The following is a 280,878-nucleotide window of genomic DNA, read 5'->3' as shown; positions in this document are numbered from 1 at the left end:
AAGAAAACAGTTGTGTCATCCTATTTCTCTCTCTACTTCACATTCACACACACACACACTCACAAACACACACACTCACACACAAACAAGCCTAAAATGCTGTTTCATCCACACACCTCCTGTAAAATGCACCTTAAATTCAGGAGTTAGACACTTGAGTCATTTATGTAACATCAGAGGAAGGAGCATAAGCAACATTCAGGGCCTTTTGTCTGCTCAGGATCAAATTCAGATGTTTAATCCCTAAAAGGTACTAATTTCATGCACATTTCACCTTGACGTCCATTTGGAAGCCCTTCAAAGGGTTTTAAGAAATTTGTATCCAAGTGTTAATCAAGCCAAAGTATCATATCTTAGTTTCTTATTAAGTTTCTCTTGAGTTATTTTGTCTTATAAACAGACTGAAAAACAGATGAAGGGAAGCAAATTAGGATATTTTGTATCTGTATGTACAAATCATAGAAATCAGCTTCTGAACCGCACAGATAGATGACAGAGGTTTTATCGGCATGATCCAAGCAAGATTAAAGTTCTTATTACTTCCAGTCTTGTTCTCTGACTTGATTCTGACTGTGGATGATCTTATCTCCGGAAGGTAAAACAGTGTTCAGTCTTTTCCTGAAACGGCATGCAACATTTTATTTTGAGGGCAAACACTTGACACAGAGTGGAGTCTATCTCTTAAAACCTGGTGTAATCACATGAACATGTAGCTGGTGGTAATTTCTCCAGCTAATTAAATTACCTGAAGTGGTTATTCCCTGAAGGCAGGCGGAGGTGGAGTTTGGAGAAGGAGTCTGGAAACCTTCAGTCTTTTCCGGGTGTGCTCTACTGTCTGCAAGCTAATGTATTTTACTGACAATGAATTGTTAACATTTCACAGACAAGGTACTTATAGATTTCACAGATGTACAACTGGCACCCTTTTCACCTTGCTGGCTTTCTCTTTATCACTTTCTCTATGGACACACATGCGGAAATTCTGCTGGAAAAAGCTGGTTGGTGATCAGCCAGTAATAATGTGTAGGCAGTAAAGCACCAGCGAACCTGCCTGTGAAGGGTTGTGTGGTAACTCACTTAACTTTGTAGAACCTTATCATCACTTTCTTCAGAAGAGGAAAATCATTGCATCATCTGCACCATCTCTTCCTGCTGTTATTCATTTACAGCTGAATTATCACCAAACTCTCCACACACACACACACACACACACACACACACACACACACACACACTAAGTCCCTTGAACAGATTCCACACTGAAACAAAACTTGATTGATATGCCGCTATCAATCTGAGTCACATACCAGTATTGGCCTGTGACACTGCTGGCATTCGTGTACAAAGAGAAATTAATAAAAAAACAGCTGCATCAGTACCATTAGCGTGCACCTCTTTCTGGGCTATATATCTAAGTACAATCTAATACCACTCATGTTTTAAAAAGACATGTGTGGTCTGCACCACAGAGAAAGGACAAAGGGTCTGGTTGGAAAGGCCTCTTACTTCAGAGCACATGTTCACTCCCCTGCTCTGGAAAACAAATAGGAATTAAATTAAAAAGAAATGTCTTTCTTAGTGAAGCAGCTTTTGGCTTTCATGCTTCAAAGATGTTGGAACAGCCTGCCCAAGGAGACATCTTTAAACATAAACTCAAAACTTACCTTTTTAGCTTGTTTTTTGTTTAAAAAGTGACATTTTGGGAAATACTCTTATTTGCTTTGTTGCAGAGAGTCAGATGAGAAGATCAATACCACTCATGTGTCTGTTTGGTAAATATGAAGCCAGCAGCTCGTTAGCTTAGTTTAGTAGCTTAGCTTAGCATAAAGACTGGAAACGAGGAAACAGCTAGTTTGGCTTTGTCCAAAGGTAACAAAATCCACCTACCAGCACCTCTAAAGCTCACTAATTAATACGTTACATCTTGTTTGTTTAATGTGTACAAAAAACTGAGTCTAAAAACAACACGTTTTGGACAGAGCCAGGCTAGATGTCTCCCCCCATCTTCCAGTCTTTATGCTAAGCTAAGCTAACCGTCTGCTAATAACTTCATATTTACCGAACAGATGTGAGAGTGGTATCGATCTTCTCATCTAACCATCAGCAGAAGGTGAATACACGTATTTCCCACAATGTCAAACTATTCCTTTAAAACTAACCTTTTGCTTAGAAAGTTTTATGCCGTAGCAGAAGTAGTACTGAGACTCTTATCTTAAGTAAAAGTACCAATACGACAATGTAAAAATACTCAAGCAAGAGTCATGCATTCAAAATTATACTTAAAAGTACAGCAGTATTATGAGCCAAATGTACTTAAAGTATCAAAAATAACCCCTTTCACAGTAATAGTATATTATATTATTGGATTATTACTATTGATGCATTAACATAAAAGCAGTATTTGAATGTTGTTTTTTACTGACAATGCAATGCGTCAGTACCTTTATCTGCAAAGTAACTAGTCAAATGTATTGGAGTAAAAAGTAAAAGTACTTAAGTACAGTAGCCTATTTGAGAAAATGTAACTTTCTCAAATTACTTTCCACCACTGGTTTTATGGATATTGTTTTTTATTTTTTTTTTAACTTTTATGGATCAGTGTTTTTATTTTTTTAATTTCACTTTTATCATCTACTGCCTTATTTGTCATGTTAGTTTGATTGACTGACTGATAATACTTTCTGCAGACAAACAAGTGCTGTGAAGTGCATACCAGTGATGAGGAGGTGCTGACCACAGAAAAGCAGCTGCACACTCGTAACAACGAAAAAATAAACTCCTGTAATGCCAGAATAAGAGCCAACATTTCATCAGAGCCCTCATAAGTCTACTATATTTGAAATATTATATCTATAATGAATATAAGGAAACTCACAATTTCAGTTCATTCACAAAACATCCTGACCTTGTTTTTAAGAACACATAATGGTTACTGATGCATTTTATCAGCTCCTATAAAACATTATACATCCATAATGAATCACAATCATCTCATGAATGTTTAGGACTTGTTGTCTGACAACCTTCAAAAGTCCCATTACTTTTAATGCTTTTCAAATGCATCACTCGACAGTATGGCATTACCCATAGAGAATAATGCCAAACTTGAAATTTCACACACGTTGTGATTCTTGATGAATCATAGTTTTCTATAAGCACTTGGTTGACTCATACTGAAATACTGCTTATTATAATTTCTTACAACTGTCGAAAAACATCATCAACATGACAAGGTCATTAAACACATTCACGCTTGCACTTCTTGTGATGCAATGTAGAATAGGAAGTTTTATCCACCTGCAAGCATGTTGAGTGAGTAAAAATTGAATAAATGCTTATTTAGGATAGAAAGCTTTCAAATGACAGAAAAAAACTCCCGCAGCAGCTTCTTTGTTCTTGTTTCTCTATGAGTCATAACTTCTCTGATCAATCACTTCTTCTTCTTTGATGCCCCAGTGTGTTTTAACGGTTGAGGAGGCCGGGACGCTGAGTGCTTAATGGTTGTTTAGTTGGTGGAAATTACTCAAGCAGTGATGTGCCAGTCTTGAAGATGATGCATTTGATGTTCAGGTCATGAGCCATTTATGTACTTCAACAGTTGAGGCCACGCTGCTGAGTGCTTAATGGTTATTTAGTTGATGGAAATTACTCAAACACACTCATAAAGAGTGGAGAGGCAAATCTGGTCATTACAGTAAGTAGAGGATGGAGCTGGGAAGGGGGTTTGTGATAAATGCTTTGAAATACGTTTCAGGGAACTCTAGCTCTTTGTTTTCTGAGGCAAAAATCAGAAGAGTAAACGTGGTGTACAGCCAGCTGAATCTGAAGCATTGGTGGCTCGTGTGAGGACGGGAGGATTATCCTCGTTCCAGGGGTGAAAAAGCAAGCTGCTGGCAGAGCATCAAGTGAGAATGTAAGTGAAATGGACAGCAGATGGCTCTGGTTCGTGCGCCGGTTGTTTGGGACGTGCTGAGCATGGCTGGGCCTGTGCACCCCTCCAGACCTGGCACCCTTCCTGGTTTCCCCCACCACAGGACTCTTCAACCAGCAGGCTGTGAATCTGTGCTAATGCAACCTGTACAACTCCCATCAGGGGAGGAGCTGAGTTACTGAAGCCCTTCCAAGGAAACTGTGCCATTTATACCCAAAGAGAATCTTCATTATGCCCAAGATTTTTCTGTGATGATACACAACTAATTAAGGGAGTAACATTTGAATCTTGTGTACTGCTTATCTTGTTTTGACACACAAGCCACAAAGATGTGTTGTTGTTGCAGTACCAAATAGCAATACCTCAGTAACCACTTCCAGTAGTGGCCATGTAAAAAGGTCGATCAGCGGTTGCTTTGCAGGGTTTCGACAACGACTTGGCTGCCAAAAGACTTTTTATTAGACTTACAAAGGCTTTGTTCAACAGCAACAATGAACACATATACATAAATGATAGGCATGGTTCTCAGTAGAAATACTGCAGACCACAGGCAACATGTGAACCTGACAGCAGCCACACAAGATGGAAACTGGCAGCCTTATATATCCTGCCGCTAGCGTTGACCTCAACCCCAAGCTCAGTATAGGGAAGTGTGACTCTAACCATCAAAAACAAATACATAAAAATCTACATTCATTCTTTAAAATGTCAACTACTTTCCTTATCTTAACTTACTTTACACAGCAAGTAGGAAAAAAGTAAATCTGAATTTCACATGAAAGTACACTAAACACCCCTCCACTAATTACTACTTGGTATCTCCTGGAACTTTTAAATTGGTGTTTGGACACCTCTGGACTCATTTAGCCCAAACACCCTGGAGAGGAGACATAACAGCAGAGTTAAGTGATTTGAACAAAGACATCGTCTAAATTACTGCACTAACTAGCAACATTTAAACATTAAGTCATTGAATTCAATCATTTTGGCACAACAATGACAACTTCATTCCATGTTGAAATAACCAAACTAGTCAAACTCAGTGTGTGTTTTCCTTCACAGTGCAGGCCGAAGCTACAATGTCTACAAAACACACCACATCATTAATGCACATAAAAGTTCAATCTCAATTTAAAAAAAAGTCTGTGCCTTTATTTCATGTACCATGTCTATGTGTAGAATAATGTGTGCTACAATGAAGAGGAAGTAATGAAGAGGACCTTCATTACACGGTGTCACCCATTTGTTTTGTAAATCTGTACATCTTAAAGGATCCTCCAGGCCCATTGGCTGCAATGAGAATAAGATTTTTTCTCTTGACTGACCTTTATGCAATTCTCTGCAAAACCCCAGATTGCATTCAATGGCATTTTTTGTTTTGTTTTTCCATCCGACTAAGGTAACTATGGTATGGCTACGTTTATGGAAAGAGTGTGGTCATGAAAAATAAATAATTGGAATGGTATGCTTAGGGTTTGGCAACTAAAACACTTGTTTAAAGTTAGGGAAAGTTTGTGGTTACAGTTAATAAAAAGGCAAACGTAAATTGCAGGTCTGTGATGGGACACAATCTCTGACCTCCTGCATGAAAGTCAGTTGTGCTACACACCATCCACATCCTCACTTTATGCCTTGCAATATAAAGGTCACACTACTTCCTGCATTGGCACTAAACTTTGGCACTGGACGTTAATCTTGAGGTGTGGAATCATAATATATCCCCATACATACACTGTGAGTGATACACACATGCATCTGTCACAGTTAAGCAATTACGCCTCCATGCTTTCTTTTGTTAAATAGAACCTTCATTTTCTGTTTTGATTTGTCTGCTGCAGATGTGTTTGTGACAAAGTTACACACGCTCTACTGTGGAAGATGAAATATTGCTGTTTGGAGATGCCTACTGCAGGAGGTAATAAATGAGTTAAAGATGTTGCTTTCGTTGACAGCAAGCTCTTAATTAAAGCAGTGTGGGATAATAAGAGTTCACCTCCTCTCAAGCATGCACTGCACTAAACTCAGCTGACACAACAGAAAATTCACATGCAACTTTAGACCTGGGGGACAAATTACTCTGGCACCGGCCAGGCAGGGACTGTGCAGGAAGGCGAGCAGCAAATCAATACAGTTTTATAGACCCGAATCATGCCTAAATGTTCCTTCTTAGCTCTGCTACTTTCATTCATCTTTCTGTCTTATGGCTTTTCAGGAGAGGAGAGAAGCGACAATCACATATATTCAGACCGCCGTGATGGAGATGATTATGGTTTCCCTCTCCATTAGTTGATGTGAGGTCTCTGTTGGATCTGGTTTTATAGTTGGTACAAGTCCATTCCATGTTGTTCAATTCAGGTTCAGGTTTCAAATGTAAAAGGTAAAAAGTGCCTGATGCAAAGTTTGTGCAACAGGACTGTGTTTTGGATTCCAGCTAAACAAAACTCATGGCTGCCATCTACGGGCACAACTGATAACTGATAAGAGTTTTGAGCAGCAACACCATTTCCCCTGTATTCTCCATCCTGCCCAAGACATGGTAAATGGACTGCACTTACACAGCACTTTTTCAATCTTAGTAGGAGAAAGAGATTTGCAATTTGGTTCTCATTCTGCCATGAAAGGTGCTAGCCTGGATACAGGGGGCAATTTGGGGCTCAGTATCTTGCTCAAGGACACTTTGACATGTGGACAGGAGGAGTACCACCTTTACCACCTGCAACATTAAAGTGATACTTACACATTAATGGATCAATAATTATAATCCAATTACATGATCTACATTATTGTGAAATTGGTGCATAATGAGTACTTTTACTTTTGGTACTTAAAGTACATTTTGCTGCTAATACTTTTGTACTTCTACTCCAGTAAAAATTTTAATGCAGGACTTTTACTTGGAACAGAGCATTTCTAAACTGCCGTATTGGTACTTTTACTTAAGTAAAAGATCTGAGTACTGTTTCCTCCAGCCACAGCTGCCACATGCATCTACAGTATATTCTGAAGGGCAGTCTCACCTTGACTTTTTACCTCTCTCTAGAGGTTTTATTATTAACCCTAAATCAACCAAGCATGCAATATGTATATTTAAAAGTGCTTGTTTATGATAGGTGAGTTGCAGCCTACTAACCAGTGTGAGCAGTCATGAAACACACACACTCACACACACACACACACACACACACACACACACACAGATCAAGGCCCTCAGAAATCCCTGTGGCGCCTCTTGTGTACGCAATGACCGCTCAACCAGTGCATTCCTGCAGCACACTGTACTGTAGGTCTGTCCATGTTAACACAAGTTTCAACACAATGACAACAGAATGTAAAGGGGCATTCCCACCTTTTTAGCCTCTAACAGGAGCAATCAGATAAATAAAATCAAAAGACACTTCAGTCAGGAGGTGTCTTCAGCGTCCCAGAGTGACCGCTCTCTCTGCCTCTGCCAGTAACACACAGCCTGACCTTCCTTTTACCTACACTGAGTCAGCACTTGCTACTCAATGTTAAGTGATTATGCCGCTGGGTGGGTGTGAGAGGCATTTGTCAAGGATCAGTCCAACATCCTCTTAACCACATTTTAAAAGCCTGGGGCCATAAATCCCAAATATCTGGACTCACTGATCAGAGGCTAATTGATTCCTTTAATGGGAAAAAGTTCATGAGGAGCAATGAGTTTTGCCCAATTGTGGAGCATAAAGTCCCTTTTAATAGTGTATCATTAGATTAATACATGTTTTTCATGCTATAAGTATTTTCTTTTTTTTTTTTTGCAGTTTTGCTGTCAAAACTCAACTTTAAAGTAGATAGGGTAGATCTTCCATCAACACATTCCTTTAATTAAGAAAACGTAGCTGTTTTAAACTCAGTTTTAAGGAAAAAGAAGCTAAGTTAACCATCAAATAGAGTAAAAAAGTAAAAACAAAAATTTTGATGACCAGAAACATTAGATGGATTCACCTTAATTCTGTCTTGAATGGAAGAATAAGACATGTAATATATGTTTTGAAATAAAGTAAGTAAATGTCACTAAAAACAAGTTTTGGTATCCCATCAGAAATAAGTGGGAGTAAGATTACAGCCACTCAAACCTTACATGAAATCATGCTCCTCAGTTAAACACACTATTTGATGTGGTCTAATACATTACACCTTCAGTTTACTTTACAAGACCCTCTGTTCCTGCCTATAATTAGATTTGGTTCATGTCAGGATGAGAGGGTCATGAGCTCTGCATGTGAGTTGCTGAGCTCAACTCAGCAACTCACATGCAGAGTGAATATGTGATACAGAAGGTAAGGTTAATATATGACAGTCGGGTTACAGTGACTCAGGCCGCAGTGAATGAAACAGATCTGCATTAAGGAAACTGAAGTCATCAATAGGTTTCACATTTTCTGTATTGTGTGGCAGCATGGCAGCATTGAATTTTGAGACAGTCTGTCACTGCTGCACAGATTCAAATAGGAATTCAAGTTGAGTTTTATTTTTAGGGATGAAAAGTTATATACATATACAGTTATATATATAAAGTTATATTATACTATTCATGTATAACTTCTTCAAAATGAGGAAAACAATAAGTTCTTTAGCCACGTTAGCGGCATCGCTGTGGGGATTGGTCCACCAGTCTGAAATATCTCAGCAAGCATTGGACGGATGAGCATGAAATTTTATACAGACATTCATGGTCCCCAGATGATGAAGCCTACTGACTTGATGCCCTGACTTTTCCTCTAGCGCCACCATGAGGTTCACATTATGGTTGTGAAATGTCTCAACAACTACTGGATATATTGGTATGAAATTTGGTACAGCTATCCATGGTCCCTTCAGGATGAATTGCAGTAACCTTGGTGATACCTTAGCTTTTAATGTGGCTCCATCACCAGGTCAAAGTTTGAATTTGTCCAGTACTTTGGTTTATGACCAGGTACCTGCAAAACTTCCCATAATCCTCAGCTGCACTTTCTGTTTAATGCTAATTAACAAATGTCAGCATGCTAACATGATAAACTAAAATGGTGAACATGATAAACATCAGCATGCTGGCATTGTCACTGTGAGCATGTTAGCATGCTCATGTTAGCATGTTGCTCATAGTTCCACTGTGCCTTAGTACAACCTCACAGAGCTGCTAGCGTGGATGTAAACTCTTAGTGTTGTTAGTAAATGTTACTTAAACATTAGCAAATAGTGCATTTGTTACACACATTTAGTTCTCTAGTGAGTAGCCTATTGACAGCAGCAGCAGGACAGTGTATGTGGGAATGACTCAAAATAAACTAAAGCGTCCATGTTAATCATATTGAAGGAAGATGTCACCCAGTAGGCCTACAACAGTGTGGCTCACTGATGTGTTTTTAATAGTTTTTGGACAATACTAGGGGTCTATGACACAGAGGAACAAGATATATGGCTTTCACTTTTTATCATAACAATGCATCAAATGACAATGTAAAAGAGGTCACTTGTACTGTAGCAATGAACTTACAGAGTATTATCACCTGAATCTGCAGCTCCCCTCGGCTTTACGTAGTTTTAAAGTGAGTTTCAGCTCATTATTTTGCTGTTCGACTTTACTGCAACTTTACTGTTTTGGCTCACTCTCACCGCTCTCGTAGTGTCGTTTCCAGCAGCAGCAGCAGGCAGCTGTTTTCAGCAAAAAAGCTCTAAAAACCCACTGTACACCACCTGCCCAGGTGGCCAGAAACACTACTCCAAATGAATAATACTGTTGCTCCGTAACTGCTGGATGTGTACATATGCGACTGTTTGCTAACAAGTTCGTCATAAAAATTATGTGTTCACAGCTTGCTTTCGCTGCACCCAAATGGCCAAACAAAATCAGTTATCGTAGGTTTACAAATGGGTATCACAAATTGCACTTATGTATACAGTGGCTGCTCCAAAATGAGGAAAACAAAGTTTTTTTTCCGTCAAAAGCTCACTGAGTGATAAGTGATAATTTGCTCTGACTAGCAATCATTATCCAGTCGGGTCAGTATTCATCTTTACAAAACAGTGTGCAAGACAGTAGAAGACAGTGCAGAAGCCACTTGTTTGTTTTAAAAGCTGACCAAAACCAACTGTGAGATAATGTCTAAACCCAGAGACACACTTTCCTCACACAGCTGCAACTCCTTTGCCAATGTAAACACAGCCTGACCAGACTGCAGTGACCTCTGTCCCTGCTGGTGTCTTGGTGTGGTTGGGATGCACTCCCTCATTATAACACATATGACTCTCTCACACTATATAATTACTGACTCTCTCCTGGCAAATAGCTGTTTAATGACATCTCAAATTTTGGATGAAAAAAGAGAAAAGAGGTCTAAACGTCTATTTTGAGATTTACATTCCACTTAATAATGTTGAGGGGGGTTTGGACATTTTTGTGAGTAAAGTTGGTCTGACTGGAGCCAGACGCAGGGGCCAGACAGTTTTATTGCATTGTGGGATTACTAGCTGGCTGAAATGAAAGTGTATCGTCACGGCTACCAGAACCCTGATCCTCACGGCTGCTGAGGGGCCAATGCATGACCTCTAAAGGTAACACAGCCTGGGGAGATTCTTATACAAGGACAAACAGGTACTTCGGCCAAAATAAAAATGCCCCGTGACATTTGTTCTGATATTACTACAGGAGACACTTGGATATTCAACTAATTAGGAAAGAAAAGATCCCTGACTGTGCAGAGTGATGATGTGAAGTTCAAATCAGGTGAGATTTTGTTTAATTGCAATAAAACCTTTCTCATAAAACAGTTCTAATAATAAATAATAATAACAAATACACAAAATGCCAAAACAAATAGCACAGGAGATTTTAGATTTATTTAACCAGGGCGTCTCTTGAGATAGTTTATCTGTTTTACAAGAGAGACATGGCCAAAATGGCAGGCAGCATGGCGAAGTTAACACACATGTCACACACAAAAAGAAAAAGAGGAGCTGGATTATTTAAAACAGTAACATTACTCATTAAACATTTTTTGAATTTTGTTTAAATGCCTGATATGCAGCAGTGATTGAATTACTTAAGTATAAGGACCACACTGTAAAAATACTCCATTACAACGTCCACGCTGAAAATGGTAATAGCAAAATGTACTTAAAATATCAAAAGTAAAAGCACTCAATGCAGAAAAATGGCCATTCTGAGTGTCTATTCTATATGAAATTATTGGATAATTATTACTGTTGACTGACTGTTGTAGTTGGTGGAGGTGGAGCTAATTTTAATCTGCTTTATATACTATGGGGTAGTTTAAACTAATATGATGGAGCATATTCTATGAACAGATCATACATTTTGTATGTAAAATCTTACTTTGTAAAGTAACTATAGTTGTCAATAAATGTAAAATAAATAAATAAAAAGAGTACAATATTTCTCTCTCAAATGTAGTGGAGTAGAAGTATACAGTAGCATAAAATGGAAAGTACAAGTACCTTTACCAAACATTGATGATATGGAGGCAGAGTTTCCAAATGAAGTTCAATCTATCATTCGTTCTAGATAATCTATCATAGCTATTGGAAACAAAATATATTTAAAAAGAATTTACAGAAGTAGACAAGAATGGCTTCAAAGATGAAATGGTACACATGAATCTTCCTTTGTATTTTTAGTGAGGTCCTTCCAGTTAACACATATAAATTACAGTGAAGAGTTTATTATCTAACATAGAGATGAATGCTGGACAAGATCATGTCTGTGCAGTAGCAGGGTCATAGCCAGGATTAGATATACTGAGGTCATGAGCCCAAGTCCTCCCAACACATACCAGACCCCCCAGATATTTTGAAAAACTCTAAAAAAAAAAAAAGAAAACCTCTAAAAAGAACTCTAAAATGTTTTAATTAGTTTAACTTGTCATATTGTATTTATTCAATTAATTGTTTCATTATATTATCTGTAAATACTTTAGTTACATTTAGACCCAATATGGTCTGCATGTCACAGCCTTTTCCACACTGCTAGGAATACAATGCTGTTGAGGAAATTCTGAATCCTATTTATTTTTTGATTGACCTACAAATAGTCAAAATATTAATTAATAAATACTCTAAAAATACTAGAACTCATTGTGTTATTTATTTATTTTAATTGTAGCATGTAATTACCTCAGTTGCTAAAACCTCCAAATTCCTAGAAAAATACAGAGGACATATTCAGCTCAGTGTCATCAGTGGTCAGTACATACAGGGTGTCATTGTCATCTGAAAGAGATACATTGTTGACTGACCAAGATTTTGTTTTCTTGCTGACAAAAGGAAAGCATTTCTTAGAATGATAATATAAACCTAAATTGGATTTTAGCTTTTGCATGAAGAGACTTTGTCTTATGTTCTTATTCAGTTCCATCAAGTGTTTGATGAGTAATGTTACCTACCTTTTGTATGGGTGTGATTCCTAGAGAAGGTTACAGACCTCAATTTTGAGCAGAAAGTTCATTTTAATTGGAAAAATGATAACTGAATTCTGTCTGAAGTTGGTAATAGTTTGGTTTATGAAGGTGACGACTGTATAGATAAATGTATCATCTGCATAGAAATTAATCTTTGCTGAGTCTGGTACTATTGTAAAACCTTGTGGTACACATTTTGTGATGTTTTTATGACTTTGAATGTAGTTGTCAACATAACACTTTGCATTCTGTCTGAAAGATAATACCAATTTGGATTGCTGACTGTAACTAAATGTGATATTTTCTACCTGTGAAGTGAAGCTGAAGGAGTAAAGGCACATCTGAAGCCTGACATCTCAGTAGGACGTAAAGGTCAAAGGTCAGCATGTATATCCTTATTCTCACTCACACCATCACACCTTCTAACTAATGTAACTGGAGCTTCTCACCGCTTCTGGTCCTTTTCCAAGTAACCGACCCCTGAACAGCAGGCATTAACATGTGATTGGTCAGCGGGGAGTAACCTGGGATCATTACTGCCAATAAATGCGAGTGTGCATGAAGGTTCAATGTGACAGGAGGGGTAAAAGGAAGGAAAAAAGTGTAATGTGTTGGAAATCCATCTCATCCCGACACCGAGTGGAGAACAGAATGAGGCCTTAGCTGCTTTTATCTAACAATTCAAAAATTAAACTTAATCAACCTTTATTTTCCCTCCGGCTGGCAGAGACAGTGGAAATGTTCTGTTTTGTCTTCAGTTTTCAGTCTTCTCTCCTTCCTCTGAAGCCGCGGGGGCAGCAGCCTCCAACTCCTGACCGTCGCAGCATGAGCGCAGCACTGGCCAGTGTTAAATCTCAGTAATTAAGACTTCACGCTGTTCGACTTTAAAGGCTCCTAAATAGGCCTGCCGCAGCCACCCAACCCTCCTTGTTGAAAGTAATTTATTCGATTTGACATGAGCTGTGCTTCACCTCATCCTCGCCTCTCCTGCAACACACGCCTGTGTTGTGGTGGAACAATGGAGTTCCTCTCCTCCTTTTGTCTCTATTTGCTTTTGTCATCCCTGCTTCGATATATGATCGTGGCTGTGTTTAATTAAGTCAGAAGTGCCTCAGTTTTAGACGAGGGCATAGATGATTAGGAAGTCAAGTGGTCAATCAGGAAACTATTGTAAGAAGAGAAAACAAGTCCAGGACAAAGAGAGGGAACAGTTGATAATTACTGTTCTTTTTTCCTTCTGTACTGAGAGAACGATTGTTGTTTTTCAGTCCATTATACACTATTAGTTCAGTTTGATTTGGTTGTGTGATTAATTATAATCAATTAAAAGAGTAATGTCTTCATCCCAAACAACAGATTTATTGAAATATATTGTCAGGTCAACATGTATATATCAAGGCTGTGGGGCCTCAGTGCAAAACTAAGCTGTGGGTCCCTATTGACCCACTGTTTCTCCCACTCTCTGTGCCTTGTGTATGTATCAGTTAGTGATTTGTTTGTGGAAACTTGATAAAACACAAATATATTTAGGAATATGCCTTACAGAGGTCAAAAATGCAACCGCAAGGGGGCACAAGCCAGTGTCTTCTTGTGCCAGTCCCAAGTCTGGATAAATGCAGAGGGTTGTGTCAGGAAGGGCATCCGACGTAAAACACATGCCAAATTAAAAATGCAAATCATGACAATGACTTCCTTACAGAGGTCAAAACACTTGTGGTATTAAGAACAACTTCATTGTGAGACCAATGTGTTTCTGCTTGTGGCCATACTCATTACAAAGAACATTTAAACAAGATGGGTATGGAACAGAAAAATTATAAAAAGTAATATATATATATATATATAATTTCTGTTTACATTGTGGTTTTCATGGTGCAGGAAGTGTTAATAAATAAGAAATTTATCAAATTACCACAAACACCACAAGGTGAACCTGGAGCCTTCGGACCCCTTGAGGGTCTGGGGCCCTGGTGCAGTTGCCACCTGGCTCTTTAATGACAGGTATAGAAAACCATCAAACCCATCCAGGGTGATAAACATCTAAAAACAATTAACAATTCAAGTTGTTTACAATGAAAACTCAATCAGAAGCACATTCATCTTAAAGGAGGGCAAAGACAATAATACATCAAATACACCAAATATATGAAACATATCTCAACTAAATAAAAAATGAAATACAGTTGTAAGCTACATGAAAGGAAACATTAAAATGTTGCATGTGGCAGAAATGTAGATGTAAAAACTACATTCAACAACTTTACCTTTAAATTGCACATCAAGTGGTCTAAACCAAGAATATTCATGATTTAGATTGATTTATGTTGTCTTCTTATTGTTAGCTTTCCATAACATAACATACATTTATTATGTAAGTATATCTTAACAGAGAAATATGATGGATATGTGTGGAGATTTTCGGATTATAAATGCATTCTTACAGTGTTTTTTGTCATGTAAAACATATGCATTTTTCCTTTCATGTAGCGTTCCACGGTAAATGAGAGAGGAAGCACTTTAAAATGTGTTATCTCAGTGGGAAAATGACAAATATCACAACAACAAAATGGAAACAAAATGATAGCATGCTTTAAGAAAAAACATTGACAAAAGATGTAAGAGGAGTCTGTGATTAAAAAGAGAAAAAAAGAAAAGAAATGTGTTCCTAAAAAACCCTAGACACAATGAAAATATCAAAGACAAAGTGGGCTAAAATGACAATATTAATCATGAAATTAACAAGGTTGTACTCATAATGATGTAGGTCTCTATCTGCTTTAGATACGTGAATGCTCTGTCTGCCCCTGCAGTAAATCAGAGCTATAAATCAGATATGGTGTAAGGCCGCGCTGATGTTGTTTTAACAAAAAAACACATGTCCTGACTGTAGGCCTGAGACCTGGTGATACATCATCCAGCCGAACAGCTGAGTGTGACAGGCTCATCTGTCCCAGTCAGGAGAGGTCTCCCTGATAGATAAAGGACTGAAGAAGAAAGGCTGGAAAATAAAGGCAGCAAACACAAATCAGAGCTAAACAGATGTTAAAACATATTAAAACCCAAACTAGCTGACTGATTCATAATAAGCTGAGCTTGTGGGGGCTTGATGTTAGGTGAGGTTTTATGACCACTCATCTGCTCCAAGGGCTTGGAACTAACAACAGCCTCCGGTGGTGGTCTGCTGTGCTGCTGAGCTCTGACGCTGAGGCGGGGAAGCAGTCACATGACGAGCGCCGTCACGTGCATAGATGCGCACAGTTGGTGGTGGAGAGTGAACGGCCGGTCCGGCTGTCAGACTGCATCCACACGACCAGGTCCAACTGTTCACAGGAAGCATGCAGAGGGAGGGCTGGGTGTCTGGTCTGTCAGGGAACAGGGCCTTGTAGTAGTTGCAGACTGACAGACACAGGCAGGTGAAGGAAACAGAGCTTTAACACTAAAAATAACAACAGCGGGAGCAGACAGACAGACAGACGTCCCTGAAAGTGATAGATGGTGAAATTCTTATGTCAATTTGAAGTCTTTTTTTAGCAGCGTGGGCTCTAGAGATTGTTATGTCGGTAGGTCCACCACTTTAGTTCAGACTGAAATATCTCAACAACTATTGGATGGATTGCCATGAAATTCTGTGTAGACATTCATGTTCTCCAGAAGATGAGCCCTACTGACTTTGGTGATCCCCGGACTTGTCCTCTAGTGCCACCAGCAGGTTGATGTGTTTAGTTCAGAGTGAAATATCTGGGCAACTGTGGGATGATGACATTTATGCTTCCCCATTTATGCTTCCCCCCAGGATGTTGGTGGAGCAGGTCTCTGTAAAGTTGTGGGCACAACAGTCTCAGATATCCCGTTCCTTGGCCAGCCTGAGTCCCATTTCGTCCAGACCGGACATTAGCCAGAGGACGACTTAAGTCCAAACTGGGCCAGCTTGGCTCCTATCCCGGCTCTTCGTCTCGTCCCAGGGCAATCACACAACACCCGCCGTGGTGTCTGGTGCAATCTGGCTGGATTGTCTCAAGGTCAGTTGTTCTTTAATCCAAACCCCGGCTTCCTTTTCCGATGACTAGAGGAGTTTGAAGGAGCTAGCCTACAGGCCGCAGCATCATAGTCACCATAGTCAAAATCTCCTGATCCAGGCGATTTGAACAATTTTGGCTTAGCCCTTTAAATCAAATCCACTCAAACATCATTCAATCATGTTTCTGCAATAAAGCTGGAAAAAAACCAAACAATTTAAATAACAACAAAAATGTCAAATTTGAAGGAGCTGCCAGTCGCTGCATTGACATGCGCAGCTGTTGCCATAGCACAACTAATGACGTTCCCATCAGCCTCATCTGAACTTTGTGTTTAGTGCTAATTAGCATATGTTAGCATGCTCACAGGATAAACTAAGATGGTAAACATGGTAAACACCTGCTTAGCATTAGCATGTTAGCATTGTCATGTTAGCATGTTAGCATGGTGACAATGGTAATCAACTCAAACCACCTCTGTGTCTATGTACGGCCTCACAGAGCTGCTAGCATGTCTGCAGACTCTTTGTCTTGTTAACTGCAGAATGTAAACCAGGCACCTCACATATTTTTCTAGCATATAAAAAGTTGCAGGTCCAGTCCAGTCTTAGCTGTATTTAAGTCTGCTCCATTCAATTATGAGTTGTTGTTTCCCTTTATATACCCTACGGACATTTCCCAGGGAACATTGCATTGTTTTGCAGGGATTAAAATTCACTGAAGATTATATCTGCTCCAGCACTGCAGAACAATGCAGGGGATGTGGGGGTCTCCGTGTCACAACCCAGTCAGATGGCTGCCCACCCATTCTGATCAGAGCTTGTGGCATGACATGAGCCCAATTAGAGGCTGGTACATATGAAAAACTCAGAACCTCATATGTAAAACCACGTAACTGTCTGCCCCTTGCAGAACAACATGTGCGTGTTTTTGTCTTTAAATGTGCCTGTTACAGCAGTGGGAAGCAGAGATGGTCAGTCTGCCAAAAGGAGGAATGATCCTATGGATATTTTCTTACCGTCCGCACTACCCAATCTGTATGTTTATACCTTATTTATTAGGCCCCAGAGAAAATCACTCTATCATCCCAGTTTAATTTCATATTGTGCAATAAGAAATGCTGCTCTCAGTACTTTTCTTTAAACTGTCTCTGGAAAACTTTCTGAGTCAGCAGAGAGAAACGCAGGCTCACAGCGCTTCAGAGCAGCAAGCTTTTCCACGGCGGCAGAGCGAGCTGGGAACAGAGCACACAGGATCTGATCTGTGAATGGCCTTCAGAGCAATCTAGAGTAACAATGCGGCTCATCGATGAAAACCTTCATTGTCTTTGCTCTCGGTCTCAGAGGAGTCGCTACACAAAGGGTTTTTTGTCACGGAGCACAACCTCGCGTCTTTGTTGGAAGTACGCATCTATACTGCAAACAAGTCAAAGTTACTGCTTAAAGGTGATATATGTAGGAGGGTTTATACATGTGTCATGATTCAGATAAGAGCAGTTTTGCTCGTGTGAGATTTTTTTATCAGAAAAATTTGGTAATTCTTTGCTTTCTGATGGTAAAAAAAAAATCTAGAGGAATGTTTTTAGAGATCAACAGTGCAGCACAAAGCAAACTGCTTGCATATGACTATCATATTGTTGATATACTGCGTAATTTAAATGTAACGTTTAAATGTGGTCCATTGTAACGAAAGAGTTTCCCCTTGGGGATCAATAAAGTATTTCTGATTCTGATTCTGAAATGCTCCATTGTACATTATAGTGAAAACCTATACTTATGGCCTGTAAATTACAAAAGGCAGAGTGAAACAGTAGCAGTCTGTAAACAGACAGACCAGATGCCACAGGCTTTTTCCAGTCTTATTCTACATGGTTTTACAAACCTTGAAAGAAGAATGGAAGGTCTATTTGTTTTTGCTTGTATCGTTTGGACTGTGTATGTTGTAAGTGAATGACTGTGTTTAAAATGCTCCTTCATTTAATTCTTTACTTGCTCATTTGTTGATGATGATTTGTTTGGAAAAAAATAAATATAGCAAATTAAGTATTGAAAAACAAAGAAAGAGAAACCAAAGTGTGGCCCGAGACTTGCTAAGCTTTATGCCATAATCTAAAAAAACATCTGTTGACAAAACAATCTCAGTGCAAGGTCCTTTTAGTAGATGTCTCGTGGTATAACACAATGTCCCTCAGGAATTAGTGTTAGCCCAGTTGTCATCATGAAACTTTTTTTCTGAGTTTTATTTTTCTTTGGCCACTTGGGGGCAGCAGAAACAAGTTGATATGGTGAACTTGTTAGCAAAACGTTGTCTATTTACACATCCAGCAGATTTGGAGCAACATAATCATTCATTCGAAGTCGTGTTTGTGACCAAATTATGAATGCAAGTCCAATATCCACTCGCCTTTTAGCTTGTTAGCATAATTCTCCACCAAGTCCTGAAGAAATTGTCTGGCTATTTAGCTGCTAAATGCTCCACTATGTTCACCAGCTAGTCGCTAACTGTGTCTGTCTGCTGTTTGGTGCTGAGCAGGTAGTGCACTGTCGGTAAGGTTGCGAACCGCAAAACCAAAACAACGAGCTGAAAGACACTATAAAGGTTTGTAAAGCTGAGAGGAGGCAGCAAGGCAAGACAAGGATAATTCACTGTGTCTCGTCACTATGAGGGACTCCTTTCACATTATATGTAGTCATTTGATCCATTGTTATCATAAAAATATTTATTATAGCAGCTTTAAGTCAAACTCCATCTGCTGGGGAAGATTGTGATCGAAAGCTAAAGAACAGCTACAAAATGGACAACACAATAAACTTTCAATCACAATAAAATAAAACGAAAAATCAACTTCTCACTATTATCTCATATAAAGGGACAACACTGACCGCTTATGACTGACACAGACCAGAGATTGTTATTTTTTTCCCAGTACTCGCTGCCACTATCTCAGCCACAGGTGGCTGCTGCCCTGAAGCCTCACACACTTTACACCGAGAAGAGGGCCAGCGGTCCCGCAGGCCATGTGACAACATTTTTGTTGTAACTGCTCCGCACTCTCCCACCCTCTGCAGCATTTCATTATTTCCAAACCCATGAGCTCAAACAATTTGTCTGTTCAGCTCAGTCAGCTGTGGCCTTTGATGTGAGCTCCCCGGTGCTGTGGCCGTGTTCATTAGCTAACAATCAGTGTTTTTGGAGAGGAGGAGGAGGGTAGGAACACAAAATACAAGCAGCCACCTCTCTTTTCTTCAGTCTGAATTAATAAATCATGAAAGGTAACAAAAGAAAACAATACTACTGACACCCTGGCAGGAAGAAGAAAACAGGCATTTTTACAAGAATAGTTTCTAAAGGTTAAAGTTTGATGTTGAAATCCATTTCGACTTTAACTTCTTTGGGTGGGGTCTGTTAAGAATGTTTCAAGAAAGGACCCGCTGCTGTTTTACGAGGTAACAAAACTAAACACATTTGCTGACGGATTCATTAAGTGTGAAAAAATGCCCCTCACAGCCATCTGCCAAAAACTAAAGAAAGGTAAGAGGAAGGGTAACCCAAGCCCACCAACACAGCATTATTTACCCACACTGCCTGCATAAACATGCAGATGGTAGCAGTGATGGATTAGGCCGGGGTTATCCCAGTCAGGCAACACCATGATAATAGAGTGAGTGCTTTTGGGATGGGTTGACGTGGACGCTGAAGTGATGAAAGTGAAGTCCAAGAAGGGAGATTTCTGTCCAACATGCCACAGAGGATTAGGTATCTGGTTTCTCCTCCTGCTCTTAATCTGGACCAGAGGGGACGATTGTCACTTTGCTAAACAACACAACTGATAGCTTTCATGCCACCTCCAAAGCCAGGTTAACGCTGGGGATTAAACACAGGCACTTAGAGTGGGAGGGCTGGGATTAGGGATGCCATTGTAAATTCCTTTGTAAATGTTTTGAGGGCATAATTTCAGTGTTATAAGTTCACAATTTTTAAAGAGGCACATCTTACTCTCTGAGGACTGATGGGTGACAGGAGGGAGTTGTGGGTGGTCAGCAACCGGCCAGCTGACGCAGGTGTAACAAAAACCCAGCAGCCTCACTCGCTTCACTCTGTGAACCGGTGATGAAGAGGGTGCTGAGTTAGACAGGATGGAGAGTTGTGTGAAATGGGTCAGTTAGTAACTATCACAGGTGTGGACAGTGGAAGAGGCTGAAGGTGACAGAGACTGATGGCCACTGGCCGACTAACAACTGAAACATCGTTACTTTGTATCGGGGAGAAAAAGAACTATCTATCTATCTACCTGGCTTATTTGTAGCTCTGAAAGTTGCCATAAGTCATCTTAAAAACTGATGAATGCTAGACTACTGGTAAAGTTCCTGCAAAGGGCTGCAACTAACTATTATTTTCAGCATCAATCTGTCAGTTTTTTTTATTGATTGATTCATCGTTTAGTCTGTAAATGTCAAATAAATCACAAGTTCATGTTTCCAGGTCACATAGTGACATATTTAGTTTGCTTGTTTTGTCCGTGCAACAACCCAAAACCCCAGGATATTCAAATTACAATGATATAAAACAGCCAAAAGCAGCAAATCCTCATATTTAAGAGGTTGGAACCACCAAATAATTGGCATTTTTTGATAAGACTTTAGCTGGACATCAGCCCATGACATACTGTGTATTTACTCTATATATGAAGGAATAAAAATGTTTTTGATTAATTTGTCCAGTAAGAGATATGTAAGCAAAACACTGTGGTGGAAGACCATATTATATATTAGTTGAAATAAATGCATCAGAGTTCTGAGTGTGTGGCCTCATGGTGAAGACATATTCCTTTGCTACATATCAAACCTCTCTCTCTCCCGTGTTTGTTGTCTGTATTTCAACTGTTGCCATCCAAAAAGGGAAAATACCAAAAAATAATTTAATAAAACTTACAGTAAAACCTACTCATTAGATTTCTTCCAGAGCTTTTATCCACATCTTGTGGCCGTCATCAGCAGAAAGTTGAGTTCATCTCAGGGTCCATTAGTAGCTGTTCTGGAGCTTTCGATTGTATTACCTGATCTTCCTCAGTTTTCATGGAAATTGTTGATGTTCAAATTTTTTTTCTGAGCACTTTAAGGACTTCTCGTCTATGTTGTTGCTTAAAAGTGGCGACTGAAAGTTCATTCTTGACCTTGGAAACAACAGAAGACAAAACACCTCAAAGTCCATTTAGTAACTGTCCTGTGTGATACACTATGAAATTGTAACACCTACAAATCCATGACAACTGGGAAAACTCCATCTGCTGAAAAAGATTGTGGGCTTTTGTATTCTGTCCTCCCCTGTATCTGGTTCGAAAGCTCTAGATAATTACGGGCAATCTAAATACTATATTAACACAGTATTCATCTAAAAAAAGCTGATGCAAGTTAAAGAACTTAATAAAAGGAAAATAAAAAACTATCTGAAAGCACAATCCCAGGACACATTTGAGTGCAATAATGATGGTCTTTTATTGCCAACAAAAGAACAAAATACAGTCTACCACACTTTCATCTCTGATTCTTGTGAGACATCAATCATTCAAAGAACAACATACAAAATAATTGGTCAGAAACTCTCGAGAACAAATATAAAACGCAGTGAAAACAGGATCGCCCTCTATGTTATCATGAGACAAGAGCTCATCGAATGCTCGTAAGATAAACTAATACTCTGTGAAAATTACAGACCTCATACAAAAAATAAGATTTTTTTTCAATAATAATAAAAAAACAGCCAGCATATTTACAGAACAATAATATTTTCTATTAATCTGGCTTGCCTAAATTCCCAGTGAAACTTTACTTATTACAATTTTCTCAGTAACTAACTTGTTACATGTGTCCTTTCAAAGTGTATAAGGCATGACAATCAACCTTTTGTCTATTCTGAAGTTTTGATAACAGCAAATCTTAAATATCAAGATGGAAGACATATTAACAGACCAGTCAGTCCTCCTCTTCAATGATATTAATATTCTTTATATCAATGCTTTCAGTAATTGTCATTTTTCAAAGTTTCTGTGCATCGCTCCGCCCATCTAAGGCACCAAATATTCAGTAGGGGAGAAACCAGAACAAACTGTACATGAACATATAAATCAAGCTGAGAGCTAATCCCACGCTAACCTATTAGCATTATGTACATGTATATAAACATTAGGGATGAGAAATAATGAATGCAGTAGGAAGCGAATAACTTAATTTACATGCAACCAGTTGGTGAGAGACCAAAGCTGAACTTTACAAAAACATTCAGTTTTTCAACAGTCTTTCGAGATAAAGCAGAGACAGAAAAAAAGGTCCTTTTTGGAGCAGAGACGGCAGTTTGCATGGAGCGAATTTACCAAATAAAAAACAAGTTGACAGCTATGAATCAGCCGTATAAATAAATGTGCATGCAGACATGGATGTGCTATATATCACAGAGTTTGAGCGCTTTAATTGCCAAATGTGATGAGAAAAAGAAGAAAAGTTAAATTAAAAAGCTGACGGTTTGAGGAGAGGACTGGTCTTTGACTGTGGGCTGCAGTGTCAGATGTGTGGCGGCTGGGTGCGTGTATGCGACGATGAGAGTGAGATTAAAATAGTTTATTCTCAGACATCTAAACCTTCAACCAAAGCCCTGGCATGGGAAATCGAGGGTGGAAAAGGGAAAGATAAAATGTGCACCCACATTCTATAAAACCCCAATAAGACAGGAGACCTCAAAATATACCCAAGACCCTGTACTGATCCGATTGTAGTACACACATATGGTTCTTTCTTCTAGCAACAAACACCCTGATTGACTAAATGGATCTTTTCCAAAAAGGGTATGTTTTTCTTTTCATGTGAGGCTTTGCAGCAGCCACTTTGATCCATGTATCATTCCTGAGGAAACAACAAAAAAAGAAGTACTAAGTGGAAAAGTGTAAGGTCAAATCGAGCAGTGAGAGATGAGATCACTGATGATGTCAACTCTTTTGTTTCAACTTCATGTCACTGGGTTTGTTGTTTGTAGGAAAAAAAAATGTTATCCCTTGGGGAGCCATTACACAGACAGCTCTAACCTACATGGTTCTTAAACCATTTTTTTCATTTGTGGATTCAATTTCTAGTTTCCATGATCACTGTATATCCTCAGAGGAGCTGCTGAGGAGCCAAACCCCAACATTATAGCCTGTTCTGGGATCAGTAGTGATGTCAGCCGCTCACAATGTTTCCAACTGTGCTGTGAGGTATTCGCACATCATACTTCAAACACATACAAACTAAAGCTGAGGGATTAGTTTAGTAGTGCCCCTCTTTCTGTGCTCTGACCTTTTTTCAACAAGTATTTATATATTTATTTACAATCATGAATCACAACCGTGGAGTGTCGTGCGGGAGCAGTGAAGCTGTTGGTGGTTTATGGAGCAACATGACGTTGTTTACTGACAACTGAAATAACTGAGCTGTGCTTTTTCACTCAAGGAAAGTGACTGGATTAACTTAATTTCATTAATGATAACAGTGTTTGGTTAAAGTTATATTCCTTAAGATTTTCATGAAATCAAACCCCATTTTTGATATTTATGGTCTGCATTTTTTCTGCAATTGCCATTTAATATATTCACTTTCAGTAATTATCTCTCTACTGCCTTCCTAAGCATGAGGGATTCAGAGGAAACAATGCATGCATGCAATTCAGCACAAGTTTATCTTATTGATATCAGGCTCACTGTTTACTGTTTGCATTCTTTTAAACTGTGTCAGAGCTGTATTAACTTACTGCTAATGCAAACTGAACTTTTCCTACTGCCGCTATTTCACATTAAAAGCATTCAACTGGCGAGACACGGGGTGGTTTTTATTGTGAAACACCCACAGGTAAAGTATCTGTCACTCCGGTTAGCGCTGACTGTGATCGTTTTTATCATTTTACATCGAACTTTACCGTGCCCTGCTGTTGTGTGAAAAACTACTCATGCGGTGTGCAGCATGAAATCAGATCATGGTTGCAATTATTGAGTGACTTTTTTATTAAAACAACGTGTATGTTTGGTTGCACTGTAAACAGATGCACCAGGTTGCTCCTCTTGTATTTTTGACAAAGAAGCTGTTCAAGGAGTTTTTGCTGCAGTATTAAACCACACTTGCTCTTACTACGTTAACCACAGGCGTTGCCAAATCAACCAGGACTGAAATCTTAAGGATAACAACTTTAGGAACAGAGATATCTGTAAAAGTTGAACTGAAGCTGGAAGTAAAAGTACTTCCACAGGGAGTAACCTCTTTTACTCTGTTGTCATCTTCATTGTCAGGTGACAGGCTTGCCATTTCATGAATAATTTACAGAAGTTACTCAAAGTCTGCAAAATCCACTGAAGAACTTAAACAGAGGTTTACAAGGAGAAGTGTTTGTAATGTACTAGCATCAGTCAGTTTGCTTTTCCCTCAGTACAATGGCTGTGAAATTCTCCCTTTTTATCACGTGACCGACAAACTTTCCCTTTAACTTGATGATACATTTTGTTTTTGTTTTTTAAAAATCATGCAATATAATTTGCTTTAAATACTGGTTGCAGCCATGATGAACATTTCACCTGTATGAAGACACTGTAAGCAATCAAGAGATAATTTTCAAAATGCCACAGAAGTTGTGAGGTTTTATGGGAGCTGAGTCACGGATATAAATACTTCACTAACAAGGGTCTTGTGGCCTCAACACCTGACCTGTGTTAAAGACAGATGCAAACACAAACAAGCAGAATACAAAACCTCATTCACATCCGTTGAAACTTCACTGTAAGCCAAAGCCTCTTAAGCCTACACAGATAATATCACTGAGGTGTTCCAGCTTATTTGTAGCTCCTTGAAATGCTACAAAAGTGTAATACAATCCACATACATGTCCTTAGGGTTAAGTGGTTACAATCAAGGCAGAGCAGTACTGTTCAAAGAGCTCATTGTGAAACTGAGCTGGGAAATTGTATTCATCCTTTAACTGAAATGACACAACCTTTAATGATATTTATATCTGTCACTTGTTAAATTATTCTCAGACAGTCATTTGTCCGTTTTTTTTTCCTTTGCTCCTTTCCTCAAACATACCACTCCCTGCGTGAGATCACAGATCCGTCCATGTGGGACACATAGTCGCTGTCTGTACCATTGTCATAGCAGTCCTCCGGGAGGTAGGGGGAGCCGTTGTTCACTATGGGGCTGTGCACAGGAGGCCCGCAGGGGTGCATGTTTTGGGTGTTGTAGTGATCTGGGTAGTAGTTTCCCTCCTTGAGACCCCTTTGGGAATCCCCCCTGTCGGCCCAGTCATCCCTATCCTTGCGTTCAGGGGTGTAGTCGGGGTAAATGATGTCTCCACCCAGTTTGGGTTTCAGCTCCTGGCTGCCTTTGCTCGTCTTGTCCCCGTAGACCTCCTGGAGCTCATGCGGCTGCAGCACGTCCAGCTGAGACTCCTTCTGCATGTCGGAGGGTCCCAGGTACTGTTTGGTGTAGTAGTCTCCTCTGAAGGTCCTGCGCTGTCTCATGAAGCAGGCCCCGCCAAGGATCAACAGGAGAATCAGGAATAAAACTCCACCTACAGCCCCGCCAACAATAGTACCCAGGCTGCTGTCAGATAAGGAGGCCAGGGTCGGGGAGGTGAACAGGGCTCTCCGCTGGTCTGCAGCAGTGCCGGTTCCAGAGATGTCAGAGAGGAGGGACGCAGTGGTGCTGGGGGCGGCCGTGGTGGGAGGAGGATCTGCAGAGAGAACATGTGATGAAAAGATTTAAACAAGAGAGGATTGACGGCAGATGGAGTGAGGAGTCTTAAAATTAAAGGGGAGAAAGACCGCACTTTATGTTCCGTAACGACTTGCAAAGCAAGTGTGAATGGTTTTTAGATTAATTTATATCAACACTGTGCAGTGTTGGTGCAGAGACATGCCTCCCCTGAGACCAAAGAATCTGTTGAAAGCTGTGCCGTAGAGCAAAAAGGAGGAAATGAGAGGGGCAGAAAGAGGTTAAGTGCTGAATGTCATTGTGTGTGTGCATGAGAGAAAGACAGAGAGGGATAGGAGGACAGAGGACATGCACTCATGAGCATCTGAGTGAGCGTGATTGGCTCTCCCACCTTTCATTCTAAACCCTGTTGTGAAGTCATGTGAGAAGATGAAATGCTGTGTGATCGATGTGAGGTTCCTGCATCTGATTTTTCCTCCGGTGGCCAGAATTAGCAGCCAGAATCGGGGCTGTGTGGAGCTCAAAGTCAAGATAAGTGTCTCCATTTTGACCTCCAGCCTCTGGGGCTGAGAGCAGCCTGATACCACAAGTCGATCTCTGCACAGGAACATCAAAGGCCTGACTACAAAGCAATATGACTCGCACTAATAGAGGTCTGCATCTCCAGGAGGTTTTTAGGTACTAGTTATCAAAACCGGATTCCCTGTAGAGCTATAATGATTTCCACAATATGTGTAACTGAGTAAGAATCTAATTACCTGCAATTATACACTGTGTGTGAGCCTGAAGGATTAGGGGTAAAGTAAAAGCATGAGAGAGGATAACGGAGACAGATCAAGGTCAGTGCACTGACATACTGGCAATTGTCTCCTTTCGTCAGTCACCATCAATCCCACCCCGTAGCGCAACAGTTTAACCTCACGTCGGTTATGAGCATCTGCAACCATGTAGCTGATCTTCAGAGAGACGAGCAGCCAAAAACCCCAAGGCTACACGGACAACTGGGAATGTGAAACAGCTACACCAAGCAGCCACGGAGGGGGAGGAAATGTAGCTGAGCTCAACCTGGCTATCTCCACAAGGGAGGGGAATGAGAGGCCGCATGGCCAAGTTTTAATATTTGACAAGAGAGAAGATAAGTGCAAGTTCGTCCTGGACAGGATGTCAGCTGTGCTTTCGTTTGGAGCGGGACTCTAAACTAGGCCGGTACACAGATGGAGCCTGACAGCCTGTCTTGGGGCTTCTCCTGCTCTTCCCTCTTGACAGTGAGAAACGAAAAGGATTGTGTGTGTGCGTTAGCGGAGTACGTGTCCAAAAGCAGCAGTTGCTTTGTTTGGAAAAGGATTAAAAGGAGCAGAGGAGAAATGAAAATAAAAAGAGATGCAGAGTTCTCAGGATCCACGCCCTGACTTACAATAAGTAACAAACCATGGACAGACAGAGGAAGCAGACAGGAGTTGTTTAGTATCTTGTGAGTTTTCTGACAAGGATTTATGTCAATGAATCAACGGCATTAAACAAATCCAAATGCAGGGAAACCCCTTTCGATGGTCCAGGGAAGTCCCGTCTCTGGCTGTTAGTTTAAATCTATGAAGTGTTGAATTAAACTAAATAACTGGATCACATTTCATACAGAACAGCTTTAAGAGTACAATATGCTGTTGAATAACATATTTAATGGAGTGCACACACATACTTCTGTGTACTCCAAATCTGTGAACACAATTCATTATGTCCCGCTTTGAAACCTGACCTTAAACAAAACAAAGAAAATGGTTACATGGGTGCATGCTTTGCTGAACCAGCAGGGGTAAACACCCTCTTCCTTATCTGAGAAATCTAATGTTGCCAAAACCACAACAGTGGAAATGTTTGGTAATGATACTCTTTATCTGCACCCCGCGCTCCTCTGTTGCCAGGAATGTGTGAAAGTGGATCTGGGCAGGGACATGTATATGGAGGCTTAGCTCTGCTAGAAGTGTTGAACTGAGGGCCGATCGTACCGAGAGGGTAATCTTACATCAGAAAAGCACGATGAATGTCAAAGGGCACAGATTCTTCTTTTAACCTCAGGTGTTAAAAGGTAATTTATTTAAGTAAGCGTATGGTTAAAAAAACATCCAATAGCACTTTAAGAAACTGAGTGAAAAAGTCCAAACGTACCTTGTACCCAGAGGATTACATCTTGACTGCGGAGACCGATGTCGTTCATCACTTCACAGCGGTATACTCCAGAGTCATTGCGCTCCAACGGGCGAGCGAAAGCAAAGCTATTGTTTGAGATTTCAACACCCTCGGGCATCAATCCATCCAACCTGTGCAAAAATGAAACATTACATAAATCTCACAGTGTACAAAGACTGAAAGTTCACACATTGTTATTACTGTGTGTTTCAGAAACATCATTTTCAAAGTATAATTGAAAAACCTATCCATGACTTGCAATAACGTCACTGTTCTGCTGGTTGTGTTGACTCGTAGGCCTGTTGCAACTATTACATGATCACATGACTGCGATAATTTAAGCTGACTGCACCATCAGTCGAAGGGAAAAGCTTTCTACATGAACACAAGGTTTCAACGTCAGGGCAAAAAAAGAAAGAAAGAAAAAGAAAATAAAGAGCTTGGCTGTCTAGACTTTACTGGTACTGTCAGCTCAAATGAGACCATATTTCTTGTTTTCAAAGCAAGATGATGACAAAGAGCTGCCAATAGGCCAGTGTTGTTCTGATGCATGAACTATTTGGAATCTTATATTTATAGCAGGGAGTCTTCTCGATGGGTGCAGCAGTGCATTCGACAGCTCCAGTGTCCGGGCTCCAAAGTTATGCTAGAGGTAATTTATAGACAGAAGCTTCTTTGCTTCGCTGCTTAATATAAATTTGTTTAAACTCAGTTTAGATCTATGCAACTGGACCACACAACAGCTGATCCATCATGTAGCACTTGCAGTGACATTAGTTACTTAACAAACATGCTCCTTTTTCCTGTTTGTCACTACACTGTTGATCAACAAAACAAACACGCATACAAAAATCACTAATTTAAGCAACATTCATTCAAGTAGTCGTCAAAATTTGTTGCTGCAACCAAGAAAGCACTAAATACCAGTGTTAAATTCAGCCAAGTTTCATTACACAACAGTTAACTGTGTGAGTGAGATTTTACTTACACATGATGACCTATTGACTTGTCCAGGCTCAAAAGAGCAACCAGTGGAGTTTACTCCTGGCTTCCATTATTTACATTTTACAATGGCTTTTTCAATTGCCCAGATCTCTAACTTTCTGAAACCAACAATCCGTCATTCACACCCACTTTACGCCGTGATTGGCCAGCTGTACAGATGTGAGAAAGTAAACAGGGTTTGAACTTCTCTCTCAAGCTCTCTTTTTTCATTCGTGACATAACCATTTCTGTCACTTTTTGCATTTACAAACAAGATCAATACTATGAATGCCTTCAAGGAGAGACTGTCTGAAAATGTACACCGGTATCCCCATATTTAAATGATTATTGCGTCTCACCCCCCTCTGTGACTTTTTGTTCTGCCATCGAGTGTGGCTGTTCGGAACTGCTATAAACACTTTTCCCTTTCGGCATGGTCGGACGACATGTTGTTCTAGCATAACCCGACCCTTAGTGGAACACAATAAGCTATTGTGACCTTGGAAAAAATGTGACCATGTATATTCCCATGTGAAGTTAGGGCTTCTCTCCTTCACTTCAATACAGTGAGGTTTTTTGGAGCTAGCATTAAGCCGCCATTAGAGAAATCTAATGCATTTGTTTCAGCATTCAACCATAGAGGTCGCTTACTCTCACTAGAGCATGAATGTATGCTCTGACATCACTGCAATTCATGGATTAGGATCATAACATTCTTGCTACACCCATCCTCACCGATAGGATGAAAATCTACCAAAATGGTAGTCCAAGGGTTCGAATCTTCTCAAAAATCTGTGAGATTTGATCTGAGAGTTTGTCCATGTTTTTGGGGATACTGACCTGATCCATGTGAAGTGACGGGCAGGTGGGTTGGCTTTGGCATCGCAGGTGAACTTCACTTTCTCTTGACCTACATGCCAATTTTTGCCAATTCCTACTATCGATACCATTGGTGCAACTGTAAAACAAAATAAAACAAAAGGTTATGATGTTAAAAAAAAACAAAAAACTGCAAAAATGTATTTTATTTTATTTCAAAGGGTAAAAGACTAGGACTCAATAATCAGTCACTGTGATCCCAGCAACCTGATGACAAATGAGCTTTTCCAGAAGGAACAAAGCGTGCATTATAAGCACAGTAGCGAGCGATGACAAAAACAAAGGCTGTGCAGGACTGTAGCAGGGTACAGGATCTGCTGGTGAATGAGAGCCAAGAGAACAAACAAATGACCCTGGGCTGGTGGAAAGTTAGAAAATGACAGACTCACTCAGACAGTAGATGTAGTGCAGCTAATAATAAACTCTACAGCCTCACCGTGACAAAGAAAAAAACAGAGGAAGGCAGGAGGATGACTAAATGAAGCCCAGCACATGCCACTGTAATAAAACACAGCAAACACGGACTTAGATATCCAATTTTTCATTTTGATTTCTCTAGAGGACAAGTGAGGAACTCATTACAGCACACAGGAAGATGCCTCGGCTCATCGTGTCCACTGACCCTTTTCACACAGCTCAACGTTGAAATTGTGCTTCTTTTGCACTTAAAATCCCATGCCTCTGCATTTGACATGATTTATTGAGCTAGAAAGCCTCTTTCTTCCTGTATTAACCTTGGTTTTTCTGCGTCTCCATCGGCTGCCCCCAGCAGCCCCCTGCTACTTGTGTTGCTGCTGAGGCCTGATCAATATTTCATAAAATACCTTCATTAGCCTGCACTCACACAGCCCAAACACAGACTAACCCTTAGTATTGCTCGCCAAGGAAGTATGCATCAATGATTATAACATTAAGATGACTCTTAAATGGCTCTTTTATGGGCAAAGAAGGAAAGGGAGTGAGCAGGCTATACATAAATCAGGCTTTCAGCATAGGTTAATTTCGATAAGATATACTGTACTTGTTAGGGCTGCACAATTAGAGCTATAATAATCATTACTTTGCCAGAAATAATGATTATTCAACTTGGTGATTTCAGGAACAAAATTATTTTGCACTGTTTTTTAACAACAGTGGCCATTCAAAATTCAATTAAAACTTTTGATGATAAATAAACTGAATAACCTTACACAATTAATTGAGCAGTGATAGTACTTAACCCAATCCAATCCAAGGTGGCGAGCACCACAATCAGAAGCAATTTGGTGAAGTTGGTGAAAGATGGTGATAGGATGACACTCTGTATTTTTGTTATTGTAGTTTTTAGCAAACATTAGTGAAACATAAGCAAATAGTGCTTTAGTTGGGGACCACGGATTTAGTGCACTAGTGAGCATTTACGGCAGCGGGACAGCGTATGTGGGATCACTCATGTGTTTTTGGGAAATCATTGTGCAAAACACATGCACAACCTTCTTGTCCAGGTTCTGAGTCCAGAAAACTGCAACTGTAATTTCTGCCTTCCAAGGACTTGTGTTCCTTTTAGTATTTCCATTTTATTACATTTGGGAAAATCTGAATTTTTGAACGAAAAATCTTCCTCTGTAATTGACGAACAGCCAATTTGGGCTTGAAATGTTGTACTTTACCTAATGTATTACAGTAGAAATTTTAAAGGGAGGATTAACAGTGTTGCGAGTAAATAAATAAATACTTTTTGGAAAACAATGGAGGTCTATGGCACAGAGCAGCAAACTACATCAGCCTTTGACTACAAAGGCAATACTTATCCTGTTAGATCTACGAAAAGACAGCACAGGTATTAAGGACATAATTATAATTCACTTATAATTCAGCACTTACACTGAACATTTAGTATGAAGGGTATGCGGAACTCTGTTTGTAGGGCCGGGTGGCGCACCACACAGGTGAGCGTCTTCCCCTGGGCGTAGCTCTGTGGTTGCCACATGTAGTGCACATGTGTGGTGCTGGTGCCATTGGGTTCATCCTGACTTTGCTTCTCACTTCGTCCATACAACTCCGTCTCCCAGAAAACCTCAGCAGCAGGACGGCCACGTTCCGCTATGCAGGTGGCCACCAGTGACTCATTCCCACCATCCAACAGAGCTGTGGGGCCGGCGGACACATAGACCTTTGGCTCCACTGTGTAAAAGAGAGCAAAGAGGAGAGACAGTGAAAAGGGGGAGCAGAGGAAATGACAGAATGGAGAAAAGATTACAAAATGAATATTGATCTTTTTGCGTATGTATATGAATAAATAATGCCCATCATATAGTGTACGGACAGAAGAAATTGGCCTTAGTATACTTAACTGCCAGAGAGAGCAGATTGACTTCTTCCATTTCACATATATGCATTAAAAATTGATGAACCATGCTATTCAATCATTTCAGTGGAGATGTAGCTGTCTTTATTGTTGTGTGTGAAACATATGGTGTGTTTGAGGAAGGGCAATCTATTGGTCCTACCGTATGGTTCTAGCAAAGCCAATCACTGCCTGAAGTAGCCTATGCACATGACTTTGGGGAAAACCCTTAATTTGTAATTATTAATTTGTTGCAGAATCAGAGACTACTGACAGTCAACACTGTGGTGTGTTTGTATTTGACTGTGTTGTACTAGAAGATGAGAAGCTAAGTTACTGTACACCTCTCAGCGCTTTAGAGCTGGGGTAATGTTATACCAGCTTCCGGAGAATAACTGGAGATTTAGACGCAACAAGGATTTTCTCAACAGAGAGGCAAAACAGATCCATGCAAGAGGGATGTGACCAGAATAACGCAACCCACTACCTGTTGTGCAACACATTAAAACAGTTTTTTTTGTGCTGCACTTGCCTAAAAAAACATATGGGGCCCTGTTTAATAATCACAACCTGTCAGAAATGACACTTGGGAAATTTCAGCGGGACAAAAGAGGAAAAAGGACAGTCGAAATACAAAAGATAGTCTGCTGAGGGAGTGGAGGACACAATGGAGGGGCAGTGAAGTAAACTGGCTATACAGGTTACACAAGGTGACACTTTCATGTACCATCAGACTGATCAGACACTAGAATTTCCCTCTTATGTTCATTTCTCCTTCTCTGTCTTGCAGTGCACCACCTCCCCCATCTCTGTCCCTCTTAAAACAACAACAGCTGTTCCACTTACTGCAAACAGTTTTAAAGGCGGCACGTGGGGGCACACACCAGCCTACTCCACAAGACAAGGACATCACTTTTAAGACATCTGCCACCCCACTCCTCCCGAGCCGAGCAGGAGGTCCAACAACAAATTCAAATAACTCCTGGCACCCCCTTTTTCCAAAAATAACCTGGCGTCTCCTGCACCCAGCGCAGGGGCGGGGACACCGTTCTCAGTCGTCCACCTCACATTCTTCACTCACTTCTCTGTGCCCCTCCTTACAGGCCTCTGACTATAAACAGTAGCAGCTCTATGTTTGGAGGCGAGCTGGCTGAAGCTTCAGAATAACTAAATCAGAGAGACGTGTTAATTTGGAGTTGCTGTCAGGAAGGGAGGGGAACACTTTGGATGAGTGGAAATGCTTTAGGGGAAAGGGTAACGATTTCCCTTCAGCAAACTGGCTGTATTGGCCCTTTTTCACCCACATACACACTGATCCACATATGCACACCGAACACTGACGTCAGAGTGGGAACCCCTAGAAAGAGGGTATATAACTGAATGTTCACTAGTTATGCATCACATCTCAACATGTATAAGATTTAGGGGTAGATTTATATTGTATATTGTGGCATAGCCTAAAAACATCAGGATATTATTTATAAGCCATATCGCCCAGCCCTAGCTTTAGACAAAGGCTAAATGCTGTCAAGCACCAAAAGCTAGTTTGTGAAGTAAAACAACCATAGTTCATTGTGCAAATGAAGCCACACATGGTAAGCTTGTAAGGCTGGCCTCATTAGCTGATAGTTTACAGAAAAGATATAACATATAGCAACATGCAAGCAAAATATAGCTTTGTGACTCCACAGTAAGTGGGGGAAATCCAGCATTATCTGATTAGACTGAAAGGAGAAATGAAACGTTTTTCACCTTCCCAGAAAAACTATGACACAGATTTTGGCTTCGATGAGGAAGCAACTTTAACCATCTCTCTGATTTTTGGGCTGATTTTTCAATTTTATGACTCAGCAAAATGGAGCTGCATTATTGGCTACATGAATGAACAGACAACTTTAAACAAAAAAGGATGCAGTTCGTTGTTGGAGGATAAAGCTCAAATGTTTGGACCTTACAAAGTTAAAGAATTACCGGCAGCAGTACTGTTATCAATAAAATCTGCCTTGTCAACTTAACGTGTGTGCATGTTTTGTTTTTAAGAAAGTCAATTGCTGTTCATTAAATTTCCCATTCACCTGTCAGCACTTTCAAACAAAGGGTCATTCTAATTCATTCACTTTATGTGTCATATTTTCCTCCTCTGGTTCCTTCCTATTGCTTACTGCTGGCGACTTTTGGCTCACATACTGTAGCTCAGTTCCTGCTGAACTGTTCCTTAAATGTTCGGGCCTTTTCTAGGACAAGTTGCAGACATAAAGATGAAAAGCAAGAAAGCGCTGAGCCAAAACAAATATTGTGTGTTGTCTCATGATACTGATTTTTGTAGCAATAGTGTGATTTAAAAAAATTAAGTCTATGTCCACTGCACCTGTTAATCATTATGATGTGTGCCGTGACTTAGTCTATTATTCATAGGTTTGAGCCTGTTCATTGATTTACTTTAGTTCATTTGAAAGGAATGAAAATGAGTCAAGTGCTCTCGCATAAACCTCTGAAGTATAAACATGAATTAAAACTAGGAACATTGAGTTGAGTAAAAAGTTTAAACTGAAACAAATACAATACACACCATGTAAACCCAGATTGTCCATATAGTGACGTGTGATGCATGATGTAGTTGTTGGGCTACAGCCACCTTGTCCTTTCTCAAAACAGCCTTGTGAATAATGTACAAGTCAACCCAAAACAAGGCATTGGGAAGTTGAATCTACTGACTTCAGGTCTTGTAATTGTGATGTGCTCTCTCTAAGAAAACTATCCCTATGGGATAACCTAATTCCCACATGACATGTATCAAATTGCAGAGAACATCCTCCATAATTACATCTGAATTGTAAAGTAGGCCTAAGCATGTCTTTGTGTATGGGTGTGCATGTATGTGTTTGTGTGAGCCAAAAAAAAAAAAAGCCCACAAACAAAAACATGCCTGAGAAGATGCTCAGAGAGGAGAGCAAGGTGTAGTTGAACTATGTGAGGTCCCAGACACTGTGGCTTTCACAGCAGCACTTAATGTACCACTCATCAGTCATCAGAGTCTCCTTCAGTCTCTGGGGGGAGACAAGAAACTACTGCCTACAATGCAATCTCCTTCTCTCAGCTCTGCCTGAGTGCAATCCAACCACCCATTTAGAGCTTGATACATATGCTGACCACAAAGAAAGTTCAACGTTCATGCTCCTCAGAGAAGGGGTTATGTGTCCATACAGTATGGGATATGTACACTTGAGTATACTGGATGTATCACTTAATTTTTTCACATTCATACAATAAATACATTGATATAGTGGAAGTTAGATGCGGTGTTGTATATTTCTTATTGATTTCTTTGGTATTTATTATACACTGTGGCCATGTTTTTTTGTTGGGGTTTTCAAGGAAACGCAAATAGCCTCAACATACAGATGTTGTATCGGCAACAACAAAAGAAATCAGTAAAAAAAAAAATATTTATGGTGACGCTAAATGAGCAGATACCCAAAAGTACAGTATTACTTATATATTACTTATATGTTTTTTACACTGCAGATTGCCAAGTTTGTCATCTGCTTCTTCAATGTCCGTGAGAGCTTTACAAATGCCAATTACTCAGCCTGAGGTATGATTTCATAATTAGTGACAAAGGTTAAAGAGGGCAGTACTAACAACAATCCTCACTGCCTTGAGGGAAAACTGTAGCTGCACATTGTAGTTTTAGACCAGTGCTACATATGAAACTTTTTCATGCAGCTTGGTTAAATGTTACTGAATGTCATGAGAGGCACTCTGTATGAAACCCTGCAATTAACTTGTTGTTGCATGCAACTAGTTGCATCAAGTTGGGACTGTTTGAACTTTGTTGCACTCTGTTTACATGGTTGCTACATGAGAAGAGAGTTTGCATATTCCAAACAAGTCTTAATATGTGCACTTTGTGCGGAGTATGGAGGACCTTATGGAGACTCAGTGAAATACATTTTAACTTGACATAGCAGTTGTTCACAGGGAATGACACTGGGGTGGGTGATATGAGTGGGACCACACCACAGCAGCTTCTACACAGCAGCAGATTTCTATAGGTACGTTTACATGGCCTCTGTAAAGGTAGAAATTTAAAAAGCTAGGTAGCTTCAGGGGTTAGTTTATTCCTGCAGGGCAAACACTTAGTGGTCACCTAAGCTTTGCGTAATTGTCCTGCTTTGAAAAGTGAGATTTAAGAACAGCATGAGCAAGAAGCACTCAATACAATGAAAAAGGAAGTTAGCTCTACTTTACCTAATACATTAACAAAGGTTGATGCTTGTGTATTGCCCAAAGGAAATGTTGCCACTTTGCAGATGTAAGACCCGATATCTGCAAAGCCAGCGCCTTCAATGGTGATGGTAGCATCTCGTACAGAAGGGGAAACAAACGAGATGCGCTTGGCATACTCTTTCGAGATGGAGGTTCCAAACTCAGGGTGGAACACTGCCAAGGTAATGGTGCCTGAAGGAAGACGACGTTCCCAGGAGCTCTGTGTGAGACTGAGGTTGGACCCCACCTCTATTCTGCAGCCCAGTGTGATGTTCTTCCCCAGTACTGCATTCACTTTCTCAGGAACAACTACCTGGTTACTGCTCACACCTGCTGAGAGAAAAAGAGATGAGATTCAGATAAACAGCAGCAACACATCATTGTTGGAGCTTTAATTAAATTGTAAAAATACATTGCTCATGTGGAGAAAATTTCTGCTTTTCTGGAGTACTGACCACTGTTAACACTGGGAAACAGGACATTATATACCTACATGGCACGGTGCATCTACCTGCACTGAGACACAACTCACCACTCCTCGCATCTGAGATTACATAGAAATTAATGGTTGCAGCTTTTTGCACATGTGGTGTTGCCGCCAGTGTGTTCTGATGTTAATAGTGCACTTTAGATCAATGGAAACCACGATAGGCAAACAAAATTATAGTTTTTCCTTATTGCCACCTCACATTTTAATCCATATATCAAAGCAGCAGTGAGGCTCAGATTAAAATTAAATTCTTGATTAGCTTTCTACAAGCTGCAGTATACTGTCACCTCACTCATCATCAACATTACTAGTCCTCCCATAGTCTCATTAACAGCCATCATTTGTTTCAGCCATGTCTTTCCTGAGGTTCAAAAAAAAAGACCAGACTTCATCTGGGTTACTCTGAGTGCTTTGCTTTGCCTCTTAATAAGCAACACACTTTCACTGCAGAACACTCAGACTGTCCCTCTTGCTAATCATCAGAGCACCTTTTAAGCAGGAGAGAAAAGAAAAAAAAAACTCTGGAAGGAGATACAAAACAAGCAATCTTATGCTTTTGTTCCCTCTTTTTATGAGGCCCTTAATTTGACTTGAAGCCCACCACAGGTTTTTTTGAATGTGCTACTTTAAACTAATGCTAACATCTAAACTTGGTTTTGAACCTTAATGGCCATTTGAGTGCTGTAATTTCTGAAAGCAAGTCAAGACGAGCATGTGACAACACATGCCCGAGTGGCCAAAAAAATAAAATAAAATCACACTAACTTTGAGAAATCAACTCTGAAGAGAATGGGCTCTGGCATTTGTGTTGTGCAAAGCTGTATGAACAGTAACCTACATGTCACAGTTGACAGACATGTTACTGGCTTGTAGTAAAAAACAAACAACCAACTCAGTGGGAATGAATGCAGTATCTTGGAAAACTATCCGGAAATCAATCCAAACTTGCAGTTTATGATTATAGCCCTGAATGAGAAAAAAAATGCATCCTAGGTTCAGTTTTTTTGGGAGCATAATCACTCAGATGAGTCATTGATAGAAACGTGCACATGTAATTCGAAAGTAAATTGTAGATCCACGTTAAGTCAAGTCAATTTTATTTGTATAGGCCATTTCATAAATAGGTAAACTCAATTATTAATTAAACCTTGTGAAAATGTTTGTTTTATAGATAAAATGTATAGTAGATTTCATTCAAAATATTCAAACAGTACGTCTCAAGTTTTCATGACACGGTTGCAGTCAGAGTAAGCTATATTTGGGAGCCATAAATTTCCACTTTGTACGTAGTCTCGGATGTGTATGGAGTAAAGCTTATAAAAGTGGTCCACTGGCTGGTATTTTGAGTCTTTGGCATGAATGTGACTGGTAAGCCACAGCAATGCTATCTTGGTTTGTGAGGAATAAAGCCAAAGGAGGCTGAGGCTCCCCGTGCTCCATTACGTCCCCTGTAATTTTAGTGATTACACACACACACACACACACACACACACACACACACACACACACACACACACAGAGTTTCTCTCTTCCAAAATAAGGAATAGGAGTGTGACCATGTGTGTAAGACTCAGGCATTTTGTTTGAATGGCTGCTGAGTCCTAAATGTATGTTGCATTGTGTTGTAAAGTGTCATGCTGTGCTATAATAGTTGGGCTTTCCTGTTTGTTTGTTTTTCTCTGCTGACCCACATTTTCAAAATATTTTCATTGTGTTTCTTGCCATACTGTTTAAACTAATCTAGCACAGGTCTGCACTGTATTTAGGCTTTTAACCTATTAACCTACAGTATTTAACGCAACCCGCCTTATTTGTCATTCGTTTGGAATTTGGAACACTTTGGATTATTATTCCATTTCTCCTAGATCATTTAGGGATCCATTTACATCTTTTCCCCACCTCTGAATCATGACCTTGTCTAAAAAAAGTGCACACTGCTATAATGTGCTTTGCATTGCGTCCCAGAGTCCTCTGGGTGCACTGATGCAGGGGAGAATCAGGGTCAGAGCCATGTGGGTTTTGCATTCTCCACTCCACGGTCATCTGAGCTGACACTACAGCTGTTTGTTGTCACCTTACTAGTGCAACTCAAGTTGTTTTGGTCGACAAAATTTTACAAAATTATACAGCCATGACAAATGCTTGACAGTGAGATGTTTGCAAATATACAGTATACAGAATGGTACAAGAATATAAATGGCAGGATGATAAAAATTCTCCTGCAGCATTTGTTGTCTGAGTAGTAAACTAACATGCTTGGCATGAGTGACATTGCGTTGAAGCATGCAGACACGTGTCTCAGACCAGGCTTCTCTCTAACGTGCTCTACATACTGCAGCTACCTGACACGACACTCCAACTGCTACTGTATGTAGTTTGTCTATCTCAGTGTGTCAGCTTTCAGGCCTGTCAAAGCATACAAAGAAACTAGACTCCATCCATGCTATGTTCTGTTTGTTTTACAGTAAGCATTTGGGAGTCAGTAGGAAAGGAGGGAGAGAAAGGGGGGAAGTGCTTAAAGAGGACTCCACCCTTACCATTAGGGGAGGAGAGACAGATGGCCTCTGCATGGGATACCTACAGCCAGGAGGAGAGTGGGGAAACTTGGCACTGCTATCTGAGACCATGAAGAATACAGCCAGGGCTCGCAAACTAGAGCACCGCAAAATATTATCTAAAATACTGCAGGCAAATGAAATGTAAGCAGTGCGTTAAACAAAGCTGTCATGCTGTTTCATCAAGGAAATAGGCATACTGCTGCAGAGCTAAGGCACCGCTCAGGACTGTCACTAGTTTCATTACTAGTTATCCATCTTATCCAGTAAACAAATATGGTTGAGAATTTTAATAGGATAAACATGAAAAACTATATTTTGTTGGCCATCTTTATGCTGTGTCACTGTTTTGATACTTTGCAGCCCATTTACTCAACTCAAAGTGCGACAACCTGCAGCAGAGAACAGTTAGAATCCTGGCCTGCAAAACCTGATTTGACCGAAGAGAAATAGGCTACACTTTTGCCCCTCTTGAGAAACCCAAGGAAAGAATGAACTCATGGGAAGGATATGCTTGCCCTTTGAAGAAATGCTTCATATTTGTTTCTTTCCCTCCTGACATCACTAATTGCGACAAGCTGCTCAAAAGACGCAATGGTAAATCAAAACCTTCCTCTTTGCATGGCAACCGGCTCAAACAATCCACGTCGGCCACATGCTAAGCCAAGATCTCCACCTACTCAGACCTGACCCAGCTTCAGCCCTGACCTCCCCAGAGGAGGCCGTCTCATGGCTAGATTTCCTCACAATGAAGCCTGCAGTGCATGTCAGAACTGTGTGAGACAAGAGGGATCCAAGGCCAGAAACATTCATAAGCAGCAACAAAATAGACAATATGTCATGTTCATGTAGACAAACTCCATGCATAGATTATCATGTCAAACAGCACTCATGAGGGACTGATCTGAAGACCTCACAGGAGAAGAATGCAGACATGAGATCTGTGCAGGAGGGAGTGTGGTTTAGGACTAAAGCAAGAGGAAACTCTGAGTGCTCAGTATTCAGAAATGAGTACAGTGGGGCGAGCATGAATAAGGACACAAAGCAAGAAATAGGGCAGTTATTGAGAAGAAGTGCAAGAGACGGACAGAAGAAAAGACTAGAGCAACAGTGTGTTGTGTATGTACACCTTTATTTGGAGGTAAAACTGAAAGTCAATCACCCGTAATGTCAGTAATAATCCCTCATTGCATGGGAAAACTGTGGACATGTACAACTACAGCAAGTACAGTAGGTCACAGTTGAACCTGGAAGTTGGCTTGTAAACTGTGATGTTTACAACGTACAGTTTGGGTTACAATTTCACTGTTCATGTTTGTTTTATCTCCCCTGCACCCCTACTGGAATAATCAGTAGAGAGTCTCCTGTTTATGTAGGCCTACTTATGCCGTTGTTTAGTAAAAGCTTGTAAGTGCACCTTGTTAGATTAATCGATAAAAAAAATATTGCTAGGTGCAGCCCTACTGACTATTCCATCTAATTCTCAAGGTCATATTAAAAAAATGCTCATTAACATGCATTTAAGAACTAGATGCTGCCAACTTCACACAAAACATCATCCAAATATGGATTAATAGTATATGACTATTAGATATAGTCATAAAATATTTATATAAATCAATAATGATTCAATGGGCTAAAGCCCACAACAGCAAGTTACAACAGTACTTGAGATTTTTTCAATAAATCTTCCACTGGAGCCTACATTTTCTGAGTCATCTGTGCCTTTAAACACTGCAAACTCAAAGAAGTCAATAGGCAGTGTGGAGCCATTTGTTTGGTATTGTTACTCTCTAAAGACAAGACCAGGGAAAAAAAAAATCAGACAATGCCTATATGCCTAACACAGGCGCCCAGACCTTTGCTTTATTTTTGTGACGCCTATAACTCTGTCTTAATCAGTTAGAGACAGGATACGGCCAAGTTGTGAATTGCCTGTTTTAAAGCATGTCTTTATCATAAGAAATATTTGTTCAGTGTGAAGAAAACATTAGTCCCTACACCAGCTCTACTCTACCCCCTTCCTTCCTAGCATTGTATCCTGTGAGGGTGTGAGGCTTTTTCAGTGGGCTAATTCATGGTGGAGACAAACATAGGCTGACAGGTCTTTAAAAAAGGGGCAGGCGGGCCTCTTTCACATGTCACTGTCCTCTTCAAAACCTTTCTCTCATTACTCCCCCATACCAATGTGGACTTCTGTGCCCTTCTCATCCAGGTCATATTTGAGTAAAGAGCCATGCTTAAAGAAACACCAATAGTGTTGGCATACAAAGTATCGGGATAGGTTACAACCTCTCATCAGAGTCAACTACAGCTATGCTGTAGAACTTGTGAAGGACAATGTCTGCCACTGTGTACAGAAACACAAACACTCCTACAGCATCCTGCCTTATTGTGTGGGATTTGTTATTGTTTGTTGTGGGAGTTTGAGGTATTTCAGTATGTGCACACAGTGCTATGGACCCAGAGAAGGGCAGCAATGTTATTTTTCCATGCAAATGTATAATTTTGGAACAGAAAAGACAATTGCAAAAGTCACATATGGTCACAGAAGGTAAGGAAAGGCATTTTTCAATCTGCTGTGAGATTAAGTAACTTAATTTTGGAGGTTTCCTTTTTAACGAGAGATGCTACAATGGGAGTCTTTCTCAATTAGAGCTTAAGTATATGACATCCCTGACATGTGGATGCTAATAGAGACTGCACTGCACTCACCATCACTCCACAGCAGTGTTGAAAATTGCACTGGGGTAGAAATGTTTATGTCAGGGTCTGCTAGCTCATCAAGTGTATCCACACTGCTCCTGTCTTTTTTCTCAGAAGTTGACAGCCATGAATGAATGTTTAGACATTTACTATATAAAACAATTAGCCAGACATCACGCAATGACAACTGAAGCGTTCATACTTTCAGAACAAGTGTTGTTTTATGGTTGGCCTAGTATCTGTTTAATTGATTTTAGTAAATTATTCACAGCATCCACTGCAATCTCCCATCAAGCAAAACAAAGACAGCACAGACAGGCTCCCTAGTGGTAATTGGAGGTCTGACCCTCCACATTAGCCTCTGTGATAATAATAGATAACTTGTATGTTGGACTCATATATTCAAAACTGGCATTTGCTCAACTTTGACTCACTGCAGTTGCATCCGTGGGCTCCCATCCCTACTGCAAAGACACTAACAACATGTCCCACAACTGTGCTCCCAAACAGTTGGGTGAAAAACTGAGAAATATAATTTTCTTCATAGAAGTCTCCTTAACAATACTCAAGTGTAAACCCAGCTATGAACCATATAGACATGCATACGGACAGCTTGAACTCGAGACTCATTCAAGAACTTTGCATTGTTTTTAGACACGTTGTTTTCACCACATTTACATGTCACTGTCATTTGAAAAGTTTCTTGATACTTTTTTTTCTCTCCAATTTTCATTCATTAGGACAGAAATAGATCAGGCCCTTGTTGGGTGGTGGTGGTGGTGGGTGGAGCTTTGCAGAGAAGAGAGAATGGGTTCTGTACTAATCACAGACTCCACTGCCCTCGACTGGGTCTAAATAGGCTACTGTACTTTCATTAGGCTGATCTAACATAATGGAAACAGTTTCCCACATGCCACAGAGACCCCAGAGGGAATTAGACTGTTTTTCTTACAAATGATTCCCATGATTGTCCAATTTTAGATTTCTTGTATGATGCCTGTTTCTGCCAACAACCAGCAACAACAAGTAGTTGTTTTTTTTTTCAAGGCATGATGTCAGTGACAGTCGCATGTGGGCTACACACACTGGACTAGCATTATCTGGGAATGTGCAGAGATTTGTAATATGTTTTGGTGCAACAGAGATAGTGGGTGGTGAACAATACATGGCTATTTTTATATATAATTATACATTATCCAGTAAGATGCATGACAGACTAAAAGCAAACAACCTGCAAATTGCTATTTGAATATATTTACAGTGCTTTTTAAGTGCTAGATCTGCCCAGCATGCATCTCATCTTATTTATGTCCTCTAATGGGGCCTGGAAGTTGTATGGGATTATTTGCAATGTTATAATATATAATTTTATCTGGCAATTCATTGAATAGCAACATAGGAAAGAGGGAGCACAGTGAATCATTATTCGTTAGTATTTGTTATTTAATCTATAATTCAAATAACCTAACTCATTTCATATGTTGCTCAAATAGCAAATGTACATTTTGTGCTGTGTGTGTTCAGTAAGCTGTTTTACTTATGAGGGTTTTTCTATTTTTTTATTTTGGTGTCCCAAACTTTGCCATGTCTGGATGATGCAGCTTCCTCAATCAATATAGTCTCTAGAAATGAACAAACAGAATAGAAATACATTGATGGAGGAAGCTGCTTTGTACATTCTTGAATAATCAGCATCACTACACATGTCAGCAATCACCACTTCACAACAGGGGAGGAAGTAAAGCAGTCCAACAAAAATCTGCCTCTGCAAAAGGAAAAATCTGCCTCTGTACTGTGTGTATCCAGTGGTCAATAAAAACAGTTAAGTAGTTTGGTCAGTGTGGCATTTCAACAGCATTATCCTGGTCAGAGGGAGTTCATTTTCCCGGCACACCCACTTTTCCCGGCACATACTCTCACCCTGTTTCTGCAACAGATTAAAGCGGTACTCTTGATTCACACTTACCACCCACTTTGAACAGTGAGAACAAGGAGATGTAGCTGCCTAGGTCACTTGGAAAAACGTGCGATGAAATAAATAAATCAATAAATCACAGCTGACTAAAGCACATCTACTGTAGAGTGACCTCACAAAAAGACACAAATACATGTATTTGACAATATGCCAATGCAAATGCAATATGCCAATGCTTTGTTTATGATTACATTATACTGCCCTACATCCTGTACAACTATGTCTAGACTTCAATCGAAGAGGAATATTGAAAACACCCCTCTTTACAATGTACTACTAACTCCCCACCTACAACTATAAAGTCCATGAAGATTCATTTTGCTAAAAGACTAAAAAAAGTCAGTAAGACAACATCCAAGTGTATTTTTTCTGAGACTCAGGTTACGTGTCTGGTTTGACATAGTGTTCCCATAATATGAAGCTCACTTGGATGTAAAAGGCAAATATTTTGAGAACATAAAGGCAGCAGTACCCCATTTATTGTCAGTCCAACAGCTCTGGGTTGTAAAGTAAGTAAACCTTTAAACTGTGATGCCTCCTCTTTAAACTGCAATCTGTGCAATATCTGATATTCTAACATTGTTTTTAAGCCCTAAATAGAACTGGCCATATGTTTTGTTATGATCCTTTTCCCAATCCAAGTGGAGGCAAAAAATAGCAACCATATTGAACTATCATGTTTGTCAGCAGTGAGCAGTAATTTATGACTCTTTACCTGTGTGACAGAGCAGCTTAGTTATTGAAAAAAAAAGTATATGTTCTACCTTCCTTCATAAATATTAAACTGTAACAAAACCTGCAGTCTATTTGGTCTTATTTGCTTTAATCAAAGAGGTCAGATGTATTTAGCTTTGTTAATTTGAACATGAAGAGAGCATCAGCAACTAAAACAGAAGCATGAAAATCAAGCATAAGTAATGTGGACATGGGGCGGGGGGGTGTAGCAGGGATGGCAGGGAAATACAGAATAATTTGGCTGAATACCAGCAGGGACATAGTTGTGCAAAATCCTATTCAAGCCATTACCGCAACATATCTGCATCAAGGACCAGGGCTGCTCAGCAAGCCAAATCAGGGAGCTGTGAGGTAGGGGACAGCCCTTTCTTTCCCTCAGTTTCAGTGTCTGATGTTATATCACACACAATGAGGGTAGAGGGTGGGTGTTAAAAACTAGACGACTTCATCAAAATTTCTGATAAAATAGTAAAAACTATGGGAAATCCAACGGTGTCGTGTCCGATTAATTTTGTTACAGGGAGCCTGCTTCAAATTATGTGAGTGTTCCCGACAGGTATGTTACAACTGTACCTTTAGTACCACAAGAAACAGCTTTGGGCTGTCACTCATGCACAAGTCCAGTATTGTAAATAATGCATGCAGTTAGGGCTGCAGTGAGTAGTTGATGTAATTGATGACGTCAGCGCTGAAAATGCATCAACATCTATATTTTTAAACAACGCATGGTTTTTCATTGTTTTTCTACACTATCACTGTCATGACGACAGCACGGCCGTGTGGGCGTGTCTATTTGTGCTTTAGAACGTAACCACTGTGAAACAATCAGAAAACAACGTAAGCGTTTTATTTCTCTGATTCACCGGCTTTCTCCTACTGGCGCTCCCTCTCCTTATTCACTCTCTATGTTGCTCTACCACAGCTTTTTCTCTCTCTCTCTCTCTCTCTCTCTCAAACGAAGGAACACAAACTAAAGGACGCTTTGTGGTATCGCTATTTTTCCAGCATAGACTGCAAGCCAGACACAGATGTGAAGCTGGGTACATGAAATAAACCAAGCGAGGACACAACTGGGAGAGTATCATAGTTTGTTCCATGAACTGGGCTGCATTCAGCCCCAACAAAACGTAGCAAAACTAGCCAACTGACCGATCTGATCGCCGGATTGGCCACTGCAGCGTGACATCGGGTTATGTTTCTGTGTGTTGTCTATTCATTAGTAAGGAGAGCTTTTTAATATGTCCTTTTTTGTCCACTTACAAAGCCATAAAGTCGTCTGCCTGCTACCTTAGAAATTCCATTGAATAAGTGTGTGAGAAAATGTTTGTGTTAGAATCTGGGCTTATTTTAAGTTGACTGACAGTGCCTGTGTTTGTTTTTATCATGTTGGAGTTGCCAGTTTAAACCTACAGTTTTGCACTTTAATATGTAAACCTTTGTTTACATTTTGTTTTGTGTTGCATTATACAATGACATACAGTTTGTCAAAATAAAATGAACTCAAAATAAACGGTCAATTTGATTTTTTGGAGGAAAGTTAATCGTTTAGATGAATCGGTAAAATAGTCCATAGATTAATCGATAGAAAAATAGTCATTAGTGGCAGCCCTACATGCAGTGAACATTTCCTGCTCACTTGTGGTTTTGGACCTCTAAATCTGGGATTGTAAGTCCAATACTTTCTTCTTCTTTAGTTGTACGTCAAAGACTATCAATATTTGTTGATAAGATATAACGGACACAGACAGTGAAGACCAGATCAACGTTAACAAAAGCCAGACTTGTGGTTGACTGACTTTGCTGAAATAGTCCAGACATCTTGAGACAAATTTCTGTTTTCAGTCTTAACACATATCACAGGTTTCAATAAACAACACTGTGCAAGGGAGTTCAGAACTAGGATTTAGGTGAGTGTAATACTGAGGGATCCAAGCTGCAGGTGGATCAACAAGATCGTAACAAGATATTGTAGTGGAGAAAACATTGGCGGAAAAACAAGAGATTCCTTCTATTAGCTACAGTAAACTGTATGTCACCATTCCTTGTGTAAAAGCAAATAAGACAACACTACTGATAGCTTATTTGCTACAATCAGCACTTCACAGTATTTGAGTGGGGGTGTTAATTATCTCCCACTTGGGTGGTAGGGGGTGTGTCAGTGCATACAACTGACTGTGTGCTCATCCCAAACATCATAGCCACCTGACAGCTGAATGAGTGAAACAAATAAGAGTGCTGAAAAGCAGCCACACCTGTTTCCCATAACCCCAGCACTCCTCTCCTGGGGGATTCAACTGCTGACTGTGCACATCCCGCATGTAAACCTCTTTAATATGGACTGTGAAGCCACAGTGTACCCGAGTGACCCTAACCTCAGTCACATACTGTGATCTGTTTTTTCAGGGAAAAACCCTGACTCCTGAAAACAGCAGGCAAAAACCGGTTTTAAAAGGTTTCCCTCTGTTCATTCACAGTAGGTAATTAACCATGGAAATATCTGGAAGCCATTTTTACAGCGCAGTTTCCTATGACTCAGTGATTGAAACAGTCAATTCCTGTCTATCCAAGATTTATTCAGTAGACAAGACATACTAGCTAACACACAGTGAAAAATAGCATCCCTAATATTAGCATTTTTAATGTATTTTTTGCATTTTCTCCCTTTTTTCCCCCCAATTTTGAATGGCTAATTACCCATGCACTGTGGTCCTAATGACTGGTAACTCCCCATGCTGGTCTGGCTAGGAAGTAGACACAAAATAATGAATGCCACCAGAAGCACTGTGATTGGCTCATGAAACCAAACAGCTGGGTTAAAGGTTGAGGCTGGTGAAATTCTATATTTGTGCCATTATGATTAAATCTCATCGAAAGACCAAATTCAAGAATGAGTAAGGCCGCCTCTCAATGCTTTCCAACTTCCCGACCCTGTCTGTTCATTCCTACATAAGATGTAAATCTTTAAAAGCTGGGTCATAAATATTAAGTTTCATTAAATTTTTTTTTAAAAAGCTTAGATATTTCCTAAAACAACTGGGTACTGTAGTTTTCAACAAACGTTACTCAAACAGTGTAAACATGCAGTGCATTTGTTGGTGACTATTACCTCACATTTGGTGAGCTAGCTAGTATTTATGGCTCCAGCATTGTGTATGTGGGATTGACCCAAAATAACTTACAGTGGCCACATTCATGGTAATGTAGGTGCATGTCACCCAGTGCAATGGTGTGGCTCACTGATGCGTTTTTAATATTTTTTGAACAGCAATGGAGGAATAAGCCATATCAGGCTTGGCCTACACAGACAATACTTGTTAGCAGAATCAATTAATTGTTGGTTTTGTCTTTTCATGGGATATCATGGGATCCAGCCTTATCCCTCCAGGCATAAGGTTAAACATAGTTATGTACAGTACATGGGTAGAGTAAACTCCTCAACCTGAAAAGAGGGTCAATTATAACTCTTTGTATTGTGAATTTTTAAACCATGTAAGTTTAATATTTGTGAAACTTTCTCAGAGCCTAGAAAATATATTTTTACCTGTATCTGATGTCCTCTCAACGTTAAGTCTATAGGACATGGCAGTGGAAATGAGACACTAATGCACAGTAGGTTGCTCAACAAGGAAGAAAACCAGAAAGAGAGAAGATTTTTTGGTGTATGTGTTGAGTGAGTACCTTTCATTGGATTGAATGGCAATTTGTGCCATCTACAGAGCTCCTATTATAAAGTATAATATACAGTATCTTTAGTTAGGGTAATTCGGGTCAGAACAGGTTAGCAGAAAGCAGTGGGCAGAAAGTAATCAAGTCCAGGGATAAGCTAAAACTGGGGGTTACAGCTCTGAATTTATTGGACCACCAGGGAGCAGCTTGACATACAAAGCCTCTGACAGTCAGTCACATCTGTCGGGGAAGAGGAAGCAAAGGGTGGAGTCAACAGAAGCTGGTGACCACGGCCTGCTCCCTGAACCTCACACACAGCCTCCATGTCCCACAATAAAGCAGCCAACTCATCTGCTGATGGCCTTCCTTCAAAAAGAAAACACTGAATACATTTAATGTGATTAGGAGTTTTCAGTGTGCTGCTTCACAACTCAGAGGATCAGCTATGACCCACAGATGTGCATCCAAATGCTAAAACTTACTTTAAAGCCCTTTCTTGCATATAATATAATTTCTTGCATATAATACAAAATAACCAACGCGGATAATTAACACCAGGCATCTGCGGACATATTTAAATCAGTGGATCACTAGTCTGTCTACTTTACTAACTCATGCTTTAAGTTATCCAATCAACGAAAGATGACTGGAATAATGGCAAAATTATCAAGTGAATCGAGGTAGAAAAGGTTTCAGTCGTAGTCATCTGGACACTGTTTTCAGAATCAAGACGTTTCAGCTCCCATCCGGAAGTCATGATTCTGAAAACAGTGTCCAGATGACTACGACTGAAACCGTTTCTACGATAGACCACTCCTGGACGAATGAGGGACTACACCGTCAAGTGAATCGAGTAAATTTCATTGTGACAGAAGGTTTATTAGCTTGATAAAACATTATAGTTCCCAGAAAAGCATTTAAAAAGAATGTAATGTTCAGACTGACAATGGCATTAAGCTATCCAAAAACTTATCGAAAAACACAAAGGTGCCGAAAGAAATGTCCTGACCTGATCTGCCCTATGGTGACAAAGCTGTAGCTATCTAAATTATATTTTCAATGACAAACCTACTTTCTTGGCTATATCTTGCTGTCAATTAATAACCACTGAAGCACATTAACCTCTATAAAAGGACCAAATCTGCACAGTCTGTGCACTGCTTTTTCAAATCTATTTCTGTTTTGAGTCTGTAATTTAGGTGGCTCCATTACTACATTATTTATTTAGATTATGAATCATGCAGCCCCAAGAGAAGAAACCTCAAAACTACGGTCTTCAATTACAGACCTCGCAGCCTGTAGCCACGCCTTGAATGAATCCCCTCCTCACGACCGTGTCTACACTACAAGGAACTTGAAAATGACACAGTCAAAGAAACTGGCATCAACACTGTTTTTGTCACAAAAACACACTTGTGCTCTGCTAAACACATAACAGTAGGCCTAGGCCACATGGGCTCCAACCATATGTTATTGAGATTCAAAAACCTGCGCGTTTCTCTTCCAAACACAACACTAAAACTGACCTTTCACTGGCTAGTTTGTCCTACAGCTAATTTGGCTGTCAAGGTGACTAGTCAGACTGAACACCTGCATACACATGGCACCAAACAGCACATGTTTGGAGGCTAATCAGCTTAGTTTGCAACAGTGCGTTGTTTATCAGTTCCCTGTGTTGATTTATGAACCAGTGTTTTGTGGGTAGAGACAGAAACAGTATGGTATGAAGAGGACTCTGTAAGAGTATGTGTTGCAAGTGTGTGTGTCTGTGTGTGTAAGCATGACAGAGATGACACTGGTGGCAGCTGTAGAGACACTACATAGAGCTTGACCAATGAATCTGCCAGGCCAAAATATCAGCCCCTATTATCTTATCGCAGCTATATCGGTCTCTGAAAATGTGTCCATAACAAGATATTACAGTACAGAAATGCCAAAGATATGTTTGAGGTAATTTAGAAACAGTGTTTCCATTACATAGTTTGTCCACTAATGAACAATGAGTTTAGTCAGTACATGTCTTGTGTTTATGTAAAAACACGAATATTAGCTGATATATCACTATTGAATATGTTAAACTGTCAAATATCGATATCAGTATCAGCCTCAAAAATCCAGTACTGGTCTGGTCACACTGCGTACTAAAAAGAGCTGCAAAGATTAGTTGATCAAATAGTCAATCAACAGAAAATTAATTGGCAAACATTTTAATAATTAAATAATTGTTTTGAGTTATTTCTTTAGGAAAAAAATGCCCAAAACAAATCTCTGGTTCCTGCTTCTCAAATGTGAATATTTGCTGGTTTCCTTAAACTGAATATCTTTATGTTCTGGACTGTTGGCCGGACAAAACAAGACATCTGAAGATGTCTCCCTGGACTCTGGGAAACTGGGATGGACATTTTCTGATGTTTTATACACCAAGAGATTATTGATTAATTGAGAAAATAATAGGCAGATGAATAAAAGTAATCATTAGCTGCAACCCCATACCAAAGGTAGTGGCCAATGTCAGCTTTAAAAGTAATTTTTGTGACTGTCATACTAAGGAGTGTGTCAGTTATTATAGTTAGCAATGCAGGAAAGGTTTTATGGTCCTGTCTAGAAACTGCTACCATGGCATATCTGTAAAGCTTTAACTTTTATATGAGAAAACAAATGGTGCATTCCTGAGCAGTATTTACTTTAGTATAATCAGTGTTTGTCTCTTCTTTTGTCTTAGCAAGCCTGTCATGTATTGTAATCCCAGCTCAGGACTGGGATACAGCAAAGCTCTTCAGCTGCACAACTCGGGACAGTATAGTGACTGTGAGGGGCTCTGGCTGGCATGCAGCCCAACTGCAGGTCAATACTTTGAGAGACTCTGCGACTGCAGTGCCTCCCTTGAAATATGTCTTAATTTCCCCTGCCACCCCTCACGCCTAAAGCGGAGAAGTGTGCGCTGCCTCTCTTCTCCTGTATCACATAACGTTTATGCCCCATCTGCATCCAACCACTTGGCAAACTTTTCACAAAGGAGCTCGTCTTCGCGCACCATGAGTGACACCCAGAACACTCAATTTCGTTTCTATTTTTGTAAGTTACACCACGAATCACTGCTGCTCCTCAATGAGTTTCTAGCCATCGGAGTGGGTAAAAAACCAGCCGGTATTTCCCCCACACTCCCTGAGTAATGTAAGCTAAGTCATGGTGTGACAAACTGGAAGTAGCGTTAGCTAGAAAATGTGCGCATAATTACCACAGAATCAGTACTGCGCCTAAAGTTATCTCCTGTCCGAGTGGAGTCACTTGGGCTGAAAATCTAATTGAGGTAGCTTGTGTGTAATTAGGAGTTGCTCTATATGGTATGAGTTAAAATAAGATATTGTTAGTAACGTTAACGAAGTTGTCTTCAAATGGGGAAGACAAACGAGGTTCAGCTAACGGTGAACTGACGCCAGCAGCTAACTACTTTCCTACCGACGTAATGTTAGGATAACTGCCCACAAAACAAGAACCGTTAGCTTAAATAAAGCTAGCTTGCTTTGGACGGAATACAGCCCACTTCAACACAACGAGGACTAGCCGGTTTTGTCGTCTTGTATCGGTGACTAACGGTAGAGACTTCGAGCAGCTCCACTGCAACTTCTTTCAGTACCCTCAAAAGTAGCACGGGCAAAATTACAAAGAAACCGTTAACTCACAGGTAAGTCCGTATAAGGTGAGAAGTGATGTTAAAAATCGCAGTCCGTTAGATGGAAAAGTCCCCCTGAGCGGTGATCTTTTCTCCATGATTCCTGTCTGTCTGTGCGCTCTGGCACTCTCGGTTCCGTCCTCCTCGCTCTTCGCTCGTCCCTGCTCTCTCTGGCTGGCTCGCGCTCACTGGGAGCTGCTCTCCATAGCGACCGATCCGCGTGGGCTGTACCACTTCTGCAGGACAACAAACAGAAACACACGTAGCCTACGCACGCACGCACGCACGCACGCACGCACACGATCCCAATCATTTGATTTGATTTGTTCTACTTTAACACTGGACACTTGTGAGATGTAATGAGTAAGACCGTAATATGGTAATAGAATTTGTTGCGGTAACTTGGTGATATTAGTTGGAGTGGTAGCAGTAGTATTTCTGCAAACAGATAGTCTACCTGTAAAAAAGTGCCTTTTCTGTTGGTCAGTGTAAAAGAAAAGCCACATTAAATCCCCTCTGGTTCAATGTTGTAAATGGTAAATACATGTTATAGGTACTGTAACTGGTAGTATATGGTAGTAGCCTGGATCAGGGCTAGTAATAGGCATGTACATAGTAATGTATTAGTAGTCAGTGGTGGAATGTAACTAAGTGCATTTGCTCAACTACTGTATTTAAGTACACATATAAGGTACTTGCACCTTACTTGAATATTTATATTTTATGCTACTTTAATTCAATTCAATTTTATTTATATAGCGCCAATTCATAACAGAAGTGATCTCATTGCACTTGTCCTATAGAGCAGGTCTACTCTACACTTCTACTCCACTACTTTTGTCTGACAGCATTAGTTACTTTTCAGATCAAGATTGTATACGTCAAACATATGACCAGTTTATAAAATATGTATTGTAATAGATGAAACTACCCAACAGTATATGCAGTTGTTAAAATTAGCTTGATAACATTCAGATGCTGCTTAGACAGTAATGAATCAGGAATACAATTCCAATAATAAATATAAAGTAAATGTAACTCTTAATAGAGCCATTTTGCATAATGAGTATTTTTACTTTTGATACTTTAAGTACAAATTGCTGCTAATACTTGTGTATTTTTACTTAAGTAAGATTTTGAATGCAGGACTTTCACTTGTAAAAGAGTATCTTTTCACTGTACTTTTACTTAAGTAAAATATCTCTGTACTTCTTCCACCACTGTTAGTAGTACAGTATTAGTCAGTGGTGGAATTACTCAGATCCTTAACTTAAGTAGAAGTGGCAACACTGCACTGCAAAAATACTCAGTTACAAGTAAAAGTCCTGCATTCAAAATATTACTGAAGTATGTACTTAAGTATGTATTATTAGCAAAATATACTTAAAGTATCAAAAGTAAAAGTAAAAATGATCCCTGTGAGTGTTGTACTATTTCATATTATAGTATTAGAAGTATTAATGATGATGCAATCGTGTAAGTACGTAGCATTTTACTCTATAGCTGGGCGAGGTGAGGCTAATCTTAGCAATTTTACACAGTTGGGAATCTTCAAAAAATCTCCATCATATGTTTTGTATGTAAAATCTTAATCTACAAAGTAACTATTGTTGTTAAATGAATGAAGTAGAGTAAAATGGACAGTACAGTATTTCCCTTTGAATTGTACTGGCTCCTGCACCGTCATTCATGAGACGTCTTAAAAACATTAGAGTGGACTCTTGCTGTTGGCTGGATTACCAGCTGGGAAAAGTGAGCAGCTGTCCTGAGGCCCCAAAACCTCAGGGGGGCCCAAAGGCTCCAGGTTCACCATGTGACAATTAGTTTTAGGTAATTTGATTAAGTGAACATTTGTTTAGTAATACTGTTAGCAACACTAAAGCACACCACACTGCCATGACAAGGACCCTAAGATGACACAGGCTTTGTTACATAATTTCCTCGTAGAGGGGCCCTGAGTTAAAATCTAGTTTTACGGTCTTTGTAATTTCAGTTGCAGTTACATTATGCATATTACTTTAAAAAATGTGCTTAATCAAGTTACCACAAAATAATTACTAATTTCAAACTAATGCTTACAGAAAGTAGGAGAAACAGGGTTGGGAGGGTCAGTAGGGGCCCCCTAGAGTGTTAACCCTGGATAAAACTGAGTATATAAGGGGATAACTGTTTAATATTTACATGGGGATTATATATTATACATGCTCTCTCTTTTCAAGAGAGAGAAAGAGAGACAATTAAATAAAAGTGAAATTTAGTTTGGATCAGTAATCCCCTTGTTTCAAGAGCACACTTGTGAAAACTGGCATTGCATGCACACTAAAGTGCAATGAAACTGTTAATTGTACAAATAACCGTTTGCTTTTTAGGCATGATTATATTCTTCACAGCAGTGATTGAACAGATAAAGGTTCATTGTCTTTCTTAAGGAGACACTGAACCTTTATCTGTTTTTGGCAGGTCCCAAGGGTGTTGTGGAGATCAGTCCTGCGACTGGTTAAACAGTTGTCTATCTAACCACCAGGCCCAGCCTATTTATGGATGGAGGTTTCAAATTGTAAGCTGATATAAATGTTGTTTTTACTTTACACATTTATAAGGGCTCTCGGATTCCAAGGCCACAACTACATTCATTACATGTTCATTCTGTATCCTAAAGGAAATGAAAATATAGAAATATACACATTTTGAGCCTATTAAGACTCACCTTTATTTATCACAGTGTGTTTAGCACAATTATTGTTCTAAGAAATTGAGGGTCAAAGAAAAATAAACAGCCATAAATGTGAAATAACATTTTTGTACCACTAACCAGATCTGATTCTACAGAAATAGTACATCTAAATGTTAAAATGAATAGACAACCAACATGATGATGATAATCAGTGATTGTTGAGGCACATAATTTGTAGCCATTGTGTAACCAATGCCATAAAAGTATTCTGAAACTGTGGGGAAAACGAGGAAGTGAATGTGAAAGTTAATATAAAACCCAGGAGATCAGCTACTGAAGGACGAAGCAGTCACATGCAACTAAAGCACTTCACTGATTTCTGTTTCAGAAAAAGTGTGTTCTCACCAGCTTAAACACAGGCACACTGTGACTACTCTGTTCTAAAACATAGTGGTAATGAAACACTCTTGCATTGTTCTTCTCTTTGAGATAATTACAGTTTTTGCACGTTCAGGAATCCAGCGTTATGTGCAGCACGGAGTTATTATCATGCACTGTAGCTTGAACCGATAAACACGCTCCCTCAGCAGTTTTAAGCGGACATATTTATTCACAGAAGATAAGCAAAAATGCTCAATGTGATTCCCTCATGTTGAACTTCCCATTTCACTCTGCGATGGCGTCTTCATAGCCTGTATTAGTGTCTCCATCAGGGGACGTGAACTCTCCGAGAGCCTCCATATCCTGCAAATTTTAACCCGCTCCCTCTCCCAGCGCTTCAGCCCAGCTTCACTGTGATTAAAGCATGACCCATGATGTGTCACCACACCATACCCCCTGCCTTTATGCCCTCTGGTGCTTTATTTATACCCTCAAAGAGCTATAAATCCCCAGGTGAAAGTGCTGCCCTTTTCACCAATCAATCTCCCCTCCTGGGCCACTCTGCATTGGTACCAGTAAAGTCTCTTCAGTGAGGAGACTCGTGTATTTATGAAATGATAAATCACATCTTATGTTCTTAAACAAATCATGATAATGATATCACCAATTTGGGAGAAATTGTTTCAGTGAGGCTTTTTTTCACACCACTGGCATAACCTTTGCCGCATACATGCTCAAAACCCACTCAGTGGCACTAAATAGTTTATGAGCATTTATGGCCCATGACTTTTGTAATTGTGGTTACATCACTGAGGTTTCATGCTGCTAAAATACTCAAGCGCTATTACATTTTCTTCCAGGCAGGCAAGGCTGCACTGGCACCACCTCCCCTGTGACCAGTGGGTGCACATCCACACAGACTGTCTGGGACATTTGGTTTTACAGTCTGTGAAAACAGCCTTTGTTAAACACAACATTCCTCACTAGTCACATTGGTGAGCCAGTCCTTGCACACCTCAACCCCCCCCCCTCCTCTGTAACCATTCTCATGGTTCCATCCCCTGCCAAGGCTTGACCATCTAGAGCAGGGAGAGGTCACCTCACTGCTGACGCTACACACTTGTGTTTGCAGCTCCACATAGGTCTTCCCCATAATGAGCTCCCTCTGAAATGACCCTCTGCAGTACACACTGACCTTTGGAAGGCATACGTGAAGACAATAAATACAGCGTGCCTATTACAGAGCATGTTGGAAGGATAAGGCTTCTACAATGAGTAGATTTGGTAACAGACTTGCAGGTTAGGTGTATATTTTGAAAGTGTAGTTTAACTTTTCCCAGTATTTAATAGTGTGTGAAGGCATGCACATAAGTGATGACAAAAATGTGTCGTACTGTACTGTATGTGCACACCCTGGTTTAGAAACAAAATGCCACATGCAAATGTAGGTATATTACCAGGCTATGCACTATATTCACATTAAGGGTTCTCTGACAATCTGGGGTTCCCATTAAATAACAACCATAAACACAAAAGAAAATAGTGTAGGTCATATCTATTGTAATAAAAAAAGTAAGTACAATGTGAAATAGTGACTCCAATAAATACATTTCAACTGACTAGAAATGAAATTGAAAACACAGTGCATATGTGTTGGAATGGATTTAGATCGCCATCTGCTGGAATTAAAGCAGAGGTTCACAATTTTTCAAGTCGGTCTTAAACTAATAGTCAGGCATCCATATGAATATTGAGGTTTTGCTTGTTATGATTGTTCCTCCTGTTCAGACTGGCCATTAAGAGATCCCTTCTTACTGTGCGTCCCATGTAAGTGATGGGGGAGAAAATCCACAGTCCTCTATCTGTGTAAAAAAAAAAAATATATATATATCTCAGCTGTTTGATTTAGACAAATCGAGTGACTTTCAAATGAAGGCAGTTATATAGGATAAGTCTTTGGTCCACTCTCAGCAGAATAACTTGGTGGTTTGTTGTCTGACTGAAACTCTAAACCATGTGTTGTTCTGGGACATTGGTCAAAAGTTGCACCCTGTGAATTCCTACATATGTGCAAGACGTCAGTTTGCATTCATCTTATTTACAAGTTTGACCACCTACCCACACTTTTTTTGTGTTCTGTGACAGTGTGGAAAGAGGTGACGCTGTAGATGAAGTGATGACAGGGGGGAGTTGAGAAATGGCCTAAAAGCTCTGCAGGAGAGAGTCAGGACATGGGTAATTTGCAGTGAAGGCAGAGTTGTTGAGTGAAAGAGATACAAATAACAAGTAAAGCAACACTGCCTTAAAAATGTTCTCAGAGGTACATGAGAGGGAATCAGTGGGAAATTAATTCATTTGCAGATTGAAATGTGCGGATGGCATATTCTTACAACAATACTACAGAATAACACATAAAACGTGGCACCACCAGCTGATTGGTTCACAAAGACAGTGTTAGTCAGCCAATTGTGTGGTGTCTCTTGGTTTTACAGTATTTACGAAGTAGCTTCTGGTCACTTTAGCAAACATAATATCTCCCTAGATGACCACAGGGGACATTCTGTTCACATAGTTGGCACAGACACCTCTAACATCCGTTCACACCAACTATAAAGTCAGAACAAATCTGGCAAATGCTGGTTACAAACAACTCTCATCCTTTGGCAACAATATGAAGTGGACACATTGTTTTGCCTCTATTTTCAGCACTGGTTAAATGTTTTTCAGTCATGTGGATCAACGCTGTGTTACAAAAACAAGCCCTTGCAACACAACACTGAATCTAATCCACTAGTCACTTACGTAAACAAAATACATATCTAGAAAACACGAAATGAAATGCTATATTTCATTTTCTGGTGCTATTGCAACAAGTGAAGACCAAAAAATAAACAGTTATGTTTTTATACCGTGTTGTCTTTATTACAATGAATTTTGACAAAATGTAACGCCAAAATCTGATGCTTGTCCAATCACAATACAATAAACGGAGGAGAGAAAACAATATGCTGCAGAAGCAGTTGATAATCATTATTCAAATAAATTGTCTTAAATGACCAAACATTCAAAAGGAGGTGCTGAATTATGGAGACGTTGTCCTCATTTTTTGTGATTCACTTTTTCAGCATTGCAGTTTATGTGCAGATGTAAGCACATAGATTTGAGCACAATCTACAACAAATGAGACGTGAGAAATCACAGAGCCAAACATGTTCAAAAAGAAAGAAGACATAATAGGATGGATAAAAAGTTATTAGTTACTTTAAAAAGCAAATAAACCTTTTTTTAATGCTTTTTTTAACCCTTTTTCTATTTTCTGACACCTCTGGTTATTTGTCTTAGTCTTCTCTTAGATAAGCATCAGGCACCTCTTCCTCATCATTATTATTCTGTAAGGAGGCAGCATATTGTGCCACCCTTTCAACCTCCATTGCTTTAATCTCGGCCAACTTCTTATCTGCATCCACTGACTGTTTCTGTGCCTCCTCCACCTGCGACTGGGCCACCTGAATGTTCATCCTCACTGTGATGGACGCATGTTCAGCTCCTGGACACACACAGATGCAAACACACACTCCGTCAAATTGCTGAAAAATGTTCAAAGGTTTACATAACACCGCCTCAAGTTCAGACATTAGGTGTGGTCATTAAGAAGGCACTCCTGTCCATCATCTCCATTTTGTTTTACACAAAGCCCTACTGAGTGACAGCAAATGATCCATACATTGTCCAAAGTGTAACACTGACAGCTGCTGAATAGGAACAGGCACAGACAACAACATACAAAGCTTTGGGAAGATGATTCACAGCTAAACGCTTTTATTGATCATTCAAGAGAAAACCTGCCTCAACACTTCAACCATGACATCCCAACTATGCAATCACAAAGCCACATAATTACACTCAGACAGTTTCTTTTACACACCTGAGGTGTATGCTGCCTCTGCTGCCCTTTCACACAGCTTGACTGCGTTGACCCAGGTTGACTCAAAACGTTTGCATTCATCTTGTCTGTCACTAACCTGTCAGGACAGAGAGAATTATAAAACCCAAGCCAGACTCAAACAGCTCTACACCTGCTTGTTTTTTTGGGGGTTTGCAAGTCTGCTGTCATATTTATGATGCAGCAATCCATAAACAGAAAAACTGAATGCTCTTCTCAGGCTAGTTTTGAAGAGGACAACATAAACTAACCTCTGCACGCTGGCTTATGATCACCTGCCAGATTGTATTCTCTTCTGCTTGAGTCAGTTTTCCAAGTGATTCCAAATATCGTCTTTGGAGTGCAATTAGTGTGTGCACAGCCTGTTTGCAAACAGAGAGAGGACATACACAGTTTACATTTAAAAATCAATGGCCAACTATGGAGGCAGAGTAGCACAGAGGAGGATTATGGAGCAGTATGGACACTTTTCAAACTATTATAGTTGATAAATTCAGGGAGAAAACTGGTCTGTAGAGGTCTCTAGATTATCCCTACCACTAGCCAGGGCAGTGTTTCTGGAAAGAAATGTATTTTGATGCTTTGAGTACCTCAAATGAAATGCCATTCACCTCTGTTGTATTGAAGTGGCAGCAGACGTCACAGAGATCTTGAACTCAAAATCAAACTGCAACTGTCTGCATGTCTTTCACTAAGGTAAGTGGAAAAAAGGGTATGTTTTTGTGTGCTTTGGCTTAATTGATCTTTAAAGGTTTGTGGCCAAACTTAACAAAATCCACTACAGTTTGTATACAAATCTGAAGACACTGCCATTGGCTTGTCTCTACATCATGCTGCATCTGGCCATTGACAACTCTATACCTTGCACACCCGACCTGCTGTTTTTATCCCAGGCCTATTTCAAGATAGACTGAGGGAAAAAAACAACTGAAGGAGCTCAGTTTTATAATGTTCATATAATGTCAGAAAACAATCCCTGTGCAATAACCCTGTAACACTAAAACCTCCACTGTACCTACAAATTATATATTTTATACAGTTTAACATGTACATATCATTATTGTCAAATAAAAATCTAAGCACGCTGTATATACTGTATATAGACATGTATATACTGTATGTATATGCTGTACATAACCCTTACTTCATGTACAGAAAGTAACCTATTACATTGGTCATTCAATATGTATTCCAGCACTCTTTGCACTCTGCACCCTTGCATTATTGTATTCTTGTTTACAATTTACAGAAACAATTTGACTTGCATGTTATTGTTCATTGTTGCTTTTTATGAAAAACTGAAACTAAATCAGACAATCCTACGATATAGAAAAAATGTTTATGACAAGATCAAAACTTACTTTTGAGTACTCTGTGATGGCATCTATGAGAGCCAAGGTGGTCTGAGAGAGAAAAGTGCTTGAACTGTCTGTTACCAGAGAGGCTGCTCGTCTGATCAGAGAGTCGTGAGAGAGGTTTTCAACCTGCAACAGAGGGGAAATGGAGTAAATAAAAAAAAAAAAACCTCACAAGGTAAGTGTATACTGTAAGTTATTTACTGTAAATGACTGCTGTATTTTTTATGCGTCTATCTCTGGTAGGTGACAGACTCACCTGTTTGAAAGGTATAGCACACAGCCCACCGCCGACGGTTAAAGACGCTACACTTGTGTACAGAATATTTGTCCATTTCCACGGTTTATGGACTGCAGGGTTTCTACTGCTGAGCAGGACGCGAGCAGAACTCCTGAACAAAACAAATTACCTGTTTCACTTTAAAACATATCCCGTTAAATTTAAGTTGTTTACAATTAACGCTAAGTTCTGAAGTATTTTTTAACATTGCTGTCATTTACTATTTTTTACCGAGTCATTTCTGTATGACGCAGTACAAAGAGAGCCGAAAACACGTCAGTGCTAATTTAAGGAAGCGAAACACACAGTAGCGCCGAGGTCGAAAAGTGGCTGATGGTATGCCACTAGTGGTTAAGCGGCATAAGCCGTTTTCTCCCGGCATACCACTCCTGATCCAGCGGCATATGTGTGTATGTGTAATATACACACATTGTCAATAAACGACATTTACGACAGAACGTCTTTTGAATTGGTGTTACAGTGGCCTAACACTTTCAAACGGCACCAGCTGCGGCATACCACTCTAGGGACAGGCCGGCCTGCCGCTGAACCACCAGTGCATACCATCAGCCACTTTTCCATGTAGGCGTCATTCCATAAACAAGTTTAACGTGTGATCCGATAACTTCCGGTTGTTGCTAGAACTGTTATGACGTAAAATATTCTTATTTTCCTACATTAAACGTCGACGGACAAATTTCATTTTAAGAGACCATTAATTTAGTACAACGTGTATAAATTAAATTACAAACTTAACCCGTTTAACGTTCTCTAACTGTAATACACAACCTACCTGAGGAGACTGAGGCAGTTTGTTACCCTCCTCAGCGCGGCCATGTTGGTCCGTCACAATAAAGTGTTCGCCGTCACTGAGCAAAGGTTCCCCTGCTGTGAAGCAGTCACAGACTGAACACTGTTGCCCCCTCGTGGTGAAAACAGCAACATTATCCTGTGCTCAACAATCTTCTTCTCCAGAACAACATGAGAGAGGTCTGGAGCGGCATGAGGAGCATCACTGGCTTCAGACCGACTGGCAGCGGAGGAGTTGAAGGTAGCTTGGACAGGGCCAACGAACTTAATCTGTTCTTTAACAGATTCGACACAACAGCTCCTGCTCATCCCCCCTCTAACTCAGCTGCTGTCGGCCTTCAAGCTCCTCTGAGTCCACTGCTCCCCCCTCCTCCATCTTCCAGGGAGAGTCCTACTCCCCCTTCAACTGGCTCTCAGGCTAACGGCCCTCTTCAGACTGATGACTCCCCCCCTCCCCTGCCTGTAACCTCTGCTGTGTGCCTGACTACTGACCAGGTGAGAGGACAGCTGATGAAACTCCACTCAAACAAGGCTGCAGGACCCAATGGTCAGTTTTTGACTTCTCCAGTGCTTTCAACACCATCTGGCTAGCCTTGCTGGGTGAGAAGCTGGCAGCAATACAGGTGGAAGCCCCCTTCATGTCCTGGATTGTTGACTACCTGACTGGCAGACCACAGTATGTGCGTCTGCAGCACTGTGTGCCGGACAGCATGGTCAGCAACACTGGGGCCCTTCAGGGGACTGTCCTCTCACCCTTCCTCTTCACCATCTACATCACAGACTTCAGCCACCACACAGAGTCCTGTCACCTTCAGAAGTTTTCTGATGACTCTGCTGTGGTGGGATGTATCAGCGGTGGTGATGAGTCTGAGTACAGGGCTGTGGTGGGCAACGTTGTCGCATGGTGTGAGCAGAACCATCTGCAGCTCAATGCGACAAAGTCTAAGGAGTTGGTTGTAGACCTACGAAGGGCCAAGGCACCAGTGACCCCGCTTTCCATCCAGGGGGCAGTGTGGACATTGTAGAGGATTACAAGTACCTGGGAGTACACATGGAAAATAAACTGGACTGGGCTAAGAACACTCAAGCTCTTTACAGGAAGGGCCAGAACCGCCTCTATTTCCTGAGGAGGCATCTGCTGGACAATGCTGAGGATGTTTTATGAGTCTGTGGTGGCCAGTGCTATCCTGTATGCTGTTGCATGCTGGGGCAGCAGGCTGAGGGTAGCGGACGCAAACAGACTCAACAAACTGATCTGTAAGGCCAATGACATTGTGGGGGTGGAGCTGGACTCTCTGGTGGTGTCAGAGAGGCGGATGCTGGCTACATGCCATCTTGGACAGTGTCTCCCACCCACTCCATGACGTGCTGGTCAAACAAAGGAGTACCTTCAGCGGAAGACTCATCCCCCCCAAAAAGCACCACAGAGCGCCATAGGAAGTCATTCCTGCCTGTGGCCATCAAACTCTTTAACTCCTCCCTCTAAGTGTTAGTCTATATGACCCTAAGTCACTAAACTGGACATTGGACCATTAACATCACTGCAATACTTGAAATAATTGTGCAATATATTTTACACTTTTAATTTTATACTTATACCCACTTGGTACTTAATTTATCTGACCTGTATTATAGTGTATTATATTTTTTGCTTAGTACTTCTATTCCTGTGTGCACTGACGTGATAGTGAGCTGCTGTAACAAAAGAGTTTCCCCTCAGGGATCAATAAAGTATTTCTGATTCTGCTTCTTCTTCTGTTGAGTTTTATGGCGGCTGGCATCCATAAATGTGCATTATCGCCAACTGCTGGATTGTAACAGCTTCACAGTGTAAACTATTTACAGTATCTACCCAAAGTGATGAATGACGTAGTCCATTCTATAACCCAGACCCAGTTGTCTGAGTTGGCGCAACTCCTTCCCTCAATGTAACATCTAGATCTTCTCCAGATATGTCCACAACATTCAAGAATCTTCTTGCAGTGTCCAGCACATTATTAATCCTTTCCAACTTTATTTCAGCAGCATAATTTCCCCTGCCCTGGCTGGGCCGCAACCGAACGTCCTGCTGAACTGCAGAAATCCGCTGTTCCTGAGCTGCTGCAGAGTCCTGTTTCTGTGGTAATGCAGCTGTTGCCAGTTTATGAAACTCCTGCTGCCCTGTCGCTGCTCAGATCTCCAGTCGTTAGACCCAAGTCTTGATCTCCAGCCACCAGCCTCTAGAGAGGTTCTGCCTTCGCCAACAGCCTCCTGAAAGGTTCCGCCTTTGTCGCCGGTCTCCTGAGAGCTGACCGGCTCTGCTCTTCTGTCCAGCCCTCGGGCCGTCTGCCTGAGGTTTTCTGCCCCGCACCTGTCCAGCCCTCAGACCGTCCACCTGAGATCTTCCACTTGGCCTTTCTTATTTCAGTCTCTAGCCTTATCACTGAGTCCAAAGCATTCCTTCCTTTCCCAAAACCACTCTGATAACTTGCCAGCATTCCTCTCTTCTCAAGCTTATATGATAACCTTTCTCTTATCATCCTTTCCATTATCTTCCATAGATTTGATGTTAGTGCTATTGGCCTATAACTAGTGGGTTTAGATGGATCCTTGCCAGGTTTTCTAATCAGAATCACTACTGCTTCCTTCCATGCACTCGGTAATCTTCCCTCCTCCCACACTCTGTTATAAAGCCACAGCAACTTTGATAGCACTTCTTTCCCTTAGATGCTTTAGCATAACATAGCATACCTGATTTTCCTCCGGAGAGGTTGGTCTTGATCTATTTATTGCTCTGACCATCTCTGCCATGAAAATGGTTAATGAATTATATCATCTGCTTCTTCCCTCCTGTCTAACACACCTGCTTTCCCAAAGACCCAATTTGAAAGAGTTGAAGTGAGACCAGATTCCCTGGTCTCACTTCAACTCTTTCTCCCACTGAGCAAGAGACTGGGTAGTGATCACATAACCCTTGTTCCTCTACCATCATCCAGACCTACCAAATCCCTGCCATCCATCAAATCCTCAATTACCCTTCCATTTGAGTCCCCCGCATAATATTGTGAGCATTAAAATCTTCACACCATATTACTTTGTCTGTTTTGCCCTTGTAATAATGTTTGTCTGCTCAACACAACAACAACCTTCTTCTTCTTCTTGATGTTTTATGATGGTTGGCAATCAACATTATGGTGCATTACTGCCAACTGGAATGGAGTTTGGATCAGGAATCTAACTATACATTCACTAATTCTAATAAATAAAAGAAAATGAGAGAAAATTAGTCAGTCCCCTTCTCTCAGCATCATATTTTAAATAGTAAACCATAACATGCTCTAAAGTTTCTTCTTGATCACAAAATTCACACCTTCTTGTAATATGTTTTCCCATTTAAAATAAAGTACTGTTCAATCTTGTATGACCAAAACGTAGCCTGGATATTATTGTTTCCTCTCTCTGGGTTCTCCCTGTGCTTCTCAGCTTCTCATCATACTTACTTTTCTTAGAATTTTGTATAACCACCTTCCTATTTTCTCTTCTTCCCACTGATTTTGCCGCCTTTCTTTTAACTCATGCTTAATTGTGGTCTTGATTTTCGTTTTATTAAAGGGTACTGTAATGTCAATGTGATTCGTTTTTGTGGCTTCCTTTTGCACATTTGTCAGCTATTTCATTTCCTTTGATTCCTATATGTGCAGGTATCCATACAAATGTCATATTTAGTCCCATCATTTGAATTCTATATAGTGTTTGATGTATCTCTGTTAAAACATTTGGTCTGCTATGTGAATAGCTGTGCTTCAAGCTAATTAATGACGAGCTGGAATCAGAGCATATTACTGCTCTCAAAGGTCTCACATCTTCAACCTATTGCAATGCTAACAAAATTGCCTGCATCTCTCCAGGATACACCAATACTCATTGTCACGGATACGCCAGGCTCCACCGTCTGCTAATGAAGCACATCTGCTCCCTATCACACTCCTGCTCCCCATCAGCTCCTAATCACAGACAGCATAAAAAGCCCAGCCTGGGACTGAGCTCTGTAGGGTCAATGGGTCATAAAACTGCTGGCTACTAAAACTTTTTAAACTGGCCCTATTAATTGTTTCCCTAATTGGCTGTAATGAATTAAAAACTAAATATTTTACTTTCACATGCTGCATTTTATTCATTTTAGCAATCTTTGGAAACCATAACATTGTCTTTGTGACTGTCCTTGAGTAAAGTGGCTATAAGTCAAAAAGATAATTGATTAATTTGCATTTGTGTTTGTTCTATAGTTCTCTGTTATGGCAACTTTTGTGTCAGGAGCCGTCGACCAGCAAGGTTTGTTTGTTTGATTGCTTCCTTCTTTCTTCCTTTCAACTGTTCTTCTTGAACCCTTGCATGTATACTGTAGTGCCCAGTGTGTAAAAGCTTCTGCGGGTTTCAGAGCTTTTACAAAAAATGTCTAGCTTTGTGTTATGTGTGTGTGTACAGTGACCCCAGCTGGCTGTCTCCAGGATTGTTTCCCCACACAGAAGTACAGTAGTATTTAACCATAAGCTACACTACTGACATGAACCCCTAAAATGGGGTCTGGCAGTTGGAAGGTGTAGGAGGTCTTTAACTGATGCAGTATCTCAGACCTGGTTGTTTGACTTCATGTGGAATACAGTATACTGTTAACAAACTATTCCAACATCAACAGAGTAGTCTTTAAATAATTAATGATGCCATTAACCATCACTTTTACAGTAATTACTTTCACTGGAGCTTTTTTTGTTACACATAGGAATACAGATAACAGGCTAATTATCAACATCAGTACATTGAAGGAAACATCATCTAATGATGAAAAACAAGCCCAGACGTCAGTGCAATATCCCCTCATGACATCTCAAAGTTAACTAGCAGAAGTTGATGACTGTATAGGTCACACAGTGTCAGCAGTTGTGCAGCAAAGTATAAGTCAATGTTATAGAAATAAAATAAAAATACTCAGTTATGCATTTACAATGATTTGTTTTATTTTTCCTGGTGTGTGTGTGTGTGTGAGTAGGTATATGCTCATGCCAGTACACACAGATGAGTATGCAATTGGTCATGCACTACTAATAAAACTGCATTTAAAACAATCTATTCAATTCACTTTATTGTGTGTGTACTCATACATGTATGTGTCTTGTTTAAAAAAAACACACAAAATACACGACACACAAGTACATTAAAACTCTTTAGAGTTGCCTTGCCACATCACATAAGTAGCATGTATGCAGCTTTTGATTGGGTTTAGGGTATTAATGTTATTCTCTACCTTTTCCAAACTTGCCATACATTTGTACGTAAGATTCCTCATCACTGCCTAATAAGTGGGTACATTTAGGCTGCGTTCACATCAACAATTACACTGCGTCCTCATTCATTCAGACAGCGGTGGTCTTGATGCAGAGGGCTCTGGCAAAAAACGCAGGGTCATCCAAAACAAAAGTGACATGACATGACTCAACCTTCATCACAGTGCAGTGCAAAGCCAAAAAGCTCATCAAAATGTATTTTAGCAATGAAATCTATGAAAATAAAGTCTGTTCTAAGTACTTACTTCTTGAAACGTAATACTACTTAGTAGGTATATAAATATATATTTGTATGTGCTGACAACTGCATCATAGTGTGCAAAAAAGTATTTATTGATTGTATAATTAATGACTCTTGGGTTAAAATAAAGAGTCCTTTCTGATTGTTATTAGTCAAAGACATTTTTTACTGTAGGTGTGTTTATGTAATGTTATTTTTTAACATTACATAAACACATTTATAACATTTGAGAATTTGTCATACACACATGCACATTTTAGAATCATAATGCCCTTGGGTACTGAGTCAAACCAAGAAAATCAGTAGCTGAAAACTAATTAAAGAAGCCCAACTACTGACGATCATCAAAAACTTTTTCCAGCATTCAGTGTACCTAATTGAATACAGTATGAGGAGCATTAGTAGTGCGCAGTGATGACGACATTGTGGTGTGAAGCTAAATTTGTTGTTGTTCTCCTTGTGTTCTACTCACGACTATAAAGTTTCTCTCAGAAGGCTGCACAGAGCTCAGCAGAAAACATTTGTCTTTGTAACTGTGAGCCATGAAGCCATATCAATGCTGGGAAGGCTTGGGAAACTGAAGGATCTTATGGACATTTATGTGTGTAAAATACTATAGATGTGTTTAGGTCTGGTCAAAGCAAATTTTAGGTTTCTGAATTATTATAATAACTTTGGAATTATTTTTAATTCCAAAAAAAGAGGGTCGGTTTTGCCCTATACTGGACTGCAGAGCTGGACCTATTTGCCTCGGAGTCTATTGGGAGACTTTCCAGGATCTGGGTCATCCGTCCGAGGCTCCCAACTCCACACCTGTCCAGGCTCCGGGTCGTCTGTCTGAGGTTCCTAGCTCCGCACATGCCCAACCCCCAGCCGTCCGCTTGGATCAACCTGTTCCCCGTGGTGGAGGCCGACCACCACATTGGCGGGGTTTTTTTGGCCCTCGGGAGCTGGCCGTTGGGGGGGGTTACTGTCACAGATACGCCAGGCTCCACTGTCTGCTAATGAAGCACACCTGCTCCCTATCACACTCCTGCTCCCCATCAGCTCCTAATCACAGCCAGCATAAAAAGCCCAGCACTCACCTCAGCCAGTTGTCCGACCTCGTTTGGTACAAGGACTCCCCATGCGACAGTACATATTCCCTACCTCCCTTCTCCAGCAATCTCCTTCTCCAGTGATCTCCACGCCAGCGAGTCTTCCCCATCTCCATACCTGCACCCCTGTCTTCACATACTATAACCTAATAAAGACCCATCTATCTCCACATCGGTGTCTCCTGCCTGTCTGTCCTTAACACTCATCACTGAATTTTAATGTTGAAATCTGGAACTATGAATGAAATACCAATTTTGTTAGCTGTGTTCTTTGAAGCATCTGTATAAATCTGAACATAGCTGCAGTAGTAATTTTTATATAGGCCTTTATTATCTGTGGATATAAAATAAGCTCCTTATCTTTGTTCTTTTTGCCAAGTAATGTGAGATCTACCAAGAAGAACCTGTCCTGTCCTGAGGGTTTTGTAAAGTCCCAGTAATCATTACACAGCATGTGTCGTTGAGTTGTACAGGACATCAAACCTAAGAGAAATGAAACCAAACCTAAGAGAAATGAGGGTAGATTTCAACAACAACAAAAATAAGGAGGTTCAAGAGGTTTGGGTTAATATTGGGAAAGTTTTAGATAAGGGTTAATATTTGACATGGAGTGGTCTACATTTTGGTTTGGTGCGTGTAGTTAGAAGAAATTCCTCACAAGCTTGCATTTTCGCATTTTACATTCCTGGCTTGTAATGATGAAACAGCACTGCAAATATCAGGCCTTTGGATGGCCTTTACAATCCCCCTGTGACCAGAGTGAACAGCCAAGAAAATGTGTAGAATATGAGCACAAAAATCAAACAAGAATAAATGAGTAATTAGAGTGATTTGAAGGGAAATCATTCAGATTGAAAGAGGATGCTAAAATAATGATGGAGGATTCATAGTGACTGCTGATGTGATGGATTGAAGAGGGACGTTATGTCTGGTGCTGGTTGCATCCTAATATTTTTCGCAGTCAAGGTGCAGAAATACAGCACATAAGGAATTGTAGTTAGTTTGAAGTGAAAGGTAAGATGCAACTAAATCATGATTCAAGATTAATTTACCCTCATTAATTATTTGTGATACTTTACACAACTAAATATGGTCTGTCATACCTACTACACCTATGCATTACCATACAACAACAGTACTTCATTTAAAATCTCTGGTTGTACTGCATGAGAAATGTCTAAGAACAAAGTGACATGGCCTTCAATTATTACTACTTCTCTACAGCATCAACAGCTTCATGATTGTACTCCAGAAAACATGCGTCATGTTATGTTTGCACAGAGTTAACAATATTTTTATCAAGAGCTCTGTAGGGTCAATGGGTCATAAAACTGCTGGCTACTAAAACTTTTTAACTGGCCCTATCAATTGTTTCCCTAATTGGCTGTAATGAATTAAAAACTAAATATTTTACTTTCACATGCTGCATTTTATTCATTTAAGCAATGTTTGGAAACCGTAACATTGTCTTTGTGACTGTCCTTGAGTAAAGTGGCTATGAGTCAAAAAGATAATTGATTAATTTGCATTTGTGTTTGTTCTATAGTTCTCTGTTATGGCAACTTTTGTGTCAGGAGCCGTCGACCAGCAAGGTTTGTTTGTTTGATTGCTTCCTTCTTTCTTCCTTTCAACTGTTCTTCTTGAACCCTTGCATGTATACTGTAGTGCCCAGTGTGTAAAAGCTTCTGCGGGTTTCAGAGCTTTTACAAAAAATGTCTAGCTTTGTGTTATGTGTGTGTGTACAGTGACCCCAGCTGGCTGTCTCCAGGATTGTTTCCCCACACAGAAGTACAGTAGTATTTAACCATAAGCTACACTACTGACATGAACCCCTAAAATGGGGTCTGGCAGTTGGAAGGTGTAGGAGGTCTTTAACTGATGCAGTATCTCAGACCTGGTTGTTTGACTTCATGTGGAATACAGTATACTGTTAACAAACTATTCCAACATCAACAGAGTAGTCTTTAAATAATTAATGATGCCATTAACCATCACTTTTACAGTAATTACTTTCACTGGAGCTTTTTTTGTTACACATAGGAATACAGATAACAGGCTAATTATCAACATCAGTACATTGAAGGAAACATCATCTAATGATGAAAAACAAGCCCAGACGTCAGTGCAATATCCCCTCATGACATCTCAAAGTTAACCAGCAGAAGTTGATGACTGTATAGGTCACACAGTGTCAGCAGTTGTGCAGCAAAGTATAAGTCAATGTTATAGAAATAAAATAAAAATATTCAGTTATGCATTTACAATGATTTGTTTTATTTTTCCTCGTGTGTGTGTGTGTGTGTGTGAGTAGGTATATGCTCATGCCAGTACACACAGATGAGTATGCAATTGGTCATGCACTACTAATAAAACTGCATTTAAAACATTCTATTCAATTCACTTTATTGTGTGTTTACTCATACATGTACAGTTGTATGCAAAAGTTTAGGAACCCCTGACAATTTCCATGATTTTCATTTATAAATATTTGGGTGTTTGGATCAGCAATTTCATTTTGATCTATCAAATAACTGAAGGACACAGTAATATTTCAGTAGTGAAATGAGATTTAGTGGATTAACAGAAAATGTGCAATATGCATCAAAACGAAATTAGACAGGTGCATACATTTGGGCACCCCAACAGAAAAATCACATCAATATTTAGTAGAGCCTCCTTTAGCAGAAATAACAGCCTCTAGACGCTTCCTATAGCCTGTAATGAGTGTCTGGATTCTGGATGAATGTATTTTGGACCATTCCTCCTTACAAAACATCTCCAGTTAAGTTAGGTTTGATGGTTGCCGAGCATGGACAGCCCGCTTCAAATCACCCCACAGATGTTCAATGATATTCAGGTCTGGGGACTGGGATGGCCATTCCAGAACATTGTACTTGTTCCTCTGCATAAAGGCCAGAGTAGATTTTGAGCAGTGTTTTGGGTCGTTGTCTTGTTGAAATATCCAGCCCTGGCGTAACTTCAACTTTGTGACTGATTCCTCAACATTATTCTCAAGAATCTGCTGATATTGAGTGGAATCCATGCGACCCTCAACTTTAACCAGATTCCCAGTACCGGCACTGGCCACACAACCCCACAGCATGATGGAACCTCCACCAAATTTTACTGTGGGTAGCAAGTGTTTTTCTTGGAACGTTGTGTTCTTTTGCCGCCATGCATAACGTCCCTTGTTATGACCAAATAACTCAATCTTTGTTTCATCAGTCCACAGCACCTTATTCCAAAATGAAGCTGGCTTGTCCAAATGTGTGTTTGCATACCTCAAGCGACTCCGTTTGTGCCGTGTGTGCAGAAAAGGCTTCTTTCGCATGACTCTACCATACAGGTTCTCCTTGTGCAAAGTGCGCTGAATTGTTGAACGATGCACAGTGACACCATCTGCAGCAAGTTGATGTTGTAGGTCTTTGGAGGTGGTCTGTGGGCTGTTTTTGACCGTTCTCACCATCCTTCGCCTTTGCCTCTCCAATATTTTATGTGGCCTGCCACTTCTGGCCTTAACAAGAACTGTGCCTGTGGTCCTCCATTTCCTCACTATGTTCCTCACAGTGGACACTGACAGCTTATATTTCTGCGATAACTTTTTGTAGCCTCCCCCTAAACCATAATATAGAACAACCTTTTTTTTTCAGGTCATTTGAGAGTTGTTTTGAGGCCCCCATGTTGCCACTCTTCAGAGGAGAGTCAAAGAGAACAACAACTTTCAATTGGCCACATTAAATACCTTTTCTCATGATTGGATGCACCTGTCTATGAAGTTCAAGGCTTAAAGAGCTCACCAAACCAATTGTGTGTTCCAATTAATCAGTGCTAAGTAGTTACAGGTATTCAAATCAACAAAATGACAAGGGTGCCCAAATTTATGCACCTGTCTAATTTCGTTTTGATGCATATTGCACATTTTCTGTTAATCCAATAAATCTCATTTCACTACTGAAATATTACTGTGTCCTTCAGTTATTTGATAGATCAAAATGAAATTGCTGATCCAAACACCCAAATATTTATAAATGAAAATCATGGAAATTGTCAGGGGTTCCTAAACTTTTGCATACAACTGTATGTGTCTTGTTTAAAAACAACAACAACACACAAAATACACGACACACAAGTACATTAAAACTCTTTAGAGTTGCCTTGCCGCAACACATAAGTAGCATGTATGCAGCTTTTGATTGGGTTTAGGGTATTAATGTTATTCTCTACCTTTTCCAAACTTGCCATACATTTTTACGTAAGATTCCTCATCACTGCCTAATAAGTGGGTACATTTAGGCTGCGTTCACATCAACAATTACACTGCGTCCTCATTCATTCAGACAGCGGTGGTCTTGATGCAGAGGACTCTGGCAAAAAAAATGCAGGGTCATCCAAAACAAAAGTGACATGACATGACTCAACCTTCATCACAGTGCAGTGCAAAGCCAAAAAGCTCATCAAAATGTATTTAGTGCTGAGATCTATGAAAGTAAAATCTGTTCTAAGTACTTACTACATAAAACATAATACCACTTATATGAATATATATGTGTGTCCTGACAACTGCATCATAGTGTGCAGAAAAGTAATTATTGATTGTTTATATAATTAATGACTCTTGGGTTCAAATAAAGTGTACTGTTTGATTTTATTAGTCAGATATTTTTTTTACTGTAGGTATGTTTATGTAATGTTGAATATTTGAGAATTTGTCAAACACACATGCACATTTTAGAATCATAATGCCCTTGGGTACTGAGTCAAACCAAGAAAATCAGTAGCTGAAAACTAATTAAAGAAGCCCAACTACTGACGATCATCAAAAACTTTTTCCAGCATTCAGTGTACCTAATTGAATACAGTATGAGGAGCATTAGTAGTGCGCAGTGATGACGACATTGTGGTGTAAAGCTAAATTTGTTGTTGTTCTCCTTGTGTTCTACTCACGACTATAAAGTTTCTCTCAGAAGGCTGCACAGAGCTCAGCAGAAAACATTTGTCTTTGTAACTGTGAGCCATGAAGCCATATCAATGCTGGGAAGGTTTTGGAAGCTGAAGGATCTTATGGACGTTTATGTGTGTAAAATACTATAGATGTGTTTAGGTCTGGTCAAAGCAAATTTTAGGTTTCTGAATTATAATAATATCGTCTTATGGACGTTTACCTGTTTATGTGTGCAAAATACTATAGGTGTGTGTTAGTTCTAGCCAAAGCAAATTCTACCAGTTACAACTGTTACATAGTTTCTGAATTTAACAGAAAATCGCAGCATCTTGCTTTATTAAACTTTTATCTTACTGTAGCAAGTATTCAGATTATTTTGACAAACAGTTTAGATAATGATGCATGATATCTAATTGTGGCACTGCCTAATGTCCTTCTGTATTTGGTCTCAATGTTGAAATATATGGCTGATAATAACTCAATGGTTGGTGGTGAATCTTTAATTCGAAAAATCAATGACCAGGTGATTTTAGTTCAGGTTTTGGTAGCAGTTTTCCTTTGCATCAACTTTTTGCTGATTACAACCTTTTTTATGAAGGATTTCTTCTATACAACCACGCGGTACATCTTCTTTGCAAATACATTACTGTCTGATTGTCTGATTTTAATTGTGACAAATCTCTTGCTTAACCTGAGCTATTTTCGCGTTACCATGCAGATGTGGTTGTGTCTCATTATGTTCACCGTGTCATCTCTGTACAATTTTGTCACACCAGTTACTCTGACTGCAATGACCTTGGAACGCTATGTAGCCATTTGCATGCCCCTGCGCCATGGAGAGCTGTGCTCCACACGCAGCTCTCTGCACTGCATCCTCATTATTCACGGCCTCAGCTCTGTACCCTGCATTGTAGTTCTCTTAGTGTTCTTTGCATCTGTCACCCATAGCTTTTACAAACAATACAGGGTCTGCTCTGTGGAGATGTTCATTTTGCACAGTTGGCAGAGGCATCTTAGATCAGCTATAAGCCAATTCTACTTCTTGATCATGTGTATCATCATTGTATTCTCCTATGTTAAAATAATGAAAGTGGCCAAAGCTGCATCAGGAGAGAATAAAAAGTCAACATGGAAAGGGCTCAGAACAGTAATTCTTCATGCTTTCCAGCTGCTGCTCTGTCTCATCCAGCTGTGGTGCCCATTCATAGAAAATGCTATACTTCAGATTGATTTCATGTTATATGTTAATGTCAGGTACTTTAACTACATAATGTTTAGTCTTGCTCCAAGATGTCTCAGTCCTCTCATTTATGGCCTCAGGGATGAAAAGTTTTTTCTTGCACTAAAAAACTATGCTCTCTGTGGCTTTGTCAAGAACAAATCTTTAGATGTATTTCATTTGACAAATTAAAACTAGGATTCTGCCACAGAAATTGCTGCTTGTTGTATGAATGTACCTTTTTTATTGAAATTCTTTCATTTAATGAACAAGTAATCAGTAAATATGCCCTTAATTCAATTTGTCAGTGTGTGTTCACACAGTACCCATTTCTTGTATGTAAAATTCCTCATCACTGCCTAATAAGTGGCTTTATTTAGGCTGTGTTCACATCAACAATTACACTGCGTCCTCATTCATTCAGACAGCGGTGGTCTTGATGCAGAGGGCTCTGGCCAAAAAACGCAGGGTCATCCAAAACAAAAGTTGAACATGACTCAACCTTCACCACAGTGCAGTGCAAAGCCAAAAAGCTCATCAAAATGTATTTTAGCAATGAAATCTATGAAAATAAAGTCTGTTCTAAGTACTTACTTCTTGAAACGTAATACTACTTAGTAGGTATATAAATATATATTTGTATGTGCTGACAACTGCATTATAGTGTGCAAAAAAGTATTTATTGATTGTACAATTAATGACTCTTGGGTTAAAATAAAGAGTCCTATCTGATTATTAGTCAAAGACATTTTTTACTGTAGGTGTGTTTATGCAATGTTATTTTTTAACATTACATAAACACATTTATAACATTTGAGAATTTGTCATACACACATGCACATTTTAGAATCATAATGGCCTTGGGTACTGAGTCAAACCAAGAAAATCAGTAGCTGAAAACTAATTAAAGAAGCCCAACTACTGACGATCATCAAAAACTTTTTCCAGCATTCAGTGTACCTAATTGAATACAGTATGAGGAGCATTAGTAGTGCGCAGTGATGACGACATTGTGGTGTGAAGCTAAATTTGTTGTTGTTCTCCTTGTGTTCTACTCACGACTATAAAGTTTCTCTCAGAAGGCTGCACAGAGCTCAGCAGAAAACATTTGTCTTTGTAACTGTGAGCCATGAAGCCATATCAATGCTGGGAAGGCTTGGGAAACTGAAGGATCTTATGGACATTTATGTGTGTAAAATACTATAGATGTGTTTAGGTCTGGTCAAAGCAAATTTTAGGTTTCTGAATTATTATAATAACTTTGGAATTATTTTTAATTCCAAAAAAAGAGGGTCGGTTTTGCCCTATATTGGACTGCAGAGCTGGACCTATTTGCCTCCGAGTCTATTGGGACAGGAAGCCCTGGCGCACCCATGGCCAGATCACCTCTTCTATGCCTTCCCACCATTTTCACTGATAGCGGAAATGCTACACAGTTTAGCAAGGCAGCCACAGACTCCTGTTGGTCGCCCCAATCTGGCCAGGGAGGCCCTGGTTCCTGGGGATGCACAGGCTTCCGGACGGAGTTCTATGGTGCCTGCCCAGGAGGCAAGACCTGCTTTCGCAGCTGGGGAGCCATATCTGGCACTTGAGCCCGGAAAGCCTGCAGCTATGGGTATGTCCCCTGAGGGGCCTGACCCACACCTAAGGACGTGCGACCAGGCAGTAATCCAAACCATTATGGACGCAAGAGCACCCTCCACCAGGGCAGCACTGTATGCCAAAAGGTGGAAGATATTTTCGGAGTGGTGGAGAGTTCACAATGATGTACCTGAGTGTTCCCAACAGTGAGCCCAACAGCGAACCCCCTGGCAAGCTGTCAAGGTTCCCTCATGGGACCTGCCCTTGGTGCTGGAAGCCCTTTGCCCCCCCTCAAGCCCCAGCCTCTGGAGCAGTCGGGGCTAGAGTGATTTTCAGCAAAGGTTGCTTTCCTTCTGGCAATGGCATCAGTGAAGCATGTGAGTGAGCTTCACATCTTGTCAGTGAGTGAAGCATGCATGCACTGGAACTCGGATGGCACAGGGGTGGTACTTTGGCCTAATCCATCATTCTTCCCAAAGAGATTGGCTCCAGCTCTAACCCTAGGAAAGGGCATGCCCTGTCCAAACAGAGTCTTTCCAGGTAGATTGTTGAGGTAATTGAGGAGGTATACAGGCCATTCTCTAACTGAGATTTGTGCTGCGGCCACCTGGGCTTTGTACAAACATTCATGGTCCCCAAAGGATACACCACTGAATACTTACAGAAACTGCAAGACAAATCAATAGTTTTTCAACTTTTTTTTACCTGTTATTGTCGTATGTGCTGTGTAGTGGTATGTGGACCCAAAGGCAGATGACCAGAAAGCGTATGAGGTGAAGTAGCCGGATGGCTACCATGTTTATTGGGGGTGATGTGGTTTACAGACAGGTACAGGCAGACCAGTAAGCAGACAGGTAATGAACAGGCAACAGGAAAATGGATTACCGGCTGGCAGTGGTGGAAACAGGGAAGTGAGTCCAATGTGGCTAAACAGTCCAAACCGGGACCAGGCAAAGTACAAAATCCAGAATCCAACCAAGGTCCACAGGAGACAAAGAATCCAAAGCAGAACTCACGTAAGAATGCCGGGGAACTAGGCACAGGAACCAGGTAGAACAAAAAGTGCACCAAACACAAAGGTCAGGAACACTCACAGGACAGGAACAAAACTCAAGGCAGGAATCACACCAGGCAGGAACAACACCATGCGTAACAACAATGATCCAACACTGAACAAAGAGAGATGCGGACTAAATACCCTAGGGTAGGTGAAATAACAAGACACAGGTGCAAACAAGGGCCAAGTGGTAGACCTTGGGCGGATGGCCCAGGGGCTGGACATGTGCGGAGCTGAGGACCTCATGAGGTCTGCGACGAAGATCAAAACCATCTGTAGGCCTGGCGGAATGCCGGTGGCACAGGAGGAAGGTCACAGGAGGCCGGCGGTGAAGACGAAGAGTCACAGGAGGCCAGCGGAAAAGACGGAGAGTCACAGGAGGCCAGCGGAAAAGACGGAGAGTCACAGGAGGCGGCGGCGTAGTTCGGCGGCGGTGAAAGCGAAACCCCTCTGGAGGCCGGCGGCGAAGGCAGGACACGGCAACAGGACAGCAGGACCGGGAGCCGGCGACAGGGCAGCAGGACAGGAAGCCGGCAATGGAGAGACTGGTAATGGAGCTGGCAGAACCCGTGATGTCCGGGCCTGCCACTCCGGCAGAGAAGGAGGGTACTGCTGCAATCCAGCAGAGAATTCCGTGGCATGCTGCGACCCAGCAGACGGTTCTGTGGCGTGCTATGGTCCAACCGGGGCAGGAGGCGACTGCGATCCAGCGGCGACTAGGGATTGGTGCTGCTGCAAGGGAAGGAACACACTACAAAATGAAACAGGAAGTGACAGAACCTTAAACTATGACAAAATCCTACCAATTTTGGTAATCCACTGATTTTTTCCTTTAGCACCATCATGAGGTTGACATTTGTTTTTTGGTGAAATGTTTTGACAACTACTGAATGATATTTGGTACCGATATTCAAGTTTCCTAGGAGATGAATTCTAATAACGTTGGTGATCCTGACTTTTCCTCTAGCACTATAAGGAGGTCAAAGTTTTCACTTCTTCAGTGAAATATATAATATACACAATAAAAAATATCTCAACAACTATTGGATGGATTGCCATGACATCTGGCACAGACCCCAGTCCCTAGAGGGATGAATTGCAAAAACCTTTATCCCCTAACCTTTCATGTAGTGCCATCATTAGGTCAAAGTTTTTGGTTGTCCAATAATTTGGCTTCTGGCTAAATACTAATGATATTCCCATCAGGTTCAGCTGTAGTTTGTGTGTAGTGCTACTTAGCAAATATTAGCATGTTAACATGCTAAACAAAGATGGTAAACATTATACCTGCTAAACATCAACAGGCTAGCATTATAATTGTGAGCATCTTAGCATGCTGATGTGAGCATTTGCTCAAAGCACTGCTGTCCCTAAGTACAAATTCACAGAGCTGCTAGCATGCACTGCAGACTCTCAGTCTTGTTTATAATATGTGCTGTTTTGGTGTTGGTTGCTAAATTTCTATGAAAATGGACATTTAAATACAATTTAATCTTACAGTGTAAATAGCATGTTGATCATAGTTTTGATAACACCACTGAATACTTACAGAAACTGCAAGACAAATCAATAGTTTTTCAACTTTTTTTACCTGTTATTGTCTTATGATGTGTGTAGTGGTGTATGGATCCAAATGCAGATGACCAGGAAGCGTAATGGGGTGAAGTAGCCAGATGGCTACAGTGTTTATTGAGGGTGATGTGGTTGATAGGCAGGTACAGGCAGGTACAAGCAGACTGGTAAGCAGACAGGTAAACAAACAGGCAAAAAGCAGATCGGTTACTGGCTGGCAGTTCAAATAGGCAAGTTACAACATGCTTGATCCAGCCAAGGTCCAAGGGAGACAAATAATCCAAAAAAACAGAACTCACGGTAAAACTGCCGGGGAATTGGGCACTGGAACCAGGTGCAACAAAAAGTTCACCAAACTCGGTGGCTGGACACGTGCGGAGCTGAGGACCTCGGGTGGACGGCCCGGGGGCTGGGCATGTGCGCAACTGAGGACCTCGGGCGGATGGCCTGGGGGCTGGACATGTGTGGAGCAGAGGACCTCGGGCAGCCGCGAAGGCGGGACCCCTCTGGAGGCTAGAGAACCAGATCAGGGCCCGGCAACAGGACAGCAGAACAGGGAGCCGCCGACGGGACAGCAGGACAAGAAGCTGGTGATGGAGAGACTGGTAGAGGAGCTGGCAGAACCAGTGATGTCTGGGAACCCGGAGCCTGCCACTCCAGCAGGGAAGGAGGATACTGCTGCGATCCAGCAGAGAATTCAGTGGCGTGCTGCGACCCAGCAGATGGTTCTGTGGCATGCTGCAGTCCAACAGGGGCAGGAAGCGGCTGCGATCCAGCGGCGACTAGAGATGGTTTCTGCTGCGATCCGACCGAGGCAGCAGGCAGCTGCGATCCAGCAGTGGCAAGGGATTGGTGCTGCGATCCAGCAGTGGCAAGGGATTGGTGCTGCGATCCAGCCAGGAAAGGAGGCGACTGCGATCCAGCGGCGGCAAGGGATTGGTGCTGCTGCGATCCAACCGGGGCAGGAGGCAGCTGCGATCCAGCGGTGGCAAGGGATTGGTGCTGCGATCCAGTGGCGGCAAGGGATTGGTGCTGCGATCCAGCTAGGAAAGGAGGCGACTGCGATCCAGCAGTGGCAAGGGATTGGTGCTGCCGCGATCCAGCAGAGTCCAGGGGGTGATGGCGGCACCCGGGCAGGCGAGCAGCTGGGCAGCGGGGCAGGCGAGCAGCTTGGCAGCGGGGCAGCAGTGCAGGCGAGCAGCTGGGCAGGTGAGCCACTGTGGGAGCCACGCTTCCTCCTGGAGGGTTTCCCAGAAGGTGCCAAGACAGCAACAGCCTGAGGTACCACCTGGTTAGCTGACTGAGATGCTGACTGGAGACCAGCAGGCCGGGGTGCAGGCTAATGACTGGCGGGCCGGGAGTCTGGCTGGTTGCTGGCGGGCTGGGAGTCAAGGTAGGGCTGCAAATCTTGCCTCATGCTGAAGATTACCGCAAGGTTCTCTACCAGAATGGGGAGATAGTATAGTCCTCTCCATTAAGGAGTATACAAAATGCCTGCGTGCCTGCATCCACCAAGCCCTGAATGGAGAGGCTGAAAGTCTCTAGCGTGGAGAGTACTTCCTTTAACTCCCCCATGAGAGAGTCGACTTCTGCAGGGTCCATGATTGGTTGGGTCATTCTGTTGTATGATGTGTGTAGTGGTATATGGACCCAAATGCAGATGATCAGGAAGCGTAATGGGGTGAAGTAGCCGGATGGCTACAGGGTTTATTGAGGGTGATGTGGTTGACAGGCAGGTACAGGCAGACCGGTAAGCAGACAGGTAAACAAACAGGCAAAAGGCAGATTAGTTACCAGCTGGTAGTGGTGGAAGCAGGGAAGTGAGTCCAAAGTGGTAAATCAGTTCAAATAGGGAGCAGGCAAGTTACAACATACAGGATCCAGCCAAGGTCCAAGGGAGACAAATAATCCAAAAAACGGAACTCACAGTAAAACTGCCGGGGAATTGGGCACTGGAACCAGGTGCAACAAAAAGTTCAAACGGCGACACACAAAAAGGTCAGGAACACTCACAAGACAGGAACAAACACTCACAAGACAGGAACATACACTCACAAGACAGGAACATACACTCACAAGACAGGAACATACACTCACAAGACAGGAACATACACTCACAAGACAGGAACATACACTCACAAGACAGGAACATACACTCACAAGACAGGAACATACACTCACAAGACAGGAACAAACACTCACAAGACAGGAACAAACACTCACAAGACAGGAACATACACTCACAAGACAGGAACATACACTCACAAGACAGGAACATACACTCACAAGACAGGAATCACTCAAGGCAGGAATCACTCAAGGCAGGAATCACTCAAGGCAGGAATCACTCAAGGCAGGAACAACACCATGCGTAACAACAATGACCCAACACTGAACAAAGACAGAGACACGGACTAAATACCCTAGGGGAGGTGAAACAATGAGACACAGGTGCAAACAATCAAGGAAGGACCAACAATCAAAACTCGAGAGAAAACAAAGACAGGAAGTAAAAACCACAAGATACACCAGGGAAGGAACACACTACAAAATAAAACAGGAAGTGACAACACCTAAACTACCACAGTTATGTCATCCATCTTCATTCAGAGCAAGAATCAACAGAGGACAGTTTAAATAATGAATGAACCAATTAACCGTCACCTTTAATGAGTTTCACAGGAGTTTATTTGCCATAAGAGAACAGTAATGATTGGCTCATTACCGTTCTGCTTGGAGTCTAAATCCTCATGGAGAAAAACAAACCATGACTGCCACCATCACCATCATATTCCCTAATGATACCTCTGTGTTAGCTGTTGTTAGTAACTGTGTGCACAGACCAGACAATGACAACAATCCAAAATTTGAAACAGAAATAGTCCACTGCAGTTGTACTAAGTTTCATCAAATGTGGTTTCACCAGCTCTTCAGGTGCACTGACTTTTGCTTTCATGTCTGGATAGGTGGTTTAGATAATCAGGCCAAACTGGGAGCTTGTTTACAACCACTTGTGTTTATTGTCCTGTTAAACATTGTTTGAACTCAATTTGTTTCCTGGACGAATGTGAGGACGAATTAAGGAACAATCTACACTATACACTATAAAACGCATATATATCCACATATCTCTCCCAAAATTAAAACAAAACAATATTAATCACAAGTGGCTCATTTAGATTGTCCAACTATTTTCCTCTGCATTACAAGCATGTGTGCATGTATTCCACAGCAAAGTATAAAGAAAGAGTGCTGAAACACAACCAATGCAGCATCAAAACTGTATGAAAAGGAGTGTGCCAAGCACCTCTACAGTAACGCATACAGTAGCTGTAGCCAAATGAAGTAATTTGTGGGCCCAAATGAAGTAATTCAAGGGTAAGAATTAGTAGTTGGCGTGTAAGATTAATTGATTTGAGGATGCAAATACTAGTTTGTGCATAGAAATGTGCATCAAAAATGTGACCACTGATACCTGCTGAGCTCCGAGAGTCATGGTCATAATTACAACAAGACTAAGGGTTGGGTTATTCTAGAAAATAACTAGTTTTCACATCGTGTTGTCCTACCATGTCGGAAGATAAAAGTGTTTATAGATGATCAGAACAGATCAAAAATAGAGAGCCTTAGAGAAAAGTTCAAACCTTGGCTCCTTTCTCACCTGCGCACAGCTGGCCAATCATGAAGTGAAGTGGGTGTGAAATGTTGGTTTTGGAAAAGTACACTTCCGACACAATTGGGAACTGCACTTTGGGACTTCTGTACTAAAATGATCAACGTTTAAGTACACATGTAACATGATGACACTCTTTATATTTACTTTTTTATATAACGTTGAAAGGTGCATACTGGCCTTAAGAGTCTATAGCCATGCTAGCGGTTTTGTGAGGCTGTACTAATTGACATTAGCACTAAACCCAAACTACAGCGGAGGCTGATGGGAATGTAATTTGATTTTTAAGTATTTAGCCATGTACCAAAGTATTGGACACATTGAGATTTTGACATGCTGGAGGCGCTTGATGATAAGTCAGGGGATCACCAAAGTCATTATCATTCATCTTAGGGGGATATGAATGTGTACACCACATTTCATGGCAATCCATCCAAAAGTTGCTGAGACATTTAACTCAAAACCACAAGTCTCAACCTCATGGTGGCGCTAGAGGAAAAGTCAGGGGGTCACAACAGGCATTCTTCTGGGAACCATGAATGTCATGAATAGAGCGACTGACATCCCATCCCTAGAGCCATGACACAAGCATGGCTAAAAATGAGACCCAGGTTGGAAAACAAATTTGGAATTTTCCAAAGATTCCTGCACTTTTTTGTTAACTGCAAACTTTAGATTTGAGACAACTGAGTCACAAACACACCTGTATAAATTATAGACAAATGGTGATTCAAAGCACATACACAAACATTCTTTTTATGCTATTTGTAATAATTTGTCTCATGAAATAATCTAATCTTATAAAATCAAAAAGCCTAATATTTATAATAGTTATATCTACAGGCAAATGTTATGCTTGACAGTATATCATATCATGAAACTTAAAAAAAGTACATCAAATTAACAGTGTTCAAATACATTTTCTCTGGCCATAAAATTATCATGTATTTATCCGTTTTAAACTACAGATGCAAAAGAATATTCCACATAATATATGGTGCTGTCTAATTGTATTTCTGTAGGAAAACTTATTTGGAGGAGCCCGACTACTGAGGTCACTAAAAATCTTTCCAGCACATGATGTGTATAACTATGTTACTACAGCCTTCAGTCTTCAGTTTCAGTTTATTTGCAGTTAAAATACAAGTTGAATCATACAAGACATAATGGAGATATGTGAAATGGGACACCCTGATAAGCTATCTGAAGCTTGAGAATAGGGGCCCAGACACTAAGCAGATAGTAGTTAAAATATATGTTTACTAACACGTTGTCTAGATTTGAAAGACTGCATGTACTCTACAGTAATATTTACAACCTAGAAAACACCTAAGACTAATCAAAGACCCAAGGAAACTAAAAACTAAAAAGAAAAAACAATCTAAACCTAAGCCTTAAAAACTACTAAATTGTCCCAAAACATTTATCAGTCTAAACATTGGTTAAATAGGTAAGAATCAGAAACAAAATCAGCTTTAGATGCCAAGTAGGTTTACACATACAAGGAATTTGCTTTGGTATTTTTGTGCAAAACAATAAACATAGTAGAAATATAAAGAAAGATAAAGCAAGTACTGCAGGTCAAGAATCATAAAAATAAAATATAAAATTGACAATAAGATCTATAATTATATGAAAAAATTTTATAAGGAAATAATAAAGAATATGTACAAAATTACTGTTGTTTAATAGTTTGTGCAGGGATGTGCAATGTGCAAAATATGTACATGGGAATGTGCAAAACACATGTTTACAGTATGAGTTTAATAAGGGGGTACTATAAGGGGGGATTGGGTGCGTATGAGAGTCCTGGGTCTTGTTGATAAGGCCAGCTGCAGACGGAAAGATACAACAAATACAGACATATTGCACATGGAAAGAGTAGAGTAACTAGTTTAGAGGTCCCCAACCATTTAGGGTATTCAAGTTTTAACATATTTTAGTAGTAACTGCTGCCTTAAGGTCTTTTTGAAGACACACAGCCTATGAAGTGTGTTAGCACTGTTAACTGGTGATTACAACATTGTGGTGTCATTTCATTTCATTTGGTGTTCCCCTTGTGTTACAGTTGTCCCTATAAAGTCTTTTTACACAGTCCACTCTCAGAAGGCTACACGGAGCTCAGCAGAAGACATCTCTGGAGCTGTGTGTCACAATGTCAAGTTACTGCAGGGATGGTTTGCTAAACTAAAAGACATTATGTCCTTTGACCTGTTGATGTCTTTCTGTCAGATTTATCATACATATGTGCCATATGCTACTGCTGTCTATTGTTTTTGTTTTGGTCAATGCAAAGTTTACCAGTTGCAGCTGTGAGGTCCTTCATATTGAACTTATTTGAGCTAATCACCACAGAAAAGCAGAATTTAAAACCTTTAAAACAGAGAAAAATATGGCTAACAACAACTCACTGGTTGGTGGTAAATCTTTAATGCAACGCGTTAATTACCAGGTCATTTTAGTTCAGGTTTTTGTAGCACTTTTCCTTTGCATCAACTTTTTGCTAATCACAACCTTTTTTATGAAGGATTTCTTCTATACAGCCATGCGCTACATCTTATTTGCAAATACATTACTGTCTGATTGTCTGATCTTGATCATAACAAATATCTTGCTCATTTTTAGCTATTTTCGTGTGAACATGCAAATGTGGTTGTGTCTCATTCTATACATTTTGTCATTTCTATACACTTTAGTCACACCATTTACTCTGATGGCAATGACACTGGAACGCTATGTAGCCATTTGCATGCCCCTACGCCATGGAGAGCTGTGCTCCACACGCAGCTCTCTGCACTGCATCCTCATTATTCACGGCCTCAGCTCTGTACCCTGCATTATTGTTCTCTCCACCTTCTTTGCATCAGCCTCCCTTAGCTTTTACAAACAATACAGGGTCTGCGCTGTAGAGTTGTTCATCTTTCACAGCTGGCAGAGTCATTTGAAGTCAGCTATAAATCAGTTATATTTCTTGATCATGTTTATTACTATTGTATTCTCCTATGTTAAAATAATGACAGTGGCCAAAGCTGCATCAGGAGAGAATAAAAAGTCAACATGGAAAGGGCTCAGAACAATAATTCTTCATGCTTTCCAGCTGCTGCTCTGTCTCATCCAGCTGTGGTGCCCATTCATAGAAAATGCTGTCCTTCAAATTGATTTCATGTTATACAATAATGTCAGGTACTTTAATTACATTACTTTTTATCTTGCTCCAAGATGTCTGAGTCCTCTCATTTATGGCCTCAGGGATGAAAAGTTTTTTCTTGCACTGAAATACTATGCTCTCTGTGGGTTGTACAGAAAATTTTTTTGACAATTTGACAAATTTGAGCCCTAATCTTGCTACAGACTGTTCAACTATTAACCCCAAGGTCATACTGAATCCATATAATTACAGCTTTTGGGCAAACTGAATGATCCATCATGCAACTTATGTCCTATGAAGGTGCCTTCATCTACATGGTATGGAAACACCCTCTTAAAGTCTTTGTGTACAGCTGTTGATACATTGCTAATCCTTTTTGCTTTTTAATGCCCCTTTATCTTTTTATTTGTTAATCAGAAATTCTAATAGCCTTTTGCCCCTTTTTAAAATTGTAATGTTTGTTATATCTGAATTTACTTGTATGGTTTGCTTGTTGTATATGGTTCAATTAAGTATGATTGTGTTTACAATAAAAGCCCCAGTTGAGACTGGATGCTTTCTTTTTCTTATATTGTTGTATCTGTGTGAGATGACTTCACTGGATTCTTCAAGTCTTTGCTTCCATGTATGCCATGTTGATTATACTTGACTCCTGCAGCATTAAAACTCAGTCTATAATAACATTAATTGTTACTATGTCCTCCATGGACAAAACACCAAGTCTCTTGAAGGCCCCCCACAAACACAATTAAGTGGATCCGGTATCGGCCAGATGTGAATTTATTTTAAAAAATAAAATTAAAGTTTTTTAGCCACTGTCGTTATAAAATTCAGTGAGTCCCCCTTTATTCAGTCACAGCAGACTGCCGACTGAATTTTGAGCACCACAGCAATCCCTTGTGCATATTGCTCAATCTAGATGGCATTCTTACAGCAGTAGCCCCACTGTTTTCTGTTTTTTTCTCTGTTCAGTTGTTGAGCTGAGCTTATGTCACTAGATAAATAGTAAATTATAGCTTCCAGTTCAAGTCATGTGTAGTTATATCCTCGTGTTACTTTATACAAGTGGTCTTCGAGCCACTGCAGGGGGTGTGGATGTTGAGGAGACCTAAAGTTGCATGAATAAGATTCAAAACAAACAAACAAACAAAAGTGCTCTAATGCTACCAAGGCTATTTTGCTAAACTGAATCTTTTGTTCATTTAAATCGGCCGTATTGTTAATGATAAATGATTAAAAATTAAATCCACTTTTGATGTGGTGGGGGGGCATGAACTTTTCTCGGCTACAGAAGGGCGGCGTGACAGAAAAAGTTTGAGAACCACTGCTTTACACATAGAAAAATCGCCATCTTGGACAGTGTCTCCCATCCACTCCATGACGTGCTGGTCAAGCAAAGGAGCACCTTCAGCGGAAGACTCATCCCTCCAAAAAGCACCACAGAGCACCACAGGAAGTCATTCCTGCCTGTGGCCATCAAACTGTTTAACTCCTCCCTCTAAGGGTTAGTCTGTTTGACCCTAGGTCACTAAACTGGACATTGAGCATTACTTCTCCGCCATAATTAATAATAATTGTGTAATATTCTGTGTACTACTCCCGTGCAATATTAGTTTTCCCATGTTAGTTTTCTTATTTATTGTTACTGATACTATATACCTCTATTACTCTCGACAGTACATGCACCTCCGCTTATTGCTATTACTTATTACATATTTAGTTACAGTTACAGAGTCATCAGAAAACTTCTGGAGGTGGCAGGACTCTGTGTGGTAGCTGGTGAAGAGGAAGGGAGAGAGGACAGTCCCCTGAGGGGCCCCAGTGTTGCTGACCATGCTGTCTGACATGCAGTGCTGCAGGCGCATGTGCTGTGGTCTGTCAGTCAGGTAGACCACAGGCCTAGGACACAAGGGGGGTATCCACCTGCATTGCTGCCAGCTTCTCACTCAGCAGGGCTGGCCGGATGGTGTTGAAAGCACCGGAGAAGTCAAAAAACATGATCCTCACCCTGCTTGCCGGCTTGTCCAGGTGGGTGTGGATGCGGTTAAGTAGGAAGATGATGGCGTCCTCAACTCCCAGCCGGGGCTGGTAGGCGAACGGAAGGGGGTCCAGGAGGGGTCCAACCATGGGCCGCAGCTGTTCCAGCACTAGTCTCTCCGGGGTCTTCATTATGTGGGAAGTCAGTCTGTAGTCCTTGGAGCCACTGGGACGCGGCGGTTTCGGCACAGGAACGAGGCAAGATGTCTTCCACAGAACAGGGACCCTTTGAAGACTCAGGCTCAGGTTGAAGACGTGTTGAAGGACTCCACATAGCTGGGGGGCACAGGCTTTTAGTACCCCAGGGCTAACGCCATTGGGGCCTGCAGCCTTGTTTGAGTGGAGTTTCATCAGCTGTCCTCTCACCTGGTCAGCAGTCAGGCACACAGCAGAGGTTACAGGTGGGGGAGGGGGGGAGTCATTAGTGTGAAGAGGGTTGTTAGCCTGATGGGGAGGGGGGAGCAGAGTACTCAGAGGAGCTTGAGGGCTGACAGCAGCCGAGTTAGAGGAGGGATGAGCAGGAGCCGGTGTGTCGAATCTGTTAAAGAACAGATTAAGTTTGTTGGCCCTGTCCAAGCTGCCTTCAACTCCTCTGCTGCCAGTCAGTCTGAAGCCAGTGATGCTCTTCATGCCGCTCCAGACCTCTCTCATGTTGTTCTGCTGGAGTTTCCGCTCCAGCTTCCTCCTGTACTTCTCCTTGGCCTCCCTGATTTTCACCTTCAGGTCGACCTGGATTGCCCTCACCGCCTCCCTATTACCATCAGTAAAGACCCTCCTCTTGGCATTCAGGATGTCTTTGATGTCCTTTGTTACCCACGGTTTGTTATTTGGATAACAATGGACCATCTTAGTTGGGACATTGCAGTCCACACAGAAGTTAATGTAGTCAATAATGCACTCAGTGAGCCCATTAGGTGTGGGTGATTGGTGGCTGGTGAAGCCTGCCGTATCTGTGACAGTACCCCCCCTCCACGGCCAGCTCCCGAGGGCCGAAAAAACCCCCACCGACATGGTGGTTGTCTTCCACCACGGGGAACGGGCTGATGCGGGTGACCGGCCGGAGCCTGGGCATGTGTGGCTGGGAGGCCTCGGATGGACGACCAGGAGCTTGGATCTGTGTGGACTGGGGAGTCTCGGGCTGATGTCATAAAGCCAAACCAGGGTGGAGCTGAGGACCTCCGGCGGACGACCCAGGGACTGGCCTGGTGCAGGGCTGAGGACCCGGGGACTGGCCTGGCGAGGAGCTGGGGACCTCGGGCGGACTACCCGGGGACTGGACAGGCGAGGTGCAGGGGACCCCGGGTGGATGGCCCGGGGGCTTGATAGGGTCAGAGCTGCAATCATGCGTCTTGCAATTAAGTTCAACCCCATCTGGAGGCCTGGAATGCCTGTGGTTCAGGCGGGAGGTCACCGGAGGCCGGCGGCAAAGACGAAGGCTGGGACCCTCTGGAGGTCCCGACCCGGCTGGACAGGGGGCCGGCGATGGGACCTAGCCGGAGAACTACGAAGGCTACCTTGGAACGTTCAGTCGGAAACTGAGGTGAATACAGGTTGGAAATTAGGTAACACTTCACCAAAAATTCCTCGCACTCCCCCGCTGAGCCCGAGAAGGTCCCCAGCTGCGCCATCTCACTAGCCGCCAGAGGTGGTGAAGGATGGGTGAAGAGATACCGCTGGACCAGACTCTGCAGGTCCATCTGTCTATCTCTATCTGACTGTCTGACTAACTGTGTGTCTTTGTCTGCCCCCCCATCTATCCATCACACAGGCTTGCTTGAGGAGGGTGCCACAAGATTTGCTCATGGCCCCTTTCTGCAAATAGTACCCAGCTTAATACTGATGTTAGTTCATGCACAGTATGTATGAGAGTTACTTGTTAGTTTGTTTATTCTTATAACAGATATTCATGGTGTCATTTTTAACTGAAAACGTATCACCTGAATGGATTTTTCAGTGAGTGAGTAGATGTCATTTTAAGAATTTTAACAAGGTAACTGTGGAAAAATTATTACAAATTGCTCAAAGCAAAAGTATTTTTATATATCCTAAAACATGTCTGGAGGGGAACTTCAATGAATAACACATAGACTGTGCACTTGACAATAATTGACACTTGACAGTAATTTTAAAAATGTTTTTCCTGTTCAATAAAATTAATAATTTGTGTTCACTCTACATATCAAAAGCAAATCAGTACAAGAAGAGTTTCAGTGTTATGTTGAACACAAAATACAATTTTGTGTTACATTAAGTAAGTGTATACTAAATTTAACAAATAAACTAATATTGCATTGGTAAAGGGAAGGGTCCTTGTTTTTATTAAATATATGTGGTTTTGTATTACTAATTAAACATTTCCTACTTCTGGCAGGATCAGTCATAGGCAGATATTGGGTTAACTCTGGCAGACCCAGACTTGGACCAGTATAGGCCAGGTCTGCCATTTTTGTTGGGGTGATTGCCGGTTCAGTTTCAGTAGCCGGACCCAGACCAGTGTACTTGGACCGATTCTGGCAAGAGTCTGGCAACCGTACTTGGGCTGGGTTATTTCTTCTTCTTCTTCTTCTTGAACGTCTCCTGGTGGAGGTATTCTGGGTGTGCCCAACTGGGAGGAGAACCTGGGTCAGACCCATGCTGGCATATCCAGTCTGGCCTGAGAATGCCTTGGAATTCTGTGGGAGAATCTGAAGGATATGTCTGGGAAAAGAGGGATGGGAGAAATGGCAAAAATGGATGGATGGACCTCTGCCACATTGTGCCAGTGTAAAAGAAGAGGAAGTGATTGGCCTGAGAGTCCCACAGACCAACATGCCAATCATCAACAAGGAGCTTTGGGCTGTTGGTACGGTCACAGACATTTAAAATTTTGAGTGGCACGTGTTGGGTCCTTGGATAAGATTGTGAAGACCACCGCTAGAATGATGCAGTGGGCCCTAGACTATGACTATTTGTCTGGGACACTAGACATCCACCCAAGGGTGGACTGAAATATCAATAAGATTCTTGCTTCCTGAACCTGAACTTTTTGTACAACACTGTGACAAGTATAGCCCTATGGCATCATACCGTATATGGGGAAACTAGGTTTTTAAACCTAGTGTTATGACCAATGTAGTGTTTTGTATACTTGGCTTCTATTCTTTGTTCAGGAAGCTCCCAATCAACTAAATCGGTGGCACCTGATCAAACTACAAAAGGCCCTTCCTCCACCTCCCACACTCTCTCTCTCTAAGCCAGCAGACTCTTCAGGAGCAGAGTCTCTCCACACCACTTTGTTTAATCTTTGTTTTCTTTTATTTATTATCAAGTTTAGTCCTTAAAACAGATAAAGTAATTATTGTAGGTGATTTTACTACTACTGTGTTTATCTCATTGTTAGATTTGATTGGCTTCTGTCAGAGTGTACATAAATCCACTCTCGACCTTGTTCTGGTATATGGAATTGAAATTGAACATTTAATAGTCTTTCCACAGAATCCTTCATTATCGGATAATTGTTTAATAACTTTTGAACTCCTATTACTGGACCACACGCCATTAGGCAAAAACTCCTACTCTAGTTTTCTATCTGATAGTGCTGTAGTTAAATTTAAGGAAGCGATTCCATCTGCATTTAATTCAATGCTATGTCTCAATATAACAGAGGACTGCTGATTTCAGCCCCTCTACTTTGGGGTATGTTATTTCGAGGGTTATTGAGATTGTAAACTTTTCTTTGCAAAAGAGCTTAGTGAAATGAAGTGAAATCCTTTACATTCATTGTCGTGTTATACTGTGGTTTACAAGTGAGGTGCCACTGCAGTAATGGTGGCTTGTTTACATCCGCCTACAACCTGGATTCAACTACAGAGGCCACTGAGGGAGACTAGCAGAAAGTGGCAATGACGACACTGTAGGGAGCAAAGATTCACCTGCTGTTACTCTGCTTGTATTGTAGTCGCTCCTATAAAGTCTTCATGCACAGCCCTCTCTCAGAATACTGCAGACCTCAACAGACAACATTTGCCTTTGGAAATGTGTGCCACAATGCTATGCTGCTGCAGGGAAGGGTTTGGTCTTTTTGTGATATGATTTTCATTTTCTTTTGACAGACACATTTAATAATCACAGTTTAACATCCAGCAGTACCTCAAAAACTTGCCTAGAAAAGTGATGGCTGATAACAACTCACTGGTTGGTGGTGAGTTCTTGCTGCAGCAGATCAATGGCCGGGTCATTGCTGTGCAGGTCCTGGTGATGATTTTTCTTTGCATCAACATTTTTCTTATCATAACCTTTTTTAAAAAGGAGTGCTTCTACACAACTGCACGCTACATCTTATTTGCTATTACACTACTCTCTGATAGCTTGATATTAATCATGTCTGATGTTCTGCTCATCTTGAGTTATTTTCAGTTTACAATGCAAGTTTGGTTATGTATAATTATCTCTCTTGTAGTATTTCTGTATGCTACAGTCACACCAGTTACTCTGACTGCAATGACCCTGGAGCGCTATGTGGCCATTTGCATGCCCCTGCGCCATGGACAGCTGTGCTCCACAGGCAGCACTATGCATTGCATCCTCATCATACATGGCCTCAGCTCTGTTCCCTGCATTATTGTTCTCTCCACCTTCTTTGCATCAGCCCCTCTTAGCTTGTACAAACAATACAGGGGATGCTCTGTGGAGATGTTTATTTTGTACAGATGGCAGGATCATATTCGGTCAGCTGTATCTCAGTTTTACTTCTTGATTATGTGTATCATCATTGTATTCTCCTATGTTAAAATAATGACAGTGGCCAAAGCTGCATCAGGAGAGAATAAAAAGTCAACATGGAAAGGGCTCAGAACAGTAATTCTTCATGCTTTCCAGCTGCTGCTCTGTCTCATCCAGCTGTGGTGTCCATTCATAGAAACTGCTGTCCTTCAGATTAATTTTATGCTGTTTATTCAAGTAAGGTACTTTAACTACATAATGTTTAGTCTTGCTCCAAGATGTCTGAGTCCTCTCATTTATGGCCTCAGAGATGAAAAGTTTTATCTTGAGCTGAAAAGCTATGTCTTCTTTGGCTTGTATAAAAAAAAAAAATGTTCGAGAAATTAAATCAATTGGCTTTTCAACAGAAGAATTGCACAAAGCATGTAACTTATTTACTAAAATAATTCTATTAAAACTTATAAATTACTGAGCATAGCTCTGGTTTCACTTTCTCAGTAGCTAAGATTTAGACGCATGTTTTAAAAATGTTCTACTTCTAAGTCTGAGACCCCTGAGGCATTTTTACCCAATAACAATTTATAACATGTAGCCTACTGATAATAAATAGTCCTATGCCTCAAATTTGTTACCTATGCCTATACTAAAAGTTTTTTATTGCTTTGTTTGGACCCAGTGTTTATTTGCTTTTCATATCAGTGACAATGACATAAATGTATGTTTAGAGAAATTTATACAGAAAAAAAGCCTCTGCCGACATTCACCCCCTACACTGTTGAAAAGAGCAACAGCAAGTTTAAAATGTTAAATATGCTGCAAATTGATATGGGGTCTTGAGTTTTGGGGCTGCCAAAACCAGAATCTAGGAACTTAGAATGTCACCAGTTCTGGTGCAGGAGGTGGAGCGGTACCAGCTGGATATAGTTGGGCCCACATCTATGCATAGCATCAGCTCTGGAACCAAACTCCTGGAAAAGGGCTGGACTGCCTTCGTTTCTGGAGTTGCCCAGGACAGACACTGTGCAGGTGTGCGGATACTCAAGAGCCCTTGACCGAGGGCTTTACTTCTTAATCATGTTTGTTTCCATCATATTATCCTAATTTAAAATAATGAACCCCTCCGAGGACTGGACGGTGAGAGCAGTTTGGGTGCCCCTATGAGCCTGAGATCTGCGTTGTTGGCTGAGATGAGATTGCCAACAGATTGTTACATACATTTTATGTCTTCTAAACTCTAAATGCTATTATTAAGATATATATATATATATACCCAGTGTTTATTTGCTTTTCATATCAGTGACAATGACATAAATGTATGTTTGGAGAAATTTATACAGAAAAAAAGCCTTCACCGACATTCAGCCCCCCCCATTCTTGCCGCTTTGAAAAACATAAATAAATACATAAAATATTTTCTTGGTTGTAATAAAGTAAAAAAAAAGGACCTTGGTTTTTTATACCAGATTGAGAGCTGAGCTATCATCCAGAAACAAAACTTAGTAGACATGGTATGTGAACCCCAACAATATTTCATACTACACACAGTCCCTTTACGCCAAAAATGCTTAATATCAGAACACTTTAAAACAAGTGTATATACCTGTATGTGGTTGCTGAAAGATATTTCTGAATCATTTTATCTTGTAAAAATTGGTGATTGTAACTCCATTATGTTAAATAATTATTTGGCCATACCCTCTTCTAATCAATAGTCTCTCCATACTAAATATAACTAATAAATCTGTTTTCCATTCATCTATTTAACTTATATACAATACCCATGCAATTTCTGTTGCTTCTTTCTAAACATATAAAATGTAAGGCCAGAGTGACAGTGTGATGACAGTAAAAGTGGGTAATTCCAGGGTATTCTATTATATCTGAAAGGTAATGTATCCAACAGGTTTTCCACTCAAAAATATATTAGGTTTATATCCAATTCATAACATTTCTTAATGTTATACTGGAGTACAATTATGCCAATTCACCTCCTATTTACACCGTTTCTCCACAAACAAGAAACCAATTATATGTCCAAATCAATGTACAGTATATTATCTTGATAAGTTACGCTGTTGTACAGAGCAACAGCAAGTTTAAAAGGTGAAATATGCTGGCAACTGATATGGGGTCTTGAGCAGGAAATGTTGTTATATTTGGAGAATTATATATCAGTTACATATGACAGAGTTGTGTTTGGTGTGTTATAAATCAGTTTTAATCCTTAATGATGTTTGTCACCATCATATTCTCACAAAAATATGAACCCTGCTGAGAATTTCTACCCTATCGTGGTGGCGGGGTTTGAGTGCCACTGTGAACCTAAGATCAGCATTTTGGGGAGGGGGACAGATCATGGTGAGGGGTGAGGGGCCAAACTAAGATCGATACAAGAACCATTATAGAATCAGAATCAGAATCAGAATCAGAAATACTTTATTGATCCCCGAGGGGAAACTCTTTTGTTACAGCTGCTCACTATCACGTCAGTGCACACAGGAATAAAAGTTCTAAGCAAATCAAAATATAATACACTAATAATATAATAATACATTGTAAAATACAAAGTGGATTTACCAGTTGATGTATGTATGGTATAACAATACAATGTAATAATATAAGTAATAGTGCATGTACTGTCAAGTTAAGTGTAGCTTATTAAGATGATTATGAGACGGTGGATATTGCACAGCAGTAATAGAAGTATGAATAAATATCAATAAAAAGGGAATTTTAAACTCAAAAGAGTACATTGCACAGCAGTATTAAACAGAGAATATTGCACAATTATTTCAAGTATTGAAGTGATGTTAATAGTCCAATGTCCAGTTTAATGATTTAGGGTCAAATAGACTGAGACTTAAGGGAGGAGTTAAAGAGTTTGATGGCCACAGGCAGGAATGACTTCCTTTGGCGCTCTGTGGTACTTTTTGGGGGGGATGAGTCTTTCGCTGAAGGTACTCCTTTGTTTGACCAGCACGTCATGGAGTGGATGGGAGACACTGTCCAAGATGGCATGTAGTTTTGCCAGTATCCTCCTCTCTGACACCACCAGAGAGTCCAGCTCCACTCCCCCAAAATATCACTGGCCTTACGGATCAGTTTGTTGAGTCTGTCAGCGTGCGCTACCCTCAGCCTGCTGCCCCAGCATGCAACAGCTTACAGGACAGCACTGGCCACCACAGACTCATAAAGCATCGTCAGCATTGTCCGGCAGATGTTGAAGGACCTCAGCCTCCTCAGGAAATAGAGGCAGCTCTGGCCCTTCCTGAGCTTATGTTTGCGGTGGTATTGAGACTGAGTACAGGGCTGCGGTGGGTAACTTTGTCTCATGGTTTGAGCAGAACCATCTGCAGCTCAATGCGACAAAGTCTAAAGAGCTGGTTGTAGACTTACGAAGGGCCAAGGCACCAGTGACCCCAGTTTCTATCCAGGGGGTCAGTGTGGACATTGTTGAGGACTACAAGTACCTTGGACTACATATGGACAATAAACTGGACTGGGCTAAAAACATAAGCTCAGGAAGGGCCAGAGCCGCCTCTATTTTCTGAGAAGGCTGAGATCCTTCAACATCTGCCGGGCAATGCTGAAGATGTTTTATGAGTCTGTGGTGGCCAGTGCTATCCTGTATGGACTGTACTTGTATAGTCCCTTTCTAGTCTTCCAACCACTCAAAGAGCATCAAAGCTATCGCTGTTGCATGCTGGGGCAGCAGGCTGAGGGTAGTGGACACTAACAGACTCAACAAACTGATCTGTAAGGCCAGTGACATTGTGGGGGTGGAGCTGGACTCTCTGGCGGTGGTGTCAGAGAGGAGGATGCTGGCCGAACTACATGCCATCTTGGACAGTGTCTCCCACCCACTTTATGATGTGCTGGTTAAACAAAGGAGTACCTTCAGTGGAAGACTCACCCCCCCCAAAAAGCACCACAGAGCGCCACAGGAAGTCATTCCTGCCTGAGGCCATCAAACTCTTTAACTCCTCCCTCTAAGTGTTAGTCTATATGACCCTAGGTCATTAAACTGGACATTTATCATTATCATCACTGCAATACTTGACATAATTGTGCAATATTCAATGTTCAATATTCAATATTCTGCTGTGCAATATACTCCGTCTCATTATAATCTTAATAGGCTACACTTAACTTGACTGTTCATGCACTATTACTTACTACTTGTATTATTACACTATCATCAACCAGTAAACCCAATTTGTACTTTACACTTATTATAATTTTATACTTATACCAACTGGGTACTTAATTTATCTAACCTGTACTATAGTGTTTTATATTTTTTGCTTAGTAATTCTATTCCTGCTCACTGATGTGATAGTGAGCTGCTATAACAAAAGAGTTTCCCCTCGGGGATCAATAAAGTATTTCTGATTTTGATTCTGAAACTTTTTTTGACTGGCATTCAATGACTTTTCACCAACTACCAAGACAAATTACTTGACAAAAGAGCTTAAAAAGTAAAATCCTTTACATTTATTGTCGTGTTATACTGTGGTTTACAAGTGAGGTGCCACTGCAGTAATGGTGGCTTGTTTACATCCGCTTGCAACCTGGATTCATCTACAGAGGCCACTGAGGGAGACTAGCAGAAAGTAGCAATGACGACACTGTGGGGAGCAAAGTTTCACCTGCTGTTACTCTGCTTGGATTGTAGTTGCTCCTATAAAGTCTTCATGCACAGCCCTCTCTCACAATACTGCAGACCTCAACAGACAACATTTGCCTTTGGAAATGTGTGCCACAGTGCTATGCTGCTGCAGGGAAGGGTTTGGTCTTTTTGTGATAAGATTTTCATTTTCTTTTGACCGACACATTTAATGACATTTTAACACCTAGCAGTACCTCAAAAACTTGCTTAGAAAAGTAATGGCTGATAACAACTCACTGGTTGGTGGTGAGTTCTTGCTACGGCAGATCAATGACCGGGTCATTGCTGTGCAGGTCCTGGTGATGATTTTTCTTTGCATCAACATTTTTCTTATCATAACCTTTTTTAAAAAGGAGTGCTTCTACACAACTGCACGCTACATCTTATTTGCTATTACACTACTCTCTGATAGCTTGATATTAATCATGTCTGATGTTCTGTTCATCTTGAGTTATTTTCAGTTTACAATGCAAGTTTGGTTATGTATAATTATCTCTGTTGTGGTACTTCTGTATAATACTGTCACACCAGTTACTCTGACTGCAATGACCTTGGAGCGCTACGTGGCCATTTGCATGCCCCTGCACCATGGACAGCTGTGCTCCACACGCAGCACTCTGCAATGCATCCTCATCATTCACGGCCTCAGCTCTGTACCCTGCATTGTTGTTCTCTCCACCTTCTTTGCATCAGCCCCTCTTAGCTTGTACAGCCAATACAGGGGATGCTCTGTGGAGATGTTTATTTTGTACAGGTGGCAGGATCATATTCGGTCAGCTGTTTATCAGTTTTACTTCTTGATTATGTGTATCATCATTGTATTCTCCTATGTTAAAATAATGACAGTGGCAAAATTTGCATCAGGAGAGAATAAAAAGTCAACATGGAAAGGGCTCAGAACAGTAATTCTTCACGCTTTCCAGCTGCTGCTCTGTCTCGCCCGTCTGTGGTGTCCATTCATAGAAACTGCTGTACATCAGATTAATTTAAAATTATTTAATGATGTCAGGTACTTTAACTACATATTGTTTAGCGTTGCTCCAAGATGTCTGAGTCCTCTCATTTATGGCCTGAGGGATGAACATTTTTTTCATGCACTGAAAAACTATGCCTTCTTTGACTTGTATAAAAGAAATATTCGACAAGGTAGATTAATCATTTTCCAATAGAAAAGTTGCACAATGCTTTAATAAAAAAAAAATCTGCTGAGCATGTCTGCAATTCACTTTTACATAAGCATGTTTTAAGAATGTTTTATTTCAAACTAGTTTATTGTTAGAAACATGACTGATTGAATTGCTATTTAAGCAACAATGCAAGCTCAACACTGTTTTTGTGGTCTTGCGTCATTGTTCATTTGGGCTGACTACATTTTTGAGTTTTTTTCTGCCCTTTATGTTAAGTTATATGTAATATTGATTATAGACCGTTTTAGTATTCAAATCTAGCAACAAATATGACATATGTTAAAAGAGGGACTTATTTAACAATAAATAACTCTCATGACTCATATTTGTCATCATTATCTATGCTGTTAATATTAAAGTTTTATTTCACAAACAATGACTCAAATGTATGTTAAGACAAAAAATGTATACAGAGAAAAACCCTTCACCAACATTCATCCACTCACACCACCACACCATCTTACCACTTTGCAAAACATACAGAAAATGTAAACACCCACTACAGTGAATGACATCCGCTGTCAGATTTAAAATGGCCAGCAAATTGAGGGTTTAGGAGATAAAAATGCTGTTATAATTTGAGATTATCGGTCGCACATTCAAATAAATTTTATTTATATAGTGCAAATTCATAACAGAAGTTATCTCATTGAACTTGTCCAATAGAACAGGTCTGGACTGTACTCTTTGCAATATTATTTACAGAGACTCAACAATTGAGCAAGCACTTGCAACAGTGGCAAGGAAAAAATTCCTTTTAAGAGGCAGAAACCTCGAGCACAACCAGACTCAGGGTGGGCAGCCATCTGCTGCTGCCGGTTGGGTTGAAAGAGAAAGAGAGAGAGAGAACCAGATTCAAGGTGGGTCATCACATGGCATAGCACATTGCATAGTCGTGTTCAGGGGTGTAGTGGGGGGAATGGGTCTGACTACCCAGGGCCCCAACGGTTGGAGGGACCTCGAAAAGCCTGGAATGAAAAGTTTGTTTTTTATTTCTGGGGGGTGGGGAATCCAGCCTACTGCTGATGCTGGTCTGGAGCACCTGCTTTGTGAGTCATGTCTTTCCCCAAGAAAGGTTAATCAGGGTACCAACTAATTTCTTTCAAAAGACACGTGAGCACAACTAACACAGTTTAAGAATGTTTTAAGCTAATATCAGCAGTTGTTTGGATTGAAGGCAGTCAGCCAGGAATCTAGCTTGGAGCATATTTGCATCGTATAACATAAATTAATCAGCATCATAGCTACAATGTCATATGACATTATATCTATCAACATTACCTAGCAAAGCTTAACATCATGTAACACATGGCTCTCACGTTCAGAAACAGCCACTTAGAGTGGAGCATCGGCAGATGAGACAGGTACTAGTGGCTACTAAAAGTTATTAGAAGCAATCATTTGACATGAGGTGTCACACACCTCGTGGTAAAGACAGTTCAACTTTGGAGGGATATTTCAGCGCAAGGCAGCAGCAAACCGCAGCAGTGAGGAGTCAGAAACGATAATAAAATTGAACCCTGCTCATAATGTAGCCAAAGAAGAGCTGCCTTTTACTAAATTAAATTATCTGCACCTTTATTCCTGTTTACAATCATTTACAAGCGTTAAGAAATTATTGCAGATATTGGCCTATAATAGCTTGATAGAGTAGAGAATATGTGGTTTAGTAGAGAGCAGCGGTGGAATGTAACTAAGTACATTTACTACTGTACTTTAGAACAGTTTAGAGGTACTTTACTTGAGTATTTCCATGACATTTTCTGCTAATTTAGCAATTGACTGATACTAAACAGTATTGATATTTTTTTAGCTATTTATTTTATTTTATTTATTCTTTATTCAAATGGTCAGCAATTGACTGATACTGAATATACAGTACTGCTGTTTATTTAGCTATTTCTTTTATTTGTATTTATTCTTTATTTCTCAATGTTCATTTCTAGAATTGGTTGACAATGTACATGTTAAATTATTTAACATGTTAAAGAATATTTACCTTAAATATTCTTTAATAAAGTTATTTGTTTAAGAAAGCAGCCTTCTGAGTACCGTTGCTTAGGCATATCAGTGCAAAATCGGTGCACAATCCATATAGAAAAGAAATTCAATATATCGTAAACCATATCAGTAATCGGTGAATGTTTCCCCTCTAAAATCGTTATCGGTCTTGAAAATCCCATACCGGTCAGGCTCTAGAAATGACCAATGTGTATGGGAACTGACAAAAAAGGTAACATTTAAAATGTATTATTGGGTGAACTTTAATTATTTGCTGCTGCACCTAAATGAAAACGTTAGGCACACTAGTGCCACCAATGTAAAAGGTTTGTCTGTAGCTCTGATACTCCAAGCAAACCTCATTTAGCCATAGTAAAAGTATCACACAGTAAATTCAGGCTACAGTATGTTGAGAAAAGAGGTTTGAAATGTGGTAAGATTTCACTTGCACAACTGTGCAGACTTAAGTACATTAGTAACTACCCTAATAACCACTACAGATTCATGTGTACAGTTGTTGGCTCAATTATTTGTAAAAATGTAAAAGATGTGTGAGAGACATGGATCAGGAGAGGAAAGGGGCCCACAGAGACTGCTTATGTACAGAGCCCAGAATTTTGTGCTACTCCCCTGCTGGTGAGTAAAGTTTCATTGAGTGTTTTCTTGGATGTTCAAGTCTTTAAAGTCATCATGAACAGCCATCTCTCAGAAGGCTGCATAGAGCTCAACAGAAGACATTTGTCTTTGAAACAGCAGGCAGGGTTTGGTAAACTGCTGTATTTAAACCAGCATCTTAGCACTTCAGAAAAGCTTGACATCTGACTTGACGTCACTATCATTTTGTACTAAGAATCTAACTTTCTATTGACAGATGCTTTAAAACATGACACTCGATTAGATTTTTGGCAGTACCTCAAAAACTTGTGTGTTTGCTTGGAAAACATATGGCTGATAACAGCTCATTGGTCGCCTTGCGACGACAGATCAATGACCAAGTCATTATTGTGCAGGTCCTGGTGATGATTTTTCTTTGCATCAACTTGTTGCTCATTGTGACCTTTTTCAAAAAGGAGTGCTTCTACACAACTGCACGCTACATCTTATTTGCTGTTACACTACTGTCTGATAGCTTGATATTAGTCATGTCTGATGTTCTGCTCATCTTGAGTTATTTTCAGTTTACAATGCAAGTTTGGTTATGTATAATTATCTCTGTTGTGGTACTTCTGTATACTACAGTCACACCAGTTATTCTGACTGCAATGACCCTGGAGCGCTATGTGGCCATTTGCATGCCCCTGCGCCATGGACAGCTGTGCTCCACACGCAGCACTATGCATTGCATCCTCATCATTCACAGCCTCAGCTCTGTACCTGGCATTGTTGTTCTCTCCACCTTCTTTGCATCAGTATCCCTTAGCTTGTACAAACAATATAGGGTATGTTCAGTGGAGATGTTCCTTGTGCACAGATGGCAGGGTCATATTCGGTCAGCTGTTTATCAGTTTTACTTCTTGATCATGTGTATCATCATTGTATTCTCCTATGTTCAAATAATGAAAGTGGCCAAAGCTGCATCAGGAGAGAATAAAAAGTCAACATGGAAAGGGCTCAGAACAGTAATTCTTCATGCTTTCCAGCTGTTGCTCTGTCTCATCCAGCTGTGGTGTCCATTCATAGAAAATGCTGTACTTCAGACTGATTTCATGTTGTTCGTTCAAGTCAGGTATTTTAACTACATAATGTTTAGTCTTGCTCCAAGATGTCTGAGTCCTCTTATTTATGGCCTCAGAGATGAAAAGTTTTATCTTGAGCTGAAAAGCTATGTCTTCTTTGGCTTGTATAAAAAAAAATATTGTTCGAGAAATTAAATCTATTTGCTTTTCAACAGAAGAATTGCACAAAGCATGTAACTTATTTACAGAATAAATTCTATTAAAACTTATAAATGACTGAGCATAGCTCTGGTTCACTTTCTCAGTAGCTAAGATTTAGATGCATGTTTTAAAAATGTTCTACTTCTAAGTCTGTGACCCCTGTGACATTTTAACCCAATAACAATTTATAACATGTAGCCTACTGATAATAAATAGTCCTATGCCTCATATTTGTTACCTATGCCTATGCTAAAAGTTTTTTATTGCTTTGTTTGGACCCAGTGATTATTTGCTTTTCATATCAGTGACAATGACATAAATGTATGTTTGGAGAAATTTATACAGAAAAAAAGCCTTTGCCGACATTCGTCCATCCACACCCCCCCATCACTCTGGCCGCTTTGAAAAACATAAATAAATACATAAAATATTTTCTTGGTTGTAGTAAAGTAAAAAAAGGACCTTGGTTTGATATATCAGACTTAGAGCTGAGCTATCATCCACCACAAAACTTGGTTGACATGGTATGTGAACCCCAACAATATTTCATACTACATACAGTCCCTTTAAGCCAGAAATGCTTAATATCAGAACACTTTAAAACAAGTGTATATACCTGTATGTGGTAACAGATTTGTGAATACAAAAGGAGCTTACTGAACTTGGAATCCATTTTAACTGACATCATCTCCTAGTTGCTGAAAGATATTTCTGAATCATTTTATCCTGTAAAAATTGGTGATTGTAACTCCCATTATGTTAAAGAATAATTAGGCCATACCCTCTTCCAATCAATAGTCTCTCCATACTAAATAAAACTAATAAATCTGTTTTCCATTCAGCTATTTAACTTATATACAGTACCGACACAATTTCTGTTGCTTCTTTCTAAAAATATAAAATGTAAGGCCAGAGTGACAGTGTGATGACAGTAAAAGTGGGTAATTCCAGGGTATTCTATTATATCTGAAAGGTAATGTATCCAACAGGTTTTCCACTAAAAAAATATGTTAGGTTTATATCCAATTCATAACATTTGTTAATGTTATACTGGAGTACAATTATGCCAATTCACCTCCTATTTACACCGTTTCTCCACAAACAAGAAACCAATTATATGTCCAAATCAATGTACAGTATATTATCTTGATAAGATATGCTGTTGTACAGAGCAACAGCAAGTTTAAAAGGTGAAATATGCTGCAAATTGATATGGGGTCTTGAGTAGGAATTATATATATATAAAGTACTGAAGTGATGTTAATGGTCCAATGTCCAGTTTAATGACTTGGGGGGGATGAGTCTTTCGCTGAAGGTACTTCTTTGTTTGACCAGCACGTCATGGAGTGGGTGGGAGACACTGTCCAAGATGGCATGTAGTTTTGCCAGTATCCTCCTCTCTGACACCACTGACAGAGAGTCCAGCTCCACCCCCACAATGTCACTGGCCTTACGGATCAGTTTGTTGAGTCTGTCAGCGTCCGCTACCCTCAGCCTGCTGCCCCAGCATGCAACAGCTTACAGGACAGCACTGGCCACCACAGACTCATAAAACACCTCAGCATTGTCCGGCAGATGTTGAAGGACCTCAGCCTCCTCGGGAAATAGAGGCAGCTCTGGCCCTTCCTGTAAAGAGCTTGTGTTTTTAGCCCAGTCCAGTTTATTGTCCATATGTAGTCCAAGGTACTTGTAATTCTCAACAATGTCCACACTGACCCCCTGGATAGAAACCAGGGTCACTGGTGCCTTGGCCCTTCGTAGTTCTACAACCAGCTCCTTAGACTTTGTCGCATTGAGTTGCACATGGTTCTGCTCAAACCATGAAACAAAGTTACCCACCGCAGCCCTGTACTCAGTCTCATTACCACCGCTGATACATCCCACCACAGCAGAGTCATCAGAAAATTTCTGAAGGTGGCAGGACTCTGTAGCTACCCTGTGTGGTAGCTGAAGTCTGTGGTGTAGATGGTGAGGAGGAAGGGAGAGAGGACAGTCCCCTGAGGGGCCCCAGTGTTGCTGACCACGCTGTCCGACACAGTGCTGCAGATGCACATGCTGTGGTCTGCCTGTCAGGTAGTCAACAATCCAGGACACAAGGGGTGCATCCACCTCCATCGCTGCCAGCTTCTCACCCAGCAGGACTGGCCGGATGGTGTTGAAAGCACCGGAGAAGTCAAAAAACATGATTCTCACCGTGCTTGCCGGCTTGTCCAGGTGGGTGTGGATGCGGTTCAGCAGGAAGATGATGGTGTCCTCAACTCCCAGCCAGGGCTGGTAGGCGAACGGAAGGGGGTACAGGAGGGGTCTGATCATAGGCCGCAGCTGTTTTAGCACCAGTCTCTCCAGGGTCTTCATTATGTGGATGGTCAGTGCCATCGGTCTTTAGTCCTTGGAGCCACTGGGACGCGGCGTCTTCAGCACAGGAACGAGGCAAGATGTCTTCCACAGAATAGGGACCCTTTGAAGACTCAGGCTCAGGTTGAAGACATGTTGAAGGACTCCACATAGCTGGGGGGCACAGGCTTTTAGCACCTCCGGGCAAACGCCATCGGGGCCTGCAGCCTTGTTTGAGTGGAGTTTCATCAGCTGTCCTCTCACCTGGTCAGTAGTCAGGCACACAAGCTGCCTTCAACTCCTCTGCTGCCAGTCGGTCTGAAGCCAGTGATGCTCTTCATGCCACTCCAGACCTCTCTCATGTTGTTCTGCTGGAATTTCTAGTCCAGCTTCTTCCTGTACTTCTCCTTGGCCTCCCTGATCTTCACCTTCAGGTTAGCCAGCCTCCTCTTGGCATTCAGAATGTCTTTGAAGAAGAAGATGTTCCACACTCCGGAGAAGAAGATTCTTTCGTTTCTGGAGTTGCCCAGGATGACGGACACTGTGCAGGTGTTCTGTTACAGACAGAGTAGGCCGGAGACACCAAGATGGAGTCACAGATGATTTATTGCACAAGATGCATACAAGCAGTGAGTAGAATGGTGGATAATGGTTACTGATACCGTCCTTAGCTTAGCAGGGTTGGAGATCTGAGGCTGAAGACACACACAGTGTCGGGAGCGCAGGAGAAGGGAAAGTACTTCTTTTACAGGATTTAGTCCAAAACGTTTGTAGCACCCATACAACCACTCTGTATGTTACATACGTGAGAATGAGGGTGCTTGGGTTCGTTGTAGTTCAGGTGGATACCACAAAGGTGCACCTAATGAGTTTCTACTCAATTGTAAAACCTTTTGACAGGAATATTTAACAATAATGAGACCCAGAGATGGTTTTTAGTTTAGAAAATAAATGGGTAAAACCCTTGTTTAATGAATCAAAAGGATTTGGCAAATGAAATATAAAACTTCCCCTAAAACACAATATAAAAGTCCCTAATTATGACAAAATGTACAAAAATAAATAACCAAAAGATATCCCAAACAATTAAATAATAATCTTAATCCCTTTAAATCACACGTTTTATACCAAAATAAGGGGTGTAAAAATCTTTTGCAGAATGCACAGATAACTTTACAAAAACGTGTCAAGTGTCCTGTAACAAGTGTTAGCTAATGCAGTGTTGGGCCCAGTCACACATACATGCTCACATGTTCCAGTTTACTCACCACGGTACCGATTGAACGAAGAAAAAAGAGAAAAAACAACGTTGCAGGCCTGTTTTGGTCTCGCAAAACATTGAGTGCGCTGAACTGACACTTACAAAACATTGAGAGCGTCGAAAAGACTGGTCCGGATACGCAGGTGCGGTGCGATGAACCAACAGCTCTGCCTCGTGTGCGCCCGCCGTGGCTAGCTAGCTCGGCTACCTCCGATCGCGGCGTCCGCTCTGTCAGACGGGTCGCTGGCCTCGTTTCTCAGTCACAAACGGTCCCCTTCTCTGAACCTCCCTCTCAGTTTCGTCGACTTTAGTGGCTCTTTTTAGCGTCTTTTCCCTTCTCTCTAAACGTGCGAGCGTCCCGTGCTCCCCACGGGTCCAGCAAGAGAGAGCGAGCCAAAAAAAACGAGCAAGGGAAAAACTGCTTCCAGCACTTTTCATCGTGGTGGCCGTCCTCTTCCACGGGGGGCAGTCTGGTCTGGATGGGTTGTGTGGAAGGAGTCTATTAGCGAGGGGTCTAGGATGTCGTGTCTGGGGACCCATGATCTTTCCTTGGGACCGTACCCCTCCCAGTCGACCAGGTACTCCAGAATGCCACCACGGCGCCGGGAGTCCAAGCTCTCGTTGACCTGGTAGACAGCTCCATCCTCCAGGATCAGTGGCAAGGGGGGCTCTGTAGCAACACCAGGCTCTGTGAAGATAGGAACAGAAGGGTGGTGAGGTTTGAGAAGGGATACGTGAAAGGTAGGATGAATCTTGTATTGTGAGGGCAACTAAAGCTTGTACGTGACCGGATTGATCTGCTCATGGATGGTGAAGGTTCAATGAATCTGGGACTGAGATTTCTGCAGGGCAGGTGCATCCTGATGTCACGGGTGGACAGCCAGACCTTTTGACCGGGTTGATATTCTGGAGCAGTAGACCGTCTTTGGTTGGCTGTCAACCTCCGCCTGAAGAGCGCTCTTTGCAGCTGGTGGTGCGCTGCGTCCCAGACCCTCTCGCTCTCTCGGAACCAGTAGTCGACTGCGGGAACCTCCGAGGGCTCTCCTGACCACGGGAAGAGAGGTGGTTGGTAGCTGAGCACCCACTGCAAGGGAGTGAGTCCAGTGGTAGGTTGGCATAGGGAGTTCTGTGCGTACTCAGCCCAACCCAGGAACTGGCTCCAAGAGTCCTGGTGGCCATGGCAGAAGGTACGTAGGAAGCGCCAGATTTCCTGGATCGTCCTCTCAGTCCGTCCATTGGTTTGAGGGTGGTAACCTGAAGTGAGGCTGACGGTCACACCTAGGAGCGAGAAGAATGCATTCCATATACACGACCACTAGGATACAGGTGTTATTGTTGGAGGGGGGTAAGTTGGTGATGAAGTCAACTCCTAGGTGTGACCAGGGTCTGTTTGGTGTGGGTAGTGGGCATAGTTTGCCTGCTGGAAGATGGCGTGGCCTTTTGGATATGGCACATTCCTGACATCCTTGTACATACATTCTCACATCCCTAGCCATATTGGGCCACCAGAAGAGTTCCCGTAGCAACGAGAGGGTTTCATTGGCCTCTGGGTGACCAGTGACAGGAGATATGTGGGAGGCGTGGATCAGGATGTCGCGTTGGGTTCTAGGGACGTATTGATGGTTCGGTGGGCAGCCCGGCGGAGGGTTGGAAGTTTCTGACCACTGGATGGGGTTTACAAAAAGTCATTGGGGGAGAATGGTTTTGGGTTCTTCTATGGACTCTTTGGGTGAGTCAAGGCATCTGCCTTGATATTTCGGGCACCGGGGCAGTAGGAGATGTGTAAATGAGACCGACTGAAGTGCCCAGTGTGCCTGGCGGGGCTTTAGCCGTTTGGTGTTTTGGAGGTACTCTAGGTTCTTGTGATTAGTGAGTACCGTGAAAGGGTGTTTGGCACCCTCCAACCAATGCTTCCATTCCTCCAGGGTCAGCTTGATGGCAAGCAGTTCGCAGTTGCCGATGTCATAATTCCTCTCCGCCGGGCTGAGTTTCCGGGAGAAGTAAGCACATGGGTGGAGTTTGGCCGGGGTACCCTGTAGTTGAGACAGCACCACTCCTACTCCTGTGGTAGAGGCATCCACCTCTACTGTGAATGGTTGTTCGGGGTCAGGATGGACAAGGAGCAGTGCACTGGTGAAGGCTCTTTTGAGGAGTGTGAAGGCTTCCTTAGCGGTGGGTGGCCAGGACAGAGACTTGGGGTTGTTGTGGAGCAGGTCGGTTAGGGGTTGGACGATGGTACTATAGGCTTGAATGAAGCAACGGTAAAAGTTAGCGAATCCCAGGAATCTCTGTAGTTCCTTGATGGTGGTAGGTATGGGCCAGTTCCGGATGGCGTCAACCTTCCCCTCGTCCATCTGGATGCCACTGCTACTGATGTTACAGTCTAGGAACTGCACTGAGGGCTGATGGAACATGCATTTTTCTGCCTTGAGGAAGAGGTGAAAGTCCCTCAGGTGTTCCAGGACCTCCGCAACGTGCTGGAGATTTTCGGCCAGGCTCCGGGAGTATATCAGGATGTCATTGATGTAGACTATCACGGATCTGTGGAGAAACTCCCGGAGCATGAATGAAGTCCTGGAATACGGAGGGGGCGTTTGCCAGGCCGTACGGCATCCCTAAATATTCGCAATGGCCAGTGGGTGTCACAAAGGCAGTTTTCCACTCGTCCGGTGATGCGGTTGAGTCCTCGGCAATCCACACAAGGCGGCAAGCCAAGGCCTCCTCGATTTACTCCCCCATGGCATTTCTGTTCGGGATTCAGGGATTTCTGTTCTGTTCAGAGAGAGAAAATATTTTCCCATGGAGCACTGGTTCACCCAGTATGATGTCGATGGCACAGTCCCATGGCCGGTGTGGAGGCAACTGGGTGGCTATCTTAGGGCAGAATACATCTCGGTAGGCGGCGCAATAGGTAGGTCCACAGACTGTTTCTCTCGCGGACTCTCGACAGATGTGGTGATGACCGGAAGTTTCTTCAGGCGAGGAGGAGATGGTGAGGGTAAGCGAGGGAAACAGTCCAGGAAACAGGAACGACCCCACTGCAACACCTCACCGGTGGTCCAGGAAATGATGGGGTTGTGTTGTTCGAGCCAGGGGTGCCCTAAGATCACCTCCGCGGTCGAGCCTTCCAGAACCAGCAGATGTTGCTCCTCATGCAGCACTCCAACTCTGATGGTGACAGGGCCAGCAGCCTTTCGGATACGGGCTCGGCTGAGGAGTTTTCTGGTTACTGCATGGATCTGGTAGATGGTGGGCGTGGGTATGGTCTTGAGGTGGAGCTGGCGGCAGAGGGCGCCGGAGATGAAGTTGACGCCTGACCCGGAGTCGATGAGGGCTTGTACTGGGAGGGACAGGTTGGGGGCGATCAAGGTTATTTCTGTCGCTAGCGGTTTCACATTCTTAATGGAAGGTAGGATTGCACTCACCATGGGTCGGAGCGGTCTTACTGGACAGGATGATATACTGTGACCGGCGTTTCCGCAGTACAAGCACAAACCCCGGGTCAGCCGTCTCTGCCACTCAGCTGGATTCTAGCTGCATGGGCTCTTGGTCTGGTTCTGGAGAGCGGTGACTCTCTGACTGGTGGAGGGATGGGATGGACAGTTGCTGGTCCTGGTGTTTGACCAAACACGCCTGCATATGGGTAGCTACTCGGATGGCTAGCTGGATGAACCTCTCGAGGCCAATGGTGTCTTCATATGCGGTGAGTTGCAGTCTTACCCTGGGCTCCAATCCCTGACGACTAGTGGTGATGAGGGATTGTTCGTTCCAGCCGCTAGCAGCGGCGAGGGTCCGAAACTCCAGGGCGTAGTCATTGACGGAGAAGTGACCTTGTTTGAGGTGGTAGAGCCGTTCTGGTCTCCCGAACACCTCCTTTAAATGGGATAGGAAGTTAGTCAGGGATTGGGTCACCGGTCTGTCTTGGGTCCAGACGGATTCGGCCCACTGTAGCGCTCGCCCCTGGATCTGTGAGATAACGAAGGCTACCTTTGAGCGTTCGGTCGGGTACATGGAAGACTGCATCTCCAGGACCAGCGAACACTGCAGAATGAAGCTATTGCAATCCTCCACCGAGCCAGAGTAGAAGACATGTAAGTGAAATTAAATGAGTTTTACAGTGTGATACCTGAGAAACTTCAAATGGCACAGCTGGTGCCAAAATAACCAATTTGGAAATTTCTCTTCTTCACTTTCTTAGCATCAGTCAGGCGGAAATTAAATCTTTAATTTATGCTGTTTTCCATCTTCATTTACTCTTACCCAGTAACATATATACTGATGCTTACACCTCTAGATACATCTCACAAGTGTTACTTTTATAATGATACCAAATTAAGATTAATTATTCAAATCGACCTTACGGTGGCAGAGATATACTCTATTCATTTTGGGTATGTTTTTTTTTTCAAGCAGGGGCCTGAGCCAGAGGCCTAGAGTTTAAAAGTTTAGATTAGATTAGAAAGATTCTAAACAATTTTTTGACTGGCATTCAATGACTTTTCACCAACTAACAAGACAAATTACTTGACAAAAGAGCTTAAAAAGTGAAATCCTTTACATTCATTGTCATGTTATACTGTGGTTTACAAGTGAGGTGCCACTGCAGTAATGGTGGCTTGTTTACAGCCACCTACAACCTGGATTCAACTACAGAGGCCACTGAGGGAGCCTAGCAGAAAGTGGCAATGACGACACTGTGGGGAGCAAAGTTTCACCTGCTGTTACTCTGCTTGGATTGTAGTTGCTCCTATAAAGTCTTCATGCACAGCCCTCTCTCACAATACTGCAGACCTCAACAGACAACATTTACCTTTGGAAATGTGTGCCACAGTGCTATGCCGCTGCAGGGAAGGGTTTCATCTTTTTGTGATAAGATTTTCATTTTCTTTTGACCGACACATCTAAAAATGAAGGTTTAACATCTAGCAGTACCTCAAAGATTTGCTTAGAAAAGTAATGGCTGATAACAACTCACTGGTTGGTGGTGAATTCTTGCTGCAGCAGATCAATGGCCGGGTCATTGCTGTGCAGGTCCTCGTGATGATTTTTCTTTGCATCAACATTTTTGCAAAAAACATTTTTGTTTTTTGCATCAGGAGAGAATAAAAAGTCAACATGGAAAGGGCTCAGAACAGTAATTCTTCACGCTTTCCAGCTGCTGCTCTGTCTCGCCCGTCTGTGGTGTCCATTCATAGAAACTGCTGTACATCAGATTAATTTAAAATTATTTAATGATGTCAGGTACTTTAACTACATATTGTTTAGCGTTGCTCCAAGATGTCTGAGTCCTCTCATTTATGGCCTGAGGGATGAAAATTTTTTTCATGCACTGAAAAGCTATGGCTTCTTTGACTTGTATAAAAGAAATATTCGACAAGGTAGATTAATCATTTTCCAACAGAAAAGTTGCACAATGCATTAATTAAAAAAAATTATTTCAAACTAGTTAATTGTTAGAAGCATGACTGTGATTGAATTGCTATTTAAGCGACAATGCAAGCTCAATACTGTTTTGTATTCTTATATGTAATATTGATTATAGACCGTTTTAGTATTCAAATCTAGCAACAAAAATGACACACTTGTTAAAAGGAGGACTTATTTAACAATAAATAACTCTCATGACTCATATTTGTTATTGTTATCAATGCTGTTAATATTAAAGTTGTACAGTTTTATTTCACAAACAATAACTGAAATGTATGTTAAGACAAAAAATGTATACAGAGAAAAACCCTTCACCAACATTCATCCACTCACACCACCACACCATCTTACCACTTTGCAAAACATACAGAAAATGTAAACACCCACTACAGTCAATGACGCCCGCTATCACATTTAAAATAGCCAGCAAATTGGGGGTTTAGGAGATAAAAATGCTGTTATAATTTAAGATTATCAGTCGCACATTCAATTCATTTTTATTTATATAGCGCCAATTCATAACAGAAGTTATCTCATTGAACTTGTCCTATAGAGCAGGTCTGGATTGTACTCTTTACAATATTATGTACAAGGACGCAACAATAGAGCAAGCACTTGGTGGCAGTGGCAAGGAAAAACTTCCTTTTAAGAGGCAGAAACCTTAAGCAGAATCAGACGTTGGGTGGGCGGCCATCTGCTGGGGAATCCAGCCTATTGCTGATGCTGGTCTGGAGCACCTGCTTTGTGAGTCATGTCTTTCCCCAAGAAAGGTTAATCAGGGTACCAACTAATTTCTTTCAAAAGACACGTGGGCACAACTAACACAGTTTAAGAATGTTTTAAGCTAATATCAGCAGTTGTTTAGATTAAAGGCAATCAGCCAAGAATCTAGCTTGGAGCATATTTGCATCGTATAACATAAATTAATCAGCATCATAGCTACAATGTCATATGACATTATATCTATCAACATTACCTAGCAAAGCTTAACATCATGTAACACATGGCCCTCACGTTCAGAAACAGCCACTTAGAGTGGAGCATCGGCAGATGAGACAGGTACTAGTGGCTGCTAAAAGTTATTAGAAGCAATCATTTGACATGAGGTGTCACACACCTCGTGGTAAAGACAGTTCAACTTTGGAGGGATATTTCAGTGCAAGGCAGCAGCAAACCGCAGCAGTGAGGAGTCAGAAACGATAATAAAATTTAACCCTGCTCATAATGTAGCCAAAGAAGAGCTGCCTTTTACTAAATTAAATTATCTGCACCTTTATTCCTGTTTACAATCAGTTACAAGTGTTAAGAAATTATTGCAGATTTTGGCCTATAATAGCTTGATAGAGTAGAGAATATGTGGTTTAGTAGAGAGCAGCGGTGGAATGTAACTAAGTACATTTATTTCTGTACTTTAGTACAGTTTAGAGGTACTTGAGTATTTCCATGAAAATTTTCTGCTAATTTAGCAATTGACTGATAATAAACAGTACTGATATTTTTTTTAGCTATTTATTTTATTTAATGTATTCTTTATTCAAATGGTCAGCAATTGACTGATTCTGAATATACAGTACTGATGTTTATTTAGCTATTTCTTTTATTTGTATTTATTCTTTATTTCTCAATGTTCATTTCTAGAATTGGTTGACAATGTACATGTTAAATTATTTAACTTGCTTGAGAATGTACCACTCTTGTGTAGAGTTGTCTGATAAGACTCATCTTGTGTGTCCGTAATTTATACTTTAAATCATACTCAAACCTTAAAAGTATGTGATCACAACTACTTTGTTATCTTTGATAGCGGTTCCAGTCGCTATGCTTTTGTTATTCTTTGATAAATTTTTTTATGCTAACTTTTTAAATTAGCTCTCACAATGACCTCACTATTTGCTTTAAACTACTCTTGATAGCTTCTATAATCAGCTGAGTTCTGCTCAGCTGTACTCATGTTACCTCATTTGTTTGTAGATTACCTCGTGTTAGTTTATATGACATGCAACATTTCTCATACCTTAGGCGTGCCTTTGCATCCCATGGCACTCACTCTTACACCGCATCTGCAATACTCATCATACAGGTAGTCTGACCTGCTTTTGTTCACTAGCTCATTTCTGCTCAGTTTCTTTGAACTTTATCAGATATATTGTGATGTCTATATATTTAGTGCAGGATCATATGCTAGCGTTACATTTATTATGCCTGAAGTATCTTGTTCACTTTTAGAATATCAGGCAATTTGGCATTCAATAGAAAGTATGACAGTTATAACTTCATTTGCATTCAGTCTTTCAGCCCGTCTTGTGTCATCTAGATATCTGATAGATTATTTAAGATTTATGATCATCTAACTCAATTTTGTCTTTCAAGATTTCTGACTTCATTTTATATCTTGTATACTAATTTTTAATACTTACATGCATTTTCATTAGTAACAAAAAATTTAAAAGTAGTTAATTAAAAACTCAGATCATTTTATAATTTTAGCATGTATTCAACTGTTTTTGTCTGATCTCAATTTTGATTTAGCAACATGTTCATTCAGAACATTATTTGATACTTGCCATTTTCATTTGTACTACAATTTTTACGTTCATATTTGCCCTTATTTAAAATGGGCAATATTGGATTATAACTTTTATATTCATCTGCACAAATATTATATGTAAAAGAGATATTATTTAACTAAATAACATCTCATGCTTCAAATAATCAAATTGCTATTATAATGCTGATAATTTAAAAACTTACTTTCACAAAACTCAATGTAGTTTAAGAAAAAATTATCAGAGAAACCTACAGCATTCATGTTCAACACACACATGCACATCGCATTAAAATACAGCAAAATGAACGTTAGATTTATTAAATGGTCCAGCAATTGAGGGTTGGATATGCTGTAATGAATTAGGTACATGTCAAAAATTTTATTATATCGTGAAATTCAACTAATACATTGAAGTTTATAGTACTTTTGAAAGTTATTAGCAGGACTCACAATTGAACATTCAACATCAAAATAACACTTTAAAGGCAGAAACTTGAGCAAACAACTACAGTAACTGCACTGCTCGCTGCTGCCGTGGTAGAGAGAGAGAAGAGCCAGATTCAAGGTGGGTCACATGGCATAGCAATTCATAGTCTGTCAGGTGAGTGGGGAATGGGTGACTACCAGGCCCAACGGTGGAGGACCAAAAGCCTGGAATGAAAAGTTGTTTTATCTGTGGGAATCCAGCCTACTGCTGATGTCTGGAGCACCTGCTTTGATATGTTTCCCAAGAAGGTAATAATCATCGTGACCATAATTTCTTTCAAAAACACGTGAGCAAATAAACAATTTAAGAATTTTAGTAATAGTCAGCAGTGTTGGAATATGATCTTATAATATGCAATGCATAACTAAATTAATCATGACATATACTATCAATAGAATTCATAGTACACTGTATTTCATAAATTACCTTAAGCATACATTAACATCATGAACAGTCTCAGTTGAAACCTTCAAAGTGGATCGGCAAGGACAGATATGATAAAGTTATGAAGCATCATTTGAATGAGTTCAACCCTGTGGTAGAGTTCACTGAGGTCAGTCAGAAAAGCAGCAGAGAGACAGATCAAAGATGTAAACGACTCTATACCATGCAAGTACTGCTATAAATGAAATCTCACTTAAATCATTTCAATCTTCAAAAGTAAAATTATGCAGATATTGCTCTATAATGTTTGATAGAGTAGAGATATGTGGTTTAGTGAGAGCAGCGTGGAATTAACTAAGTCATTTACTGACTTAGAACAGTTTAGAGTATTTTCTGAGTAATTTTCATGCTCATCTAATTCTTACAATTGACTGATACTAAACAGTATTGATTTTTATTACATTATTTAATTTATTTCATAATTCAGCAAGTATGTAAATGTGATGAGTATTTAATTCTGTATTTATTCTTTATCTCAATTTATTTCAGTTTAAATGTATCATTTAATATTTAAATGTTACAAGAATGTTAATTATCTTAAATTATTTAATAATATTTAAATATCACTTAAGCTTAGGATTATGTCAAAAGTCAATTCCTATAAGAACATATAGAAACTATCAAATGAGAATTTTTCTAAAATCGTTAGTCTCTTAAAATCATTACCAAGCAAGTCATTTAGAGAAGTGAAAAAAGGTCATTTAAAATGTATTATTGGGTGAACTTTAATATTTGCTGCTGCACTAAATGAAAACGTTAGGCACACTAGTGCCACCAATTAAAAGGTTTCTTAGCTCTGATACTCCAAGCAAACCTCATTTAGCCATAGAAAAGTATCACACAGTAATTTCAGGCAAGTATGTTGAGAAAAAGGTTGAAATGTGGTGAGATTTCAAACTGGCAGATTAAGTCATTCACTATACGTTACATGAACAGTCATTATAACTCTAAAATTGACGTACATTTGGCTAATTAATAGCTCATATTGTATGTAAAAGTTGATGGAATAGGTAGGGCTAGAGAATGCTTATAAGAGCAGATTTGTGCTACTGGTATAGTTTATGAGTAGTTTGTTGATGTTAATTAAAGTTTGACTCTCTCAGAAGTTTGCTACTGAGTTCTGACAGGCATTGATGTCTTGCAGACAGCATGTTCGAAGTCATTAATGCACTACATACAAGTTCATCTATACTCATATTCAATCTTTACAGACACTGATGCTTTGTCTAAAATGCGTTTTATAGATTATTGCAAAAGTTACTTGTCGTATATCATTATTCGTATGGCTGATGATCATGTCATTTTTTCTTTAAGATCATTACCAGAAATAATCATTAAGTTTTGCTGAACAACTCTTCTGATGTCGCTTGTAAATGGTCTGTCTACGCTCTGGTATTCAGTTCACAATGCAATTGATATTATGTCGTCTTCTGTATACTACAGTAATGTTTAGTTTCTAAGATTCTGGCCTTAGACCTACATCTTTGTGTAACTTGCTGAAGCTAATTCTGTCTATTAACCATTTGATGGATTGTCCCATCTTTCAACATTTGCTACACAATACTATGTTGATAAATTCTACACAACTACTGCATGCACTCACTTGACATATTGTTCCTGTTCATGAAGTGTGCCAATGCAGTCAAAATTTACTATTTCAAGTACTCTGTACAGTTTTCATCATCACTTTTATAAGACCAAATGCTAATAAATGATTAGTGTTCAAATGCTGTGCATCAGGTATTATTCTCAGTGTTTGTTCTTCTTCATGTTAGTCATCATGTTCATAATGATGTAAGCTTTACGGTAAATAAAACTATGGTTCAAAGTATCTCAACTTCATTTGTCTAATGTTAAAATTAAGAGTACTAAAAGGTACTTAATGGTTATAATACAGATAGCTTGTCAATCTAGCCCAATTTTGCTGAGGATAAAAATTTCACTCAAGCTAGTCTTTTTTAAAATGTCAGTTAATATCTTTAATACAAGCCATCATTTACAGATGTAACTTATGTGACAGTAAAAATGTCATTCTAATCTTGATGATTTTAACAAACAGTTCTTTCTGAGCAATTTGTCATTTTCCTCAATTGTCTTTAGCTACATAGTAAATGCTTATACCTCTATAATTGTATACTGACATATGATAACTAAATCTATTCATCATATTTAACTTTAATGACAAATTTTTTTTTTATAAATTAACTTTGCAGTTAAAAAGAATTAGGATTATAAAGAAAGTTTGCGTTTCAAACTGGTTTAATAAAAAATTTATTTAAGAATTTATGTTTTACTTATTAATTGTTTCCCAATATAAATTTTTATTTCCATCAAACTTGTAGAACTTAATTGGTTCAACCAAAATTATTCTAAAATTTTGGGCTTTTTTAAAATTTAAAATTAAAGCAAAAGTTTGGAATTTTTTTTGGGGGGATTTTAATTTTTTCCACAGTTATTAAAAAATTTAACCATTTTTTTGATCCCCCCAACCATTCCCCCCCCAAAATTTTCCACACAGGTTTTTTCCCTTTTGTCCCCATTTCCCCAAAAACCCTTTTGGCAAAAAAAAATTTAAAAATTTGTGGGGTGGGGAATTTTTTAAAATTTTGAATTGTTTTAAACCCTTTTAAAGGGGAGTTTTGCCAAGTTCGGGGAAATCAAAAAAGGGGGGCCCCAAAAACCAGTTTGCCTTCCTTCTTTCACCCAAAAATCCCCAATGATGGTTCGTCAAATTTAAAATTTTCCCCCCCTTACCTTCCCAAAGCAAACTTCCCCGGAAAAAATTTTCTAAAAAGATTTCCCGGTTTGAAAATTGGGAAAAAAGGGGGTTTCCCCGAAAGGGCCCGGTTTTACCCCTTTTTGAAAATTAAAATTTAATCTCCTGTCTTTCCCCAAGAAAAGGGTAAATTTCCTTCAGTTTACCCCAATTTTCCATTTTAAAAAAGGGGTTAAAAAAATTCCAGCCCCTTTATTTATCGGGAAATTTTTCCCCCATTTTTTTAACGGAAAGAAAAGTTGTTTGGGAAATTTTAGAAGGGGCCCCCCCCGGGGGCCCCGCTTTAAAATTAAACCCTTTTTCCCGGGAGAAAAAAGGAAAGGTTTGAAACCTTTAAGCTTTAAACCCAAAAGGGTGGGGAAGGTTCACCTCCCAACCCCGGGCCCGGGTTGTTTAGGGGTTTTAAAATTTTTAGGGAAAGTTTGGGCCCCCAAAAACCCTTGGGAACCCCAACCCTTTAAATTTTTCATTTTTCCGTAAATTTGGGAGTTCCTTTTTTTTGGGCCTTAGGGCCCCCCCACAAATGTTTTAAAAAAATTTAAACTCGGGAAAATTTTTGTTTTTAAAAAAATGGGCAAGGGGTGGGAAAAAAGGGGGGAAACCGTATAAATTTTTTAAAGGGAAACCCAGTTAAAAAAGGGGTTTAATTCCTTTCCCTGTTGAAAGGGGAAATTTAGCCAAACAACCCTTTTCGGGGGGAAAAACCCAAATTTTCCAAACTTTTCCCCTTTAAATTTCGTAACTTTGGAAAAATTTTTTAAAAAATTGTAAAAAAGGGGCTTGGTTTTTATTTTAAAAAACGGAATTTTTTTCCAAGGGTTTTAAAGGGGGAAAAAGGGTCCCGTATTTTTAAAAGATTAAAAATTAAATTTAAAATTATCCATTTCTTTGACAAAAAAAACCAACCCCAAAAAAATTTTTTACTTTTAAAGTTTTAACCCCTAAAAATTTTTCAAAAAAATTTCCTTTTTGGGGGTAAAAACCCGATTTCCCAATTTAAAACCCCTTTTGGGTAACCCGGCCCCGGAAAGGGGAAAAAAAAAAGGGATTTTTTTTGAAAAAGGATTTGGAAAAAATTAAAAACTTTAAAAAAAAAGGGTTTTTGGGATTTACAAATTTCCCTTTCCCCTTAATTTCCCAAACCCCTCCCCTTTTCCAAATTGTCTTTTCCACCAAAACCCCCCCAATTCCCAAAATTTCAAATTTGGGGCCTTTCCCCTTTTTTTTTCCCGGGGTAAGGGGAAAGAAGAAGGGAAACCCAAAGGGCGGGTTTTGTTCCAACTTTATGGCGCTCCCAAACCCGGAAAAGGGGAACCCAGGTGCGGGGGACCCAAAGCTCCGGGCCCCCCGGGGCAACGCCCCCGGGCCGGGCCGGGGGTTTGTGGGCCGGAAAATTCCTCCCCTTTCCCCGGGGGTTTAGGGCCCCGGGGGTTCCCCAAAGGGGGGTTTTGGGGTCCGGGGGAAAAAAAAGGAGGGAAAAACGCCCGTTTTCCCTTGGGGGGGTTTTCCCAAGGGGGGATTTTGGGGAAAGGGCCCTTTGAGCCGGGGGAAAACTTTTTGGGGCCCCTGGGGGCCGGCTTTGGGCCCCCCCCGGGGCCAGCCTTTTGGTGGGCACCCCTCCTCCGGAAGTGGCAAAGGGGCCTCAAACCCCTCCCCAAGGGGGGGGGGGGGGAAATGAAGGGAAATTCCTTGGGTTTTTGGGGGAATTTTCGTCTACCCCTTTGGCTCCGATTTTGGGGAGGGGGATAGATTTTGGGGAGTTCCATCCGGGAAAGGTTTTGCCGGGTTTCGGAGGAACCCGGGGGTGCCCTCCCGAAAAGGTCAGTGTTTTGGGAATTGGGGAAAATTGGAGGGCTTTGGGGTTTGGGCGGGGGGTTGGGGGGCCCCCTTTGGGAAGGGGAAGGGTTTTTTAAAATTTTCCAAACCCCCGGGCCCCAAATTGGTCGGAGAAAGGGGCCCGGGTTTCCTGAGGGTTGGCCCGGTTTGGGGGCTAAATTTGATTTTGGGGGGGAAATTAATTCCCAAGGTTTTTTGGGGAAAAGGGGGGTTTTTAATAATCGGGTTTGGAAGGGTTTTTTTTACCCATAAAGGGTTAAATGGCTAAATCCGTTTCCCTTTTTTTAAATTTACCTTTTTAAGGGTTCCAAAGGGGTTTATTTTCCCGGGCCATAAATAAGGGGGGGTTGGGGTTTAAAAGGGGGGGGTCCCCGGGGAAAGGGGGTTTTCCCCGGGGGTTAAAAAAAAAAATTTTGGGGGTTTTCTACTTGGGTGGGTCCAATTTGGAAGGGCAAAGATGGTAAATGGGGGTGGTCCAGGGGTTGGCCCGGGGTTTGGTTTTGGGGCCGGTTTTGGGTTGGGTTGTAAGGGTGGGCCCCCAAAAACCCTCCCCCTTTCCTTTCCCATTGGATTGGGGTTCTTTCCCCCCCCTTTCCCGGAAGGCCTGGGAGGGCCGGGAAAAGGGAGGGAAAAGCCCCCTGTTAGGATTTAGTTGGGTTCCCCCGGGGGCGGGATTTTTGGGAGGTTTTGGAAATTAAGGTTCGGGTGGGGGAAAGGGGACCTTGGTTAGAGGGGCCCCCGAAACCAATTTACAACCCTTTCCTGGTCCTGGGGGGGTTGGGAAACCCCAAAGGCGGAAAAACCCCCCTTTTATAATTTTGTTGGGTTAGGGCTGGTTGGGAAAAAATTTTTCCCTGGGAGGGTTAAAGTTGGGTTCAACCCCCTTTGGGGAATTTGGGGCCGGGAAAACCTTGGGGGAATAGGCGTGGGCCCGGTTGAATTGGAAAGGGGGTTTCCAGGCGGGGGGGGAAAATTTGCGGAAAGGGGCCGGGGAATCCACCCTTTGCCCGGAAAAAGGGGGGGAAGCCAGGGCCCCGATATCCCCTGGTTTTGGGAAGGGATTCTTTCAAAAAAATCCCAGGGAGCCCTTTCCGGAGGGTGGAGGCCCGCCCTGGCGGGTTGGGGCGGGGTTTTTTGGGGGGAAACTTGGGGAGGCGCGGGAAAGGGACCCCCCATTAATTGGGGGAACGGGGGTTTTTTGGGGGAAGGGTTTTTGGTCCAATCCAGGAAAGGGGGGTTTTAAACAGGGTTTTCGGAAGATGGGTTTGGGGTTTTGGAAGACACCCGGCACCTTCCAAACCAATTTTCCCCTTGGGGCCCCTTTCTGGGGAAGGGGGCCCTTGGGGGGGGAGGGTTTGGGGGTGGTTTAAGGCTGGGTTTGGGTTTGGTGGCTGGGACCCGGGGGAAGTTGCCCAGGGGTTTGGGGTTTTGGGGGGTTTGGTTTTTGGGTGGGGTTTCCTCCCGGAAGGAGGGAAAGGGTTGGGAGGGGCCGGGGTGGGGCCTTTGCCCCCCCTTTTTAAAGGGAAAAGGGTTTGGTTTTGGGACCGGGTTTGGGCATTCCCCTGTTCCCCCGGGGATGGGGGTTTGAGGTGTTTTTTGGGCCCCAGGGGAAATAAATGGGGGTTTTACCAATGGGAAAAAATTTTTTTTGGGTCCAAACCCTCAATGGGGGTGGTGCCCAAAACCAGGGAAATTTTTTACTTCCAGGGGAAAAAATTTTTTGGGGTTTTACTTTTTTCCCATCTTAAAGGGATAAAAAAGTTTCCCGGTTTCTTTTTGAAATTTTAAATTTGGGGGTTTGGGAAAATTCCTTTTCCCTTTGGGATGGTTTTGGGCCCCCGGAACCTGATAAAGTATTGAAAATTCCCAAAAATAAACTTAAGTTTTAAAATCAATTTCGAAAAAATAAAGGGCCAACCATTTAAATTTTCCTTTTTTAAAATAGGGGAAATTTTAAGGGGCGTTTCCCCCAATTTTAATCAACCCGGGGCCCAAAGGCATTTCCAGGTTTTATTGGGTTATTGGATTTAAAAAAGCCTTCGAAATTTTCCATATTTTGGGTTTTTAAAAACCTTTGAAAGGGAAAATTTTTTGGGGGGTTTCATTTTTTGGATTTTCATTTTTTCCCAACTGAAATTTTTAAAAAACCCAAAACCCAATAGGCAAAACTTTTTGGGGGATCCCGGTAATGGGGGTTTTTGGCCCCCTTGGTTTCCCAAAACCCAAAAGGGGAAAAACAAAAGTGGGGAAAATTTTTTGGGTTCCCCAGCCCTTCACCCCGGGGCCTTTCCCCCCTTTTTTTAAATAATTTCCCCTAGGAAAATTTTTGGTGGGTTTTTAAATTTTTTTTCCTTAAAATGGGTTTATTTTTGGGGAGGGGAAAAACGAAAAATTCCTTTTGGGGTGAAATTTGCAGGGAGAAAAAAGGATTTCCCTTTGTTTTTTTAAAATTTTAAAAAATTTTTTCATGGGAGTTTAAAGCAAATGAAAAAACGTTTTTTTTAAAGGGGTTTTTGCCTTTTTTATTCTAGCCGGGCCCTTTTAAAAATTATTTAAATTTTTTACATTGTTTGGGTTTAAATTCTACAACCAGCTCCTTAGACTTTGTCGCATTGAGTTGCACATGGTTCTGCTCAAACCATGAAACAAAGTTACCCACCGCAGCCCTGTACTCAGTCTCATTACCACCGCTGATACATCCCACCACAGCAGAGTCATCAGAAAATTTCTGAAGGTGGCAGGACTCTGTAGCTACCCTGTGTGGTAGCTGAAGTCTGTGGTGTAGATGGTGAGGAGGAAGGGAGAGAGGACAGTCCCTGAGGGGCCCCAGTGTTGCTGACCACGCTGTCCGACACAGTGCTGCAGATGCACATGCTGTGGTCTGCCTGTCAGGTAGTCAACAATCCAGGACACAAGGGGTGCATCCACCTCCATCGCTGCCAGCTTCTCACCCAGCAGGACTGGCCGGATGGTGTTGAAAGCACCGGAGAAGTCAAAAAACATGATTCTCACCGTGCTTGCCGGCTTGTCCAGGTGGGTGTGGATGCGGTTCAGCAGGAAGATGATGGTGTCCTCAACTCCCAGCCAGGGCTGGTAGGCGAACGGAAGGGGGTACAGGAGGGGTCTGATCATAGGCCGCAGCTGTTTTAGCACCAGTCTCTCCAGGGTCTTCATTATGTGGGAGGTCAGTGCCATCGGTCTTTAGTCCTTGGAGCCACTGGGACGCGGCGTCTTCAGCACAGGAACGAGGCAAGATGTCTTCCACAGAATAGGGACCCTTTGAAGACTCAGGCTCAGGTTGAAGACATGTTGAAGGACTCCACATAGCTGGGGGGCACAGGCTTTTAGCACCTCCGGGCAAACGCCATCGGGGCCTGCAGCCTTGTTTGAGTGGAGTTTCATCAGCTGTCCTCTCACCTGGTCAGTAGTCAGGCACACAAGGCAGGAGTCGGGAGCGCAGGAGAAGGGAAAGTACTTCTTTTACAGGATTTAGTCCAAAACGTTGCTGTGCAGGATCAGGAGTAGTGTCCTTGTTGCAAACGAGACCGGACACTGACTGAGGTGAGTGGTGTGCTTTTGTACTGGGGCTTGAGTGTAGCAGATGGAGATCAGGTGTGTGATTGCCAACAGGTGTCTTGATTAGAATTCTGGTGAGGGAGTGCGTTGTGGTTGTGGGGTTGTGGAGCCTGGCATGTCCGTGACATTATCCCCCCCCCACGGCCCGCTCCTTAGGGCCGAGGACCCCGACGTCATGGTGGCCGTCCTACGTAGGATGAATCTTGTATTGTGAGGGCAACTAAAGCTTGTACGTGACCGGGTTGATCTGCTCATGGATGGTGAAGGGGCCAATGAATCTGGGACTGAGATTTCTGCAGGGCAGGTGCATCCTGATGTCACGGGTGGACAGCCAGACCTTTTGACCGGGTTGATATTCTGGAGCAGTAGACCGTCTTTGGTTGGCTGTCAACCTCCGCCTGAAGAGCGCTCTTTGCAGCTGGTGGTGCGCTGCGTCCCAGACCCTCTCGCTCTCTCGGAACCAGTAGTCGACTGCGGGAACCTCCGAGGGCTCTCCTGACCACGGGAAGAGAGGTGGTTGGTAGCTGAGCACCCACTGCAAGGGAGTGAGTCCAGTGGTAGTTTGGCATAGGGAGTTCTGTGCGTACTCAGCCCAACCCAGGAACTGGCTCCAAGAGTCCTGGTGGCCATGGCAGAAGGTACGTAGGAAGCGCCAGATTTCCTGGATCGTCCTCTCAGTCCGTCCATTGGTTTGAGGGTGGTAACCTGAAGTGAGGCTGACGGTCACACCTAGGAGCGAGAAGAATGCATTCCATATACACGACCACTAGGATACAGGTGTTATTGTTGGAGGGGGGTAAGTTGGTGATGAAGTCAACTCCTAGGTGTGACCAGGGTCTGTTTGGTGTGGGTAGTGGGCATAGTTTGCCTGCTGGAAGATGGCGTGGCCTTTTGGATATGGCGCATTCCTGACATCCTTGTACATACATTCTCACATCCTTAGCCATATTGGGCCACCAGAAGAGTTCCCGTAGCAACGAGAGGGTTTCATTGGCCTCTGGGTGACCAGTGACAGGAGATGTGTGGGAGGCGTGGATCAGGATGTCGCGTTGGGTTCTAGGGACGTATTGATGGTTCGGTGGGCAGCCCGGCGGAGGGTTGGAAGTTTCTGACCACTGGATGGGGTTTACAAAAAGTCATTGGGGGAGAATGGTTTTGGGTTCTTCTATGGACTCTTTTGGTGTGTCAAGGCGTCTGCCTTGATATTTCGGGCACCGGGGCAGTAGGAGATGTGTAAATGAGACCGAGTGAAGACGAGTGCCCAGTGTGCCTGGCGGGGCTTTAGCCGTTTGGCGTTTTGGAGGTACTCTAGGTTCTTGTGATTAGTGAGTACCGTGAAAGGGTGTTTGGCACCCTCCAACCAATGCCTCCATTCCTCCAGGGTCAGCTTGATGGCAAGCAGTTCGCAGTTGCCGATGTCATAATTCCTCTCCGCCGGGCTGAGTTTCCGGGAGAAGTAAGCACATGGGTGGAGTTTGGCCGGGGTACCCTGTAGTTGAGACAGCACCACTCCTACTCCTGTGGTAGAGGCATCCACCTCTACTGTGAATGGTTGTTCGGGGTCAGGATGGACAAGGAGCAGTGCACTGGTGAAGGCTCTTTTGAGGAGTGTGAAGGCTTCCTTAGCGGTGGGTGGCCAGGACAGAGACTTGGGGTTGTTGTGGAGCAGGTCGGTTAGGGGTTGGACGATGGTACTATAGGCTTGAATGAAGCGACAGTAAAAGTTAGCGAATCCCAGGAATCTCTGTAGTTCCTTGATGGTGGTAGGTATGGGCCAGTTCCGGATGGCGTCAACCTTCCCCTCGTCCATCTGGATGCCACTGCTACTGATGTTACAGTCTAGGAACTGCACTGAGGGCTGATGGAACATGCATTTTTCTGCCTTGAGGAAGAGGTGAAAGTCCCTCAGGTGTTCCAGGACCTCCGCAACGTGCTGGAGATTTTCGGCCAGGCTCCGGGAGTATATCAGGATGTCATTGATGTAGACTATCACGGATCTGTGGAGAAACTCCCGGAGCATGAATGAAGTCCTGGAATACGGAGGGGGCGTTTGCCAGGCGCACGGCATCCCTAAATATTCGCAATGGCCAGTGGGTGTCACAAAGGCAGTTTTCCACTCGTCCGGTGATGCGGTTGAGTCCTCGGCAATCCACACAAGGCGGCAAGCCAAGGCCTCCTCGATTTACTCCCCCATGGCATTTCTGTTCGGGATTCAGGGATTTCTGTTCTGTTCAGAGAGAGAAAATATTTTCCCATGGAGCACTGGTTCACCCAGTATGATGTCGATGGCACAGTCCCATGGCCGGTGTGGAGGCAACTGGGTGGCTATCTTAGGGCAGAATACATCTCGGTAGGCGGCGCAATAGGTAGGTAGCGCGGTCCACAGACTGTTTCTCTCGCGGACTCTCGACAGATGTGGTGATGACCGGAAGTTTCTTCAGGCGAGGAGGAGATGGTGAGGGTAAGCGAGGGAAACAGTCCAGGAAACAGGAACGACCCCACTGCAACACCTCACCGGTGGTCCAGGAAATGATGGGGTTGTGTTGTTCGAGCCAGGGGTGCCCTAAGATCACCTCCGCGGTCGAGCCTTCCAGAACCAGCAGATGTTGTTGCTCCTCATGCAGCACTCCAACTCTGATGGTGACAGGGCCAGCAGCCTTTCGGATACGGGCTCGGCTGAGGAGTTTTCTGGTTACTGCATGGATCTGGTAGATGGTGGGCGTGGGTATGGTCTTGAGGTGGAGCTGGCGGCAGAGGGCGCCGGAGATGAAGTTGACGCCTGACCCGGAGTCGATGAGGGCTTGTACTGGGAGGGACAGGTTGGGGGCGATCAAGGTTATTTCTGTCGCTAGCGGTTTCACATTCTTAATGGAAGGTAGGATTGCACTCACCATGGGTCGGAGCGGTCTTACTGGACAGGATGATATACTGTGACCGGCGTTTCCGCAGTACAAGCACAAACCCCGGTCAGCCGTCTCTGCCACTCAGCTGGATTCTAGCTGCATGGGCTCTTGGTCTGGTTCTGGAGAGCGGTGACTCTCTGACTGGTGGAGGATGGGATGGACAGTTGCTGGTCCTGGTGTTTGACCAAACACGCCTGCATATGGGTAGCTACTCGGATGGCTAGCTGGATGAACCTCTCGAGGCCAATGGTGTCTTCATATGCGGTGAGTTGCAGTCTTACCCTGGGCTCCAATCCCTGACGACTAGTGGTGATGAGGGATTGTTCTGTTCCAGCCGCTAGCAGCGGCGAGGGTCCGAAACTCCAGGGCGTAGTCATTGACGGAGAAGTGACCTTGTTTGAGGTGGTAGAGCCGTTCTGGTCTCCCGAACACCTCCTTTAAATGGGATAGGAAGTTAGTCAGGGATTGGGTCACCGGTCTGTCTTGGGTCCAGACGGATTCGGCCCACTGTAGCGCTCGCCCCTGGATCTGTGAGATAACGAAGGCTACCTTTGAGCGTTCGGTCGGGTACATGGAAGACTGCATCTCCAGGACCAGCGAACACTGCAGAATGAAGCTATTGCAATCCTCCACCGAGCCAGAGTAGAAGACATGTAAGTGAAATTAAATGAGTTTTACAGTGTGATACCTGAGAAACTTCAAATGGCACAGCTGGTGCCAAAATAACCAATTTGGAAATTTCTCTTCTTCACTTTCTTAGCATCAGTCAGGCGGAAATTAAATCTTTAATTTATGCTGTTTTCCATCTTCATTTACTCTTACCCAGTAACATATATACTGATGCTTACACCTCTAGATACATCTCACAAGTGTTACTTTTATAATGATACCAAATTAAGATTAATTATTCAAATCGACCTTACGGTGGCAGAGATATACTCTATTCATTTTGGGTATGTTTTTTTCAAGCAGGGGCCTGAGCCAGAGGCCTAGAGTTTAAAAGTTTAGATTAGATTAGAAAGATTCTAAACAATTTTTTGACTGGCATTCAATGACTTTTCACCAACTAACAAGACAAATTACTTGACAAAAGAGCTTAAAAAGTGAAATCCTTTACATTCATTGTCATGTTATACTGTGGTTTACAAGTGAGGTGCCACTGCAGTAATGGTGGCTTGTTTACAGCCACCTACAACCTGGATTCAACTACAGAGGCCACTGAGGGAGCCTAGCAGAAAGTGGCAATGACGACACTGTGGGGAGCAAAGTTTCACCTGCTGTTACTCTGCTTGGATTGTAGTTGCTCCTATAAAGTCTTCATGCACAGCCCTCTCTCACAATACTGCAGACCTCAACAGACAACATTTACCTTTGGAAATGTGTGCCACAGTGCTATGCCGCTGCAGGGAAGGGTTTCATCTTTTTGTGATAAGATTTTTATTTTCTTTTGACCGACACATCTAAAAATGACATCTAGCAGTACCTCAAAGATTTGCTTAGAAAAGTAATGGCTGATAACAACTCACTGGTTGGTGGTGAATTCTTGCTGCAGCAGATCAATGGCCGGGTCATTGCTGTGCAGGTCCTCGTGATGATTTTTCTTTGCATCAACATTTTTCTTATTGTAACCTTTTTTAAAAAGGAGTGCTTCTACACAACTGCACGCTACATCTTATTTGCTGTTACACTACTCTCTGATAGCTTGATATTAATCATGTCTGATGTTCTGCTCATCTTGAGTTATTTTCAGTTTACAATGCAAGTTTGGTTATGTATAATTATCTCTGTTGTGGTACTTCTGGAACTTACAGTCACACCAGTTACTCTGACTGCAATGACCCTGGAGCGTTACGTGGCCATTTGCATGCCCCTTCGCCATGGACAGCTGTGCTCCACACGTAGCTCTCTGCATTGCATCCTCATCATTCATGGCCTCAGCTCTGTTCCCTGCATTGTTGTTCTCTCCACCTTCTTTGCATCAGCCCCTCTTGGCTTGTACAAACAATACAGGGGATGCTCTGTGGAGATGTTTATTTTGTACAGGTGGCAGGATCATATTCGGTCAGCTGTATCTCAGTTTTACTTCTTGATTATGTGTATCATCATTGTATTCTCCTATGTTAAAATAATGACAGTGGCCAAAGCTGCATCAGGAGAGAATAAAAAGTCAACATGGAAAGGGCTCAGAACAGTAATTCTTCACGCTTTCCAGCTGCTGCTCTGTCTCGCCCGTCTGTGGTGTCCATTCATAGAAACTGCTGTGCATCAGATTAATTTAAAATTATTTAATGATGTCAGGTATTTTAACTACATATTGTTTAGCGTTGCTCCAAGATGTCTGAGTCCTCTCATTTATGGCCTGAGGGATGAAAATTTTCTTCATGCACTGAAAAGCTATGGCTTCTTTGACTTGTATAAAAGAAATATTCGACAAGGTAGATTAATAATTTTCCAACAGAAAAGTTGCACAATGCATTAATTAAAAAAAAATTATTTCAAACTAGTTAATTGTTAGAAGCATGACTGTGATTGAATTGCTATTTAAGCGACAATGCAAGCTCAATACTGTTTTGTATTCTTATATGTAATATTGATTATAGACCGTTTTAGTATTCAAATCTAGCAACAAAAATGACACACTTGTTAAAAGGAGGACTTATTTAACAATAAATAACTCTCATGACTCATATTTGTTATTGTTATCAATGCTGTTAATATTAAAGTTGTACAGTTTTATTTCACAAACAATAACTGAAATGTATGTTAAGACAAAAAATGTATACAGAGAAAAACCCTTCACCAACATTCATCCACTCACACCACCACACCATCTTACCACTTTGCAAAACATACAGAAAATGTAAACACCCACTACAGTCAATGACACCCGCTATCACATTTAAAATAGCCAACAAATTGAGGGTTTAGGAGATAAAAATGCTGTTATAATTTAAGATTATCAGTCGCACATTCAGTTCATTTTTATTTATATAGCGCCAATTCATAACAGAAGTTATCTCATTGAACTTGTCCTATAGAGCATGTCTGGATTGTACTCTTTACAATATTATGTACAAGGACGCAACAATAGAGCAAGCACTTGGTGGCAGTGGCAAGGAAAATCTTCCTTTTAAGAGGCAGAAACCTCAAGCAGAATCAGACTTTGGGTGGGCGGCCATCTGCTGGGGAATCCAGCCTAATGCTGATGCTGGTCTGGAGCACCTGCTTTGTGAGTCATGTCTTTCCCCAAGAAAGGTTAATCAGGGTACCAACTAATTTCTTTCAAAAGACACGTGGGCACAACTAACACAGTTTAAGAATGTTTTAAGCTAATATCAGCAGTTGTTTAGATTAAAGGCAATCAGCCAAGAATCTAGCTTGGAGCATATTTGCATCGTATAACATAAATTAATCAGCATCATAGCTACAATGTCATATGACATTATATCTATCAACATTACCTAGCAAAGCTTAACATCATGAAACACATGGCCCTCACGTTCAGAAACAGCCACTTAGAGTGGAGCATCGGCAGATGAGACAGGTACTAGTGGCTACTAAAAGTTATTAGAAGCAATCATTTGACATGAGGTGTCACACACCTCGTGGTAAAGACAGTTCAACTTTGGAGGGATATTTCAGTGCAAGGCAGCAGCAAACCGCAGCAGTGAGGAGTCAGAAACGATAATAAAATTTAACCCTGCTCATAATGTAGCCAAAGAAGAGCTGCCTTTTACTAAATTAAATTATCTGCACCTTTATTCCTGTTTACAATCAGTTACAAGTGTTAAGAAATTATTGCAGATTTTGGCCTATAATAGCTTGATAGAGTAGAGAATATGTGGTTTAGTAGAGAGCAGCGGTGGAATGTAACTAAGTACATTTATTTCTGTACTTTAGTACAGTTTAGAGGTACTTTACTTGAGTATTTCCATGACATTTTCTGCTAATTTAGCAATTGACTGATACTAAACAGTACTGATATTTTTTAGCTATTTATTTTATTTAATGTATTCTTTATTCAAATGGTCATTGACTGATTCTGAATATACAGTACTGATGTTTATTTAGCTATTTCTTTTATTTGTATTTATTCTTTATTTCTCAATGTTCATTTCTAGAATTGGTTGACAATGTACATGTTAAATTATTTAACATGTTAAAGAATATTTACCTTAAATATTCTTTAATAAAGTTATTTGTTTAAGAAAGCAGCCTTCTGAGTACCTTTGCATAGGCATATCAGTGCAAAATCGGTGCACAATCCATATAGAAAAGGTCTATTTTCATTTCTGCTCAGAAATTCAATATATCTTACACCATATCAGTAATCTGTGAATGTTTCCCATCTAAAAACGTTATCGGTCTCGAAAATCCCATACTGGTCAGGCTCTAGAAATGACCAATGTGTATGGGAACTGACAAAAAAAGGTAACGTTTAAAATGTATTATTGGGTGCACCTAAATTTTGTGCTGCTGCACCTAAGTTCATTAGTAACTACCCTAATAACCACTACAGATTCATATGTACAGTTGTTGGCTCAATTATTTGTAAAAATGTAAAAGATGTGTGAGAGACAGGGATCAGGAGAGGAAAGGGGCCCACAGAGACTGCTTATGTACAGGGCCCAGAATTTTGGTGCTACTCCCCTGCTGGTGATTAAAGTTTCATTGAGTGTTATTCTTGGATGTTCAAGTCTTTAAAGTCATCATGAACAGCCATCTCTCAGAAGGCTGCACAGAGCTCAACAGAAGACATTCGTCTTTGAAACAGCAGGCAGGGTTTGGTAAACTGCTGTATTTAAACCAGCATCTTAGCACTTCAGAAAAGCTTGACATCTGACTTGACTTCACTATCATTTTGTAATAAGAATCTAACTTTCTATTGACAGATGCTTTACAACATGACACTTGATTTGATTTTTGGCAGTACCTCAAAAACTTGTGTGTTTGCTTAGAAAATATATGGCTGATAACAGCTCATTGGTCGCCTTGCGACGACAGATCAATGACCAAGTCATTATTGTGCAGGTCCTGGTGATGATTTTTCTTTGCATCAACTTGTTGCTCATTGTGACCTTTTTTAAAAAGGAGTGCTTCTACACAACTGCACGCTACATCTTATTTGCTGTTATACTACTGTCTGATAGCTTGGTATTAGTCATGTCTGATGTTCTGCTCGTCTTGAGTTATTTTCAGTTTACAATGCAAGTTTGGTTATGTATAATTATCTCTGTTGTAGTATTTCTGTATACTACAGTCACTCCAGTTACTCTGACTGCAATGACCCTGGAGCGCTACGTGGCCATTTGCTTGCCCCTGCACCATGGACAGCTGTGCTCCACACGCAGCACTATGCATTGCATCCTCATCATTCACAGCCTCAGCTCTGTACCTGGCATTGTTGTTCTCTCCACCTTCTTTGCATCAGTATCCCTTAGCGTCTACAAACAATATAGGGTATGTTCAGAGGAGATGTTCCTTGTGTACAGATGGCAGGATCATGTTCGGTCAGCTGTATCTCAGTTTTACTTCTTGATCATGTGTATCATCATTGTATTCTCCTATGTTAAAATAATGACAGTGGCCAAAGCTGCATCAGGAGAAAATAAAAAGTCAACATGGAAAGGGCTCAGAACAGTAATTCTTCACGCTTTCCAGCTGTTGCTCTGTCTCATCCAGCTGTGGTGTCCATTCATAGAAACTGCTGTACTTCAGACTGATTTCATGTTGTTCGTTCAAGTCAGGTACTTTAACTACATAATGTTTAGTCTTGCTCCAAGATGTCTGAGTCCTCTCATTTATGGCCTCAGAGATGAAAAGTTTTATCTTGAGCTGAAAAGCCATGTCTTCTTTGGCTTGTATAAAAGAAAATATTGTTTGAGAAATTAAATCTATTTGCTTTTCAACAGAAGAATTGCACAAAGCATGTAACTTATTTACTGAAGTAATTCTATTAAAACTTATAAATAACTGAGCATAGCTCTGATTCACTTTCTCAGTAGCTAAGATTTAGATGCATGTTTTAAAAATGTTCTACTTCTAAGTCTGTGACCCCTGTGACATTTTTACCCAATAACAATTTATAACATGTAACCTACTGATAATAAATAGTCTTATGCCTCATATTTGTTACCTATGCCTATGCTAAAAGTTTTTTTATTGCTTTGTTTGGCCCCAGTGTTTATTTGCTTTTCATATCAGTGACAATGACATAAATGTATGTTTAGAGAAATTCATACAGAAAAATGCCTTCGCCGACATTCATCCATCCACACCCCCCCTCACCACTCTTGCTACTTTGAGAAAAACATAAATAAATACATAAAATATTTTCTTGGTTGTAGTAAAGTAAAAAAAAAAGGGACCTTGGTTTGATATACCAGATTTAGAGCTGAGCTATCATCCACCACAAAACTTGGTAGACATGGTATGTGAACCCCAACAATATTTCATACTACATACAGTCCCTTTACGCCAAAAATGCTTAATATCAGAACACCTTAAAACAAGTGTAAATACCTGTATGTGGTTGCTGAAAGATATTTCTGAATCATTTTATCTTGTAAAAATTGGTGATTGTAACTCTATTATGTTAAAGAATTATTTGGCCATACCCTCTTCTAATCAATAGTCTCTCCATATTAAATATAACTAATAAATCTGTTTTCCATTCAGCTATTTAACTTATATACAATACCCATGCAATTTCTGTGGCTGCTTTCTAAAAATATAAAATGTAAGGCCAGAGTGACAGTGTGATGACAGTAAAAGTGGGTAATTCCAGGGTATTCTATTATATCTGAAAGGTAATGTATCCAACAGGTTTTCCACTCAAAAATTTATTAGGTTTATATCCAATTCATAACATTTGTTAATGTTATACTGGAGTACAATTATGCCAATTCACCTCCTATTTACACCGTTTCTCCACAAACAAGAAACCAATTATATGTCCAAATCAACGTATATTATCTTGATAAGTTACGCTGTTGTACAGAGCAACAGCAAGTTTAAAAGGTTAAATATGCTGCAATTTGATATGGGGTCTTGAGCAGGAAATGCTGTTATATTTGGAGAATTATATATCAGTTACATATGACAGAGTTGTGTTTGGTGTGTTATAAATCAGTTTTACTCCTTAATGATGTTTGTCACCATCATATTCTCCCAAAAATATTAACCCTTCTGAGAATTTCTACCCTATCATGGTGGCGGGGTTTGAGTGCCACTGTGAACCTAAAATCAGCATTTTGGGGGGCGATAGATCATGGTAGGTTCTAACATGGCAATTTGGTTTCAGGTGAGGGTCCAAACTAAGATCGATACAAGAACCATTGTAGAGTGGCATCTTCGGCAGAAAGCTAGCTCACCTTGATTACAGAGAGCAGGGCCCCTTACAGGAGCATGACCCATTGTCCCAGCATAGAAGTAACATGGTTCACAGCCTTGTGGGCCTACTACCTGCAAGGCCTGGCATAAGGGCCCTTTGAGTTGCATCGGGCAGCACACAAAGGTGAGTGCATGCTGACCCCAGGCTGCCAAAACCAGAATCTAGGAACTTATAATGTCCCCTGAACTGGTGCAGGAGGTGGAGCGGTACCAGCTGGATATAGCCCACATCTATGCATAGCACCGGCTCTGGAACCAAACTCCTGGAAAGGGGCTGGACTGCCTTTGTGTCAGTCACCTGCCAGGTGTGCAGTTACTCAATAGCAATTGACCGAGGACTTTACTTCTTAATCCTGTTTGTTTCCATCATATTATCCTAATTTAAAAATAATGAACCTTTCCGTAGACTGGAAGGGTGGGGGTTGTTTGGGTGCCCGTGTGAGCCTGAGAGCTGCGTTGTTGGTGGCAATAGCTCATGTAAACTCTCCCATGTCAATCTGGTCCTAGGTGAAGGGCTAGACTAAAGAGTGATTCAAGGACTTCTATGGATCTGCATCTTCAGTAGGCAACTCCAGAAAAGAAGCAACCAGTGGACCTAGCCTACCACTTTCAAGGCTAAGTATACAGATCTGGTGCAATGCCGACTGGGGGCAGTCAGAAACGGGCGCCTTTAAATGTTGACCCTCAATTTAAAAAAATAGGAACATGGACTATCACCTCTCGGGTGAGGAAGGACCTGGAGATAGTGTGGGAGGTAGAGCAGCTACATATACAGTAGTTAGGCTCCAGGTGGGTGTGGATACTGCAGCTATGGAGATACTATGTGGAGACAGAAAAAAAACTGTGATTGGTCAGCTGAGGCTGCTTGCGTTTTCTCATTTTTTACAAGTTTCTGATTCTGGTGGAGAAAGTCAACAGTGTAGACAACATTAAGTTAGTTGAAAAAAGACTCAGTTCCTTGTCCTTTATAAGGCCTGCCTTATCTGAAGGTGAATAGTGCTATTTTACCAGATTTCTGTGCTATTCATGGATTGTTTATAATGATTAGGATCTGCATTGTGTATTCTTTTTCTATAACCACACAGATTGTCATAGATTATGCTTTATGTACAATTAAATATCTGCCCATAATGCTGCCATCACACAAGTCATTAATCTTTAGGCAACTTTTCAAAGGGAAAGAAGATGTGGCTTCAAACCCTTCTTGTTGTGAAGTGACAGTGGTCAGTAGTAAGCCATATCACACTAATTTAGGATTACATGATATGGCAACAAACAAGGACACATCAACACATATATTAAATCAAATACTCAGATTCATTTTATTGTTTTCTATTATGAGACAGTGAAAAAACAATGATGCAAACAATAGTTTTATAAAAAAAAATCTTTGTTACAACAAAACATATAATAAACACTGTGATCCGATGTTAGATAAGCCCCACTGACATACAATAGTGGAGATTCGTTTATCATTTTCCATAAGCTCTTCAAGCAGTTGACATTCACTAATCAAATAAATAGTCTTAAATAATGATTTATGCAATAGTAAAGAATTACAAATTGTTAGCAATGTGTTTCAATCCCTTTTCAAATTTAGATTTTCTTTGTGTAAATGCAAACATGTAAACACCTTACAGGTTAAAAAGGGAAGTGAGGGAAGGGAAATAGACAGCTATTAGAAACATAGACAGCCATCTGTCTATTTGTCTTAGTCCTCTCTTAGATAAGCCTCATGCACCTCATGCTCCTCACTATCACTTCGGAAGGCAGCATATTCTGCCATCCTTTGGATTTCTTCTACTTTAGTCTCGGCCAACTTCTTATCAGCATCCATTGACAGTTTCCGTGCCTCCTCCACCTGCGACTGGGCCACCTGAATGTTTGTCCTCACTGCGATGGACGCCTGCTCGGCTCCTGGAAACACACAGATCCAAACACACATTCTGTCAAATTGCTGAGAAAGACATAACACCAGCTTAAGTTCAGACATTAGATGTGGACCTTAAGAAGGCACTCGTATCCACTAAATCCATTTTGTTTTAAATGAAGCGCTATTGAGTGACATCATCTGATCTGTACATTTTCCAAAGTGTAACACAGACAGCTGAAAAATAGGATTTTAATCTCTTCATTATTCCATTATTATAAATACAATGGCATTTCAGCATTAGATCAAGCCTCAAGAAATAATCAAGAAATACTGTACTCAGTCACACATTTTACTCACCTGAAGTGTGTGCTGCCTCAGCTGCAATTTTACACAAGTTGACAGCATTGATCCAGGTTGACTCAAAGCGTTTGCATTCAGCAAGTCTGTCACTAACCTGTTTGGACAAAGAGATGAGACAAAGTCAATATAATAAATCTATCTTTTTTTTTTTGCAAAGAGTAAAAGCTGATTTTAACAGGAAACTGAATGCTTAAGCTAAATGTAGCTTTGTTTCAGCAACATTTCTCCAAAGAAGACAACACAAACTAACCTCTGCACGCTGGCCATTGATCACCTCCAGGAATGAATCCTCCTCTGCTGGGGTCAGTTTTCTCAATGAGGCTAAATACCGTCTTTGGATAGCAATACGTGTGTGCACAGCCTGTTAACAAACAGAGGGAGGACAGACAGTCAGGGACAGTGCAGGGTAATTTCTAAAATAATAACATTACAGTAGTTTTTCTCTGCCTGACATAATGTCAAAAATACATGACTGACGACACATAATTAGACAAATGCTACTAGAACAGATTTTGTGTTTTACTCCTATGACTCTTTCACATAAGATGAAAACCTACCTTTGAATAGTCTGTAAGGGCATCTATGAGAGCCAAGGTGGTCTGGGAGAGGAAGGTACTTGAACTGTCTGTAACCACTGATGCTGCTCTTCTGATCAGAGACTCATGAGAGAGGTTTTCCACTTGCTACAAACAGGGGAGAAATTCAGTATTTTAACCCCCTCCTCCATTTTTTTTCTCCACGTACAAAATATGAAGAACAAGAATACGCTTTATCCGAAGGGACAACAGATTTGTGCAGTTGCATTGCACTAGTGCACGTACTATACAGTATACACTATGTATGTATGTTATACCATCTCTGGTAGGAGACTGACCCACCTTTGTAATATGGATAGCAGAAAGCCCACGGCCAACACTCATGTGCACAGTATCTTTCCATTCACCCAACTTCTTGACTCCAGGCTTCCTGCTGCTTAGTAGGACACTCTCGGAACTGCTGTAGAAAAATTAGGACAGAATACAAGCAGGTTATTACAGTCATGATCAATGGCATTTCATTTCAAAGTTTTGTAGCACTGTGAGTTGTAATCTTATAGTTTGAATATGCCAGCCAAATCTACAGGTAATATCTGAGAAGTCAAACATAAAGTTAATGTAAAGAATTCATCTAACCTCCTGAACATTTTAAAAGCTTGAAAAGCTGCTGAAAATTATTGTAATTTCCATTTACACACATGGTACTTTGACATCATACATTTTCTGCACTAATAGCAATGCAGGCTACATTCTGGCAGTTGCAAGACTTCAATTCTAGGCAGTATTCATAACCTACCTTAGGAAACGAACACAGGCTGCTCCTCTCCTGAGCACACTCTTGTTGGTCCACAGCAGTGAAATGTCTGTCTGATTTCGCAAAAGTCCTCCAGCAGCACGGCTGGCACACACTGAACACTGACGAACAGCTTGCATTTTGCAGATTAACTTCTGCACTTGAAGAATGTATTTGATATGATGTATCTAAAATTATTTGCTGACCGTAGGTTCTCTGTTTTCCGCAATTCAAACTAATCTGCTGTCCTCTCACTTTTGCCTTGTCTTTGTAAAATCAGAGAAATAATCTTGTTCGCTGCTTGCAGTCTTTTAGTCTGCTCGACGATGACCAACTCTCATGTCCTGTGGGTATTTGTAAGGCCCCAGCTCCATTTCATTGCGTAAATGGCATTGATCTGTTGACTCTTTCTGCAAATGTGCGTATTTGGCTTTATCTGAAAAAGCCCACAGAGACAAAAATTACGTGCAGGTTTCTCTCTCCCTATTGCTCTATAGGTTTGAGGTTGTTTACCTCCAAATGAGATCCACATAAGATGAACCATGTAGAAATTGTGGCACTTGTTATGCATAGTCCCCCAATTGTAGTGGCCCGAAATATATCTGACAAATTAAAATAAACTTAAATATAGTCATCATATTGAATGAAGTCTATGACCTGTTGCTATCTTCCCTAGTGATGCTCTGCCAGACTTGTACTGTAGCTATCTTCACCTTTCGCTTGTTTTGGGGCATTTTTGTCTTCAGCCTGGTCTGGTTCATTCTGATTGCATGATTCCAATATTATTGGATATCTTGGTTTTACACCTAGCTGTTGTTTTTTTATGTTAAGTGTAAACTATTCAGTGACATGAGAATGAGAAAACTGAACAAAGTTATGATGCTGTAAACAGCAAAAGTAAGGATATTTCTGAATTAAAACAACTAAAACGACAAAATTGTTATCAACATAGCAATTAATCATTCATCTGTTTCTGTTTTTTAAACCATTGCATTTTTAAGGGTCATATAGTATATTTTGTACACTTTTTTACAGTAATACAATACAACACTTGCTCTACAAGTCTACAGGACTATAGATAAAAAGTAGCTATTGAATAATAATACTCTATTCCAAACTCATTAAGAAGAGCCAAACTTCTGAGGTCACTTTAGAGTCTCTGCAGCATTAACAATAGCTAGCCAATGATAAAGACAAACACTAAGTGCCAATGATGACACTGGTGAGCAAAGTTTCATTGAGTGTTTTCTTGGATGTTCAAGTCTTTAAAGTCATCATGAACAGCCATCTCTCAGAAGGCTGCACAGAGCTCAACAGAAGACATTCGTCTTTGAAACAGCAGGCAGGGTTTGGTAAACTGCTGTATTTAAACCTAAAATGATGTATTCATTTCACAACAATGCTACAATAATATCTGAGAGAAGAGAAATGCTGCATTTAATGTGATTTTAAAATGTACACACAATCAGATTCAAAAGCCATGAAATACTGCGCTTTTGTGTAAAAGATGACTATGACATTCAATTATATTTTACTGCAAACATCACACTAATGTGGTGTCTTGGTGCCCTAAGGGTTTAAGACAGCTTTTTTCTATGATTCATTCATATATTAATTAAAATAAATTTTCTTTTCATTTTGAATGAAATCAATGTATGTCATCAATCATATGAAAAGCAACCAATCTACCAATATTTTCATGTGTGATGCCATAAATAGGTGGACTCAGACATCTTGGAGCAAGACTAAACATTATGTAGTTAAAGTACCTGACGTGAACAAACAGAATGAAATCAGTCTGAAATACAGCACTTTCTTTGAATGGGCACCACAGCTGGATGAGACAGAGCAGCAGCTGGAAAGCATGAAGAATTACTGTTATGAGCCATTTCCATGTTGACTTTTCATTCTCTGCTGATGCAGCTTTGGCCACTTTATTTTAACATAGGAGAATACAATATTAATACACATCATCAAGAAGTAAAACTGATTTATTGATGACCTAAGATGATCTTTCCATTTGTGAACGAAGAACATATTTGAGCATATTTCAAATTGTGTGTAGAAGCTAAGGGATGCTGATGCAAATGAAATGGAGAGAACAACAATGCAGGGTATAGAACTGGAGCCGTGAATGATGAGGATGTAATGCATAGTGCTGCGTCGAGAGCACAGCTCTCCATAGCGCAGAGGCAGATACAGATATAACGTGAAAGACAGAAAAATACACTCCTCAACTTAGTTGTATTTGTCACTTCTCCATTTTTTATAATATTCCACCAAAATGCTTCTTGCCAAAAGTTTGGCAATAGCATTCATTCTGTCTGATAGCTTGCAAAGAAGTTATTTGCTGAGGTGGCATTCGCTGGGGCAGAAAGTTTGTTTTGGACACAGATTTTGGTCCAATCCCCTGCAGTCCTGATTACTGACGCAGAACTTGCGTAAAGAGCTGACAAGCCCCAGTGAGCTGCTCTCAACAGAGTCAACTTGTTTGCCAAACAATGAAAACTTCAGGTTGCATAATTAGACTCAGGAGCTTTATGTTAATAATCAGCCAGTCTGTTAATTACTAAGCAGGGGATACGAGACCTGCTCTCTAACCGTGCTCTGGAGATATCGCACAGTACCTCACTCCAGTGCTGCACATTCAAACTAGTTATCTAAACTACAGAAACATGTCTTTATGGGTTTCGTCATCTTCTTTAAAGCAATACTGATGTTGCATCTGCAAGTTACCTCTCTACTGTGATTACTGATATCAATAACGTTGTGTAAGAATGTGACACTGGAACCTTTTGCACTGCAGTTAGTAAACATCTGATCAGGCTTATGCCTATAGTACGTACAAACCTGGAACCTGTGGGTGCAGTACTGTATTGTTACTGACATAGAAATGTAGGCTATATGATTGTTTTTGTGAAATTGGATTCAGGTTAATTCTGGTACAGATCTGAGATACTTCAAATATTTGGCATTCCACACAGCAAAAGTGTTATCAACTGTTTGTCCTTTTTGTTTTTTTAATTTAACCCCAAAGCTTTCTTTAAAAACATTAACCACAAACGCATGAACTAACATGATTACCGATACACAGTATGTATTAGTTTTGATTTAAAAAAAGAAAAATAGAACCCCATAAATCTAAGATTGCATTTTATATTTTGCACATTTTCTTGATTCTCTAATGCAGAGCAATTCACAAGTTGTAATAGTATAATAAGCATAATTCCAGGATAACAAGCAACATGTAGACAAGCTCAAATATACAGTACTGATCTTTGCATTGACCGTCAACAACATTTACCCCCCTCTCCCTCTGGAAACATCTGTCCAACCATCTGAAGAGCAATGTCCTTTAACCCTGACTCAAGCCATGATCCTGTCATGCGCCTGACAGTAACCCATGTTGTTTTTTTGTGTCTGGACTTTACCTTAACCAACATTGCTGAGTCCATATCAACAGTCTATTGACAGTAATTTGAGCAAGTCTACCTTATAGCCTACTCAACATATTAGAAGCTGACAGTTGACATCATAAACTGTCAAGTTCTTGATTATCTTAAGTCGGACTAATTTGCAGTGAATTCTGGGTGAATTCAAACTTATTTTCAAACTAAAAACATGGTTGACCAAGAAATGTCAAACCGCCCAGCTACTTTCTACTGCTCCGCAAGATTTCAATAGTTATAAGGACATTTTACTGGTAAAATTCAGCGTCAAGAGTAACAACAAAACAAAACTTTCAGCACAGTGCAGACCTGTAGCAGATCTGGGATGCTGTGGCTTCTTATTGTGGGGGGTTCAGTACTTCTGCTAACTTGTCAACCAGACTCAGGATATTTTCCTTGGACAGATGAAAATGACTGACCATGTCCTCACTGCTGTATTTTTCTAACAGGTTTCTGAGCTCTCTAAAAACTATTTTCCTTCTCATTGTTCACTCCACAACTTTGTTAGTAAACCACAAATTATGAGCCATGTTTTCCTCTTTTTTTTTTATCAGTTGGCGCCACTGGTCAGCAGGTGTCACTGATTGTTACCATGGAAACATGGATCTTAGTCCTGAGTTAGCCTGGAGGTAGGGTGGCTAACTTTTTAGGCTTGAAAAGAGTCGGGCTTTATTTTTGTGAAACTGTATTACTTGCATTAGACATTAGACCGGCCCTGATGGTTTCTTAAGAGTCAACAGTATGCTACAGTACAACAATAGTGATATCCATTACCAATATAAACTAGGAATCTTCACACAGTTCTTTAAATAGGTCCAGGACCTAGTTTGGTTATCCTGCAGTGATGGACTTATCTTGAAGTAGACTTTACTGACCGCAACATCTGCAGCTCCATAGCCACAGCAATTTCCACAGTCACACTAAATCCAAACTAAAGTAAAAAGTGTTGAGGGATGCTGCCAAAACACTTTGCACAATGGTTCACAAACTGCATTGTACAAGACATAGCTGGAAAAACTGACCCAGCTCACAAGTGTCCACTCAGCAGAATCACCAGTGCCAACAATCAATATGAAAGCTCCCCCTTCCAGCTGGAAAGGGCTCAGTTAAGTGACTTAAAAACTGCTCTGCATCAGCAAAAAATACTTAAAGGGACATTTTGCTGCTGCCAGTTTAGTTGTCCAGTCTGTGATGGAGTCTAGTTCCCCAAAACTATAACCACTTCAGTGCCATTCATTTTCACAGATGTTCACCAACTCAGAGTCTGCTGCACCAGTATTACATGAGAGGTTTTCAACATGGAGGCAATGCAGCCAGATTAATTTAAGAAGTTTTCCACCAAACAGGGCCGCTTTTGAGACAGATGTGAGACAGAATACAGAGAAATTCAGGGTGCTAGTCAGCAAAGATAACAGCCATGTTAGGGTCTACCTTTCCTCCAGGGTCCTGGAGGAAAGGTAGACTGCAGCCAATCACCTGCTCAGCGGAGCGAATGATACGAACCATGATGATGGAGGAGGTGAGGATGGACTCAATGATGGCGATGTAGAAGTGCACCATTATTGTCTTTGGCAGGTTTGAATTTCAATCTCCCACCTGTAGGCGGACTCAACCCCATCAGAGATGAGTTTAGAAGGTATTCTGCCCCCAAGTGGCCAAAAACTGATGCTGTCTGAAATAATAATAATAACAAACTTTATTTATACAGCACTTTTCAAAATCAAAGTTACAAAGTGCTTTACATGGTTAAATCAGGGTTAAAACATTTCAGGGCTGAGGCAAATACAATCAGGCATTTAAAAATACAGCAATACATTTACATGAAATAAAATAAAGCCCCCAACAATAAAGATAATTATTAATTATAAAACAGATACGATATGTTTACTACAGAAGCCTAATGCATTCATTTGAGAAAAAACATTTTTGCTCTGTTTTTCTGAATCAATGAGATAACTATCTCAGAATTATGTGATAAGTTTTCATGGGGAAAATAATATGCTCTGTTTTACTGAATGACGAGATAATTATCTGAGATAATTATCTCAGAATTACAAGATAAGTTGAGAATGAGTAAACATCTTTTACCGTAAGTGTTGCAATATAGAGGGGATACAGTGATTCACGACTTAAAAAAGAATGTGGGAAAGGGGTGTAAAGTGGGGGGGCCAGTGGCCCCTCAGACCCCCTACTTCTGGTGGCCATGAGTGGCATACACAGTAAAAAGGTTGGAAAATTGACATAGTATAATAGTAAATTTTGTGCCATTTTTTATGACCTGAGTGATGAATTTTATTTTTTTCAGCAACAGCAATCGAGGTTATTAATTTGGAATAAATGGAGAAAGACCCTGGTCATCAGCACGAGCATTGAATCACCCTGAAGCCACGGTGCCAAGTAGGGCATAAACTGTGGATTTTACTAGAATATGGGATCATTAGATGTTAGCCAAAAATAAGAATTAGGAAAAAAATGTTTTGCCTGAGTTTATCACTTTGCTTTGAGAGGGTATTCAATGTTTTCCGAGTTGATAAAGTTCAGTGGAACATCACTTGTGACCTCTTTGTTAGGATTTCTGTAGTAGCCACTTTGATCGAAACAGATTATTTTTATGCCATACATTGTGAACTTGTTGTCTGCTTAAAAGTTATGTTACACATATAAATATACAGTGTTTTCTATATTTCATAAGCTTTCTTAATTAAAAGACTACCAACCCATGAGCCTATTTCCCCAATCTGTTGTTAATGAGAAACATGCTTTATGACGATAGCATGAAAATAATGTATCTCTGGAGACTTGAGTCAAACATCTGAACGAGGCCAAATACTTCGGATAAGGGGAAGAACACCCCGTGTTGTTGTGACATGTTGTTCATTGTAGACACGATAAGAACAGAAATATAAACCTCGATCAACTCTTCTGGCTGATGAAGACATTCGTAGGTGAGTGGAAGGCTCTTTTATTCTGAATGTTGGATGTGTATGTCTGTAAGGGTGGATGAGGAAAGACAAAATAGTTTGATTTTCTTACAAAGTTGGGGTTTTTCTCTCAATTATCAATCATTTATATACGGTATGCTGTTCTTTTATCTTAAGAGATAAACATTCAGCTAAGTTCTATTCTTGTTCTAATCCTACCTAGATTTTTACTGTGTATTTTGAGGATGTATTATATTATATATATATATTATAGTGTGTCTATGGACCCTTTAACTTATTTTCTCTTTAACAGGTTTGCTCCAGTCCACAGTTGCAAAATGCAGAATCTAACTGAATTTCCAGGCAATGCAACTTCCCACATAAACCTGTCTGTGATCATCAAGGTGTGTGTGGTTATCCCCTTCTTCTGCATCTTCCTCTGCTGCATTGTTGTCATGCTGCACATCTTTGTATCTCACAGGCAGTTCCTGGACACCTCACGTTACATCCTGTTTGTCTACATGCTGATCAATGATACCCTCCAGCTCTTGTCCTCTGTACTGCTCTTCCTCTTTGTCATGGGCCAGGTGAAATTTGCTATTGTCTACTGTGTTCCTCTGCTGTTCATTTCCACTGCCACTTTCCAGAACACACCCTTAATCCTGGCCACCATGTCACTGGAGCGTTATGTTGCCATCTTCTATCCTCTGCAGCGGCCGGCCGCCTGGCGCTCAGACAGAATCTGGATCATTATTCTGTCCCTGTGGCTCATCAGCTGTATCTTCCCTATCATTGACTACTCCATCTGGAAACGTGATCCTTCTGTGGATGTCCTCTCTACCCCTGTGCTTTGCAAAAGTATTGTTGTCAACTCATCTCCCATCCAGACATTGTTCAAAGCTGCTGTGAGTGTTCTCTTCTTTGCAGTAGTGGCTGTTATCATCCTCTTTACATACGTGAGAATCCTGCTGGAAACCAGAAAGCTGAGACAAGACAGAGTGTCTGTGAGCAAAGCCATGCACACTGTGCTGCTACATGGCTTTCAGCTGCTGCTGTGCATGTTGGCTTTCACAAGCCCCATCACAGAAACTCTCATAGTGCTGCATGCCAACTGGCTACCACAAGACGTCGCCTTTTTTAATTACTTCTGTTTCATGCTAATTCCACGCTTTCTCAGCCCGCTCATCTATGGCTTTAGAGATCAGACCCTCAGGGGCTACGTTGGGAAAACATTCCTCTGCTGCTCAAACAAAGTCAAACCCCCCAACTTGTCTTATTCTTGAATTGGCTGGTTTAGTTTTGACAAAGCTTTCAAACGGCTCTCCTAAAAAAAAGCCTTTAGAAGGTATTAAAAAGTCTTTAATTAACAAATATTTTTTTCTTGAATAAACCAGATGCAATTGTGTGGGTGAATTTAAGGTATCCTCCATAAAGTCTGTCATTCTCTCAATAAGTAGCTCTGATCATGCAGGATTTATGATTAACTATGTGACTGAGTTGCAGGCAATCTAATGCCTTCTGTAATACACTGTGATTAGACTATATTACAGATAATTAAAAGCCTAAAATCACAAAACATAACGTGGCTGTTGCCTTTCAAGTCGTTCTTGCAGATTTGTACACTGATATTTGAATGCACAAATCAGTGCACTGTTCCTTGGTGCAAAACTGTTGTTTGAATGCATATAATTGTAGTCACCATGTTTGATGCTGGTCAACATTTGTCAAAACTGTGTTACAGGTCTCATGTTTTTTTTCCTAAGGATACTTATTGTATAGCAGTGACAATATATATATCAGAATAATAAGAAATACAGAGTGTAACCTTTGGGGGGCCCAAACATGCAAATTATACCTGTGAATATGTGTCATTTATGTATGTATAAAAGGAATATCATTTTTTGTACTGATTTTATATTTGCACCTCCCAGAAGAAGGAAGCTATATCGAACAGATATCTATAGACCACATCATTTACTTACATTTTTTCTTTTGTTGTGCATTGTAGTGCATTCCTATCATTAAGTTAATTATACAGTTATTGAGTGTTTGTTTTGGGGGGAAATATGAAAGTAGCTACCTTTAAATTTCTTGTATACTGGTTTGTTTTGTTAATTTACAGCACATCACATCCTAATGCCACCTGTGTTTAGATATCACATATAATAATATTTAAAAACACTGCACAGCAATAATTTACAGTTTGCTATCTTAATTTTCTTTTTTAAAAGATTCAGCACACCAATGAAGTCACTCAAAAATGTCTTTAATGTACAGCTTTAAAATTTCAGTTTGGTTGTTGTACAGAGCATTTACCTGCAGGTGTCGCAGTAACTCCAAACTCAATACTCACATGCGTTCAACTTTTTTGTCAGGGAGCAAATGATTTGCCTTAGTAACCCACTTTAAAACAATAAAAATAACAGAAAATAAAAAAATAAATGAAAGTGGTGAATAAAGTATACCATGATGAATCATCTGAATGATTCATTTGCATGAATCAAAGCTCAAACTGAATGGGCAGCTCGTTTAATCAGAAACAGCCTCCACAAACTGGCGTTGGCCCTTAAATCCATAAAGTTTTTATGTATTCTTGTTATTATACAGCAAATAAACGTGTCGGGTGCGAAACTAATTGTCCTGACTGGATTCAGGCTGCAGGTCTGTCCCATGAACAGAAGGCGAAAGCTGATCTCAGAGCAGATGAGGGAGATCCCCCCGTGTGGACTTCAGAGGCACGTTTGCAAATCCTGAAGATCCTCAGCAGAGTTCAGGACAGTGAGAGAGGAACTGAGCCGCAGAAAGGGAAAATATTATTTTCTGCGCTGGAGATGAAGCATCCTACATGTGTTTACTTTAATTTAGTAGGGCTCCTGACTGTAGCTGTGATTCCTGTGTCTTTGGGTGAAATGTACACGTCGCTGCTGAACGTAAAGCAGGCGGTCAGTGTAGAACGGAAGCTGATCGATTACTTGAGAATTTACATTGACGACGAGTTTGAGAGGCTGGAGGACATCAGACGGTGAGTGAAATCCATGATGACACACTGGATATGGACGATTTCTTAAGAGAGATAAGTACTTTTTTTCCATTTGCATGTTAGAAATTAAATTATTCATTAATTTAGTTTTGGGTTGCAAAAGCGTGAGAAACTCCACTGTACCACTGAACTGATACCATCTAGTGATAAATCCTGTAGCTCCTCCACAGAGAGTGAATAATAATGGAACAAGTTTTTGGATATGATGATGAGAGCACATGATGAGGTTCAACTAGGATATGGTCACATTTTCAGATCCTCATAATTTCATCCTCATTTGGATGAAATTATACAAAAATTACATGAACCTGATGACCTTATTAGTCCATTTCTTGGTCTTCAAGATATTTGACTTCACTCTCCAAACTCACGGGAATAACACAGTGAAAGTTCTGTTTTAGGGCGTTTCTTTACAAGAAAACAATTACATCAATAACTCAAATCAATAAACCATGTAAGAAAAATGTAAGGTTATATTAGCTGCACCATCTTCCAGTCAGAAACCTTCATTATGTTGGAAACAGGATGACTGATGGGGAGACTCATCAAGTCATTTCCCAGGAATTTATGCTCAAGGTTCAACACATTATCTGTGGAAATGACTAATTTTATGGGGGAGCCTTTTTGACCATGATATTTAAAACAGTGGCTTAATTGTGGTTTGAGGTCGGTAAGTAAGAGCAATGTTGTGCATGAGCTCATCTGTTTTAACAATATATAATGATGATAGTGGTAACGGTAGCAGATGTAGCTTTCCATCCTTCATGCGGAAGGTGTGTATTATCCTATGGCACAACACTTTGCTAAACATCATGCGTGCGATGATAGAGTTGAATGTGTTGAACAGTCCTATTATATATATAGGTATCATTGAGATAGCTGTTTTCTCTGTATCTGTTGGCCATTTCATTATGTGATGCAATAATGTTTATTTCCAGTGTATCGTCTATATAAAGTACCAGGTTTAAGCAATCTGTTTTTAATATTTCTACTCTGATGAAGACCCTGTAAGGTTGAAATTGGTCAGTTTTTTAAACCAAAATACCCTACTAAATACAGCCTGGCTCTGCCTAAGAGTGTCTGAAGAACATTTTCATTTTTATTACCATTTTTCTTTCTTCCTCAAGAGCACCTTAAGGCTCCCAAGACTCACTTACTACATGTGAAACTGTCTGAGCACTTGGCCCCTTCTTGATTTTTTTTTAACCACCGTCTACAATCTTTCCCACAGCTTTTATGCCAAAGTGTCTGACCTGCACACTGAACTTTACAAAGGCCCGGGGACTGCGATGGCAAACCCGCTGGTGGCATTCACCCTGATCAAGCGGCTGCATTCAGAGTGGCTGAACGTAGTCTACAGCAACGAAGCCCTGGAGAACACACAAGGTTCGCTAACTACCTTCTTTACAGACACATCTGGTGGTGAAAACTAAACACCCCCTTTTCTGCTGTCACCACCCAACCCCCCTAGTTCACCTTTTGGCCCTCTGTTGTCCAGCCCTCAGGTCCAGTTACGAGGAGGAAGAGGCCGATCTGCCCAAACTGGAAGACCTCCAGGGGGCAGCTAAAGGGCTGATGAGGCTGCAGGATGTGTATTCTCTCCAAGTTGCAAGCCTCGTAAGGGGTCGTTTCCAGAGAGTCACTAATGGCAAGCCTACTGATATCTACCTCCCCGCTGTGTCTGTCTCACTGTCTGGTGATGACTGCTTTCTGGTTGGAAAGGTACACCCCCCCCCTGATAATGGAAGTATTATCAGCAAAATGTACTTCAAGTATCAAAATAAAAGTGCTCCCCTGTGACCAACATGTCATTATATATTACATTATTAAATCTTTACTGGTGCATCAATGTGTAAACAGCATTTTACTGTTGCAGCTGGTTGAGGTGGAGCTAGCTTGAACTATTTTATATGCAGTTAGATAGTTTAGTTCGGAGAATACCTAGAGGTCGGGCTCCTCCAAAGATTCACAAGATAAATCTGAGGGGTCGTGAGATGATTAATGCGAAAGGAAAGTGAACAAAGTTCTGCTACACAAATGTGTATTAATTTTTTTGAGTTTTCTCTTGTTTTAGCTTTTTTGTGAAATATTGGATAGTTTTATCTCTTATAGCCTCAAATTCTATTTGCATGAAACCATCTGAGAAGAATGGTGAAACTACTAACAACTCATAGACATCTGAAACATGAGGAGCCCCAACTAGACACAGCTGTTTTGTTAGGGGTCAAAAGGTTGGGAACCACAGGTTTGATCTTCAGGAATGTATTAGATTTTAAATCTTAATCTGTAAAGTAACTAGTAACTATAGCTTGCAAATAAATATAGTGAAGTAAAAAGTAAAATAAAAAAAAAATTATTTCTCTCTGAAATATGGTGAAGTAGATGTATAAAGTAACATAAAATGGAAATAGTAAATTACAAGAACCTCAAAATTGTACTTAAGTACTGTACAATACTTGAGTAAATGTACTTTGTACTGTAATGTTACTTTCCTCCACTGCTTATTTTTCACCTCTGTATTTCCTAAAATATAGCAAGGAAATGTGATGAGAGTGTGGTGAAACAAATCTGTCATCCTTCCTGGTCACCTTTCTGAGTTAAATAAGTGCTCATGTAAAATAATGAAATGGAGAGATATTTGGAAGATGTTGCTGTGAAAATTTCCCTCGCTGATTAACATCCCACTCCAAAGGTCTGCAAAATAGTTTTATTCCAAACCTGTCAGTCATTGTGAGCTGGTAAACCGGACAGTCAGCCTGGAAAAAGTGGAATTCTTCCCATTGCGTGCCTGGGAATCTATTTCATGTGAAGATGAATATACTGTTATACAACTATGAAAGAAAAAAAAAGGTTTCCCCACAATAAATTCCACTGTTTATGTACAGTGGTGATGTGTAAGGGCAGGGCACTGTGTGGGAGAGACATCCTCGTGAATGGAAAAGACATTATCTCACGCAGCAGAAGTGTTTGGAGCAAAGAGCAGAGCTTGCCTTCACTTGTGCAGAGTCCAAGATTATCTGAGACAAATTGTAAACAGAGATGCTTAGTTTTAGGGTGTCAGTAAAAGAGCTGCCTGCACTTGCTTTTATATGGCTGTTAAACTGCTCCTCTTAACCAGCAGGGTTTGTTAACAGGAGTTTGTAGCTTGTCAGTTTCATTTGGAGGAATTTTAAAGCAGTTTGAATTGAATACCAACTGATGCTTCCCTCAGGCAATACTGAGATCTGCAGAATATCAACTATTTTTAAGAATTCATTGGTTCTTTAAAGACTAACAGCTCCAAAATTATGGGGTGTAATGTTGTGAACTGGGTGTAAACCTGCGTAACTCGGTGTGTGTAATTTGTGGAGTTGAGCAGTGAGTTTGTGTGTGTGTGTGTGTGTGTGTGTGTGTGTGTGTTTGTGGGGTTAAATGGTACACTGGGATTTTTGTTTGTGTGCTGTCTGGAGGGGTTGTGAATCAAATCTGTGATGGAGGAGCCACAAGTCACCCTGTCTCTATGTGGGTGCTGTCAGGCCTTTAGTCAGCACCTACTTAATCAAGTCAAGTCCGCTACAAAAGGGGTATGAGACCAAGTAAAGACAGAGACTGCAGCCAGTGTGCACTAGCTCTATCCACCATGTACTTGCTTGAGAAGTCAGACAGGTGTAATCTCTTAAATTGACATGCTGCAGAGAAAATGCATGACAGTGGACCAGGCTGAGAAAGTATTATATCTTTTGTAAAGTCCAAAAATGGATGAGACTAGAGCTGCAAAAATTTGTTGATTAATCGACTAGTTGATTGATAGAAAATTAATATCTGTAAAATAATTATATTTTGTTTTGGACGGTTGGACAGACAAAACATGCAATTTGCAGATACCACTTTGGGCTGTGGGAAATTGTACTGAGTATTTTTCACTATTTTTTGACATTTTATAGACTCAGTAATTAATCAAATAACCAAGAAAATAATCGTCAGACTAATCGATAATGAAAATAATCACAAGTTGCAGCCCCAGATGAGACCAAGAAGTCAGAGTCAAAATGTGCAGAAAGTCAATACAAAACAATTACAGCACTCTCAACAATAACACAAGTGATTGCTAAATCACATCCTGTAGTTAGTATTTAAGTAAAGTAATGTTGCTCTCGTTATAGCCTTTAATTTAATCAGGTAATCTCATTAAGAGAGACATGGGTACAGCAGACAGCCAGGCTCACACAAGCACATACAAAACGCATCAGAGAAAAATCACAGACATCTCTAAAAAGGTCCAAAATTAAAAGGTTAAATTCATCCAAAGGGATACTATTACATTTTAAAGTCTCATATTGTCTGTGTCGGTATTTCTCATCACATTTCTGCATTCCTCATACCTGCCATCAGTGGAAAATGCCATTTTTTTGTAATTCCATTCATATGAAGTTGATGCAGCCAAATGGTTTGGCCCAAAGGCAGCATAAATCCAGCGTGCCAGGGTGACACAATAATGCCAGTTGAATGATGTAATAGAGTTGGCTGAAGAAACTGGCCTGATTCTGGCTGCTGCCAGTGGCCTAAAGCTAGCCTGACTGACAGCTGCTGACTGGATGTGAATCTTAGCTAAACTCAGCCCACAGTCCACAACCCTAAAATCTAGCCAAATCTGGCAGCCATGCATATACTGTATATGGACCAGAGAAGGCTGACGTTTGGTCCTCCAGTCCAGTGCCAGAAGACAGCCGAGTGTGCCGACACCTAGTCACCGAGACAAATTCTATTTAAATTGCCAAATAGTTGAAATTAAAAGTAACCCAGTTGTTATTTTACACAGGTGGCCTACGAGCAGGAAGACTACTACCACTCAGTGCAGTGGTTGGAGGAGTCGGTGCGTCTCTTCAGGGGAGCAGGAGGCGAGTGGAGCCCTGAGAATGAAGGGACTTTAGAGGATGCTCTGGATCACCTGGCCTTCTCTCACTTTAAAGTATGTAGAAGGACATTTGGGATATGCACATTTGTAAGATGATTGATGGATTGCACTGCCCTAAATTCCTCTCATTGTTTCAGACAGGAAACGTCTCCTATGCTCTCAGTCTATCTCAGGAGTTACTGCATCGTGGTAATTACTTTCATTTAACTTGTCCCTTTCCTTTACTCTAGTCTGCGGTGCATGAACAGTCCCTGTTTACTTCTCCTCTTTACTCCTGTGAACAGCGTGACTTGCCTCTCTAAACCAAAGCCTGTACAGTAAATAAGAAGCATGTCCTATAATGTATGACTCCCCTATTTACACGTGTTTCTTCTCAGATCCAATGAATGAAAGAGTTTTGCAGAATGTTGAGAAATACGAGAAGCTGTTGGTTACGAGTCCATCCAAATCAGTCAGGCGTGATGGGCTGAGGAGACCCACCTCCAGTCATTTAAGGACCAGGGACACTTACGAGAGACTCTGCCAGACCCAAGGCTCTCAGGTATTCATCACAATGAATCATTCTGAACACATACTGTGTGTTAGGAAAATATCTGAAAGGGATCAGGGATAAGTTAATACAACAACCCGAGTATTCTTAATTGTATAATACTAACCAAATGTGCACTGGAATTCTGCTTTTTCAATAACACATCTATTCCTTAAGGGACATGATAATAAATCAAATTTTCAAATGAAAAAAATCATTATACATTTGAGTCTATGTTAGACACGATGTTTGGTCATTTACAGTGAGTTACAGTATGTCCTGCCCCTGTATGTGTAATGTTATATCGTACAGTTTACTAATGTAGAAAGAGGCTTTGAGAAAATCATTATTTTCATGTTATTTTCATATGTGTTCATCATGTGGTTATATTTGCAGTTTGTAATATTTTTTTATTCAAATCACATTTGAATGTAAACAGGAGTCTACAGTCATGCTAGCACAGCAGTGCTATGAGATAAATGCTAATGCCAGCATGCTAACAAGCTCCCAATGACTGTTGTTTAGGTGTAATGTTTATTATGTTGGTGACCATCTTAGTTTATGGTGTTAGCATGCTAATAGTTGCTAATCAGCACAAAAGCCAGCTGAGGCTGATGGAAATGTCATTAGTTTTGCAAATTTTTAGTCATAAATCAAAGTATTGAAAAAATTAAAACTCTGACCTGATGATGGCGTTGTCAAGACATTTCACTCAAAACCAAAAATGTCAACCTTATGGTGGCGCTAGAGGAAAAGGGGATCACCGAAGTCAGTAGGCTTCATCCTCTGGGGACCATGGAATATCTGTACAAAAACTCATTACCAATCCATCCAATAGATGTTGAGATATTTCAGTCTGAACCAAAGTTGTGGACCAACCAACACTGCCATCCCACTAGTCACACCTTTAGCATGGCTAAAAATAGCATTTTATAAAAAACAAAACAAAAACAAGTCTCTTTCTCATTGTTATTTCAACAGCTCCAAGTAGTTTGTCACAGAATTGACAAAATTCTCAAGTTTCAACCTAGAGTGATTGTTATTGGATAACAAAGAAAAATAATTCTTGTTTTGGTCTTGTTAATGGACTTCAGATGCTTGTTTCTCCTAGCAGCCAGCGCATTTTGAAAACCCCAGACTATTCTGCGACTACTTCACCAACGGCAATCCTGGACTGCTATTGCTGCCAGTAAGACGTGAAGTGCTTAGCCTGCAGCCATATGTGGTCCTGTACCACAACTTCATCAGTGACACAGAGACTGAGGACATCAAGGGGCTCGCCCAGCCAGGAGTAAGTCCCCTTTTCCTCATCACTTGCGGGTTAAAAAAAACATGTGTCCCCAATATATTTTTAGGAATTAAGAATAAGAGCCATGTTTTTACAATCAACACTATGCATTTTTTTCAAATAGTTCTGTAATCCCATGTTTTGTAGTGTTTTCTCAACAAACAGAGGAGCTGTGCTGTTTCTTCCACATGGGACTCACAAAAAAGGGAAGCTGCAAAGTCTTTTCTTGGCAAGAATTCAAGAGAGTCTGTCGAAGTTTGATGAAATCTACAAATAGACGAACCATGGTAGAAAACAAATTGAACATTTTCCTATTGCCATGTGAACACCTTGTACTATTAGTGTCACATTGAAGAATCAAACTGATTTTATTCTACAATTAACCAATATCAGAGATATTGTTTTTTACTTGTTCATAATTTTTGTTTAGGGTTAATTGTGTCTTTGTGGCTTTCCACTAGGAAACTACCCTCAGTTGGTGTTGGCTTTGCTGGTATCAGTTATTTCAGGATGTGTCCCAGCCACATTTAAATTTTCTTCTGGCCTCCTGGACATCTGCCCAGATGTTACAGTAGCTTTCTATTACTCTGAAATTAAAAGTGTAATGAAATTGGCAGCAGGACTATACATTTGTTATTTCACTTGTAGTGCAATCTCAAGTGGAGATATTTACTGTGGCCTCTGTCCTAAAGTGGACCTTCCCTTTTAAGTTAATCTTTCATAGACTGCCTTCAAGATGGCACATGTATATGCAAATGTGTGCATGCATTGGCAGGATCACTACAGCTGATCTCTACTGCCTGAGATAAGAACAATACTCACAAGGTGTCTCTTGCCATGTTTTGACTCTAAGCATCTATTAACATAGCTGCGTGTTCACCTGCATTGGTACTGTTTGTTTTCAACTTCATCACTAAGAGTTTGTGCTCCTATGGAGGCAGTATTTAATTGTTTAAAAAGTTGTGAACAAAGCTTTAATCTTTGTCAGTGGTGGAAAGTAACTGAGTACATTTACTCAAATTCTGTAATGAAGTACACTTTTGATGTACTTTGTATTTCCATTTCATGCAACTTCTGCTGCACTACAGGGTATTGCACTGAAAGTTGTAGTTACTCTGCAGTTTAAGACTTTATATGTGTGTATATATATATATATCTAAAATCTAAAATATGATGAGTTGTTATAGACTAAACTACCAGTATATAAAGTAGATCAAATCCACCTTGACCATCTCCAGCAGTAAAATGCTGCTTACAAATTAATGCATCTGTAATGATAATCCAGTGTAATATATCTAATAGTATAATTCTCTGAATGGGGCCATTTTGCACAATGAGTACCTTTTCTTTTGATTCTTTTGAAGTACATTTTGCTGATTATACTTTGTCGTTGCAATGAGTGCATTGAAAAGGAAAATTAGCTTGAAGTCAAGGGGCAACATTGTGCTACAAGGCCTGGGGGGCCTGGGGCTCTCTGGCTGCCAACCGTGTACCTTTTCCTCCTGGAAAGACCCTAAGGAGGAAGAGTTGGTCTGCTTCCAAACATTTAGCAAGGTTTTAAGGAATGAGGGATACATTACTATGAAAACTTGGCTGAGCGGCTCAAACTGTCCATATTATCCTGCTGGGTTCCACTGGTAAATAATCAGTCCACCATCATCGAGCCACAGTGTCTATCTGAAAGCAACTTATACTTGGTCATTTAATGGAAAGCTACAGAGCTGCTCACAATCTGCTGACTCAGTTACTTTAGGGAATATTTGGTGGGCTAACTCAATTGGTGCCCTATAGTTTCTGTGAGGTTTTGGCATTGTTCAATGAGTTTTCCATCCTTTGCTCAGATTGAAACCCCTGTACTTATTTCATCATTATGTCAGCTTGTGGGTTTATTGAGAACAGGCCCAGGGTATGGTATTAGTTTGAGCAGTGAGCAGCATTTGTTAACCATGAGCATGGTTTACACTTTGTTCATGCTGTATCCCAGAGCATTTTTTGAATGACCTATTATTATGTAGCAATAACACAAATCTGTTGTTTGGAGTTAACAGGTCTGTCATTGTATTAGTTTCTTGATGATGAATTTATGTGTGAAATAATATGTTTTTTTTTTGTTTTTTTTTACCATTTTCCCTCCTTTGAAAGTGTTTGTGTAAGCCATTTAGAGCTGAATGAAGTAATGTCTCTCATGGCCATAAGCAAGTCATCAGAAGTTTGATCTGCAAAATTAATCAGAAATATTGTGTTAACAACATGTATGAAATAAGCAGAATGAAGGACAGACTCAGTCCATAACATCTGGACTTTCCCAGACCCCCTCCCAGACTCAGACTGTGAGCTGCACTTTGAAGTGAAGACCAGATGAAACTTAAAACTGATACCTGCAGGGGAAATAGGGTATCTAAACTCTATAAATTCTACTATGCACATGTTTGCATCATTTGTGTTATTTTGTGATCAAGAATTATCAAAGACCCCTCCCCAACAAGACTGGGCATGCAAGATTAGCAGAATAATGGCAGTCATCATCATCGCGGCAGCTTTGGAAATTGTATTCTTGCCACTTTTTGAATCCACATTATTGATTTTCTATCTGCTCTCAGTTTTTATTTTGGATATGTGATTGGAGTCTGTTTTCATGCTATTACTCACATTTTGGCAGGGCTTTGCAGCTGGACATCAAAGCTTGGCTGCTGTAAAAATCACACAAAATGCTGTTTTCTGTCTTTGATGTCAAGTTGAAACGATCTGTGGTGGCAGCTGGAGAGAAACAAGCAACAGCAGAGTATCGCATCAGCAAGAGGTACAAATTACTTATAATAACACTTAGTTATTTATAACACTTTGTTTATGACATTCTGTTTATCATCAGTAATTTATTTCAAACTAGTTCTTGGAGCAGGCAAGTCTTCCATAAAACACTTTACAGCATGCAGATGATGTTAGATCTACTTTTTCAACTGTAATTTGTTATTTATCAATATGTCTTATTTCTAGTGCATGGCTAAAGGGCTCAGCACAGTCCACTGTTGGAAAGCTGGACCAGAAGATCTCCATGCTCACGGGTCTGAATGTGAAGCATCCATATGGCGAGTACCTCCAAGTGGTGAATTATGGGATTGGTGGCCATTATGAGCCTCACTTTGACCATGCTACAGTAAGTTGATTATTAGACTTGTCGAGCAAGTTGATTATATCACTAGAGACGTTGCATGTTGTCTGTGCTTACATTCATAATGATATATCAACTTTCTAATTTTCCAGTCACCCTCAAGTCCCGTGTTCAAGCTGAAAACTGGGAATCGAGTGGCAACTTTTATGATATATGTGAGTGAAGTCTTGCTCTAACCATCTTATGACCCTGTGTGACCCACATAGCAGCCGGAGGTTCTTGGGCAGGTTCCTGTTCCTGGTTTTCCAAAGCCTTAATTAAAAACACAGAGGTCAGGTCTTTGCCAGTGCTGCAAGGCTTTGGAACAACCTGCCTGAGAAACTCAGACTACATCTGACCTCACTTCCTAAATTACATTTTTATAGATGTTCTGTCAAGCAACGAACTTAAACAAACGTATAATTTTTGTTTCTGACCTCCATTATAGAGCCTACTTTGGTATTTTTACCTTTAAATTTATTTTGTCTTTTTGTTCTGTTCATTTAATCCATTTTTATTGTGTAGCTAATCTGTTAAGTGCTTTTTAACAGGGTTTTGGAAACATATATTATTACATATTGTTATTCTTATTATCATTAAGAATCCAATGTGAAAATCTAAGTAAAATTGAATAGTGATTAAAAAAAGAATGGCTTTTTGCATGGCTTTGAAAACAGTGCAGCAAACAGAGTGGCTTTTCATAACATGAGCACATAAACACAAGACCCAACTCTAAAGGCATGTCCTTTTCCACAGCTCAGCTCTGTCGAGGCAGGTGGGTCCACAGCCTTCATCTACGCCAACTTCAGTGTTCCTGTCGTGGAGGTAAACACCCTGCGAATGTCTAAAATGAGATAAAAGCAATTGTCTTCGTGTCATTTTTGCCTCAAGCTAGGTTATTCTCACCTCACTCACATTCTCTCAAAATGCTAAAAGGTCAGATCATAGCAACAACAGCCATGAGATTTTTTTTACCAGGCCTTCCCCCGGGGTTTAATCTTTCACGTTTCATTTTATTGAGATCTCACTTCCTGGCTGCTTATATAGAAATTAACTGAACCTAGTAAACCGATAAAATGACCAATTTATTAGTGTAACTGCAGGAGCTCTCGTGCTTGATATTCAGCTCTGTCTTAGATATTTAAATTAAGGCTGAATTTGTCGATCGACAGAAAAATAATCGTTAACTACTGTGATTATCGATGAATCTTTTAGTTACATTTTCAAGTAAAAATGATATACGCTAGCTCTAGCTTCAGTGGTGAGGATTTGCAGCTTTTCTGTGTCTTATAGTAAACTGAATATATTTTGGACTGTTGGTCACACAAAAAAGAAGAAATTGTGATGGCCATTTTCACCACTTTCTGACATTTTATAGACCAAAAGATTAATCTAAAACTAAAAGAAAATAATTGTCAGATTAATCTATGATGGAAATAATTGTTAGTTGCAGCCTTAGTTTAGACCAAACAAGTTTTCCAACTTATTGAAAATGATTTATGCTGTTTTTCATTTCACAGAAAGCTGCCATCTTCTGGTGGAATCTCCATAGAAATGGTCAAGGAGATGTAGACACGCTGCATGCTGGCTGCCCTGTGCTTATTGGGGACAAATGGGGTAAGAGTCAGTAGATTCAGTATGATGTGATGATGCTGTCAACAGGAGCCAAAAAGTGATGTGAAATATGGAAAATGGCAAGCAATTGATCAGACTCCTCTTTTAAACAGATTAGGCTTTTTTGCATCATTATCGTGGTCTGTTTCTTACAACAGTTGTCCAGTTCAGCTTTGCTATTATACAGGTGTTAATGTACAAGAGCTAGGCCACATCTGTGCTGCATTATGCATTTAGAGATGTTACAGAGTGCAGTTCAGACACTGAGCTCTCATCTTGGAAGCTAAACATCTGCTGCCGGTTGGCCCAGGCCATCGAACTCCCAACGCTGACAACACGTGTGTTAGGGACCCGGTGAAACTAACAGAAGGATATTAATCATCACAAAGCAGCTGCAGAAGCATTTGGTGGCTGTGATGTTTCAGCCACCATATACATCATCAGAAATTATTGTTAAGGCTGTACTTTTCAATCACAATTATAGATTTAAAATGGGCAAGAAAACTTTCATTTATGCTGTTTTTTCCTCTCTTGAAGATATTGAAACATAGTTAACATCTCTCTGTATTTTCCAGTGGCTAACAAATGGATCCATGAGCATGGCCAAGAGTTCCAACATCGCTGCAGCCTGAACCCTGAAGAGTGAGAGGGGTGGAGCGATAGCTGGGCCCCTTGGAGTAAAAGAGCCAGCCTCTACAATTGAGAGGCACACGGAGAGAAGGAGGGAGCCAGAAAGTGAGCACACAGGCAGGGGGGGTCAGAGCCATTATGGGACAGTCTACATCTGTGATTGGAGCCCTGAGCCCCAGGGAGCCTGAAGCGTACAGTACAGTGCTGCAGTGGACATGGATAGCACAAGGCTGAGAGGCGGGGGAGAAGGGGCAGTTGGCAATCAGCCCCCCCGAGGCCAAATGCTCTCTTGCTCCTACTGGCCAGCTCCTGCAGATGGAGAGAGGCCTCTGCCTTTGCACACTGTTGCTGGTTTCAGTTAACTGTGCAAGGCTGTTTACCTCCTGCTTGCTTAAAAACTGACATCTTATGCAGCCCTTTTCCTACAATGGGCCCACTCTAGGGTCTGTCATTGCAAATCAACACAGCTGAACTTGGTACAGACTCTCAGAACTTTATTTCTAATGTGTAGATGCAGAAGTTTACAAAGATACCTAATGTGCCTTGCTGAATCACAGTGAAATGATGCACAGGTATCTAGAATTTTCTATTTGATGTTATGTTGCAGCCAAAAATAAATGCTGTTTTTGGATTTGAATATTCACGTGAATTTAAATGTGAGAATGCGTCCAAGAAGTGCTGGAACAAGCAGATACAGACCATGATATATTTTTTTGTACGTTTCCACATTTGGTTGATTCACTGCAGATTATCAACAGAGATTTTGGTTGAAGTTCTTCTGTAATGGGTCATCTCAGACCTCAGGACTCCAGCTCAGACTGGTGCTATGAGCCAAAGGAACAAGTCACTCCGAGTGTGCCTGTTTATCCCCAGCTGACTGGACGATGTGGTCATCTCTGCCTGTGGGAGACTCTTTCACTTTGGTTTGATGTAACTGGCTGTTTAATGGAACAGATGAACCAGATCTGTCAGCCCTTCACTGAGCTCCAGAGGCTGGTCGTCATTAATCATGCTCTGCACGGCAAGTGATTAGCAACCCGCCTGTTCCAGACTTCGTGTCTGAACTCACACAACCAATGCTGTCTGCATACCACTCAGTTATCTTAGATATCTGTGTCTAAGTAGGTCTTAAAACAGAGTGAGGTGGGACTTACAAAGTATTAAAATTCAGTGTATGAGCTTGGCCACAAATGGGCCTCTATATGTGACATTTTTGGGGGGCATTCTGCAAATTGAATGACAGAAAAATAAGTGGATGACAGAGGAATAACACCTCTGTTTGCCCACAGTAATATACATTTTCCTTCCAGCTCACCACAGTGTACACAGACAGAAATGCTCTCCAAGCACACACTGACACAGAAAATTTAAAAACAGGCCATATACTGGATGCATATTGCACATTCCTGGGTGCACACCAAACAGCAGGACGTGATTATTTTCCCTGGGAGTTGATGGATAGGTAGAAGATTTTCTGAAGCTCTTTCTGTTTCATTGCAAGTATATAAGATTCATACCTTTAAAAACATGGTTATAGCTACATTTAGACTCAAAACATTAAGTATCTGAGACCACAAGTTTATTTAATTTAATGGACACAATACTGTCAACAAAAGGTTTGCAGCTACCTTGGCCATTTTTATAGAAACACACATTGTAGCTACTAGTCAGATAAATTACAAGGATTCATTTTATGTCTGTGTTTTAATTAATTTAGATCTATGTTTTTTAGTTTGACTTGAGGCAGCAGAGGTCCATGACTACCAAGTTTCAGATGCTTTTGTATACAGTCAAATCAGAAACATAATAAACCAGGAAATCCAAGAAAGCAGAAAGGTTTAAAGTCATCTTTTCACAGGTCCATCTTACAACCTGAAGCCTAACTTTTCCCAGAATTCAAAGGGCTTTATTCTGCACCCTCAGTGGCCCTCACTGTTACTATGATCACCACAACAAACATGTGCAGAGGGACTTGTTGCTATGCAAGAGCATAGTCCAAACTATCTAAAGCATACATGACTAGTCCATAGGTCTGCCTCAACACGTGTAGTCAAGTGCATAGAGTAATTCTACACACTAAAAGGCAGAATTGTTAACACTTTAGAGAACCTTCCTAACTTGAGAACAAAATTGAGAACTAGCTGACTACTTGTTACAGAGTGTGAACAACTGATGGAAAATTAGACTTGAATACAATTCTGACTGAAAGAGAAGCTGCCCAACAACAACAAAAACAGTGAAGCAGAAATACAGCAAGCCTCTTTTAACCTCAGGTTCAAGAAAGAAAGAAAATCACTACATGCAGCAGGTTAGTGAGCAGCTTTGTAACAGTGATGGAAAGCTCAGTGCCTCCCTCTGCTGGTGATGTAAGAGAAGGCTGCATGGAGTGAAATGTATTTTATTTTAGAAACTCTATTTTACTGTATTGTTTTATTTTATTACCTCTTTATTCCCCTTGCCTACAAATGTGCCATACAAATCCATTGAACAAAAAAAATTAATTATGAGCTAAATGCACTTTTGGGTAAAATGAGAGCAAATAAACAAATGCCTGTGTTTCACTATGTAAAACTCAAAACCTTAAGTTGAAATAAATGGGTGATAATTGTTACTTAAATTATAAATTAGATTTTTATAAACCATTTTATATATCGTATAATACTGACCATTATATTATGATTAAAAATGTATTTCAACAGGATTTAGGTCAAGAAATTATTATTAGAGTGATTGGGTGCAATAATTTCTAGGCACAATTGATCATTTAGATCTGCGATAAACCTGCCTAAATGTGAGACTGTTATCACCATGTAGTGGTCATTCAGTGGTAGAAGAAGTACTCAGATCGTTTACTTAAGTAAAAGTAGCAATACCACAGTGTAGAAATACTCTGTTACAAGTAAAATTCCTGCATTAAAAATTTTACTCAAGCAAAAGTACCAAAGTATTAGTTTCAAAATATACAAAAAGTAAAAGTACTCATTATACAGAATTGCCTATTTCAGAATAGCATGTCATGTATGTGTACATCACTTCAATGGTGCACCTGGTAGGGCTAATTTTTTTACTATACAGTATATACTGCCACGTCGCTTATGAATTTCACCAAGGGATCAATAAAAGCTTATCTTTATCCATAATAATACATCATCATTTATTTGTTGATTAGATTTTGTATTATTAATCTGAATCTGCAAAGTAACTAGTAACTAAAGTTATCAAATGAATGTAGTGGACAATAATTCCCTCTGAAATGGAGTAGAAATAGAATGGAAATACTCAAATAAAGCCTCAAAACTGTATTTAAGTACAGTACTTGTGTACATGTACTTAGTTACTTTCCACCACTGTAATCAGCCATTGTGTAGAAACTAGTCCAATATCTGCAGAAACATAATTTTTGACCACCACAACAAAATAAACTCAATTTCCCAGAATGCCTCTGTGACAATCAGCGGCAGCGGAAGCGGGACGTTCGGACTTTGTTGCTCGGAGACAGTTTTTCGCGCTGCCGTTTGTATGTAGCTTGTTGGTGTGTGTGCAGCTCGAGCATCTCTGTTAAACGGATTATAAATTAGTTAGCTGGAGAGCGAAAAACACCATGCCTGCTAACGGTTCAGCCACTGATTTGGTCAGGGTGTCATTCACCATCGATATTTACTGAGCTGAGGGATGAAGAGCAGAAAACAGAGATCCGTCAAAGCTGGAAGTAGCAAAAGGAAAGGTAAACTGTTGTTAGCTTAGCTACCAGCTAGCAATACATCTAAGTAAAGTAGCTGTTAGCGTCAGCTGTCAGTCTCATAGTAGCCTCGTATATTAGTTTACTAGCTAATGTTATATTGAGTTAATATTTCTCTCGGTCTCGGTTTTCTCTCGGTTTGTGTTGTTGTTTTTGCAAGTGTTGTCAATGGTGTTAATGTGCTTCCCTTCAGTAAGCATTTGTTTATTAACTTGTAACGCTGTGGATAACGTTTTGGAGCAGTTTGTAGGTTTGCCAAAGCATGCTAAAAGCGAAGTATAACATAATTTTTTCTTAAAAGAAAAAAAGGTGTAGACAACACCGCGAATTGGAGTCTATATCAATTACAATCTGTTCAGTTGTTTAGCGGAAATGTGTCTCTTACAATGTTGTTGTGTAGTCTAAAACTACCCGGTAACGTATTTGTTGTTGATAAGTGCTGCTGCATATGTTGACTGGCTTTAGATAAGATACCTTTTTCTGGTTAACTAAAGATTGAATAACAAAAACGATTGCAGGTTACACCTCAAGATTGACATTAATAACTTCATGAAATTGTGAGACACTTTTATCAAACTACTTAATATGTGGGGTGTTCAGACCCTGACTATAAGCACTGGGGTTTTAGCTTTAGTTGTTTTGATTCATTTCCCGCACTGAGTAAAGTGCTGTGTCAACAAAATAAAACGTTTGCACGCTTTCAGAGAGCTTCAAACACTCCTGGGCTAATGCATTGTTGTCAATAATATCATACCTGTTTAACTCATTGATTTTGAAATCAAATATTGCAACAGGGATAAGTACAGAAGCTCAGAAGGATTTACTGTGGATATTTCTTGTAAGCAGTGTGATGCATTTGTAAGCTTTCTGCTCATCTGCGGCTGTGAGCAGTAGGGCTGGGTGATATGGCTGAAAGTCATATCAGAATATTGATAAGAATATTTTCAGATATCAACATATCACAATATAGCAAATGCATGTAAAATAATCAAGTTGATCATCATATTAAGATAATATCATCATCATAATATTGTTCTGCAAAAAGCCAATAAACAATATTATTGAACTTTTGCAGAGCCTTAGTGAACAGTACGGTATATGACTGTTATACCACATTGAGCTAAAACATGTAGAAAATACCACTCTTACCTGTCCCATTATATGGTGACCTTTGACATTAGTATTTACAGTGTTTGTATCTTTTGTGTCTCAACTTTGCTCTAATCAAAAATAACTCTTTTCAGCCCCCAGCGATATCACCCCCTCCACCAGCCTCCCTCCTCTGGTCGAGGGCCAGCTAAGATGCTTCTTGCTGGTGACGATAAGCAGGGTGTTATGGACAGTTCACAAGCCTCCGTCTGCAACTTTCGTCAGGCTACGCTGGTGGGGAGAGTCATCCAACGGAACACACTTCTTTCCGAGAGATGGATCACAGACATCACAGAAGATCATCAAGACCACAGCTCGCTTCCCCATCCGTTGCGGGCCAAAGCAGTTCACCTCATATCTTACAGGTAACTAAGAAGGCTTTGATATGTTTGAGTTTGCTATGCTGCAAATGTATGTTTAAAATCAACCACTAACCTGTCACTGATGAACAGATATGGGCTCTCTGGTGCTGGAAGTTCTGACAAAACCGGATCATTTGCCAATTGCAAGGGCTCAGGTTGCGGGCATCTCTTGTCTCTCTCTGTCACACCCCATTGGGGGATTTTACACCCTTGTATCTCCGACATCTGAGAAGCTGGGGGAGTTACAAGTGAGTGGAAACTTGAATTCACGTTTACCTGCCAACTGCATTTGTGGAATAGCACCTGCAAGTGATGTTTGGTATACTGAAGTTTGGCATTGTATACTAACTTTATGTCTGTGGCATAGATTAGGAGTTCTGTAGTGAATAGGGAGACTCCACTTAAACTGGAGGAAACAGTTGAATTTCCCCTTATGGCAAGTATGTGACCCACTGAAGTGCCAAGACAATGAATCTCTACCAACTGCAGGGGTGCTGTTCTGTAGCTGACTCTGACCTTATTATGCAGGGCAAAAGAGAGAGTATCACACAAATAATATTTAAAGGCATGAGAACCTAAAACATTGGATGTATTACACCTTTCAAAACCTCTTAAACCTATTAACATTTTTGTATCCTTGATTATATCTGCAAAGTGTTAGAGGGGGTGTTTAGTCATTTAGGACTTGCCAACATCTGTCATCATCCACTTCTGGCCCTTATCATCATTTAAATTTGTGGCATTAACAAACCATTGAAACCACCATAGATAGTTAGATGGATAGCGAAATGTTATGGACCACTCTTTAAAATGTTCAAGGAGTTATAATTTTGTACCTGCAGTAAATAACATGAACACTCATAGGAATTCATTGCCATCACCGCTTGTTTTAAGTCGACAGCTTAGCTTTTTCTTTTACTCCCTCAGGTTTCCCTAAATTTGGAGCCGCTGACAGAAGCCTATGACAGCAGCAGCTCAGGTCCCATCACAGATATCAGCATTGAAGGACCGCAATTCACCACACTGACTGTGCCCTCACAGCCCAGATCGCTCTCAGCTGGCAGTGGGAAAGAATCAGCTGGGAGCAGCAGTGGGAACACACCAAGGTTTGAAGTTGTTGCTGTTGTGTTGTTGCTATTCGTGGTAAGTTTAAAACTGAGCATAATAATCTTACTGTATATATTTCTGTAATGTTTTCAGAGGGAAAGACCACTTATATTTCCAAAATGCCCAGAAAGACAAAAGCAAAGAAGAGTCACTGGAGAATCAGATGCCGAGAACAAACGGATCTCAGAACAGTCAAACTGCTGTGAACCCTTCAAGTCAGGAGCCTTGTGGCCAATCAACCAATGATATCCTCTCAGGTTGGTTGCATCAGTTGGTTGGTTGTTATGGCAGATGTACAAAACGACAAATGCACAAATTTGACTGTTTTTTAACAAATGCCCAACATTTTCTCTCATCTCAGTTATTCTAGAGCGTGGAAACAAGCTTAGAAATGCTATGGTGGTATCTGCTTTGAAATGTGACATGGATTCTGCCCCGGCTCTGAAAGACACCCCTCTGCCTCTCCCAAAGGATAACATCCTGCCACCGTCCAAGTTAGTGCTTCAAACTTTTGTAAAAAGCAACATTTTCTATCACCTTAGAATGTACTGTGTATAATACTATATTCCTGTGTCTGCAGGCCATTCCCTTCTCCCTCAGGGATGTTTCTTCAAAATATTCTTCATGCTGATTCAACTCTAAAGCACTCTGATGATGTTGCTGTAGTCTCAGACTGCAGCTTAGACTGTCCTGCTGACATGGATAACAGAGCTGTGGATCTGCTCCTCGGCAGGTACCTGTGTGCACATTTACTTTCAAAGTTGACAAAAAGAAAGCAGTTTTTCCCCAATATTTTTACTCTTTTTTTTTTTTTTTTTTTTTTTTTTTTTTTTTTTAGCTTAAACACATCTCCTCTGCCTCTCTGGGATGGAGAGGGTTCCTATCCTGAATCTCTGTCTGGCCATAGCAGTGTGTGTGGGGATAGTGAGCTCAATGATCCACAATATGATCAGAGCTTACTGGAAAATTTGTTCTACAAAACTCCTGTAAGTAGAAGATTTTCTGATGATTGTCAGGGGAAAAACGTGTTTTATTGTAATATCGATGTTAGTTTAATTGATTTTCTAGCAGAGGGATATTTGAAGTCATTCTTGTCTTTCAGATGTCCGATAGCAGATCAAATGACACTGAGGCGGAGGGTCAAGGAACAATGTCCTCGAGTAAAAATAAGCCGGAACAGCTGACACAGTCTGGACCCAAGATTAGTAGAGGGTAAGGGCCTTTACATACTCCTTAAGCCATGCTGCTTGGACAGTAAACAGTAAAAAGCTCCTTTCAGAAGATCGGGTGGGTGGTTGGATGTTGTCCAGTTTTTTTATCCTTCCACCTTCAAAGGTAGCCAATCTAAAAAAGTACTTAATGACAGTCTGACCTTGATCCTAAAGGGTATATATTCACATCAAGGTACTCTAATTGATCTATAAATCTATAAATATGCCAGTTGCAACGAATGCAGAAGGAAATTGACCAGGTAATAAACCAATTACAAAGCATTATATACACACAGAGTACCAGGAGAACATATAGCACAGACAAAACACAGTATGAGAATAGACTAGATGTAACCATAACCACTTCTGTACATTTAAGGCAGTTATTCACCATATTTTGACTGTGTCCAGTCCAAATTCAGAGCCTCAGCGGTCAGATGCTTGTGGTATTGGTCCTGGCCTGAGTGCAGAGCAGTTGGCTTTGCTGAGTTTGATCCGGCTGGCGAGAGTGACCATCGATTCCCTGACCGTATCTACAGGCAGTACAACCACCACACCCAGAAAGACCTTGAGTAAAGGGAGACCTCCTCGACCATTAACCAGCAAGAAGTGGTAGGCAAAAGATTATTTTGATCTAATTTTAAAATAACTTTAACTTAACTTTAATAACTTTCTTACTCGTAATGACAATTACGAGTAAGAAAGTTATTAAAGCCAAGAAGTTAAGAAAAGCCTGTGATATCTCCTCTCTTTTACTTTAGCACTTATCTTATTGAGTACATGTTCCCGATGGCTTCCACTTCCAGTCGACATGATCGTAGTAAGGAAGGAGATGGGGAGGTGACCAGAGCTGTTGCCAGTAAAGTCACTGGAGGAGGTATGACCTGTTAGAATATCTGCTTTTATGAAACCCACCAGAGTGAAAACACTGTTTCTGCCAGTCTTTGGTATGGGCTTGTGACTGTATCTGACGTACACTCTTCTGTGTTTTTTAGCTGTGAAGTTCCATCAGCACTCTGTGTTTCCTGTCCACTTTAGTACAACAACAGTAAAACAATGGTGGGGAACTGATCTGATTTTCAAGATTTACTCACAAAAGAACGACCTAAAGAAAGTAAGGACTAAATATTACTTATTTGATTGGTTAAAATGAGTAATATTGGTTGGTTTAAGAGTGAGTGACTGACTCTTGGGTATCTACTGTGTTCTTTAACATAGGTGTACTCTAATGTTTACATTTGGGTCTAACTAAATTTAGTTGTTGTAATGTCAGTTGTTCTGGTAATAATACATTATAATGTTCATCTGTTTGCACAGCGCATTTCAGAAACCTATTAATGCAGCTTTAACATTATGTTAGTGTCATTAAGCATTAGTAGACGTCTGTGCTCTAGCAGTTTCTAGTTTTAAAAATCTTATTTTAAATCAAACCATGTCAAATGGTTTTGAATGGATATTTATGATGTTTTATGTTTTAAGGCTGTATTATATTTCTGGCACATGGTATATCATATTTAGCACCACTAAAAAATAAGGCTCTTTCTTAATGTGACTGTTTTATAAAATATAGCTTCCAATAATATAAAACCAAAAGAATGACTTCCTGTTTCTAATAAATGCCTACAAACACAGATAGACATTAATTCAATCTCACTATAAAGTACTTAAAGGAATGAAGTGCTGGTGATGACCTTGGCTTCTCTTGTTGCAGCCTGTTCCCATCGGTAAGGCGGTTCACCCACTGCGCTGTCTGCTGCAGAGCAAGCAGCTGAGTCAGTCTGTTGTGATACCTGTACAGAGCGTGGAAGGAAACAGTGCAACCCAAGAGATTGGGCCTCTCAAGGTAATATACTGGTTTTTTTTACCCAATTAATTGGGTAAAAATGTTGACAAGCCTGATATTTGTTACCCAAGCGACTGTCAGTCAGTGGCTTTTTTTTTTCCAGGTGTCACTAGAACTTGCTACAGACAACAAAGATTTCTCCTCTGAAAGAAGTAAAAGCAAGCTGGCTTGGAGAGATAAATCACCTTCACAAACTGCACCCAGTCCACAGAGAGAGACCAGCTCCAGATCTCAACATGTTGACTTTGGCAGGAAGGAGTTACCAGATGGCTCTTTTGAAGACTCCAGGCTGAATGTTTGGAGTCCTCAGAAACCCTCGAAAGAACCCTCTCCTCATCCCGGCCTCCACACATCTCCTCATAAATCACGGCAGCAGGTGGAGGAGGACCCTGAGGTCCTGCTGCACACCTTACTCATGGTGCCAGATGGAAAGAACTTCAACTGTGGGCCCATGCAGGCTCCAAATGTATACTTGAACTGTAAACTCTTTTGGTGCGATGAGACGGCACGATCTGTCATCAGCTGGGGTCAGGCAAATCCTTCTTTCAACTTTGTTCAGGTTAGCCCAGGCGATCAAGTCTTATAACAATATCTGAAATTTTAAATTAGGCTACAAACGGTGCAACATACTCCTACAGTGCGATGTAAATGCAGAATCCTACATGACCTTTTCTTGATCCTTTGTCTCAGGTGACTCCTGTGGCCTTAACAACTAAGCTGCTGGAGCGGATGAAGAATAATATGATGGTAATCGAGGTGTGGCAGAGGACAGGAGGCTCAGGGCAGGATCGACTCCTCGGCCTCGTTAAATTACCTCTCCACCAGTTCTACATGTCATTTAGGCAAGTCGTGGAAGGATGACACATTTTTTCATAATTCTTCTTAACAGAAGCCAGTTTAAAAAAATGTTTCTTGTCTGAATTAGGAGTGAATACACACAGATTGTGAATGATCACTAAATGTTTCAAGTGACATTGGTAACTGTTATGGTGAAATTAGAGCTCAAACAAGTAGTCGATCAGCTATTTGTTCGACAGAAAATTTATCTGCAGCATTTTTGATAATCGATTAATCATTGAAGTTGTTTTTTATGGAAAAGTACAGAAAATTCACTGGTTCCGATCTCTCAATATTTTTTGGTTTTCTAAGTCCTCTATGACAGTAAATTGAATATCTTTAGGTTTTGGACTGTTTGTCAGACAAAACAAGCTATTTGAATACGACAGCTTCGGGCTCCTGGGAAATTGCAATTGTTTCCCCAGTTTTCTGACATTCTATTGACCAAATGATTAAATTAATCCAGAATGAAGTTAATCCAGAAAATAATCAACAGATTAATTGATAAAGATAATTATCATTAGTTGCCTAGAAATTACCAACACAGCTGTGATATCTGAGTTCAGAGCAGGCAAAAGGCTAAGAAACTTTATGGGAATCAGTTATATCTTCTTTTATTTAACCTGCCCTCTGGGTGGCACTATGGTACGCCTCCTCCAAAGAGAATATGTTGTAAAGGTCTTTTATCCCATATGCCATAAACTTCTTGAATTCTCAAAATGAAACTAGGAATATTTCACCACAAATTACACTATACAAACAAGGTAAATATGGACTAAAAATACCTGTCATAGAGAGGCTGCATGTGAGGCCAGTAACTCTTTTTTTCCCCCTCCCCTCCAGGGATCCAAAGATCGCCCACCTTCTTCTCCAGGCGCAGTACCCTGTTTTAGGGGTGGACTGCTACATGCCAGTCATTGATGTGTTCTCAGGTAGTTGTAAAGGGAACCTCAGGGTTGTTTTGGCTCTGGGCCATTCAGAGCAGATAGTTGCCCTCCAGCGAACAAGGGATGAAGAATATGACTCTTTGTCTCATCCCATGAGACCAGTTCATCTGCTTGATCACCAGCCACATTCACAAACAAAGGTCAGTGTTAATGTTGGCTACATAATGCTTGAAGTTTTTTTATTGTGTGTGTTCTTGTCAAACAGATAATTGGAGGTTGACAGCAGAGAGCAAAAGTTCTTCTGGAATTTTACCAGAAGATTTTTGCTTATGCAATCAAGTGCTAAAACTGTAAAAGATTAAATCTGCACTATTAAAAATATTACTAATACGTTAACTATGTGTAACACTGCTTTTATTTAGATATTTAGAAAGAACTTGAGTATGTGTGAAGCATGTTTGCTTGACTCTGCTGACACCTTTGACGACCTTTCACTATTATGTTTCTCCATCAGGCGATTGCAGCACAAGAGGAAACTATGAGAGAGCATCTGTTTGTGATAAGAGTGGAGAAGGTAAATGGGCTGACACCTCTGCAGTCCACAGTGTGGGGGGAAGCTGACTGCTACGTCCAGTACAGTTTCCCCTGTCAGGAGGGTGACCCTGCTGCAAAAGTGGATCAAAACCTCATAGAGAGTAGTAAGGCCATTTCAGTGTATAAAACCTTCACTCTAAGAATTTCCCAAGAAGTTTTTCTTTCCTCTGCGTCACTCTTACCTGTATCTCATCTCAACAGGTATGAACCTGAAGCTGTTTCGTACGACCACAACTCTCTGTGTCCCTGACCCGGTCTTTGGCCACACTGAGACTCATGTGTTTCTGGCTCCTGAAGGAATGCCTGTTCAGAGGCTGCTGCTCAGCTCTCTTTCAAGTCAAGGCCTAAGCAGTGGAGGGGGTGTCCAGTTTGAAGTGTGGTGCAGGTTTGTGGTTGTCTTGTCCAATTGGAGGAAAACAATGGAACTTGACAAACACTCACTACAGCTAAAATGTTGTCATCACCCTGTCATTACCCTGAAACTTGACTTCCTAAGATTTCCTGTGTCTAAGTCCTGCATATTAAAGTGTTGCATTTCTTATGTGCAGAGGCTCTGTAGTTATGTAGGCAGTCAGACAGTTTGTGAATACAACATGGAGCAGGTTTAAGAAAAAGAAATTTTCATAAAAAGTTTCATAGCTTAAAATCTTAGCTTAATACTTACTGGTTACATATAAAGGATTTTTATGTCTCTGCAGATATTATTATCCAAATGTTCGAGACCAGCTTGTAGCCAAAGGAATGCTTCCATTGTCCAAACTGTGTGCCATGGTCACCATGCAGAGACAGCATCCCAACGAGGCTCAAATGTTCTCTCTGCCCCTGATTCCCAGGACGGACAGTCCCACAGGACATCAGCCTCAGCCCTCAGGTACACAGAAACACGGAGTAATGGAAATATAATACTGGAATGACACATTTAGTATCTTAAACGTTGTGACTGATCTGTTGTGTTTCTTAGGCCTGCTGGATGTGTGCATTCGGTACAAGCACCGACCAGTGAGAACTGAAGGTCAGACTGGTAAAGGAGCTGCCTCTCGTGTTGTGACACTCGTGGTTCAAGTACACAGAGCATCAGGTCTGCAGGCCGCAGCAAGGTACATCGCTAAACCTTTTGTTTTTATTTCGTTCATGTGACTGTAAACAGAATTGACGGGATCAAAGTCGAATTCACACATATGTAGATAAAACTGGAAGACTGTTGGAATATTAGATATGTAGCTAGATTATTTAGTATTTTTCTCAAAAATGGAAACTCCTTAGCACTATTATTAAGCATATCAGCACTTTGTTTTTGTCTAGAAAGCTGTGTTTGATCGGGTAAATGTGTGAATCTGTTCCTAATTGCAGGATGACAAGTGGAGAGGTTCTGGGTTTGAATGCATTTTTTAACTATGTGAAGGGCAGTTGTTCAGGCATTTAGTTACTATTTAAGATGGTGGTATCAGGTCATGCCATCTAACCATCAGCCATACTGTGGTTTCTGTTTTTATTTGCTGAGTCAGAGCTCAACTGCTGACACTTTTACATTTCTGTTGAGTTTTTCAACTGTATGTTTTGAGATCAACAAATGAAATGACATTCAGCTCCATTAATTGGTCTGATGACAAGAGTTTCAGCAGCGGAGATCTCAAAACTTCACTGCATTACACTGAAAGTATTTGCTTTATTTCTATAGTATTTCTTCCTTATACAGATTTATAGATACTGCCCCAATGTCTAGTTTGCTATTGTGCTTCTGCCTCTCTGTTTCAGGGTTGTATCTGAACATGATGAAAGATTCAGCTACTTTGCCGGTGTGGGAGTGAACGCATACGTCACAGTCCAGCTCTCCTTCCTGCCTGAGAGTGAGAGGAGGAGCACCCGCGTAGCTGCAAGGACCTTCTGCCCGGAGTTCGACCACCACATGGAGGTGTCCTGTGATCTGCTGGTTCAGAGGAGCAGTGGAGAAACCTGCAGCCTGGCTGAGCAGCTGGAGGAGGCGACTGCTGTCTTCACTGTATTGAACAGAGACAATCGCAAAGGTTTAAGAAAGTTTATTTTATTTACCACAATTACATATTAATTAAAAATGTTATAGATTTATACATTATTATGTACATTATTTGTTTTCCCAGTAACACTTAACATGCAAGGGATATTTTTATTTATTTATTTTGTTTAACCAGCAGTGTTCCTACTTTTATCTGGCTTATCCTTTTAATAAAAATATGTACGGGATACATTCAAATGAACATTAAATTAATCCACATAGTTGGTTTGTTGCTGTTAATGAGGCTTGTCCAAGTAGTACATAAGAATGATGAATAAGTTTTACCTCTAGTTTTTGGCAGCTGGACATCATGTTGTTCCACAATTTATTTTTTAGCATGTTCAAGAAATTCTTATATAGAAGCTGTAGTTCTGCAAGTGTTTAGTTTTAATTATTAGTCCATATTATCTGTCTGTAAGTGACTAATTTGTTTTGTGCTATTTGTTGCAGCAGTGCTCACTCATAAGCCGAAGGATGTGGTGTTGGGCACAGTGAAAATACCACTGGCTGATCTCATCCATAAAAGAACAGGTATGCTGCCCTCTAAGTGATCTAAATCAATCTAATCAAACTGATTTTCCGATGAACACAGTCATTATGTTTCTTTTTCCAAACATAAAGGTATTTCTGGCTGGTTTGGAGTTTATATACCTCAGGAAACACGTTCTTCTCAACACCAGCACATCTTGGTCGGGGGCCTCGAGATCTCCGTCAACTTCGCACACCACGCAGACAGGGAAAGAGTCATTAAAGCTGCTCAGGGTGTGGGCTGGGAAATAGCCCAGAATGAAATGCTAGATGATGAAGAAGTCTGGGGAGACAGCATGAGAAAAATATCTTTGACTTTTTCTATGCCTAGAGTGTGGATACCTGTCCACTGCTTGCTTCTGCCAGGCCACAGTGAGATTCAGCGCTCCACCTACTGCTACTTCAGGTACAAGATCTACGACCAGGATGCCTTCTGTTCCCAGATGAAACACCCCGCTGTTCAGGAGGGTGGGGAAGAAGGTCAAGCCACTGTGACTTTCCAGGGAAGTAGAACTGTGGAGCTGAGGAGCACTCAGCCCTTGATGTGGTATCTTCGAGAGGAGAGGCTGGAGGTTCAGGTGTGGGTTGCCTTTAAAAAAGACAAAACCCAAAGGCCCAGAGACACAGACCGACTGGTGGGTTCGGCGTTTGTTGATCTGTCCTCTCTTGCAAAGACGCCCAAGCAGAAGCTTACTCTCAGTGGTATGAAATGATTAATTGTGTTATAATTTAACTGATTATCATTGGCTGTATTTCTGAGTGTAATCACAGTTTTGTGGTTTTACAGGAGTGTATGCGTTGTTCAGACGCTCAGCAGCAAATCTACAAGGGGCTGCTCTCAGAGTGCACATCACCATGACAGCAGGTTTCGTCCCTGTGGAGGTATCTGCTGGAGTTGACACACAAGTGGACTCAGACAGCCAGGGGGAGCTCTTAGCAGAAGAGGTAGAAGCAGCAGATCTAGCCCCCTCGCCCACTACACCCAAAAACTCACAGACGCAAAGCAGACACAAGAATAAATCCTCCAGAACAACTCCAGACATCACATCAGTGCAGCACACAGAAATGAGCACAGACGAATCTTTCCCTGTGACTGTTGCAGTAGACCGGGCAATGCACCTGAATCTGAAAGGTGAGCTTGTGACCTGAAATCTTTTTTCCTCCACCCTTTTTGTACATACAGTACATTAATAGTGATCTGTGTGTTGTGTTTCTCTGGCAGGCTGTCCTCTAGCAGAGCGCAGTGAAGGGTCACCATGCTGCTGTGTTTCGTACGTCACTGCCGACTCTGCTGAACCAGCATCCACAGCTGTCATAGCCAACACTGACTGCCCTGTGTGGGACCATCAACATGAGTGCAGGTCAAGTCATATCACAAACATTAACTTAAGTCTTTGAGAATATCTATAGTACACTAAAAATATCACTAAAATAGCAGGCTGATGATTTGTTTTAAATTTACAGGCTTTCAAAGCAGCTACTGGTTGATCCACAACAGTCTCTCGTGTTCAAAGTCTGGCACAAAGGAGGTACAGGAAGCAGTTTCACTTCATGATGTATATTACATTGATCTGTTTTATATATTTACTCTTGGGTTGTTTTACTTCCATAGAAATAGAGAGGGTGATTGGATTTGCCTCTGTAGACCTATCCCCCTTACTCTGCGGGTTCCAGTCAGTGTGTGGTTGGTACAACATCACAGACTTCAGTGGTCAGTGTCACGGCCAGCTCAAAGTGTCCATCACTCCACTAAAGGGGGTCCAAGACCTCCGAGGACAGAGAAAATCTGTGAATGAAGAAGCTGCAAAAAACTCATCGGTGAGAGAAAGTATTCATGCATACAGTATGCATGAATACTTTCATAATTTATTAAAACGAAATAAATGTCAAATTTTTACAGACTAATAACAGTGAATGTGTTTTAACTGGCTTTATTCCAGTCACTCCCACTCAGCTACCATACCACGGCCACATACAGCAGTTTCCCATCTCACATCAGTCGATACCCCGAGCAGAAGATCTCGTCCCCTGACCACACGGACAGACTTTTCTCTGAAAGGTTTGTAGAACAATTACTCACACAATTTTATATACACATTATTTACAACATATTTTCACATGCTGAAAAAATTGTATTTATTAATTGTCTTTACAACTGTTCAGGTCCAGTGAGAGTGACCGCCATTTTGAGCACATGGACAAAGTACGTCTTTACCATCAGAGTCTGCAGGAGCAAACAGCAGCTTATTCTGTATGTAGCAGCAGTGCTGGTGACATCAATCCCTCTAGCTCGTTCCTGTTTTCAGCCCTCAGGTATCAATCCACAGATAAACAGTCCGACATCATTGCTGTGTTGCTTATTTAAAAGCTGAGCTTTGACTATGACTGTTTTTGAAGGAAAAAACTAAGTGAGCTCGACAACATCCAGAGATACTTCAGCCGTAAGCTTTCAACTCCCACATTCCCATCCATGAGCGAGCAAGACTGTCACACCAAGACTGAGGAACAGAGGAACACAGAGATGGACACATCTCAGCTTTTTCTCAAGTCCAACCAGTTAGTTGGAGAAGTCAACAATATCATCAGTGGTGAGCTTCTCATCCATGCTAAAGGGGTGCCACTTTATGGGTCTGAAACAAGCCAACAGTCGGCAAACAGCAACATCAATAGCTTTTAGTGAATATATCATACAATTATTTTAGCATTTAAAAATGGTACGATTGATAGCACGCTTCTTTTAAAAATATTCAGAATTCGTTTTACTTTTTTAAGATCATTCTTGGCAGGTAAACTTTGTTATAGTTTACCCAACCCTGGTGGTTGACCCAGAGTTCATTGCGGACACAGTCTACTGTGTAGCTTTCACATTTTAACCATAAATGGAGGCATCCCTGTCTTCTTCTGTCTGACTTCTTCCTCTGAAGAAGAAGTGGTGCTGAAATAACAACTAATGGAATATAGTCAACGCTGCATTGCTGCCACTCTAAAGGTGCCCATGCTATTTATATCAAGTTATTATATGGAAATTTAGGGCTGCAACTAACAGTTATTTTCATTATCAATTAATCTGCAGATTATTTTCTTGATAAATCAGATTATTGTTTTGACTTTAAAATGTCAGGCAGTGTAATTTCCAAGGTGATGTATTCAAATTGCTTGTTTTAGCTGACTAACTCAAAGATAAAACACAAAGAAAAACGGCAAATTCTCTCATTTGAAAAGCTGGAAATGTTTTTTGTTTTTGTTTTTTTCATTTTTACTTGGAAAATTACTAAAACGATTAATTATCAAAATTATTATCAAATGCTGATTCATTTCCCGATCGATTGACTAATTGAAATATAAGCCTGATCTTCTCAAGAGCATTGTTGCTAAAATCTTCAGTGTCCTCTCCACCCAGGTCTACGAGGACACCCCCTAGAAACGATTCCCTCAAACACACAGAGCAGCTCAACAAATTCCCCTGTTGGAGACAACAACCCTCAAACTATCCCTGAGAGTTTCTCCAGTCCACGCAGAGCTTCAAATTCTTCCCAGGATGATGTGTCTCATCTGCTCTCACCACTGCCAAAGATGTCTGAAGACCATAGACACTCTGAGCCGGAGGAAGAAAAGAACAGACAAAACTACAACGTTGCTGCATCCGAGGATGAAAGCGAAGAAGGAACGGATGAAGATGGGACAGGTTGCAGACGGGAGGAGGAAGCTGATGACGATGAAGAGGAAGATTACGAGGAGGTTGTGGTGAAGCCGAGGCCTCTGAATGAGGTGACCTCTTTAACAGATAAAACCAGTCCTTGGACCAGCATCCTGTCAGACCCTGACTTGGTTTCTCTGGAGAGCTTGGAGGCATCAGAGGAGCCGGGCCTGAGCCAAGACGAGGACGAGAAGCGGCAGATGGTAAATCTGCAAACTTATGACTGTAGTGGGAAACACAAATGTGCCAGACAAGAGGGAAGTGACAGCTTTAATGGATCAGCGGGAGACACTTCAGACACAGACAGAGATGATGAAAGGACACTACAAGTTTTAGATGAGAGACAAGCAAAAGAATCCAACAGCCCCAACGAAGGGTCAGGTGACAAAGCTTCATCACCCACCACACAGCACGCCACAGATACCCATGATTCTTCATGCTCCCTGGACACTCCACTCCAACCGTATCCTTTATCTGTATTTGTTGTTGTCTTTCTGGCTGTCAGATTAGTTTTTGCTGTTATCATTTGCTTTAAACGGCCACGTAAGATAAAAGATTCATGATAAAACTCGTTCAGTAAGTTATTTATCCTTTTATCCCTTGGGTCCATGATTGCCATGTGGTGTAACTTAAATTGTCCACCCAATTTAAATCAATTAGGGTAGGCTAAATAACATAAACACCTCTCTGTAAAACGCAATACAGTTCAACAGCACCACAAACTACATCCTCCAAAATGAGCATAAAGTTGAATCAACACCTCTCTAAAACAGTTTCAACAAAAATTGAACATTATAACCTTCATGAAGGGAGGATTTATTGCAGGACTGTTGTATTTGACTGAATTAGTTTTAGCTAGTTGTACTAAATAAACTGGCAACTGAGTGTGATAGTATACATATAGTATATATCTGTTTAATGTCATTATTTTAAGTAAAAATATAAATGAACTCGACAACTCTAATTGGGTGTTGGCTTTTGCCATCTTCAATGAGTGGAAAGTTAAGTTAGAGGTGATGAGTGCTTTTCAGCGCTCCAAGGGCAGATGTGAGAAAGATAACAGTGTGATAAATGATGATGCATTCTTAGTCTCTAGTTTATTGGATAGATTTACATATGCTGTAGGCATCAGCCCTCTGCCACTGGTCTCCCTGGTTCTTCATGTGATGTAGTTTGAATTTTAGATGTGAGAGCATGTGAAGTCAATGGAAAGATGCAAATTCACTTGGGGCAGCGCAAATTGAGGTGAAGACACCGCCCTGTGAGTTGGAAATGTTTCAACTTGAGCCAAGAATTTGCTCATATCTCTGTGCTTTCTTAATCAACTTCATAAACGTACGAGACGAGAGGAAAAAGGAGAGAGACGAGGGAAGGGACAGAAAGAACCAGAGTTTCTGGCGAGTTCTGAAATCAGTCAGAGGCTGCCACACAACCACACACACAGACACACTCCCATAACATTACATGTAGTCCGTTTACAGCTAAAGGTCCATACAGGATGTTTGGCGCGAATAAACACAGACTGCTCAAATGGCCCAGCGGTCAAAATCACATAAATGATACCTATCGCTAACTTTGCTTGTCACTTTGATGTTATTAGATGAGTATTAAAATGTTCTTTTTGGCATTTACTAGTTTCATCTTGTGAATCTTTGTTCTTAACTGGCCTGTAGGATACCATCATACTGTATTTATTTATTTTTTTAACATTCTGCATTCAGCTCTGTCACTGTGGAGGTCCCTAATTTCTTCCTCCCCTCTCACCAACTGGAGGCATCTATGAGAGTCATACGATTAGCTCCTTCTTTCTCCCAGTCGACCAGTGACCCGGTGAGTATTTGTCACCAACTCTATCTCTGGCATTTACACTCATTCGCTCTCTCCCTCTTTACTTTTCACTAACCTCTCACTGGGTACCTGAATATCTTGGCATTAATTTTATAACATACAGTCCTATAGGAAGAATTTATTACTTGTTCCCAGTTTTAGAGATTTTTTTTTGACAAATAAGACATTAAACAAAGTAGAATTTATAGTCAGTTGACATCCAGACTCAACTGCCAGGGCGTAAAAAATAGGTCACTTTACGCTTCATATGACGCATGCTGAACAAAGACCAGTCACGAATAGTGACAATGTACCAACTTAAGTTCAGCGTAATTTAACTCTAATTTGTGCAGCATTAACAGGTTGAAGTCCACCCACTATTATATAATCTGACATGTACACATATTTAAAATAGATACTGTTATAGGATCATGAGTACATCTGGTGTTCATTGGTCCTTCCATTCTTTATACTGCAATGGAAAACATGTCATCTATCTGCCCTCATTCAGTCTCTGTTGCAGTGTTAATGTAGCAACATATTCTATTCCTTTTTTTATTAGTATGTTGTGTCTGTAGCCTTTAGCTTTGGGAAGGGAGCTGACAAAGTAGTTTGAACAGTCTTAAGATCAAAATAATAATGTGTGTTTGTATCCCAACTGTCACCTTCAGTACGCTCCATTTAGGGACACTGCTGTGATATAACCAAAGGTCTGTGGTGGCTGTTTTATTGCAAGAACAAAACACTCCCTTGTGCCCTGAGTATTAAACCCGCCCTTATCAGGACTCAGGCATCTGTGCCAAAAATTGTTACACAATAAAACCAGACCGGTTCTGTTTTTGAAATATCATATCATGACTTAAATTTCTTAAGGAAGTTACTTTGTTAGTTAGGTTATTGAATTAAATAACACAAACAACAAAAAATATTGTGGAAACAATACAATCCTGTCAACACAAAAATAAAATGACAAAGCAACATTTTCAGGCAAGTACGCAACTTACTGTAAATACGATTATTGTCTGTCCCTATAAAGAGCAACTAAGATTATTTAAGTCATGCTCAAATTTGACTCGGATCTTGTGAGTCTGAGGACGTAACAGTACATGTCTTTCATTCTGTAACCCAGAATATATGCCACATGAGCACAGATGTTCATGTAATGTACAGTGGCTTCAGAAAGTATTCACTTCTTGCACCCTTGATTGTGTTATATTTAATTTAAAAAGGATTATATCTATTTTTTGGCAATTAATTCTACACACAATAATCCATAAAGACAAAGCAAAAACGTGTTTTTAGATTTTTTGCAGTTATTAAAAATCCAAAACTGAAATCCCTCATTAACATAAGTATTTATGTTAATGACCTCCAAACTGAGCTCAGATGCCTCCTGTTTGCTTTGATTATCCTTTAAATATCTGTAGAACTTTCCACATGTGGCAAATTGAATTGATTGGACATGATTTAGAAAGGCACATACCTGTGTGTTTAAGGTCTGTGTGTACAGAGTGTCTCAAAGTTTTAACATCCATCAACTAGAAGAGTTGGTTTGTATTTGCCATGATTGCAAATGAACTATGTCAGTTGACTCTGTACTTCATAGTATATATCGGCATACAGAAAGAGACTTTATGGATCATTTAAAAAAAGGTATTAATTGTTGATGTTCTGCAAAACTGAGGAAGCACATTAATATTATGCACGCACATATTTTTCCAGAGTAGTCCATAGTGTCAAACAGTTCAGCTGGGTGACTCCCCAGTCAGAGATGGAAAGGTATTTCTGCGTCACACCAGTGTTCATGGATCCAGTTTCTAGGAGGGTGTGGAGATACCAAACATACACATAAGTGCTGGAGTGTGAGGTGGGAGGTGATATGTCTGTGTTTGTAGGTAGGAAGGTAGGAAAAACCGGTTTGAGCTAGTCACTTGTTGCTGATCTCCAGATTGTACTCTGTGTACTATAGACAGAAAGCCTGTCTAACAGCCTATCCATTAACATGAATATTAACCAAAGAAAGACTTGCTCCGTTTGAGTTGTGAGCGCACACACTAAACTGTCCTCTGATTAATTAGTATGTTTGTTTTGAGCCACACTTTGTAAGTATGTTAGTACTTGTTTGTTTTTTTGTAACTTGTAAAAGTCCTGTTTATTAAGATCAATAGAAAATTGGATTTATAGGCTCATAGTTTTATTGCTGCAGCACTCACACTGCAGGTGTGTTTTTGTTTTCAGGGGCGAAGCTCTCCAGTTCACAGCAGTCCACATCTCAGAGGTCCTCGACAGCGTCCCAACATGTCGCCATCATCCATGAAGAAAGAGACTGAAAGAATAGCAAAAATATTTGCTGCTCATTTTGATGACAATCATTAGTACGTGGTGGTTTAGTTTGCTAAACATTTACGATCACATATGTACTGCTCAGTGCTTTCAGACCATGAAATGATCATGTGAATTAAATGTAACATTTGTATTTTTATAAATAAATATTAACTGTTTTCAACACTGGATGCATTTTTTGTTTTGTTGATATATGTGATTTATTTTAATTTTTTTGTGATACCAGAACCTGCTTCTTGGAACAGGCCTTGGGCTGCTTAAGATTTATGCCCTGACTGTTTGAACCTTTGCTTCATTAGCTGCTGCACACTTCTGTCTGACAGTCAACACGTGTGGATTATGGAAACAATAACATGTTAACAACATGGTGTGCTGCTGTTCAAGGGGCTTCTTAATACACCAGTTTGGTGATATAACTGGATATATTAGGTTTAAAATGCTGACTTTTACACAGTAAGTATTTAGGGTGTTGCAGGTGCACTGCAGAATAATATGCGTTAAATCCATATGGGTTTCAGGTTATGCACGAGTGTGTTTACATGCTCACTAGTATCCTGGTTTTGATCATATTCAGGATATGATGTTTACATGGAACATCAGAAACCTGTTTATTCATATCCCTGTTTGCATGACTAACAGTATCAGGTTTCTAATTATCTGTGTGCAGTTGTGTCTTGATTTCTCACCATCTGAACTTGTTCTGTACAGAAGGATACAGAGGATGTTCAGAAACCAGGTTAAGTTGTTTACATGCAACAGTATCCTGTTTTCTATCGTTAGTAACAAAACGTAGCAAAACGTGCATTTAACCGGAAACGGTGTTACCTTGAACACTTTGTGGTGATTACATGCGCCTACTCCGAAACCTCGTGTAGAAAACTGAGGTGGGGAAGTTAACCAGACGTACATTTGCCAAAACATTCACTTAGTCTTTAGCCGTAAAGTCTTTTCTTTTGTAGAACCGAAAAATACTGTTTGAAAACACTTGCGATAAAGCACAAATCTAACTTTCGTGTAGTTTGTCCAAGTAAGTTTTCTAGTGCGACGCCAAACTGCAATGGGCTCATTTCTGCCCCCAAACAACAATGACAAAAACAAATTTCGACCAGTAGTCCAAAAGACCACACACACGTCTTACTGGCAGGTGAATCATGAACAAAAAGACTACTGCCTTTCGGTGTTGAGCAACTTTGTGTCTGGTTTTTATGCTGGGCGGTGCAGCTGCGGCTCCGTTTAAAAAGAGCCAACAGCGAGAGGCTGGGCTCAGTCTGGCAGCTAGTGTGGCATCACATCACATCACATTGCTGTGCGGGTATTTGAGGAAGCCTTAACCGGCTGTTGCGGTGTTTTTCTTCTTTTTTTTGCAATTTAAAGTGGCATGATAGTTTGGAGGTTTTTTGTGGCTAATGGCACAACAAGAGGACTTGGCTTTCAAAAGACTAACTTTTCGATACCTGAGACATGACGTTGGCTGCAGTAGCTAGCCCACCTGGATCTGTCATGAAGAGACAAAATTATTAGCTTGCTCAAATATTTAAATCGCAGGATATGATTCTTTAATGCGTACACGGAACATAAACTGCTTCGTCTCTTTATGATTTATGGGCTTTGGCTTTGTTGATCCTGTGAGCTCAATCATTGATCATGGCTGGTGGAACAACTGCGGATCTGGCCCCAGCAGTCGCTGTCAAGATATTTTCAGCTGGAACAGCTGGCTGTGTGGCCGACCTGGTCACTTTCCCCCTGGACACAGCCAAAGTTAGACTGCAGGTGAGGATCATCTACTGTAGGACTACAAAAAGTCAGTGGTGAGGATGCACTGAAATACTGAGGTCATTAAACCCCCAGACAGTCATGATATGTGTGACTATAGCCACCTAAAACATCTAGAAACGTTTTCTGTAAATTTCCTCTTTGTCTAAATGCTGTCAGAGCACTTTATACAATGCCAGAATACAATTCTGGTGCAGAAATATTACATTTCAATTAATTTTTTGGCCCAAAAACAACCAAATGTAAGAATATTGACTCTACACATCAGAATCAGCCTTAAAACATACCTCACCATGTGTAAATAATGTGTAAATGTCTCCTCATGTCATTAAAAAAATTTTCCAGAAACCAAACATGTTTCCAGTGTCATCAATGGTATTTACAGCCGTGTCAGTTGCATTGTGTTTCAGCAGGCTGCATCTCTGTCGGAGGACTATCTTAACACAAGTGCATGTTTCTACCGTTTCTACATGTCAAACCAGGGATGTAGCACTTGTAACAAATGAAAAGAAAAGTGCTAAACTTCATAAGAGACTGATTTGGGTATTATAGCAAGATATTTTCTCCCAGCAGACTATTGAGAAACTCAGTTCACGTTCAGCTTCAAAACATCATCAGTGACCTGTGAGGGATTATTTTGTTGTGCATTTTTGTTACTTTAGATTCAAGGTGAATCCAAGCCCTCTTTGGAAGGCCAGAGGCTGAAATACAGAGGTGTGTTTGGCACCATCTTCACCATGGTGAAGACTGAGGGCCCGAGGAGTCTGTACAGTGGACTGGTGGCAGGGCTGCAGAGACAGATGAGCTTCGCCTCAGTCCGCATCGGCCTGTACGACACCATGAAGCAGCTCTACACCAGGGGGTCTGACAGTATGTGCCCAAGTGTTTCTACAGACAGTCGAGCAGTGGAGAAATCTGTTCAGCAGAATGTTAAATTGAAATTTGCCCAATTTATCTTCCATTACAGTTAATATCCCAGTTTGTTTTCCAACAGCAGATATAAACATAAGGTATTGTGCAAGTCATTGACTTCATTTTTTAATTCATTTTGTTAAATCAGATCATTACTAAGGCTGCAGCTAATGATTATTTTCTTTATTGATGAATCTGCTGATTATTTTCTCAATCACTATGTTTTTCTATAAAACATCAAAAAAATCTATCTATAGTCCAAATATATATAATTACTATGATGTAAGACAAGGAGAACAATATAGTAAAAACAATTTGAATAAAAATAAATATGTTCATGAAATAGAAACATGCATTGGCTTGCTCCAACAGCAACCAGTTTAGGTCAAATTACACTGAGCTTACAGAAGGAGACAATGCTCCCAAATGTCAGAAAACATTATTTATATTGTAGGATAAATAAAAGCATCCCAATCATAAAACTACAAAACAGATTATTTCAGTGCTTAGAAAGCCCAGAAAATGTGCTCAAAATACAAAAAATAGCTGCATATCTGAACTTGTTTAACAGAAAACTAGCTATGGGATATAGGGCACATTTTTCTTTCAGGGAACAGATATGTGTTCAAGCCGGAGGCCTTACCTGCTCCCCCTTCATCACTGCAACAGTTGTTTAATAATGCAAATACTTAAAGTGAACCTTCAGAATTGAGGGAAATCTTTGATGCAGCATGTTGTTATCGCTTGTTGATTGCTTGCCAGTAAAATATTTTATTGACAGGCATATAAAAACTCTATCAGATCTTTTGAGAGGACAACTCCACTGTCACAGTCATCATCAAAACTGCACCTGTTCAGTCTCGAAATTACTGTGTAGGAAAAGAAGTGTCTTATATGCATTGCTTGTGTCACAGATGCGGGAATCGGGACCCGGCTGCTGGCTGGCTGCACCACAGGGGCGATGGCGGTGGCCCTTGCTCAGCCCACTGATGTGGTGAAAGTCAGGTTCCAGGCTCAGGTCCGCCTGCCTGAGAGCGGCTCTGTGATGAGGTACAGCAGCACGATTGATGCCTACAAGACCATTGCCAGGGATGAGGGTGTCAAAGGGCTCTGGAAAGGTAAATGGAAATGGGGAAATAAATAATGACATTCGTAATTTTACTGTACAGCAGATGTTACTGTTGCAAAGTCAGTAATAATCTCTATATGGTAAGCAGCACTGTAGTGATCTTTTAAGTAAGTAGAAACAAGTTAACAGCCATGACTTATTTGACTTTATTTATTACATGTTTTGTCAGTGATGTTAAACTTGAATAATAGCCGTTCTTAAAGGGGAACTCTAGTAGTAAAGCTGAACTGTCTTTTCAGGTTGTCTGCCAAACATAACTCGTAATGCCATCGTAAACTGCTCCGAGCTGGTGACCTATGACATCATCAAAGAGCTCATCCTGAAGTACGACCTGATGACAGGCAAGTGCAAACACTTCACATTAAGTCAACACGGTCTTCTTTGTGGCCCTTATAATAACTAAAGCAAATATTTTGTTTCCAACAGACAACGTGCCGTGTCACTTCACAGCAGGTTTCGCAGCAGGTTTCTGCACCACTGTTGTAGCATCTCCGGTGGATGTGGTAAAAACACGCTTCATGAATTCAGTGCCTGGGCAGTACAGCAGTGCTACTAACTGTGCCTTAACCATGCTGATTAAAGAGGGACCCGCATCTTTCTATAAGGGGTATGTAGTGTAGGTTTTAAAAGCAAGCATGTCAGAATCACTAAAACAAAAGTTAAATGTTTGTATGTCCGATTCTTTTTGTAGATTTATACCCTCATTTCTTCGTCTGGGTTCCTGGAACATTGTGATGTTTGTGAGCTACGAGCAGATTAAGAGAGCTGTGATAAGATGTCAGCAGTCCTGGAAGTCTCCGCTCTGACCTGTTTGACAGCTGGTTTGGCACCGGAGTGGTTGTATTGGTGTGGCAAAGCCAGGACTGTCTGTATCAAGCAGCATGTGCTTAAGGGAGACAGTGTGGTTGTGGCTGCTGCTGCTGCTGCTGCTGCTCCGGACCTGTTCTTCCTCAGGGATAAAACTGCATGTGCATCTTTTTTAAGAGGCCGCACTCAAAAAAACAAAAAACAAACAAACTGCAGGGATGATTAATGTGGACTTTTGCTGACTTGCGCACAGAAGGCCTTTTTCACAGAAGACATTTTGACATGTCACAGTATGAAAAGCACAGGTGTAAACAATAAAATTAATGGTGGCTGAATTCCATTTAGCTAGTTTCAGGGTCCTGGTATTGAACAGAGCCATCGTTAATGTTAGTAACTCCTGTGCTTTTCCTACTATGACAAGTCAAAATGTCTGCTGAGAAAAAGGCCTATTTACAGAGTAAATTGTCTTGGTTGGATTTTGTATTTCACGTCTGGTGTTTATGATCTTGTGAAAAAATGCAGTCTTTCATATGAATTGTTAGGAATTATGCTTGCGGTTATTTTCATTATGGATTAATCGACTGGGTTTTTTTGTTTTGTTTTTTACAATAAATCAGTTTTGTCTGACAAACACTCCAAAACACCAAAATATTAAATTTATTTTAATTTATTATTAATCTCCTAAGACTGGAACTGGGGAATATTTGATAGTCGATTTTCTGTCAAAGTTGATTAATCATCTTATCTTTTCAGCACTGTTAGGAATGAGCCAAAGTTATGTCCTCTATACTGCCAAAGTGAATTTTTGGTTAGGGATAGAAATGACCATTTTCATGCTAAAAATACCATAAATGTATTTAATACTTTGCAATCTATGCATAGCATTAAATACACATTATTTAGATTATGGAAAGTCTATATAATATGTAATAATAAGTGCATTGGTGAATCATACAATTAAAACAGGACACTGGACCCTACAAGACATAATCCACAAATAAAATACAGTATGCATGGAATAAACCAAAAGTATTCATTACTGTTTTTTGTCTAAAGTCTGTGAAAAAAACAAGGTCAACCAACACTGACCCAAATTCGTACACAACAAACCCCACCAAGTGTCACTCCATACCTGCTCTACTACCGGATGCTGTTATAGATACTCTACTGTATAATCCCCTTTACATGAGACCATTCAGGGGAACAATGTGAAGCTAAAACACCCCCTAACTGTGAGATACGAGTTAATACTGAAAATGCTTTTCAGACATGACTCAGGCTTTTTATAACAGCTGTGTTTACATGTGTTCCCATATTTTTAGAATATGATCCAATGTGGCTTCTAATAACATATCAGATACTTAATGCTTTTCAGCCAGGGTGGCTTTGTTGTGGCATTTTTCATAATTCTATTCATTTGGGAGGCATTTGAAATCTAAATACTATACATACGAGCTCATTACACATGGTCTCCACATATTTCTGTGCAAAAATAACCAGGTTCTCCATCAAACAAGGCAGAGACACGGTGGTGAAAAGCACAAAACAATCAGCTGACTGACAAGAAAATTGCCCAATTTGAGTCTTGTGGGACAAAAGAGGCTGCTGACAAAGATGTAACTGAAGTCTGTGGTGTAACAAAAGCCTTTGAACATGCTCCACCTTGCTAATCATCTCCTGTAGTGCCAGTGAGGTTTCCCCATGGTTGAATTAGTATGGCAAGCTGTACTGGGCCATATGGCACTCTGGCTAACCCTCATGAGTGTTTAGGTGACACAAAGATATTTCACAAGTGATGAGTTTTTGATGATTACACTTAGCCTTTTGTGAAAAGACGCACTGGTAAATATTAGGATGAACAGGGGTAACTGTGAGCTTAAAGTAAATAAAGTGTTGTTCGTGGTCCTTTGCTGACCTTGGCAGGAGTCTCTGCACAGAAACAATCGGAGATATCGAGTGTCGGTGAGCAGTTCAAGTTCACAGAACCAACAGCAGGTTTGTTCTGCTCACTAGTTTAATGCCTCAAGGAAACACAAATATGTTTTTACCAGACATGATGACACTTTTCCTTTTGTGCAATCAGCTGTTTAAAATGGGTGTTGTTGTTTGGCAGAACCAGTTTTCCCACTTTCAGATACATCTTCAACAAACTAATGAACATCCAGTAAGTGGGGTTTAGTTGAGAAACTCTTTATGCACTAAATGATCAAAGTTTGTGACCTCGTTAAAAAACAAAAACTCTGTTAGAACAGCTATTGCTGATGCACATTGCATTGCTGATTCTATGTTGTTATCTTGTGTACTACCTCCTACAGATGTGTGACTAAATGTACATTGAGATGTGTTCAGTTCTGCTGCCACAGTGTTACAATAAATGACATATTTCTTTAATATACTAAATGGTAATTCATTCAGAACCTGTCTCTGTGGGGTGTTGGAAGACTTTTGGGAAATGTAGGGAATCACCAATGCCAAGTCGGTAAGGCCAAGGCAATCTAAGAAAATAGGCCATAGATTACAGTATTTCATCACAGAATTGGTGCTGGAGTGGTTTGAACTTAAGATTATTAATACTATGTGACAGTCACATGGTGAACTCTCACCTCAGGATTTCTGTTGTGGAATTTAGAGGGACAACTCTGAGAGTTTTCCTGAGTATTATTTTTATATTTGTCAGTAGTTTAAAGTATTTGAACCATGATTATGGGACGGCTGGATTAAGGATACTACACTGTGCTCATATTTGGATAGTTTTCATCACTCAACGAGGCTCTCAGTAGGAATATACAAGTCAAAAGTATGAGTCTATATTACCAGACTTGCCAAAAGATTCTAAAAAGGTTGGCTGGTTTATGTAAATAATATAAATCATTTTGAATTTGAATTTTGGTACCAAAACAGTACATAGTTTGAGGTGTACAAATATGTTTTTTTGCCTTACAAAATATGCCAAACTTCTCTGTCCATCAGTGTTTATTAATGTTGTCTTAACATAAAGAACCATTTAAGAACTTTGCCTAAATAAAACAGTAAAGTGACGACTTAGATCAGGAACTATCGTATCAAAAAGTAAATAAAAATTCAATTAAAGTCTAGATCTGTAAAAGCATTCAATGCCAATTTTTGCTACCGGGCAGTTTTTAATACTTGACGCTGTGGAAACTTGAACCAGTAACTATTTTCACTTTGTTAACCTTAATGAAATGAAAAACATGTATCTGAGACTGGAGTAGACTTCATTGTGGTGCTTGTTGATGCCTCCTCTGCTGCACCTTCAGTGGCTGAAGACGGACGGGTCTTGTTGGCCATTTGGGGCCTCGTCCATGCACTCCTGCACGCAGGGACTCATTGTAATCATGACAAAATGGTAAATGCTGTAGACTCTGGGCAGTGTTTACATGGGTGCCAAAGGGCAGCAGGAACGGAGGGTGGCAGGCAGGTAAGACGACAGCTGTGGTTAGACTGCAGACTGGGAGGCAGGTATTACAGAACTGCTCAGGAAAACCCACTGAGAAATGCTGAGTGTTGCGGTGAATCTCACTGAGCCTTTGTGTTGATTCAAGTTCTGTAATTTCCTGGAGTTTCTTCACCAGGACCAACCTGATGTGGTGGAGTTTCTGCAGGGTGAGAAAGGAATCCAAGAAATCTGCCAGCTGTGTTTTCCCCTCCGCAAACCTCTGAAACAGCAGCTGCTGGGAGAAATATCTCATTATTTTCAAACACACACACACACACAATGGATATTATGTTACACCAAATTAGACCTTCCCCTTTGTTTCTACAGCAACCTTTGAGGGTGTTGGCTTTCTCAAGTGTGAAAAAACTATCCCAACATGTATTATTTGTCTGCTTATCTCTCCTGTCAACCAGCTGTTTTATCCCCCAGGCCTTTTTCATAAAAGGGGTGGTGGTTTGTTACTGGGTGTACGACTATACATACCACCCGAAAGCAGCCAGATTCATTTAAATTTAATATAATCTAATATGTGACAAACAAAAATAGTGCAGCTTCTCTGCTGATCGAAATACTAAGCAAACATCTAATGTCTTTGTACAGAGAATAGGTTATGAACTCTAGTCTCATATGTATCGGACAGACCCGTCATACAAACTTTATTTGCAAAAGGGACACATTAGCTTGCTCATGACCTTAGCAGGGATACTGTTATTTGCTGCAGATCTTTTTGATGTTTTACAATAAGATCAGATGTTAAGCACAATCTCATTATCTACTGTGTATTGAAGCAAATTATTAACAAGATAACTGATGCTGTATTTTAACCCTCATTATTAGGAAATACAACACAGATGAATGCAAATCAAACTGATATCAGAAAAGACGTGAATACTTACCTCACACTCCTCCTCTGCATGATTTATCTTCTTCAGGAGGCACCGCTGATAATAATGAACACTGTATTTTCCTGCTACAAAACAAAATAAATAATAAAAATGAGCAAATGTAGGAAATGACAATGGAGTTAAGGCAGCCAGATAAAATACACAATATATTTTAAAACTCACCAAGTTGTTCTTGTTTGGCCTGGATGATGCTTCTAAGTTTCTCCACTTCCTTGTACTTCATTGCAAGTAGCAGCTTGGCATCTCTAAATTGAGGTTTTTGAGAAAGACCGACTTTTGCCAGTTTTTGATTTGAAAGCAGCATCTTCTCTGCAGCCCTCTGCAGCCCCTGAAACTGGAAATGACCACATGTCGTTCAAGAAACAGTGAATCCAGAGAGTTTTGTTTGCTAGAAGAATAAGAATCAGTGCCGACATCATAATATGCAAAAAATCTTCTTGTTTGTTAAAAATGGAGCCTCACTTAGTGAGAAATCCGCCTTATTGATTTTGTTATTATTTATGTCCCCTGCCAGATACTCACCTTCTCGCTACACCTGATGATATGATTTATTTTGTCTTCGTCTTGCAGCAGCTCTCGCAGCTCTCTGGTCCTCAGAGCACCGAACTGCACCGACAGGGACATGATGACCCGCCACACTGGATGCTCTTTGCTTCATCCAAGTTTGGTGCCTGTTTGTTCCTGGTGCATCCTGATGGGGTGCAATGTGAGCTTTTAATGCTGCATTCATTGACTGTCGGAAATCTATACCACTATTAGACGGTGTAGTCCCTCATTCGTCCAGGAGTGTTCAGTCGTAGTCATCTGGACACTGTTTTCACACAATTGAGAATGACTTCCGGATGGGAGCCGAAACGACTGAAACCTTTTCTACGATATACCACTATACTACTATGATGTGAACGACCTTTGTAATAGTGACGTGTGAGGTTTAATATTTTCAGTCTGTTTCAGAGATATGAGGCCGTTAGGAAGAATGAAGATCTTCTTAAATTGGTCACTGAACACCAACATAAAGACACAAAAGGTCTATTTGTATTTAATTTCTGTCCCTGCAGGTTAATTGTAAGTGTCAGTCTCACAACAGGCGCCATTTTTACACCTTCAAGTCAACTGAGGACAGCAGGGTACAGTAAGGTACTGTTAAACATGTAAAAATGTATTCAATGGCAATTCTTGTTACTAAATATATAATTATATATATATATGTATATATATAAAGTAGTGGTTCAAATATATTATATTCATATGTTACCAAAACATCTTAGTCCCATCATCGTTAATGTTTACTGACCTTTACAAATGACTACTACAGATTTTTAGTAGGCTTTTAATTACATATAACACTGGAATCAAGAGATGGCATGCATGCTGTCTGTTTTAAACTTGCTTGTAAAAATTTTAAAAAAAAAATCTGCAATGTGAAATTTGAGTGATTCAGACTAATCATTATTATAGCCTACTGTAAAAAGTACAACCATGTATTTTCTATATTAATGTTATATATATATCAGAAGAAATGTGAAATGCAGTCATTAAATGAAAAAGAAAGATTACTGCGACATGTATTTGTGTATAGTCTGCAGCCCAATGTGTTATTGACTACCACTGTGGGTTGTGCATCTCCTGATGTCACCACAGCCTACTCCTCAGGTGACCACTGCCGGCCTGCCTCAGAATAACTCAGCTATATGTAGCCTCAGTTAATCCTTAAGATGAGCACCACAGAGCCCTCTCCCCCCTCGTCAGTGAAAGTCCGGCACTGAGACACAGTGCTCCCCTCCTGAGAGCAGCAGGACAAAACAACATGCAGATTAACCACAACAGCCGTCAACACAGGACACCTCCACTGTGTGAGTAAATCATTTACCTCATATTTTATCTTACATAGTATTTTATTAGTGTCATATGTTAAAGGGGATTCAGATGAGTATCAGTAGCTCTTGTTTATCATTTCTAATAAACAATATATAAACAATATATTTTAAAGCTTTACATGTTGCAAAGACATAGATTTTTTTAAATATGTGCACATACTGTAACAGTCTTGTGTGTTGTGTAAGTATTGTAAATTTACTTGCCTGTGAAAGCTTTCTACCTTGTTACATAAGAAGCTTTTCAGTTCTCCGTATTGTATTTTAAGCAACAGTGAGTCGCCCTCATAAGGAGTTGACTCTCATCTGCTGTTAGACTGTTGTACAAGCGTGAGATATCTCATTTCCTGTGTTTTTTCTTTCTAATGATGCCCCTTTGATTCTTATCTGAAGCGTGTGCCATCTGTTTAAGGAAGGAAAGCAGCAGTCTGACTGTTTTCAGGTTTCAAGCTGCAGTTTGGGGCCTTAAGACTCAAATGTAAACAATAATTCACATAAATATCACTTTGTAAGGTACAACAAGTGACTACTTTTAATACAACAATTTAAAGGTTAAAGGTGACATAGCAGCTCTAATTGGGAGGCTCAAGCTTATTATCCATTCAAAGCAAAGCAATAAATGTTATTTACTATAAAAAGGCTTCTGAAATGAGAAATCTGTGAGTAAACTCGTACTGTATGTTGCTGGTAAATGAGAATGTTAAGCACATTAATTCCACAATAATGAAGGTGGTAAAACAATGTCATGAATTGATTTCTGAGGTTAATTAATTGGCACTTATTTATGGGTGAAAGCTCAAAAGGAGGAAGCCAATATTAGAATTTAAGAGAATGTCTGCCATACCAGGTTATCATGTTTTTACCAATTATCTACAAACTCTTTATACTCTGCTCTGCCAAAGACTCCCTCGAGCATCTTTCTTTCCATTCATGCCAGTATTTTGTGAAGATAAACTTGCAGAGAGTTGAAACAAAATGAGAATGTTTAGTTAAATAATTTCCACACTCACTGAAACATTTAATTTGTCTGTTACATTTCTGTAATACAATTGTAGGCAGAGAGTGTTTCGAAAACTCTTCAGTGTGGATGCAATGAAGCTCCAACGTCCACAACGTGAGTGCAGGCTGTTAAAAAACTCTGCATCAGCATGTTGTTGGAAAATCAAACCCAGAGGACAAACGATAAGCTGACGTTCTGCAAAGGAACATTTGAATGTGGTTAGCGGCAATTTAAAGGTTGCTATTTTAAACACTGTACAGCTCTTTTCATTTTAAAAACCAATTAATTTTTTATTGCAAATTTCTATTTTGTATTTATGATTCTTGACTTTTGCAGTACTTGTTATTTTTTATTTTCTCTTACTGTGTTTATGTGGTTATGCACCAAAATACCAAGTCAAATTCCTTGTATGTGAAAACCTACTTGGCAATAAACCCGATTCTGATTCAGTAGGCGAGTCCCAGTTTTGAGAGTCTAGATTTTGGAGTTTCCTACAAGCACTTCACATGCCCACAAGAAAGAGCTTGCATTAGTTTCAAATCTTTCCAAATACTGTATTGCCCTTGATAATTTGGCAGTGTGTGTGATTTCATGTCTCTCCATTTCTGCCTCCACACCCTTTCAGTGCAGTGATGCATCCTCTGGTGCTTCTGCCAAGCAGCCTCAGCTGTGAGTAAACCAGAACTAACCACCATGAGCGCCGATACTATCTGCAGGACAGAGCTGGACTCGGAGCACAACGGCGAGCTGGCAGACTTGGTGGCAGCCATGAACGTGGCCGCCAACCGCATGACCCCACCTAATGGCTACAGGTCCGGTGCTCCGAGGACCACCAGCTCTCATAGAGCTCGACTCTCAGACAGGAAGATGTCGCTGCAGGAGAGAGGGAACCGCATGGCCCGACAGCCCACCATCGAGACCAAACGTGTGTCCATCACAGACGCTGATGTGAGGAGACTACAGAAATGAGTCAGAGTTTTGCCTTAATTCAACATGTTATTAATTAGATCCTTTACTGATTAAATTCTCTTTTATTTATTTTCTACAGGATTGTGTCCAGCTCAACCAGTATAAGTTGAACAAAGAGATTGGAAAGGTGATTAATCACTACTGTACATAAGCATTGTAAAACAGAAGTGATACATTTATAAAGATGTTTCTTATTTTTTACACCCTAGGGTTCATACGGAGTGGTAAAATTAGCTTATAATGAAGATTCTGAACAGTACTATGTAAGTTGAAGCTCATAAATTGTGCATTTATTCTAAGTGTTTACATGTCAGTTTACCATCTTTTGCTTTCTCTCATTTATTTAGGCAATGAAAGTTGTTTCAAAGAAGAAGCTGATGAGGCTGTGTGGATTTTTGCGTGAGTGAAAATCTCCATCTCTGACACTATTAAAATGCTGAATGAGTTTTTCATCATTCCTCTGGTGCTGGTGGTGATATGTTTTGTCTGTGTGTAATTTCAGGCCGTCTGCCTCAAGGACCAAACTCACAGCAGGATGCGTTCCCTAAAGCCGTGTTTCCTCTGGAGAGAGTGTACAAGGAGATCGCCATCCTGAAGAAACTGGACCATCATAATGTTGTTAAACTGGTGGAGGTCAGTCAGATGACTCAGTCCTCACCCACTGTACAAACCCTGCAACATTACAGCAGGTTTAACTTCAATGACTTCCGGAAGAAAACTGATTATAGTATTTGAATGTAATATGAAAGCACTTTGGGATTGTAATTTTCCTCTGTAGTTTGGCATGTTTGTGTAAATATATTTATATGTGTGATATTGATCACACACATCAATCGATTTCACACAAACATATCACACATATCAAGTCCCCCCCCCCCGGACTTGATATGTGTGATATGTTTGTGTGAAACAGTGCAGAATATGAGACCGCTGAATTGAATGTGTCTTTCAGGTGCTTGATGATCCTGCTGAAGATGGACTTCATATGGGTAGGGACTCATTCATCCCTTTTGCAGTAATTTAATTTAACTACTTATGTGTCAATTTAAAGTGGGGGAGTCATTAAATTTTGATTATTTGTCCTCAAGCCTTCGAGTTGATGAAAAAAGGGTATGTTTTTGTGCATTTATGTATTCTGTCAGGTTCCCAAATTGTGATAGTTTGGGTATTTAAATGGGATCATTAAGTAAAAATATACACATTTACTTTTTCCTGCTTTTCTCCACCTCTGGTGTCGGTCAGCCCGGTGATGGAGGTGCCTACAGACAACCCTTTCACAGAGGAGCAGGCTCGCTTTTACTTCAGAGATGTCGTCCTGGGAATAGAGTACTGTAAGTTAGGATTTAATTATAAATATTTAATAGAGAGTCAAAACAATTAATGTACTCATAACCTTTGATTATTTTAAACTGCGTTTCACATTGTGGCTTTTTTGTGCAACTTTGGTGCCTTAAACATGCTGTAAGTAATGTCTTACATTCAAAAACTGAGATTAATAAAGTCACATGTGCTCACATAAGTTGTTTAATTTAAAATCTAAAATTGAATTGAAAAATCAGGACTCTTAATTTGTTTGAAAAGAAAACTGTGCTTGTCCTTTACATTGCAATGATAGCTGATATTTCTCAGCTGATCAACAGACAATCAATCTGGATTCTCTTTGCATTCTCTGCATTGTCCAGTGCACTACCACAAGATCATCCACAGGGACATCAAACCCTCCAACCTGCTGCTTGGGGACGACGGCCACGTCAAGATCGCAGACTTTGGTGTGAGCAACGAGTTCGAGGGGACAGACGCCCTCCTGTCGACCACGGCGGGGACGCCGGCCTTCATGGCCCCCGAGATGATGACCGAACACGAGCAGAGCTTCAGCGGAAAGGTGAGACAAAACGTCTTCTGTTGGTCAACTGGAAAACAGACAATGTATTTTGGTTGTGACTCATCACATCAGACTGCGCTTAATTATGAGAAATTATCAAGAAATGTTTTCCAATCGCCTACTGAGAGCTTCCCAGTAATGACACAGCCCTGATAATTACTGTGTTTGTTTCCTAGGCATTAGATGTGTGGGCGATGGGAGTCACACTGTACTGTTTTGTCTTTGGGAAGGTGAGCAAGTTCACAGCAAAATGCATGTAGAATAAGAAGCCAGTCCAACATTTAATTTTAACACTTTAATTATTCAATTTTGTCTGACCTGTTTCAGTGCCCTTTTTATGACGAATACATCATCTCTCTGCACAACAAGATCAAGAACAAACCTGTGGAGTTTCCAGAGACGTGAGCAAACATTTTGAGAGCAGAAAAGCTAATAATAATAATAATACTAATAATGACTTTTTTTCTGGCTTGTTATGTAATAGGACACATGTAGCTACAACATAATATCAGCATCAGTTCAAACTGTAGACTCTTAAGATTACTGTGGTGTAAGTATTTCTCCAGAGGGCAGATGACAGCAAGTGACTTTGCTTTTGATACAAAAAACAGTTGTTTTCACACTTGGTAAAGGTGTTACAGTAGATGTGAATATTACAATATTCTTTACAGACTAGCTTTTAAAAATATTTTAATCAGAGAGAAAAAAGTGATATAGTAAGCAGATAATTTGGTATTGGAACATAGTGATACTGGTAATGAAAGCAGCAAACACACCTGCGATTTCTATTCTCTGATTTTTAGTATTTCTCTTCTATATCCTATGATGATAGCCACTGTAAAATACATGTTATCATAAACCAGTGGTCCCCTGAAAAATTGTCACGTCTGTTGATGCATCAAAGAAGGCTTGTTTCTTTATCGTTCCCAAATGAATCAGACTCACAGACCTTTTTCACAGCAGACATTTTAACTTGTCACAGCAGGTAAAGCACAGGTGGATTTAATAAGATTAACAGTGTCTCCATTCCAGAAAGTATTGCAATGCAATGCTGCAAACTATATTATTAGTTACACCTGTGTCTGCTGTGAAAAAGGTCTATTCAACTTTTCATTCCACTAGTGCCCACATCCAGTTTGGGAACCACTGTCAAAAACATATTGATCTGTAAAACTGTGACTTTTTTCACAGGCCACTGATAAGTAACGAACTGAAGGAGCTCATTGAAAGGATGCTGGATAAAAACCCTGAAACAAGAATCACCATCCCTGAAATTAAGGTGACTGGAAAAGAAAAATTACTACACGTGATTAATATATAAAAGACCATGTGTTCACTACCATTTTGTGTTCTTCACAATTATGGTGTTTTTAATATGTGTGCGTTGTTACAGCTCCATCCGTGGGTGACAGAGAACGGCTCCAATCCTCTTCCTCTGGAGGAGGAGCACTGCACGGCGGTGGAGGTCACTGAGGAGGAGGTACAGAACAGCGTCAAACTCATCCCCAGCCTTTCCACTGTGGTGAGTCGCACATCGCTCCCTCTCTGGTCAGTACTTAACACTTTAAAGACCCACAATTAGCTGCTGGTTTGTGTATTTCAAATGGAATATCTCAGTTGCGATATTTACATTTAGCTCTTTCAGCTGATTGCTTGTAGGCCTTTTCTTAAAATTTAATTTCCTCTGTAGTCTTAAAGACATAAGGGGCAATGCATTTCAAAAATGCATCTCCTAAAGTGGTCTTCAGTTATATGAAGTCTCAACCATTTACATCTACAAAACTCAAATCTCAAGATATAGACAATAACAGACACAAAAAGACAGAGTGCTTCACAGAGGACACAAAAAGGCCATATAGTTGATCATGTTGCCTTAAAAAGTGTGAAATTACAATATTTATAAGACAGGATGGGTGAAGGGGAGATGATTAAACAACCTGGTACCAATCATATCCAATCATGGTATTAAAACTATGATGAGTAAATACTCAGCGGTTTACAGTTTACCAGGAAGTGACATGGGACATTTAATGGGATTTCACATACAAAAATACATATTTGACATTTAAAAGTGTATATTTTAGTGAGGAGAATATGAAAGTGTCTCTGATGTCCACTGCAGATTCTAGTGAAGTCCATGCTGAGGAAGCGGTCTTTCAGTAATCCCTTTGAGTGTCAGGGCAGACGGGCAGAGAGGTCCATGTCTGCTCCTGGAGGTCTTCTTACGTAAGTAGCCTGCTCTGCAAATCCTGCCTGCTCCGCTCTGCCAAACTGCCAGCTCTGCGATTAGGCCTGTAACAAAACAAAGCAGCGAGCAGATGCTTGGATAAAAATAGATCAGTCAGTTACATATTTTATATGTGCAGTGTCTCTCTCACATATTAAATATATTAAATATACAATCATATCTAGACCATTAGTCTTTGAATACTGACTAGCTCTTATACTGTATTTGGTTTGTTTTGGTCCTTAAATTAGCATCACACTCAAGCAGATAAAAGCATTTGTCCTCTCCTGATAAGCTAAATGGAAGCCCCTGAGGCAGCAGTAATGGCTGCGCTGCTTTTGTTTTCCATTAACAAGCCAATCCTGTCTGTGGGGGGCCCCTGGCACAGCTAATTACACCTCCATGTGAAGAGATGTGGCGCTGCAGCTACATCCACCTCCACACATGCCCAGGCACCACCACCAGTACTACTGCGCTGCACTCTCCCACACAGTGAAATCTCTGTCCATCTAACGCATGCAATATGTAAATGGTGAAATCTTAGACAACAGCAGGACTATTTGAGCACTTAAATAATAAAGAGCGGCTTAAAGAGGGATGCTGTAATTAAAGGTAAATATTTCCCAATTTCAAAGGCGTAGTTTGGCTCTACAGTTGTCTTAAAGAAGAAGATCAAAATGTTGTAATTTGATCTTCTTGGAGGGATGATGTATTGTGGCATCATGTTCCAGAGATTAAATATTACACTTTTCTGTCTACAACAAGGACAATTCAATTCAAGATTAGACTTTAATTTCAAATCTGATCTCTGATCAATTTTTTTTTGGAGGTTGTCCTGTGTGGAGACTGTGTGTTCAATATTAAATAAATAAGTAATTATGAAATAAATAATCACATGAATAAACACAGACAAAATGTCATATAACTATAAAATTGCTAAATAATCTTGTAAATATATAAGTCAGCTCATTATTGTGAAATGTTATTTCATACAGAATCTTAATACAATAACAGAGTTTATTGCAGGTATTTTTATTCCATTCCAGCAGTTGTAATGTTGTCAAAATGTACTTTTTCCAAGCAGAGCAGAGCCAGTAATGTGACACAACTTTCTCTGCTCTGTTTGTCTTGATTAACAGATAAAAAACTTTGTTACAAAACATAGTTTTATGAAATAAAGCAGTCATTGGAGAAAATGTCAAATTAAATTTGTTGTAAAAAAGAAAATATGAAATATAAACTGCTGTAATTTTAAAAACAGGCCTGCATTAAAGTCTGTTATTGTGAAAAGAAATAGGATGAAATAACATTTTGAAATGTATGTTTTGGAAATGTAAATTTTAAAAACTCATTATTTCACATTTAAATATTACATATTTTGTCTGTTCACATCATTAATTTAATTGTTTTAATATCTTATTTATGTATTTAATATTGAACACTTTGGGTCTCCATATGTTCTCCAGCAAAAACACAATAAACCAATCATCCATATGGGGGCCACTATAATAAAAATTATTACAGGAAAAAGATTTCCTGATGGAAGCTCAAACTAATTGACACTTTGGGAAATAGACTTATTCGCTTTCTTGCTGAGAGTTAGACGAGAAGACTGACACCACTCTTTTATTTGTCCGTTATATACGAAGCTACAGCCAGCAGCCAGTTAGCTTAGCATAAAGACTGGAAACAGGGGGAAACAGCTTGCCTGGATCTGTCCAAATGTAACAAAATCTGCCTGTTAGCACCTCTCAAGCTCACTAATGAACATGTTATATTTCATTTGATTAATTTCGTACAAAAACCGAAGTGTAAACCATAAAACTTACACTACACTTTGGGTTTTGTAAGGATTAATAAAACAAGATATAATGTGTTAATCAGTGAGCTATAGAGGTGCTGGTAGATGGACATGCTACCTTTTGATGGAGTGAGGCTAGCTGTTTCCCCTGTTTACAGTCTTTATGCTAAGCTAAGCTAACCAGCTACTGGCTGTAGCTTCATATTTACTGTTCAGACATGAGAGCGGTATCAATTTTCTCATCTAACTCTCAGCAAAAAGCAAATAAGCTTATTGTCCTAGGTTTCTGATTACTACCTTTAAACTGCTACAGTCCTGCTACAATAAAATCTATGTTTGTCATTAACTGTGTTGCAAACTAATGAGAGTATACATTCTGGCCTCTTACATTACATCTCCTTCTTGCAGTGGTTCTTGGGGCTTATTGGGGTCTTCGCCTCAACTTCATCCTTCCTTGAGGTAAATTTTGTAAAAGCATTTAGGTTGAGCTCATGAGCTTCATACAGAGCACAGGTCATCAGTTGTTTATTCAACCTTAAAGGTGGGGTATGCGATTCTGGAGAAATCCAATACCATGACAAATATCATGATATAGTGCGAACAACAACACAGCAAGTAATGTGACTAACATTAGCTAGGTTGTGGGTTAGCAAACTGTCCCTACAGTTGCTGCTGTGAAGCTCAGAATCAGAAATACTTTATTGAACTTCGAGGGGAAACTCTTTCGTTACAGCTGCTCACTATCACGTCAGTGCAGACAGGAATACAAGTACTAAGCAAATCAAAATATAATACACTATAATACAGGTCAGATAAATTAAGTACAAGTGGATATAAAGTATAAAAGCTAAAATAAGTGTAAGTACCAAAGTGGATTTATCGGTTGATGTATGTACGGTATAATAAAAGTAATAAGTAATAGTGCAATAATGAGTACTGTCAAGTTAAATGTAGCTTATTAAGATGATTATGAGATGGTGGATATTTCACAGCAGTAATAGAAGTATGAATAAATATCAATAAATTAATGTATCAAACAGAGAATATTGCACAATTATTTAAAGTATTACAGTGATATTAATGATCCAATGTCCAGTTTAATGACACTTAGAGGGAGGAGTTAAAGAGTTTGATGGCCACAGGCAGGAATGACTTCCTGTGGCGCTCTGTGGTGCATTTTGGTGGGATGAGTCTTTCGCTGAAGGTGCTCCTTTGTTTGACCAGCACGTCATGGTGCTGGTCAAACTAACAGCCAGAGAGCACGAGACGGTTTCTCAGAGCCAGCACACCAGCTCCAGACAGAGATATTCACAACTCTCCTGCTACTATAGCTAACATCACAACAACAGCATATCTTGGCAAACTAGAAAGTAAGCTGAATGTCCGTGGGCGAGTCATTTAACATTACCTGATACATTAAACATGGCTGGAATGGCTGGAAAAGTGTTGTGTGGCTTGATGCGAGCCACTTTGTTTTTTTCCCAATATACAGAGCCAGGGCTGTGTACAAACACCAAAGTATTTTTTAGCCCACACACAGAACGGACAGCTAGCAGACCGTGAGGAGATATTCGCTGAATTTGATAAATAGACGTGTATTGGATTAGAATCGCGTAGCCCACCTTTAAGGGGATTTAAGAGAGACGAGACAACACAAAGGTCTCAACAATGAGCTGTACCTTAAAATAAATGGACACACCTGGTTGTTGTTGTTTTGTGTTAGCTCTCCTGTCTCTCTTGTGTCCTCTTGAGGTTGATGTGGAGGACATGTTCTCGATGACATTTTTAGTCTAGTGTTACCCCCCTCTCCTCCTCCTCCTCCTCATCTGCAATCTCACTTAGTACCTTCAACAACATGATTGAGCATTTGTCGCCCGCAGGAAAGTGAGCAACGAGGGGAGCAGAGATGGAGAGTTGGAGGACTTGTATGAAGATGATACATTTACAGAGTGTACAGATTAAATTGACACATGCACACAGATAAACAAAGGGAGCATGCAGAAAATGATTTGTTGTCTACCTTTCTTTATGTCTCTTTCTTTCCTAATTCCCTCCTAATTTTTGCTTTTGCTTTCTGCTTGCTGTGCTTACCTGCTTAAAACTGTTTCTCACTTTAGTCCATAAGACTGTGATAATTCTGTGATGTATTGAATATTATAAACATGGATAGTGCATCAAATACATAAAATGATCGCAAGTCAGATTAGATTTTATTCTGTCCACTATGCTTGTTTTGTTAATATTTAAATGACAGACGGCATGATCAATGACAGACGTTGTTCATGAATGTAACTTTGGATTCTTGTTAAAAATGTAAATATGCTCCATAAAGAAGATATTTTAACATTTTCCTACAGCTGTTGAAGATAATAAAAGTTCTAATTACAAACAATGCCTTGTGGCAATACGTGTATTGTTTTGTCTTTATTCTGTCCTTGGTTTGCCTCTGTGTTAGTTCCCCATTCAGCAAAGTCTTTCTGCTTTTTTTCCCCTAGTGTGCCTTTAAAATTTTAGCCATAATAACATTTAGAATTTTCTTTAAATTGACATTTTAATTCATGCATAAATACACTACGCATCGCCATGTATTCTAGTCAAACATTTAAAGATGCTGTGCAGCAACACAGAGGATCTCAGATCCCTGAACTCACTTTGAAACAATCAAACTGCAGCCTGATTGTATTTTTAAAGCCTGTTTCAGTATCAAATGCACTTCATTATTCAGACTAGTAGAGGGCAGCATTGTGTTGCAAGTAAAGAGATCAACCATAAGCCAAAAGGAGCCCTTGACAGCATTAACCCACCCTGCTGAAATGTGGCTGCTTCCAGCTCCTGGGTCACTGCTCCGACAAATTTCTTCTTTACAACAATTAAAAGATGTTCAAAAACAGCATCCGAAAATTTCACACCATTAAATTCAATTGAACTTCTGACAAAGAAATATCATCTTGCAGCTTATGCTCACATTCTTGGTTCAGTATTGGACAACAAATTCAATGATAGTGACTACAAATCATAAATTGACGATATTCCATACAAACAAATAACAGTTAGGAAAAAATATATTGTTAATATGAGTTAGTACAGTAACAAGGAAACTGGCTTCACGAAGATATAGTTAGTCTAAGCTAGCTGTCAAATTATTGACTTGTGCTTCATGTCACCAGTGAAAAACCAACATTATACTAGTAATTAATCTAGTAAACAGTAAAGTAAAAGTTAACAGTAATTAAACAGTTATAGCTACTTAGAATGTTGCTTTAGCGACACATTAGCCGACAGCTAGTATAGTGGCTAGCTTGGTTAGCAATAAGGAAAACTAAATTCTAGCTACTAAATCACAAATCAACAATCACAAAACAGCTGTAATGAAAGGAGAACCTACAGATAATGCTCTAACAAAGGCATTTGGGACACAGATCAGACAAAATGGCGGATGTAACAGTGTCAGTTAAACTGTTATAGAACTGTGCCGGTAGCATAGTGGTTGCTACCAGCAACCAACTGCTGGTGGCAGAATAATGATAATAAAACTATTCTGTAAATTGAGAGATTATCAATGATGCTCAGTGCTTGTGTATTCTGGATGATGTTTTACAGTGTTACAAACATAACAATTACACAGACTGTATAAAATAGACAACACACTGTGGTGAACAGTGTTGGAGATTATTTACAGTATGTGGAGTGTTTGCTAGCAGGATATTTATTTATGGACAGCTGTTCATGCAAACATCTTCCCTGATATTTCTCATGTCTCCTGGAAAATATGAGGAGAATATGAGAGATTAATTTGTTCATGTTGTTCTTTCACAGGGATTATATATATATATATATATATATATATATTATCGCCTCGAGCGAGATGCGATAATAGTGATGGCAACATCAGGAAAAAGGAACATGAGAAATTAGAGAAGTACCAAGGGCTCAGAGAAGAGCTGGAGAAGGCCTGGAAGGTGAAGGCAACACTGGTACCCGTGGTCATCAGAGCACTCGGGGCAGTGACCCCCAAACTGGAGGAGTGGTTACAGCAGATCCCTGGAAGAACACCAGACATCTCGGTCCAGAAGAGTGCAGTACTGAGAACAGCAAAGATACTGCGCAGAACCCTCAAGCTCCCAGGCCTCTGGTAGAGGACCCGAGCTCGAAGGACGAGACCACCCGCGGAGGGTGAAGGACAAAGTTTTTTTTTTATATATATATATATATATATATACGTGAGGTGTGTGTGTGTGTGTGTGTGTGTGTGTTATATTATCAGGTTATTTTAAGCTTTAGAATAGATTGAAACAATTCAAAACTGCATGCCAAGCTAAAGAAATGCTGCCAACAAGCTAAAGAAATATAATGTAAAATGTTAATACAATCTCATCTTCCTGAATTATAAGGGTAAGGCGGCCAAAACCAGTAGACACTTTCCCGTAATCAATCAAATGTTATGAGTAACTCAGACCTTGCAAACTGTATCCCAACACTGCTCTACTGTCGATAAGGAGGAGGCAAAAGTCCCTGAGCAAAGAGTGCCACTGCCAGTCACCATCTCACTGATCAGCACAAATTTCAGGTTGATCACATTGAGCTATGGATGCACTATTGATTTTGGAGAGGCAGGCTTTATTAAGCTAAACCTACAGGTCCAAACAGAGAACAGCGTGCTGTAGAGTGGGCCTGAAGGTTTCTCTGGAGGTGTGTTTAGTAGGTGGAACAATATCTCTGATGGTCTGAGACAGAACAGCATGTGGAAAAGAGACAATTTCAGCAAGCACACTGAGACAAGAAGCTTTTGGGTGTATTATAAAAAATAAAACATTTTTTTAGCTGGTACAGCAGAGTGAATCTGTGTGAACAGCCAATCTAGGCCAAAGTAAACTTACTAATGAAGCATTTAACTGGGAACAACAGTTTGAAATGGTGTCCATAAAGATAGACCATCACAAGACCATTCATATGGGATAATGATATAATGATGTAATGTGTAACTTTAAAGGAATATTCACATTTCACTTGTTCACTTTCTTGCTGGGAGTTAGATGAGAAGGTTGATACCACTCTTTTATTCGTGATAGTGCGCATGCGCCAACGTGCATGCTGCCTGTTGCCGTGGTAGAGTTTCCCCTCGGGGATCAATAAAGTATTTCTGATTCTGATTCTGATATATCAGTCTGTCCATTAAATATGAAGCTAAAACCAGCCACCAGTTAGCTTAGCTTAGCATTAAGACTGGAAGCAGGGGGAAACCGCTAGCCTGGCTCTGTCTGAAGGTAAAAAAAAATCCCCTCCTTAAGACAACAACTTGTTGTTGTTTTTTTTATGATTAAACAAACAAGACTTAAAGTGTTAACTGGTGAACTTTAGAGGTGCCGAAACGGTGGATTTTGTTACATTTGAACAGAGCCAGGATTGCTCTTTCCCCCTGTTTTCAGTCTTTGCGCTAAGCTAAGCTAACAGTCTCCAGGCTCCAGTCTCATATTTACTGTACAGACATGAGAGTGGTATCGATCTTCTCGTCTCACTCAGTGTAAAGCAAATAAGTGTATCCTTTGATGGATTTGGGTGATGTGTTCCAAGAAAGGTGTCAAAAAGCCAAACTCTGAGCTGTACAGTACAGTTATGAATGCATCATATCAGCATATCAACAATATATAGGCCATTAGCATTATGTAACAAATACGGCTGGTGAGCATAGCTATGTATCATTTGCACTCAATCAGATTTTTCTTAAAAGTGGTAGAAATGATATCATAGCATTATAGTGGAAAGCTTGTTGTTTGCAGAAAGTTTGATATATATATTATTCAGGATAAATTATACTATTATGTGATCAGTTGGAGACATGTTGTATGAAATCTGTAGTAGCTCATATTCTGTCACAGATAAACATCCCCTATCCTTGAGGGGCCTATAGCCACCAATACAATACAGCCTAAAAATGTTTGGAATATGAAATAGAATAAACTACATCAACTCTCATGTTACATTTTCTGTCTCAGCTGCTCTGGAAATATGTTGAAATAAAATATGCACAACAATTAAGCCTCTGCAGGCTAAAATGGTTCATGAGACCATTTGTATTCCTGCAGTCAGCCCATTTTTCTGTCGTTGCAGTTATGTGAAGACCAAAGAGGAGTGTTTCTGAGCAAAGATTTCTGTGGAAACTGTTGCCATGCAACAGCACAATACTGCGCTCATACAGAGTAGTAACTTCACTGTATGACTGCTCTTTTTCCTGAGCTCACTGCCTGAGTAGTAATGCAACAATCTATTCTATACTACTGTATTTTCAAATAAATAATGAGGTCTTTATTTTTGGGCTGTAACTGTGGTGTCATTGTTTCGTGGATTAGCAGGGGAAACTTTGCTTCAGCGTCTGGTTCCACACCCAGACTCCCTTTAGTTTCCACATCCAGAGCCAGCTGCAGTTCAGCCGCAGACATTTAGCTAAACACTGACCCTTGGCTCTCACTGTTCACCCTGTATTCCTGTCACCACGCCACATTTAACCCCTTCAGCCTTCACCCACCCTCTTTCTCTTGCTTTCACTGCCTGTTATTCACCACGACTGACCCCACTGGCCCGCTGTCAACTGAACTGTACATCCCCTCAAGGCTGCAAAGTGGAGGATGGTTTTTCTAATATTTTTTCTTCTTCTTCCCTGCACTGTTGGGAATCCCCTGTGCCCACATACATGATGAGTCACCCGCTCAGACATCGCAGACCCACAAACCCTGGAAGGTATAATTTGTCAGCCAGTTGGCACCTGAGGAGCAAATTGTAAAACAAATCATGACTGGCTAGATGCTGTTAAGGTAAAAGAATACACAGACACTTCACACTGAGGAACAGCAGCACATACAGGACTCTTTCCGGAGAGAATACACTGGAAATACACAGCAAGAAAGGTATGAAATATTCAAAACTGTTTAATAATGATACGCAGAAGGCAACAGACTGCATGTCTTTTATAAAATTAACGTGAATCCACAAAACAAAAAGTCTTCATATTACATATTAGTCATTAACAGTTAATTATCACATTGACAGTCAGCCTGTCTGGGGTGGGAGTTAGGACTTCTAAAATAGATATTACATATAATGTGCAGGTTCACACTGCAGCCTGCTAGACAAGTGATGTAATTTCATTCTCACTTTTTTCTCATTTTTTTTTCCTGTGTAAAAACATCCATGATAACCATGACTATGAACAAAAGCCTGAGAAAGCCCAGGTCAGCGGAGGTCACACAGATAGGCCAGCTCCTCTGACTGAAGACATTTCTAAAAGGCAAGTTAGTAACACACACTTCAAGACGCAACAAGGAGCATGCTATACTTTTTATTGTCCAAATGAAAGGCATAGCTGTTCTAAATTTCACAATGACAACAAAAATCTGTGTTCTTTTTCTGCTCTTTTTTAAAATCTCAAAATAAATTTGCAACCATTGTATCTAATGTATTTTCTTCTTTTTTTTATCTATCCTGCAGCTGTTCTCCGTTAGTAAGTCAGTGGCTGTAGCAGACATTTTTCTCAACAGTGGGACTAAAGATGAAACTAGATTTCTGCCGGCTATAAAGAGGAAAACAGAAAAATAAAATTGTTTTTGTTTTAGCATAGGGTTTTAGTGTAGTCTCTTTTCCACGCAGGAAATGCAAAAACAGTTTGATTTTCATTATGTCTGCTCAGCGTTCTTCATCATTACTCCACTAAACATGAACAGTCGTCAGGAGGCGTTTGTAGAACTTTGGGTTCACAGGCTCTAAAGGAAATTAGTTTTCCTACATTTGACAGTTTTTTTTACATATTTGTTTCTTAAATGGCATGTCACAGAACTATCTCTATCCTCGGCTTTACAAAAAATACTCACACTAATATATAGTTTTTCACAGTGGAAATTCTGTGCTTGCTTATCAATTTGCAGAGGATCTTTATTTTAAAGATGAATTGTGGGAGAAAAATGATGGTGTTATTTTGTCAGGGAATGTGGTGTGACTGTGAGTCTCCTGCAATGGGAGGCCTTGAAAGAACATGCAGAGTGACGTAACTGTGAGACAGGAGGAGGAGGGGGGAGGACTTCATTTTAGACTCACCTTCTACAAACTTCTGTTCATCACACAAGCCTCTGTAGTTATGAATCATCACCTCCAGTGGAGTCAGTTTTGATCATCAAACAGGACAAATAGCAAATTGCTAAACTATTTAAATGACAGCAGTGTTGTTGTATGTTGCAGGCAGATGGAGAGCATTTATTTGGGGGGATGAAGCTCTCCCAAAAATCATGTGATGACACTTTCCTACCGCCTATCAGATGCAATGTATGCTGCAATGTTTTGGGACAAGTGCTCCTTAAAATAGTCTCCTAAAACCTTCAGCTAAATGTCATGGCACTTTTTGATAAATAATACAAATCTAAATGTTAGTTTGAATAATTCATCTTGCAGCAGTCATGCATAACAGCTGTCTTTGGGCCTGAAAGAGTCAGCAGCACTCTTTGTCCTATCATAACTTAATGCTGCGAAAAAGAAAAAGTAAATAACATTGGTGGAATGAACTTTAAGAAAACAGCAGATATCGGAGCTGATTATTATTATTTGTATTATCTGTGTAATTTCATGTCATGTCGTGTGTTGCTCAGCTGGGGGTAAAACTGATGAATCAGACTCTCTTAACCGAAGATATGAACTCTCACCATCCATACAGAGGCAGATAGTCTCTATAGTGGGATGCTGTCACATTGATGTCTCTGGTCTACTCACTGTCTACTCACAGGCTGCAGGGAGGCCTATTTATAGATCTGTCTCTGTTCTCTGCGTCTACATCTTTCTCTTTCTTGCCATCCCCCCCCCCTCTAATGGGTTGATATTTCTGGAGCTGTACAGCTATTATCTTCTTTGCATCTTTGAGGTGCAGATCACGTTGAGTGAGATCATAAACTTTTCAAAATCCGACGTGTCTGCCTGTTTTTATCAGTATCTGTGTGCCGTGCTGCTCAGAAATATAATCTCCTCGTGTTTTGTGTCAGTGCTGAAGAATAGTTTTTGAATTAAGCATTAATCCAAGGCTTTATTTCTAACACCTGATTGGTCATGAGCTGTATTATTCTTTATGGGAACGTCTCAAGTTCTAATGACTTTTGTGAGTCAAACTTCAGGCTGTTTGCTCTCCAGCTGCTGCCAACCAGTGTCCAGGACACAGGGCTGTCACTTTTGCCCCAGAGGCCCAAAACAAGCCATGACAGCCATGTGGTTTGGTCGATGATGAATGGCTCAGCAACGACTGTGAGAAGCCTGAGCCACAGGAGGTTAAATGCCTTTTACTGCAGGAATTTGTAGACAGCAAGAAATGCTGCATTCAGTGTGGAGTTAACAAAGGAAATCAATAGACTGCAACAAAGCTCAGACCTTTTGACAAAATCACTGACCTCATGTCTTCTGAATAAAGAACAGCAAACCAAGGTTATCTGATCTAAAATAAACAAGAGAGAAGAAAAAAGGCCTTTACTGGACTGAAACCAGAGTTTACAGCCACGTCAGCATCTCTGTGAGGCTGTTCACAGTGATAATGCTAACATGCTGATGTTTAGCAGGTATAATGTTTACCATGTTCACCATCTTAGTTTAGTGTGTTAGCATGCTAACATTTGATAATTAGCGCTAAACACAATACATCCAAAAATTGCCAAAGTATTTCACTCCAAACCAAAAATGTCTACCAGCTGGTGGCACCAGAGGAAAAGTCAGGGGGATCCCCAAAGTCAGTAGGCTTCATCATCTGAGCATCATGAATTTCTGTACAGAATTTCATGACAAATCCATCCAATATTTGTCAGGATATTTCAGTCCTGACAAAACTGATGGACTGACGGACATTGCCATCCCTAGCGCCACACTGCTAGCATGGCTAAAAACATGTGATGTTGATGTAGTTTCAAGGGGGGGTGATGTTTTTTGTCATTTACCAACAAACAATTAAGGTGCCGGTAGGCGGATTTTGTTACTGTTGGATAGAGCCAGCTGTTTCCCCCTGTTTCCAGTCTTTATGCTATGCTTAAATGGCTGCAGGCTGCAGCTTCTTATTTACAGGACAAACATGACAGTGACATCAATCTTTTCATCCAACTGTCACCAAAATGTATTCCCAAAATGTCAAACTATTTCTTTAATTGCATTTTGCACATACTCCCCACTTTCCTTTTACTGAATCTATTGTCCTGTGCCTGACCAAAAAAGAGGCACACAGCTACCTTTCTACAAACTTGAAAGAGCTCATGAAATTCAGAGAGGACAAAAATAACCTAACTATATCATCCTCAAGATACACCTGGCTTCCACAGTTTATTTTTAATACATCATCAAAGATATGGATTCTTTTATGTCATCAGGACCTTTTCAATAAGATGCTGTTAAAAGTGGCATCATAGTGTTCACTGATGCTAACGAGAAATGCGATCCTGTGATTTAGAGGACGTTCGTCTTTGTGTGACATAATTATGGCTCGATGATCACTTGTGTCTTGTCATCCTGGCCTCTTCTCAAGGAAATAATGCTTCATGTGATGAATGTGATCCGACAGCGCAGTGGAAGTGAAGCACGGCAGAACAATTTTCGGTTTTGTATCCTGTAGATGTGATCTTTAAATCATAATCTTCCCCAGAGATGTAGGTTAAAAAGAGAGTTTGCCTTGGAGTTTTCTTGTGATTTTTGTGTCCACGTGTATCCTTATCCAAAGGATATCCTTATCCTCAAACAAACTCAATTTGTTGTCCAAGTAGCACTCCTACCCAAACATTATTTTCATTTTTTAATTAAATAAACTGGTTTGAATAGATATGTATGTTTAATGTAAACAGCATGAATTATATGCTATTCTATGATGTATATGTATTTAGTTTTACTTTAATTTGAAAGAATTTGTCATTAAAAGTACTAAATTAAATTTGTAGCTGCTGGAGATTTAATTACATGTCCATCAGCAGGCCCCTGTGTGTTTTGGGATGTATAATGTCACCAACATTTACCAATAATGATGACACCAGTGTCCCTGAAAGTGTAGCAGTGCATTAAAACACAGGCTGGAAGATAGGTGGGTGTTGAATCCTAATGTCTCCTGTGTGCTTTGAGCTTTCATTTTTTTTACAGGATGCAATAGGTGTCTGAGCAGTGCAGCAAGGAGCCGGGCTAATAGTGGGATACTTATTATAGCCCTAGCAACAGGAACGGGATTGGTGGCTGCGGAGAGTGAGCCTGTCAGCTATTGGTTGGCGAGGAGGACCGCTCAAAGCACAGAATTTCATCTCATGAAAGGTTCAGTGCAGCAAGCTGCAGCAAGAGGCTGCAGTCCGAGGGTGGGCGATCCAGCAGTTTGCCAGCTTATCAATCAGTGTGAGGGCTCGACTCAAAGTTTGAAACACACAGATTCTCCTTCCATTGTCCATCATGAGATGCAGGATTTTATTTTATTGCAGCACTCCTCTGCTGTGATCATAAAACCTGTTGTCTTTTGAAGCAATATTCTTTTATCTATGCCCTAAATTAGTTAATGATTAGCAAAGCGGCCTTAAAAAGAGCCTCATTTAAGACATACTGTAGTTGTTGTGCGAGCTTGCAGTGTCCCTGCACTGCAGCTAATATGGACTCCATCTCATATGTTCTCCCACAGACACTCAACACATGCAGTGGTGCAGGCATATACAGTACACACATACCCATCCAGATATGGATGCACGCACACAAACATACCACACACACCTGTTATGTGACCCACAAAGGGTTACATAAGGTCATATTTACTTCCTGTGCGAATGTGTAGGCTGTAAAACTCAACAGAATTGCTGAAAATCTGTTCAGTCATGAACTTACAGAATGAAAAGAAAATGAGCTGTGGTGTTTCTGGTATGACTGTAAATGGCTACAGAGATAAATTAAAATATAGAAATACTGATAAACAAATAACTTTAATGGGCAACAGATGGCAACCAAAAATTCCTCAGAGCATACAGTTTGTATCCATTTTCAGCTATCGATAATTTCCAGTAGGTCAGCTCTTCTTTAATCTAATTTGTAATTAAAATTGAATTATTTTCTCCTCATTTTGTATTTGTATGTTTTCATGTCACATTAACAAGGATCAACATCCAAAATAATGAAAACTCAAACCACAGAGAAAAAACAAAACAAATTAAAAGGGAACACAATGCATGTATTCTTGGCAATGAGTGAAAGTCTCCTGACATGGTTTTTCAAAAAAAATCAGAGAAAAATTCAGTTTCCACTTGTTTTAACACACAAAACTTAAAAATTAAATGGTAGGACTCGACTCCATTCTAATATTCATAAGCTGTGTGAGCAGCTGTGTAGATTGGAATAAGGATTTCATGCTATTTGTCTGGCGAGCCTTCAAGACCATCAACTTCATACTACGTTAAGAATAAATAAAGCAGCTCTGACATACAGTGTGAGCTCATGGAGGCTGACATAATTGGCATACATGAACGAGGTTGTGTGACTGACCTTAAGGCTTTTGGTTTCTCTCTTAAGCCATCACATCTGAGATAAAAACCCCAAAGTCCCCAGAACTGCCATCTATTAGGAAAAATAAAGTCCCTAAAACTGCCATCTGTATGAATATATTAATGTAATAATCTATAAAACTAGCAGCATTATGAAGATACATCTTTTCAGCTTTCTGTGCTCTTAAGCAGCTTCCTAGTGTCTAAAGTTTGTTCTGAAGACGTGAATTCTCACATTTGCTAATCAATAACCAATTCTATTGAAATGCCTATTCTTTCCCTGTGACTCTACTTGTGCATTGGTGTTGAATATTCATATATGTGTGCTGTACAGAGAGCAGTACCATCTGACACATGTAAAAGGGAAAATATTACATTGTGTACACATGCTTGCAAGAACTTCAGATACTGGCGAATAAATCCTTTTTTTCTGTAAAGGTTAACTTGCAAATGAGGCATATTAAATAATGATACAGGCACAAAAAGAAAGCACATACTGTACTCTGGGCACAAAACAAAGTGTTGAAACATTTTTTCTATGAAATGGTTTTCCTTAAAAACAAAATTTTCTCATGGGTGATGATACAACAATAGACCACCACGGAAATGGTGCATGTATAATTTAGTCATATTCTTTTTTATTATCATAGCTATTATTTCGGTTCTTGTGCAATTGCTACATAATGACTCACATTCAAGATATTTTGTCACTCAGGAACAGCTAAAATGTATAAAAACAAATAAACAAACAAAATGTATACTGTCAGAAATAAAATATGGTCCATGTTTGTGAATTCATAACAGAAACATTGAGCCTGAAAACTTCACCATTATTAAAACTGGATAGCATGACAGAAAAAAGTACTTAAATACTGTTCAAAGAACAAAATATATCATAATCATACTTCAATGTGACAAACACCAGCTGGTAAGATTAAGTGATTACTGGTGAGTTTTTTATCTTACTTTTTTTTCTTTCATTAACAAATTAAATACACATATTGCATGTCACTATAGCAACGCCCATTACAGGTCAATTATTACGATCACCATTTTGGTATAGCAAATCAAAAACCATGACAAAATGAAATAAATTAGAAATTAGAAATCAACATCAGACAAAGCCTGTTTTTCTCAATCATATGAATACTTAACACCCACAGTATAAGTTAATAAAGTCAAGCTACTGTATATAAATACATCACCAGCATGCACAATATTGAATAATCGATATTATTGTTGTCATCATCTTACACTGAAGAAACAGTATAGTAGGCAAGTGCATTTAATAAAACAAACACATAAGTAAACCACAAACTCTGAAGCTGCTTTTATTTATTTTTTTGTCTTTTTTGTTTTGTTTTATATTGTTAAGTCTCTGCTTTTAGTTAATCTTCGCCTCAAAAAGAATCTATGGTTCCAGGGACATAACAGACTAATCTGTGAGATGCCAAATACACTTTGAACAGAAGGAGGGGAATACATTTTTTCTATCCAGTCCTCATTTTCACTTCTGTGTAATTTATCCTTTAAAATTTTGGGGGAATTAATCGGTTTAAAACTTTCTCTTTTCTCGTTGTTAGTGTGAGTTTAACGTCAATGGGGCTCTTTCTCATATATAGACTACTACTGGAACCAATGCAAACTAGTTTTGTGAGGCATTCCCATTCAAGCATTTTCTCTCTCAAGTGACTCAAATGCATCCCTATCACGCAAAAACCTAACTAAGCAGCTTATCTTGACAGAACAAGATCAGTTCCTATGCCAGTGTGAGGCTGCCATTTCAATCCAACAACAACCACTTCAGGCTGATTGACTGACATATCAGTGGTTTTGGCAAATGTCAAAGAGAAAATCAAGAAGAAGGAGGCCCCTTTCAACTGTATATATATTTCTATATATATTTAAACTAAGATTTAACCTCCACTCTCACCTCTCTTTTGATTCTTTTCTTTTAACACATGGAAAAATAAAGAACTGCTGCTGCGGTAGCATCATCGGCAAAAGCAGCTGCCAAAGTCCACCGGCCCTTCATATATTTTTTTTTGAAGTGTGGTTTCTCTTTAATTGTTGCCCTCCCCTCCCTCGTCATCCTGCTGGTCACTTGTCCACAGTGTCAAGTTGTCTCGGAGCAGCTGCATGATGAGAGTGGAGTCTTTGTAGGAGTCCTCGTTGAGGGTGTCGAGCTCGGCGATGGCGTCGTCGAAGGCGGTCTTGGCCAGATGACAGGCCTGCTCCGGGGCGTTCTGGATCTCGTAGTAAAATACAGAGTAGTTGAGAGCTAAGCCTAGGCGGATGGGGTGGGTGGGCTGCATGTGCTCCTTGCTGATCTCGTGGGCCTCGTTGTAAGCCTTCTCCGACGACTCCACCACGGTGGCCCTCTTCTCCCCCGTGGCCACCTCGGCCAGGTACCGGTAGTAGTCGCCCTTCATCTTCAGGTAGAACACCTTGCTCTCGTGCTGCGTCTCGCTGCAGTTCTTGATCAGGAAGTTGTCCAGAAGGTTGAGCACATCCTGGCACACGGCTTCCAGCTCCTTCTCAATCTTCTCCCGGTAGGCCCTGACCATCTCAATCTTCTTCTCATTGCCGTCGGCCGAGGTCTTCTGCTCGATGCTGGAGATCACCCTCCAGGAGGAGCGACGGGCCCCAACCACGTTCTTGTAGGCCACAGACAAGAGGTTCCTCTCTTCATTGGACAGGGCCTCGTTCAGCTCTGTTACCTGGAAGAAGGAAGAAAATGGAACATTTAATCACCAGTTTAAGAGCACAAGCCTTCATTAACAGCACCAGACTTACAAAAAAGCAAAAATGGCAATAATTTTATGGTTCCAGCTTCTCAAAAGTGAGGATTTTCTGCTTTTCTTTGTTTTATATTATTGTAAATTGAATATCTTTTGGTTTTGGTTTATTGGTCGGAAAAAAACAAGCTATTTTAAGATGCCACATTAGGGGGCGGCCCTATGGCTTCAAGGTTAACACACCAACCACGAACTGCAACGCCCCCTGCATTTTCCTGTCATCTCTCTACTACTCTCTCTGTAATAAAGGCATAAAAATACCAAGAAAATATATTTTTTTAAAAAGAAATAAGGAAAATTGGAATGGGCATTTTTCTTGCATTTTATAAACCAAACTATTAATCAATTAATCAAGACAATGATCGACAGATTAATTGATGATAAGATTAGTTGGAGCCCTAATTATTAAAAAAACACTTTTTTACGTGAAAGAATCTGGACTAACAATACAATTTACAGCACAGAAGATGAGCAATATTTCACTTGTCATGTGCAATTCCCAGTTTCCATGCCAATCCATTAATTTAGTGCACCATTAGCCACATGGACAGCTAATGCTAGGTAGTGAGGAAAATATTCAAGATATTAGGCGGCAGTGGGGGGTTGGGAAAGGAAAGGGGAGGTAGGTGAAAGGAAGGCTGGAGATGGCTAAAATTTTCCCACGAGCACTCCGGGCAGCTGCACTGTAAGTGAAAACCATCACTGCACAGGCAGTTCACGTGTCCCAGTGACCTTCTCTCTGGCTTAAACTGACCTTTTTACCTGTCTAAAACACCACACCGTGACATCACCCTGAGTTAGATTGTTAAATTTAGATTTTGACAGATCAGTTTGATAGTTGGGTGCTTGTCAAAGAGACTAGGTTACTATAAAAAGGCCTTATTACTCAGGGTTATTTGATTGGAAAAGCAACCTTGTGTTGGAAATGGCTTCTGTCAGATCAACAACTGCTCAGGGACTGAAATATAACTACATATATATAAATAAAAGAAATATGTAGCTTAGGTTTCAATTGCTTTTTATCTGAAAAGCTCCTCCTTGATGTGTTAACATTTCTCATTTCTCAGTTTTGACATTCGCTGCTCAGGCAGAGGAGCACAAAGATGGCGCAGGATCACAGACGTTACACACACTGAGTGGGATGGAGAGCAGGGCTCAACCTATAGAGATGGAGGCGCCTTCATTCTGCCTGTCCAAAAACTGTAACACAAACCTACTGCATGCACGTCAAACACAAACGTGAAATTTACAATCAAATGAAGCAGATTTCTTTTAATCAAATGACTCAACTGTTGTTGTTTTTTTACAGGAAACAAATTGGTCATCACTCTAAATATAATGCACTGATGTTTGAGAAGCTTACTACTGTGTCAATTGGATTACAGTTATGCTGATATATAAAAAATAGCTGAATGCAGCAGACTGACACAAACATTGTGATTTCAAGGGCTTCTCTGACATTAATTATAATCCGTGACAACTACCAAGATCCTTATTTAGAGCTAAAAAACCCAACATGCATAACTAGAGCTGAAACAATTAGTTGATTAATCAATTAGTTGATCAGGAAAAGTAATTGGCAACTGTTTGGATTGTCGACCATTCGTTTGAAATTTTTTTAGGCAAAAATGAAAAAACTTCACTCATTTCATCTTCACAAATGGGAATATTTTCTGGTTTTCTTAGTCTTCGACGAAAGCTTATTTTGGACTATTGGTTAGACAAATCAAGACATGTTAAGATCTACCAATTAGAAAATTACCAGTAGATAAATCAATAATGAAAATGATCATTAGTTGCAGCCCTAGCATATCCCTAAAAATTCTGTCTGAAAAGCTGCATAAAAGGCTGTTACAATGAGAATAAACCATATATATATTTGTCATGAAGAACACAAAGGTGATCAATTGATGGCTACAATGGCAAGGGATTCCCTTTGATTAGAGAGTGAGAGTACACACCCCTGCAAAAGGGTCCGGTTTGGACCGCACTGACATGGCAGATTGTTTAAAGGGAAAGGAATCCCTCCCTGCACACACATCATCCCACCTCCTGCAACCAGAAACCCTCGGAGCTCACTCCATCTCCCCTGAGGAACATAAGACAAAATGTTCCTCGCTTTAAAGCCGCATGATGATTTTAATCTATATGTGAGCTCATAAAGGCCCAGCTAAGACTCACAGGATGCTATTGGTTCCAGTATGAGCTGGTGTGACACAGCAGTTTTTTTTTAACCCACTGGTGAATCCAGTTCCCAGAATTTCTTAAGGGGGGCAGAGAAAAAAGGAAAAGCAGACAAAGGCTCTGTCCTGAACACTGGCCAGTAAGAGCTGAGAAAGATCCAGGGAGACAGGCCCCTCATGGCATCCTCTTTGCATCAAATGTTACACCACTTAATCAGGGTCACTAACCCAAAATGTCTTCAAATTGCTGCTGGACGTCAGGAGGAATCTGACACAGCAAATGTATGTATGTAGGAACAGGAGAGGAGAAAACAAAGCCTACAATCAAATCTGATCATATTGACTCACTGCAATATGACAAAGAATATTCTAGAGAGATTCTGCTGCCTCCTACGTTTGTTTAGAGGAAAGAGAAGTTTGAGGGCGCTTTTTAAAGCATTTCTATAAAGCAATCATGCTCAAAAAATGCCTCTAAGCCTTTTAAACAAGCATGGAAAATGAGCAGATTTTGATGATGTATGTTATTTTAATTAGTGTGACAAAGAGAGGAGGAAGAAGAGGAGGAGGAGGGGGGCAGCAGCAGTTAATGCAACCTCACATGGCTCCCAGCAGCAGTAGCTTTTATAAATTCGGCATAATGTATAGAGGGGAGGTGGGGAGGTATAAAGGGAGGGAAAGCAGCAAATCCAATAGAGTAGAGCCATTATATGATCCGAGTCTCTCATTAAGCGAGAGATGAAACTCAGGCCTGTGTGCATTTCTTTGTAATATCCCTTCATTCAACGGGCACGGCCGACAGAAAGGCACCGCCCAAGGAGCAGACGATTTGGACTCGACTCAGAAAAAAAAGAGGCACTGAGCTGTCGATGAATTGGCGACAAGACAATAAAGATATTAAGCATTATTTTTCTACGATGTCTAATTGTAATATCAAGCCGGTGTAACCGCAGATTTACAGCTAATAGTCGAGAATGCGGGACGCGCCTTTACGCAAACAGAGCAGTGGCAACACATTATTCATATAGTCATAATTATGATCTTTTTTGAATGGACTTACCGATTTCATAGCAGCTGCCATATCATCATATCTCTCAGCTTGTTCAGCCAGCCTGGCTTTCTGCACCAGCTGCTCGCGATCAACCATTTTTAAATTATATTTGGTTGCTGTGTCGAGCTGCTCTACTTGGGTTTTGGGGATGAAATGATTGATATTTTAAATCGCAATGCAGTGAAATCCTATGCGACCCTTATGCTGCAGCTGTTCCCTGCTGTCTGTCTGTGCTCCGTGCAGACAGGACACCCTCTCCTCTCTCCCTCCCTCACCCCTCCTCCTCCTCCTCCTCCTCCTCACAAACTCTCTCTCTCCCTCGGCTGCGTCATCACTCCGAAAGGTGGGTGTCTGTGCCAATGATGTAACACTCCATACATGGGAACCAGAGGGCCAGGCCAGTAAAGAGATGGACGGATGGGAGCAGCTGGGCTAAAAGCCTTGTGGGCAATGGAGTCCTCTGGAGCCAGAGGCTTGTATATACTGATTGAAGATGGGTGGGTCTAGGTGTGACACAACATCTCACTGTGGGGTTGCTGGTGGAGCAGCGGGTTAAAGGAGGATGGTCACCTTTTGATTCCAGCCTGCATTTGGCTAATTGGGCTTCAGGGCAGGTTCTGACAGAACATTTTTGTTAGCCCCTGGGCCAATAGTGAGCTGAGCAGGTCCTTTACAGAGGTGGCACAAACTCATTGTTTCACATAGTCTAAAGTCCACATACTCAGTAGGCAGACTCTGGTCCAAATCTGGACCGAATACACAATTTAATCCAGACCCTGAACAGAATTCCAATGCAACCTGGACCCAGTGGTAGAAGAAGCATTCATATAATTTACTTAAGTAAAATTAGCAATACCACAGTATAAAAATACTCAATTACAAGTAAAAGTTATGCATTCACAATTTCGCTTTAGTGAAAGTATGTAGGTATTAGCAACAAAATGTACTTAAAATATCAAAAGTAAACTAACCTATTCATAATGCAGAGTGGCTACTGTCAGTGTTATACTATTATATTATTGGATCATTATTATTGATGTATTAATACTACTTCATATACTTTTGGTTTAATCTGTGGTTCACATTTTTTAAATGATCGCATGTTTTTTTACGTACAGTCTTAATTTGAAAAGTAACTGTGAAAAATGTAGTGAAGTGAAAAGTACAATATTTCTCTCTGAAATGTAGTGCTGTAGAAGCATAAAGCATAAAATGGAAATACTCAAGTAAAGTACAAGCACCTCAAAATTGTACTTAGGTACAGCACTTGAGTAAATGTACTTTCCAACACTGCCTGGAACAATTGCAAGTAACACGCAATGTTATCACGCCACCTCACCTGTAATCTTTCAGACACTAGTAGCCACATTTAGCAAGCTTGTTTTCAGCAGTGATGGAAGAAGTACTCAGATCCATTACTTAAGTTAAAGTATCAATACTCCATTACAAGTAAATGTTCTGCATCTGACTTTCTCATTTTTGCTTTTGGTTTGTGAATTACGTGTTCATTTGACATCCTCGGCCCCCTAAAAAGCATAAAACTGAAAAGGAAAACTCACTCTGGGATCGTACTGGTCACCACCCAAAGACACGTGCAACTTGTAATGAGAGGTTGCAAGAATACTGTATGTACATATTCAATGGTATATCCATGAGCACATTTTCAAAAAAGCAGTGGTTGGTTTATTCATCGTTGTGATGTGTAATAGAACTGCATTGAACTTGACATTAAATGTGTTCTTATCAGGAAGGCCCGTTAAGATTAAACATCAGGGGCCTATGGACAAGGCTGGATTACCAACTGGGCAAAGCATGCAACCACCCTATTGTGATTTTTGATCAATCACAAATCTGCTTTGGTCAATAGGGCCATAACATTGTTATCTAATCTGGCAGCTGTGTCTCATATAGGGGCCAAAGCTTGTTCAAATCTTGCCCTAACACTTTTATTATTATTTTAGTTTATATTGTGCTCACATGTTACATTACCACAACTGAAGTGATGCACAGAAAATCTGATCCAGGCAGAAGTATTCCAGCTTGGTTGTTGGTCTCTAATTAAGCTGTACACTGTACTTAACTTAGAGATGACACAATGCACGTAAGACAGGAGGTGTGTGTGTGAGAGGGTCTAATGGCAAATCTCTTAATAGGTTAATCCAGCCATGTTTATGAAGGCCCCAGTCCATCCATTCTCTAGTTGTGTGTCTTGGTCAGGGTCACAGTGGAAAACAGGGTAAACAGAGCAGCCCAGATGTCATTTTCAACACCACCTCCCACTTCTTTTTCCTCCTGGGAGATCCTCAAGCAGCCCAGCTAGAAGATGAAGGTTAAGTTGGCTACCCTTATTGTGCCACCAAAACACTAAAGAGTGGACTTCATAATTTGTCAGGTAAACAAAGTGTCAAGAAAGTCAGGCAGAGAGAATTCAGCAGGATGACATGAGATTGTTGAGTTAACGTAGACTTGGATCTCTAGAGGGCGATGGTGGTGTTGTTAACAGGCCTACACAAAGGTGTCGGGTTTGGTTTGAGAGGTGGGGGCGGGGGGAACACAATGAAGACTTGAAGCTGACAGTGCCTGTTCGAGCCCTGAGTACTGTCTGATGGTCTTCCTCTCTGGCTGCATACTGCCCCAACAAGCTTTATCATTTAGGTAGGGCAGCCTGTAGCCTGAGAGGCAAACCCAGGGCAAAAACAGTTTGCAAAGCACAGCGCACAGTAATAACTGAAGGGGACTAAAATGACGACATTTTATTTTTATCTTTATCTTTGATCTTCTCTCATGTGGACTATGGCGGCTGGACAGTAAGAGGACAATGTTCAAAGAAACTTTAGTAAGAAAATCAACCAGAAACAATCAAAGTGAGGGGGACATGTCCCTCCTATCCCCAGTGGAAATTATACCCTTGAGCCTGCACTTTACAGGGTGTTACCGACTAGTTTGGCCATTTTATGGTAAATCATCAAATTTTTACTGTACATGCTTGTAACACGAGAGTGAGCCTCAGTGACCCTTGGACCAGTGGGGTCAGAAGCTTTGTGTTTCTGCACAGGTCACAAAATGAGCAGACAAATAAAGTTTTATGAGGAGTCCTCAAGAGTCTAAATCTTAAGAAGCTGCTGCCTTGTGGGCTCATCACCATGGTGACAGGGAACCTGGGATACGTTTTAGGATTTTGGGAGCTGCTGGGTTATCAGAGGGTACATTAGAGGGATTGGATGGTAATTTGTGCTGTTCCTTGTGTTGAATTATTTTCTTAAATGTTGCCTATACCTGCGGGGGTTTGTCTTTATGGCAAAGCTACAAATTGAAAATTGTTGTATTTTTTGTTTTATTTTCTGTGTTTTTCAGCAAGAGATTCATTCATGGCATGTTTCATGTCTAAATTTATGTTATTCTAATGCTCAGCAAAGAGTTTGTGTTCTGCTAAATGTGTGAATCAGAATTTGAATCAAATTATTTTTACAGAGTCTATTTCATTGTGTGTAGAGGAGTATCAAATTAGATCAATTAAGGTTAAGATTGTTCTACTTTTTCCTTCCTTTCCCAAAATATTTTTTTAAGGTAAAGCAAGTTTTGGTCTCGGAAGGCTGGACTGAGTTTAAGGACTATATGATTGTTTACTGTAAGCATAATGCCACACAGATTCTGATATCTGGATTGACTTTGTTTTCAGCATTTCTAACCAACATCACTGCATCTCATATTTTGACTTTAAACTTTCTGCATTTTTTCAATCATGACATAATCAATTTTGCAGGGAGGCTCACAGAGCGCCACTGAACTGTAATCTGAGATCACAGCATTTCCCATCCTCAAGGCCAAATACAGGTGAGCAAATGGAAAACTCTGCCAGTGAGGTTGGATTTGTGCAGCTATTTTATAAGCATACTGAGTGCAGAACATGCTTATTAAAGGCAGCAGTTTTATATCATAGTGTCTTTAAATTCAGCACCGCACACTTGAATATGTGACAGTGAGTGTAAATTCTTTTACCAAACTAGCAACATGAGCTACTCAAAGCAGATGAAGAGACAACTGTTCACAGCTCCCTCTTCTGGACCAAAATGGAAATGAAAGTATCTGAGGATGTTCCGCAGTGACTCGTTTGAAACCAAAAGATTTTGTTGTTGTTGTTGTTGTTGTGAAAAAGCTTCTGAAACCACAGGACTGTCTCTTGAAACCTGCACGAATTAAAGTGTTCTCAGGTCAGTGGTTTATAAAGGCACACTGACCCAGAACAACCATTCAGTGGCAGGGAGCAATTCAATACAATTCAACTTTATTTATTCCTGTAAGGACAATTGTACTTATGCAGCAGCTCGCCACCCACATCAAGGGACACAAACACAATAGATACTGTAGGAGAAAGAACAAAAACTCTGTTATTCACAAAACTAAAAACAATCAAAGGCTGTAAGCTTAAAAACTATATTTGGAATTTATACTAAATACATTAATAAATACATATATAAATATAAAAACTATCTAAAATATACACAAAGTAATGAGGCTGTACAAAAACAGGAGGAAATGAGACACCTTAAATGAAAACTGACATACAAAAACCTAATTAACAACTGAAGGGGGAACACATGCATGTAAAAGGAAATGTTCACTGGGCAAGTTTTATCAACATCTCACATTTTATTTTATTTATTGTCAAACTTATTTTTCAAAGATGTGGTATGTGGAGATTTGTTAGTGTGGTGCCCTGTTTGGGAGAGCACAAATGAGCTAAACAGTGAACAAGGAGCATGAATACTAATGCTGTTTAGAGCTTCTCATAAATTTCCCATTTGAGTGAAAAAAAACATATTAAATCAAAAATTGTGAAGGCCGAGGGGTGGGTGTATGTAAATTAAAATAATAAATAATTTGATTAATTTCAAATAAGAGTGAATAAAACCACCACCTAGATTTTTTGGGGAGTCTGAACCAACAAGTTAGTAGTAGTGTTGTCAGATGTCCCCAATTCCACCTTTCTGTGTTTTTCTCACCTGCATCTCTCAATCCTTTCTCATTCTTGTTCTCTCTCTCACACACAAACACACACACACACAGAAGTGTTAAACCTTTCCTTCCTCTGCAGGAGGAGATTATCACCTGCTGACCTGACCAGAGGTCAAGAGAGGATGTGTTGACTTTCAGTGATGTGTTAACTGGGTCATGTCATGGTAGGAGGAGTAGTCAGGCCAAAAAAAACCACTGTGTCTTCACACTTTATCCTTGCTTGAGGTTTCAAAGAATGTGAATATTGTACTGATATGGCTTGAACTATAGAAGGATATTTAGAATTATTTATTTTTTATTGTATTGTGTGGTTTCACCATCTTATCTTGTGCAAAGTAGATGCAGAAGTCAGGCCTATAAGACCAGAGCCTATGCAAAAAAGGCATATTTCACAGTTATGCTTCAACTTAATTGTTTTCTTGGAGGATCAATTTATTTGTCATGAAAAGTAAACAGCGATTTTAGAGAAAATCAAGGGTTTATAACTCATTTCTCTACCTTTGTATTCAATTTCTGGGAATAAACCTCATTATTTTTCAATGCATGTTTGGAAAACCTCTCTTTCCATGAAAGTTTTTCTCAGATATGAATTTATTATATACCCTTAAGTAATATTTGACACTGGGAGATCTCTCAGCTGCCACATGTAGGTCTAAGTTAGAAGCAGCCTAGAAGAACTACATGCTATCATTTAACCCAGATAACATATTAGTGGTTTCTTTGGCAACTTTTTTAAGACCATTACTTTGCATTGCACAGGCAGTGCTGAACTAACAGATCTCTCCATTTGCTTCAAAGAGGATTACTGTTCCTTCTGCTTAGCTTAGTTACCTCAAATTAGGATGAGGGTAAGGAGAGGTCTGCTGTCTACAGCAGCCATCTGTCTGTGGACAGTCGAGCGCTCACGCTGTTGTAAATGGAGACAAGTCTGGAGTTGGATGTTTTGATATTCCCAGATAAAGTGAGGATTGCTACTCCGGAGGAACTCACAGAATGGGAACTTGAGACTGCGAGCCAGGTGTCCATTCCCACCGTCCGACTCTTTGTGGCACTGTACCCATACAACCCTGCTGCAATGTCTCCCAACTATGACACGGCTGCAGAGGAGCTGCCTTTTGTACCAGGCCAGATAATCAAGGTAAAAACCATGCAACGTCTTTTACTTTTGCAACTTCATGTACAAGTCATGCAGGTAAAATACTGTACAATTTTTTTTATGCCGCTGGCATGTATAACTCATATGTTTGAGTTGTATTTCCTCACTTCATCAGTTGAAAAACTTCTTCGAAAGAACATGATGGTGTTTCCTGTTTGTGCTAGATTCAGGCCAGCTAAGTGTGTACAAAGATATGAGCTTTTTTTCTTTATTTCCTGTCACCATTTCTAACTGATTGATGTGATTTGTCGCCTTTTCACTGAATGTGTTTGCTGCGGCAACATGCATGTATACACATGAATTTCTTTTCTTCTTCCAAAACTTAAATTAAAGTAATAAAACTAACTGTCTCTGCATTTATTAGGTGTTTGGAGACAAAGACCATGATGGTTTCTATCACGGTGAGTCCGGAGGTCTCTCTGGTTATGTGCCAAGCAACATGGTGGCTGAAATCCCAGTGGACGATGAGTACCTGAAGCATCTACTCATGCAACAGGGATTCCTGCCTGTAGACCACACAGGTATCAACCCTCTGTTTCTGCAGGACACTGTGCTGTAACACACTGCCAGTAACGTCTGGGTTACAGGGAGGCTGCTTGCACTGAGCTGCTCCCCAGGGTAAATGTTTGTAACTGGAGGAAGTTACTTAAGTTAAAAAAAGATACTATGACAAATAAGAAGAAGTAAAAGTAATACAGAAATATTGAGTGAATACTACAAAAATGACTTAAAAGTGTGAATATAAGATTAATGATTTCTTTCAGTGCACTTGCTCAAAGGTTGTTGTTTACTTAAGTATGTTAGCTGTTATTTCTTTGAGGTTTGTGCAAATTGATTCTCTATTTTAGCATTAAAGTTATGTGATTTCAAAGGAGTGTTTGTGTATTTTGCCTCACAGGTATGTCTTTAACGCCAGATCTGAGCGACGTAGCAAGCATCCCTGATGATGTGATTGTTCGACGAATGGTGGCCTTATTTGACTATGATCCATGGGAAAGTTCACCCAACATGGACAGTGAAGTAAGCACTATAATGACACATGAACCACGCTATATATATTTAACCACTTTCTACTTATCTGTTGTTTCAAATATAACAAAGTGGTTTGTGGTGATGTTTCAAAACATAATAGTTTTTACTCTTTTTGTCTCTCAAAGGTTGAACTTGGCTTTCGTTCAGGAGATATCATATATGTGTTAGGTGACATGGATCAAGACGGATTTTACTATGTGAGTGTCAATACAATGATTGCTGCTTAGTTCTTACACTGACTTTGCACACAAGTTTAACTTTCAACTCAATTTTAAGGGGGATCTGCATGGACGACGAGGTTTGGTTCCATCAAATTTCTTGCAGCCACTCCCCTGGGATTAGAAGAAAAGTCCACGCTACAGTAGGACGTTTGCTACAAATGCCAAGTCTCAGACACAGTGAGAAATCAGCAGTTTCTTAAAAATATTGTTAAATGGGCATTTTTATGTGTCAAAAAAAATCTTTTTTTATTTTTTATATTATAGTACGGCACTTCACCTGCTTTAGATTGCAAATCAGTGAGGATCTATGCAAATAAGCAATTAATTAGTAGTTGTAACTAGTGTTACCGGTATTGATCAGGATGCAGCAAAGTAAAAAGAGTTCTCGTCATACAATTGTCAGATAATTCATTTATTGAAAAAATGTAACAAAAATTACAAATCATATGGTGAAAAATCCCAGAAAATTACAAATTCAAATCATGTATATTTTAAAAATCAAAAAGATCTTTAACTCAAAAACAAAAAGCCAAACATGAGCCAGTGGCTGAATTTATAAAATGAAATTTTCTATATATCTGAAAATGTGTTACAATATGAACAATTTGTAATTATTTCAATCATACCTGATGGCAATGGATAGATTAGTTTAGCCTTAATAACACGCTTCTAGTCTCAGTTTTTTGCAGACCAGTGTATATGTCCATATTTGCCTTATACCCTATTTTTATATTTTATATAACTGGCTCATGGTTACTTCATATGGAGAAATTAGGAGAAAATATTTTTTCGTTTTGCAGTAATTCTTATGTAAAAAAATCCCAACAGAAACTTTGTATAAAGGAAGTGATTAATGTTATACTCATGTTATCAATGCAAGAACTGTAAAGCAGAAACTGAAAATAAACTATCTTGAATTTGTACAATGCTTACCTGCTTTCTTTTAACTCTAGATTTCATCTACCTGTTTGTACTAGTTCATGATTTTACTTAATTAAAAAAAGATATATATTCTGACAGGTTTCACATTCACCGTTATGCTATCAATTTGTAATAAATGAACACAATACAAGATTAAATGACAAACGCAACAGAGAAATTTGGCAGGTTTTCATAACGGGCCTACAAGTTTTAAAATTTTTCACACAGTCCGTTGGTTTCTTCTTTTACATTTCTCTGCAGCCAACAGTATACTCATCCATAAAGTAGGAAACACTACACTGTGTAGTGACGTTTAGTAGTGCTTTCTACTTTATGGGTGACAACACTGTACATCAGTAGCTTCTGGTCGCTCCACCGCAAACACTGAAGACATGGGTCATGAGTAAAAGCAAGTTTTCACAAATGAAATTTGACACAAAGAACATTCTCTAACATCATTTTGTACCTGAGAAACAAGATTATCAATTGCACCCACAGTATTATACAGTAATGTAATGATTAAAATAATGCTGATATTGGACATTAATGAGAGATAAAGCAGTAACTCCTGTATATTTCAGTGCATTTTAATCTGAAAGATACAACAAATATAAAACAGCGACTGAGATTTTTAAATAAAGTCACTTGCTGTCAGGGTCTTACCAGCGTTTGGACTCCGAAGAAGAAAGAAACCCAGAAGTGAACGTGACCTTTTTATTAACCCTGTTTGAGCCACGTGGTTAACACAGGAAAAGCTCTAACAGTCACACACACAAACTATACATGCATGGAAGTGTATGCCGCTGTGCACATGCTCATGCATGCACGCACACACACAGTGGTGAGAATAGTATTTGAAACATGTATTTAAGTATGTGAACATGTCTCTTTAGTTAAAGTAAAGAATTATTTGTTGTGACATATATAAAATGTTTTCATGTTTCTGAGAAATAATCTTTTTGGGAGATTTTTTCATTTATTGTATGTATGACCTATCACCTGGAGCAGGTGGTTATATATCCAACTACTTCATATACTTTTGTTTAGTGGTTATAACAATACAGCATTATATATTTTTTAAGTACAATCTTAACTGTAGCCATCAGATAAATGTAGCCTAGTACAGTGGAAAAAAGTTTAGTAACAGTACCTCAGAATTTAACTTACATTTTAGGAAGTGTACTTAGTTACTTTCCACATCTGCACACACACACACACACACACACACGCAAATTCAAAACCCACGCCCACGAAGCCCTTGAAGACTGCACCACTGCTGCCAAGCTTGAGCTCATCCCTTTTAAGGACATTCAGTTACAAGGCGACACCTGCTTTAAAAAAGAAGTCAGACACTAAAGCTGATACATATTGATCCCAGTAATAATTAATGTGGATGTGTACCAGTTATCTCAGGACAAAGTACTCTTTACTGATGCAGCATTGAGGCGTATACTTTGACTGAAATGGCAAAGTAATGATAAATGAAAGATGCTTAGCAGACATAGACTGATTGAGCTCATTTTGGAGATGTTGGAACTGTTAAATGTTGATGTTTACAAAGGGAGTTTGGTGCTCCTCAGCACTGTCCTCAAATATGTCATATTTTACAGCCGTGCAAGTCCGAAATCTTCTGGGTAGATTACAGGAAGAGATTCATATCTCGTTTATATTTCTGAGAACTCATTCACGCCTGCATGTTTGTGACAAGGTGTGGGTGGGGGTTGGTGGTGCAAGGCTCTTCCCTGTCCCAGCAGCAAATGTGCAATATGCTTGCAACAACAGAAACTTCGCAAATAGAATAGAGACGGGCCTGTGTCCTCCGTTGTCATGACAACCCAAACCTCAGAGTCACACCAAGTGAAATAAGAGGAAGTGGGGGATGGGCGGCACGCACAAACCGAGAAAAGATGTCCTTGTGAGGAAAAAAAAGAAGACAAGCAGACAGTAATGTAGAAGATGAATAAAAAGGAATTGACAAATGGTTTATTCAGATAGTAAAAGCCCAACAACACATGCACACACATAAAGGTGTCCAAGAAAACAAGGAATGAACCTCTGCAGCAGGCGAGCATGACTGTGCATCCTGCAGATTATCTCAGCACTGTTGCGCTAGAGGATGTGCTTGCCTCAGACATCTATTCCTGTGCAACATGGGATTATGTCCAAAGTGATCTCCTCGAGTACTTAGGGTGATATAGATAGCCGCAGGGTGCCAAAAACAAGTGCAGCATCTAATGATACCAGTAGGTATTATCCTCCCAGGTTGCTGCTTAGGACTGATTAAATTATGGTTTACCTATTGATCTCAGACAGGGAAGTAAACTTCTTCTGCTGTGTAATGTTAGCTATGAATGTACATGGTCTTTGAAATGAGTATTGCAATTGTTTATTCAATCATAAAATGTCACATGCCAGAGTTTCAGACTGAACCATGTCTGAATAGGTGTAATCATGGACAGCAGTTGAAAACTCTGCATCTATCAAATGTATGTGCACACACATACCACCACCACAAAAAAAAAAAAAAAATCCCATCCCTGTCTCTGTACAGTCAAATGTTTAACTTTCTCATTGCATCCTGGCTTTGGGTTTGTCACCAAATGAGAGATGAAACTTCCCCAGGACTCCTAAAGATAGAAATAAAAGGTTTGAGGCAAAAATCCTGTATGTACAGTTTGCAAGTGTGCTACCCAGACTTGAATGCAAGCAGAATCCAAAAAGCCATTCAGACTTGTTTGGTGCTGCCACGTAGTGGATGTTAGTGAAGGTGATAGCCTGGAGTGGAGAGAAATTTCAAAATAAAACTGATAGTTTTACAGATATGATGTCATTTTTAAAAAGGTAAATATTCTTCTTTCTTTATTTGGATCCCCATTAGCTTCCACAAAGTGGTTGCTAGTCTCCCTGGGGTCCACACAAAAAAAACAAACAAACAATTTAAAATCACATTGATCAATAAAACAAGAAAAGGTAAAATGAGCCAAATATAAATATCAAAAAATAAGTGAAATAATTACATATGAGGTGGACAATAGAAACTTAGAGTGAAAACAAACAAAATTAACAGCAACAAAAATAAAATAAAAACAATCAAAAGGGTTCCTATAGGGTTTGAGTGATAACTCAAATTTTGATTTAAGTTTATCCAACTCAGAATTTTTTTACTTCTGTTACTGTAATTTAAAATAAATAAATTAACTCAAATCTGTGTGCTGTACCCACTAGAAATCCTCAGCTTGCTCAGAAGGTTGAGTAAATTAAACAGAGCTTTCATCCTGTAGTGTGCAGGGAGAGTGCACTGGATACCAGCACTGACATGATGAGTAACACAGTGCACACCACAGCAACATGGCCTCCGGAGTAATACACCTGCCGTTCATTCAAGGGCTGCACTGGTCTGTAGGTTCTGACCATCTGCTTCCCATTAGGAAACTGAAGCTGGGAGAATGCAGCAAGCTGTAACAAAGATGAAATCACAACAGACAGGTGAAAAAGTGATAAAATGGAAAAAATCCCCATGAAAACCTTGTATTATATGCTGAGAAACTTCTCTAAAACTCTTCAGATAATGATAATTATAATGAAACCAGGATTTTTGTCATACGTCTGGAAAAGTATATATTTTGGAGATGCAAAATTGGGATATTGTGAGTTTCTCTCATGGTAAATGTAAAAAGTACAGCTGTCTGAAACATTTGCTAGAATGGAGTAAAATAATAAAATACCACTGCCTCATTGCAGTACTTCAGTAAATGTAATTACCTTTCTCCTCTGGGTAGATGATACAGTATTGTGACAATAATTACCTGCTCCCTGCTGAGAGGAATAGTGTTTTCAAACAGGCTCCAGACGACAGTTTCAGCACAGTTAGGTGTAGTGAGGGAGCCATCGTAGCGGAAGTACTTTGTCATATTCTTCTGAGGGGGAATGAACATTTCCAGGGACACACCCTTCAGTGTTATGCTGTTGGCTTGTTTTATAAAATATTAACAAGACAATGACGTTAGCAAAAAAGCTGAAAGACAATGAAGCACAATTATCTTATGTTTCCATGTCAGCAGATATGACTTACTGGGTCGTCTGATATATTTCAGAGCATTTATAAGGGGATCAAATTTCTTATTTGCAGACTCTGACTCCTGAAACAAAAGAATAAAATGTTCACGTTACTTAGCAAGCTGAAATCTAATTTTTGTAAAAGTTGGGACAACATACAGATGTTTTGATTCACATAGATGTTGGTGCTTACATTGCACAAGGCTTTTCATCAGTCCCTGGAAATATACACAGATGGATCTGATTTGTAAATTGATGCTTTGTGTGTCCTGATGACAGAGGCAGTTCTCCGAAATGCATTGGAACCATAAAGTTTATTGAAGGACGTTGCCGTTGTGAAACTTTTGTACATTTTACACAAGAGAATAGAATAGAGCTTTAAACACCAACCTTGTTAAAAAGGTTTATTGCTCTATTGTTACTTTTGATCTACAAAAGGTTTTGAGTTTATCAGTTTATCAATTATAACAACATTAAAACTGCTCTTGTTAAAGTTACTTATTAACTTTTGTTCAACAATTTTTTGGTGTACCTGAAGGATCGATTCTTGGGCCCTTTTTTTTGTTTATTTTTTAAATTTTGACATAATGGAGGGCATTGTTGATGGCATCTGATTATAAGTCCATTACTATGGTAATGTACATTATTATGGTACAGCTTTAAAATGTGCAAAATTCTGATGCCAGTTGATGAAATCTAACTGAAAAATTGATTATGTGCGTACTTTGGGATTAAACCTGACATTTTAAAATGTCATCTTTATAACTGTTGAACCTATGTCCCCGACACCTTGACTACATTTTCATAAGAAGAATGCTAATCCAGAAAAACAAATATCCAGTTGGAAGAAAATGTAATTTATGTGTTTTTTTTAAACCAAACATCTTCAGATTCAGCGTATACCTTTAATTTTCCAATAATGGATTTTTCATTTTGGACCTTTCATATTGCACCTATTTTCATCTTACTCATATCAAACTTCACCTTTAAGCTGATTTATTGCAAGATAAACAAATAAACTCACCTGAAAGAAAAATCCAAGAACAGCCAAGCCTACACGGTCTCTTACGGCCTGAGATAAAGAGTTGTATTCTTCTTTTATGTGGACAATATGCATCTGTAGATGGCACAAAATAATCCAGTATTTCATTTATCTGAATACAGTACACAAAGTGGCTATATCACATGTGCTGATTATAATACACTTCCATCTCAATATTTCATACCTCCATTGGAAATTGTTCTCCATCAATTGTGTGCTCAGACCCCGGTCCTCCATCTTGGCCCCAATGCAGGTGAAGTTGGTATGCCTTGTATGGTACAGCCAGATTTCCTCCTCTGATCCTTATACTGGAGGGCAATTCCAGTTTAACTAGTAAAATAAAAAAAAAACAGTCAAGTCATTGTTTCAAAATTCAGGCAAACATCATCTGGCCTTGTTGGATTTGTCTACAGTGGAAAATTTAAAAGATTATCAGTGTTTTGCAGCTTCTTCTGGCTCAGGTATCTTGGCTTTTGCACATCTGATACTTTGGGGAAGTCATTTTTTACTATACCAGAGGACGTGGGGCTGCATAACTTTTTTTCTCTTTCTTATTATCCATTTTGCCACCTCTTGTACCATATAAGGTCATTATCTCAGTGATTTACGGCTGAGGGAATTGCCTTATTTCTATTTTACAACCAGTTTACTTAAGTTGAGCTGATTTATATCACTCAGAAGCACATTGGCTTATCTTTTTACCAAATCTTTTTCATATAAAACTGCAATTATCTCAAAGACATACCAGTGTGACCATTGTTTATGAGGCGACCATGAAAAGTGTCTTGATAGCCAATGAAGTGAAAAGGAGCGAGACGTTCATCAGGTAGCATACTCCTTGTAACAATGTTAACTGGAGACTGAGCTCTGCCGCTGCAGTGCTGTGACACCACTCCCCATTCATCTGGACCTGTGAAGGCAAGAGGATGAAAAGAAAAAAAAAGTAACTCCACTACACATATGTTCTTATTTTGTTTAAGCTGTTAATGTCAGTGGCTTGTCTTGAGGTTTACCTGTGCAGGTTTGATTGCATGCAACTTGGGACTGGTAGCACCAAACTACAAGAACAGGTTTTAAATAAGTCATTTAATGGAAAATAAAGAACAACAAGAAGAAATACAAACCCGCAGCTGAGGAATAATTACCAAACTTTTGCCATTAGCTGAATAATATTTGATATTATGCCAAAAATTAATACAGTTTTCAAATTTGTCTACTTTTACAGAATTCTAATCAATTCATTTGTTTTTATTCCTTAGAGAACATACCTGCCTCTGAGACAATCTGCATGGAAGATGCAAACAAAAATAAAACAGGTGCACGCAGCATTGTAACTGTACTGTATCTGTCCGAGTCTGCCTGCCTGTTTGGAAGATGATGCCAGAAACCAGCTTGTTATAAGACAGGTAGGCCCACCTATCAATCCCGCCCACACCACATGCATTGGTTTTACGACTCCTGATTTCTGGAACCACTGATCCATAGCAAACATTGAACATTTTATATTCACAAGATAATGAGTGGACCCGTATTCACAGGGTTTGGCCTGAAAGCTTGACAGCTTGAATGATGCAGTTTAGATCAGTTTGACAGAAAAAACTCCACCTGATCAGATATAATGAACTTATTTACATTATAATGATGCAAAAGGACCCAAATGCACTGGACTGGGGATCAATCACAGACAACCTGACAACTGGCAGAGGGAAGACACATGGACTAAATACACAGGTGAGGGAAAGATAGCTAAACACAGGTGAAACTAATCAGGTTGTGGCAGACAATCAAAACTGGGGGGAAAAGACACCAAGGCAGGAAGTAAAGCACAAAACACAAGAGGAGGGATGAGTATTACAAAATAAAACAGGAAATGACTAAACTCAAGACCCAAAACCATGACAATTTAGCTGCATAATGAATTTTCTTTTCTTAATGACTTCTGGAAGGCAGACAGTAATTAATCTACAATTACTACTACTGTTGGAATTCTGTTACTACTGCTGCTTTTACGAGTAATACTGCTAGGCTACTACTAGTTCCAGTATTGCTACTTTTACTTTTTAATACATATACATCTGTTTTAGATTTCAATTAGTCTTTCAACTTGTAATGTGTTCTGTGTCTGTCCCTCTATCTCAATACTGATATTGTTCTCCTCTTTCATACTCTGGAACAAATACTACCACTAGCACTTATACAATCGCATTGTTATCTACTGCTCAACATAATAATTACATCATATTCCTCAGTGTAATGACCTGTTTCACAATATTTGTATTAGGCTTAACCCATTTCTCATAACATCAGCTGCAGTATTTTTCCAGCTGAGGAAATCACAATCAAATTTTCTTTGGAAAAATTAGCCTTTCCCACTTGAAGATTCATCTTTTGGGCTAATTTTATGAGACCAGCGATGTTGTACATCTTAGAGACAGTGGCACTGAAGAAAAGACAAGAGGCAGAGCTGGAGGTAGCAGAGCTTAAGATGTTGAGGTTCTCTTTGAGAGTGACGAGGACAGACAGGATCAGGAATGAGTACATCAGAGGGACAGCTCATGTTAGATGTTTCGGAGATAAAGTCAGAGAGGCCAGATTGAGGTGGTTTGGACGTGTTCAGAGGAGAGACTGTGAATATATTGGTAGAAGGATGCTGAGGTTGGAGCTGCCAGGCAGAAGGTCTAGAGGAAGACCAAAGAGGAGATGTATGGATGTAGTGAGTAAGGACATGAAGTTAATGGGTGTGATTGAAGAGGATGCAGAGGACAGGGTTAGATGGAGGCACATGATTCGCTGTGGCGACCCCTGAAAGGGAACAGCCGAAAGGAAAAAAAGAAGAAGTACAGTAATGACAGTATGATACGTGATATACAGTAGATAAAAGTAAATAAAGTCAAATAAAATATACATACATAGTAAAATGACATAAAAGTACAAAAAGTATGCAGAATGAAGGGAGGTGCAAAGTACAAATGATGGTAAAACACACGAATGAAAGTGCAGGATCACATGCAATAAAAAAATGTGCAGAAAGGTGGAATTGTGTCACTATAGTTCAAAGAGAGTTAATATTGGACAATCATCAGGTGGCCAGAAACACGACTCCAAATTAATGATAATGCTGCTCCGTTACTGCTGGATGTGACTAGCAACTGTTTGCTAACCAGTTCTCCATATCAATTTAAAAATTGATTATATGCCAATGTTGCTGCCCCCAATTGGCCAAAAAATCAGATATCGCAGGTTTAAGAATGAGATGAGATTTTTTTTTAAAACAGTGTGTGTTTAATTATTGTTTTAGTATGGGCATTGAAATATAGCATTATGGCTAGCTGAAAATTGGGTAGTCCATCATATTGCAATAAGCTGCTTAACAGAACTGAGTGATCTAGCCCTCGTATCCTCACGCTTATGTGAAATCCTACAGTTCACGCTTGTCTTGAAAGCAGCACGTGACGTAGACAGGGTTGAAGCACTTCTACCGTGCTGCGTTCACGAGTGCCTCATTGTAGGAACTCGGGTCGGCTCTGCTATCAATCCCGGTGTCACTCTCCTCATTGTTGTGAGGGTTTTGTATTCACAGGAGGTTACCGGTGTCCCGGTTGTGATGGACCGCTGGAGGGGCAGAGTGGCTCTGGTGACTGGAGCCTCGGTCGGGATCGGGGCGGCCATAGCTAAGGAGCTCGTACGGTACGGTATGACGGTGGTGGGCTGTGCCAGGGACGTCGAAAAAATACAGGTTTGCTCTGAATTTCAAACTTAATTTCTGCACTTTGGGTGGGGGATTCAATGAATAACAGTCCGCTTTAGGCAAGAAGTACAAAGCAATGTGACACTAACTTACCAGAGAAGCTAGCTGTAACTTATAGCTAGCTAAACTTCCAAACAAAGCCTTTGCTGATGAAATGCTAAGGTGAAAGTGACATTTAGAGAAGTAGGCAAACTGTTGCAGGAGGCATTTGTTGTAGAGAAATGAAAACGCTCTATGTTTTTGATGTTTTTCTCATCGTAACTTAATAAGAATAATAAAAGCTTTTTTTCGGCTGCAAAAAACACATAAATGATTCAGTCACAAACTATATATTGATGTCTAAAGTTACTGGGTTATACCAATACTTTTCTGCTGTGTCAGTATTGTGTAAACTAGAGAGGATGGGCGGGTGCAATTGATTTGTAATGTTTCTCGTGATCACTGGCCAAGTCACGAGAAACCAAAGCGCAATAAATTGTTTTTCCTCCCTTTTCCTGTAAAAAATAAACCCCCATAAACAGTAAACTCGCTTCTGTCTCAAACCTCACTGTTAACTTCTCATAATGATTGTAAGAGATTTTTTTTCCAGTGAGAAACCTTTTTAAGATAATACATCATCATCCATAAATCAATATAGTCAAGTTAATACAGGGCAGTATTTTTATAGGTGGGCCACCTAGCCTGAAACAAAGACCTCCTCCAATAGCATCATAAAAGTTAAAACACTTGTATGAAATAAAACATTAACTTTTCAAACGAAAAGAGGCAGAAGTGGTGTTCCACACAGAAAATGACACATGATAAATGGGTGTGGCTATTGTTTAGGGTGTCTTCTTCGAACTAAATATATCAAGAAATGAGATGTTCAGGACCTGGGTGGTTTACCACCTCAGCCGAACAATTTCCTGGGATAAACCTGTGATAAACACAGCAGAGTTAACTCCAGTTGCCCTGAAGTCAGCAGTTTGCTGTCTTAAAATATTCCTTTTAGCAATAATTAGTTTGTCCCAAATTAAGGAATCTAAAGACAATAAAAGTGTAACAATAAGTAAAAGGAATCATGAAAATGACAGATTTAAATTACTCCCCTTATTCAAAAATGTAGATATTAAATACTTTTTCCTTAATCTACAGACTTACAGTATTTTTGTTCATGGCAGAATAAAACCTCTGAATGGCAGGTGGAGTGTGAACAACCGAGAAAAGATCACTTTATATATTTAACATATTGAAAATGAGGCCCGCTGCACAAAGTTTATTATAAAGCTCATTTGTCTGACCTCTTTTCCTGTTTTGATTTCAGAAACTGGCAGCTGAGTGTCAAAGTGCAGGCCACAGTGGTGTTTTGGTGCCTTTCAAGTGTGACTTGAGCAACGAGGAGGAGATTCTGTCCATGTTCTCTGCCATCAAAGCGCAGCACAAAGGTGTGGATGTGTGCATCAACAACGCTGGCCTGGCTCATCCAGAGTCACTGTTAAATGGCAAAACCAGTGGCTGGAAGAACATGCTGGATGTAAGAGCTTAGTTTTTTTTATTTTAGACATAATAAATAAATAATAATATATATATAATTAAATATGTGTTTAAACTACAATAATTTGGCCTCTAGTTTGTCGGTGGTCTTGTTAAACATTATCAGTAACATAAGCAAAACATGTCACAGTAGGAAAAGCACAGGTGTAAATAATAAAATGAATGATGGCTGAATTCCATTTAGCTGCTTCAGTTTCAGGGTCCTGGTATTGTGCACACAGTCATGACTTACTGGGTCTCTTGAATAGAACGAAGCCACAGTTAATTTTATTAGTAACACCTGTGGTTTTTATCACAAGTCAAAAAGAGGAAAACATGACATTATTTTAGATCAGTAAAGCTTCAGTTCATTAGATACATCAACCTCTAGACAAAACAGATCACACACCGCAAGGACATACAGCAAATTGGACAGTGAAGGGAAAAATTGGATCCAGTATCAGCTAAAAAATAGAGAAATATCACCTACACCTTTAGGCGGAGTCATTTCTAGTCTTTAAAGTGGCTAAAAAGCACAAGAAATAATGATTAAATGTGTGAGGTTTGTAATATATTATCATATTTCTGTGTAGAGAAATATAAATATCTGAAAAATATTAGTAAAATATCAGAAACAAATTTATAAAAAATCTGAGAAATAATAGTAAAATATCCCAAAAATATATGTAAAATATGCGAAAAATTTTAATAAAATATCTGAAAAATATTCATAACAAATCAGGAAAATATTTTAAAAAATATAAAAAAATTATTAATAAAATATCTGATTCTGTTAACACTGTTGCCAACAGTTTTCCACCGTCAGACTAGCGGCCATTATCTGGAAAATATTAATGCCAGAATTTTTCTTAACTTGACTTTTCTGCTTGTTGTCTTGCAGGTGAACGTCCTTGCATTGTGTATATGCACACGTGAAGCGTATCAGTCAATGAAAGAAAGGAATGTTGACGATGGGCACATCATTAACATAAACAGGTACAGTTTTACTTACTGACGATGTACAATGATGGACAGTTCTGTTGATGTACTATTTCAGGGGCTGGCCCACAATTAGTTTGCAAAATATCATCACTTACTTTCATCCAAATATCAATTTCTTTGACACTAAAATTTAAAATATTATCACCATTCAACTATGTTGGTCCATTGGCAACACTACACTGATGGATTGCTGAAGATTTTATTATCACATTGTGATTACAACATGTAGGAAGCAAAATAATAGATCACCCATTTATTGACCTAACTAGGGCTGCAACTAATGATTATTTTTCATCATTGATTAATCTGCCATGTCCATCACAATATCCTGAAGCCTAACCTGACCTCTTCAAACTGCTTGTTTTGGCCAAACAACAGTCCAAAACCTAAAGATATTTACTTAAATATTTAATAAGTAAATCCTCACAATCCAGACTCTGGAAGTAGGAAATGTTTGGCATTTTTGCTTAAAAAATGACAAACGATTAATCGATTATCAAAATAGTTCTGTCGATCGATTAATCGACTAATTGTTGCAGCCCTAGACCTAATAGAGTTTTGTGGGACACAAATGTTCTTGCATCACATAAGTCAAATGTGGCTTTCAGAGAACAACTGATAGTTCAATACACGTCGGTAAATGCTGCTGCTGACCTGGTTAACCTTTCCTACAACTCATCCTTCGTCTGTTGCAGCATGTGCGGACATCGTGTCGTTCATAGTGCTGACATACATTTCTACAGCGCCACCAAGTACTCTGTGACGGCCCTGACGGAGGGCCTGAGACAGGAGCTGCGTGAGGCGAACACCCACATCAGAGCCACAGTAAGACTTTGTCAGAAAATACTTTATATACTTAACTTTATACATGACACCATTATTAGCTATTATAAGACAAATGCACAGTATTTTATGAAGTTTATTCATTTCTGATAATCCATTCTTTTTGCAGTGTATTTCTCCTGGTGTAGTGGAGACAGAATTTGCTCCGCGGCTCTACAGAGACAATACTGATAAAGCTGCTGCAAAATACACTGGATTTAAGGTAAAAATATTATTCCTACATTCCTAGAGTATTGTTGATATAATTACTATTATAAAAAAGGTGTCTTAACCAGCAGTCCATATCATTTCACTTTTCACTTCTCTTACAGCCTTTGGCAGCAATAGATGTTGCAAATTCTGTTACATACGTCCTAAGTGCCCCTCCACATGTGCAGGTGTGTGATTTCTTCTCTCATGTACATATTTTTGTGTTTTCTATAGTGACTTATTACACTTGTTTTTAACCTTTGCTCTTTTACTGTTGAAATATCAGTAGTTTACCCATAATGAGATAACCTTCACATATCTTTTCTTTCAGATTGGAGATGTTCAGATGCGACCTGTGGAGCAGGTGTCGTAGTATTGCACCATGTGACGGCTGATTTAGTGTACTGACACATTCTTGTGTAAAATTAATTAGTTCATCTGATCATGGAATAACTTTGGTTTTGAAGTTTGTACTGTAATTTTGCACAGAATGACAGAATTAAATTGTCTGATTTGAAGGTGAAATTTGTTGCACTTCAACATTATTATTATACAGAAGGAAATTAGATTTGTAGCGAGGCAGTAAACACATGGATCACAGGGATTCGCCAACAAACATCGTCAAAATGTCAAAAACATACATGCAATATAAACCATAAAAATACACAAATAATAATATAATAATATAATAATAATATATAAAGAAATATTTTAAAACATTTTTCAGATTTCTGTTCGTAAAGCCACCGGGTAGTGTGGCTTATTTGACTTCACAGGAGAAGCATTCGTTTATCAGCAAAGTCTGGATTGAAATAAACTTTTTGTTGCTGTTTGGAGGTCAAAGGTCAGAAGCATCTATAGTAGCTTACAGTCACCACTCAGCTGGGATTTAGACACTTGCTCGACCTTTTAGCAGGGCAGATTTTCTTCAGCACATTGCTTAGGTACATTTAGTGTAATATTTTTTAGCATGGCTCAGTGGAACCGCTTCGGTCCAGACTGAGATAACTCAACAGCTGTTAGAGGGATTGCCATGAAATTTTGTACAGACAGTCATGGTCTTCAGAGGATGAATCCTACTGATTTTGGTGATCTCTTAAACTTTACTGAAGCTTTGAACATAAACTCCCTCCAGTGATAAAATCTCTGACTTTACAGAATGACAAAATGATTTTTAGTGACAAGCTTGTAAATGGCCAGGTGATGATCAGCACAATTACAAGTAAAACCAAACAATACTTTTTACAGACATACAGGAGTATGGATTTCCATTGAACACAACCTGACCTACAGTTCAGGCTTTGCCCACTAGAGGTCACAAGCACAATATTACAAACCTCCAGAATATTGCTCTCATGGTGGGCGCTCATGTTTTGTGGTGGCAAGCAGAATCTGGAAGACTCTCATAGAGAAGCTTGTTGGGCTTCAAACTTGTCAGATGAAAAAACATTTGACAGTTTCATAAAGACACACTATGAATTGGATGCTGAGATTGAACATGAAAAGTGAGTGAAAGTGGGTGAAAAACATCCTCTGGTCAGTCTTTGTTGTCTGATATGAAGAACACACACTGGTAATATGTGTCTTCTGAAGTAAGACAGTAAAAGCAGTCCTACATACTGTAAAGGAAGAAAGGAGGCATAATGTTAGGAGGAGCAGAAGTGTGTTTTGTGTTTTGGTTATCCTCCTTTATACATAAACCTATTCCAGTCAGTTGTGACTATACAGCATCCTTTTTTAGAGAAGGATGCAAGAATTTGTTTACAGATAATGTCAATATATTCATTTTTAGCCATCATGAATTGCTGAAATATCTCAGCAACTATTCAATGGATCGCCATGAAATTTGGTTCAGACATTCATGTCCAACTCATGATAATAACTTCGGTGACCCTCTGACTTTTCATCTAGGTCTACCATCGGGTCAAAATTTTAATTTGTCCGATACTCATGACATTCCCATCAGCCTCAGCTGTAATTTGTGATTAGTGCTAAATAGCAAATGTTAGAATGTAAGATGTTAAACTAAGATGCTGAACATGGTAAACATCAGCATGTTAACACTGTCATTGTGTTAGCATGCTGAAAACACTGTTAGCATTTAGCTCAAAGCACATCTGTACCTATAAGTACAGCCTCACAGAGCTGCTAGCATAGCTGTTGTTTCTCTGCATATTTCATGCTATCGTCACAAGTATTTTCAAAAATGCAATAGTTGTGTCAGAAAGGGAGTAATATATGGACAATATGGGTCATTTGCGGCAGCATGAAGACAACGCTTTTATATGTGATATGTAAAATATGATCTACTCTCCTGTGATGGTGAGTGTAAAGACTGTAGAGGTAATTTGTTTAACCCTAACTTACTGCTCCCTTAAAATCATCAGCTGTTGTTTTAGGGAAGAGGAGAACATGCAGGAGGTCCTTTCATCTCTTTCTGTGCCTGTAGAGAGATGCTCAGTTTCCAGCCCAGAGGAAAGCCAAATTTAGCTGGAGACTGCCAACCACCACCCACCGTTTTTCTGATGTTAATGAACATCCGTTTACACAGAGCCTACGTTTATACACGAATGTTGGCAAGGCACTTGGCTCAGTGTTTTTGGCCAAACTCACTGGACAGCTCCTCGCACTCAAACAGAAAATGTGTGACAAAGAAATGGGGGTAGTCTTTTCCATCATCACTTGCCAGAAATATAACATGATTACTGAGCGTGTACAGAAGCAGAAAAGGGCATGCTGCTGTCTTGCATTGCAAATGTCAATTAGTAGAATTTAACATTTTACACTAAGAGAATTAGAAATTTTGGAATTACGAGGATTTTAACAAAAAATAAGTTTTAGCTAATATTGCATTGACCTGTAATGTGGACCTCTAATGTTGACTAATGTACAGTACCTGAATCTGCAGCTCCTCGTCTTTACAGAGCTTTATAACGAGTTTCAGCTCATTGTTTAGCTGTCCGGCCCACAACTTTACTGTTTTGGTTCACTCTCAGCGCTCTCTGTTTAGCACCAAACAGCAGACAGACACAGTTAGCCACCAGCTGGGCAACATAGTGGAGCATATAGCTGCTAAAGAGCCAGACAATTCCCTCAGTAAACCAAAACACAGAGCTAAAAGAGAGTGAATACACTTGCCAGGTGACCAGAAACACGACTCCAAATGAATGATAATGTTGCTCTATAATTGCTGGATGTGTAAATTAGCAACTCTTTGCTAACAAGTTTGCTGTATCAACCTAAAAGATGATGACATGTCATTGTTGTGTTTGCAGCTTGTTTCCGCTGCCCTCAAGTGACCAAAGAAAATTATTTATTGCAGGTTTAGCCTCTTAAGTCTCCTCTAGATTTCTTCGCACATACACAAGAGAATATATTTGTCAAATTAAACTTAATAATAAATACAATCACACATTTAATGAAACAACATCACAGACATGAAATTTCTGGGGAAGTTCAGAAGTTTTCCACTTGCAGAGCAAGCAACTATTAGCCTGTGTGTGTGTGTGTGTGTGTTTCATGTTCTTATATCTCGGTGGGGACTTTAACCTGAATACACACTAACCCATGGGGACTTGTGTCACCATGGGTCACCTGCTTTTTGAGGGTTAGGACTTGGTTTTAGGGTACAGGGTACAATTAGGTCAGGGTAAGGGTTTAGGTTAGGCATTTAGTTGTGATGGTTAAGCTTAGGGTAAGGGGCTAGGGAAAGCATTATGTCAGTGACCGTCTCCCACAGGGATTATGAAACAAACGTGTGTGTTGACCTCTGTAAGTGTGTTAATCATTCTTTATCCCCTTATATGTCTGATTTGGACAGACTAAAGTAACAAACATAAGCAAGACATGGACAAATTTTTTCAGTGTTTCATTTCTTATGTAAATGAAAGTTGTGTAAGTGTAAGCATTGGGGCATAACTAATGATACATACCAGTATGGAATAATAATATTCTTTATATTGGGTATTCTGGATATTTTTGCAGAGCGTCATAGTTATTTGAGTTTTAAAACCTAGAGTTTCAATCCGTTTGCAGATGTTGTGTTTATAAACCTAAACATAAATATACAGTAAGCATGAACATGAACCCAAAACACATTCTCTGAGGTCATAAACTTGCAGATGAAATGGAAAATCCCTGCCACTGTTTCTTCCCTCACTGTGAGAAATGGTCTTATCACAGACCCAACTGTGTTAGTCGCTCTGCCATTTCAGCCTATCATTGTGTCTGAATGCTAAGCTCCTTTGAATGTTTGGGCGTCTTCCAAAAAATCGGAAAATTTGAGCTGTAGCATGAAAGTCTGCATTGTTATATTGTTCCCACTGTTTGCAAGATTTACACAAGATAATCTGATGCTGTACATACAGTATATCTGAAAATCTTTCCTAAACATGCCAAAGTGCCATTTAAATGTGCCAGATGTGGTTGAGATCCAATTTGGACATCTCGCCCTTTCAAACTCATCCAGATGAATTCTTCTTATGCAAGCATGTGAGAATCAGCTGACCTGGAGAATTTCAGCCTCTGCACTGGGTGTTACAACCCTCATGAGAGGTGAAGAGGTGAAAGCAATGCACAGAGTACGCACAGAACAAAAGAACACAGTACATATAAACTCACAGAATTTTCTTGGCATGGTTTCTGTGCACGCTGTATGGAAAGAAAGGTTCACAAAAGATTAAAATCAGGTTAAGCAGGTTAGTGTTAAGCCTCTGAGTTTTAGAGTTTGATTAAATATTTCCAGCTGAGATAACACAGGAATTATCTGAATTTTTAAAGGAATTGTTTGATAGTGTGAGAAATATACTTATTCACTTTCTTGCAGAGTAGGATTGTTACCACTCTCATGTCTGAACTGTAAATATGAAGCTGCCACAAGCTGTTAGCTTAGCTTAACTCAAAGACTGGAAATATGGGGAAACAGCTAGCATGGCTCTGTCCAAAGGTAACAAAATCCACCTGCCAGTAGTAGTAAAATTAAACAAGCTAGTTTGTTTAATTTTTGCAAAAACCAAAGTGTAAAAAACGACATGTTGCGGTTTTCAGCTAACTGTGGTAGCTTCATATTTAGCGTACAGACACGATAGTGGTACCAATCTTCTCATCTAACTCTTGGCAAGAAAAAGCAAAATCGTAATTACCAAAATGTCAAACGTTTCTTTTAAAAACGATGTTTATTTAATCACTAGATATAAATGGAGGCACTGCCAGATACATTCATAATCATTCAGAAATTTTATTAGACATGTAGAATACAGCATTACAAAACATGATTCTCACATCACAATCAAATATGATTTGTGTAAATGTCTGTGATTTAAATGCTGAACCAGAAAAGATTATACTGTAAATATTTTGATGTAGCATTTAACTCATCATGAAGCAAGCTTGTCTGATCGACAGGAGCTAGCCTAACCAGCTAAGTTGCCTTTTTTTTGCCTATCCTGTTATGCTTGCACCACATGGCTCATTGTTGTCTAATAGACAGTTTCCTTCTCTTCTTCCTGGTGAATTGTGCTTTTGCTCTCTCAATAGATAACTGAATTGGACTCATGGCGGGAGTTGCTGAGGTGGTTGTGCGGGGCTTTTCAGATCTCTGTAGATTGAGCTCTTCAGTAGTTTTGACTTTGGATGGCGTGGTTGTAAATGTCATTGGTGTTTGTTCAGTTTTAGGGAAAGAAACTCCATCGCTGAGAGCAGCAGGCACATCTTCCTTTCTTGGTTTTCTATGCCGTCTGATTGTCTGCCTGTGTCGTTTTGTAATGATGGAAGGGGCTGCTGTGATAGTACTAAAAAGCCTCCATTCACTGTGAGTTTCTGTTTCTTCTGGAAGCCCACTAATTGCGGCAGTGGTTGCAGGGCTGCTCAGTGCATCACTCATCTCTGGAGTTGGAAGAACAGGAAGCACATTTTCAGAGATGTTGCGAAAAAGTGGATTTTCACTGCTTCTCAGTCCTCTCTCTTTTGACTTTTGCCTTTTCAAAACACTAAAGGAGTTCAGAGCCGTAACTTGGACGGTCGTCTTCCCTCCGTAAATGTCCAGCCTGTGTGAAACCTGCCGCACTGTGGTGGCCACCGAAGGTATGGTGGGAGCCCCGGTGAGAGGGATCACTTTCAGATTGTCTGCAGAGGAATTTTCAAGGGCAGCGGCCACAATGGGAGAAGCCGAGCTGACTTTCCTCCTTTTTTTCCTCCCCTCTCTGTCTCCTCTCTCTTTTGACCTGTTCCTTTTGACTTTGGGGATTACAATGGGGGTCCTGGCAGTGCTGACGATAGGTCGCTTTTCAGTGTCGCTCCCAAAGCTTTGTTGCTCGGGCTGTGCTGCTGGGGTTATGGTAATGATGGTGGGGACAGAAATGGCTCTTAAGTTGTCTGTTGTGTTCGTTACAAGGTCTTCGAAAGAAGGAAGAGGAATTTTCTTGCTCTTCTTTCTCCTCCCCTTTCTTAGCCTTCTGGTTTTTGCTTTCTGTGGAATAACAGTTGTCGTGCTTGTTGACGGAGAAAGAATGATTTCTTCTGTGGACTCGGTCAGCGCATCAGTGTCCGACTCTGCTGCTGTTTTCTTGACTGTCGTAGGTGACGTAATGGAAACAGTCTCCTTATCCATCGCTGGTTCATCTTTCATGACTTCATTGGAGGGCTCTTCTTTTCCTCCAAGCTCATATTCAATGTCACCGACTCTGTTTGTGTTTCTATTTGACTGGTCGTGTTTTCGTGCCTCACTGATGATGTAATTTAGAGCGATGGCTTCTTCTGCTTTGCTGCCAGAGGTCGAAACTGGAGCTCCTTCCTCTATTTTAACACCTGCCTCTGTTTTCTGCTTTCTCTTCCTCCCCTTTCGTTTTGCTTTCTGCTTTTTGGTGGTTTTCTTCTTCTTCCCTGTGTTCTTCCTCTTCTCTGAGCTTTGTGTCTCGCCTTTATCAGAGTCGGAGTTGGAGCTTTGAGAGGTGGAGACAGTAGCGAGGACCTTGATGAAGTCCTCAGCAGCGGTGACAACGTTTCCAAGTGAAGGCTCTTCAGGGCCTGAAATCGTAGACTGTGTTGTACTCTCCGGTTTCTCTTCTTCCTCGCTTTTCTTGGATTCCTTCTTGGGAGGAGCCAACGTCAGCACATCGATGACGTCAATGCCGCCAAAGTCATATGGGACCGCCTCTCTCAGCACAGCAGTGGGAAGCTTCTCATATCGTTTACACCTGTGAGAGAGGAAAAGAAGTGGAGGTTGTGTGTGGTTGTTTCAGAAAGTAATACAGCTCAGTATGTTGCAAATCTTCTTAAAAGTTTAACACCAGAGTCCACTGATACTTACATGCCGTACCAGTGCCGCTCTGCACACTGTTCTTCATAGACAAAATCAAAGCAAGGCACACCGATGACATTGAAGAACGCCTGACCAACTACCCTGGAAGATGTGTCGTTGACTTTCCTCAGACAATCTTTCAACCTGCAGGAGTGACAGAGAGTCTTGTTAGAAGTCATGTCTTTCAGGAATCATTCAAATGCAAAAAGGACATAGGCATATTTGACTAGTTGCTACGATTCCACTCCTGCATATAATCCCTGCTTTCCCTACGCTGTGAAGCTGTTGGATTTAACCAACAAGGTTATTTATCCACCAAGCTGTCATTACATTCCAAAATTTAGTTTAAAATTATTAAAAATTTTGCATTAACCAATAAACTAAATCAGAATTCAGTTCTTACTTTTTCTTGTCCTTTGGTGTTATGGACTAGGACTAAGCAACAGCAACACATTTGTTAGTTGGTCCTCCTGATAGTTTCTGACATTATTTTGTCTCTATAGACCTTTTTGACACACACCTGCCTTCGTTTTCCCTAAAAGCTTAAGTTCCCTGCCATAGAAGCTGCTTATTAAAACAAATCTGACCAGTAACATTTGTCAAACTGACTTAAAAGCTGCAACTTAAGCTGTAACAGCTTGAATTCACTGAACTTATTTTAACAAGTTAGGTAGTCTTTAATGAATTCGGATGCATTTTTTAATTATAATACATTAATTATACTTTTAAAACTCCTGAAGTTGAAGGTCAATGCAGAATATTTCCTAATTTTTATGATTTCCAGAAAATAACATTTGCCAGCTGTTAACTTAATGCCTGAAGTTCACTGTATTTGTTTTCACAACTTCTGATATCTGTAATTAATTTTGATGCAGTTCTTTATGTTGATTGTGCTTTTAACAAGTCCTGAGGTTGATTCTTTAAAAGGCTGATGTTGCATCATTTTTATGAAAATAGATGGATCATATTTTCATTGTTCCACATGCTGTCACACTCATACATCATTTCCATCCCAGTAACCACGACTATTCAAAACCCTTATGTCTGTGTGCAGTTCCCTTTTCATCTCTTCAATTCAAGAGTATCCTAAACACACAAGTGGTTGGACATATGCTGGAAAACTGGTCCAATTAACAGTGAACTGAGCTGTATGCAGGCAGAAGGCATGTATTGTCTTATACAGCGAGGTGAGACTAAATGTGAGAATACAATATGAGCTTTTTACTCACGCATTATCGCAGTCACAATGACAGATGGAGTGCCACTTGAAATTAGTGTGGCCATAATTTGAGGAGAAGGCATGGATGACGTGAGGGCAGTGGTCATGAGTACGGCAGCAGCTGTCGGTCTGTGCAAACTCTCCTGCAGCAAGGAAGTCAGAATTATTAAACTGATAGATCTCTGACACACACTCACATAACACACACATAATTAACTTAATTTGCTTAATACTAAGTCATAACCTACCCAGCTGGCCATAATGATCAGCCATGTTTCCAGCTCCACACCACAGGGTCCCAGGATAAGTGAAGCCTCTCTTGGATCTTTTTAAAACCTTGTCCCGCAGCGCAGAGTCATCGTTGTCATCCTTTTTCACCCTGCCGCTGCGCTCCGACCTCTCTTTAAACTCCCGGCACTTCAGTTTGGCTTCATCCATGCGCGCAAAACGCGTCTCCAGATGCCGCCCGGCTCTCTGATCTTTCAGTCCCAACCTGCACTCGTGCATGAACGACTTCACCTGTATCTGGTTCACAATGACAGAGCAGTTCACAAGCTTCCCGGCGGGGCTGACGACGGAGCGCACCGCCTCGGCTCCGTCTGACACCTGGTAGAGGAAATTCTCTCTTACAGTTGACATTTTTGCGCAAAAGGTGTCGTTGAGCATGGAGAACATTTCTTTGCTCTCCTTCTCTGCGTCCAAAGCGCGGCTCAGGAAGTCGCCCTTGACGAAGTTTCTGTCCAGGTAAGACAGAAAGACAAAGAAGACCGACCACATGATGCGGCGAGTGGCACTTTCAGCACCACGTGTAACGGAGACAGCTCCTCGCGGTTTTCCGGCGCTCTCGAGCAGCCCTCCCACTTTTAAGGCGAAGCTCAAGTGGTGTGATTATTAATACGATAAATGGCAACGCTGGGAGGAGTCAGCCGAATTAACCTCTTCAGATTTCCAGCCTTGGTAGAGTATCTTTATCTATTACACAATCGCAGAGCGCTGATACACTGAGAGTATAGACATTAACCACAAGTAGCCAGTTACTTCACTGAATTGAAACGTGCAGAAGGAGAGGAGAGGGTTAATTTATGGGTGCAGGGCATGAACCTCCAGCATCTTTCACCGCAGAGAGAGATGACCGCAAGTTACCCCCCCAGCACAGCCCACAGAAAGTGGAGATTTACTTTGGGAACACGCATGGAGGAGGTTCTTACTCGCCCGCTTTCCATGGTAACAGGCATGGGGTGATTGTGCCAACCCAGGAGATTGGACATCTTTCAAATGCCACAAAACAGGCACTGAATTAGTGATGACCTAAATCACAATGTAGGGACAAAACTCTTTCATTGTGGAATGTGGAGAAAGGTTGGCGCTGTCGCACGCAAACCCCACTGACTGAAGGGCCTCGGCTGCCCACAAGACTGAGGCTGAACTGATGGTTGGATTCAGACAAAACTCATTAAAATAATGGCGGGATCAATTGACTGTGTGGCATCAAGGGCTACCTTTCAGCCGAATTAGTCCAAAATGAGTGCCTCATTTTGCCTCTTGATGATATTGCATTTTTTTACCCCTCTTCAGTCCTTTTGTTGTTGTTGTTGTTGTTGTTGTTGTGTATCATAAAAACTATTATTTGTTTATTGGATTTCATCATGTTAAAATGTGATAAACTATATAATATACTGTTTTGATTATTTTAATTAATTGTTTTTTATCTGTATCTTTTATTCTTAGTATCTTTTAAAATCAATACGTGACATAATTGTAATGAGGGCCATCCCTCAATGAGTTTAAATAAAGGTAATTTATCACATCGGTTAAAACATAATTCCATTTCAGTAAAATACCTCTAATTATGATTTGTTGTGTTGTCCTTATCATGGGACCAAATTAAGTATTAAATAGAAGTTTGTAACATCTCGCTTGTCTAGAAGCCAAAGATCTTTAGTTTTACATTTGAGAGCTGGTATTTTTTTCCTCTAGCGACTGAAGATTGTGTGAGCTGCTTTTGGGAGAAGTGAAGTGAGGACTGGCTGTGGACTTTTGAAGTGTATATATGCAGCATTCTGGATCTGGCCCATAATATATTTGTGGTGTCTTGAAGGCCATGCACGCTGGGCACATTATACATGATAATACAATAATAAAAACATTAATGTATCAGAAGCTGCAGTGTTGCTGCACTTTATTTCATCCATGACATTTTTTGTACATCTGTGTCTGATCAATGCCTGTTTGACGTAATGTGGGCAAATCCTCACTAAAATCACATGTGAGTTAAGAAAATGATGCACAGCAAAGTGCTCTGCATCTGTGAGCAAGTTACTATTCCTGAAGAAAAGAAAAACCTTTTGTCAGGTTGGGTTTTCTAATCAGCCCAGTGTTTTGTCACATGGTTGGTTTTACGGGGAGCTCTAGAGGCGGAGATCCAGCCTACTCAAGGCACTGAAATCGGATTGTTGGAAGGCGGAGAGAAATGATGTAAAATCACCAGAGGCAACATCCGACCAGGTCTTGAGGGAGGAAAAAAAAAGTTTCTCATGAATTAAAGTGGTCACTGCAGGAGGGATTTAGGTCAAAATGAGTCTAATAATCCTGCTGTTCCCCAGGAAAGAGTTGGAGTCAACTAACACGCGCTGTGAAACAGAAAGGTGACACTTGATGAAATATGCATTGTATTGAATCCCACTGGGTAAGGCTCCTTTCATTTGCTCTCATCCTCAGACAGGCCAGCTACAGAACAGCGCCCCCTGGATGAGTTCAGGAGTCAGTGTCCTTTCTCAGGACGCTTTACTGTGAGCTCAGTGCATCATCCTGATGTGCCTGCAGAGTTTACAGAGTCAGAGTGATTCTTGCAAAGTTAACAGTGAGTGCAGTTACCTCATCAATGTAAAACTGTTCATTTGTCTGAAATGTGCTACGAGTAGGTATACTGAACATGCGTGTAAGTAAAATGCATTCCGCAGTTGAAGCTTGCCTAAATTCATTGAAGTATTAAAAGTACAGAAAGTCCAATGAGTGTGTGAAAGGGTCAATCCACCAAAATTATGGGGGAAATGGTTTCTTTCCCACTCACCTTAGTTGGATCTAGCTGTGCAGATAGTTTTGGTTGCATATGCTGAGGTTTTGATATATCTAGGGAAAGGGGTTTTGTTTGTGGTGATCACCGCAATAAAAAATGACTTTTGGAAAACTCAAAAGTGGTTCATCTACAGTGTCCTGGTGTCATAATCCACAGACCTCAATGTGAACAGTTGTTTTTGCTAAAACTGGTCTCTAGAGTCAGACATCTCAAAACTCTCTGCTTTGTTTTTTGTGTGTTTTGGGTGAATGGACCATTTAAAGCGGCTATGACTAATATTTTTATGATAAGAATGGATCAAATAACAATGTGTAATGTGCCATGTAGTAGAGAATTGTCACCTGACCGTGCAGTTCCCCTCTGCTCTACAGAGCTTTATAGCATCTTTCAGCTCATTGTTTTGGTTTAATGGTCCGCAACTTTACTGTTTTGATTTAGTCTCTCTGCTCTCATCTGTTAATTTTTGGCATCAGTGGTCAGCCTTTTCAGCAAAAAGCTCTAAAAACCCACTTGAACACTACCTGCCCAGCAGCAAACGGCAGACAGACAACGTTAGCAGCTAGCTGGTGGACATAGTAGAGCATTTAGCACCAAAAACAGAGATAAAGGAGAATAAAGCTGAATATTGGACTTAAATTCGAGGTGAACAGAAACACGACTCAAAATGAACGCCAATGTTGCTGCATATCTGTTGGATGTGTAAATGAGCAACTGTTTTCTAACAAGTTCTCGATATCAACTCAAAAGGTGATCACTGTCCATGTCCGTGTTATGTTTACAGCTTGTGTACGCCCCCAAGTGGCCAAAATATGTTATTGCAGGTTTAAGCATTTCTCCATAAGATATTTCCAAAACCTTTTAAACCCGTCACCATGAGCTCATACAGCACTATCAGTCAGACATGTTAATATGTTAAAATCTGCTCATATTTATTACCTTGTAAATCTTGTAAGTGTGCAAACAACATGCAAAAGCGTAAATGAAAGCATGTCAGCGTTCCAGTGTTATATTCACTGTAAGTTCATTTGGTTCGAGATGCACATAAGACAAAACTGTGGGAAAGTAGAGTTACTGTTGGCAGAAAGGTGAATACTCAGTCATTAGCTCAGCTTGAACTCTAGGATGATATTTCAGTTCAGTTTATTTAATAACTGTAATAACCTTTCTGGGAAATATACTGTGAATACAGTAAGAGGATGGATTTTGTTTCTCTAGCAGTGAACAAGATCGCAACCTGAGCTTATTTAGACAAAGATCTTCTGGTGATTCCAAACACCTGAAGACAAACGCCTGAAGACCACCGCTCTGAGCAGCATTTAGAATAACAACCTGAGGCATGCATGAGGGAAAAATTAACATTTTTAGAGGATTATTATCACTGTTTCTCCAGTCCAGTGTTTATCAAGTGGATTTTTTTTTTTGGTGCACAATCTGCACAGATGTGCCTAAAAAAATGGGTGACACATTCTTGAAGATCTACGTATCATCACCTGAGAGTTTGTTGACAGAAATCCAAATAGACTTATTGGGATAAAGGAGGGTATTAGTCTGTAAAAAGTACTTTCAACACCAATCACAGATATGAAAATCAATCGTATTTAACTATATTTTACAGCAGCGGTCTTTGACATCCAAAGTAATGCATCATTGTCTGTTGCAGATTTCTCAAACATGTCATTAGTTCAACATCATGTTTATAACCAATTTTGATAAAAGTCATGAAGTATCATGAAACAATAATAAGTGTGTTTTTTGAGCTATTAAAGGGTCTCCAACTAACAGATTCTTTTGTGATGACTGTAATTATTATAGTTAACATCGCAAAATGTCTTTTGCAAAACACTTTTGCCCATTTACTGCAAACCACAAACACTTTTCAGTGCCATTTTCAAATGCAAAGTGTTTATTTTTTCCGTAGACAGTGATTGGTTTGATTTCATTCAACCACAGTATAAAAAGCGACATTCAGAAATAGAAAAGTAGAAAAGCCTAGAATGCAAGAAAAAAGCTTTAAAGGAATTAAAACACTCTGGTGTGCCTTGGGCAATAGTCAGCAGTGGTGTAAAGTGTGCAGGATTTGAGCTAAATGCAAAACATTGGTATGGTTCTTTAATGGCAAAACTACCACACACTACCACAAAGTAAGAAAGTGCTGATGCAAGAAACAGCAGTGAAAAAAGATGAACATAGGTGCAGCAATCAGTCCCAATAATATGACAAACTCCTCCGTGACTAGCCAGCATCAAGTCCAAAACCATTCTGTTCTGCAGGGCCCTGTTTTTGATCCCCTGCATGGTAGGAGTGAGAGTGGAAAACCCTACCTCTACCAGTGCCGTCAAGTTCTCAAGATCTATTGCCAGGTGGTCTATCTTGTGTGCATTATTCACAGTCCCCCACCAGGGGAGGATGCCACTGATTCCTTTCTCCCCTGGTGACACTCTCGTAGTGGATTGCCGCGCTCCACACATGCTCTCTTAGGGATCCAAATCCATCCTCCGTAGGCATCAGGACGATGGGATTGTCGCTTCCTGGGCGGTGTAAGCTGGTGGTGTCAGTCAGATTCAGCTGAGCGATGTATGGCTGAGGTCCCCTGCATTCGCTTCAGCCTCCCTTGTTCCACCCGCTGCCGCATGTTGTAGTGACAATCTGTTTGCATGCTCAAGTTCCCAGGAAGTGATCTCTAGATGTGTAGCACTGTCTGGTGAATCCAACCATACCGGCCTGGGATGTTGGATTGGTAGTCATGATGGGCCAATGAATTCCTTGCTGGGTTATTTGGCTCATGTTCCAAAACCTGGCTGTGGAGCCGTCGTAGTTGGTGATGCTGATGTTACATAGCTTGAGTGCAGCTCCCATGTCTCTCACTGTTCTGTTCTGCAGAGTAACCCCCCAGGTGAATGCCACCATGACTCCTAGGGTCTCAGAGACATTTAATGGCGTGGGTTTCACTGGGATGGAATCCCCCACCCCATGGGGGAGCTGCACACAGGCGTAGCAGCTCTGGTTAGTCACTTTTCTGGCAGTAGTCAGTATAGTTGCATACCATGGCCTTCAGACAATTTGGCAGCCCAGCTGCTACAGGGTCAAGCCTGCTGGAAAAATAGCCCACTGGTCTCAGCCTCCCCCCATGTTCTTGTAGTAATACAGAAGTCATGAACCCACCCCTCCCGTCAACAGAATGCGTGAAAGGTCTGTTACTGTCAGGGAGACCAAGCGTTGGGGGTGTCTGGAGGGCCAGCTTTAAGTCCACAAAAGCCTTCTCCGCTTCTGGTGTCCAGTGGACTTTGTCTTTTGCTGCCAGACCCATGTACAATATCTGCAAGGGGGCCTTCAATCTGTGCATAATTTGCAACCCATTGTCTACAGTATGACATCGTCCCTAAGACGGCCATAACTTGTTTCTTTGTTTCTGGCTTTGGGATGAGCTGAATTGCCTGGGTTCTTTTGGGTGATAGGGACTTCCCCTCAGCTGAGATCACATGACCCAAGAATGTGACCTTTTCAGACACAAATTGCAGCTTGGACAAGCTAGCTTTGTGGCCATTTTCTGCAAGATGATTGAGCAGAGCTAGTGTGTCTTTTACACAAGCTTCTCTTGTTTTTGAGCAGATCATAAGGTCATCTACATATTGGAGGAGCGCACTTCCTTCTGTCAATTTCAACATTTCCAAATTGTTTTTTAACGCATCGTTAAAGATTCCAGGACTCTCCGAATACCCTTGGACAAGTCTGGTGATTGTGAAACTCTTACCTTCAAAAGAGAACACAAACCAATACTGGCTGTCCACTGGGATGCTGAAAAAAGCATTAGACAGGTTAACAACTGAAAACCACTTACTCCCAGGTGGCACCTGTGAGAGTATTGTGTGTGGGTTGGGAACATTGATGGAAAACCAAATTCTTTTACCCAGATGTCCTGCTAGGTGATAGCAGATTTGATCTTTCATTCTCAGAAGTTTTGCTTTTGTTAGAACCCATATTTATTCTTTAACCCGGATTCTCCAACTATAATAACTTTGTTTGATGTTTTAAATGGCCACTTTGTGCTTTTTAATATTTTGGCTAGATTCTTAGGAGCACTTCTGCCACTGTTAAGAGGAAAGAAAAAAAGGACCTTGGAGCTGGCTGCTAGGGGAAAGACAGTTAGATAGTTTACACCCTTCAATGCTTCTAAGAGCGGGCTGTTTTATTGCCCAAATCATCCGTTTGGCTTTTACACCTTTTACTTACTCAGTTTTTTAATTATTTATTTTATATTATTTTATTTTTGTTTTGTTTTTTTTATTATTTATTTATTTTTCCTTTCACACATTCACTCCTCCCCTTTTTTAAAGATGAGTTCCAAACTACGAATCATTAAATAACCCAAGAGGGAACCCAATGAGTGTGTAGAAAGGAATTGCAGAAAAGAACCGGTCTGTAAGAAACACCCTGTCTGACAGTGACAATTTTGGCCAAATACTGCAATGATTCACACAGTGGTCCCAGACCTGCCCTGCTGACACGTCTGTCACGCACACCCCTCACGGTTTATTATTATATCAGAGAGTCTGTTTGTTCTTGTCATTACAGATTTCAGTTACAAAGGACTTTGTCAGAGCAGGGTTGGTGAGGCAGAGACTGGTCATCAAATCAGTAGTCGACTTGATTTTAAATTAAAAAAAACCTGCACCGACTGCAGGGAGAAGTTCAGTGTTATTAACAGCCCGCTCCCACCCACCATTCACCCCACTGGAACCTGATATGGGTGACTCTCCCAGTTTCTCCTTCTAACAGCGCAGACTAGTGCTGTTTTTCAAAATGGACGTGTTGGCCGTTCCTTCAGACAGGCATAAAGGATGGTACCTTTCTCTGATGGCACCCAACACAAAAGGACCAACGTTTGCTTGGCTGGACCCGTCCAGACTTTACTGCAACTCTCAGGTATGATGGGAAAAAAGGACAACTTCTATTTACTTAGCAGTTTGTTGAGCTGCTGATACTTTCTCTACTGTCTTTCTTCTCACTGAACATAGTATAAAAGTAATTGAAAAACTGCAGAAAAATACAAGCTGTGTGTGTATTTTATATGCTCACTTTGCATTTTGTGCATTTACAGGCTCTTGCAGACTGTGTCAGAGACCTTCTCAGTCCATTCCACAACGACACCATTGACCTGGTTGCCGGGATAGATGCAATGGGATTCATTATTGGTAAGAAAACAAACTAATTCATTTCAGGGCAATCACACTTGGTGTCTCACACTCAATTTTATTTTAAGAGGCAGTTTCTCTATCAGTACATAGGTCAGGAAACTTAACCCTTCGGGCACAGATACTAAATTTAGATATGTTGGCACCTCTGAATCCTGCTTCATGGCATGACAATGTCAAATGTATGTACAACATTTTATTTATTGTTGTTTATCTTTATTTGTTGTCTGTTTAAACTTTGCTATGTGAAGCAATTTGGGCTGCATGTTTGTATGAAAGGTGCTATATAAATTTAGCTGAGTTGAAAGAAAGTTGAGCCAGTGTGTGAAAGCATTCTCCATCCAATTCAAACTAACAGTTAGCCACAAAAGGTGATCATTTCAGATTCTGTCAGTGTGGATGAATGTTTTTGATATATGTTTTTTTTCAGGGTCGTCTGTTGCCACCACCCTCGGAAAAGGTTTTCTAGCTGTCCGCAAAGCAGGACATCTGTGTGTCGCAACCCAAAACCAAAACTACAACGACTACACAGGCAGAGAAAAGACTATGGAAGTAAGACTGGATGTGCTAAAACCAGGTAAATCTCCCTTTGCTTTTTACCCTTTAACCATGTCAGTTATTTCTCTTGAAACAATAAATATTTACCCAGCTGGCAATGATTGGTGACACCACAGGGTTGTGAGAGCTACAGCTTAAAAAAGGAAAAAAAGACCATCGTTTGATTGTTATGTTGAGTGCTGAAGAACATCATTAAGTTTAGATTTATATTATTTGTGGTTTTTGTAAATATTCAGTCTTTTAATTGGATCATGTCCGTGCAAAATGCAATACACAGGTTCAGTGATTAATAGATCATTATCTGGCACCAAAGCTCTCTACTGAAAGAGTTGTTTTAGGTGTGGTTAGCATAGAAAAAGCTTTAATGCACAGCTGTATTTATATGTAAAATTAAAATAATTTAAACATATAAATTTAAGATTTGAGGATGACTTTAACCAGATATTAAGTTTTCTATCATTTATGACAAAGGAAAGTATCAAATCCTACATCTGAGAAGCTGAAACCACCAAATAAAGAGTTGGCATTTTTGCTTGAAAAATGCCAACTCTGTCTCTCTCTCTCTAATGTTTAATTAATAATGAAAATTGTTGCCATTTCTGACGATAAAGTAGTCGACTAATCATTGCAGCTCTAAAGCTAACCCTGAACAATACATGATCCAAACCACAGGTTAAACCACAGGTTTCCTCAACTTTATGTCCATGTATTCCCTATGGCACAGCACCCTCTAGTGTTAATGTGTGAATTAAAGATCCAGAACATGTTGCTCCAAGATTATATGAGAGTGCCTTTGACATCATATCAGATATTATGACGGCCAATTTGGAGTTAGATTCTCTTTTAATGATCTTTAATATACCAAAGATCATCTTAGTCCCGTCCATAGACAAAGATATGTTATATCCCACTATCTTTTTTTCTTGCAAAAAATGTTTGCTAGGATTTTTGTAGACTATTATTAGAGATTTATTTATTATTTATTTTTCATGACAGGGTCAGATCTCGGGATTTGACGTTCTCTGTTCTGTTTCCCTCAGGTGGAGGATTAGAGAAGGAGCAGCAGAGAGATAATTGTTAATTTAATTTTGATTATTTACTTTTTTCTTTTTTGTCCATATTTACATTTGTACATTTATACATGTCAACACCATATCGTTTTATGTAACAATGTGTTATTTGTGTTGTTTGCTTTGTATTTTGTAGTAGATGTATAACAAATTCAAATGATTTGTTGTCTAAATTCTGCTTATAATCACTTTTGCTATGTCCTCTCTCTCTGTCCTCTTTATAAAAAATGAAGTGTATCATTTTCTTTAAATACTTTCATTATTATGAAATTATTTATCATTTGAACATAAAGATTACTTTAAAAACACAGATCCAGTGGATATAAGTAACTGACACATCTCTCCTCCCTGCAGGTGTGAGGGTGCTGTTAGTGGACCAATGGATAGAGACTGGAGGCACCATGAAGGCTGCGATCCAGCTGGTGGAGAGGCTGGGAGCTACTGTTGTAGGTCAGTCAAGGTATGACGCCATTCAATTCAATGATCCTCAACATTTTAATGCTAATATCACGCTCTATTTCGTGCAGGTGTGGCAGCTGTGGCCATAGAGAACACTGAAGGAGGAAAGTGGATTAAAGAAAATTACAAATTTTCTCACTGCATCCCCAAAGAGCTCCAGAGCCAAATTGACCAGAAGTATCTTGAATCCTTCAAAAGCTTCAACGTGATTTCTTAGAACTTCAGTAAAGAAGAAAAGGGGAATAGTAATATTTTCTAAGACTGAGATGGTCAAGAAATGATTGTATCTGCATAGACATGTTGTAATTTTTAAAGACAAGAGGCAGAGCTGGAGGTAGCAGAGCTTAAGATGTTGAGGTTCTCTTTGGGAGTGACGAGGATGGACAGGATCAGGAATGAGCACATCGGAGGGACAGCTCATGTTAGATGTTTCGGAGATAAAGTCAGAGAGGCCAGACTGAGGTGGTTTGGACATGTTCAGAGGAGAGACTGTGAATATATTGGTAGAAAGATGCTGAGGTTGGAGCTGCCAGGCAGGAGGTCTAGAGGAAGACCAAAGAGGAGATTTATGGATGTAGTGAGAGAGGACATGAAGTTAATTGGTGTGAGTGAAGAGGATGCAGAGGACAGGGTTAGATGGAGGCACATGATTCGCTGTGGTGACCCCTGAAAGGGAACAGCCCAAAGGAAAAGAAGAAGAAGACATGTTGTAATTTTTAAAGAAATACAGTGAAATCCCTAATAAATACTGAGTATTTTTAAAATAACAAGCTGTACTGTGATTTCAACTAAATAATTATAAAAATAATAAAAAAAAATATATATATATATATTCATTCAAAACACTTTGAAATGTTTTTTTCTCTTTTTTAATATGTTTATTACATGTAAAACATACCATGTGAAATTTTAAAGAAAATAAATGATAAAATATTTGTACACACTATCTCAGTTTTTGATCCAAAAATGATAATCCAAATTCAGTCATTGATTTGATTGTAAACAAAAAGCAAAAAAGTACCTAGGAAGCATACGATGTAGATAAAAACATCCAAGACTGCATCTAAAACAATGGTTCCCAACCTGGAGGTCACAAGATAAGTCTGAGGGGTCCTGTGAAGATTAAACTGGATAGGAAAGCAGAAAAAAATTCCTGCTACACAATATTCTGTTTATTTCTTCAGACTCTCCTCAAATCTTTTTTCTTGTGATTTACTGCATAATCTTACAGAAAGTTTGAGAACCTCTGCTCTACAATATTATGAAAACAGGTCAAGTACCAATTACCATTTAAAACAGCAGACTTGAGGGTAAATCAGAGTATTATTGTAAAGAAAATTCTTAATCGTTAAACAAACTACAGCAGCAAGACTGAATATTCATTTCAAGCCCTAAGTAAGGTAAGCATCCACACATACACCATGTTACAAAAATCAAAAGTCATTCTTTGGCATCTCTGCAGTACCAGAACGGTCATATTTGTGTAATTGCCGTGTCACTCTGTAACTCCAGACGACACCACAGGAATCCACATCCCACAGTGGGAAAACTCTTTCTAGGCCAGGAAAAACTGAACTCAAACATGTCAGGAAGTAAAACTCCAGCGTCCCTCCTCCTGCTTCGACCACAGAAATCCCTCCCATGAGCTGGAGAGCAGCCACACTCTTTTTCCACTGAGAAAAAAAAAATTTCAGTCTGCACCTTTGACTTTAAATTCCTTACTGACAGCAGTTCGGCTGTTTCTTCTTTGATGCAGCATACAGATTGTTTGAAGTGCTGTTAATTCCTGAAACAAATGATAAGTTAGGTGTTAAACTACGTGACAAATGTGATGGTTTTCATGATTACAGAGCGATTGTTTGGATACTCACTGACAACGTCCCCGATTTGCCTCGACCCACTTTTCTCCAGCTCAGCGAGGACGTTGGTCTCAAATGCCAGCGATGCAACTCGAAAGAAAAACTCGTTCACGTTTTCCCCTACAGCATGGAAGAGATGTAGATCAGTAAGGGACTGTGTGAAAATTACTGGGGTGGGGAGGGGGGCTGAAACTTATGTTTGACTTAGCTTTTGATCCTCCCTTTACTTCTCCCCCGAAGTTTTCATGTACACAAGCTTGTACCTTCTACTTTTATCAAAGAACCAGATATTTTCTAACGCAGTTGTTAATATTTTGGACTAATGATTTAATGGTTTCATGTCGATCCAAGTCGTAGAAGAGTCACTCAACATTCTCTGTGGTACAAATGAACGGGACATTTAGGAACCAGGGGTGGCAAAAATAATTTGCACTTTATACCTCTGTATGATACATGTAACTTGACCATAGTTCTGTTATAATACAGAATGAAGTTAAGGCATCTGTTGGCTAGATGCTCTTTAGAGAGATAATGTTCAATCTCTGCTAACTATATAGATCCACATCTATTGTTCCCAATAACTGACATATTGGTCCTACTAGCAACAAGAAAATAAAGCTCTGTTACAGAGACAGGATTGTTGCTCTCTGCATATGGAAAAACGCACCTTTATGATCAATGGTGCATACAAAAGTAATGTTTTTGATATAACTATTGAGTTTTTTATACAGTAAATCTCACAAGAAAATTATGAAATAAAACGTAAATCTGGGGCATGGAAGAATTAAAGAATCAAATTACCCTCTTCTGCTTTCCCTCCAAAAAAATATCACACTAAGCTCCCTTCAACAGAAAGAAAAAAAAAATTACCCTCCCCCTTTTCTGACCCAATAATTTTCAAACAGTCCCTAAATCATTGGTGGGGTTATCGGTACTGTTAATTTTACTGTATTTAAATCCAGACACTCACCTGTCAGTGACGACACGGCCCAATACTCTGCTCTGATCTCTTGTGCTAGTTTGAGAGCATCTTGTTCGATCTGAGAATACTGAGCAGGAGACTGTCAGAGAAACCAGAGGGGACTGAGTTAGATATAATGTAATCAAGTTAAACACAAAAGGAATCTTTATACTAAGTCTGCAACTAACTATTATTTTTTATTATCGATTCAACTGATAATTATTTTCTTGCTTAATTGATAAGTTTATAAAATGGTAGAATAAGTAAAAATGCCCATTAGAATATCCTACAGCCCAAGGTGAGGCCTTCCAATCGCTTGTTTTGGCCGACCAACAGTCTAAAACCCAAAGATACGCAGTTTTCTGTCACATAAGACAAAGAAAAACAGCAAATCCTCACCAGTAAGAAGTCAGAAAAGGGGATTTTTTGCTAGAAAAATTACTGAAACGATTAATCAATTATTAAAATAGTTGAGAACTTATTTTCTGTCGCTTGACTATCAATCAGCTATACTTTATACAGTAAAACATTTTACTGTTTTTCAGAGGTAGAAAGACTACTGGAATATTTTATTCCACTACAAAGAATGACTCAAGGACATGATTATTTCCTCTACAAATAATAAAATAGTAAATTACTTATTCAGTAATCTAATCAGAGTGTTCATACCATCTCTGCAAAAAATCACAGTAAAGTAAAAGAAGAAAGCCACAAAAGACCTGGTACAACTTTTTTCACACATGCAGTAGTACCCCCAAGACCTGTAAACAGATTTTTATCTGTAAAAAAAAAATCGGTAGCGTTCCCCTTTAAAGTATTCCAATTAACCACAGTAAACATGTAGGATTGCTGCTACACTGTGACTTCAGAAGATCCAGGTGATAGACAGGTACAATGTCTACCACAGCAGCCAGGAATGTGACAGGACTATTGTAATTAGAGCTGCAATAATTAGTGGGCTAATCAATTTGATGGCTAATGATTCATCGTTAAAGTCACCACACATCCTGGTTCCAGCTTTTCTCGGTTTTATATCAGTGTAAACTGAATGTCTTTGGGTTTTGGACTGTTGGTCAGACGAACCAAGACATATGATGATGTCACCTTGGGCTCCAGGAAATTATGAAATTGTTGTTTTGGTGATTACAAAAGCCACAGCAAAGAAATTAGCATTAACTGATTCAACAATAATCACAATGAAGTGAAAGGGGAGAAATATTTCAAATAATTCAAGAAAAGTAACTTCTTGAAATAGAAAAGTATGTCCATTAATTCACCCTCTCTCATTAATGTGTAGGAGTCTAGTGAAGGATGGAGAAACTACATTCCTGAGGTTTGAGCCAGCACACAGACCCTTTGTGCTGCTGGCACCAATCCAAACAATTGACATTTGACTCCAGTAAAAGACACAGAAATGTTCACAGGCATGTCCACTTTAAACAGTATAAAGACGTACGCTCAGGTCTTTCTTTGTGCCAACGAGGAACAGCTGAACACCGGTGGGGTCGTTTTCTTTCAAGGCGTCTGCGAGCCACTGCCTGCAGACAGAAAGAGACTAGTTTAAAGTCCTCCAGCTGGGACAAAAACTGTAAGAGTGCAAACAATCTGCCCCTAATAAATAAGCTTACCTCACATGGCCCAAAGAGGCAACATCATTTACATCAAACACGATAATCACAACTGGAAGAAAAGAAGATACTACATCAATGAAAATGCTTTTACCGTTTCAAGAGCGTTGTTTTAGCATGCTAGTGACTGAATTCAGCTGTGACACACCATTACTTTAAACACAGATTCTTTTTCTCCCCTGACATTTTTTTCTTTGTTAAACAATGTGTACATGGAACGAGGAGAGCCTTTATTACATTTCTTATTAGTTTGCTTCCCTAAAACACACAAATCTCTCACTTTGGGCTCCTCTGTAGTACGTAGAAGCAATACACTTGAACCTCTCTTGGCCTGCAGTGTCCCACCTGTAACACAGAGACACTGGTGAGCAATGTCACATCAGACAGACTCAGTTTACTGACTTTGTTTTATGTATAATAATGAAGACTTACAGCTGCAGGCTGAAAGGAACGCCCAGCACCTCAAACCGCTCCATCTCAAAGTCAACTCCGATCGTTGCCTTGTAGTTTTTATCAAAAGCATCTTTGCAAAATCTGAAAACATAAAAATGCCTTCAGAAAATCCAGGAAATAGACATGTCCAGGATTGTAACTAGTCGACAGTAATAATCTTAATGAAGGAGGCCATATTTCTGGTACAATTTGTTTGTTAGTAATCAAGATATCTCGAGAAACTTAAGATTCACACCACCAGCTATTTTTGGTTCACCCAAATTACATAAAAATATACAGTATTTTCTTTGGTGCAAAGTACAGTTACAATGCAAACTGTGGATTATTCAGAGTAACAGGGACGCTATTTCTGGAAAAAGATGTTTTAAATGTAATTTTGAATGCTTCGAGCGCCAGAAAACAAAATTCTATTCACCACCAATGTACTGGGATGGAGGCAAACATTTTACAGATGGATATGTTAAAACCTGGGCAAATGAAAGTGAAACCATCTGCATCACTAGATACAAACAGAGGTAAGTGAGAAAACTCACGTACTCACGCATTTTATTTAAGTAAATGTACCGTTCTGTAAAAATACTCTATTACAAGTAAAAGGCCTACATTCAAGATTTCACTTAAGTACAAAAGTATTTACAGCAAAATGTATTTATTACATACATATTGAAAGTAAAAGTACTTGTTGGGCAGAATGGTCTGAGAGTTATAATATTATATATCATATTATTGGAATACTACCACTGATGCTTTAACACGTAAGCAGCATTTTAATGTTACAGATGGCGGAGGTGGAGCTCATTTTAAGTACTTTATATACTGTTGGATAGTTTAAAGGTTATGTTGATAACATTTTTAGGTAGACGAATATTTATCTTAATCTGTAAAGTAACTAGTAACTCCAGCTGTCCAAAAAAAATAGTACAATAGTCCCCTCTGAAATGTAGCAGAGTAGAAGTATAAAGAAAAGTAAAAGTACCTCAAATTGTACTTAAGTACAGCACTTGAATAAATGTACTTAGTTACTTCCCACCACTGTCTATTACTGTGTATTTTAATGCAAATCTGGATCCAGATGCAGATTTAACACATCTGCACGTTTTAATAACAACTTGTGCTTCCTTGAAGGAGGTAAATGTTCTCTGAGTTTTTTCTTGTTTAAGTTATTTATTTCCCAGAGCTGCACCTCACCCTGCTTTCACACATTAAGTGATGTGTTTGAGCTTACCTATTAATCAGACAGGTTTTCCCCACAGCCAGGTCACCCACAACAATGACTTTAGAGATTTTAAATCTGCTGAGAAGAAAAATAGACATGCAACAAGAAAGTAAGTCCCACAAAACACCACATGCAGTATCATTTGGCTTCTGGTTCCAGTACTCACCCCACAGTGCCGGTGCGCTGCTCCTGGCAGGCGGTCTTCACTTTATTGTTGAAATCCTCCTTAGTGTGCAGAGCTGCCTCTTTCCTGAAATACTACAGGAGAGGAGGAAGAATTTGTGAGGATGAACACTGTATTAGAGTGATGGTGGACAACGAGGCTATAATGATTTTACCTGAGGGAGCTGAGCGATGATGCGGTCCTTTCGAACGGGAGGAAGAACACTCATGGCTGAAACTCGGACAGACATGAAGCCTCGAGGTAAATGCTTAGCAGAGAGACATGTGGTGAGAGAAAGAGAGCAGCATTTACAATCTGACATTTTAACTAGTTAAAGCTGTTTCTTCATAATATCTAGACTGCAGTGAACAGAAACAAAAGCAGCAAATCTCCATATTTTCAGAACAGGAAATGGTGAATGTTTACAATTTTTTATTGAAAAAATGGCTTAAACGATTACATTTTTTTTCAGTCAATTGAGTAATCAATTAATCAACCAATGGTTTCAGCCCTAAACAAGACATTCGAAGACGTCACCCTGGGCTCTGGGAAACAACAGCAATTTATAGATAGATAAACAATCGATTAATGGAAAAAATAGTTGACAGATTAAACGATTCTGAAAATAATCATTAGTTGGTGCTCTACTGAATATCCTCTGGACCTTTTGGGCATGTTTATATATCTATGTAAACATTTATATACACTTTAACATGTATATATACTGTATTTGTTGTAAAATGTTAGTTCTAAAGCTGAAACATCGTTGATTAATCGATCAACAGAAAATTAATCTGTTGATGAGTGATTGATTGTTTCTGTCCCTTTTTTAAGCAAAAGTGCCAAAAATTCACTGGTTCGACTGCTCGGGTGTGAATATTTCCAGGTTTTCTTGGTCTTCTTTGATAGTAGTAATAGTAATAGTTGATAGTAAGATAATATCTTTGGGTTTTGAACTGTTGGTTGAACAGAAGAGATCATTTCAAAGACATCACCTTGGATTCTGGGAAAACTGCGATTAGCATTTTTCACTATATTCTAAAATGATACAGACTATATATGATGAAAATAATCATTAGTTGTAGCTCTATTGTCAATTGTTTTCTGTTTTTACTGTTTATGTCTTGTTTTGATGTTGCCTTGCTGCAAAAGGAATTTCCTCTTGTGGGACAAAAAAGATCTCATCTGAACTAAACTGAATGTAAATGTCTTCTGGGCATTTATAACATGTATAAATACCTATTTTTGTATTAAAAACAAGTAGAAAAGAAAGAGTTACCATAAAAGAGAGATGAATCACTACCTTGTATTTAAACTGTTAGTTCCAAACAGCACAAAGAAACCGACTCACCACTTTTCAACAAAACAAACTATTTGTTTCTTTTAAATTTGGGATAAATTAGCTCATGTTCTCCTCCTCTGCCATCTTTGTCTCAGGCTTTATATTTGTTTTACTTTTCCCCAACCAGAACATAGACTGTACCAACAAAATACACAAACGTCTACCTCCTGACAGTCACAGTGTATGCTGCAGCTGCCTAGAAATAAAGAGAGAGCCAGGCAGAGACCCAAGTCAAACATTACTGTAATGAGAGAAAACAATTGCTATGCGTTGTGTAGCTGCTTCACCACATACAGAGCCAGACCAGACAGCTGTAATCAGTGTCGATCCACTTACTGTGTAGATCTGTTTTAATCCTATTGTTCATCAAAGCTCCTGGAGAAGAACTAATTTACTAGATGTGGTTTGGCCCACCATAAAGCTGAAAGCAGGCAACTTTACTCTTACATCCAAACACCAGGTAAAGCTAAAGCATCTTTTTAAAGTAACACGTTAATAAAGACCGCTCCCAGTTACACATACATGACTAAATCAAACCTTTTTTTTTTTTTTTTTTTTACAAAAACAGCGTGTTTGAGCTGCAAAAACTCTGTAAAGATGTTACCTCAACGAAACGGGATGGTCCGCCCACGTTTCCTCTTCTCTCTTCTGCGCTGCGGCTTGTTTTTCCTTCCACAGATGCTTCTTATTGTAATTTAAACCCATTAAAGCTCATTGTTGAGTATTAACGTGTTGAGTTTGCGGAGGACAGAGCTGAAGCCGACCCGCGGAAGTTGAGCAGGCTGGACCCGCTGCTGCTGACTCAGTTCCCTGGAGGGTTTTTCCTTTCCTCCCACATTTTCTCTGCTCGGTCCCCTGCTGGAGGACATGGGGAATAATCGGAAACTGGGAAAGGAAAAAAAATTATCTATCTATCTATCTATCTATCTATCTATCTATCTATCTATCTATCTATCTATCTATCTATCTATCTATCTATATGAAATTGTAAAACACATTAACATTTATTTGTTTCCTTTTGTTTTTATTCTTATTTATTTATGTATACCTATATACGTCTCTATTACAAGCTTTTTTAACCTCCTTATTTAGCTTTTTTTAAAGCAGAATAGTAAAGGTAAGACAAAGAGTAGGCTAATGCTTAGAAAATGCGGTCATTCTTAGGAAAATATTAGTAAAATCGTCTGCAGAAATAGCCTGGCCTACTGTTTAAGCGTCTTTTTCTACTACATAACTTAATATAAAGTTACTGTTTCTACACGATGCGAGTTCATACGTGTCTGTATGTTCTTGTTTTCGCCATAAAGGAAAAAAATTAAGTACTGTAACTTTTTTTTTCTTGTCCGTCAATTAAACATGTCGACTGTAGAGGGCGCTCTAAGTCTCTGATCTCTACCTGGTTATAAACACAAAATATTTGCATCTGTCTGATAGACATACTGTAAAATAACTAAATATCTAATATCAAGACATTAACAAAATATGTTAAAGATATGCAATATTAAATACAAATAAGCAATGTATTTATAATTGATTTTGCACTTGTTAGAATGAGACTGGCTGACTAACTGGACTGAATTATGTCTGTTACTCAGGAATAGTTTGCTCTTGCTGTGAAAATTAAAATGTGATTATAATCTGAGTGATGGGTTTGTTTCCATCCCATCACCATCTACAGCATACGGAAAATGAAAACTCCTGCAGTGGTGGAAAGTAACTAAGTACATTTATTCAAATACTGTACTTAAGTACAAAAGTATTTCCATTTTCTGCTACTCCGACTCCACTACATTTCAGAGGTAAATATTGCACTTTACTCCACTACATCTATTTGATAACTTTAGTTACTGGTTACTTTTCAGATTAAGATTTTACATTAAATAACATGATCATCTTATAAAATACAATGCATTGTTAAAGATTAAAGGACAGGGTCACATTTTTTCAGGTCTACCTCAATACAACAGTCACACACACTCAGTGGCCACTTTATGAAGCTCATAATGTTCAGTTCTTGGTGACATTGTTGGAAATGTGTAAATTCAATTAGTTTTTTATTATTGATGTCATAGTTAAAGGTGGTGCTGTACTTGACTACATTATATTGAGAGGTGTTTCTAATTTCTTGTCCTCTCTATTTACATACATGATGGGGGGCAGAGTATTAGAAACACCTCTGAATATGACGCCGTCCAGTACAACACCATCACTAAGTTTAATTGGAATGCATTAGATTGTACAGGTGTACTTAATAAGTATATGTACAATAAAAGAGTTAGTTACTGACCCATCCAACCCCATCATAATTACTAAGGCCACTAGAGGCCGCCGCCTAACAATAGACGTAAATATGAGTCGTAATAAGCTGCTTCCACAGATGACCTATACGGCCGTATTTTTGGGGAGGACAGGCTACAAATGATCTTCTGTCCTGTTCCAGTAATCATCTCATGACCTCTTAGATTTATCTTGTGACCCTTTAGAGGGGACTGACTCCTAGGGTGGGAACCACTGGATTTAACTACCAAACTGTATATAAAGTAGTTAAAACTAGCTCCACCTCGAGCAGCTACAGCAGTAAAATGCTGCTTGCACATTGATGCGTCAGTAAAAATTAAATAATGTCACATATAATAAATAATATATCAGTCACAGGGGCCATTTTTTGCAGAACAAGAACTTTTACGTTTGTTACTTTAAGTACATTTTGCTAATACTTCTGTACTTTTACTTAAGTGGGATTTTGAATGCAGGACTTGAGTATTTGTACATTGTTGTTTTGGCACTTTTACTTGAGTAAGGGATCTGACTGTAGCTTTACCAGACGTCTCTCAGGTGTGAATGTGACTAAAAGATACATAAAAAGCCTCCCTCATCAGTAGAGTACATAATACAAAATATGCATCAACCCCTGTGATTTTAAATACTGTTTTAATTCATGGTATCACTCAACCATCCAAAAACACAGCACTCCTAAAAACAGCTGTCACTTTAAGACAAGATACATTATTGTGGTCGTGGTCAAATTGATTTACTGTATGTTTGTCTCTACTTGGCCCAGATTTTACAAAAGCATACAGACATCTGCACTTTATCTACACTTTCTTATTCATACATTATCTTTATCTGTGCTTTGTTCTTATTTTTGAAAAGGCACTGTAGCACAGATCAGACACATCTGTCACAGGCTGTCTGTCCATGTCTGTTTGGACTTTCTTGGCATTGGTTTAGATAGAAAATGAAATATATTGATTAATAGGTTTGTAAATGACACTCTCGGCACTTATGATTTATGGCATGATTAGGAAATAAGCACTATTGATATATATCAAAAAGGAATGCACTTTTTCTAACATTATTTACAAAATGCTTCATATATGTCAATTTTTGAGGAGAACCTGAAGGTCATCATTCAATATCTTAAAAAAGGGCTCTATTCTGTAAAATTATTATCATTTTGCAAACAAGGTACACACAGTGGCTATGCTCTTCTATTACTCCACACAAGTCTAACTACTGGTTGTGCAATATCAGTACTGATTGTGCTGTGCCTGCTCATTATGAAGGGTTTCTCATGGTGCCCACTTCCTGATGAGCTCAATTATCCAACTGTTAGACGGCAGGAAGATCCAGCTTCAGCCCCACTTGTGTCAAATACCAACAGATTTCATATGAGAACCATAAGAGGACCATACATTGTCCTGCATTCTTGTGTGTTACCAGTTAAATTGAGAACATTGTGTCTTATGTGCCAGTTCAGTCACACCTCAGTATCTCTTCAGCCACATATGGCATCATAGAGACAGAACGTACTGTATACACATGCACAAATACGAGTCGAGTCTGTTGCTGCTAAAATTCAAAGTTCAGTGTCAGAAAATCACAGCTGGCAGGTTGTTCATACACTCCGGAAGGGTCTATATAAAAACACTACTCCCTATGCAAATATTATAGATATGGCAACATATAGCTAGGTTGTCAGCCAAGAGTGTTAGCAACTGCTAAATGCGATTTAACTTTTCAAATTTATGTGTTGAACTATTCATCACACAGGTTTTTTGACAGACTAACAGAATACTTCATCATATTTGGTAAATGCACTTATTTACTTTCTTGCAGAATTTTGATGAGAAGATTAATACCTCTCTTGTATCTGTACACTAAAGCTACATCAAGCAGCTGGCTAGCTTAGCAAAAAGACTGGAAACAAGAGGAAACAGCTAGCTTAACCTGTACAAAAACTGAAGGCAGAGCCAGACTAGCTGTTTCCCCCTGTTTCCACTCTTTATGCTAAGCTAAGCTAACCATCTGTCTTCTCGCTGTAGCTTCATATTTAGTGTACAGATAGTGGTATCAATCAAAAAGCTGTGAAAAAGCTTATTTCCCAAAATGTCAAACTATTCCTTTAATGTTACATGATGCTGAAATGTCAAGTAATAAAAGTAATCTAATGAAAGTAATAGTTTGATATTTTGGGAAATACACATATTTGCCTTGTTGCTTGGAATTAGATGAAAAGATTGATATCACTCTCATGTCTGTATGCTAAATATAAGGCTATAGCCAGTAGTCAGTTAGCTTAGCTTAGCATAAATGTTATATATCGTTTGTTTAATTTGTACAAAAACTGAAGTGTAAAAAAACAAGTTGTGGTTTTACGAGAGGATTTATCGTTGGACAAAGCCAGGCTAGCTGCTTCCCTCTGTTTCCAGTCTTTATGCTAAGCTAAGCTAACCGGCTGCTAACTGGTGCTTCACGTATACCATACACACATGAGAGTGGTATCAGTCTTCTCATCTAATTCTTGCCAAGCCTCTAAGGATATTTCCCAAAATGTCTATTGATTCCTTCAAAGTTACACAATACTGAAAATAAACTGTAAATATGCTAAAAGTGGTAACATCTCAAGGGTTTGAGAAATGTCGCCAGAGTTTGACCCAGGATTTCGGCTTCAATTAAAGCAATGTTTGCATTGTATTTTTCCCCATAAAAAGGCAAATTTCTGACTTTCCAGCATCTCTGGAACGCAGCATCTGAACAAGGCTGCATCTTGTTCCACCAAAAGTTGTTTTGAAGGGTTTGATCTTTGGCAGTGAGACACAACAAGGGAAATGGTTAGTTATGTCGTCATGAGAAATGGTTAGTTATAGTTTGAATAAGACAAATATGTAAACTCCCACCCTAAATACAAACATATAGTTCTGTAAACCTTCTGCAGTCAATCACTGAGAAACTTTCTGGAGTTGTTGTGATGTGTCCCGTTTTGTCCCACAGAGCTCTTATTCCAAGAGAAGAAGTCAGCACGGAGCAGGCGGTAGAAATAAATCAGGATCATAATATTCATCACCATCATGGAGACGAGAAATAATCCACTGCGGTCCAGCCAGGAGTAATTGTGGACAATGTACCAGGTAAGGTAGAACTGGGTGCTCAGACGAAATGTGACGTAGGTGAACAGGTTGGCGAATTTGTTGATGTGGTACATGGAGGTGGACTGAGCGCCTGCCAGCTTCAGCATCAGCCTCAGGTGCAGGGTGACACTGTTGACCTCTACGAAGAGAGCTACTACAGCGCCGGCTACATACAGATGAGTGTAGAGGGCGTACAGGAAACACCAGATCACCTGAGGAGGAGACAGAGACAGTGAGGGACGGAGTTGTTTTTACAGCTAACAGCTAATCTCATTTTATTGTTTGATTTTTCTTTTCCCTGTAAAGCACTTTTTAACTTTGTTAAGAAAAGTGCTATACAAATAAAGTTTGTATGTCAGTTCACTGAAATTACAATAAAACATTTTCTGAGTTACCTTTATTTAAAAATGAATTATTATGAGTGAATGCTGCTGAACTGTGAGTAACGTTGTTTGTCCGATTGGTGAGGTTCTCCCTAATGGTTGTATAAAGAATTTTTGTTGCAGGATTATTGATTACAATGGTATGGATACTAAAAGAATTCCCAATGTCTTACTTTTAACATATTCAAACAGTGACATGAAACCCTGCCAACATTCAGCAAAGTGAGTTTAGTAAACAATGGATTGGTTCTTTGAGTGTACCCTTTTTTATTTTGTTGTGTATTTTATCATCTATAGGTATTTTACTCTTTAGTGTAAAATGTGATTATTACACGTTCGCAATAACCTGCATGTTCTCATCTAAAATCATTGACTGATTAGTTTTGGTCAACCAACCCTTTTAAGCAGCTGAAAATGAAAGTGAAAGCTGATAGCCTTGCTAGTTGTTCAGTGAGAGTGTAAAGCTCATCACACAGTAGAAAACAAAATGTTGTTGGATGGAAAAGAGATAGAGAGAGCTTTGTTATTCTTAAATCCTTACCACTAAAGGGGTAATTAATGTCAAGTTTGGCATGACCTGATGCATATACAACAAATCTATAAGCCTTAATGTACAACACGGCATTTATGACCAAATTTACATTTTATGTCTGTTTTCATTTTCTCCCACATTTGTTGACATTTAGAAACAAAGTTTGTAGCTAAAATCAAATCCTCAAAATACAACCTCACTTTCTTTTCTTCTCTCTCAGTCTGTTACACACACCTGTGAAACAGGTTGCAGATCACCGTGATATTAACTTCCTTTTGTCGAGTTGCTGCAGCTTAACATAGTTACTCAGATTATTTTATCTAAACCAGAAATGCAGCCTTAGAAAACATGTCATCACATGCCCATTACCAGTGCATGATGGAGTAAGAATTCCCATGATCCTCTTCCATGTCCTGTCAGGATAATATCACCTGCGTCTTGCACAAAGTATCCTAAGAGGGAAGAGAAAATGTCCTTTAGGGTTAATCAGATAAATAACAATTTGGTCAAAACGTATTTTGATAGTCCATTGTTGATAGTGAAACTAGTGTCAAGTAACTGCTGCTAAAATGTGTACAGACTCAGGTGATACAATGGTGGGAAACGTCATCTATAGATATTCAATGTGTCGGTCACAGTCTTTAAAAGGTGCCACAGATTCACCAGTGCAAGAAGAGGACAGGAAGTAGATGAGGTTGAGAATAAAATGCATTTTATATTTTACTGTCATGACAGATGAATGTTGATTACAGTACATTTACACATGCACGGTGTTTAATTTACTGTAGCTCGGTTCATTTGTAAGGTTTATATCTGACATATGTTATGTCATCAAACCAGACAAATCTGTGGTTTCCAACTGCAGTGAGTGTGTTGTTTTAATGCTTCTCCCCACTCCACCATAAATATGATAATAAGTAATTAATCATAAAAAGTTAGGATTTTGTTCCCAACATGAGAACATGTGCATGTACCTAAAGATCAACTTTTTACAAGATAATGTTGAATATATTTGACATTACAATGCAAGATTTCCCTTGTGTCACTTGTTGTTAATCAGAGGGTCGTCAAGAGACATTAAGAATCAGTGTTTGTTGAACTAATCTGACAGGCAAGTTAAATGTCTCTCTTCATCATTATCTTTAGAAGATGCCAACTAAACAATTTACAACATAAGCACGGTTATTAAACTGTGTAGGCCTCATTTAGCTGGAGGTCTGTTTGACTGGCACGCTGTGGCTAGCAAGACACACAACCAGCCCCTATGTAAAAGAACATGACCTCCAGTTTCTGGCATGGTTGGCCTCAGTGGAGCTAATAGCTGTTTGCGGTTGTTAAGGCAGATCTCCACAGATTTGTGTCTTCGTGGTTACACAAAGATGCACATTAGATCTAACCACATACAACACAACTCAACCAGACCACCGAGTCTTTAGTGGATTATCATTGGTGACCATGGTGATTTAGAGGAAACGCCCATTTGTCTGTTCTGAGAATCAGGTGAGAGGGGCGGCTCTTTTCATTGTTTCTCCGAAAAGCAGCAACTGGAAAGGTGGCAGTTTTTCCGCTCCAGGACAGGAGGGTTCAGTTTGAAGGGTGGAGGAGAAAATGCCATCAATCAACACCTCTCTCACATTTCTCTCTCATGCATTAAATTAGTGCTGCAACGGTTAGTCGATGGAAAGAAAATTAGTCTGCACTATTTTGATAATCAAATAATCGTTTAATAATTTTTTAAGTCAAAATGTCAAATATTTTCTTCTCAAATGTGAAGATTTGATCCTTTTCTTTGTCATACATGATACATCTGAGTTATATGAGACATGTTGAGGCACTGCCTTAGCCTGTGGAAAATTAAAACACTTTTCACTATTTTCTGACATTTTATAGACAAAACGACTAATCGATTAATCTAGAAAAATACACATACAAACTTCTCGGCACCAAAAACAAAAAAATGTGCATATTCATTTAAATACCAAAACTGAAATTTGCAGTTGTTTTACTTCCTTCACTGACCTGTTGAGACACAGACGAGCAGGTAGGAGAGAGGGGTGTAGTAAGAGTGGAGGTTGCTCAACGTCTCTGGCCAAACCACCACACTGTAGAGGGATACATGTTATAGATAGATGGGTCGGTATTCGCCTCACTCAGACATACAAAGGCTCACTCCGGGAGACAAAAGCCTGACTAAGCAGAGACATTAATATCAGGCGTTACAGCTTTTTCAACCACCTGACCAATAAAAATCCCTCCTTTTAGTAGTAGTGCTATTAATGTTTTATAATTTCATTTTAATACTATTCACTATCTAGTTTCTATTTGTGTCTATATATATATAAAAAATACCATTATTTCTACAATTCTGCTACTATTTTCTCTAAAATAGACTGATTTTGCATTTTTATTCTTCTTACTGCTGGTTGGCAAAAGGGGCACACCTCAAACAGCAAACGTTTCTCTGCGTGTCCACTCCCTGTATAAACACACCATGACAGAATTATTGTTAATGAATGACCTATAGTCCTTATGTGACATGTAAAGCAGTGTACTGTTTCACATGTTTCCTTGGTGCTACTTTGAGTGCACAAAAACCTACTTTTTAATGTGAAAGCTTCCTTCTTTCACCTCCGCAGATCATTGCTAATTCATACTGTCACATGTTAAATGCAGCAATAGGTAAGTGAGGGTGCAAAAATATGACCTTAGTCCCAATTCCCAAAAAAACTGTTAAAAGATGAGTCACAAGCATAGTCACCGCCCCAAAGAAGAGTTTCTCATGATGATTTCACAATAATCGCCAGCAGGTTTTTCAAGTTGATATATCCAGAGGCTGTCACTTGAGTAGCCCTGATTGTTGGCTGAATCTGAGGTTGAAAAGATTTGTTTCCTTACACAACCTCTGAGTCTGACACAAATTCACCAGTACAAGCAATTAATAACAATAATAAACTTTATTTATACAGCAATTTTCAAAATCAAAATATCAATAAGAGCTTTGTGTGGTTCATATCTATCGTACAGTGGCATTTCCCTCCCCACTTAAAAATGCCATTGTCTCCCCCGTCCCTCTCCCTCTGAACATGCCCTTCTTCTCCTGACTGCCACAGACTGTCACTGCTGCACACACAGTCCCACACATAACACATCATGCGGACTGTGAATAGACAATGGTGTCTCAGCGTGGCAGGGTGGACAGACAGATGTTTGGATGGAAACTTACCAGGTCAGGGCCCATGCCCCAGTCAGCAGGGAGTGCAACACTGACACAGAGAGGTTCCTCCATTTCCAGGAGCGGAGGTCATTCTCCTTCACCACTTTGGGCACAGGCAGCCTTTGCAGCAACCGGTGGGCCACCCTGAAAAGCAGAGAGCACACCAGCACTGACGGGCCTGGGTGACTCTTCAGCACAGGAAGCAGGGCGTCCATCCTCTCCTCCCCACCCCTGCTCTCCCTCTGTCTCTGGACGCTTGCTCTTGTTCTGTATAGCTACCTCCCTTCGTCCCTTCCCCCTGATGGCTTTTTCACGGTCCTGTCAACGTCTCATCGGCCCGGTGATGGACAGATATGCACGGTATGCGACGGGAGTGCTCTCCAGGACAGGGGTCTGCAGGAGATGAGCCTCTGTTTTGATTTTTGAAGTTTTCTCTCCGCAGAGCTGATGTCAGAGTGATGCCGCAGCCTTTTGCTTCTCACATTTTCAGCGTCCCGAGCCTGAAGAGGAAAGCTTGGAGGGGATTTCCGTAACAGCTCATTTCAGTACGACGGTGTTTGTCTTCACGCGGCGCCCTGTAATGTGCTGCCCCTCTCAGCCCGCCTGTCTGTGCAGAATGAAGGGGGGAGTGGTGAAGACAGAGCGGGGTGGGTGGTGCTGCTTCACTCTTTAACCATAGAAACAAGGAGGGGCAGAGGCTGCGATCATGTTACGCAAGGAACAAAATCACAGAGCAGAGCTGCCGAAAGATTTTGGGTAAGCATGTCGACAAAGCTATACACACACAGTATATTAAATAGCTGCACTGTAATCACTTTTATGGCTACTGTGCGCACTATACGCACTGGAGCCTACGTAAAGGCCCATTCTCTCCGCCTCATGCATTTAATTAATAACAACAACAATACTAGCTCTAATAATGATATCGCAGTGTGTGTCTCAATGCTACCAGACTAAAAGACTATAGGCTAGAGCAACTAATAATTTATAAGCCATTGGCCACATTTTTGCGTTTTGGTATTTGAAGCTGTTTACGCCGTGCTAGTAGTGGAGGAAGTATTCATAACAAATAACAGTAGCAACAATACAATGTTTTACAAGTAAAATTAGGCCTATTGTATTCCAATGTTTACCAAAGTAAAAGTGCAGATGTGTTATAAGCAAAAAGTCCTAAAGTATCAAAATAAAAAGACTCATTTTGCAGAATTGCCCCTTTCAGAGTGTCAAGTCAAATCAAGTCAATTTTATTTATATAGCCCAATATCACAATTCGCAATTTGCCTCAAGGGGCATTACAATCTGTACAGCATGTTATTATATTAATTTTATATTATTCTATTGTTATGAATGCAGATCAGATTTTTACCATTTTAATGTAGGGTGAGAAGCTTCTTTAAAAAAAATCTTAATTCTCAGTAGAAGTGCAAAGATGCAGAAAATTGAAATTCTTGAGTAAAGTACCAATACCTCAGATCTGTTCTTAAGTACAGTACTTAATAATAGGCCTACTTAGTTACTCTCCTCCACTGTGTGTAAATATCCAAGTGACATGGTCATTTTGTATACAGTACTTTGAAGACAAAGGGAGACCTCTTTAATTGTCCATTTGCATGCTGTAACTGGGCCATATATTTCACAAACACAGCATCAAGTTCCATGTTTATGCTGATCATACACAACTGTATTTTCCCCTTAAACCAGGTCATTCTGTTAGTTTTTTACAATTGGTAAGACGCATTTCTTGAAACCTTCCACCATTTTCTCAAAACTGTAAACACATAACCTAATCTTCAAAATACATTCACAAAACCTCTGACTCTTCTGGCAAAATCAAACAATCGCCTCAAAACAATTTTATCTGTGCTCAAAATCAAACAATGCTTTCAGATCATACCCACAGCCAGTCAATATTTAAACACTACTCAAAAAATGGAAAACACAGTGTTGTGGGCATGTAGCTACAGAAAACATGTTTATTGTGTATAATATACACAGTTTGCAAGTATATTACACAACTTAGTACAGTGAACATATTGTATACTGTAAATACTGCAAGTAATACAGTATTGAATGTCTGCAGTATTCAGCACTTGCATTAAAGTATTGCAAAAGGACAAAGAAAAAATCTAAATGAAAAGCACATTACAGTACACTGTGAAATGTTGTCCAACTGCAAAATCAAAGTCAATAAGAGATTCATTCTGCCTCAGCATCACGTCTTTGTCCTGGGTCAGGCCAGAGGACTTTGTCTACATCACAGGCAACGTTCTCCCTTGCCAGGGATAAACCCACTGGTGTGATCCAGCCTTGACAAGACTCCACACCTGTGTCACCACAGGCCAAGTAAGGCCTGTAGGAGATTTTCCCAGGTCTACGGGTTTTGGTCATGGACCTTCCACCACCAAGCTGAGAAAAACTCTTCTATGGGGTTGAGGAAAGGGGGAGTATGGTGGAAGGCAAACATTTATGAATCGCTGGTTGATGTTGAACCACGCCCATATTCGGTCACCACAGTGAAAACTAACCCAAACCATGACATAGACAGGATGCCCTGCCTGCTCACGATCCTGCTGCTCACGCTCAAACGAAACATCCCGAAGACCACCCAGAAATGTAAGAAGATGTTCGGTGTTATATGGCCCCAAGGTGGCATGACCCCACTATTACTTAAGGCTGCACAAAGGGTCACGTTGCCACCACGCTGACCAGGTACTTCCACAATAGCACATTGGCCAATTATGTTCCTGGCTCTCCTTCTCCTCTTCATCAGATTGAACCCAGCTTCATCCACAAAAATGTATTCATGGGGCTTTCCATGGAATCCAATTCAAACACTCTATACATAAAAAAGATTTTTAAAAGGTAGCTTTGTAAGTGCTACAGAAAGACAGACCTCTGCTATAGAGTGTAATTTTATGCACTCCTAATTTACATGCAGTACAATGTAGTGCAGTTTGACAGTAGCAGTATAGTATTGTACTGTAAGCATCAGTGCTGAAAGTGTCTGTTTGAGTGTACACTTACTTGCACATACTGAAATTGTTGATCTTTGACCCTTTCTGAGTTGTGCTCAAAGGGTACTCTGTAGACTTGCGTCATGCATACCCTGTTGTGTTGGAGGACACAGTCAATTGTAGAAAGGTTGACACTGTTGATTCTTTCAAAATTTACATTGTCTTCAACAACTCTGCGCTGTATTTCACACAATCGATTGGCATTGTTTTGAAGGACCATATCAACAATGAGAGCCTCTTGCTATTTGGAGAACATAGAGGTCCTTCCACCCTCAAATGGCAGTCTTGCAATTCTACAAAAAGGGAAGATGCAGCTACAAAAATATACCTACAGAATGTACATATGTATATGGACTTTACTTCAATAAAATATTGTTTCTTTGGCAAAATGATGTACTGAAACATCTGTATACAGTAAACAATTACGTGTTCTCTTCTCTAAATGTCCTGATTATGGTGTTCACAGAGAATCTGTTCAAACTGGGTTGTACTCTTTGTCGTATTTCCCTCATTGATTCCCTCATCAAGTTTGATATGATGTCTTTATTGTACATACTTTCTTGTAATTATTTTGTTATTAACACCACTAAATTATTGTCTTTTTTTGCCTTATTATAAAAAGTTCACTTGGACCTTTGTAATATTTTAGGGAAGTTCATAGTGAGTACTAGCATAAAGATAGTGGCTTCTTACAATCCTTAAGTGCTCGAATACAGAATTAGATTTTTATTTAGGTAAACTGGTGGCAATGTCAGCAGTAAGTGCTGTTACTGTAAATATAGATATGATTGATAATATAACCATACACATCTTTGTTATGTTTGGAGCCTAACAATGTAAACCTGGTATGTTAAACAGGCAGCCCAATAGTAATGCTCTCCTTCCTTGGCCATAACTCTTTTGATAAACACAGCATTCCCCACAGCTGGCCTCTCTGCAGCCCGGTGGGGCAAAAGGAAGTGAGCTCACTAAAACTCACCAGGAACAGCTAAGACCCTTCACACTTACTCACATTTCCACCTGCACCACGACTGTCTGAGTGAAATATAAACCCATACACAAGGAGTTTACGTTTCTTTACCTGCTAAAATTTCAGTTCATTCACAATTTCTTTAATCCTATCTGTACATTTTTATTCCATGTTTATTTTCCCGTTCTTTCTTATTCATAACTGATGCATGTTTGTCTTCTTTCCTTTCAAATGAAATGTCCGTTGCTCATATGTTGCTTTCTCACATATGTTGCTCATTTACTAATTCATCCCATGTGCTATAACAAAATAACAATAACAATGACAGTGTCTGTTATGGAGTTATACAACTGAGACTAATTAAGCTCTTCAGTAATGCTGATAACATGATGTTGAATTATACTCGCTGCATTTCCACTGTGCATCACTTCATTTATTTTATGATAGCTGCACCTTTGGTCTAAATACTAATGTGCTTTTATGTCTGGGGTTTAGAAGTAGTTTATAATACGATTCTGGCCAGGGTCCTTTGTTGCCTGTCACCCATCCAACTCTCTCCCTTTATTTCCTGTTTCCCCTCAACTCTCTGCTCAACTTCTGTACTATCAAATAAAGGCCATTATGCCCAAAGAATACTTAAAAAGAAGCTGCAGTGTTACAGTTGTTCATAACTGGTAACACACATTTCATTATACTGAGTGAACTTTCAAAACAGTTTTCTCACATCCAAACTGCACAACCGAAACACTTCATACACATCTCAGGATCAACTCTTGTATCAGAACACTGACAACATTTGTCTTTCAACAGTAACACTTTGTCACTCATTATATAATGACCATAAAAATCACTAACAACAGTTTAGCATAAACCAAGATTCCATTGCAACAAAAATAAGGTCACTTCTTTAGTACATTGATTGTGCTACCTTACAGTATATGTCACAGAAATTAACTAAATTAATTAAGTGCACAAAATGAAACTAAACTACAGAGGGTTATTTTTTTTCATTTTCAATTTCACACATGCTTTGGGAATATTAACATCTGTTTCCCATGCCAATAAAGGCGAATTAAATTGAATTGAATTGAAGTGAATAATGTGGCTTTTACAGAAAAAACTTTATTATATCATAATTTTGACTTCAGAAGTTAAACATCATCCAAATGAAGTTCAGTATAAGCCACATGCTGTTGCAGGTGATGACCAGCAGATGGTGCTAATTTAACATTAACTGCGTGTTCTGCTCAGTTTGTGTGCAGCAGCGAAGCCCGTGAACAAAACAGAGGAAATCCACCTTAAAAAGGGACGTTGATATTCTAACGACTGCTTACAGTAACTATCCACAAATAAAGAAATGTGTTTCCCCAAGGTGGACATCAGAATGCAAATTGAATATTTTATATTGAATACTTTTCGAGCCGGTCTAGTGACTGACTCTGTGGGCATTTCTATTAGAGATTTTAAATTTAAATTATCTGAGTGCTTACAAATGCGCACACGCAGTAAACAATTTTCTGCATTCATGCTGTCCTAACATGCGGCTCACTATGACGGTGTTAAAAATAAACTGGGGCAACACATCTTAAAGAGAAAACGTTCATATTTAGAGTGTATTGTCCTTTAAATGCCCTGCTGAGAGGAGCCAGCAGAGACCATCAGACAGCACAGGAGGCGCTCGGCCTCAGCAGCTCACACCAGCGAGCATGTGAGCCAAACACCACTGTTTGGGGCGATGTGCAGGTACTGAACACATTAGCATTTATTGTCTTTGGTCCTTGTTGGAAAACCAATAAAACTAAAATATTAGAATTAGCATGTCGTTGGGCTTTTGGCTGATCGTCTGTTGGTTCACGGCTTGTTTGCACACCCAGTTTTGACAGCTGAGCTCGGCATCATCTCTCTGCTTTCAGTCGCTAATCTTGGTGTCATTTCTAGTCCTGTTTTATGTTACAATTCAATGTCGATTATTACATTTTATTGCATGTATTTAAATATCTTCTCTTTTTAGAAAAATGGTTGTGGTTGTATCTAATACTAGATCACACATTTATCGTGGCAGTAGGTGAAGACAGGAAGGGAGACAGTGGGAAAAAATGTAGCCTACATTTGTTGCTCTAAAAAGTTAAAGTTCAGTTCAGTTAAGATTTGTGTGTTTTTTTATAATGAATAAAATACCTTCGCTCAAATCTTGAGTCACCACATTATGTTTCCATACTGTTTAAAGACTTAGAGACCTGCAATTTGATGCATTTGCAGTTTCTGCTGGGTTTTTGATAATAGCCTACATGTTGCATTGAAGCAAATTGTAAAGACAATCTTTCAAAAGCCAGAAAGTCATTT

General features: G+C 40.0%; 25 protein-coding genes and 1 long non-coding RNA gene across 39 annotated transcripts; 15 read left to right on the top strand and 11 right to left on the bottom strand.

Annotated features, from left to right (window-relative positions):
- Window positions 1-21,840: 21,840 nt before the first annotated feature.
- On the bottom strand, window positions 21,841-52,766 carry nectin3a (nectin cell adhesion molecule 3a). 2 transcript variants are annotated; one of them, XM_044202695.1, is made up of 6 exons: window positions 52,542-52,766; window positions 36,714-37,064; window positions 32,000-32,299; window positions 30,098-30,215; window positions 28,253-28,404; window positions 21,841-26,108 (listed from the first exon to the last, which is right to left on the bottom strand). In XM_044202695.1, the coding sequence occupies exons 1-6, from the start codon at window positions 52,627-52,629 to the stop codon at window positions 25,453-25,455; spliced, it is 1,665 nt and encodes a 554-aa protein (XP_044058630.1). In that variant the 5' UTR covers window positions 52,630-52,766; the 3' UTR covers window positions 21,841-25,452. The 2 variants fall into 2 exon arrangements, with proteins under 2 accessions (XP_044058630.1, XP_044058631.1); XM_044202696.1 differs by having other exon boundaries at window positions 36,714-37,061.
- Window positions 52,767-58,481: 5,715 nt separating this feature from the next.
- Window positions 58,482-62,107, bottom strand: LOC122879046 (diablo homolog, mitochondrial-like). 2 transcript variants are annotated; one of them, XM_044202692.1, is made up of 6 exons: window positions 61,958-62,107; window positions 61,144-61,276; window positions 60,891-61,013; window positions 59,781-59,891; window positions 59,512-59,608; window positions 58,482-59,133 (listed from the first exon to the last, which is right to left on the bottom strand). In XM_044202692.1, the coding sequence occupies exons 1-6, from the start codon at window positions 61,999-62,001 to the stop codon at window positions 58,925-58,927; spliced, it is 717 nt and encodes a 238-aa protein (XP_044058627.1). In that variant the 5' UTR covers window positions 62,002-62,107; the 3' UTR covers window positions 58,482-58,924. The 2 variants fall into 2 exon arrangements, with proteins under 2 accessions (XP_044058627.1, XP_044058628.1); XM_044202693.1 differs by lacking the exon at window positions 61,958-62,107 and adding an exon at window positions 61,396-61,895.
- Window positions 62,108-73,595: 11,488 nt separating this feature from the next.
- On the top strand, window positions 73,596-75,526 carry LOC122879045 (odorant receptor 131-2-like). The gene has a single exon (XM_044202691.1). The coding sequence runs from the start codon at window positions 74,027-74,029 to the stop codon at window positions 74,984-74,986; it is 960 nt and encodes a 319-aa protein (XP_044058626.1). The 5' UTR covers window positions 73,596-74,026; the 3' UTR covers window positions 74,987-75,526.
- Window positions 75,527-77,569: 2,043 nt separating this feature from the next.
- LOC122879030 lies at window positions 77,570-79,909 on the bottom strand. Its single transcript, XM_044202668.1, has 3 exons — window positions 79,304-79,909; window positions 79,024-79,168; window positions 77,570-78,164 (listed from the first exon to the last, which is right to left on the bottom strand). The coding sequence occupies exons 1-3, from the start codon at window positions 79,739-79,741 to the stop codon at window positions 77,575-77,577; spliced, it is 1,173 nt and encodes a 390-aa protein (XP_044058603.1). The 5' UTR covers window positions 79,742-79,909; the 3' UTR covers window positions 77,570-77,574.
- Window positions 79,910-84,779: 4,870 nt separating this feature from the next.
- On the top strand, window positions 84,780-86,394 carry LOC122878943 (odorant receptor 131-2-like). The gene has a single exon (XM_044202483.1). It carries the CDS (start codon window positions 85,070-85,072, stop codon window positions 85,991-85,993), a length of 924 nt encoding a protein of 307 aa, XP_044058418.1. The 5' UTR covers window positions 84,780-85,069; the 3' UTR covers window positions 85,994-86,394.
- A 5,483-nt stretch (window positions 86,395-91,877) lies between these two features.
- Window positions 91,878-94,509, top strand: LOC122878947 (odorant receptor 131-2-like). The gene has a single exon (XM_044202494.1). It carries the CDS (start codon window positions 92,015-92,017, stop codon window positions 92,948-92,950), a length of 936 nt encoding a protein of 311 aa, XP_044058429.1. The 5' UTR covers window positions 91,878-92,014; the 3' UTR covers window positions 92,951-94,509.
- Window positions 94,510-97,279: 2,770 nt separating this feature from the next.
- Window positions 97,280-98,742, top strand: LOC122879357 (odorant receptor 131-2-like). Its single transcript, XM_044203365.1, has one exon. The coding sequence runs from the start codon at window positions 97,451-97,453 to the stop codon at window positions 98,399-98,401; it is 951 nt and encodes a 316-aa protein (XP_044059300.1). The 5' UTR covers window positions 97,280-97,450; the 3' UTR covers window positions 98,402-98,742.
- A 2,835-nt stretch (window positions 98,743-101,577) lies between these two features.
- On the top strand, window positions 101,578-111,523 carry LOC122879358 (odorant receptor 131-2-like). The gene is made up of 2 exons (XM_044203366.1): window positions 101,578-102,146; window positions 111,134-111,523. Exons 1-2 carry the CDS (start codon window positions 101,605-101,607, stop codon window positions 111,312-111,314), a joined length of 723 nt encoding a protein of 240 aa, XP_044059301.1. The 5' UTR covers window positions 101,578-101,604; the 3' UTR covers window positions 111,315-111,523.
- A 15,741-nt stretch (window positions 111,524-127,264) lies between these two features.
- On the top strand, window positions 127,265-128,578 carry LOC122879356 (odorant receptor 131-2-like). The gene has a single exon (XM_044203363.1). The coding sequence runs from the start codon at window positions 127,397-127,399 to the stop codon at window positions 128,366-128,368; it is 972 nt and encodes a 323-aa protein (XP_044059298.1). The 5' UTR covers window positions 127,265-127,396; the 3' UTR covers window positions 128,369-128,578.
- A 1,753-nt stretch (window positions 128,579-130,331) lies between these two features.
- LOC122878975 (odorant receptor 131-2-like) lies at window positions 130,332-132,055 on the top strand. The gene has a single exon (XM_044202554.1). The coding sequence runs from the start codon at window positions 130,855-130,857 to the stop codon at window positions 131,779-131,781; it is 927 nt and encodes a 308-aa protein (XP_044058489.1). The 5' UTR covers window positions 130,332-130,854; the 3' UTR covers window positions 131,782-132,055.
- A 2,524-nt stretch (window positions 132,056-134,579) lies between these two features.
- diabloa (diablo, IAP-binding mitochondrial protein a) lies at window positions 134,580-137,186 on the bottom strand. Of its 2 annotated transcripts, none has more exons than XM_044203284.1 (6): window positions 136,847-137,186; window positions 136,393-136,510; window positions 136,072-136,197; window positions 135,765-135,875; window positions 135,512-135,608; window positions 134,580-135,198 (listed from the first exon to the last, which is right to left on the bottom strand). In XM_044203284.1, the coding sequence occupies exons 1-6, from the start codon at window positions 136,981-136,983 to the stop codon at window positions 134,993-134,995; spliced, it is 795 nt and encodes a 264-aa protein (XP_044059219.1). In that variant the 5' UTR covers window positions 136,984-137,186; the 3' UTR covers window positions 134,580-134,992. The 2 variants fall into 2 exon arrangements, with proteins under 2 accessions (XP_044059219.1, XP_044059220.1); XM_044203285.1 differs by having other exon boundaries at window positions 136,393-136,507.
- Window positions 137,187-143,173: 5,987 nt separating this feature from the next.
- or95a1 (odorant receptor, family 95, subfamily A, member 1) lies at window positions 143,174-145,115 on the top strand. Of its 3 annotated transcripts, none has more exons than XM_044203242.1 (2): window positions 143,174-143,237; window positions 143,527-145,115. In XM_044203242.1, the coding sequence occupies exon 2, from the start codon at window positions 143,552-143,554 to the stop codon at window positions 144,494-144,496; it is 945 nt and encodes a 314-aa protein (XP_044059177.1). In that variant the 5' UTR covers window positions 143,174-143,237; window positions 143,527-143,551; the 3' UTR covers window positions 144,497-145,115. The 3 variants fall into 3 exon arrangements, with proteins under 3 accessions (XP_044059177.1, XP_044059179.1, XP_044059178.1); XM_044203244.1 differs by lacking the exon at window positions 143,174-143,237 and having other exon boundaries at window positions 143,285-143,617; window positions 143,695-145,115; XM_044203243.1 differs by lacking the exon at window positions 143,174-143,237 and having other exon boundaries at window positions 143,285-143,800; window positions 143,927-145,115.
- A 106-nt stretch (window positions 145,116-145,221) lies between these two features.
- On the top strand, window positions 145,222-158,993 carry p4ha3 (prolyl 4-hydroxylase, alpha polypeptide III). 2 transcript variants are annotated; one of them, XM_044203241.1, is made up of 13 exons: window positions 145,222-146,235; window positions 147,485-147,639; window positions 147,752-147,975; window positions 151,052-151,201; window positions 151,285-151,336; window positions 151,525-151,688; window positions 152,791-152,967; window positions 155,700-155,764; window positions 155,959-156,118; window positions 156,226-156,288; window positions 156,869-156,937; window positions 157,633-157,729; window positions 158,302-158,993. In XM_044203241.1, the coding sequence occupies exons 1-13, from the start codon at window positions 145,799-145,801 to the stop codon at window positions 158,370-158,372; spliced, it is 1,884 nt and encodes a 627-aa protein (XP_044059176.1). In that variant the 5' UTR covers window positions 145,222-145,798; the 3' UTR covers window positions 158,373-158,993. The 2 variants fall into 2 exon arrangements, with proteins under 2 accessions (XP_044059176.1, XP_044059175.1); XM_044203240.1 differs by having other exon boundaries at window positions 152,788-152,967.
- Window positions 158,994-161,847: 2,854 nt separating this feature from the next.
- c2cd3 (C2 domain containing 3 centriole elongation regulator) lies at window positions 161,848-180,677 on the top strand. Of its 3 annotated transcripts, none has more exons than XM_044202571.1 (33): window positions 161,848-162,080; window positions 163,340-163,609; window positions 163,697-163,854; window positions 164,534-164,712; window positions 164,807-164,970; window positions 165,075-165,207; window positions 165,294-165,446; window positions 165,552-165,699; window positions 165,816-165,925; window positions 166,336-166,536; window positions 166,686-166,801; window positions 166,920-167,038; window positions 167,636-167,767; window positions 167,871-168,326; window positions 168,458-168,609; window positions 169,448-169,691; window positions 170,006-170,189; window positions 170,287-170,470; window positions 170,784-170,956; window positions 171,047-171,182; window positions 171,841-172,109; window positions 172,571-172,648; window positions 172,739-173,347; window positions 173,433-173,777; window positions 173,868-174,006; window positions 174,110-174,174; window positions 174,258-174,463; window positions 174,586-174,704; window positions 174,809-174,958; window positions 175,043-175,233; window positions 176,046-176,805; window positions 178,064-178,172; window positions 180,408-180,677. In XM_044202571.1, the coding sequence occupies exons 1-33, from the start codon at window positions 162,029-162,031 to the stop codon at window positions 180,543-180,545; spliced, it is 6,642 nt and encodes a 2,213-aa protein (XP_044058506.1). In that variant the 5' UTR covers window positions 161,848-162,028; the 3' UTR covers window positions 180,546-180,677. The 3 variants fall into 3 exon arrangements, with proteins under 3 accessions (XP_044058506.1, XP_044058505.1, XP_044058507.1); XM_044202570.1 differs by having other exon boundaries at window positions 172,568-172,648; XM_044202572.1 differs by lacking the exons at window positions 161,848-162,080; window positions 163,697-163,854 and having other exon boundaries at window positions 163,387-163,609; window positions 172,568-172,648.
- LOC122878990 lies at window positions 178,881-181,613 on the bottom strand. Its single transcript, XR_006378603.1, has 3 exons — window positions 181,338-181,613; window positions 180,383-180,495; window positions 178,881-179,986 (listed from the first exon to the last, which is right to left on the bottom strand). It is a non-coding gene; the product is annotated as an uncharacterized LOC122878990 (long non-coding RNA).
- Window positions 181,614-181,776: 163 nt separating this feature from the next.
- LOC122878988 (mitochondrial uncoupling protein 2-like) lies at window positions 181,777-186,172 on the top strand. The gene is made up of 6 exons (XM_044202574.1): window positions 181,777-182,282; window positions 182,948-183,155; window positions 184,112-184,315; window positions 184,566-184,667; window positions 184,753-184,933; window positions 185,018-186,172. The coding sequence occupies exons 1-6, from the start codon at window positions 182,157-182,159 to the stop codon at window positions 185,130-185,132; spliced, it is 936 nt and encodes a 311-aa protein (XP_044058509.1). The 5' UTR covers window positions 181,777-182,156; the 3' UTR covers window positions 185,133-186,172.
- A 1,344-nt stretch (window positions 186,173-187,516) lies between these two features.
- LOC122878989 (vacuolar protein sorting-associated protein 37D-like) lies at window positions 187,517-190,289 on the bottom strand. Of its 2 annotated transcripts, none has more exons than XM_044202575.1 (4): window positions 190,018-190,289; window positions 189,658-189,829; window positions 189,487-189,560; window positions 187,517-188,825 (listed from the first exon to the last, which is right to left on the bottom strand). In XM_044202575.1, exons 1-4 carry the CDS (start codon window positions 190,117-190,119, stop codon window positions 188,370-188,372), a joined length of 804 nt encoding a protein of 267 aa, XP_044058510.1. In that variant the 5' UTR covers window positions 190,120-190,289; the 3' UTR covers window positions 187,517-188,369. The 2 variants fall into 2 exon arrangements, with proteins under 2 accessions (XP_044058510.1, XP_044058511.1); XM_044202576.1 differs by having other exon boundaries at window positions 187,517-188,822.
- Window positions 190,290-190,554: 265 nt separating this feature from the next.
- On the top strand, window positions 190,555-201,655 carry camkk1b (calcium/calmodulin-dependent protein kinase kinase 1, alpha b). The gene is made up of 18 exons (XM_044203375.1): window positions 190,555-190,632; window positions 191,137-191,348; window positions 192,995-193,317; window positions 193,418-193,465; window positions 193,548-193,601; window positions 193,686-193,737; window positions 193,841-193,971; window positions 194,291-194,327; window positions 194,427-194,448; window positions 194,581-194,669; window positions 195,021-195,220; window positions 195,397-195,450; window positions 195,548-195,621; window positions 196,412-196,499; window positions 196,614-196,742; window positions 197,343-197,446; window positions 199,657-199,707; window positions 201,129-201,655. Exons 3-18 carry the CDS (start codon window positions 193,063-193,065, stop codon window positions 201,208-201,210), a joined length of 1,470 nt encoding a protein of 489 aa, XP_044059310.1. The 5' UTR covers window positions 190,555-190,632; window positions 191,137-191,348; window positions 192,995-193,062; the 3' UTR covers window positions 201,211-201,655.
- Window positions 201,656-212,367: 10,712 nt separating this feature from the next.
- ywhag2 (3-monooxygenase/tryptophan 5-monooxygenase activation protein, gamma polypeptide 2) lies at window positions 212,368-218,046 on the bottom strand. The gene is made up of 2 exons (XM_044203030.1): window positions 217,790-218,046; window positions 212,368-214,471 (listed from the first exon to the last, which is right to left on the bottom strand). The coding sequence occupies exons 1-2, from the start codon at window positions 217,874-217,876 to the stop codon at window positions 213,815-213,817; spliced, it is 744 nt and encodes a 247-aa protein (XP_044058965.1). The 5' UTR covers window positions 217,877-218,046; the 3' UTR covers window positions 212,368-213,814.
- Window positions 218,047-223,649: 5,603 nt separating this feature from the next.
- On the top strand, window positions 223,650-226,128 carry si:ch211-105f12.2 (RIMS-binding protein 2-like). The gene is made up of 5 exons (XM_044202414.1): window positions 223,650-223,934; window positions 224,317-224,473; window positions 224,851-224,972; window positions 225,110-225,181; window positions 225,261-226,128. The coding sequence occupies exons 1-5, from the start codon at window positions 223,713-223,715 to the stop codon at window positions 225,324-225,326; spliced, it is 639 nt and encodes a 212-aa protein (XP_044058349.1). The 5' UTR covers window positions 223,650-223,712; the 3' UTR covers window positions 225,327-226,128.
- Window positions 226,129-228,076: 1,948 nt separating this feature from the next.
- Window positions 228,077-232,993, bottom strand: ca4b (carbonic anhydrase IV b). Its single transcript, XM_044203376.1, has 9 exons — window positions 232,857-232,993; window positions 232,493-232,587; window positions 232,238-232,282; window positions 231,970-232,134; window positions 231,409-231,554; window positions 231,207-231,299; window positions 230,199-230,265; window positions 229,933-230,096; window positions 228,077-229,582 (listed from the first exon to the last, which is right to left on the bottom strand). Coding segments are annotated over exons 1-9 (963 nt in total). The 5' UTR covers window positions 232,859-232,993; the 3' UTR covers window positions 228,077-229,396.
- A 1,679-nt stretch (window positions 232,994-234,672) lies between these two features.
- LOC122878435 (dehydrogenase/reductase SDR family member 11-like) lies at window positions 234,673-239,043 on the top strand. The gene is made up of 7 exons (XM_044201212.1): window positions 234,673-234,960; window positions 236,276-236,485; window positions 237,386-237,480; window positions 238,182-238,311; window positions 238,439-238,531; window positions 238,641-238,706; window positions 238,850-239,043. Exons 1-7 carry the CDS (start codon window positions 234,829-234,831, stop codon window positions 238,889-238,891), a joined length of 768 nt encoding a protein of 255 aa, XP_044057147.1. The 5' UTR covers window positions 234,673-234,828; the 3' UTR covers window positions 238,892-239,043.
- A 4,691-nt stretch (window positions 239,044-243,734) lies between these two features.
- proca1 (protein interacting with cyclin A1) lies at window positions 243,735-248,591 on the bottom strand. Its single transcript, XM_044201211.1, has 4 exons — window positions 247,283-248,591; window positions 247,045-247,177; window positions 245,825-245,959; window positions 243,735-245,711 (listed from the first exon to the last, which is right to left on the bottom strand). Exons 1-4 carry the CDS (start codon window positions 247,809-247,811, stop codon window positions 243,986-243,988), a joined length of 2,523 nt encoding a protein of 840 aa, XP_044057146.1. The 5' UTR covers window positions 247,812-248,591; the 3' UTR covers window positions 243,735-243,985.
- A 6,074-nt stretch (window positions 248,592-254,665) lies between these two features.
- zgc:174895 (uncharacterized protein LOC100126024 homolog) lies at window positions 254,666-257,827 on the top strand. Its single transcript, XM_044201210.1, has 5 exons — window positions 254,666-255,033; window positions 255,209-255,302; window positions 255,733-255,879; window positions 257,285-257,380; window positions 257,458-257,827. The coding sequence occupies exons 1-5, from the start codon at window positions 254,911-254,913 to the stop codon at window positions 257,604-257,606; spliced, it is 609 nt and encodes a 202-aa protein (XP_044057145.1). The 5' UTR covers window positions 254,666-254,910; the 3' UTR covers window positions 257,607-257,827.
- A 417-nt stretch (window positions 257,828-258,244) lies between these two features.
- Window positions 258,245-265,871, bottom strand: rab34a (RAB34, member RAS oncogene family a). 3 transcript variants are annotated; one of them, XM_044201203.1, is made up of 11 exons: window positions 265,616-265,871; window positions 263,845-263,937; window positions 263,673-263,764; window positions 263,516-263,584; window positions 262,270-262,371; window positions 262,118-262,182; window positions 261,838-261,889; window positions 261,666-261,747; window positions 260,219-260,309; window positions 259,261-259,368; window positions 258,245-259,175 (listed from the first exon to the last, which is right to left on the bottom strand). In XM_044201203.1, the coding sequence occupies exons 2-11, from the start codon at window positions 263,917-263,919 to the stop codon at window positions 259,108-259,110; spliced, it is 804 nt and encodes a 267-aa protein (XP_044057138.1). In that variant the 5' UTR covers window positions 263,920-263,937; window positions 265,616-265,871; the 3' UTR covers window positions 258,245-259,107. The 3 variants fall into 3 exon arrangements, with proteins under 3 accessions (XP_044057138.1, XP_044057140.1, XP_044057139.1); XM_044201205.1 differs by having other exon boundaries at window positions 263,516-263,581; XM_044201204.1 differs by lacking the exon at window positions 265,616-265,871 and adding an exon at window positions 265,348-265,554.
- Window positions 265,872-267,925: 2,054 nt separating this feature from the next.
- On the bottom strand, window positions 267,926-275,301 carry tlcd1 (TLC domain containing 1). 3 transcript variants are annotated; one of them, XM_044201208.1, is made up of 5 exons: window positions 274,561-275,301; window positions 273,755-273,813; window positions 273,357-273,439; window positions 271,707-271,789; window positions 267,926-270,634 (listed from the first exon to the last, which is right to left on the bottom strand). In XM_044201208.1, the coding sequence occupies exons 1-5, from the start codon at window positions 274,621-274,623 to the stop codon at window positions 270,230-270,232; spliced, it is 693 nt and encodes a 230-aa protein (XP_044057143.1). In that variant the 5' UTR covers window positions 274,624-275,301; the 3' UTR covers window positions 267,926-270,229. The 3 variants fall into 3 exon arrangements, with proteins under 3 accessions (XP_044057143.1, XP_044057144.1, XP_044057142.1); XM_044201209.1 differs by having other exon boundaries at window positions 273,779-273,813; XM_044201207.1 differs by lacking the exon at window positions 273,755-273,813 and having other exon boundaries at window positions 274,561-275,297.
- Between the last annotated feature and the right edge of the window lie 5,577 nt (window positions 275,302-280,878).

Source organism: Siniperca chuatsi, linkage group LG7 (genome assembly GCF_020085105.1).
Source record: "Siniperca chuatsi isolate FFG_IHB_CAS linkage group LG7, ASM2008510v1, whole genome shotgun sequence".
Taxonomy (NCBI): Eukaryota; Metazoa; Chordata; class Actinopteri; order Centrarchiformes; family Sinipercidae; genus Siniperca; species Siniperca chuatsi.
Note: the sequence above shows the minus strand (reverse complement) of the source record. Positions and strands in the feature narration are given on the sequence as shown.

Coding starts and splice junctions, on each gene's coding strand:
- zgc:174895 (XM_044201210.1), top strand. CDS start 254,911: ATGGACGTGTTGGCCGTTCCTTCAGACAGGCATAAAGGATGGTACCTT. Junction 255,303..255,732: donor TGCAATGGGATTCATTATTG/GTAAGAAAACAA, acceptor GTTTTTTTTCAG/GGTCGTCTGTTGCCACCACC. Junction 255,880..257,284: donor ACTGGATGTGCTAAAACCAG/GTAAATCTCCCT, acceptor TCCTCCCTGCAG/GTGTGAGGGTGCTGTTAGTG.
- si:ch211-105f12.2 (XM_044202414.1), top strand. CDS start 223,713: ATGGAGACAAGTCTGGAGTTGGATGTTTTGATATTCCCAGATAAAGTG. Junction 224,474..224,850: donor CCTGCCTGTAGACCACACAG/GTATCAACCCTC, acceptor TTTGCCTCACAG/GTATGTCTTTAACGCCAGAT. Junction 225,182..225,260: donor ATCAAGACGGATTTTACTAT/GTGAGTGTCAAT, acceptor CTCAATTTTAAG/GGGGATCTGCATGGACGACG.
- LOC122879358 (XM_044203366.1), top strand. CDS start 101,605: ATGCAAGTTTGGTTATGTATAATTATCTCTGTTGTGGTACTTCTGTAT. Junction 102,147..111,133: donor ATGTTGTTCGTTCAAGTCAG/GTATTTTAACTA, acceptor TAATGATGTCAG/GTACTTTAACTACATATTGT.
- camkk1b (XM_044203375.1), top strand. CDS start 193,063: ATGAGCGCCGATACTATCTGCAGGACAGAGCTGGACTCGGAGCACAAC. Junction 194,449..194,580: donor TTCGAGTTGATGAAAAAAGG/GTATGTTTTTGT, acceptor GGTGTCGGTCAG/CCCGGTGATGGAGGTGCCTA. Junction 194,670..195,020: donor CGTCCTGGGAATAGAGTACT/GTAAGTTAGGAT, acceptor TGCATTGTCCAG/TGCACTACCACAAGATCATC.
- rab34a (XM_044201203.1), bottom strand. CDS start 263,919: ATGTCTGTCCGAGTTTCAGCCATGAGTGTTCTTCCTCCCGTTCGAAAG. Junction 262,372..263,515: donor AAAACCTGTCTGATTAATAG/GTAAGCTCAAAC, acceptor TTATGTTTTCAG/ATTTTGCAAAGATGCTTTTG. Junction 259,176..259,260: donor GCAAATCGGGGACGTTGTCA/GTGAGTATCCAA, acceptor CATTTGTTTCAG/GAATTAACAGCACTTCAAAC.
- p4ha3 (XM_044203240.1), top strand. CDS start 145,799: ATGTATTCTTGTTATTATACAGCAAATAAACGTGTCGGGTGCGAAACT. Junction 156,119..156,225: donor CTCACTTTGACCATGCTACA/GTAAGTTGATTA, acceptor CTAATTTTCCAG/TCACCCTCAAGTCCCGTGTT. Junction 156,289..156,868: donor TGGCAACTTTTATGATATAT/GTGAGTGAAGTC, acceptor CCTTTTCCACAG/CTCAGCTCTGTCGAGGCAGG.
- LOC122878989 (XM_044202575.1), bottom strand. CDS start 190,119: ATGTCCCTGTCGGTGCAGTTCGGTGCTCTGAGGACCAGAGAGCTGCGA. Junction 189,830..190,017: donor TCATCAGGTGTAGCGAGAAG/GTGAGTATCTGG, acceptor GGTCATTTCCAG/TTTCAGGGGCTGCAGAGGGC. Junction 188,826..189,486: donor ATGCAGAGGAGGAGTGTGAG/GTAAGTATTCAC, acceptor TATTTCTCCCAG/CAGCTGCTGTTTCAGAGGTT.
- LOC122878943 (XM_044202483.1), top strand. CDS start 85,070: ATGGCTAACAACAACTCACTGGTTGGTGGTAAATCTTTAATGCAACGC.
- LOC122878947 (XM_044202494.1), top strand. CDS start 92,015: ATGGCTGATAACAACTCACTGGTTGGTGGTGAGTTCTTGCTGCAGCAG.
- diabloa (XM_044203284.1), bottom strand. CDS start 136,983: ATGCAAGCTGTTCGTCAGTGTTCAGTGTGTGCCAGCCGTGCTGCTGGA. Junction 135,876..136,071: donor CCCTTACAGACTATTCAAAG/GTAGGTTTTCAT, acceptor GTTTGTTAACAG/GCTGTGCACACACGTATTGC. Junction 135,609..135,764: donor TCAATGGCCAGCGTGCAGAG/GTTAGTTTGTGT, acceptor TTGTCCAAACAG/GTTAGTGACAGACTTGCTGA.
- LOC122879046 (XM_044202692.1), bottom strand. CDS start 62,001: ATGGCCGCGCTGAGGAGGGTAACAAACTGCCTCAGTCTCCTCAG. Junction 61,277..61,957: donor AACTGCCTCAGTCTCCTCAG/GTAGGTTGTGTA, acceptor TGTTTTGTTCAG/GAGTTCTGCTCGCGTCCTGC. Junction 59,609..59,780: donor TCATAAGCCAGCGTGCAGAG/GTTAGTTTATGT, acceptor CTGTCCTGACAG/GTTAGTGACAGACAAGATGA.
- LOC122879045 (XM_044202691.1), top strand. CDS start 74,027: ATGTTGAAATATATGGCTGATAATAACTCAATGGTTGGTGGTGAATCT.
- LOC122878988 (XM_044202574.1), top strand. CDS start 182,157: ATGGCTGGTGGAACAACTGCGGATCTGGCCCCAGCAGTCGCTGTCAAG. Junction 184,316..184,565: donor TGTCAAAGGGCTCTGGAAAG/GTAAATGGAAAT, acceptor CTGTCTTTTCAG/GTTGTCTGCCAAACATAACT. Junction 184,934..185,017: donor CCCGCATCTTTCTATAAGGG/GTATGTAGTGTA, acceptor TTCTTTTTGTAG/ATTTATACCCTCATTTCTTC.
- proca1 (XM_044201211.1), bottom strand. CDS start 247,811: ATGTGGTCGGTCTTCTTTGTCTTTCTGTCTTACCTGGACAGAAACTTC. Junction 245,960..247,044: donor CATTGTGACTGCGATAATGC/GTGAGTAAAAAG, acceptor TCACTCCTGCAG/GTTGAAAGATTGTCTGAGGA. Junction 245,712..245,824: donor GAGCGGCACTGGTACGGCAT/GTAAGTATCAGT, acceptor CCTCTCTCACAG/GTGTAAACGATATGAGAAGC.
- LOC122878975 (XM_044202554.1), top strand. CDS start 130,855: ATGGCTGATAACAGCTCATTGGTCGCCTTGCGACGACAGATCAATGAC.
- LOC122878435 (XM_044201212.1), top strand. CDS start 234,829: ATGGACCGCTGGAGGGGCAGAGTGGCTCTGGTGACTGGAGCCTCGGTC. Junction 234,961..236,275: donor GGGACGTCGAAAAAATACAG/GTTTGCTCTGAA, acceptor TTTTGATTTCAG/AAACTGGCAGCTGAGTGTCA. Junction 236,486..237,385: donor GCTGGAAGAACATGCTGGAT/GTAAGAGCTTAG, acceptor GTTGTCTTGCAG/GTGAACGTCCTTGCATTGTG.
- LOC122879030 (XM_044202668.1), bottom strand. CDS start 79,741: ATGCCACAGAACCATCTGCTGGGTCGCAGCACGCCACTGAATTCTCTG. Junction 79,169..79,303: donor AATTCCCCGGCAGTTTTACC/GTGAGTTCTGTT, acceptor TCTGCTTACCAG/TCTGCTTGTACCTGCCTGTA. Junction 78,165..79,023: donor ACATCATAAGACAATAACAG/GTAAAAAAAGTT, acceptor CTTCCCTTGCAG/CAGCACCAATCCCTAGTCGC.
- or95a1 (XM_044203242.1), top strand. CDS start 143,552: ATGCAGAATCTAACTGAATTTCCAGGCAATGCAACTTCCCACATAAAC.
- nectin3a (XM_044202695.1), bottom strand. CDS start 52,629: ATGGAGAAAAGATCACCGCTCAGGGGGACTTTTCCATCTAACGGACTG. Junction 32,300..36,713: donor AACCTTTGTTAATGTATTAG/GTAAAGTAGAGC, acceptor TCTTTTACACAG/TGGAGCCAAAGGTCTATGTG. Junction 30,216..31,999: donor CTTCATACTAAATGTTCAGT/GTAAGTGCTGAA, acceptor TTTGTTTTACAG/TTGCACCAATGGTATCGATA.
- LOC122879356 (XM_044203363.1), top strand. CDS start 127,397: ATGGCTGATAACAACTCACTGGTTGGTGGTGAATTCTTGCTGCAGCAG.
- ca4b (XM_044203376.1), bottom strand. Junction 232,135..232,237: donor ATGCAATCAAACCTGCACAG/GTAAACCTCAAG, acceptor TTGCCTTCACAG/GTCCAGATGAATGGGGAGTG. Junction 231,555..231,969: donor CATAAACAATGGTCACACTG/GTATGTCTTTGA, acceptor TTATTTTACTAG/TTAAACTGGAATTGCCCTCC.
- LOC122879357 (XM_044203365.1), top strand. CDS start 97,451: ATGGCTGATAACAACTCACTGGTTGGTGGTGAGTTCTTGCTACGGCAG.
- ywhag2 (XM_044203030.1), bottom strand. CDS start 217,876: ATGGTTGATCGCGAGCAGCTGGTGCAGAAAGCCAGGCTGGCTGAACAA. Junction 214,472..217,789: donor TGGCAGCTGCTATGAAATCG/GTAAGTCCATTC, acceptor TCCTTCTTCCAG/GTAACAGAGCTGAACGAGGC.
- tlcd1 (XM_044201207.1), bottom strand. CDS start 274,766: ATGGACGCCCTGCTTCCTGTGCTGAAGAGTCACCCAGGCCCGTCAGTG. Junction 271,790..273,356: donor GCTCGTCTGTGTCTCAACAG/GTCAGTGAAGGA, acceptor CTTCCCTCTTAG/GATACTTTGTGCAAGACGCA. Junction 270,635..271,706: donor TCTTACTCCATCATGCACTG/GTAATGGGCATG, acceptor TCTCCTCCTCAG/GTGATCTGGTGTTTCCTGTA.
- c2cd3 (XM_044202570.1), top strand. CDS start 162,029: ATGAAGAGCAGAAAACAGAGATCCGTCAAAGCTGGAAGTAGCAAAAGG. Junction 165,447..165,551: donor GTGGATCTGCTCCTCGGCAG/GTACCTGTGTGC, acceptor TTTTTTTTTTAG/CTTAAACACATCTCCTCTGC. Junction 175,234..176,045: donor AGTCAACAATATCATCAGTG/GTGAGCTTCTCA, acceptor CTCTCCACCCAG/GTCTACGAGGACACCCCCTA.